The following is a 285,232-nucleotide window of genomic DNA, read 5'->3' as shown; positions in this document are numbered from 1 at the left end:
ATTTGAATCTTCCTGAAGCTAGGATTGGAGCTGCTGGAGAGAAGGAGGGGGTGAGTCACAAGACAAAGACACTGAGGTGGGGGCCCTTAAACTCCATATCGTTTGAATCTTCCTGAAGCTAGGATTGGAGCTGCTGGAGAGAAGGAGGGGGTGAGTCACAAGACAAAGACACTGAGGTGGGGGCCCTTAAACTCCATATCATTTGAATCTTCCTGAAGCTAGGATTGGAGCTGCTGGAGAGAAGGAGGGGGTGAGTCACAAGACAAAGACACTGAGGTGGGGGCCCTTAAACTCCATATCATTTGAATCTTCCTGAAGCTAGGATTGGAGCTGCTGGAGAGAAGGAGGGGGTGAGTCACAAGACAAAGACACTGAGGTGGGGGCCCTTAAACTCCATATCATTTGAATCTTCCTGAAGCTAGGATTGGAGCTGCTGGAGAGAAGGAGGGGGTGAGTCACAAGACAAAGACACTGAGGTGGGGGCCCTTAAACTCCATATCATTTGAATCTTCCTGAAGCTAGGATTGGAGCTGCTGGAGAGAAGGAGGGGGTGAGTCACAAGACAAAGACACTGAGGTGGGGGCCCTTAAACTCCATATCATTTGAATCTTCCTGAAGCTAGGATTGGAGCTGCTGGAGAGAAGGAGGGGGTGAGTCACAAGACAAAGACACTGAGGTGGGGGCCCTTAAACTCCATATCATTTGAATCTTCCTGAAGCTAGGATTGGAGCTGCTGGAGAGAAGGAGGGGGTGAGTCACAAGACAAAGACACTGAGGTGGGGGCCCTTAAACTCCATATCATTTGAATCTTCCTGAAGCTAGGATTGGAGCTGCTGGAGAGAAGGAGGGGGTGAGTCACAAGACAAAGACACTGAGGTGGGGGCCCTTAAACTCCATATCATTTGAATCTTCCTGAAGCTAGGATTGGAGCTGCTGGAGAGAAGGAGGGGGTGAGTCACAAGACAAAGACACTGAGGTGGGGGCCCTTAAACTCCATATCATTTGAATCTTCCTGAAGCTAGGATTGGAGCTGCTGGAGAGAAGGAGGGGGTGAGTCACAAGACAAAGACACTGAGGTGGGGGCCCTTAAACTCCATATCATTTGAATCTTCCTGAAGCTAGGATTGGAGCTGCTGGAGAGAAGGAGGGGGTGAGTCACAAGACAAAGACACTGAGGTGGGGGCCCTTAAACTCCATATCATTTGAATCTTCCTGAAGCTAGGATTGGAGCTGCTGGAGAGAAGGAGGGGGTGAGTCACAAGACAAAGACACTGAGGTGGGGGCCCTTAAACTCCATATCATTTGAATCTTCCTGAAGCTAGGATTGGAGCTGCTGGAGAGAAGGAGGGGGTGAGTCACAAGACAAAGACACTGAGGTGGGGGCCCTTAAACTCCATATCATTTGAATCTTCCTGAAGCTAGGATTGGAGCTGCTGGAGAGAAGGAGGGGGTGAGTCACAAGACAAAGACACTGAGGTGGGGGCCCTTAAACTCCATATCATTTGAATCTTCCTGAAGCTAGGATTGGAGCTGCTGGAGAGAAGGAGGGGGTGAGTCACAAGACAAAGACACTGAGGTGGGGGCCCGCGCGCCTAACGGCGCGCGAATCATATATCTATAAACCAAAATAGCAATAATACATTCTGGATTAGTGTGTTTGAGATTGTGATTTTATTTATTTCAAAATGACTGGCTTAGTTCAATGTAATAGCTGTTTTGCACCTGTCTTTCGCAGTACTCTTTTCAAATTTGGATACTGTCCCCTTTGTAAACAAATTACGAGTCTACATAGGCAGATTACCTATCTAGAATCTGTAATCTGTGCTCTCCAAGCAGAAACTAGGTGTCTGCGTCAGCCATTCCACTCTATGGTGAAGCCACACTATCAGCCCCCTCTACCACAAAGATCTTGCAGGAGAAGAGCTGTCTGGACAACTGTGGGATCTGGCAGGTTGAGAGCTGTGAACCATAAACCCAAAGCTTTTGCTGTGACCCAGCAAAACAGATATAGTGCCCTTGCTGACCTTAATGGGGACACTAAAGAGATAGGTCAAGGCAGTTGTGATAATGATGACTCAAATAAGCAGGGGATCGTGGTCCAAAACGAAGAACTTTCTTCGGAAAGGCGAAAAGGGGAACCAGGTATCACACATCAGTCGCAGAAGAAGATCAAGGTATGTAAAAAGAGAAGTCACCTTCTGGTTGGTGATTCAATCGTAAGAGATGTTAATTTAGGAGAGGATACGGAGGTTTTAAAAGAGGTCAGGTGTCTGCCAGGTGCTACTGCCAGCAGAGACAAGAGGCGTATTCTTAAGATAGTCAAGAATGCAAGTAAGGACTGTGACGTTGATGCTATTATACATCTTGGCACTAATGATCTATCCCAGAAAGATGTACTTTCTGTGCAGAATGATTTCCAGAACTTGGGGTATGAACTTAATAGTATAGGTTGTAGGCTTATCTTTTCAGAGGTTTTACCTGTATATAAGGAACAAAAAGGGAAGGGCCAGCGTGTAGCAGAGTTTAATGTTTGGCTAAAGGAGTGGTGTAAAAGGGAAGGCTTTGGTTTTATTAGTCATGAAGCCTGTAGCTGGTCTAATGAAAAACTGTACAAAAGAGATGGGTTGCACCCATCCAAGAAAGGAACTGAGTTACTTGGCATTAAATTCACAGATTTTCTTGATAAACATTTAAACTGAAGAGCGGGGACAGAGAATTAATAGATACAGAACATCTCTGTCCCCAGCAAACTAAAATTCATAGGGTTATAAATGCATGTAACATAGATGTGTGTGTGGGTAAGATTATCACTCCTGCTGTCAAGCAAAACCAAGCATGTAATAGTGATTGTCATACCATGTGCATGAATCACACAAGTGGCAAGAAAATAGGGGCAGTCAGGCATAATACAGGTTATGTAGACAGTAAACACAAGGTCAATCAAAATGGACTCAAATGTCTATATACCAATGCACAGAGCATGAGGAATAAACAGGGAGAATTAGAAATTCAAGTAAAAGAGGGCAGATATGATATTATTGCCATTACAGAAACTTGGTGGGATGAAACTGACAAATGGAACATACAGCTAGAAGGATTTAAATTATTTAAAAGAAATAGACCAAATAAAAGAGGAGGTGGAGTTGCACTATATATAAGAAATAACTATGTCTCTACAGAAATAGAGCACAACAATAATGAGAACTATCTTGAATGCATTTGGGTCAATATTAAAGGTTGTGGGGGAAATGACATTGCCATAGGTCTATACTACAGGCCACCCAACCAAGCAGAGGAAGAAGATGAACTCTTTGCTAGTCAGCTAACTAAGGTATGTAGGAAGCACACCACAATAGTAATGGGAGATTTTAACTACCCTGACATCAACTGGGAAACAAACTCTGCACCAAGTGGAAGATCCAACAGGTTCCTAACAAACCTAGCAGACAACTTTGTTTTCCAAAAAGTAGAGAAGGAAACAAGGGGATCGGCCATACTGGACTTAATTCTCACTAACAGAGAGGAAATGATAGAAGGTGTTGAAGTCATAGGAACCCTGGGGGCAAGTGACCATGCAATATTGGAATTCAACATTATCCAAACACAAGTAGTAGAACAAAGTCAAACTAGAGTCTTGGACTTTAAGAAAGCTAATTTCAATAAACTTAGAGAGAGCTTGGGAAAAATTCCATGGATGAGAATCCTCGAGGGGAAAACAACTCAAGAAGCTTGGGAAATTTTGAAAAATGAGATTAGAAAAGCCCAGTCTAACACAATACCAATGAAGAAGAAAAACAACAGCTCCCAAAAGAAACCAGCATGGCTGCATAAACAACTATCTGACAAACTGAAAGACAAAAAAAGTAAGTATAAAAAGTGGAAGGAGGGGGACATAACTAAGGCAGAATATCAGCAAATAGCCCGAGCCTGTAAAGATGAAGTGAGGAAAGCTAAGGCTCACAATGAAGAAAGGCTTGCCACAAAAGTAAAAATTAACAAAAAAAGCTTCTTCCAACATGTTAAAAACAAGAAAAAAGTTAAGGAAACAATTGGTCCATTGCTAGGAGAAAGTGGCAAGAAGGTGACAAGCAACAGGGAGAAAGCAGAACTATTTAACTCATGTTTTGCATCTGTCTTTACACAAAGGGATAAAACAGTCCAACCTATCAAAAGCAGCACCACAAAATTAGGAACACAAATTGAAATAGGGAAGAAAATGGTAAGTGAGCACCTGTCTACCCTAGATGAGTTCAAATCACCAGGACCGGATGGATTACACCCCAGAGTTCTGAAGGAACTAGCAGACGAGATCTCAGAACCACTGAATTATATCTTTCAGAGATCCTGGAACACCGGGGAACTACCAGAGGACTGGAAAAGAGCTGATGTGGTTCCCATCTTCAAAAAAGGGAAAAAATTAGATCCAGGAAACTACAGACCTATCAGCCTAACCTCAATACCAGGAAAGATTCTGGAAAAAATAATCAAGCAACGAATTTGCGAACACCTAGAAGCAAACAAAGTAATAGCCAAAAGCCAACATGGATTTGTCAAAAACAGATCATGCCAGACTAATCTTATTGCATTCTTTGATAATGTGACAAAATTAGTGGACCAGAGGAATGCCGTTGATATAGTTTACTTGGACTTCAGTAAGGCTTTTGATAAGGTAGACCATAACCTACTACTAGATAAAGTAGAAGAATGTGGGTTAGACAGCATCACCACCAGATGGATTGGTAACTGGCTGACCAACCGCACTCAACGTGTAGTTCTCAATGGAACTGCATCTACATGGAGGGAAGTATGCAGTGGAGTACCCCAAGGCTCTGTTTTAGGCCCAGTACTCTTCAACATCTTCATCAATGATTTGGATGAGGGAATAAATGGGGAACTCATCAAATTTGCAGATGATACCAAGCTGGCAGGAATAGCCAACACTCCAGAAGATAGGCTTAAGATACAGAAGGATCTTGACAAACTTGAACATTGGGCACTATCTAATAAAATGAAATTCAATGGTGAAAAGAGTAAGGTTCTACATTTAGGCAACAAAAACGGAATGCACAGGTACAGTATAGGTGATACCTTACTCAGTAGTAGTAACTGTGAAAGGGATCTTGGAGTCCTAGTGGACAACCATTTAAATATGAGCCAGCAGTGTGCAGCAGCTGCCAAAAAAGCCAACACAGTTCTAGGCTGCATCAACAGAGGGATAGAATCAAGATCACGTGAAGTGTTAATACCACTTTATAATGCCTTGGTAAGGCCACACTTGGAATACTGCATTCAGTTCTGGTCGCCACGATGTAAAAAAGATGTGGAGACTCTAGAAAGAGTGCAGAGAAGAGCAACAAAGATGATTAGGGGACTGGAGACTAAAACATATGAAGAACGGTTGCAGGAACTGGGTATGTTTAGCTTAAGAGAAAGAAGGACTAGGGGAGACATGATAGCATTATTCCAATATCTCAGAGGTTGCCACAAAGAAGAGGGAGTCAAACTGTTCTCCAAAGCACCTGAGGGTAGAACAAGAAGCAATGGGTGGAAACTAATCAAGGAGAGAAGCAACTTAGAACTGAGGAGAAATTTCCTGACAGTGAGAACAATTAATCAGTGGAACAGCTTGCCTCCAGAAGTTGTGAATGCCCCAACACTGGAAGTCTTTAAGAAGATGTTGGATAGCTATTTGTCTGAAACGGTATAGGGTTTCCTGCCTAGGCAGGGGGTTGGACTAGAAGACCTCCAAGGTCCCTTCCAACTCTACTATTGTATTGTATTATAAAGCAGGACTACAGCATGATTTATGGACTACATCTGGCTGAGATATTCAGTTCCTCTTTTTTTCTGAATTTCCTTTCTATTTTAGTGGAAGAAAAATTACTAACTCCGTGCTGGGATAGTAGCAGGTTTATAATATTCAAGTTGTCTGTACTTGCTTTTAGTACATATTTTATCCTATCATATTTGTAAAGCTTCTTTCCACCAGCAGGATAGTTCCTTCATATCCCAAATAATTCCAGCAAGCATTGAAAGTATGGAAGTTGTGACTATCTACTGTATACCAGGACATTATGGCAGGCTTAGCCACTAAGACACATTAAAAAAAAGTTTAGAGCAACCATGTGATTCTCTGCTCCACTGAATTCTTTAGTAAAATCTATTAAAATTATTCTTTCTGTAAATTTTACCACATATTTTAAAACTGAACAATGGCAAGTTTTGTTCAAAGTTTTGATATATATTTATCAACATTCGAAGACTGCATTCATATATATGAGAATATGTGGGTAAAAATATTTTAATAAATAATAAACAATAGTGATAAAGGGTTTGGTAAACTTGTAAAAAATAAATAATAGATCTGTGAATTGTCTTATGAGTCAATAATTAAATCAGTTTGGCGAAGTGTACTAGTAGATCTAACAGCCAGCTTTTTGAATGAGTAAAGTAGATTGGCAAAGATTTACTAATAGTGAAAACAAAATAATCTCTCCCTTTCCTACCCTACAACTCTTCAACTACACAAATGAAAAATGGGAATGGTAATAATAATCAAGAATTGAATTTTTTAATCAGATATCTTGAATTCAAAGTGTACTTTTTTGCATTGCTGATTTAAACTGTAAATAATTGTACATGTAGTCTTGTACTGTTAACTAATATTATACTACTCAGAGAGAATTGTCTTTTGTTTAAACAGTATTGCTTAAAAATTCAATTAATTTATGAGCAACAGTTTTAAAAAAAGGCCTAAAATTACCTTCATACATCTATGTTCATCACTAAATGATATAACATTATGCTAATTTGCATGTGTAATAATTGAATAGTATTTTATATTACCATCAACAGATATTGTCCCTAAAGCAAGATTTCTATCCTGAGAGTTGCAAGCCAATAAAATAGAGCAGAAAAAAAATGGTGGATAGAGATCTGTTTGAAAGTACCAGAATGAAAAGATAAGATTTTTATGAAGTTTTATCAGGTATTTAAATGCTAAACAGTTTTCTCAATAAGTAGTTTATAGGGTTATGTCTAGATCAATTAAGACTGAAAGCACACATCTTTCACCCTAAATGAGTTACTGTACAGTATATATGTTACGGTGAAAGACCGAAATTGGTGAATGTCAACATTCACCGGTGAATGTCGACATTCACCAGATACGCTTGGCGAATGTCCGAAAATACCCTTATCCTCTCGACACCCTTCTATTCGCGGAGTTTTTTTAAAAAAACCTGCGATCCTGCGATCGACATAAAAAAAAAAAAACTCCGCGAATAGAAGACGCTTAAAAGGAAGCGAGGAGCCGAGGTATTAGGGTAAGGGGATTAGGGTAAGGGTGTATGTCCGAAAATACCCTTATCCTCTCGACACCCTTACCCTAATCCCCTTACCCTAATACCTCGGCTCCTCGCTTCCTTTTAAAGGTCTTCTATTCGCGGAGTTTTTTTTTTAAAACCTGCGATCCTGCGATTGACATAAAAAAAAAACTCAGCGAATAGAAGACGCTTAAAAGGAAGCATATCTGCCGAAGTATTAGGGTAAGGGGATTAGGGTAAGGGTGTCGAGAGGATAAGGGTATTTTCGGACATTCACCAAACGTATCTGGTGAATGTCGACATTCACCAGATTTCGGTCTTTCACCGTAACATATATACTATATTCACATATCATTCCAAGATGTAATTACTTGTTTTTAGCTTAAAGTGATATGCAAGTAGGATCAGTGAATAAACTATTAACTTGTTTTAGAGAAGTAAACTACAGATTGTAACAACTATTTGCTATTGGCTTAATCATTATAACTATGAGTCATGGAAGGCTCCCCGCAATCTGGGTTATTCCTAATATGTTTTTTGCCTTGCCAAGTGCTTAACTTATCTACATAGATCTAATATAAGTGCAGTTAAATGAGGAGAAACAAACTATGACCTGGTCTTACTATACTCATTGTAAGAATTCTGTCATATTTTACAAGAGATGGTTTAGCGTGATATGTGGATGCAGTCACATTTTTAAAAGTTCTAAATCTAGGAGCAATTTAGAAAAAATGCAAAAGAGTTTAGAAGAAAAGGAGGAAAGCAGAGGCTTTGTATGAATCTTTGTATTTAAAGATTATTATTATTTCTCCAATGTTTTCATTATGATTTCTCCAACTTCTGATTATTTTTAGTTACCCAATTCACAGTGTTTATTCAGAATAATTCTATATATGCTATATATATTATTTTGAACTTTGTATATTATAATAATTATGAAGAAAAATGCAATTTCTTGTGTACCACAGCTTTCACCTTGAGTAGGACTATTACTTCTAGGATGCAAAAATCCAGCTACGAAGGCAAAAAAAGATCATTCTTCTATATTTTTACTGTCATCCAGGAGTCATCTGAATTTTTACAGTTCATATCAGAGTCCCAAGCTTGGTAGAAGAATAAATGTGCAAGAAATATTGTTAATTTCTAATTTACAACAGACTGTCCTTTCAAAATAATAACCTAATATAAATGACATATACTCATAGATACTTGAATTTTTCATAATAAAGTAGGTCCTTTGGTTGGTCTGTTTTGCAGTAAAAATGAATGACATTCTATATCATTAGATTTTGGATTTCTTGATTGTGGAGCAGAAAATCCATGAACTGTCTTCTTCTGTTGATGGAAATTGTTAATATAGCTGGCAATAAGTAGAGTAATCTCAAGGATCTGAAACAAAATGCATGCAATTAATAGTAATGATACATCTAGAACACCTTTAATAGACCTAATTGTCTAACTCAGTGGTGGGCAACCCGCGGCTCAGGAGCCACATGCGGCTCTTTACACCCTTTAATGCGGCTCTTCTGTGTGCCAGGTGCCCGCTCCCCTCCCTCCTCTCGGGCTTCGGAGGGAAGCTTCTGCAAAAGCCCGGGCGAGTGACAACCAATTTTGGTCCTATGACTGCAGAATGCTGCAAACTACCATAAATGCAGGCCAGTTGTTGAGTGTTTCAAATGTGATTGGAACACTCAACAAGGTGACCACAGTGTGTGTGTGTGTGTGTGTGTGTGTGAGTGAGTGAGAAAGACAGACAGAGAGAGGAACAGAGAGAGGGAGTGAGGGAGGGAATCAGAGAGAGACTGACAGACAGACAGACAGACACACACACACAGAGAGACAGAGGGGGAGGGAGGGAGAGAAAGATAGACAGAGAGACACACACAGAGTGAGTGATTAAGTGAATGAGTGAGAGACAGACACACCCACATACACAGAGTGACAGAGAGAGAGGAAGGGAGGGGAGAGAGACAGAGGGAGAGACAGAGACAGACACACACACAGAGTGAGTGAGAGACAGACAGACACACACACACACAGAGTGACAGAGATGGGGGAGGGAGGGAGAGAGAGACAAAGAGCCAGAGAGAGAGAGAGAAAGAAAAAGAAAAAAAGAAAAAGTGGGAGAGAGAGATGAAATTAAAAACAACAACATACAAACCTGACTTACTCAAACTATCCAAGGAAATGCAAGGCCAATGTTCACATTAGTGGTTGTGACTTTGTCAGTCAATGTCAGGATGTAATTTTCTCTACATTGTAAGGCAAATTTTACGGAATTTAACGTTATTGATAAATAATATCGTTCTAAAGTTTTTGTTTTATTAGTTGTGTTATTTGTATCCTCCCGACCTATGTGGATACTTGCATGCAGAATATTCTCAATAAAAACTTATTGAAACTAAAAACAGTGTACCATCCTATGTATTTTCGGTTTTAAAAATGTGGCTCTCAAAGTAAATTTCAATCGTGGTTTTGGCGAGATTTGGCTCAGTTGAAAAAAAAGGTTGCCCACCACTGGTCTAACTGAACTACACTGAATGGGGAGCACAAAGTAGAGTGTGTCTTAAAGTTCCAATTCAACACTTTCTCCAGTGCATTGATAATATTGTTGTCCAAGTGTATCCATCAATCAAAGGATATGAAGGAGGGGATATGGTGCCTTTGCACCAGTTGATGTAACTAGCTACAGAAGTGGTATCAGCTTTTCTTGTTGTAAATGCCTCCACCCAATTGGAAAACTTGCTTTTGCATTTTGAAAATGATATTTCAATAAAGATCAGGAAACACTGTTATAGGTCAAAAGGATTTTTATAATACTGTAAGCGAGAAGACAACTCAGAATATATCTGACAGAGGTTATTTTCCTAAACATTCTTGATTCTATCTTCTCTCTTCTCATTTTACTTCCATGTATTGCTTTCATAACCATTGTAGCCAATCACAAAATACACATTTAATAAAAGACTAGTTTTAGTCCTTCCTGCACGCTTTTTACAATCCTTCCACTTACCTTTACATTTTGTTTAGGCTTAAGCAAAGGATTAGTTACAGCTATCTAGAGACGTTCTTGAAAATAAAAATGGTGCCAATCGTTTGTTTTGAACCATGCCAACCTTACATGTTAGATGAATGGCATTTTGAAAAACAAAACTTAAAAGTTAACTAAGCAGGGAGATTTTTATGAGTGTTAGATGTCTACTTTTGTTCTATATATGCAATGTTATTTAAAGCTGGTAAACGATTTTGGTTAATATACTAACCTTTGGTTTGGCAAAAGTAAACAAGAGTTTTTCAGTATGCTTCTCTTCTGTACTCATGTTGTTTATCACCAGCATAAAGTCTTCTTGATAACCTCCAAAGGTCACTAGGTTCTTATATAAGTGTGTCATTATTAACCGCTTGGAAGTCCAAAGAAATGATGTTGCATGAAAGAGAGGGAAAAGAAATAAAGAGAGAAAATAATGTCTATTTATTTTCATAGGCATGGCTTTGAACTCAGGAATTAGTTCAATTAGTAGCATTTAGAATGAAAAGCAGAGAGGCAATAACTAATTAAATTCAGCCCTTTTGATTTTAATTAACTATGTTAAACTCTAAATCCATTCCAATGAGACTTATTTTTTAGAACATGTATTTGACATTATAGTCTAAGACATACTTTCTCTAAATAACCCTTTGTAATGGGGTGTGAGAAAAAGCTTGTAGAATAGGAGGAAGAGCCATAGCCAAAACAATGGTTAGATAAGAACAATCTTAGTCCAAAGCAGAAATACAATGTGAGAAAACATCTCAGACTTAACCCTGAGTTCTCTGTAGGGTAAAGGGAGGTGAGTGGTCACATTCATACATGCAAGGTATTGTAATACAGCATATATTAGCATTCCTATGTTAGGGTTCCTTGTCTGGTCTATCTCAAAGGACTGACAACAATATTGCAAATCTGAATTTCCCTCCCGCTTTATATTAAAATTTGTAATTGCCATATTACTACAAGTTTTAAAAAAATCAAGAATATTTTCTAATAGTGACAATCTACCATATTTTTCGGAGTACAAGACACATCTTTTCCCAAAAAAAGGAGGTTGAAATTCTGGATGTGTGAATACAGCATTTTTGGCCTTCCAAAACCCTTCCCCTTCACAAAAATGGACGGGCATAGCCTTTAGGAGGCTTGTAGAGTGCTCCTGGGGGCTGGGGAGGGCAAAAATGAGCAAAAAACGGGCTGTTTTTTGCTCGTTTTTGCCCCCCCCCCCAGCCCTCAGGAGCACTCTACAAGCCTCCTAAAGGCTATGCTTGCCCTTTTTTTGGGAAAATATGGGCCGGTCTTTGCTCATTTTTGCCCCTCCCCCACCACACAGGAACAAACTCTCTCAAACTCTCTGCATGCCCTGTTTTTCACAAAAAATGAAGTGTGCGGAGGATCTGGGAGGTCTGCAGCATGTAAAAACTTTTTAAAAATTTACCTCTTCAAAATCTTGGTGTGTCTTATAATCCTGTGTGTTTATACTCCAAAAAATACGGTAAATCAATGACAACCAGCTGTACAGGATGCTTCCTTTAGCGCACAGTTATAATGTGCTGAATTCTAATTTTATATAAGCTGGTCTAATATTGTAAATAACCTCTTCATTCGTGATAAACCTTTTCATTTGTATATAAAGCATTCAAAGTATTTCCTCCTTACCATGGAGTTGTATTCAAGAATATTAATACCATTTTCAGAAACAGCAAGCCATATCAATGTGCTCTCTGGCGTGGATGCAGTCAAAAGCTAAAAACAAATGAACAACAACAAAAGAAACATACATATAGTACCTACTTAACTGTAGTTATGACATTATATATATTAACAAACTGTTCTACATTTTAAATTAATAACAAATAATGAACAATTCCATAAAAAGAAACTACCTGAAGGTAAGTATATTGGTGTTTCCTCTGGAAATACAAACAATATTACAGAGACATGGTGCATTCCCCTTTTCTGGATGTATTCAGGCAGAGACTAAATAATCACTTGTCACAAATGCTCAAATTTGGATTCTTGCCTCAGTAACCTCAATGGCTTATTCCAACTCTGCTTTTATTACAATCAGATTTTCCTGGTTTTGGACTATTCTATTATGCTCAAACATAAAGTGATATCAAAACGATTAGGTCCTTGGCTTTTTATGTTCTATTCTAATCATAACAATGGAGTGTTTTATCTGTCTGTCTGTCTGTCTGTCTGCATGATAGATAGATAGATAGATAGATAGATAGATAGATAGATAGATAGATAGATAGATAGATAGATAGATAAGGTAAGAAAGCCTGTGCAGTGTATTGATTTAGAAGTAGCCAGAAACTGGGAGACTATAGCTTCCACTCCCATCTTAGGTACAAAGATACTTGGATGACATTCGGCTAGTCCAGTGATGGCAAACCTTTTTTGGCTCGCGTGCCGAAAGCGGGAGCGCAGGGGGGTCGTGCACGGGCGTGCCATACCCATAATGCAATGTGTGGCCCCAGAGCGCATGCGCGCATGACCAGAGCTCCCCCCCCATTTTTTGCATACTTTTTTCACCCTCCCCAGGCTCTAGAGGCTTTATAGGAGCCTGGAGAGGGTGAAATCAGCCTCCCCTCCCAGGTGGCCTTCTGGAGGCTTAAGGAGCTTCCCTGAAATCTCTGGAGCACCAAAAACTGGCCCTATGGGCAAACTGGAAATTCAGGAACTGACTTCCGGTTTGCTCGTAGGATCGTTTTTTGCCCTCCACAGCCTTCAGGGAAGCCTCTGGAGGGCCTCTGAAGGGCTAAAACCGGCCCTGCGAGCAAACCGGAAGTCCGTTCCCAAACTTCCAGTTTGCCCTTAGGGCCTTTTTTTTGTGCTTCGGAGGCTTCAGGGAAGCTCCTGAAGCCTAAGGAGGGGCTCTGGGGGTGCAGGGGATGCTATTTGCGCCCTCCCCAAGCTCCTATAAAGCCTCTGGGGCCTGGGGAGGGCAAAAATGGCCTCAAAAAAAGGCTGAAGTCAGCTGGCCAGTGCGCACATGCGCGCTAGCCAGCTGACAAGGCAACACCTCACGTGCTCTGACAAATGGCTGCACTTGCCCCCTGTGGCATGCGTGCCATAGGTTCGCCATCCCGGGGCTAGTCACTCTTAGCCGTAGGAAGAAAGGAAGAAATGGCAACCCTCTTCTTAAAAACTTGCTAAGAAAACTGGAGAATTGAGCAGATAACGCAGGATGCAATCAGTTTTGCCAATAGCTATATCATTTGGCTGCCTTAGAAGATCATGGCAGCAGTTGTATGCTACACTGGTTAGATTGAACTTTGCAATTAAATACTTTTCCTAGAATAATGATGGACTCGCCCTCACTGGAAGTTTTCCAGTGTGGATGGCCATTCCTGAATTGATTAAAGTGTTGATGCTATTATCATGATCCTTACCAGTTGAATATTTCCTGCTCCATTCAATGCATTTATAAAACCCACATAAGATATTAATAACTAAATGCTTTAATTATTTTAATGACAAGGGTGGAAAGTGCAAGGAAACAGTGTACAGGCAAAGATTTTTTTTTTCTGGTAAAGAAGAAAGTGAACCAATATTTTTCTTACTTTTGCTGCAAACAGCTTGGCACCAAAGAGAGGCCACTTCCGTACCACAGCAAGGTAAATGCGCACACAATCTACAGCAGTATGCCCACGAAGAGCCATCCATTTGGTTGATAATCTCTGGTAAAGCTGTCTTTTAACATGAAGCAAAAGGAGAAAATATAAAATAAAATATGGGATGAAATGAATTATTATTTAACTGTTATGAAATGAAGTACAATATGTATATGTATATACAGTGTCTATGTCTATATATAAAATAGATGGTATTGTTTTGTAACTTTTGGAATTTTGGATTTAATGTGATTGTGGTATGAGATAATTTCCAGCCTACTGGCAATAGAAATGGAAAAAAATCTCTGTATGATGAGAAAATGGAGCAGATAGTAACATGTACCTCTTCCAGTATACAATGTATGTCTTATGTTTTGATGCACAACATTATTTCTTTTACCACTGTATATTCTGAGATTTCAGGCAACAATTACAATAATTAATTACCATAATAAATATAAATATTAAATAAAATAATAGTGTACATTTAATTTGGGTGTTAATCACACGTTTTGAAATAATTTATCCAACTTTTCTAGTCTCTGTCTAAGAAATCAAAATTACTGAAAAAATTAACAGGACCTTTATGTAATTCTATTTGCAGCTTTTAAAACAAATATAAATATTAGTAACATACCTTAACTGTTCTTCTGAACAATTATCTCTGTATCTTTTGGGGTAAAATTTCTCTACAACTTGTTTTAAAGTTTGATTAGATTTTGACAGGGAAGTTACTTGACCTGCTGGAGTTGAGAAAGGTCTTTCAAAATCTCCTATTTCCACCTTGTGGATAAGCAGCGTAAGATAAAAATAGTGAACAAAAAAGTTATTACAAAAGCATTTTAGTACCTCAGCATATTTAAGCATCTACAATCTAATATCTATAATGTAATGTGTATATTCTCAGTAATCTTTTCTCATTGTTGTAAATACATGACTTATTTTTAGAAGCTGAAAGTTTTAGATGCAGAAATTATAAGTGACAGTAGAATTAACTATAAACACTTGGAGTTTGTGGTATTGTGTTGTTTGTGTGAACAGTAACCATCATTTTCTTTAAGTAAAATGAAACTCAGATGAAGGCACTACATTTTTCTTCTGCTCTTGGACTATATAAGACAGAATGCTGCTTTCAAACCAAACAAACACTGAATTTGTGATATGGATCACTAGATGTTGATATATTGCATATCCATGGAGAAACACTTCCAGGCCATTTATATTGTGACCATAGTTCAAACACTATCAGCAATCAAGAGATACTAGTCTGGATATGAACTGAAATACCAATGTTCATACCAATGTTCAGTCTGGATCATCTCTATCCCTCCAGTTATTTTTGAAATAAAATTTTCCCTTTAAGGCAAATTATGTCTGTTTTTAAGCCATTTTCCATTAATTCATAAGACACTGATATATTTCATCATTATTAAATGGGATTCAAATGCATCAGAAAAAGTTAATTTATGGCATGTTAATGTTTCTACATTAAAAGTATTCTGTGAAAAAACACTTTTTCTTCTTAATCACAGTATTTCGCTATTCGGAAAACATCATTCCTCCCTCTGTTTGAAACAGCCTAAAAGTTTAGTACTCCCCATAGACTAGTAAAGCACTCCTTAAAATAATAAAAAGGAGCTTGTTTTTCTTATCAAACTGTCCTTCCCATTTCCTGAACCTTTTTCTTTTTGTTTGCCTAACATATTTTTCTAATGTATACCTCTCATCTTGGCTAGAATTGACACATACTCTAAACATTAAAAACTAAATTAACACAAAATATACATAAAGCATACTTTATAAAAAGCAAGGTGTCAATTTTAGAGTCTCCAGAATTGGAGTAGCATATAAACTAGTAATAAAAAATAAACATTATGTGGGCCAACTCTTAATAAAGGTGGTAAATCTGGAAAATGTTGCTTAGCATTAAAATTAAAACCTATCATTTGGAAATATATTTGAAGATCAATTCAATAGCATCACTGTTTTACTTTCACAGTTTGGCTATTACCAGAAAATAAAATGTTGAATTTCACCTATTTGATAAGGCTTTGATTCAGATTAAAAAAGAATTATTCCAAGCATAAGGCCTAACTTTCCAGAACATAAGAATAACTGATTTATCTATGCTTTATTATATCATAAAAGAAATCTACGTTAAAGGCAGACAACTGGAAAATCACAAACATAATTACCTGGGCCAGAAGTGCTGCCAATTCTAGTGCCAGATCTTTATTTACAGGGAAGAACCCATTTATAATTTGATCATTTGTCTGATACATTAACAGTAGCTTTTCTCTTTCTGTCTCTCCCCGGATTTGTACTGAAAAATAGAGCCTGTGAAAGAAAACAGTGATATGTTAAATGCTGATAATCACATAGTATGTGCAGTATGTGCAGAGAATAAATTATAAGGTATTGAAATATATATAAAGTCAGTTCTAGTAATACACATTTTAAAGACTACTAAAAAGAAGTCTGATCATTTTTAGACTGAATTCATGGAAAATTATGCCCTCTGTAGAAATATCAAAAGAGATAAATTTTAAGACTACAGTGGCACAATTTAACGAAAGAAACATTTTTTAATTATAAAACTTTTATAGGAAAAGAAAATATAAGGTAGCCATGCAGCAGGAAAATCACAAGAAATAAGGCAAGGGAATAAAAAAGGCAACCAAGACAAGGCTAAAATAATAATCTGAATTTCCACGTTCAGCAGGAAATCTCCTTTCTCAGAACACAAGACCAGAAGACTGTAAACAGGAGGACCAGTTTCTATTTGTTTCTCCTTGGTGCACTACCATCTTTGCCTACAAGTTGCTTTCAATGTGGAAATGACCTTCTCCAACGGAATCCAATTAAGCCGGTACCTTTAGTTTCCTCTTTCTGAATTTTTGCACATTCTTATTAGGAGATATGCAAGCTAAGAAAGGAGGATTCTGGTGGATCTTCCTAGATCTTTTGACCTGTTTCTTCCCTTCTAGTTTTTCAAAGAGAAAAAGAGATAAGAGATCAGAAGTATAATGCACTTTGAACGTGCATCTTTTAACATTTTAATAACTAGTGTTATTGCTGAAAGCCTGATCAAAGGCAGGTAAGCAGTCAAGAATCTTAAAATGTAGCTTCATGCAGAAAACAAGATATAAATCTATTCTAAAGTGCAAAGTTTTATACGAATAGAAGATAGATAGAAATTCATTATCTTATACCTATTTTTGTAAGTAAGCCTAACTGTTCTTGTGCCTTCACATTTTCCTGGATGCTGCTCTTTAGAGGCTTGCTCCCATCTAGAAATAATGTCACAGATCTAGAAGGAAAGCCATGAATAATACGTTTATTCCATGAGTGGCCCCATATTGTACATTTTGATTAAAAATTATTTTATTGTGCTGAAAGGATGTTTACTTAAACTTAATTTTGAATAAAGTAAGAACAAGAGGGAATTGTTTTACTGGCTCTTAACAATGTCATGCAAATCAGCTGTGATAGAGTATTACACTCATATTAGAAAATATATATAAATATAAATATATTTTCATTAAAATAGTTGCTTACTTTGATGTTTCCTTGAAGACAATGTTCAATATCTTTGCCGGAAGGATCATCAGTAAATAGGGCAAATCCTGACTGTGCAGGTTTTCTCATTCCTGTATCCTGATTAAGTGTGCTCAAAAATTCTTCAACAGTGGTAGAAGCATCAAATCCAACAACCTGTGCAGACCACATAAATTTTACATCAATTAATTTTGCACCAAACCTGAATATTAGATTTTAAAGTAACAACTACCATGCTGAAACTATGAAAGTAACATGTAGCAGACTGGATTCAAGGATGTTTTACTTCCTACAAAGCACATCTATGTATTCAAATCAGACTGAAAATACAAATATATCAGTAGTGAGATTCAAAAATGTTTACTACCGATTCTGTGGGCATGGCTTTGTGGGTGTGGCAGGGGAAGGATACTGCAAAATCCCTATTCCCTACCCACTCTCAAAATTTCCACTACCGGTTCTCTCTCCAGAACCTGTCAGAACTGGCTAAATACCCCCTCTGAAATATGATATAAACCTAAGGATAATTATACAAAATGTAAAAATAAAAATATGGGTAAAATCAAAGAGACATCTTTTCCAAAATAGCACCACCTGAGTCCTACAATTACAATTACATATACAGATTCCATTGTAAAGCCATAGACAATGAACCAATGAATAATAAGATTTCGAGTCTACATTAACTGAAAAGTATATTACTGAGCCTGTGTGAACTTTCTTCCTCCTGTAGATATATCCTATATTTGCTTCTTATTGTACTTGCTTGGTTGCAATGGATTTAACTTGGCTAGATGAAATCACCAATGCTCTGATTGGAAGCTTCAGAAGAAAGAAATTATGTCTACTACAAACACCACACACAATCACTAGAGCTAATTATCTGTCTTCTGAAGACCACACTAGCCTTCACAGTAACATTCAGAAATCTTCAATACCATAAAACTGTCAGGCCTGTAATTCTGTTCCTTTTAGGATCTTTGGCCTGCCACATAATTAAAACATATATATATTATGCTGTTTCATTGGTATAGTAGTTGGGAGGGGGGAATAGAAAGGAGTAGGATTGTGGAATGTATTGTTATGAATTTCTTAGAAGCTCAAGGTCGTCTTTTGTCTCCGCACCTCGACATCTGGCCGGAAGAAGAGGGGTGTACATGCCAGCGTGGAAGATGAAGATTGGACCATGTGATGAATTATGGGGTGTGGGGAAAAATGATGAACTTTTAACTGGGTGAATTCACCGGATGTACATTAGAGTTGAAATTCACCAGCTTAATGCCAACATGCCTGTCTTATTAAATTGGAGTTTTAAGGACTACTTTGCCTTGGACAATGATTTAATTCTGCATGATATTTGGAACGCTGACAAAAACAACTGCACATAACACCAAAACCAACACGGATAATTTATTATAAATTGCTACAAATTGTTTTTCTAATAAAATGTACATTCATTTTATATGGTCAATTTTTATTTACTGAATAAAAATGTGCACATATAAACATGCATTCAGATTGAAAACTATCTGTTTATCAGTAAGGAGGCAATTAAACCTTGAAATCTTTAAATATCTCTGGCATTTGTGATTTTATCTTCCCATTATAATTTTGATTATTTTATGCTTAATTCTACCTGGTATATGCCATTCATGAAATGTACTGGAATGCTAAAAGGCAAGGAGTGATGGTAGGGATTTCTTAGAAGTGTTGAAAGAATTTCCATTCTTGATGGTCTGGCTTCCCTGTCACCATTCTGTTGTGTTCTTTCTACGCATCGTTGACAATAAATTGCGTATTTTCCAAATTCAGTCCTGTAAACACAAAGCTAGTCTTTATGGCTTCATATTTTAAAACAGATTTTAAATGATCATGTTAATGTTTAAAAGTATTTAATATGTCATAGTACAGATCTGTGGATTATATACGTGAATTTAGATTTGATATACAGAGTTCCAGACTAGCATAAAGACATCCTCTATAACAGTGTTTCTCAACCTTGGCCACTTTAAGATGTCCGGACTTCAACTCCCAGAATTCAACTCCCAGCAAATGCTGGCTGGGGAATTCTGGCAGTTGAAGTCCGGACATCTTCAAGTGGCCAAGGTTGAGAAACAGTGCTCTATAAGTACTTTGCAAATGTGCTGAAGAATTGGGTGTTGGGTTTTTTTGCAAGCTATTAACTCATGTCTTTTAAATTGTTTGCTTGCTGAAGCAATGAGAACAAGTATTATCTTTTTTTAAAGCCAGATTGAAGCAGGGAAAATGAGATAAAGTTTTGTTAGAAATTCAAAAGTCAGAATAAATTTATTTTTAGAAATCTGTCCTTCAAACTGAAGACTAACATAAAGGCTAGAAGTCAGGACAAAGGTAGAGCTAAACTGGGGAATCTATTGGTTAACAGCCTTAACCAAAATATGAATGGAATAACTTCATCTTTCTTGTGAACTATGGATTAACTGTTTATTGAATATCTCCTCTCTTTTAACAGAGAATGGTGTCAAGAAAAAGCCAGCTAAATTTCATTCTAGTATTATTTTTTCAAGAGATATATTATTAAATATTTTGTACCTTTCCTAATCTCTTAAAACATAGCTGTGAAATACAAAACAGTAATTCAAAATGCTGTACCAGCTCAAAGGTAGATGGTACCGCTGGGCCATATTAACTAATGGTGCTACTTGCCAATGCAAAGATTTGCATTTTTAGAATAGCCTTTGGTTTTGGAAAGGGGGGCAACATTGGGGCCCCTTAAACTTTTGTACCTTAGGCTAGTGCCTACTTAGCCTTAGCCATAAGCTGGTCCTGCCTCAACCAGCCTACCAAATTTCCAATTTGGAGCCCAAGTTGGATTTTAAATGTGAAAAAAAGAATGCTGATAGCATTCGAGGTTATTTCACTGAGGTCACAATAATAATTAAACTGCTATATGTGCAGTGGTGGGATTCAGCCAGTTCACATCATTTCGGGAGAACCAGTTGTCAACTTTCTGAGCAGTTTGGTGAACTGGTTGTTGGAAGAAATCATTAGGGAAGAGAACTGGTTGTTAAATTATTTGAATCCCACCACTGTATATGTGATAATGTTTTATGTTTCTATGTTACATTGCATTCCAACATTTCAGTAATAAAAAGCAATTTTCAGATTTCAGTCATTTTATTCTTCATAATATATACCTGGAATCTGCATTCTTCTTCAAATGAAGTTTGATGACCCAAAGAAATGGGTGTTGTGGGAGGAAGAGTCCAACACAGAGGGCTAAAAGCTGCCAGGCCTAGTCAAGAAAGAAAAGCAGAATCATTGCCTATAGTTTCTCCCAGGATGAAATTGTCTTCAAGCAAAGTAAATAATAGACACCAACCTCTGGGAATCCTACTTAAAGACATTAGTTTTGTGTATACTTTTGTAAGATTAGAGTGAAGATAAACAAAATCAGACAATAGACAGGAGAATACAATAGAAAGGGAAAGGGAAAATTGGTAGATACATAAAACTCAGATAATGCAAACTCCCAAGTCTAGTGTTAGAAATATGATATGTATTTGTTTTAACAGTTGTTTTGACAATCCAAAACTAGTTGTTACATATTATATAGTAGTATAATTAATCACAAATTCCCAGTTTAATTACATTCTTCAAATGAATGTAATATATGTTGAATTAATATAGCCAAGCCTCAGTCAAAACAACTTTTAAATGGCAATATTGCATTCACACAGTACGTTTGGGCCCAATTCACTTTTTCATAGGTTTTCTATCCTTCAGCTTAATGACAGATAATAGAAAAAACAGTATATAACAACCGGAAAGGAAAGTGACATTACGGAATTATCTGGAATGAAACATCTTTGGAGATGAAACTAGCTTACTTACTATTTAAGAGAAGAAGTAATACAATTAAGAAAGTAAGAGCAGACTATTTTTTAATCACATTCTATTGTACATTTTTAGTGTTCTTATTGCATACTCTTTTATTAAAAAAACTATACCATCCATCCTCAGTATAGGAGTGATAGATATTTGCTGTACTATGTTTAGCACCTGAACTGGCCCTATTTGATTTGGTGGCTGCCGTCTTCTTGTCTGCTTTATCAACTGACAACAGATTTCATTCTGAAGCTCTGGGTGGGTGAGACAGACTTGCAATGCACTTTGAGCCAAAGACACGTGGTAGTCAATAGCAGGGGAATCCACAGCAGCATTGATAAACAACTGGCACGTCTAGAAAAAAAGCATAACACAGAGGAAATTCAGTTGTGTATTTCAAATTTCAAAGTGCTACATCAACTCTGATTTCATCATATTAAGAAACCAATTACTCAAACACTTTGAATAATTGGTCCATATCAGCGGTAGATAACAAGTACCTATTGGCTAGAAACGAACACTGAAAAAAGTGTTCCTTGTCTTTTACTATCATGGTGGCTAGCAGCTAATGCTACCCTTTTGTTTTATTCCCACCAGATTTAGAGAATGGTGAGAAAACAAATCCATTTCTACTGGCTCAACTAAGATCAGTTGCTATTTAAGTTCCTCACCTCCCTGGATCATACAATTACCTTATGCAGTGTTGTCATATTTGTTTATTGAGAATTATATTGTCCATCCTGATTGACAGTGACTGAGGCTTTTCACATTAGTACTTCCTCATCTGTTTGTCACAAATATAATAACTGAAGTACACTCTTATTAAATATGGATTATGTTCATAATAAGGGAGATAGTTTGGTGTAGTGGTTAATGTGCTGGCCTAAAAATGAGGAGACTGTGAGTGCTAGTTCCACCTTAAGCATGAAAGCTGTTGAGCCAGTCACACTCTCTCAGCCTGTCTCCCCATCTCCCCCATTACACAGGTTTGTTGTTGTGGGACAATCGATGAAGAGGAAAGTATTATGAATATTTGCCACTTTGAGTTACTTATAAAGTACTAAAGGTGGAATAAAAATAAAATAAATCACATTCAGCAGTTGCATTAGTTACAGTGTAGTCTGTAGTCTGTACTTATTCAAATTAAGTATAATACTTATTCAAAACTAAAACTTGGCCTTTAATAACTATCCTTTCACTGTCTTGAGTATGACAAAAAATTGCCAAAACAGAATTTCCTTTTTAGATATGGAACACTCTCACTGTGGAAAGTTGTCAAAAATTATCTTTAGAAATATAGGAATGAAAGGTTCTACATTTAGGCAAGAAAAATGCACAGGTACAATATAGGTGGTATCTTGCTCAATAGTAATGACTGTGTGAGGGATCTTGGAGTCCTAGTGGATAACCATTTAAAAATGAGCCAGCAGTGTGCAGCAGCTGCCAAAAAAGCCAACACAGTTCTAGGCTGCATAAACAAGGGGATAGAATCAAGATCACGTGGTGTGTTAATACCACTTTATAATGCCTTGGTAAGGCCACACTTGGAATACTGCATTCAGTTTTGGTCACCACGATGTAAAAAAGATGTGGAGACTCTAGAAAGAGTGCAGAGAAGAGCAACTAAGATGATTAGGGGACTGGAGACTAAAACATATGAAGAACGGTTGCAGGAACTGGGTATGTCTAGTTTAATGAAAACAAGGACTAGGGGAGACATGATAGCAGTGTTCCAATATCTCAGGTTGCCACAAAAAAGAGGGAGTCAAACTATTTTCCAAGGCACCTGAGTGTAGAACAAGAAGCAATGGGTGGAAACTAATCAAGGAGAGAAGCAACTTAGAACTGAGGAGAAATTTCCTGACAGTTAAATTAATCAGTGGAACAGCTTGCCTCCAGAAGTTGTGAATGCCCCAACACTGGAAGTCTTTAAGAAGATGTTGGATAGCCATTTGTCTGAAACGGTATAGTGTTTCCTGCCTAGGCAGGGGGTTGGACTAGAAGACCTCCAAGGTCCCTTCCAACTCTGCTATTGTATTGTATTGTATTATTATGATCATCTTTCAGCATCTAAAAGCCAAAGTTGAATTTTACAGTGGAACTCTGAACCTTTGCTTAAAACAGAACTTCCCTTATGCAATTGCTAGTAAATGCATTCTGGATGGTTACTTCAAAAATATTTGGATTTTTATTATTTAAGGTTCTTTACACATTTATCTTTGGATGTACTACACATCTAATATTTGCAAGACTGTGGGACCTGTGGCATCTGGAAACTAGCCCTAGTCAACAAACGAGTCCCACCCACGAAAATTGACACTGGACCCAGAACAACACAGGATGCCACCACCAATCACCCTGACCAGACTCAAACCCAAACCCATCCCATAGACAAAATGCAACCACCATCCAGAAGCCAAACCACGGCGGCATCACCAACTGCTGCACCACCCTCCGACCCCCACACAAAGCAAACTGACACACGCCATGAACACATGGCCAGACTGCAAACTCGGAGCCAAACCAAAGCCCAGGATGTTACACCACAGCCATCTGCTCAGGACATTACATCACAGAACTCAGGAGGTTACAACGCAAAGGCTCAGGATGTTACAACGCAGCCAACCCCCAAGAGGTTGCAGCATAGGACTCAGGATATCACTACACTAGAGCTCAGGATGTCATCACACAGCCAGGTCATTACAACACAAAAGACTAATGGGCACATAGCTAGTACCACAGCCACACAGGATGCTACGAAACAGCCGAATAATCTGCATACATCAACTCCATCAACTAATCAAGATGTAACAACACAACCCGCTTACAGCAACAAAGCCAGCACTCCACACACTCACACCAATATTTATAGAAAGACGGCAGCTCCAATCACGCTTTGCTTGCACAAGCATGAAGCCGAAGGCACCAGCCTGAAGATGGCGAGTGGGACCTTGTCGAAAACGTCGCCAAGATACTCTCAATCTTACACGGGAAAAGACCCAAATACGCCAAGACCTGCGCGCGCACACACACACACACACATGTCATAACTTACTATGATTAAGTGGCTGAATATTTAAATTGGATATTTTAAAGGAAAAATTCTGTAAAAGTCATTACTGAAAAGGAAAAGTTATGTCATGCTTACCTTGAATAATTTTATGGCTTCTGTTTGCAGCGCCTCTGATGGAAGGGTTGTAAGAGGAGAAGTAATTCCGTCTTTGCTATGACAAAGAGTGGGATGCCTCCAGATTTGAGAAGCTGGAAATTAAAAATGGGGCCAGAACAAATTACTACACATACTCATGTACTACTTAAAAGTTCTCAGTTAAAATATAATGGTAGAGTGACCTATTAAAGTATTCCGCCTCAAAACTTTGCAAACTCTTAAATAGTGTCATTTCGGTTGATCCTATTGACACAATTGCCTTATAAAAGAAATTTGATTTTCTTCCTCTACATCAATGCTATACATGCTTTAGAGAAGCTGATCTCCTCCAACAGTGCTCCATATTAATTAATACATAAATAAATATATATTGAAATCAAGAAATATCACAAAATTTTAGGGATTCACCCTGGAATCCTGCAAGAGTTTAGGCAAGATTTTGTGTGGGAAAATGCTGTCATAATCGGAATGATTTGCAATTTCATGGAATAAAAAGCTATAACCACATACACCAAGAGTTAACTGGCTATAGATAATGAAGAACTAAATTAAGAAAATAACAAATTATTGGGATATTATATGATAACATGCTTATGTGTTATACAAGTATGTGCATAAACCAGCATATGTATGTATGTATTTATGTATGTATCAATGGGGGGGGGGGTTTCAAATTTTTAGAGTCTATTCTGTAGGTGTGGCCTGTTTTGTGGGAGTGGCTTGGCAGTCATGTGACTGGGTGGCGGTGGCCAACTTGCTGTTACTCACCAGGAGATGTCATGGATTGGGTAAAATGTGGTGAAGCTCACTTAACCACGCTCTTGCTTAGCAACCAAAATTTTGATCTGAATTGTAGTCATAAGTCAATGACTATCTCTACCTTCCTCTGCATGGCAGACTTGTACAAGTAAACTATTTCTCCTTTCTGGCAATTTTCCTCTCTGTTAGAGGCACCAAAATAATCCATACAATGTAAAGTTTCCTGCTACAACAAGGGGTTGGACTAAATGACTCCTAGTAGCCTTCTAATCCTAAATTGATGTGCTGTTTTTCTTTCTTTCTGCTACCAAAGAAACCTGCCTGAGGCTCATTCCACATGCCTGCCAGATAGAGATAATGAGATAATGACCCTAGAGAAAGTTTGGCTCCATTCACAAACAGGGAATCATCCAAACCCTTTTAGAAACACAATGCTCATATTGCACAAACCCCAAAACTTCAAAAACATAAAACCATATAACATATAACCACATATAACCATATAACCAATTTGTTCTTTCCTGCACCTTTTCAATTTAAAGTTATTAAGACTTGTGGACTTCAACTCCCAGAATTCCACAGCCAGGCATGCTCAGTTCCGATGTAAAGTGATCCGAGCCTTCCAAAAGAAAGGGGCTGGGGGAAAGTGTGTGTGCTACAGCATGGCTCTTTGCCTGGCTTCCTGCCTCCTCCTGTGGTCTCCTCAGTGCTCGCTTGTGCTCTCCCTCCTCAAGTGTAGTTTGATTGCAGGCAGAGCCACATTGCCTTTTCAAACTTGTAATCAGTGAAGCTGGACTGGATTTTTACCTAGCTTTATTCAGCTGTGTGTGTGTGTGTGTGTGTGTGTGTGTGTGTGTGTGTGTGTGAGAGAGAGAGAGAGAGAGAGAGAGAGAGAGAGAAATGGATGTGGGCCTGGGGAGGAAGTCATTACAGGAAGCCAGGCAAAGAGCCAGGCTGTAGCACACACTCTTTCGCCGGATCGGCTATGTAAAAATCCAGCCCAACTTCACTGATTACAGGCTTGAAAAGGCAACGTGGCTCCACCTCCAATCAAACTACACTTGGGGAGGGAGAGCACAAGCGAGCCAGGGTCCTTCCCTCCAGCCTTTGGCCAAAGCCCCGCACAGCACCAGGAGGATGAAGTTTGAATTCCTCCCCCTCCCTCTGACCACAAGTCCCTTTTCCAGCTGCTTCAGAGAGGGCTTCAATGCTGCCTTGGGTCCTCTGAAGCCCCTTCCTTCCTTCCACAGCTGGAACAGGTTCTAACTGGCACGGTAGATTTGTGGAACCTCTTCTACCGAACCGGTTAGAAGCGGCAGGAACCCACCCCTGGTATGTATGTATATATGTATTTTCATCAAAATACTTATAGTCCAGCATTATATCAATACAGACTATTCTGAAGCGCACAAAATTAATTTCCATGTTTTTGTCATATTATTTCATCACAACAGTGTTTAATAGTTTATATTTCTTGCAAATGAATATTGCCTACAAAAACATATGCTTATTTGGATTGCAAAGTAGATAAAACTTCAATATGCACTTTAAACTTCCAGGGAGCAATATATCACTCTTACTGAAAATGTTAATATGCTCCTGCTGCACTCCTGTCTAGTAAATATCACGATGCTACTGACAATGTCAAAAGTTTAAAGATTTGATTAGTTAATTGGGCTGCAGATTGTCTACTAAGTCATACTATGACAGTTAACTTGAAAGGCAGTTTAAATAACCCTAATATGGCTATGTGAAAACTAAAAGAAAAGTACTGACAGCATTCCATATATATTTTTTAAGTATTCATTTAGAAATATTAGTCCACTGCTTCCACTGTTACTCGAATAAATGATTTATAGATGAGAATAATGCATTATTTTCCAATATGCATGCATCTGAACAATTAGAGATCAAGAGTAAAGTTCGTTGAATTTACCCAGTTGAATCCGTTTCTAGATGTAGCATTTTATGCTATGTAACATTTTTATAATATTTACAATAACTGAAAAATTAATATACTGTTATAAATACATATTTAGATATATCCTCCCATGCATTCTAATGAAAAGAACAATTAAGAAAATGGCTGCCACATGCAAGGGGGCAGGTAAAGAGAGTAAAGGATGAAATAAGTAACATGATGCCACAACGCAAGTTCTATTCCTTTCCTACATGTGCCATAGTGTCACATGCATATAGATAACAATGTGGAATTTGCATCACAATTAGATTCTATGGACTCTGAGATACTATTAGCTGACAGCCATTGATGTTTCCTAAAGAAATAGCTAAGGATTATGCAGCTTGACAAAAATTCCATAGTCAAATTTGTTGCTTATAAGCTATATTGTAGAGGCTTTGAACAGTATTCTTGTATTTGTGATTTTAAAAAAAATAGCTAATGGGCCTGCACACACTTTGCAACATATTTTAAAAAGAGTTTTGGAAACTCAAACAAGTACTTCTTTGCTCTTCATTTAATCAGCCTGAAAAAAATAATTCTGCTGCTTTAAGGAATGCGTTCACTCTTAAAGCAGCAGCAATTATACATCCCGATAAATAAGGATTGATAGCAGAAAATATATTTGCTTACTGGGTTCTCCTTCAATATTTAACAGTTTGCAGACAAGCTGTTCAAACTCTGTCCCAACATTTATATTTGTGCTTCCAGCAGCAATGGTGAGATAATAAAGCCAAGTATCCTAGGAAATCAAACATAATTTGTTTCACTTAAAGCTCTTTTTAAAAAATACATATGAATAACTGTTCAAAACATTTATACATAACTTTAATTCAAAAAATATATTATTGTTCTACAATTCAACTTAATCAAAGCATTAATTATGTTTATTTCCACCAGGAACATCAACTGAGATAATCCAATACAAATTTACATCACAAAATGCAAAATAAAGTACATTTTCTTAATTAAATTACATCATGATTAGTCTTTCAATATACAATTTACATAGGAATAAGCTCAATTAAACTTAATGGAATCTTCTACTCAATGGAATCTTCTCAACAAATATTCCATGCAATATTATCATCAGTTAGACAATTGGTAGTAAAAACAAATTGGCAACACTGAAGAAAGTATAAAACTGAGTGAAATATAAGAAAATATTACTGTGCCTCTCACTCCAAATAGCAATTTAATTATCAACACTTAAGTATGTGTATGTGGACAAAATATAAAATGGCAGAAGAAAGGAAATATTACATAAGAGATATATGAATCAAATGTGTTGCTGAAAATGAAAAAAACTAAAACTAATTTCAGAAAAGTCTTAAAAACCTATTGGTGAATAATCACATCATTGTACATCTTCCTGACACATAACTTTTCAATTTACTTTATGGCATATTTTAGTCAATTATATAAATAGAAAAAAGTTTGAACTGATTTCAAGATAATTTAGCAAGTTTACTATCTCACATAGTCATTCTGTTCAAATATAAAGTAAAACACAGTTACAAAAAAGAACTTGTCTTCCTCTGGTCATACATACCACTCCCAAGTATAAATTCTACTTCTATTTTACCCAAAGTAGCTTAGTTATGAATTACATACGCTTTATCTTCATAAATGATAGTTTATCTATCTTCCTGCAACTTTCAACTTCTCCTTGCAGCTAATGAAGGGAAAGCACAATGCTCATTGGAACTAATTCCTGCTATTGTAAATTATTATGTAGAATTATTCTAAATCTGCTGTTCCACTTTATTTATTAGCTTGGTCCAGATGTAACTTTATCCCTGCATATATAGGATTTTAGGTTTTTTTTCCCTGCAAGTAAGTGATGAAAGCTGGATGAAAAATCTTGGAACAATGGAACATTTGCTACCTTCTCATACTTGGATCCTATTAGAAGATACGTGGGTGCTTGTTCCTTAGGATGGATGACAATGGTAAAATGTGTTGATAATAAGCTGCGACCACTGGCTTCATAATCTTCATCTGAATCACAGGATCGATCAACTTCTTCAACTTTAGCTTCTAATAACTTTATCTGGCCCAAGGGAAACTAGAAGTAATGCATTAATATTAGGACAGAGCTGTATTAAAATCTAGTTCATTAATCTTTTCTATGGTCAGATTGAGCATATTTCTCATTCCATGACTGAAACTAGACAGACTTTGTTGAAAACATGATTTGTATTTATTCTGCTTATTTTAGTTACAACTGTGCATAATTAATGGGATGTGGAAAGGGTTAAAAATGATGAATTTCTTTTTTCAGCTGGCAAAAATGGTTGCAAATATGTGTCCATGGCTCCATTTATTTATTTTTGTTTTCACTCATCGTGGAGGAGTGAAATCAAGAAACGGAAGGACAAATTAGCCTATTCTTCTTCCATTGGAATCTATATGGCTCAGATCCCTATCTGCTTACCTACTAGAAACCAAGAAAAATTATGGCTGGCTGGTCACCACAAAATAGCTGAGAAAGATACTCTGGACTTCTACCTCCAGAAGCTAGTAAACCAATACATCTCTATTCTGCTATATGTAAACAAGATAATTATTTTTAGTTCCACTATGGCACTCAGAAGAACACTGAGGATCATTGCTCAATATTTCAAGGAAGATCATTCTAATAAAATGATTATAAATCCAAAGTCTCTGCCAGGAGATCAAACATACATTTATGGCATACAAATGGGAAAACAATTGAGTAGCTCTCAGAGTAGGATGTAATCGTGCAGGTATTGACTATATGAAGTTTCATGGGTGCTTTGTGACTCCAAATGTTATTTTTTGGGGGAGGGGGAACTTATAATAAATTGAAAACAAGAGAATCTGAATAAATGTCTGGATATATGTTCTTACATATATACACTACGCATGCGTGCATAGAAATTTTTTAAAAACACATTTAAATACAAAGTACCAGTATACAGAACTAAAGGAAGTCCCTGAAAAAGACAGGATAAGAAATAAACTGATATAAAATCATAGTTTTAACTTATAATTTCTTAATACATTAAAAAAAATACCTTGTCTTCATGACTGCGGAAATAATATAAAGTTTTCCCAACTAGTATACACCACACTGTTTTGGAATATCCATGTTTCACCTGCAAATGAAATTAAATATTTTATGCAGAAGGGCAATGAAAGATTTTTTTTATCCTGTTTTTAAAAGCATTATAGTACTAGGATATAGTACAGTAACAACAAAGCTACAATTCTTCAGCAAAGTACTGTATTTCTGAAAATTTTGACGAAACAATGAAACCCACAGACCCACAGCTATATAACTGAGTTACTTTTATAGCTGAACTTTCATATACATACAAAACTGATATGAAATATAAATAGTGTAGCTGCACTTGAACATATAAGAAATAAGCTCCTTAGCCTCTTTCTAGATTATTTTCCTGCCTAGACATAGTTCAAACCAGTAGTTTTTAGTTCTATTTTAGATTAATCTTCAGGTAAAGTTTTTCCTATGACAACCTGTGGAAACAAATGCTAGATTTGGAAGACACGGGACAGACAGAGTGTCAATGCACTTGAACCTTCATGTACTAGATACATTTTTAAGGGTATCATAGGTAGCCAGGAAAACAAACAAATGGATCGAAGAATAAATCAAACTGGAATTCTCATACATAGTATTAATGGCCAAACTTAATGACTATCATTTTGGACATATCCTGTGGAGACCAAATTACCTTTAGAACTTTTCGTGTTAAAAATGTTGAAGGAAAAAAAAGGAGAATAGCCAGTGCCAATGTAGATGGATTTGATTAGAACCGTACTTTTAAGAGACCTAAATTGAAGACAGACTATTCTGAAGAGAATCTATCAATGTGGTCCCTAAGAATTAACACCAACATGATAGTATTAAATCAATCAATTAATATAATATATAATATATTATTAACATAATATAATATATAATATATATAATATAGCCCTGTTGAAACCTAAGCAATCTAAATTCAATTATGGTCACTTGAGAATAGATAACCTTGTTAATAGAAGCATTAAATCAGCTCTTTTCAACAACTAAGTTTTCCAAGTTCAAATGAAATGGCAAAAAGCTTCTGAACATAGTAGCAGAAGAGGAAGATTTTAGGTTTCATGTTATACTTGGGGAGCCTTATAAAAAGGAGATTGTCATTACAATGCTTTTTGGTGTATTTTTTAAAAAATTCTACGTCCCTGGTAATGTTTTACTTCTATTTTTTGCAAGTATGCAGGGAACACAAAGAGGGATCTCAAGTACTAGGTTAATCTTAAAACTTTTCCAAAAACTAACTTTTAAAACTAATTAAAGAGTAATAGCTAACTAAAAAGAGCAATGAATTCTTAATACCAAACCAAGGGATACTTTCCTCCAGAAATAAATAGCATGAAAAGTTTTCTTCATACAGGCAGAAAAAGAAGCATTACATTTTTTACCCATGCTTGCTGATATCCCAACACTTAGCTGATATTATCTGCATTTAAAAAATGTCCCTGATTAAATGCAAAGACATAGTAAATGGTAGCTAATTTAGCCTCCAGAATGATCAGGAAAAACCTTAAGTATTCCAAATTTACCCAAGTGCTAATGAAAAACAAAGGTAATCCCCAGCATTGTGTGAATTGTTTATGCATTTTAAATGTTTATTTATTAAAAACATTTTTATCATTTTCTATATCAAAGCAATATTATGAAACAGAATAGGAAAGTTATTACCACCAGAGGAGCCATATATAGTACCGTAGTTTCTGAATGTTCTATTCATTACATTTAAGAAATATGGGAACCAAAAATCCCACACATACTGGTAGCAAAGGGCATAAATAAAATTAAATTCTATCAGGCTTTGCTGTCCCTAGCAAAAAATCCCCAAACACACCCAAACCTGCATATTTCTTTAATGCCCTGCTCCTTTGAGAGTAGTGAGACTTTCATGAGACATAGATCTATAAAACCCTTTGGTTTTTTTTTAAAAAACAATCCCTATTTTTGGATTACTAATCTACCAATTTAATAGTAGTTTAGAAATCTTTTGATGCAATTAATAAAATTTAAATACCCAGTTTTCTAAATGAAAACTCTTGAAATGTAAAAACAAAACAGAAATACCAAGAAAAAAATAGTGTTGTCTTTTACCTTAGTAAGCAAGCCTTTCACTGCTGGTTTAACATCTGGCTGAATAAAAAGTGGGCTTGCAGCTTGTACTTTAAGGACATTTTGCAATACTTTGATCCATTCTTCTAAGATATTTGGGGAATCTGCAGTCATGTAATAAGTTCGTTTTTCTGTAGTCAGCTGAGGAGCATTAGAAACAAAACACTTTGACTGAAAGTAACCGGAACATTTTTAATGCTACACTCTTGACTGGTACCAATACAAAATATTATAATAAATATATTAATATGTTTATAACTAAGTCTTTGGTGGGAATTCAAGGTGACATTGATATTTCTCAACCATATTTTATCCTCATTAAAACCATAAAATACAAGCTAGTCCTTGACTTATAACCATTCATTTAATGACAATCAAAGTTACAATGGTGCTAAGAATAATGACATGACTTAATATAGCCTCTTTGCAGTCACACGATTGTGTCTATGGAGATTCTCAGTCATCCAGGTCATGGTTGTCCCAAAGGTGCTTTTTCAAAAGGCAACTAGATTTTGTTTTTCCTTGAAGACGTTTCATTTCTTATCTAAGAAGTTCTGAAGGTTCTTGGATTAAAAAGCAAAATGTCTTCAAGGAAAAATAAAGTCCAGTTGCCTTTTGAAAAAGCATCTTTGGGACATGACCTGAGAATCTCCATAGACAAGGGTATATCTGCCTGTATAAGCACCATACAAATTCCCCGTGTGTACACATACTTTCTGACACATATAGCAAGTGCCCCATCTTTGCACAGCAAATTATTCCTTCCTAAAGGTTAGGAAGGAAAAAAGATGCTATTCAAGTCCGAGACCCATCTCTTTGCCTCCTTTTTTCTCAGCATGGTTCCTACCAATTACTGATTCCTTTCATTTGCCTGAGAAATCATAGTTGGTGCAGATTTCAATTTCATTAAGCAGCAGTTTTAATTAAGCTCTATCCATATAAATACATATACATTGTTTATCCCAATGGGTTGCTCAGGGACTCCTGCTAATGAGGAAGCTTGTATCAGTCAAGCCTTACTTTCCTATAGCCACAAATGAAATCTAGAAACTTGAAACTGCCCAAGTGTCTGCCAGTATCTATTTCTTCATGAAGAGTTTCAGTAGGAAGAAAAAGGAAAAACTACATCCTGATGTACACACGACTGCTATTTTGCTGCCCCAAGAAACATAATAAATTAAGGAAATACCTGAACTGTTTGTTTCCCATCACCTCTTACAATATGGCTGGATGCACTTAATTCAATTTGACCTTGGGGTTTTCTTATTACATCACTCTATGGGACAAAAAATGTGATAAGTAAATGATCATGTGTAGTACCAATAATCATGAACCACACCTCAGAGCAAGAAACTGAAATTCACTTTCAGATGGTTGGACATCATAACCCTTTTGGACTGATGGATACATTTAGAATTGTTTATAGTTTGCATATTGTTGCATTTGGCAAAATTAATATAAGCTTATAATTATTTATAAGGAATTTGGGGATGTTTAAACATAATCGTTTTCTTTCCAACCTGCTGCATTTACAACAACCTTCTGAAGTAACTGAGAAGACTGAGAAGGAACTATGTACTGGCACAGCTCTCAGAGCATACAAGTCCCACAACCACATAAAGGTAAAAGATATTATTCTTCTTCCATAATAATTATCTTGATTCATAACAGTCACTGCCCATTGATTCCTAGGCAGCTTGGATCAATGGAAAAATAGGGGGAGGAGAGGAGAGTTCCATACTTTATTGAAGAATACCATAAAAGGACTAGAGAAGGGGAGAACTGGACAAAAATTTAAGATGGTGAGGAAGAAAGAAATTGAAATAGGATAATCTAAACGTAGCTAGTGAATGTCCTAAGGTCATCCATGAGTGTGTCGGGATTACAGCCCTGGTTTCTTAAACATCTCTGGATTCCAAAGTCATCAGAGGGCAGAGTCCAAAGGAAATTAGACTGAATTGGTTCCAAGTGTATTGAAAGTCACTAAAGGTTCATATACTGTATTAAAGCACTGACTAGCAACAAGGTTTCTGGAACAGATAGCAAAACTGCTAGATCAGACTTCTGCTGCACATGTTTGGACTGCAATAATTATTTCTATGCAGCTCTCAGAGTTAAAAACACTGCCTTGTTTACTTGTTTATTACATATATTGTTTCATAAACATGGCTGAAGAACAAACTTTCAGAGAAAAGAGATTTCAGGTAATTCATTATTATACTTCAGATTAATTTTTTTTTTAAATTGTTGCATAATGATTCAGTATAGAAATACAGACAAACACAATCTTAATGATCTAATCTTATAATTTGCACTTGCTTACCGGAGATTTATAATAAAGCAATTCACCCCCTTTGAGTACAAACCATCGTCGTTTCCACGTTTTTACTTTACCACTCATTTTTAACAAATATCCAGATTTCTCTAGCAGTTCCTATAGTTTAAAAGAAAAAATAAATAAATGCTAAAATTATTTGATTAATGCACTATGAACAGTATTAATGAACTATAAACAGTATTTCTAACCCAAAATGATGTTTAAGGTCCTAATACAAAATTAGGAAAATTACTCATAGACACATAACATAAATTTTCAAGTAAAAACTATTAAGAACTGGAATTAAAAATGCAGCGCACCCCAATGGTGTCATAAACTACTGGCAGGACTACTGGAACTAACAGACATATAACCTCTGTCCAGTTCTTTATACATAGATTCATACATAGATTCATATATTATATATGATTAACAGCATGAGAAAGAAAAAGAAATGTTAAAATATAACATAAGCAAAACGTAATCATGCCATATAGAAAATAGTCAGCACCATCTTCTAAAAGAAGGAACAAAGCCACCACAACCAATTGGATATCAAAGCAATCCCATAATTTAGGTAAAGTAATGGGTATTTTACATCTCTTTGTTGCTATTAGTGATTATCCAAAGCTTTGCAGCCAGGCCATTACAGTTCTAATGCTTGAAGCCAGATTGCAATAGAAAAATGTTATAGCTTACTTTAAAATACTTGGGCCACCTAATGAGAAAGAAGGACTCAATGTAAAAGAGCCTAAATGCTGGGAAAAATTGAGGGCAAAAGAAGGAGGGGACGACAGAGAATGAGGTGGCTGGATGGAGTCACCGAAGCAGTAGGCGTGAGCTTAAATGGACTCCAGAGGATGGTAGAGGACAGGAAGGCCTAAAGGAACATTGTCCATGGGGTCGCGATGGGTTGGACACGACTTCGCAACTAACAACAACATAGTTTACTTACATTTTTTCCATTATCACTAGATGATGAACAGGTTTTAGGCAATTTTTGTTCTGGTTCTGAGTAGTCTGTATCAGTTGAATACGCATCAGGAGGAATAGCATAGTCACCTTCTGAAGTCATTGAAGACAGAGAGACCCCTGAGTGCAAGACAAATGAAGGTAAGGTAGCAATTTAAATGAAATTTAAATTTAAAAACTGTTTAATGTATTCTGTTAATAATAGCACCATTTTAACTTTATCTGTCCTAAAGGTTAAAATAGTTGTTTTCTTATAAATGCTGCCCACCTCGTTTCATAGCCCGCGGGCTACCAGGACCACTTCTGCTTCGAGAGTCTGATTCAGATGTCCGTGAACTGGACTGGGAACCATCTTCTTCAGATCCAGAGGAGTCATCTAAGAATGGGTTGTTACTGATTTGTGTTGCCTTCTGATAAAATCAACAAGCCATTGTTTAAAACTGTTTACTACAATAGTCAAAAAAGACAGCATAATAATAATGATATATAATATTCATATTGTTTTTTTTAAGATGAGAAATTGCTTAGAGTAGACTATGGTTATATAAATAATTTCTGATCATTAACAGTTTGTTTTTAAAATATTTTGTGGGTAAATTAGATTTGCTGCTGTATTTTTTAAAAAAACCATTTATGTCATGACTTTATTATATTTGCTAGATATAACCTAAACAAATCTACACTGATTTTCATTGGTATACAGGCAGTTCCACATTATTAAGACATGCCACTTAATATAGTGCTACATGATAATATTTGGAACTTGGCTTCTTCTCATCTCAGTCTAAAAAGAGGCACAGAAAGACACTAACTCCTTGCACTGCTAGATAAAGATTTTTTGCACCTCAGCTCATTATTGAAGACTGGTATCCAATGTCAGTTTCTTTCCATTTATATTCCTTTAGTCAATATTTCTGTCTCTGAAATTTCATTCTGCTTCAGGTTTCATATTTGGCATATTAAATAAAACAGGCATTCTGATTGCATGTCAGTTTTCTGTAGGTATCTCCAAGTTAGTGGAATGTAGACCAGAGTATGTTGTATCATTGCAAGATAGTTTTTAGATCACAGAGAATAAAATTTAGAGCGAGAAGTGCTTGCAATTAAAATACACCATGTTTGAGCAACAGAAACACATTTTGGTTGTTATTAAGGTAGCTACTTTATTATACTTTCAAAGAAGCAAGAATTATTTTTCCAGCTTAAGGGGGAGGGAGGGGGGGGAAGCAGAATATTTTTTGTAAACATAAACAGAAGCAGCCATATTTTTAAAGTGGACCTAATAATATTTTTCCAAGCATAATTGTAAAAAAAAGATTACCCCTTTAAGAGTGGTATAAACTGGTGTAGTCATGTTCTTATATATTAATGATGTGTAGAGTCCTGATGGAGAATATGAAGATGAAGATGAAGAAGAGGAACCTGAAACAAAATTTTTTTTTTTTATAAATTCAGAAAATACTGGGTGTATATATTTTTTAATTTAAAAAAAGATCAGTTGATTTGCGAAATAGGTAGGCTGGGAAAAATTTATATAAGTTTAGTTTACATCTTTTAGTTAAATATACATATTTCAGATAGGAAACTCAAATTTAAAAAGTATATATGTGCATGCGCGCACACACACACGCACAACCATTCAGCAAATATTTATTAATACTACCTATAACAATTCCATTAAAAAGTAAATTTTTCTTTGGGAGTTGTCTTTAGATATTCAGGGCCTTTGAAATCCCAGAGTGCCAAGTAAACTTTTTCCTTCCTTGATTATGCTAACTGAAAAGGGAATCTTACAGTATTCAATACAATACAATAGCAGAGTTGGAAGGGACCTTGGAGGTCTTCTAGTCTAACCCCCTGCCTAGGCAGGAAACCCTATACCGTTTCAGACAAATGGCTATCCAACATCTTCTTAAAGACTTCCAGTGGGGCATCCACAACTTCTGGAGGCAAGCTGTTCCATTGATCAATTGTTCTAACTGTCAGGAAATTTCTCCTCAGTTCTAAGTTGCTTCTCTCCTTGATTAGTTTCCACCGATTGCTTCTTTTTCTACCCTCAGGTGCCTTGGAAAATAGTTTGTCTTCCTCTTCTTTGTGGCAACCCTTGCGATATTGGAACAATGTTATCATGTCTCCCCTAGTCCTTCTTTTCATTAAACTAGACATACCCAGCTCCTGCAACCGTTCTTCATATGTTTTAGTCTCCAGTCCCCTAATCATCTTTGTTGCTCTTCTCTGCACTCTTTCTAGAGTCTCCACATCTTTTCTACATCAGGGCGACCAAAACTGAATGCAGTATTCCAAATGTGGCCCTACCAAGGCATTATAAATTGGTATTAACACTTCACGTGATCTTGATTCTATCCCTCTGTTGATGCAGCCTAGAACTGTGTTGGCTTTTTTGGCAGCTGCTGCACACTGCTGGCTCATATTTAAATGGTTGTCTACTAGGACTCCAAGATCCCTTTCACAGTTACTACTGTTGAGCAAGGTACCACCTATACTGTACCTATGCATTTCATTTTTGTTGCCTAAATGTAGAACAAAGGGGATTCAAGGGGATTTGCCTCAGCAATTCAGTTTAAGTAACTATTCTAATAACTTACTTTTATTGAAAGAGTCCACGTTGAAGACCTCAGAAAAGCACAGACCTGATTTGGCTACAGCATAAATTCTGTTTTCCTGGAGAACAAACCAGAGCTGCTATTATATTAAATTTATGTTTCTATTATAAGCAGTTTGTTTCTCTCTAAGCACTTTACAGAGTTAGCATATTTCCCCCATCAATCTGGTTTCTCATTTTACCAATCCTTTTACCAAAGGATAAAAGGCTGAGTCAACCTCGAGCCAGTGACAATTGAATTGCTGGCAGTCAGCAGAATTAGCCTGCAGTACTGCATTCTAACCACTGTGCCACCATGGCTCTGTAAGTCAAGCTTGTAAGTTAAAGACTACCTGTATATAAGGATAAAGATTGTCTTTTGTCAAGCTTGAATCCTGATAATTACATGGAAATGCCTATACAGGGTTTTTTTTTTTTTTGCCAATGACGTAAAAACGGTGTGCCTTTATCATCTTCTTAGATGTTTTTTTATAAATCCAAGTGCTGGGATTTCCTGATAACATCCCATTCAAGTATTAACCAGGCTGATCTGTTTAGCTTTTTTGAGAACAGCCAAAGTCAAGTAGATACAGACATCTACTATCTGCAGTTAATTTTAATAGAGAAGAATTACCACTAAGCTTTTCAGAACAAACTGTGAGAAAAAGTATCTGTCACGGAGGTTTTAAAAAAAAAGCCACACTTATAAAACAAAATTACAGTGAAACATGAGTAATCTGTAGTCCAGGGGTGTCCAAACTTGGCAACTTTAAGACTTGTGGACTTCAACTCCCAGAATTCCCCAGCCAGTTCGCTGAGGAATTCTGGGAGTTGAAGTCCACAAGTCTTAAAGTTGCCAAGTTTGGACACCCCTGCTGTAGTCGAATTAACAATCTGGAACATTATTATTTTATTATACCTAGTTCACTTACCCAAGAAGGGAATCGATGCAGTGGAGGAGTGGGAGGTTTACTGTTAATCATCTTCCCTGAATCGCTCAAATCCACAGTTTCTGTATCTTTCATTTCGCAGCAATCATAAGTAAATGATTCCTCATTACAACTAATCTCCATCTTCTCAAAAACCTCTGTGTCATCTCCATCTACCTGATCAATGTCGGTTTCCTGAGGCTTAAAAGGACGTATCATGCTTATAGCGTTCCTGTTTTTGCCAAACAGTTTATCAGAACACAAGGAAGGCTGGCTAAAATGTTTTTTTGCCAACGCTGTACTTAGAATAAAAGCACTAGGAGTCCTCAGTTTGGGTGGTGGCAAATTAGATGGAGAATCAAGCTGTTTGCCAGACTGAGAGCTGGCTGCCAGCATCACTGATGGATGCTTAGGAGCCAAAGATGGGGTCAAAATTGGACTTGGAGTATTTGCTTCACTAGAAGAGGATGAATAATCTAGCCTGTGGGATTGAAATCTCTTATTTAGTTCATCAGAAAAGCTATCATGACTTTTTTTTTCACTGAACGATTCCAAGTTGCTCTTTCCAATTAGATGGTTCTGATTTTTCCATGAAGACTCTTGTTGCCAGGAATACAGTTTATGTACGTTTGCCTGAGATTGAAAACTTTCTTCTTCCAACATGGAACTACTGTCATCTGATGCTGTCAAATACATTTCACTCCCTATTCTGCTATACCCTGTGCCCTCTTCAGATGTGTGGCTTGAAAACGTAGATACACATCTGGATTTCGATCTTCCTTTGCTTCCTTCTTCATCAGAGCTCCAGTCACTTACTGTAATGCAAGAATTCTTTGATATGTTATTATCTATATCTTTCAACTTTGCTGCCATCCTTTGTTCAGGCATGCAAGTGTTTTGTTGCAATGGTTTTAGATTTCTATTAATTCCGTGTATTTGATCAGCAAGGGATGTTTCTTGAATTTCATTCTCTAGATACCAGGAGACAGTAACAACATTGGACAAAATTGTAACAAACATCTACAAATAATAAACATTAAAATCCATTTTGTTTTCAGTCAGGAAAATAATAATAGTGTAGGCAAATAACATATGGGATTATATACTAGTGCTTTCATACAGAAGAATCCTAATACCAGTAATTGAAAGATATTAGAGATAATCCATCTCTTCTTAATTGATTTTCTATGGTAAGAAAGAGGAAAATAGTAGTGGGGAAAGCAACAGAGCAAGACTACAAATGGAAAACTGAATCATCTGGCACAATTTTTAAAGATCCATGAAAAAAGCAGCATCACCGCTAAGCAAAAACCTCGTTTTTTAAGCTTCCTAAAACAGAGGGGAATTGATAGAGGCAATCCAAGAAATGGCTACCTATAAATACAGCAGAATGAAGTAGCAGAGAAGACAGTGTAACAGAAGAATCCAGGTATAGACATCAGGTTTAATTCTCTTCTAGGTTAATAGAGACAAATATTACCCAGACAAGAAAAGTTAGCCCAGCATGGGAAAGGACAGAATTTTTTCCCAGATGAAGTATAATCTTTTCTTAGTTACTGTTTTCAATGAGAAAATGTTCTAAACTCTACTTTGCAGGTGATGTGCTACCATCCACTCTTCTACATTATTTTCTACATTATGAAGACTAGTCCTGCTTTCACATAATACTGTAACAACTTTCATGGTTAGTCATTTTTGATGAATGATGAAAAGTAATTAATTACATGATACCTGCCACAGAAGAATATCTTCTTAGTGCTTGCATTAAGAATAAACATTGGAAACATAGTTTATCAGTAACTAGTGAAGATGTAATAGTTTAAATACTAATTGACAAATTCAATGCTCCTGAACAGGAGTAAGGACATTGATTGTAATGCTGGTTTTATTATTTTAAAAGGTTTGGTAATTAGAATCTATTTCTAGGTCTGCTTACTTGTTTAGAGAACATTGATAACCATACTAGCACAATGTTGCAAAATATGACATTTTCCCAATGTTGTGGACAATATAATTATTTAGTAGCATTAAATTAACAGGAGGCTGTTTCTCCTGTTAACGTAAGACTTTTTAGAATAATTGACACAAATAAGAAAGCCAAATTAGAATTATTCAATTAAAATGTAGGACTAAGGGACAAGGAGACTCAGGTTCTAGTCCAGCCAGGTTCTTTAGTCATAGAGGTTCATTGGCAACCTTGGACTGGTAACCTTCTCAGCTCAGCCTACTGTACTTAACAGGTTTTGTTGTGAGGAAAAATAGACTAGAGTCAGTGGTGGGTTTCCATTATTTTTACTACTGGTTTGCTCGTGCATGCGCACTCCTGCACATGCGCAGAAGGATCCAGGAGGGTGGGCGGAGCCAGCCACCATCACCACTACCAGTTCGCCCGATCCAGGCCGAACCGGGAGCAACCCACCTCTGGCTAGAGTGCTGTATCTGCTATATTGAACAATCAAATGAATGATAGGCTATTAATTAAATGTTTAAATAACCTGGTTAGCATTCCTGCTTTTGATAAAGTACTGCATATCACTCTTTTCCCAAACCAATTCCCCTAGGAACTGAGGGATCTTACTTTCCCCCCCAAGGCATAGGTTTTTCAGAATTAATTTTCAGGATTAATATAGATTCATTCTGGAGAAAAAGGAATTTTACATATTCAAATCCTAAACATTTAGGAGGAGGACTGTAATCCCAATAGGGATTCGCTTAGAAGAAAGTTCCATTAGGATTAAATTGCTAGAACTGCATTCTAGAACTTAAAATACCTTGACTTTTATGGTTTTCGTTAAGATCAACTTGTTTTGCGGCAGAACTGTTTGCATCTTCAGGTTTAGGAACTTGTTGAGGACTTTTTGCTCTGTTTAAGAAGCATCCAAAAGTCAAACTGCTCAGTCGTTGGCCTTCTCCAGGTTTTTGTGATGAAGAAACAGACTTCTTTCCCTGAATTTCTGTTTAAGCAATAATTTACTTAATAATTAAACAACATTTAATTTGTTTATAACATTAGACAGTTTATTTTAAAAGCTGAGAGGCCGAACTTTTAATATTACAAGTAGTTCTCAATTTACGATGGCAATTGAGACTAGAAATGCTAAATGTGGTTGTAAAGCATGATGCCACATGATCATGTCACGTGCTCATGTCACTTAGTGACAGTAAGCCCTGCAGTTCTAATTGCTGTTATTAACTGAAATCCACAATTGTTAGAGGAGGAAGCTACCTGCTTGCTTCCCACAACCAAAGTCAGTCAGGAAGTCAGCAGAAAGTTGCAAGTCCCAGGCCTACAGGTGAGTAAAGGTATGTCGGGGTGGTGGTGGTAAAGAAGAACATGGTGAGGATTGGGGAGGATATACAAGAGTGACAGGGGATACATAAGAGATGCAACAAGAGTTGGGGAGGGAGTGCAGGAGTGCGGCTTGGGTCAGGGAAGATATGTATGGATGTGAGTCAGGAAGGGTGTAAGAGTTAGTAGGGCGATGTGAGTGGTGAGCCCAGCGAAGCACAGAGGGGTTGTAGACAGGTGTGTGGGTTGAGGAGACTTACCCAGCAGTTAATTATTTTCTTTGCCAGATTCCCCATTGACTTTCCCCCTAAATCAATGAGTAGACCAGCAGGGAAGGTTGCACATAGTAATCACATGATTGCGGGGCACTGCAACCGACTGTACATGTAAACTGGTTGTCAATCACTCTGATCGCAATCATGTGACTGTGGCAACTTTGAATGGTCATTGAATAAATGGTCATAGGTTGAGGACTATTTGTAGACAGCTCCATATTTATGATATTTTTGTATAATACCATGTATCTTCTTAGGTTTAATATTGGTTTCACAGTGTACTTTAACATAGTTTTAGAGAAAAGAGGTAATTCAGAACTAAAGATTGGGTTCACCATAATCTGTAGTTTAGAAACCACAATGACTGGGTCACATAATACATCAATCCAAAAGCAAACAAAACTCAGTGGAGTAAACCCAAACACTAAATTATTTCAAATGGAAATAAAAAAAGCCTTTCAGTTCTTATTATCCCTTCATCCTCCAGCACATTGTAGACCTCTAGACCACCCTTTAGCAAAACCTTTACAAAGTTACAGATGGTTATACTGTGGAATAATGTTATACCTAGGAATTTCTGGGCACAACTGTTTCCCCTGCCTGGATATTAGATACAATCTACAATAAAGACATTCTCAAAGAGTTAACCCCAAGTTCCTTAATTATGGAACACAGCTGTGTTTTGAGAATTTGTACCCCATACCTTGTAATTTAGTCTGCAACAGCTTAATCTCTTCGGTTTGGTTTTGATTGATCGTACGAAGGTTCTGATTCTCTGTTTCTAGCTGAAAACATAGATAAATGCCCCATTCATAAGTACAGTATTGAAAAAGATTGCATCCAAAGGAAAGCTATACTTTCCTTACATCTCATATGGTATTATTTCCAATCTCACATCCATTTTCCTGGCAATAAGTTCACTAACTTGGTTGGGCTTACATTTAAGTATATTTACAAATGATTGCAGTGTTAAGCAGTATATTTAACTCAAATAGTTTTGCTGTATCTAGGAGTAATGTGAATGAAAGACTATAGAACTCAACCTCAGATCCTATTTCAAAGATCATCTATTATAAGTAGTTTTTATATGTTATGGCTATTATTATTTTTTTAAAGATAAAGTTATCACAATATTTTTTCCCACAGAAACAAAATAAAATGTATTGTGCTTTGTAGACACAATCAACAGAAAAAAGAAAGAAAGCACAAATAGTAAATCCTCATTATAGGCAACTTCGAATATTTCAAAGCAAACTATTTTTTCATGTAGGAATTCATAGCCTTAGTCTTGTGAACAACTCCACAAAAACTTTTAAACAAATTATTGACCAATAACATACATAGAACTGGCAATTATCCACTAATAGATACTAATGAAATAATATAACTTGTCCTGAGCTTTAAGGTGTCATTTTGTTAGCAAAGGACCTATGAATTTTAGGGTAAAGAAACCCTCACTGTTACAGCAGTTTATAAAAGGAAGGATTACCTACATATTTTATTTACTTCCTACCTCAATGACAAAGCTGTAATAAGTATAAATGTTGGTCATGTTGTCTAGGGCTGTTGAGTGTTGTCGTTCAGCACATGGGGTGACATTATTTCCATATCACTCTTACACTAGAAGAGTTCCATTGGGTTTAAGTGTTGCTACTTATGAAACTTACCTCATGAAGCTTGATAGTCACCCATTCCTTAATCTTAGCTGCTTTTTCTTCTATAATTTTAGCTTCTTGTATTCTGATTTCCTTCTGAAACAGGAAGATGGGCTTTTGTGTAATTTGCATTCTTGACCATAACAATGCACTTTATTCACTTAAAAAAGAAGGCTCAACCTTTTACAGGATAAGGACTGCACTCAGGCTTTAATTTATTAGTGATTATGTTGCATCTTTTTGCAAGTAAATGGTCTACAGTAAAAGTGATAAAATAACCATAAAATTAATATCAATCATGCAAAGTTAAAACCGTAAGTAGTATTAATAAAACGAGTAAAAATACTGCAGTAAAACTCTTGTTACTAATGGATTGATCTTCATTAAAAGGCCTCTTGAAAAGTACAGTTTTCATTATTTTAAATACCGTATTTTTCGGAGTATAAGACACACCTTTCTCCCTCAGAAAAGAGGCTGAAAATCTGGATGTGTCTTATACACTGAATACAGTGGGAATTTGCCTCCCGAAACCCCATCCCCTTCACCAAAATGGCCGTGCGTAGCTTTAGGAGGCTTCCAGAGTGCTCCTGGGGGCTGGGGAGGGCAGAAATGAGCCAAAAAAGGTAGTTTTTTGCTCAATTTTGCCCCCGCAGCCTCCAAGAGCACTCTATAAGCCTCCTAAAGGCTATTCATGTGCTTTTTTTAAATAAAAGAAACGGGCCTGTTTTTGAGAAAAATGGACCGTTTTGGGGAGGTCTGCAGAGTGCAAAAACTTTTTTTTTAAAATTTGCCTCTTACTCTGAAAAATATGGTAGTTTGCTGAATTATAAAATTATGGATTGTCCATTTGAAGAATCTTCATATTTTTCCAGGCAAATGGCTGTATGGTGTATATAAACAATTTATACATCTTACCAAGATTTGCTATGATATTAATAGATACCTTTACAGAATCTGTTTTTCCTCTCAACAAGAATTTTGCAGCACAAAAATCTAGGGGTATTACTTTTTTGTAGGCCCTTCTTTCACTCTTTATCTCTTATACATACTAATAAACATATTGCCATCTGGGCAAGAAAAATGCTATTTTCCCAACCTGCTCTACAAGCTGTTGTTCCAGATTCTGGATAGCATCATCTTTCTCTTGAACCAGAATCTCCAGATCTTGGCATCTCTTATATAAGCGTGTTTCTGACTCACTTGTTTGGACATTAGCAGCTTTCAGTTTCTCCTCCATAATCTGCACCTAGAAATTAAAGCACAGCTGTGTACACAAAGTCTGTAAAACTCTAAAATTAAATGCATAATTCAGAATGTTGTAATGTTTTATTCTTCTGAGATTAGTTAAAGCATATATACATTCCTCAGCCAGTCCTAATCCTAGTTTACTGAAATCTCTAACAATCTGCTATTTTGCTCATATATTTTATATGAATCTGTTATTCCCAGCAGAACAATTGTTCAACCCTATAATTCAAACAACCAGATTTAATGACAAACAAACTGCAGTAAAGACAGTGGCTTGGGTCCAGGGAGTTCTATTTATACAAGGAAACGTCAAAAAAAAATCCCCATTATCTGTCCATTCTGCTGCTTTTGAGTTTGTTATCCATTATTTCAAGGATCACTTAAACTTCAAGAGCTGTTTTGGGCAAGACGCTGTACTACAAGAGTAGAAAAAAGTCAGGAAACCCCCACAGACAAAATGATTTCATACTTAATTTATTTTAAATGCAATACAATATGTAAACACAATAGAATATAATAAATTACAAAACTCTGTAAGTCATACTAATGTCTAATGCAGAATGCTTTTTCTTTTGCATATTTACCCAGGCATTATTAAGTGAGATGTTGTTTTAAAGTGATGACACAAGAAATCTTAAGAAAAAAACTCACCTATTGCATTTTTTACTTGATAAGTCTTAATTGTTTTAGGTTCATGCAAAATTTACAACAGTTCATTTAGTGATCGTTCGAAGTTACAACGGCACTAAAAAAAGTAACATGACCATTTTTCACACTTAAGATCATTGCAGCATTCCCATGGTCATATGATCAAAATTCAGATGCTTGGCAACTGATTCATATTTATGACGATTTAAGTGTGCTGGGGTCATGTGATCCCTATTGCAAACCTTTGACAAGCAATATCAATGGGGAAGCCAGATTCACCTAACAACTATGTTACTAACTTAACAACTGAAATGATTCACTTAATAACTATTGCAAGGAAGGTAAAAAAAAAGGGTGCAAACTCACTTAACAACTGTCTCACTTAGCAACAGAAATTTTGGGCTCACCTCTGGTCATAAATTGAGGACTACCTGTGTAATATAAACTGTTTTTGAAGTATTATATCTTACTTTGAATTCTCATAGCAGTGCTAAAAGCAGGACAGAGAAAAATCAAAATATTTACCCGAGTCTCATTGAACCTATACAACATCTTTCCTGCCACTTGTACACCCTTCCTGAGTCCTGCTATGCTTGTGCTACACTACTCCAGTCACTCATGCACATTTGTGCATCCACGTCTACCTGGAAGCACTCACTCCAAGCCCCGCCATGTTCACACTATGCCTCTTCTGCCATCTGGCAGCAGCTACCCCATGCTCATGCCGCACATACCTGCCACTACACACGCAACAGGATATGCTTGTACCACATCTCCTTCATCACTTGCGCATCTCCCCAAGTCACTCAGACAACCTTGGGCACCCTCCCCCATTCAGCAATAGTCATCTCAAGCCCCACCACACTCGAGCGGTGCATCTCTTGGCTTTCTCTTCTACCTAGAAGTATCCACTTATCTGTCTGACAGTGTGCTTGTGAGCTGCCTGGGTCTCCTGTTGGCTTCCCTAATGGTTTTGATTGTTAAGACATTCCAAGACGTTGTGAAAAGGAGCTCGTTTAATGACCTTTGTTAAATTATAGGTACTGCAGCAGAGGTGGTATTCTGCCGGTTTGGGCAAACCGGTAGTGGCGGCGGCAGCGGGAGGCTCCGCCCACCCACCCAGATGTCATCACAGACGCTCTGTGCTTGCTCAGAAGTGCCGCCTATGCGCTCCTGGTGCTGAACGGGTCATGAAGATTAGAGCCTTTCATGACTGGACTGCAAGGATTGCTGTCACTAAGCTATGTGGTCATGTGATTTCATGTTTTATAACCACATTGCTTAGCGATGGTAATTCTGGAACCAATTGCTATCATAATTCAAAGACTACCTGAGTTGTGCACAAACAGCACAAGACGCAACCTTAATCTGTAATAAATTCTACTACAATTTAAAACATAGCGAAAGAAGAATGGGACGGCAGAGAATGAGGTGGCTGGATGGAGTCACTGAAGCAGTTGGTGTGAGTGTAAATGGACTCCGAGGGATAGTAGAGGACAGGAAGGCATGGAGGAATGTTGTCCATGGGGTTGCGATAGGGTTGGACACGACTTCGCGACTAACAATACCACATTGGAAAATATGATTTGAATGAATGCTGTACTGATTTTTTTTTAAATGTTCAGCAATCTTTTATTGTTGCCATCTTGGAGAATTATGAAATTGCATTAATCATTCACCCATTGATGAAAGCAAAGGTGTTCTTACATCTATTTGGCACCTTAAGGCTATTCTCAAAATTAAATCAATAATTAACAAAAGCAGACAATAAATTAAGAATGACCAATCAGAAATAACTATTATTAGAAGTTTATAGCCAATCTGAGAAAAACCTGTGTTTTTTCTATAACAAATCAGGCAAAATCAAATATTTTATAGTTGTGTTAAACCTTATGTAAGAAGATATGGTACACGTCCATGTAGAGTTATCAACCAAAGGTACCGTATTTATCGGCGTATAACATGCACTTTCCCCCCCGAAAAATAGGGGGCAAATTATGTATGCGTGTTATACGCCGATATACGCCAGGCGATATACGCCAGGCACACAGAAAAGGATTGCGGAGCGCTACGCCCCAAAAGCAGCTGCTTTTCTGTGCGCCTGGCGTTTAAAACATCCGGCTATCTATCTAAACGCCAGGCACACAGAAAAGGATCGCGGAGCGCTTCGCCCCAACAGCAGCCGTTTAGATAGATAGCCGGATGTTTTAAACGCCAGGCGCACAGAAAAGCAGCTGCTGTTGGGGCGAAGCGCTCCACGATCCTTTTCTGTGCGCCTGACGTTTAGATAGATAGCCGGATGTTTTAAATGCCAGGCGCACAGAAAAGCAGCTGCTGTTGGGGCGAAGCGCTCCGCGATCCTTTTCTGTGCGCCTGGCGTTTAGATAGATAGCCGGATGTTTTAAACGCCAGGCGCACAGAAAAGGATTGCGGAGCGCTTCGCCCCAAAAGCAGCTGCTTTTCTGTGCGCCTGGCGTTTAAAACATCCGGCTATCTATCTAAATGCCAGGCGCACAGAAAAGGATCGCGGAGCGCTATTCAGCGGGGTGTGGGCGAGAGGAGGAGAGAATGGATGAGCTGTCTCTCCTCTCCCCGACACCCGACTAAAACGCTTTCTTTCGCCTGCGGAACAGCTCGGGCGGGCGAAAGGAAGCGCTTTAGACAGCGGGGGTGTGGGTGAGAGGAGGAGAGAATGGATGAGCCGTCTCTCCTCTCCCCGGACTCCCGACTAAAAGTTAATAAAAAAAGGAAGGAGGGAAGGATGGAACTGGAAGGGAGGCAGGGAAGGAGGGAGGGAGAAAGGAAGGATAAGAGGATAGGGAAAGAGGAAAGAAGGCAGGCAGGCAGAAGGGAGGGAGGTGCAAGGAAGGAAGGAAGCATAGATAAGCAGGAGGGAAAGAAGGCAGGCAGGCAGGAGGAAAGAGGAAGTAGGGAACTGGAAGGGAGGCAGGAAGGAAGGGAAGGAGGAAGGGAGGGTGGAAGATAGTAGCAGTGAAAGCAGCAGTGTTCATAGTTGCTTTTACTGTCCTTTTACATTATTTACCTTATAAGTGGTAATAATATTAATAAAAAAAAGTTCTGAGCTACCCTTACTTTGCTTCAAAGTTCTTTATTTGAAATTTAAATTTTTTTCCTGAAATTTCCCTCTTAAAATGAAGGTGCGTGTTATACGCCTGTGCGTGTTATACGCCGATAAATACGGTAATTACGATCATAATTGAGCCTAAATTTATAGATGTAATTCATGGCGGTTGTTAAGTGGGTCATCATGTGACCAATCTGATTTTACTACATTTTTTCTTTTACAACAATGGTCATTAAATGAAACCACTGTCTGTAATGTGCTTTCTTATTCAATCTGCTTTTGGATTATGGATTTCCTGTCTGGCCACTTTCAGAGAGTCAGATTAGGTAATCATATTTCTGCAGCCCTTATTCTTAACACTGGTGCACCCCAGGGTTGCAGTGTTGAGCCCCTTACTCTATACTCTTTATGTGCATGACTGCATTTCCACACACGCTAATAATACCAGTGAGGTGCAGTCAGGTGAGGCACAGCCTCACCGCTCTCATCATGAAAAGAAAAAAAAATGTAAAAGGAAAAAGCTGAGCTAGTTGCTGCCTCACCGTGGATGACTCTGCTTAACTGTTAAAAAAAAGCCTCTAAAAAGCGCCCTCTACTATGAGGCAGGAGAACTGCATGCCTCATCTAGTCTGACTTTAGGCATTTTATGATCACTCGAGCAGAGTTAAGCAAGGGTTAAAAGCCTAAAAATTCCTGATGTAGTTGAGGCAGCAGTTCTCCTGCCTCATAGTAGAGGGTGATTTTTTAGAGGCTTTTTTTAATAGTTAAGCAGAGTCATCCATGGAAGCCAGGCAAAGAGCCATGCTGTAGCACACACTCTTTCCCCCAGCCTCTTTCTTTTGGAAGGCTCGGATCGGCTCCCCTCCGGCTTCTCTGCCTTTCCTCTCACCCCAGCCTGCCAGCAGGTGAGGGGGTGGGCTTTATTGCATTCCAGGCATTTCCCACCCAGACAGTAGGCTGCATTTGCAATGGTGGAGGTGTTTGGGGAAGGCAGCAGGGGAATGGGGGGGATGGTAAGAGGAGCAGCTTTCAGGCCACTGGAAAAAATATCCAATCGAACTTTTATGTGTGTGTGTGTGTGTGTTTGTTTGAGAGTGAGTGAGAGAGGGAAGGGGTAGGAGAGATAGTCTAATCCAACTTGTGTGTGTGTGTTTGAGAGAGGGGGAGGAAGGGAGAGAGGGAGGAAGGAGGGGAATGGAGAAGAAAAAGAAAATGAAAAAAGGAAACTTATTTCACAAAGGAGAAAAACAATGCTGTCATTTTAAATCGGAACTGAGCATGCCTGGCTGTGGAATTCTGGGAGTTGAAGTCCACAAGTCTAAAAATATTTGAAACCCACCACTGTGTCAGTGCCTCACCAGCCATAAACCTCACCGCACGTCACTGAGTAATACTATTATTAAATTTGCAGATGATACAACAGTGGTGGGACTAATATCTAGGGGGGATGAGTCTGCCTATTGAGATGAGATGGAATGGTTGCTTTCGTGGTGTGGAGACAATAATTTGGTCCTTAACAGCAATAAGACCAAGGAGCTTATAGTGGACTACAGAAGGAATAGATCAGACATCCAGCCCTTGCTTATCAATGGAGACCAAGTGGAGCAAGTGGCTAGTTTTAAGTTTCTGGGTATTATCATAAAAGAGGACCTGACCTGGGGCACTCACACTGCAGCACTGGTCAAAAGGCCCAACAGAGATTATACTACCTGAGACTTCTCGGGAAACAACAACTGAATGAAAAACTGCTGGTGACCTTCTAGCGCTGCACCATAGAGTATTTTAACTGCATCTGTGTATGGTTTGCCAATTGCACAGTAGCAGATAGGACAGCACTCCAGAGGGTCAACGTCATTGCCCAGAAGATAATTGGTTGTCCTTCTCCCCTCTTGGAATAGTTTTATAGCTCCCACTGCCTTAAGAAAGTTCAAAACATTCTTAAAGATCAATTTCATCCTTTTTTTGAACTCTTACCATCTGGCAGGCGGTAAAGGATAATAATAACAAGGACAAATAGGCTGAAAAAAAAGCTTGTATCCCAGGGCAATAACCATATTGAATTCTATGGTATAGTGCAATATCGGATATTCAATTTCAATTATATAGAAAGTAAAGGATGTATGTTTGTGTTTTTATTTTTATAGTTATAATGTACACTGAAGACAACATTTAACTTCGTTGTACCATGTGAAATGACAATAAAGTACAGAAAAGTAAAGTAAGTTTTTTTTGCTAGAAACCAAAGTAAACACCTGTTTCTGACAAAAAAAGTAAATCACAGCAATATAGTTCCTGTAAATGTGGATGTTTGCCAAGCACCCAAAATGTAATCACATGACCAATAGGGTCAGCCATTGACATTTTGAAACAGGATAATAAGTACCGTGTTTTTTGGAGTATAAAACGCATCTTTTTCCATCAAAAAAAGAGGTGAAAATCTGGGTGCGTCTTATACACTGAATATAGCATTTTTTGCCTCCTGAAACCCTATCCCCTTCACCAAAATTGCTGTGCATAGCGTTTAGGAGGCTTTCAGAGTGCTCCTGGGGGCTGGGGAGGGCATAAATGGGCAAAAAACAGGCCATTTTTTGCTCAAGTTTGCGCCCCCCCCAGCTCCCAGGAGCACTTTATAAGCCTCCTAAAGGCTATGCATGCCCCCTTTTTTTGACAAAAACCGGTCCTGTTTTTGCGAAAAACTGAAAACTTTTTGCTCGTCTTTACACCCACCCACCCAACCCGGAGCATTCTAAAAGGTTCCTAAAGGCTATTCATGCCCTTTTTTGGGGAGATTTGCAGAGTGCAAAAACTTTTTTTTTTTAATTTGTCTCTTCAAAATCTTGGTGCGTCTTTATACTCCAGTGCATCTTATACTCCGAAAAATATGGTACCTTTTTGGAATAAATTGTAACTTGGAATTGCTGCTAAGTGATCAGTTATACATCAAGGATTACGTGTATGGCCATACAAATATTATGAACCTGAGACATCAAAATAGTTTATTGTTAATATTATTTTTTTAAATGCCTGTGAAACTTTCCTGAAAAAGCAGTTTCTGATACTTTCTAAGTTACATCTATCTAAAGCACCCTATACTTTATACATACAGCTTCAGAACTTTGCTACTACATACAGTATCTCCTTATTACAATCATACCTGCTGAAAAGCCTTTTCTGCTTGATGATCTGCATCAATAACTTGTTTTTCAAGTTGCTGCATCTATATAAAGATATAAAAATATGAGATGCAATCTTTTGTGACAGTTCTCAGTGAAAGTATTACTGTAATAATCATGAATAGGTTTTGTATGGAGTTGAAGGTGTCCAAGGGGTTAAAGTACACTTCCTAAATAATTCTTAAAACAATATTATATAAAGTATTTATTGCCAACATTTATAGGTAGATGAACGTATACATCAAGGACCACACTAGGTCACTCAGAGTGTAGAATCCATCTAATTTTCACTGCTAAGGGAAGGCTCCTGTTAGGGAACAAGCATAATTTTTAGGAAAGTCCCCCTTTCTGTTCTGTTTATGGAAGCTTTTTAGTGGATTAGACAATTAGTTGAATTCCTTTCAAAAAAGGCTGAGAGAGCTAAGCAACATACGGCACTAAAACTGTCTGTTTAATTTAATAGTGGATGGAGAGAGGGAGAATTCCAGCAGAATTACATTGCGAAAACTTTGTCACAGTTCTGCTAAAGATCACTCCTTTGTGTTCCTCAAAGCTTTAGGAAAAATAGTGCTGTTGACAATGGAGGTTCTTAATAGCATTTGTGCAAAGAGATAACGTTTGAGGACATCGGTACTTACTGCACCTAATATTTACATCCTAAAATGCTTCCATTTGTTTTGTTCTTAGCTCAGATTTTAACAAATTTCTTTATTTGGAATCTGGAAGTCGCAGGAGGTCAATGGCACATTTCTGGTATACACGGAGCGTGCATAAGACTACTGGCATACATAGAGTTTTGCTATTATGTTTCCAATAATAATCTACAATTACTTGAAATGCATCAAGGGATTATGGGTACAATTCAGTCCTGGTGCTGATCAGTTAAGTTTCATATGGCTTGGCTCCTGGTTATGTAAGGGACGATCTTCTCTGGATAGAACTGGAGCATATTCTATAAGCTGAGAGGAAAGCCTTACATCCCTTCCTTTTGAGATGGAAGAGGCTTAGGTGCCACAGAAAGCCTTTTCGGCCTCATCACTTTGGAACACCTTGCTTGGCCCAAAATCCAGATGACCCACACACTGTCCTATCTTCAGGATGACACTAAAGAGTTTTCTTTTGATAGGCACTCAGAGTTTAGTGCTTTAGCGATAGTTTTTTATCGTTATCTAATCATAATCACATCATTAGCCATTTTTAGATTTTGGGATTATTGTAATTGTGTGATTTCACAATTAAATCAAATATACTTAATCAAATTGCAGTTTGATTAAGTGTAAACCTCCTAGAGTCAGGTAATTCAGGTAGCCTAAAAATATTGCAAAAATAAATAAATTTAAGAAACTGTATCCTAAATCTTAAAGGAAAGCATTTTAGGTTCATCCCAAAACACCCAGACATTGGAGTCTCCAAATATTTGCTATAGCTTACAATTTATTTGGAGAGTCTGCTGGCCTATCTCAGGGCCTTAAAACAAGGTTGTGTCACTGAGGTTGGCATGGCCCATTCAACGGCTGTGCAGATTTTGTTTGTCATTTGTTTAGTTTTTATTTTAGCTGCTGATTACATTTGTATTTGTAGAGGGTAAAGGAAGATGACCTTGACAGAGCTATGCTGGCTATGTTGCTTAGGCGTCCATGAGATAACATTTCAAAGTAGCTCAGAGAAGAACTGAACGATAAGGAGGAAGAGAAGGAGGTACAGTACAACCAGACTTGCAAGATTCTTTTACAGCCAATCTCAATAAAAACACTTTTAACCTTCCTGTGCAGCTGAGTTTCTGGTCTGGTCTACAACCGAGGCTGAGAGTAATATTGTTATTGTTATATGTTCTTGTATTTTAAACCACTGTAAACTGCCCACAGTCATTGAATTTGGCAGCCATACAATATAAATGGAAATCAATAAATCAATAAATCTCAGAGAATCTGGAGATCATATGTTCCTCCTCCTTACATTAGATTTCCCATGGACACTCTGCATGATTCAGTTTTCCCATCCAAGTTTTCAATGTAATCCCAAATTCTGTTATAGAAAAAAATTCACTCCAGTGCCTGCACTTCTGTGAGAATGAGTCATGCAGTTAAGCTGCACATTTAGAATTTAAGGTGGAGAAAAGAAAAATGCCCAAAGCAGGATCCAGCTAAAACATTGAACAAGCTACATAGTCAGATAATAGTCCTCAACTGGTTAATCAAAGAAACCTGGGATTAAAGAGTGATTGTGTCAAGTAAATATGTTAAGTAGTTTTGCAGGAGCTCAAAGTATGCTTTGCTTAAGTCAGCTTTCTGGCAGCCTGCATAAAACTTTTTGTGTACACTAGAAATATACTTGAATACACTCAGATCTGCGTATGCCTACTGCTGTAAAAATAATAATACGTACAAAGTGTTCAAACTGTGTCCCTCCCAAAAACTCTGACAAAGGTTTTATTATGGATAGTTGCGCTGTCATAGGAACTGACAAATGGGTCCGAACAGGCAGACTTAAAAATTCTTAAGGCTTCTGAGAAGGAGACTTTGAAATAGTCTGCTGATTCTATTAAAGTAGCTTAATGCCAACAGGTGGATGAAAGTATTTCAATCTCAAATCCATTTGTGTTCTTTATGCTTAATGCCTCTTCAGCTAATGGATCAAATAAAATCATTGCTGAGTATTATTCTTTAAGTCATGTAATTAACTTCCTAAGCAGAGTTATAAACAGTATCAAGATTTCCAGTTCTGGCCCACCCACCTGATAAATATAATTATTCTCTGTTTGTGTGCTCTGGCTTTACTTTGAACAAAGGAAAACAATAAATATATACTGGTAGACTGCTAAATAATAACTGCTTTTAATAACCAGAGACAGGTATTAAAAATGTACCTCCCTAAATGGAATTATTTATGTATCAGTTAGATCAGAAATACCTGATTTTGAATGGTAATTCCAATGTAGAAAGCTGTATGTTTTTATTAAGTCTTTCTTGACCATCTTTTTCTCCTCATCCTCCTGTGCAAATACCACACGTTATGATTCAGGCTTCTTTTTATTAGTCTGTTTCTAATAATTTCCCAATTTACATTTTCATCTTTAATCTTCTCTTGATTTATGTTCTTGCTTTGTTTTTCACCAAACCAGCCACATAATCATCTTCCATTTTAAACAAGATAAACTCTTATTCCTATTATTCTCCACATTCTTTTATGTCTATGTTTTTTCAACTGGAGAGAACATGGACATTTACAATCTAAAATCACTTCAAAACAAGACAAGAAAATAAATTAGATTGTGATCAGCTAACAGTTAAATGGCCAATTCACAAAGGTGGCAGACTATATGTGTCACATAAAATTCTACAACATTAAATGTGATGAAGTCATTTTTGTCTGACAGCAGTACAGAAACATAAAATTGCTCAGATTGATCTGAAAGCAAACAGGAAAGGTGTGATGCATTTGTAATATACATCTAGAAGAGGTATATCAGAGAAAACCACAAGCAACTGTTTTTGTTTCCTAATCAACATGTATATAAAATTATTTTAAATCTGCCCTATAGGTGTGCTGAAGGAAGCACATTATATCTCATTTTGTAAACACTCTGTGTTTTAGAAAATAGAAGAGATGAAAGATCATTTCCAAGTGTGCTTGGAGGCTTATAAACTGTTCTTTGGTTTCCTGATGATGGGTTATGTTTTCATTTGCTGCCTTAGGGCCACTATAGGCTGCTTAAAATCAGAAAGTTTTGGGTAGCACGAAAAAACCATGCAAAAAATGGGAGGCTGCGCCTGTCATGCGTGCATGCTCCCTGGGGGGGGGGTGTCACGCATTGCATTATGGGTGCAGCATGCCCGCACACGACCCTCCTGCGCTCCCCCCGCTTATGGCACGCGAGCCAAAAAAGGTTCACCATCACTGCACTAGGCTCTCCATGGCCTTCCCCACTCTGAGATACCTCATACATTTAACGAACTGCGCATTAATTAGCAAATGCATGGACGAAAGTAGGGAGTGATCATGTTTAAGTTACATGATTCACTTCCTACAAATCCTTGGATTATGAAAGTAATTGGCAGGCTCCATTACATTTGTAACTTGAGGATCTTTTCTATTTCTATTTCACACTATGCCACGCCTGTTACAATAGTTATAATATAATAATCTACTGGGGTTCCGTGAAAACAAATCAAACACTGAGAGGTTATCCTCTTTATTGCCCACTGCACTAAATCAATTATCAGTATTATATGTGAATTGCGCCAATGAGGTATTAGAGGTATTTTTATATAGGGCTATGCTATGATTCAGAAATATTTGGAAAATGTGCTTCAGAGCATGTGGGATTGCAAATGTAGCATCTGTCTGCAAGGTGTCTGCATCTTGTCCAAGGATTACATGTTTTGCTCTCTGCACCTGCTATGGAATCCTGGGAAAAGACAAAGCTGCTTTAAAGAGTTCCAGACAGGAGCTATATTCATGCTTCCATATGCTCCAAAACACCTTTTTGTAATCAATCTGAAGCACTGCACAGCTTTATTTTGTATATTTTTCCTTGACTGGAAAGCAGTAGAATATTATAAAATCAGCCAAAATGTTCTTGGGCAAGGAAATATTTTTTTATATTTCTCTATTATGCTGTATAACACAGGTGTCAAACTTGCCGCATCACATTGCCGTCACGTGATGTATCACAACATTTTCACCTTCGCTGACCTGGGGTGCGAGTTACGCATCTGGCCCGTAAGCTGCCAGTTGGACACTCCTAATCTATAACACTTCTTGCCAATTTGTTTTCCCAAGCTTTGCAATAATGTCCCTAATCACAATATAAAAATTACAATAGAAAATACCAAGCATATGACTATTATCAATCATTTATGACCCCAAAGAATTGAACTGATAAACTTCCCTGCCTAACTGATTGATGGAAATCCATACAAATCAAGGGCAGTCAAGTGGGCAGTAATTTACAAATCTTGCAGAGGACTTAAGCTTGACTAAAATTTGTAGAAATGTCCAATAGCATATTTTTATAATGTGGTCTTAAATTGGTTTAAAGACTTATGAAATAAAATTTTATTTAGAGACAGGCAGGATGTGACGTACGTGTTGTGCACAGACTTGATCGTTAGCAGCTAAAGTAGCAGAATATAAGTGGGTTCAGCTATTTATGTTTATGGACAATGCATGTACAGTATTAAACACGCAAAACAGATTTCCAAAAAGCAGAGGAAAATATGCCAAAGTTCAACTATTCCAGCACACCCGCTAATTATTAAGCAAACATTTTTCTCTAAATTTAGACCTAAGTTCTTTCCTATAGTTAGCAATATAGTATAAACATGTCCATTCTCTCACTTGTCTTCCAACCCCTGCCTTACAATAGATGCCTTTCTTCTGCCATTTTGAGTCTTCTCCTTTAAAAGACAGAAATATCATTTTAACCCATCACTTTTCCAGTTTTCATATGGTGAATAAGTGATATTGTTCTCCTTCAATGCCAAATTGTTCTCAATGAAAAAAGATAATCTGATGCTAACTAAAATAAACTACAGGAAAATATGGAGAGTAAGTTTGAGGGAGAAGGAATGCTGAGATGCTGTCTTTTTGATTGCATCCATATTTGTTATTTAGCTCGTAAGTCATCAAAGTAAATGTTATTCTAAAACAATTAAGCAAAATTATACAAAAATCAACTGAGAAATAAACTTAACATATCCAACCCAGCTGATACACATTAATATCACTGGCAGTTTAAAAACAAAGTCCATGAAAGTCACATATGCAAGCTATTTTCATCCCTGAATACTGTTATTAAAAGAATTATTTCTAAAGGCCATTCCTTTCTGCTTTCTAATTTATCTTAATTCATACAAGCATTATACAATGCAAAACAAAAGAATCATATAATCTTTAGCTTTACAAAATTCATTCCATTCCAATATACTAACAGAAATTATGGCTTCTTCTTTAGGTTTATAATAACCCAGCTATTAGGGTATGGCCAGTAATATATGGGTAGGTTCATTTAGTGGCTATAATTTTGACTGGCAACTTGGTAATTAAGCAAAGTGATTGCTAAGTGAAATTGTGACTGTGCTTTTTAAATCTTACTTCAACTTTCCTTTGCTTTACATACATAAATGCAAGGATTGGTTGTAGATTTACTTTTTCATCTCCATTGTAACTACAGGGAACAGGAAAGTCACTAAGTGAGAGCTACCTGCATATTGGGTAGGTGTCAGAGACTATACAATTACACCTTTCCGATTTAAAACTAAAAGCATTGCTAGAGATTATTCTCTTCCTATACATATATTCTACTATTAATCCTCTTTGGGGAACATCTAAAACTTAACTTAACTTAACTTTATTGGATTTCTAGACCGCCCCTCTCTCAAAAGAGACTCGGGGCGGTGTACAGTCATATTAAAATAGTTAAACAGTAAATATACATGTTATAAGTATACAGTAAATAAATTAAACATAGAACTGGAGGAGGTAGTAGAAATTCCCTGTACATTTTAGTTAAGTTAGATTAAGAATTTATAAAAATTTAAAAAGTTAAGAACATTAACCTTAAAAACTATCCCAAATAAAATATCCGCCAGGAGGTAAGAGTAGAACTATAAGTGGGCCAGGCCGGCTAGTCGGAACAGGTGAGTCTTAAGTTTTTGTCGGAAGGAGCGGAAGTCGGTAGTAGTTCTAATATCGGGGGGGGGGAGGTCATTCCAGAGGGTTGGGCCCATCACAGAGAAGGCTCTACCCCTAGGCGCCGCCCGTTGGCATTGCTTGGTGGACGGCACCTGGAGGAGTCCCTCCCTGTGTGAGCGAACTGGTCGCAGGGATGTATGTGGTAGAATGCGATCCCGCAGGTAACTAGGCCCTGTGCCATGGAGCGCTTTAAAGATGGTAATCAACACCTTGAAACGCACCCGAAAAACCACAGGCAGCCAGTGCAGCTCGCGCAGGAAAGGTGTTAATCCTATTCAACTTTGTATATAACTTTTTATTAAGGATTTTGATAAAAATTGTAAATAACTAACACAAACCATTTTTTTTAAGAAAGAATAAAAAGTGCAGGAAAAAATAAAAAGAGATAAAGAATATTTTATAAAATAGACATGACTTCCAATCTTCATTACAAGAAGTATAACAATTAAACTGGCAAATTTACTGGCTGTAAGGTTACAAAGAGATATCTCTTCAATTCATATCCCATCCATTATTATAAGAAAATCCATAAAACAATAACTTTTCAATTCTGGTGTCAGCAAAAATTCTGTAAAAAGCTGCCAGAACTTTGAAAATAAGTGTCTTATTTTAACCTTGATCAAATGAAGCAATTTTATATTTCTTCTTAATATACTTCTAACAGATTTTTAGTTTAGGTCATTCAAATACTATCATAGTATTTGATTTCTTTTTAATTTTTCCTTATCCAATTGCTCAGAATTTTTCAAGGGCTCAACAAACCTTTTGTAGCTCCAATGTGATTTTTTTCCAGGTCATTCTCTTGGTTTTCCATTTGCATTTCCCTTTAAATTTTTAACATTTCAGCCAGTTTCTTTTGTATATCCAATAAAAGTCATTTTCCAACTCATTCTCTTGGTCTGTCATTTGTACTTCTACTTTTGGTACTTTCTCTTGTCAGACAAAATTTGCACAACATCTGTCATTCTCTCATTGACAGACTCAGGCATTATAGTTGATATTGTAGCTACAATATTTCTTGCTTCATTCTCCAAAGATATAATTTAATATTTCCAATGTTAGAACATTTTGTGTTATTTTGTAAACCCCAGCTAACAGCCCCTCCCCCAAGTTGGCCTTGTATTTTTTTTCCTTCTACTTAGAATCTAGTTCCCTCATGTTTCTAAAATCATAAAGTTGCTTATATTTGTTAAAAGCCAAGATAGAAAACTAAGTCTGTTCTCCATGAGAAGCAATTTATGTATAATTACTTCAAAAAATCTTAGAATAAATGTTAATACTCCAAGTTTAACTGGATCCTTAATCCATTTGTAATTTCCTTAGATCTAAATCTTATTTAGCTTTTTGCCATACTTGAATTTACAATTTCTGTAACTTTTTAAGTTTGTAACTACTTTTTCTTTTGTTCACAGCTGAAGCTAAACTCCCCTGGTGACTTTTCAAACTTGTCCTTTTGAAGGCCTTTGCTAACTTTAAAATAGTTAATAGTTAATTTCTGAAAGTGAGGTTTGCAAACCTACTGTCCTTTGAAAGGCTCTATTGTGGTTATAAGGAATGGTTAATTCCTTCCAGGGATGGGCTTCAAAAATTTCAGCAATGGGTTCTCTGCCCAGTTGCTGGTGGGCATCGCCATGGTGGGTGTGACCTAGTCGGCCTCCTGCACCATGGCGGGGGTGGGCATTTTCGTATTCCCAGGGTCCGGAGGCTTTCTTCGAGCCTCTGGAAGGGTAAACACTGCCTCGCCTGGGCTTCAAAGGTCCTCTGGAGGCCAGAAATGGGCCCCTTTCCAGCCTTCCAGGAGGCCTGTTTTCCCCCCGCCCCGAGCATCTGCACGGCCCAAAACTGGCTGCATGGAGACTTCTGTGAGGCGAAGGGCGGGGTGGGTGGGGCCAGCCAGGGGTGGGATATGGAGTTTTTCCAAACTGGCCCTAACATTAGCCACAGGTTCTCCCGAACCCGGGCGAACCCGTAGCAGCCCACCCCTGATTCCTTCATTTCCTTGTGCTCAGATCGCAGAATACTGCTGCCCTGAAGTTTCCCATCCTCTCCTTATCTGGAGAAGTTCTGGAGAATTGGTTTCCTCTCCAGTTCATGATCTTTGCCTCAGTCATCAGATCTGCTTTTGTGGAGACATCTTCAATTTTTCATTCCTCCCCTGGAAGTCAAATCTTATTCAACTTTGGTTGACAAATAAATACTATCTCTGATTCCTTATATAAACTATACTTTTCTTCATGTTAGAATTTATTAATTTTGCATGATATAGCAAAAGTAGATAAAACTGCTAAAGAAAATTCTTATTATAAATTGTTTGTTGTTTGTATTCAACTTCTTGAACGTTCCCTCATGGGTTGCTTTGTTACATTTGAACACTAAAGAATCTTGCATGTTACTTGTTCTAATGCTTAGCCCTGGTAAGCAACCTGATGCCTCTGATATTTTGGAGCCAAATCCCCCAATCTCTTGGTTGATGAAAGCTGAAAATTCAAAACACCTAGGCTAGCTAAACCCAAATTATTATTTACTTATGTCAGCAATACAACAACATGAAAGATGGTTCTGCCATTTTATTATTGTATGTGGTTGATGAACTGTAAAATATTTAGTATTAAAATACACAAGTGATGTATATTTCTATTAAGTGCCAAATGTCTTCAGACATTTCCTTAAGCAGAATATTTTCTTTTTATCTGTAACACGTTGAATGAAACTCAACATTAATAAAATGAAGTGATTTGAACTCCTTGAACAATCTGAACAAATTATACTAAAACCATTTCCTAAATTCTACCCTGAATTCTCCCATTTAAAAAGTCACAACTTCTGCTTAGATATTTAAAAAATATTTTCCTTTGCATTTAATTTTTTAAAGTATGCTCTGATATGACAAGATGAAAAAAAAAAGAGCCAGTTGCCACGACCTACTATTACTTTATATTTCTTTGTCTCTTCCTGTTCCCTGCTCCCACATTCTCAGGGCCACATTGATGTACTATTAAACACCTCATATATCAAAACTATGAAGCAAAATACATAACTTGCCAAGTGGAAAAAGAGAGAAGAAAAGTGTGCTTGTGACATAAGGCATTCACTTAGTTTTTATACCTCTCCAGTTTATCAGATGTTCATGATCCATTTCTGACAATTTAGGAAAACGTATGTATTAAACTGCTTAATAAGATTAACCTAGATAGCACAAACATAAATATATGAAGTAAATGAATAAATGGAGAATATTACCTTTCTTTCAACGAAAACAAAGTTGTGCAAAAATTAGATAGCAAATTATTGATAAAAATGACAAAAAAGGCAGCAGAGAGAAATCATAAGGATTTTGTTTTAATGTGGATACTTATTTTGAGGAAACTCTAATTAATGTTTTAATGTCTGCTTGTCCTGAATTAAGAAAAAATCATATTCTAAAGCCTGTGTCTGATTTAGATTTGATTCACTTAGATGCATTTTTACAGCCTTAATCAGCTTATTCATTTTAATGAGTAGCCAAGAAAAGGCTTATTTTCTCATGTATGGCTTATCTTTTTTAAAATAAATAAATAAATGTAATCTATATGTAGGTAGATCATGAGTTTTCTTTAGTCTTGTAATAAATATTTAGATTATTTTTGAATTTATATGGAAGCTTTACTTTCTTTGTAATCTTTTGCTGGTTTTCTATGGCCCCTGGTTACAGCAGTAATTCTCCCCAAAAATCCCATCAGACGGGAACAGTAATAGGCCGCCACTATAGTTCAAATGACTACATAAAACTGTTTCTATGGAACAGGATATATTGAACAAATCCTAATGAAGAACCACCGCTGTTCATGAATAAGTAAACTATTTGAAACTGTTTATTGTTTCAAAAGAATCACATTTAGTACAAATTGATGCTGTCCACATATCTCAATTTTGTAGCACTACCACCCCTACAACTAATTCAATTGATGGCATTACCTCATGTGAAAAAAATCTCGCAGATACTCTGGTAGTCTCTGTATTGCTTTCATTGGAGGATAGAGCTCTGTTAACATATATATCCTGCTCCCTAAACAAGGATGCTGTCTGAAGTAATGGATGCTATGCTATCACCAACATTGAATAACATTCAATGTTAATTCAGCAAAGTTCTGTATATAGAATAAAGATGTGGTATATCTACTTTTTCTCCTTTCGCACCTAATCATTCAATGCTTGACCTGCAGCTTTCATTCCTTTTTTTCCTTAATGTATATGTTTATTCACAAGAATAACCTTTTCTCATTTCATATTAGAACCTAATCTTACAGCAAAACATATTTTTCAGGCATTTTTCTCAAGAGAGTTATTGCAAATTCATGCCCTTTTCTCTATAAAAAGTTGCTTTAAAGTAAATATAGTGATTATTTGCAAACATATAACGTATACTTTAAGCATACCCTCTTAGGGCAACCAGTTAGATATATATGTACTAATCCAATCCAATTCTAGCTGAAAATGCAGGCATAACCAGTTGTGCCAGAATATGCTCTGCATTTTTATATGCATCTTCTTAAAAAAAAAGTATTTACATACACTGATGTTCCCTGTTTCTGCTATATATGTAACTGATGAGTCAGATTTATCATTTGCATATATTCCATCTCCATAATATCCAGATTCCACAGAAAGGAAATACTGCAGGTAGTACAAAAGGTCAATGAATCATCAATTTCTTTGCTTTCAAGATCACTGACTCACCACCCTTATGTCCAGACTCCTTGATTTAATAAACAACATATGTAACTTCTATAAAACCTATCTCAATTAATATTTGGCTATTCAAAAGGGCGCAGGGGAGCATGTTCAAATACTATTCTTTAGTGAAGAAGGCAATCTGTTTGCCTTCCAACAATGATCATTTTGAAATAAGGAAAGGTCATATTTTTATATTGAGGATGACCTTGGATTCTTTTATCCAGCCTTACATGTACTGCATGTACAAATGTATCGTGGCATATAAATATTGCTGGAAAATGTTATTTCCCCAGATTTTGAGTGTTGCATGGTTGCTGACTTTCATCTTAACGGGAAACAGCACTTATGTGGGGTTGGTTGGGCAAAACGTAACTAAGCAGGGATGAACTATCACAATATTAGTTTTCTGAGCATAGTTAGGTATTTCGAGAAGACCTTGGCTGAGCACCTTCTGAGTGGTTGTGGCAATTCATAACTTTGAAAATAGATCCAGAGAAGCATTTTTAGACACATGTATATTTTCCTATGATGGATAAAAGCATACATACATGTCTAGTGATCACTATTGCCAGATTAAGCTAATTAATCAAAAGGTATCTATTTAAGCAAATGAAATTAGTCAATAGATAGCTAATAAGCAATCTATATTGCTGAACTATACAATAAATTACATTGGACTTTCTAACACTTACCTTCTCTGCAAGCAGTTCTCTAATTTTGCTGGCTTGAAGGTGAAACTTCATTAGTTGAGATTCCATAACCATGCATCTTTCTTTCCAGTTTATTATCCTTTCTGGCTCTAGGAAGTCTGCCATATTTAGGCTTTGAAAAAAAGGGAGATATTCAATAAGATTTTAACTGTTAATATACATACATTTACATGTATTGTACAAATTAAAAGTATTTTAATTGTCAAATAAATATGTTTTGATTACTTCAATGCTTAGCATAAGATTATGTCTTTATGCATATTACAAAGTTATGATGAGTGCAATGTTTGTCAAATTGTACATTCATGATATCAAGAAAAAATTAATCTCAATTCTTATTGTAAAATGTCAAGTTAACATGAACTCATTTAACTAGAAATATAGGTATAGAATTATGTCATAAAACATTGTTTTTGGTTCAACTAATTATTTTTTTAAAAATGCATTTCTATTTTATCTGGCAAATCACACAATATTAAAACACATTTTATATAATTTAAAACAAAGCATAGAAGCTAAAACCTATAAGCCATTTTAATACTGTATATGATATATAATTTTATATTTTAATATTTTATAAATAATAAATTTTAATGTTAAGATATTTAAACTGTATATTAAATCAAATAATTGACCACAAATAATATAGCAAAATCTCTGAAATGTTATAGTGCATGATGATTAAAAATAAAATCTAAACTAATTTTGCTGATACAACTTAAAAATGATCAATTCTCTCTTCACAATTTTTGTTTTCCTTTTAATTATTTTTTAATTATTTTTAGAATGTAAAATAAATATAAAAATGTCAATTGTTAAATAACAAAATTACCAATGACTTTCAGTTTCTGTGTAGATCACAACTATTGTATTGCTCATATAATATTCTGATTTCCATTATTGTAAAGGGTTTTTTTTAGTTTTAATTTCAGAAAATTATTTACTTTACATTTTTTCAGACGGCAAAGGACTACAGAAATATTTGCTGGCACAATAAATGCTGTTTACATTTGTGGAATGAATGATCTTATTTATGAGTCAATGACTTCCCGTCTCTTATTTGATTCCTCAAGGGAAAAATAAATGAGTTCATCACTTTGGCTTGCTTGTGTTCTGATTCAGCATTATGAACCTACACACATTTTCCCTCCTGTGCTTTTTTATTTCTTTCATTTTAAAGTATAAAGTAATAGTACAATCCCATTGAGGCCTATTTAATTTATTTTGAATTAAATTTGTATCTTTGCTTAGAATTAAAATCTTCCTTTCCAGTTTTTAAAAATAACAACTAAACTTGCAGCTAACACATCATTTTAAAGAAGTGATTTTTTTTTGTAACAAATATTGTAAAAGAGGGAAATAATTGACTATAGAGAAAAGAAACAAAGTTCTTCCTTTTTTATGCTTGTTTACTTTATGTGTTGGGAAAGTATTTTGGGAAAAACCTAACCTCCCTGAACTTTGTGGGTGTTTCTTGCAATTTAAAAAGAACACGTTTTTATTCATTTCAGTATAAAGCATAAACTTTATCTGAAAAGACACTGATGATTTCACTGATATTTTAAACTATTTCATAAGTGCCTTATATCAGTTAATATATTCAACAGTGAAACATTAGATCCTGTATCATGATGTTAAAGTATGGGAATTAATCTCTTTAAATAAAAGCAGTTAATCTGCTACCTATCAAATGGAAATAAACTTTATTTACTTGTAAAAAAAAGAATTTTATCACACTTGTGAAATTTAATACCCTATGGGGTATTAATAAATCTAAGCACAGAATTGTGCATTTTCAACCAGTACTATAGAAGGTGAGGCAACCCTAGGCAGAGTTACCAATGGAGGAAAATGTTGAAAGGTGCATCACAGGAGAGAATCTGCAGGTCGGAATAATTTACTTGAACTTGGGAAATTCAGATCTAAAGCAAGGTTTGCATTATATGGTAAGCCAAAGCCATACCAAACAAACAAATCAAAATGTCCTACACATTATGGCTTAGCACCCTATAAACCCAGCCATTACCTCCCACATTAATCTGGTTTATAGGTTTAATATCGGGATAATATAGAGGTAAAGGAAAGAACGATTTAAGCTACTTTTAACTGTTGGATGAAGCACAAGATATACCGTACTTGTAATAAATCAGTAAATACAGTATTCCATAGAAACATTTCTAGTGTAAAAAATGTTGGCTGTTGTATTATACCGCAAATAATATCACATTATGTTGTAGTGTGTTGAATAAAATTAGTTCTCCCAGAGTTGTTCTGAGAGATTGTTAGTTTCTAAATTTGATAAATAAATACATTAATTAATTATTTTTTTAAAAAACTACCTGGTTAATACATTGCATTAATGAATGTTGTAAATATAAGCCATTCTTTATTATCCAGAATTGACAGTTTCATATATCATACTAAGGCAAGAGCAAACAAATGATGTAATGGTTTATCACTATACCCTTCATAAACCCAACCATTGTCTCATGAGAAGGCTGACAAGCTGCAATACAATTACTGATAGGTGGCTATTATCTAATTCCATTATTTGTGTAATTATGTATTATTATTTATTTGTACTTGGGCACATTTAAACAACGTTGCAGTCACTTTTAGGGCCTATGGTATTAGGATTGCTATGTTTCCTTCATCATCAGAATATATACTGTAATGCATTACTATTTTTATTGCAATATTTTTATCCATCAAGATACTGGCAAGATATGTTACTTTATAAATGTGTATTGAAACCTTCTCATTCCACTACTGTATGCTCATTAAAAAGGCCTATTTCAGAAAATGATCCTTCTGGAACATGCTGTTCATTTCCTATAGTGAGCTTCTTTAAAAAAATTTGCAGTCCAAGGCTTTTCCACTTATCACAAGGGAAAAGATTACTGACCGTATTTCCAGCTCAAAAACAATTTAGCATTCTGGGAGCCTGGCCAGAATGAAGAGCAAAAGAATTTCAAAGTGGTTTTCAGGATATGGAGCAAGAGTGGGTAGGCCTCAAGGGCAAAGGGCTTTTTAAAAAAAAGAGAAAAAAGAAAAAAAATACTCCCAGTTATTCATAGCCAGATATAAAAGGCACACCTTGAGAACTATGAATTCTTAACCCAGGGATTTATTTCGTGTATCAGTTCTGAATGGAGCTCCTAGATTCTCAGTAAATTCTACTCCTGGCTATTCTATACTTGTTATATTTCTGTAGGACAATGTGTGGCAAGGAGAAAGAATGTAATATTGTTGATACTGTTGTTAAAATAGTCTGATATCAGAAAGCTTTCCTGATTTAGCATTACCATTCAATCCAGTTCAATTCAATTCATGCAATTCAGTTGGTTGTTATTGTTGATATTATTTTTTAGCTTCTGTCCATTCCTGGTAAGCAGATATTCCCATGTAAGCCACATTTCCCTTGACTCTTCTCCTATTTGTAGGATAATGACAGATGAGAGAGAGAGAAAAAACCACTTGCAATTCAAAAAGTATAAAACTCCAGAATAGTATTTTTTTCTAACACTGGGTCTAAAGCCAAACTCGGCCTCAGAAGAATTTAGTTCTCGCACGGTGGTGAGGAATTATAACACTGAACATACACAGAGTGCCTTTTCCTCAGGATAGCTAGTCCTCATGTTTTTGATTCCTGCAATGTAAAAAATGTGATTTCTCGGAATTTAGCTCTGAGCCCAACATCTCATGGCATCAAATTTAAGATGTTGATTTCCCTTTTATTCAGTTACAGACACCTTGCGGAATTTATAACCATACCAAATATATATAACTTGGCATATAAGTAAGCCCTGCCTGTAATGTGTAAAAAAGAAAGAAAGAAAGAAAGAAAGAAAGAAAGAAAGAAAGAAAGAAAGAAAGAAAGAAAGAAAGAAAGAAAGAAAGAAGGAAAGAAAGAAAGACCCCCTTCTCAGAGATCTGTTAACAAGATTTGATACAAAGAAGAAATGTAGGGAAAAAAACACTCATATATACTCTTATTTAGTGGAAGCCCTGGGGCAGAAGTCACTTTGTGAGTGACTCAAAAGCACGGTGTGACTACCAGTGTTAACAACTTTGGACATCTCTGGGATTACAACTGCTTCCCATCCTTCCTCAACTAATACCCCCCTCCTTTTTTTTTTTTTTTTGCTGAGCCAAAGAAGGAAAAGGGAAAAGAAGAGGCAGGACTAGGGGAAAGACGGCTCCTGCTTTCCCTGCTCTTATGGCTCCTCGTCACGCCGTCTCAGAGTGTCTCTCCCCGAAGAGGAAAAAACGAGGGTCATTATCCGTCCCGCACACTCCCCCCCCCCAACCCCCTCGGACTTAAGGCACACCTGCGGACGTCCTCATGAAGTTTCCGGCTCTTCAATGACTCCACTGACGGGCCCGCCGCGCTCCACTCCACTCCCCAAGATCTCTGCGCCTCTCCCGGGCAGCCCGCTCTGCGCTAAAGGCTTCGGCGGCACCATCCCCTCGCTCGGCGGGACAGGCGGCGAGGGGCCTGGGCTGAGCGGCAGTTCCCCTGGCCATTCAAACAGCCGCTTAGGCGGGACTTGCGGTCCACTCCGGCCTCTCCGCAGTGGGGGTGGCGTTAGGTTTGCAGGCTCGGGGTATGGAGGTGGGGCGGCTTTGCATCCCTCGCCCGGAGAAGCGAGTGAAATCAAGTTGTGGGGCAAGAATACCATCGGGCCTCCCCGTATGTTGAAATCGTAGAGGCAGAATTGGATGCCCCTGGCAGAAAAGCACAGCACTCTCCAAAATCAGCCTGCTTAAAAAGCCCATTGCTCTCAACTTCCATAGATGTGGAGGTGTCAAATTCAACCTAAGGTCCGTTGGCTCTGAAAGAGCAAAAGCTTTCAAGTTTTCAGAAATCTCAGCTCAAGCATGGGAACGAGGGAAGTGCCAATCATAGATTGTTTAGTAAGCTGCCAGGGCGGTATACAATTAAACAAGAATAACATGCAGATAGAATAAAGAACAAATAACATCGATCAATACAGACGCTCCAAACAACGGTAAAACAATTAATTATAATCATCAAAACCAGTTATTAACAACCGATAGAATGCCTGAAAAACTGAAAAGTCTCATTTGCTACCAACATGTTAAATTGGGGACTGTGCTGTCAGTAAAACATCTCCAACAGAACAGAGTATTTGTAGTTCAGGATTGAGTGGTGGAGCTTGGCTGTTTATTTGCAGACATTTCATTACCAAACTAGATAATGTCATCAGTGCAACTTACAGGGAACAAACCCCTATATTCACTTGATGGATAATGAAATGTCTGCAACCCCCCCCCCCCCAAGCTAGAGATCATCAAGAAGTCCACAATAAAACACCTGCTTAAGTGCAGGGAAAGCCCACCGAAAAAGGTGGCATAGTTGGGCAGATTGGGAAAGTGAGAAAGGAAACTGTCCAGGTTCAGAGGCTGGTCTTTACTTCCGTGAAAATGTTACTGCTCAGCTAAGGGCCTTTCTGCACAAAAGGGATCCCTACAATTCTGTACTGCTTATGTGGGGCTACAGAGACTCCCCTCCTGTCATCTTGCCTCTTGGGACACTCCAGGTACCAGGCTCATTCCTTCCAGTTTTTCTCAGGAGCAGCCAAGTGGCCAATCCCCCCCCCCCCCTCTTTCCCGTCCTTTAATTGGCTTTCTGGGGAGAGAGAGCACTACCTAATTCAATGAAGCAATGAAGTACCTTAGTGGGGACACTAACTTGGTAGTGTAAATTATGTGCCAAGGATTTAGAGCTGAGAGTGATATTTTTGTGGAAGTGTTTACTCAGAGAAGTCCTAAGCAGGGGCATATGTAAAAAACAGCTTTTTGGCAAAATAGGTGCATCATTCTGCCCATACACAATTGCATGCTTTTCTTTTGATCTCGACACAACCCACTGAGGAAGAATTATTTGTTGTTTTACTTCTTTTGGTAAAATGTCATAAATTGCCCCCACCAACCACTAGGATACAACCCCCCCCCCAAAAAAAACCCCTGATAATTCCTTCACATACCATTCTTTTAAAACGTTGCATTTTTGTACTGGTTCTAATACTGGCTATCATTACATTGTCTAATTTAATCATGGCTTGCTGAATACCTAACCACTTGCTGACTACTAGTTAAATTTACATATTGCACTAAACCATGAATCCCAGTGTTCAGAATAGAGCTCCCCTGCCAGCTGGCAGGACTCAGGACATTCTCAGTTATACATCTTCTCAGGCAGACTTCCTCAAATCTTTGTGAGAGTTGTTTACTTAGTATGCAGCAAAAGCCTTTTATGATCTTTTTTTTAAAAAAAGTCTTGTTTTATCTCTTGAAAGACTAGTCCCATTCTCCACATAGGAAGGGGGATGGGCTGATTCTGCTAGTTATACATGTTGAGCTTATAAGGCTAGGTCTATCATGTGACACTACAGCATTCATTTCATTTATTCCCATTTTCCTCCTTTTAATTTGTGAGAAAAGTTACCTAGCTTGTTCTGTTAACCAAAGTTAGCATGTTCTGTGAAGATAATTGATAATAAATAGGCAATTCTGTAAGTCCCTTGTGAATGTTGCTGTGAGATAGAAAGCATACAGTGTTTATACATAACACACTAAAGAATGTTTTGTACTGCCACCTTCTGTAATCCAATTGTAAAATCTATATACAATGAACAAATTATCTTCCACTTTAACTTCCACGTCGCAAGCATTTATATGTGCAATAAATAGTGTGAAAAGCTCAAATGGATTGTGTGAATGCCTGAAGATAACAGTTTTAAAATTGAATATACATTTGTTGCTATTGTGATTAAATAAATACCATAGGCTTGGGGAATTCAAAAAAGCTTTTAGGGCATTTTTTTCACAAATAACATTTAATTGTATCTTTTCCTATTTGTGCCACATTGGACAATTGTTCATGAAGGACAGAATGCAGAAGAAAAATCCTGAATACACATGATTCCCAATTATGCCTTTAAACTGCTGCTGCAACCCAATTTAAGCAAACAATTAAATATTTGAAATATTTTATCTTGCTTTTCAGTAGGTGTCCGGGGAAAGCAATTAAAAAGTCAAGATGGCAGCCATTCATGAGATCAACACTGATTATCATCTACATTTATTTAGCATGCAGTAAAATAGCATTGACTAATATATTATCTGAACATAATGGGGGTAAAGAGGGTATTTCAATTGCTGTTTGTTTTCCTTTTAAAAAGAAAAGTTATAGAAATGCTACCTTAAAGTGGAAACTTAAAATTTTACAGAATCACAAAGGATGACATTTTTATTGTGTCATTTAATTATTTATAATTCTTTTTGTATCACCCTATCTAAAGATTTTGAGTGGTACACAATAAAACATGAGTATAAAAGAACCGTTATAATGCCTAATAATTAAAACATTAAAACACTAATGAAAACACACAGATCAAACACTAATGAAAATGATCATCCAAGAATTGCAACTGGATATCAAAATAGCTGGGGTCCCCCCAGTGGTGGGTTGCAGGCGGTATGCCCCGGTACGGGCGTACCAGACCCAGCTTGGAGCACCGGATACCGTTCCAGCAGGGTACTCCGGAAGGCCCACGCGCCCACCCGCTGAGCTCCTTACCAGTCTTTTAAATCTTCTGCACTTCTGCACACGTGTATGGCAAGTACAGTGCCTGTGCGACACTCTGCTGAGCAGTTGGAGCATTATGGAGGCTTGTGGAGGCGCTAAGACCCATGTATGTGCTGCACGCGTCCATACCGGTTGGAAAGGGATCTGGAACCCACCACTGGGTCCCTCCCCCCAATGTATTCAGTTCCTGAACATTTGAAGTGCTATACAAATCTATTGCCCCTAATTTGCCATTTATTTATACTAAGAATTTATTAATAGAATGCTTGTTATACATCATAACATATTGAAATTACACAAATTAATGGAAGAGAGTGGGACAATTGTTCTCAATTTGACTTCTCATAATGTGGTATTTTGGATATTTGACAAAAAGACAAGTAAATAAATAACATCTACACAAAAACTCAAAAGAAATTATTTGGCATCTTAATTGTTTAATATAGTACTTTGGCACCACACAGTGGAAAAATCCTGAAATCATAAAATTAATTATCAAAAATACTCATTGCTTGCAAGTTTTTTTACAAAGTGTTTTTCCTACTTTGAAAAAGTGAGTATCTCAATGGAATTCCATGCATATTAAAAATTAAATAAACAGACCCTGAAACACATAATTAAATGAATAATCTTATAAAATGCACCTATTTAGTTTTGATTAAATGATCTGATAATGCTCTATCTATTTTTAAATCAGAAATTAGAATGTTATTTTAGGAATTGAATTGTAAAACTATCCTGAAAAAAATTATAAACATTTATTAACTTGTATATGGGTTGTAATAAAACAAGAAATGAATCTTTTGAATGAGAATGTTGAAAATATTATTTTTCTCCCACATCATTTTTTATAAATAACTCAAGGCAGCAAACATACCTAATACTTCTAATTTCCCCATAAACACAATGAGTTGGGCTGAAAGAGAGTGACTGGCTCAAAGTCTTTTATGCCTAAAGCAGGACCAGAATAATGCAATAATACAATTTTTTTACTGAGACATTTAAATAATGGTAAATAAGGAACAGTTGACATAGGCATTTGAAGAGTTGTGTGGCTTGGTTCTGCTACATTTTAGCAATCTTTGCTTCTTGCATCTTAATTAAGCATCACTCCCTTAACTAAGTTGTAAATAAATTGGCTTAAAATTTGTATTTTAAAATAATGGATGGCTAAAATGAAAAACAAAATATGCCACGTTAAAAGGGAGCCTTAATATCTATTAAATACAAGAGAACAAAGGGGATTACAAGAATCTTACCCAGAACACGAAAATTAATTGAAAAGAAGTCTCTCAGGATTTATAGTACTTACAGTAGGTCTTACTATATTAAGTCCAGGATCTGTTACAAACTCAATGCCCTTCCAGCAATCGCAGAATTAATATTCTCAATCACAGCATTAATATTATACCAATAAGAGAAAATTTGTAGCTCAGGGTTGAAATGAGGGGTCCTTGGTACTCTCTGAGCTTGGTTGTTTTCTTGGAGATCGTCCCAAAGGTGCTTTTTCAAGAGGCAACTGGACTTTTTGGTTTTCCCTTTGAATAAGTTTCAAAGTCTTCAAGAAGCTTCTTCAGTTCTCACTGGATAGTGGGGAATGGAAGGATTTATACGCTTGCAGACAGCTGGTTATTTGAATTCTTTTAGCAAGTCTGTTAAGCATGCCGTTTTTTAAGTCATGAAAAGAATAGAATAGCATAGAATTCTTTATTGGGTAAGTGTGATTGGACAAACAAGGAATTTGTCTTTGGTGCATGTCCTCTCAGTGTACATAAAAAGACAAGATACATTTGTCAAGAATCATAAGGTACAACATTTAATGATAGTCATAGGGTACAAATAAGCAATCAGGAAACAATCAATAACAGTATAAATTTTAAGGCTATAAGCCACAAAGTTACAGTCCTGCAGTCATAAGTGGGAGGAGATGGATGATAGGAATGTTAAGAAGGCTAATAGAAATAGTAATGCAGCCTTAGTGAATGGTTTGACAGTGGGGAGGGAATTATTTGTTTAGCAGAGTGATGGCATCCGGGGAAAAAAACTGTCTAGTTGTCTTGGTGTGCAGTGCTCTATAGCGTTGTTTTGAGGGTAGGAGTTGAAACAATTTATGCCCAGGATGAGAGGGGTCTGTAAATATTTTCACGGCCCTCTTTTTGACTCGTGCAGTGTACAGGTGTACAGGTGCAATGGAAGGCAGGTTGGCAGTAATTGTTTTTTTCTGCAGTTCTGATTATCCTCTGAGGTCTGTGTTGGTCTTGTTGGGCTGCAGAACCAAGAGAATGCAAGTGACCAGCTGTCTACAAGGAGCATAGCTTCACCATCCAGTCAGAGCTGAAGATTATTCTTGGAGGAGAAGCCAAACCTTTTCAAAGTAAAACCAGAAAGTCCAGTTGCCTCTTGAAAGAGCACTTTTGGGACAACCATGACCTGGATGGCTGACAATCTCCAGAGGCATTTTCTTGCAGATGTTTCAACACCCAAACGAGGTAACTTCATCAATGACTTAGTACTAATGCTGTCACTTAGTGTGGCTCAATGAAACGTCCCACTGAGATTCATTGCGTGCGTGCGTGCGTGAGAGAGAGGGAGGGAGAGAGGGGCAAGCGCCGGACCCTGCAAAGCAACCTCGGCAGAGCGGCCGGCACATCCCACCTCTTCTTCGAATCCCTACCGCGAGAGCTACTCTGTCTCGCTCTCTTTCCTGATTGGCGGGCGAAGCCGTCAAAGAGCCGTGGTGGCTGGACGAGCCTAAACAGAAGAGTCGCGTGGCCCGTGCGGCGTTCGACCCCGCCCTTTCCCTCGTCTCAAGAAAAAGACGTAGCCGGGTGGGCTGCTCGTTCTTCAACGCCTCCATGCCCCGCCCCTTTTCGGCGGAGAGGCGGAGTTGGCAACTGGCTGGAGAGAGAGAGAGAGAGAAAGGGGGAAGAAGGTGCTGGCAAGGCCTCCCTGGAGGGTAAGTGTTGGGAGCGCTGGCTGAGTGTAAAAACGCGGTGTGAGCAAAAACACGCCTTTTCTTTATACCGGCTGGGTGTTCTCAGCGAGTGTCCGCAGGATGTGCGGCGAAGTAGCTCCCCACGGCGAAGCGTGTGAGGTTCTCCAGCTTTGGATCAGGGAAGCGTGCAAACTGTGCCTGGCTGAAACAGGTCGCCTGAACTTGGCTTGCTTTGGCAGAGCCAAGTGTACGACGGCATGCGGAGCTATTTCACTGTTAGATCTGTAGGGGCGGGACATCTTTGGTATAGCTTGGAACCAATACACCAGACATCGCCAAAGTTGACGACTTTAAGACTTGTGGACTTCAGCTCCCAGAATGCCCTAGCCAGCCATGCTGGCTGGGGCATTCTGGGAGTTGAAGTCCACAAGTCTTAAAAGTCGCTAAGTTTGGGGACCCCTGCAATACACCCTCAACAAAAAAGAAATGCATGGCAGATTTGGAGCCATGAGGTGTAAATCAGCGCTGTTCTTTTTCGGGATAACGTAGCACACAAACCAAAGGACCGGATTTACTTTCAAAATAAACCACGAGGTTCCTAATAAATTAGTGTAAGAAACAAAAAGATTTTTTAAATGGGAAAAAAGGGGCTTCTAACACAACCTGCCCACACCATATCTCAAATCTGTAAGAATGGGATAAGGAAGACTTAAGGCGTAGAATGATTTTTTTGTTTTGTACTGAGTGCCAGAAATATCAAACGCTTTTAAGATATGTATGAAACAATTGGAAAATAGCTGAACTGCTTAATTCCTACTTTGCATCTGGCTTTTTTGCAAAGGGAAAAAATGGCCCGACTTGTCAGAAACTATGCCATTTGGGGAGGGAGGAGGGAGCAGAAAAGAAATGTAGCTCAAAATAAGCAAAGAATTGAGAGAACTCCCAAGTTGCTTTGAATGAATTCAAAGTGCCCTGGGCTGGGTGGATTACATCCCGAGATGCTAGTTCAATTGATGGATATGATCTGAAAATTATTGTAATCTTTCAAAACTCCTGAATGACAGGGAAGGTGTCAGAACATTGAAGAGCTAACTTTGTTCTATTTGCTCAAAAAACAGAGAAAAAAGTAAAACCAGGGAACTAATCAGCTGTACACCAATACATGGAAAAAATGCTAGAACCGTGATAGCAAACTATCACAGGTGGCATATGGAGCTCTGTCTGCGGGCACATAAGCCGTTGCCCCAGCTCAGCTCCACCGCACATGTGCGGACGCCTTCCGCCGGCCAGCTGATTTTCGGGTCTCTGTCATGCATGCTCATGGTGGGGCACATGTGGGAGATGTGCATGCATGCACGGGAGGAGCGCGGGGGTGGGGCCCCCCACATCCTGTTTTTGGTCCCAGGAGGCTTAAGGGAGGCCTGCTATGCCCAAACCGGGGCACGTACAACATGCACTGCAGTTGTTAAGTTAGTAACATATTGGTAGTTGTTAAGTGAATCTGGCTTCCCCATTGACTTTACTTATAAGAAGGTCGCAAAAGGTGATCACAGGACACTGCATCCATCATAAATATGAGTCAGTTGACAGGCATCTAAATTCTGATCACATGACCGTGGGGATGCTGCAGTGGCTGTTAGAGTGAAAAATGATAATATATCGCTGCTTTTTTTTTTGGGTGCTGTCATTTTGAACAGTCACTAAATGAACTATTGTAAGTCAAGGACCACCTGTATTTGTGTTGTTATTTGCAACCAAGATTCTAATTCCATTTTCTTGGTCGGAGGCTTTAGCATTAGTATACAAACCAAAAATTGAATGTTTGTCAGTCTCTTTATCATCTGTCTGAAACTCAACATATTTATTTTTCCAAACCAAATTCTCACAATAGCAAATTTTATTATGAAAAAAGGGATGGAATTACAAGAATTTATATCTAATTTCAGAAACCCAAAATATGTTAGGCTGAAGTCTCCTAATTTTCTTTTTACTGTCTTTCTGTGAACTTGCCAACTGTTTACAAAGTCATTTTCTGAATTGCTACCATTGAAATGGATAGTTAGAGCTACCTTTCTCAAATAATGGCATGATATATTTTCAAAGCTTTTATTGTCTCTTGACTTCTCATATCCTACTTCTAACATTAGTTTTATTTCATATATCCCTGGAGAGAAATTGTCATGTGCTAGTCAACATGGTGCCTTGCTACCTTCTGGTTAAGGTCAGCAGCCTTGCTCCATTTTGTTTCAGGTAGAATTTGTGTCTCTTGTATAGCTCACAAGAATTCAAAAATGTTTGATAAGTAACCTTGTGAGGTTGTAAGAGGAGAATTCTAATGTTTGCTGTATTTGAAGCACAATAACCACAACAGAAATAATATCTATTTTTGCATCTCTTTCTGGTGCCTGCTTTATGTAACAAGGTTGCTTGATGGGAAACTAATTTTGTATCCCTTGGTTTTACAATGATCATGATTATATTATTAGTCTTTATTTTTCTAAGAACTAACCCATGTGTTTTGTGCATGCATTTTGGGAGTTTCTCAGCTAGTACAGGTAGTCCTTGTATAATGACTACTTGTTCAATGACTGAAGTTGTGATGGCTTTGAATGAATGGTATTTATGACTAGCAAACATCCTACATTTAATAATGGTAGCAATATCCTGCAGTCATGTGATCCCCATTTGTGACCTTCCTTGCTGGCTTCCCACTAGCAAAACAATGGGGGAAGCCAGCAGAAAAAAGTCACATTCCAGTAAGCCATTGACACTTTCCCCTGCCCAACAGCCACCACTCACACTGCTGCTACGCCTTGCAGGCTACCACATCCCCTCCTCTGGCTGGCAGCGTCCACCTACTTGCCTGACCGCCTGCTTGTAAATCATGTAGGACTCAGTTAATGACCAACAATTTTTGTTTAGTGTTTATCTTTGTTTATAGGCAGCGGGGAGTGCTGGGATTGCTTTTGCTAAGCTATGCAGTTATGTGTTGTTGTTATGCTGTATAACTCTTTCACTTAGTGATGGAAACTCTGGTCCCAATTATTCCCATTAAATGAGGACTATCTTTATATAAAGTGATAGCCTCAACATCATGAAACAGGAAGAAATAGTAATATAGACCAAAGGTAGAAATGAAATGCTATGGCATAAATCAGAAAACATGATACTTCCAAACAGTGTACATAGAGAAATAAAACAGGATAACGTCTAGGCTTTCATTCTAGTGGAAACCTGTTAATGAGTGTTTATTAAACCTAAAAAATAGGTAGTCTGTATTAATTAGTTTTGTTACTATATTGCTCAGGTGGATTTACTCTCAGGAAAATGTTTGAGAAGTAAGATGCTGATATCCTCATCTGGAGTCTTGACTTTAAACTTCTGTCTGCCAGACCTTTCTGGATTTTTCTTGATTGAGTTTGTGTATTTCAGGTGAAATAGTTGCTAATGAAGTCTGAATGAAAGTCTTGCCTAAGCCTTTTTCTCCAGAGTATATAGAAATAAGGTAGACAAAGTACAAGTCTGAATTAAACAGACCTCATTTTTAAATTTTGTATTTAAAACAATGTTCTAATATATCAAATATATTATTCTTTAATAGGTAATTTTTTAATCTACCAAAATGGTTTTAAAGAAGAAGAAAGAAATTCAGGTTGATAGCTTTGTTCTTGAATATCAACAGCTTGAAAGACTTCGCTGTAAGTATAATTAAGTTGCTTAATTTGTCTCTGTAGATATATTTTAGTGGTGCCATAATGATTTTTAAAAACTAATTTCCCTTGAGCGTACATTTTGAATTAAAGACAAGAATACCATCCCTTTCATGTCTACATGTCTATGTGTTTTTTCTACCTGAATTTGAAAAAAAGTTTTTCTTCAGTAAAAAGCAAATTAGAGAAATTACAAAACGTTTGATGTTAAAAATAATGTTCTATATTAAAGATGTGCTTCAAATGTCCTTCCCATTTTCTGGTTTTCTGCAGCAAGTTGGCCATTCAGTTTGAGTGGGCTATTTATATTAATAATGATCAAGTCTTACTCAATATTGTATTACACTTAAGATCTATTTCTTAAGGATAACATTTGGGCAACCAATTCTAGTCAATCTGAATTGAAGTGCTGTTTGCAGAGCAGTGATGTCACAACAGCATACATCCCCATCAATACTTATGCTGTTGTTTTCTGGATCACTTCTGTCTTTTAAGTATTTTTCTGTCTTTTAAGTAGTTTTCAAGTACATCCTCAACATTAACAGATGTGATTAGTTTAGTATAAGGGAGGAGGTAGGAAATAGCTTTTGTCATGTGGACTATTGGACTTTTAAATATTGGACCATTAACATATTTTTGCTTTCTAAATGTGCAGCTTTTGCAGATGTTGAAGGACAAAACCTGGCTTCTCTATTATTGCAGTGTGCACAGTTGACAGATGGCATTCAGCAAATTAATTTGATCAAACAGGTTTGATTTTAGTTATACTAGTAAAAAGAATAATATGGAATTACATTAAATGCATGCGATATAGTCTCACTTATATACAAATTAAAAAAATGAGCAACAGTTATGCATGGAAATTTCACTTTGCCCATGTTCTTTGTCTTTCCTACAAATGAGAAAATCAGATGGTTACTCCTTAACATTTATTTGATGCTGCATTATGTATTCGTTTAATTTAAGGGCTACATCCAGCATTGCATGAGTAGACTTTACTGATGACATAGAGCAGAGATGTCAAACTCAAGGCCCGTGGGGTGCTTCGCTCTGGCCCACGGGGCCACCTTGGAAATGGGAAAAGACTGGCCTGCAGCCCTCCCAAGCTCTGTTTTTGCTGGCAAAGGGTTGCAGGAGGCCGTCCCAGCTGAAAACGAACTTGTGATCCCAGTTTCGCTGTCAGGGCATTTGGGCCACAGATGCCCCTGACACAGGTGATGTCAAGCTGGCCACACACCCCTGCTCCCCCCCTCCCCAGGTCAAACACAACCCTGATGGGCCCTCAATGAAATCGAATTCGACACCCTTGACATAGAACATCCTGTTGGTTTTGATCCCAGATGTAGAGTCTTCCCAGTCTTTAATCTGGAATGCACATTGCTGCTGCCAGGAAGTGAGAGGAATCTGCTTTTTATTCTTTGTTGGATAGCAATGTTGGATGCAATTATTACTTTACAATTTAAAATGGAATGGTGGATACAAATGTTACTTTTAAAAAACAATGGATACGGTTTATAAGTATATACTTGTATAATGTTACTATTGCAAAGTATATTATCTAACAGTTAAATGTTGTCATCTAGTAGAAACTTTGAAATGTACTTTTTCCATAGCTATTTGGAATAGCCTTCCATCTAATATTCAGGGGGACCCTTTCCTTTTTGCTTTCTGGAAGGCCATGAAGACCTTGGCTTTTATACCAAACATGGTCTAGGATGAGTTTGAGTCAAGTGGTTAGCAGTATGGTTGGTACTGTTTCCTTGGTAGAGGGTATGATGTATTTTAATATTATTGTTTGCTGTGAATATGAGCTAGACAGCCATATAAACCAAGTAAGTAAGTAAGTAAGTAAGTATATTTTCTATCATGGAACACGGTAATGGCTAAGATGCTGAGCTTGTCGATCAGAAAGTTCGGCAGTTCGAATCCCTAGTGCAGCATAATGGAGTGAGCTCCTGTTACTTATCCCAGCTTCTGCCAACCTAGCTGTTTGAAAGCATGGAAAAATGCAAGTAGAAAAATAGGAACCACCTTTGGTGGGAAGGTAACAGTGTTCCATGCACTTTCGGCATTTAGTCATGCCGCCACATGACCATGGAGACGTTTTCGGACAACGCTGTCTCTTCAGCTTTGAAACGGAAATGGGCACCGCCCCCTAGAGTTGGGAACGACTAGCACATATGTACGAGGAGAACCTTTACCTTTACCTATATTTTCTATACTGGTTAGCAGCTAGGTTCATTTGACAAATGTTTCATATAATTATCTATATGCATGAAAATGCAAGACATTTGATTCATGAATTGCAAGAATAAAAGTCAAGAAGGATCAGTATCTTAGGTTTTAGGATTATCCAAATCATTATGTAGTCTAGCCTTCCCCAGCCTGGCACTTTGCTGTGTTGGAAATATTGCTTCCATATTAATGACTGTTGAAATTGTTGCTTCAGCATCAATTGCTTCAGCAAAGTTGAAGGATATCTAGTTGGAAAAGGCTGATAAATATGAATAGCAAAATCAATTTGTCAGTTTGCTTGAAAAAAATGAAACTAATAAGAAACAGAAGGTTACTTCCCTGCTTGGAAGAACTCTGATACAAGTGTTAAATTAATATTAAGAATGTAAAAAGTAAAAGATTACATCCTGCCCTGAAATGTTTAATAACGATTAAGAATGCTCAGGGGTTTCCAAGGGGTTGGGAGACAGATGGAAATTTATGCAGAAGGAATTAGAAATAAATTTGTAAAAATAAGCTGATTGGTTAAAACAATGACCTGGAGTTTCCATACTCTAATGTTTGATTATACATGTATCTATTATACATTCTGTTATGCATTATGCTATATATACTGTGCTTCTTACTGACTTTTATATAAACCTGATATATACATTACGCACAACACACAATCCCTATTTATCTTGAGTCTTTGTGGGGGAAAAGCAAGTTACATTGTTTTTTATTTTTTGTCATCTGCAGATTGTGCCTTTACTGGAGAAGATGGACTCCAAGTCTTCATGTAATAACATGGTTAAAAATTGTTTAGATATTTTGGGGATAGTGTTCTTATCTCTGGATATAAAGAACCCTTTGAAAAAAGTCCTAGCAAGGTACTAGCCAAATATTATACTAAGAAAGTGCTTCATGTTTCTTTGATGGTCTTCAGGGGAACATAGATATTACGAAAATGAATGATACAAATGGTAGTGGACTTTGTATGACATAAAATATTTTGTATGAGATATAAATTTTAAAATGATTCTTTTCTAAGTATTCTTGACTTTATAATCCTATTTACTTTCAGCATTTATATGTATTGTACTCACTAAATCTTAAAAGGCAAAGATATTATGAGTGGTATAGTAATATAAACCTTAGTTAACTTTTTTCGTGATATCCAGAAAATTATGAATGAAGGCAAATATATGTGTCCCAAGATAATCCTGTTGCAGAATTCAATCTGGGTCAGCCACTGGAACTAGAGGTTTTGTCTTCTGAGCTTTCGGACTCGTGCTGTAGCCCATCTTCAGGGAACTCTTCTCTAGCTAGCAAATTGTTGACTGTATTTCCAAATCCTCTAATATTTATATTTTGGGGGAAAGTGTAATGCAGCGTGTTATTTCAGAGATGCAAGACAGTAAACATTTTGCTATGAGCAATCTCTTTCTTCTTACAATCCATTCTCTCTTCTCCCAGAAATAATGAAATGTTTAACTGAAGATCTGCTTGTTCTGTAGATCTTCATTTTCCTTTGATTTCTTTTGAAGCCTCGTATCAAAACAAATGCAACAGAATAGTGATGAAGAGATTGTGGTGCTCAAAAAAATCCATTGATATAGTTTTTAACTTAAACCTTTTAGTATTTCCATTTTAATTTGGCAATGTTTTTTTTGTCTACAGTTGCCTGAATGACCTTCCAGAACTGCTTATAGCAGAAGCTACAGACAGTTTTGTTGCTTGCTTTAAACAAGAATTAGCAAATACAGACTTCTCTCACATTAGAAAAACTATAGATAATCTTGCTTCTTGTGTGGAATTTATACACATAGGTATGATTCATTTTAAAAATACGTTATACATTAAACATATTTTTTGATTATTCAAAGATGTTATAAGATGTTAAAATGTATACTTGAATTTTTCAGGTAAATCAAGTGTGACTATACTATTCAAAGAAGGTAAATGTTTTGTACCTCTTCTTGTGTTGGAATGAGAGAAGAATATGAGATGAAAATGTTTCATACCAGTCTTTATAGGAAGCATTTTTCTGTTGCTAAGTAGGTCTATAATTAAAAGCATTTTCTATATTTTGAGATATTACAGTTTTTAAATAGAGACAGGTTCTTGACTGGAAGGGTTTCCTTTCTGAAAATCGGCTGTCTGCGTTCCTTCAGCCAGTTCTAGAGTTCTTAAATTCTGTAGGGAGGCTCAGGTGTGGATTGTGGGTGAAGGAAATGACGTTTAAGAGAAAGTGCTATTGGATGACCTATGTCTGCTTATATAACATTGGATTTTATCTCTTCATAATGGGTAGATTTATAGTAGCAGGCAGTTTTTCAGATATTTATATGTTGTCTAAGTGCTCTAGTACAGGTAGTCCTTGCTTAACAACCATTTGTTCAATGACTGTTCAAAGTTAAGATGGCACTAAGAAAAGTGACTGCTCCTTGAAATTGTGGTTATTGCAGCATCTCTACAGTCACATGATCATGATTTGGGCACTTTGGGCAACCAGCACACATTTACAGGAGTTGTAACATCCCATACTCACGTAATCACCTTTTGCAGGCTTCACAGCTGGCTTCTGACAAGCCAAGTCAATAGAGAAACTGGCAGAAGTTGCAAGTCATGATCACATGATGTTAGGCTTAGTGAACTATGATGATTTGGATAACTGCTGCAGGTGGAACTAATGTTGTGCATAGCAACAGAGTTCTAGGTCCCAATTGCAGTTGTGAGGGTTATCTGTATATACAGTTCTTGAGCAATGAGTTCAATATGGATATTACAGTTGGAGGTTAAGGATTAGGATATTGAAAGCACTCTCAATTCTTAATTTTATGTTTTTTTTAAACTATTTCTATAGCTCTTCAATTTCTGTTGAAATCTGTGCTTAAAATAGAAGAAGAAAACCGGTAAGTGCTAGTACTCAAGATACAATGTGGAGGCTGATTATTCTTTTAACAGCAAATAATTGTTTTCATACATTCAAAAGTTTTTTTTATTGTCTAGAATAGATCTGTGGGTAAACAGCATTTTCAAATCAATACTTTTAATCAGAACATAAGTACTTTGTCAATATATAATAGTTTTTAATTTTAAGAAATTTTAAGAAACTGTAAAACATAATGTTCATGAAATATACAAAAAGAGCTTCACAGTATTTGTAATGTGTTCTTGTTGATTAAGTAATTTAAATTTATTTGTAATGTATATATATGAATCTCTATCCATTGGTCTACTACAAGGACATATATATGCAAGTAGATATTGTTGTGACATATAAAAGATCCTCACAAACAGATTTGAAAGTAATTTGTCTTATTTATATCTTTTTAAAGGCAATTCAGTGGAAATCACATTGCTCAAACTCGGTTGATGCATGATTTGCTTATGGGAATTAAAGTTTCCATGACATTGATCCAAAAAGTTCTGGAAAATATACAGGGATGTTTTTGGAAGAAATTGGATTCTCCCATTTGGCAATGTATGTGTGGACTTCTGAACTGCTTTATATGCTGCTTAAATAATGGTAAATAGTGCTAATAATTTAAATTTTTAATTTTTCTCCAACAGTTTATTTCAAAATAGATAAAGCTAAACTCACAAATAAGAATCTTTATACTAAAATGATATCACTCTTGCTTATTTTTTTAAACTTGGATTGGATTTTAAAATTTCTATGAATGCAATTCTGCTTGCAAAAGGGATACAAGTATGCCTTGCTTACCAACTACCTTTTTAATGACTGTTCAAAGTTATAATGGTTATAACAAAACACAGTCTTTAAACCAATCTTCATAACAAGCAGAATTAATAGAGAATGCAGATGTAAAATTGCACATCTCTGTCATGCAATGTCTCGTTTAATAACCTCTATGATTGCCTAACAATGGAAGTCAAAGTGATATCATACGTCTGGCACAGTTGTGCATGCGTTTGCTTAATGACTACAGTGCTTAGTGACAGAATTGCCAGTCTGAATTGTGATCAGTAAATAAGGAGTACTGTAATTATTTCCTCCAGCTTATATAAAACCTTGTGAAAATCTCTGCATGTTTGGTTGTTTGCCATAGGCATCAAATTGAATGAATGAATGATTTAGAGCAGCACAAAAAATGGTTTGGGAAGTTTCAAGAGTAATTGTTAAAAACTCTCTCTTTCTGTACATAGCAGCATATTCTGATTTGTAGTCTTATGAAAATGGAACAGCTATTTATGGGAAGGCTACTTTAGGTCCTAGTTGATATTCAATTAATGTTGTGATTTCTACAACATTAGAAACAAATAATAATAGCATAATTTTATGAACAATTGAGACTGCTGTATATAGTAATGATGATTTTCTTTGGTATGTTTATGAGAATTAGTATGTTAAATGCAATAGAAAAATATATAGTAGGAATTACCTTATTATTTCAGAAAAGCAGAATGGTATTCAAGTACTTTAAATTCCATTTATAATTCCAGTGTCTTTTTCTTTTATTTAGAAGACCTTCTACAAACTGTCCAGACTTCAGCAGGATTGGCTGTTGTTCTTTTTATTAAGACAATGTTTCAACCTATTGAGAAGTTACCTTGTTTGGTTAGTGTGTTTCTTCTGAAAAAAAGTAAAAATATGTATACAATTAATTTTGAATTAGTATTTGAAACATTAAGCTAATTTAAGAAAGAGAAGTAACTGAAAAAGTAGCCATTTCAATATTAATTATAAGTTTTATGTAAATTCTACCACAGGAAATATTGCCACTTCACTGTGCAATAAGATAATATTTAATTATAAGGAACTTTGGGACAAGATTGTCACGATGTTAAAAAGTTTGCTAGGCATGAACTGACATTCAAGAGTTAAACTAAGAAAGAGTTATTGCGCAGGTCATAAAAGTTCTTATCTGAAAGTGATTTATTGCGCATGCGTTACACATTCCTAATTCCTTTCTTCTTTGTTCGGCTACATTTTATTATCAAAATGTAACCAATTAGTTATTTCTGTTTCATTTACTTTTATTATTTTCGTATTAAAGTTTGTTTATTAATTAGAATATACTTATTAAAGACTTTTATTTTATTTTTCTTAATATCTCAAAAGATATGCGGAAGGGAATCAGCCCGGTCCATTGATCTCAGATTTCCCCAGGGTTTTTTTTCCCTGACAAAGATAACATTTACTTGGAAGTTAATCCCATTGAATTCACAGGAACAATTATCAGGGGATTTTTAAAGGATTACAACTATAATCTTGGTCCCACAGATTTACTCAACCTATGGATCTGAATTTTTGACTGAGTAAATGCAATCCTATATGGATTTGGGGATAGCCTATAATGCTAAAGCATGTGTTTTGGGTGGTAAAATGGAGATAACTAGCAGTCTTAAATATTTCTGGAAACATACAGTACGTACTATTTGAAGTTTAGCTCTCTTAATTTCCATTCGGTGACAGCTGTAAAAGAAATAACCATTGCTATTTGCCTTTTTTGCTGTAATTTCTTGTCTTCCAGCGATCTAGTAAACCATACTTTTTTCCCTCTTATATTACAGTTATATTACATTTCTTTTTTGCAGATCAGTGACTTGATTTGTGGCTTATTAAAGTGTTCAGATGTGCCAGAGTGGTTTGTGGACAGCTGTGGAGGTCTCTGTACTGCTGAACTTTCTGACTCCGTCCTCCTTTTTCTTTGCCATGGAGCACTTGCTATGTTAGATTGGAAAGATCACAGCATGGGAGAGAATGCAGAGAAACTACTCTTGGATATAGCCTCTGTTTTGTTGACCTTAAGCACACGGTAAAATCTGTTGCTATGTTTTATAATTTTGAGTCTGTGCAAATTTAATAGTTGAAGTTTTGACCTACTCTGTGAGGTCTATTATTATTATTATTATTATTATTATTATTATTATTATTATTATTATTATTATTATTATTATTATTCATATTTCTAAACCCAAAAACCCAAAAACCCATATTTCTAAACCCAAAAACCCATATTTTTCTCCCAAAAAGGGTCTAGACTGCCTTTGGCATGAAAGCTGTTTAGAGAGAATGTCACACTTTCTCAGTCCAATCCACCTCATAAAATTGTTATTGCAGAGAAAATAGGGAGATATATTATTTATAAATGCTTCTCCTTGGCTACAGTTTTGTGTCTGCTTATCTGGAACTAAGCACTGTTAACGTCATGGGAAAATGGTTCTGTCTAAAACAATGAGGCCGATTTCACCTATTGTTTTTCTTTCTACCGCTTCTTTTCTACAGGGTTTATGATTGCATTATTTATTGTCCCTTACTTTGTAGCGGCACTTAAGATGGTGCAACAATTGTTTGAATTCCCTTTTTTTGACTTATAAGGAGCACCTTTACCAACTTACGTTAAGCATCATTTTTTTTCCTTCATCCAGTCTATAGAAGATACCAGGCATTGTTTTTAGGTTTTTAATAATGTAAATTAGATTCACACCTCCCATTACAATTTTCCTTACCACTTAGAAATATTTCTGCATCAAAAGAACAGCTTGCATATATTCTTAAATATATACAGAAAGAAAAAGAAATTGTGATGCAAAGAGGAAAAAAAGATCAGACATTGAGCACAGCTAAAAAGTAAAGTATGAAGAAATAGTTTTATTATAAAGCATTCAAATAAGTGTAAATAAGAGGTGGAAGAAGAAGAAAAAATCTACATCTGTGATACTTAAACATTTGAATATTGATATTCAGTTTGTTTTAAAATATGCTCATGTATTTTCCCTACTTTATACTGTTTCTCCAAGGTTAAAAGAGTCTGTAATGGCAGCATCTCTATCCAGAATTCTAGCTATTTGGACCAATGTAGCAGTGGATTGTCTTCAATCAAGTTCTAGAAATCTGAAATTCAATCTCAATGGAAACTCAGAAACCATTAGTAAAATGTTGGATTATGTGTATGCACATTGGGAACATCCACTAGATGCAGTTAGGCACCAGACCAAGCTAATTTTTAAAAATCTTCTTCAAATACATCAGACTGCTGTGAAAGAATCCGTAATAAAACCAGACCCTTTCTTCTCAGAATTAACTGAAAGCCTGCTAGGTTTAGAATGGCATGTTAAAGGCAAATACTCATCACTTGGATATCTTGTGGAGTGTATTGGCATTGACAATCTTTTGGAAATTGACAGAACAATTCCTGTACAAATCTTGGATGTGATGAATGATCAGTCTTTTGCACCTTATGCAAGTGATTTATTGGAAATCATGTTTGTGAATCACAAGAGACATCTTATATCCACTTTGGAAAGAAGCACTTGGATTGATAGTTGGCATGAGACATGGGTTTCTCCTCTGCTTTTGATTTTATGTGATGGAAATCCAGAACAAGCCACCTATGTAACAGATTATTACTTACCAAAATTGCTAAAATGTAGCCCAGAAAGTTTGAACTACATGATTAAAATCCTTCAGATTTCAACAGAGTCTAATGTTGGTAAGATTTTTTAAATCTTATACTTAACATGTTGTAGTGTAAGGTATCCATAAATAGGCTGAGTTTGTGGGTGGCGATGGTGTTGTTCGTTTATTTATTTTTTTGAAATGAATTTGTTTGGGGGAAGGATAGAATTCCAAGTTCTCAGTTACTTAAAAGATAAGTAAAGATGACTCTTGGTGACTGGGAACACACTTTAGAATTTCTATTCTAAAGCCGCCTTTCAATTAATAATACAAATTTTATTTTCTTTATTACAAACTAAGTAAAGTTGGTCATTTCCCCCTTGTATTAGTTTTCTTCATAAACATTATAAAGATAATGTTCCCCCAACTTTAATTCCTACCTCAAAAGATCATGTTTTTATTGAAAAATTGGCTTTCATATTATGAAGGACTTCATATTATTTCATAGAATGTTTTCCAGTCATTAGAGTAGCCATGTCATCAGTCAAGTTCAAATGGTTGCTTTATAAGCTGTTCCTTTCCAAAGCGTTTTTATATTTAAACGGCCTTAATATTTAAATGCCACGATAGTGCTTGTAACATGGAGCCACATCTATGTGTATCATAAAAATTAAGATATACTTATCTGGTGGATTGATTTTTATGGGCAGGTTGAGTTGAGAAGAAAATGAATGACTAACCAGTATCTTTATTAATTAGAATTTATGTATTTTATTAAGGATCTTTCAAAACCAGAGGAGCTCTTGGAGCCCTGATGGCATGCTTGAGAACGGCCAGGGCTCATGGGCACTTGCAGTTTGTAGTCATATTACAAGATGGCCTTGTACCTGTGAGCTGTATAAAACAAGGTTTGGTTCACCAACATGATGAGGTACATGTCTCAATGTTTTAAATGTTAGAATTAGCATTTCAGAGAGAAACCAGATAATTGAAACTTGCTTCTAATTTTAAAGGTCCGAATAGATGCTTTGGGTTTACTGTGTGAAAGTCACCGCAGCACAGAAGTAATTTCCATAGAAGAAATGCAACTGATACAGTTTTTTATTAGATATAACTTGAACAACCAATCAGCAGCAGTGAGGCAACAGATTTGTTCCTTACTGAAAAAGGTAATTTCAAAATATGAATGTAAAATATACCCTTGTTTCTCAAAAGTGCTATAAGAAAATACAATACAAATGAAATTTCATGAAGTCTTTATGGATTTTTTAAATATGTAAATTACCGTATTTTTCCTCTTCATAAGACGTACCTGACCATAAGATGCATCTAGGTTTAGAGGAGGAAAATAAGAAAAAAAACTATCAGGTGAAGCCTGAGAGGAGCCTGAGGTGTCCTCTCATGTGCCAGCTCTGCCTATTGACTCCTGCAGTGAGGAAAAGAGATAGAAGGCGGGCAATGAGAAAGACAGAGGAGATGGGGTTTATCACTGTAAAAGGACCCCGCCGCTGTGGCCAGGCCTGTGATGCAATATTCATTCCACAGACATTTCTAACCACTTTTTTGGGGGGAGAAAGTGCATCTTATGGAGCGAAAAATACGGTAATTTGTAATGCCATTTTTTAATCTTTTTAATTGAATTCTATTTTGCTCCTTCTTCCAAAAGCTGTTCTGCCGGATATATGAAAGCTCCCAGACAATTCATAAAATGCAGCAATTGAAGTCTAAACAAAGTCTAATTAATCAGTCACTTACATGGGATCCATTAATAACTTTGCAACAATATAAGGTAGGTTTTGTAAATTGCTCTAATCCAAAGAATATTTTTGTGTAAATTTCAAATAATTCAGTTATCACAGAAGAGGAAAATAAAGAGTTGATTTTCTGTGATTTATAAAATTGAGGAATGAGATAGAAAAGAAGCCATGTAAAATTATCTAACTCTAACATAAAGGAAATGAATTTAATTCAATATTGACTATACTTGTCTTTTAAAATATTTTGTAATGTATTCTATCCTAAGCTGGGACTTATGCTACATATACAAAAATTAACCAATCTGGCAGTCTTCTTAGGAAAAAAAATGAGCTTTCACAGGCCTGAAGAGACAGGGTAGAATCAATCAATTATATTGCTGAAGTAGATTTGAACCATTAGACAATGTCTGTTATGTACAAATTGAAAAGTATAGAAAATTCTTGTCTATGAATGTGATAATATTTAGTAAGCTTTATTGCTCATTTTGGAAAATGATATTAATTCTTGTGATATTTTCTTGAAATGAAATCTTGCAGAACAGGCAATCAGCTTGTTAGTTATGCTGTGATATCATAGAAGCCTCTATGGTGCATGCAAACTGAAGCTTTATTTAGTAGCAGCTCCAAAAATGGCTAAATTATCAAACCTTAAAAGGCAAAAATAGATGTGTAATATACCATCCAAAATATTTCTGTATGTTCTAATATAAAGCATGTGCCATTGATCTGAGAAAATAATTCAACAAGAAATGTCTTTCTATGTCAGGACAAACTCAGTGTTAGTACAAGGAAACAAGAAAGAACTGACTACAGGTGACAATTGAATATTGTGATAGCCTCAATAAAGCACTTCTGGCTACTTTAAAAAGTTGTAGAAGCACCTCCTCCATTCAATCATGTGACCAAATTTTGGGCATTTGTGAACCGGCTTTCATTTACAATCAATTGCAAAGGGAAAATCAAAGGGAAAGCTGGCAGGGAAAGTCTCAAGTGGGAGGGCAGGACAGAGGGAAGCTGAAATCAACCTCTGAAAGACTCTTTCCTCCATGCATGGAGGGAGGCTGAAATCCTTTGGTGGGCTGCAGGAACATTTGAGGGCGAAAGAGCTGAAGCAGGCAGCTCTTTCTTTCTGTCCATTTAATGACCTGGGAGATCACTTAATGATTGCAATCAAGAATGTTGGGATTGTTGTTGAGCGGAGGAGTCATGGGTGTTTTACAATACAATACAATACAATAGTAGAGTTGGAAGGGATCTTGGAGGTCTTCTAGTCCAACCCCCTGCCTAGGCAGGAAACCCTATACCATTTCAGACAGATGGCTATCCAACATCTTCTTAAAGACTTTTTGCTTAACAACCACTTAACAGCCAAGATTCCAGTTCCAATTTTGGCACTAAGTTGCAGAGTTCCTGTAGCCACTGCAACTACTTGTTTGCTTCTCTTTTCATATCAGGCTTTTTGTAAAGAGAACAAAATATATAGGTTACTCCATATAGATGGCTAATTTGAGTGAGTGGATTTCAAAATCAGTTTGGCAAAATTTACCTTTATATTATGCAGGAATTTACATATCAGTTTTTCTAAACTTTATTGTTTGTCACCTATGTTACAAGAATCTCAGCAGACTGCTTGACTTCTCCTGGCAATATCCGGATAAGATTTCATGAATTTTGGGGGGAAGTCATGCTTCGGCTTATTTGGACGCTCTCTCCAGCTATCTTGACAGTTTCTCCACAATCATCTATGTATATGCATAGATTTAGAAAATGTATTCTGCTTTCCAAAGTAAAATTGTATTTGATCATTATCGCAAGTAAAAATGTAATTGCTGTTTTATCTTTAGGATTTCATCTCTTCCATCTGCAGTATACTTTTTGAATCCTTGTTTCCTGGCTCATCCCATCCAAGCAGATTTACTGCACTGACTCTTTTGGGAACAATAGCTGACATATTTCCCAACTCAGAAGGTAGCTTCCCTTAAAAAACCAAATTTTGCTAAATTGATTTTCCAGGAAATACTAAAGCTAATGTAACAGTTTAAAAATATTTGTTCATCCCAAAAATAAAATGGTTAAAGGATATGAACATTTTTATATTAGATGATAATAACTATGTTTGGATGATATAATGTTATCACCTGACGTTATAAACATGCTGGAGGGTCCCTCCCCTGGTTTAAGTTGCCCTTTTATCCACTCAAAAGTGATGACAGTTTTCATCAGAAACAAGTCTGAGAAAGAAGCTATTGTTTATTTTATGGTTCTCTTTTTGAGTTGACATGCTTTTGTTAGACGCTAGACCAGTGATGGCGAACCTTTTTTGGCTCGCGTGCCACAAGTGGGGGGAGCGCAGGGGGGTCGAGTGCGGGCGTGCCGCACCCATAATGCAACGCACGACCCCCCCAGTGCGCATGCACGCACAACGCGCAACCCCCCATTTTTACATGTTTTTTTGCCCTCCCCAGGCTCCAGGGGCTTTATAGGAGCCTGGGGAGCGTGAAAAGAGCCTCCCCCGACCCCACGGAGGCCCTCCAGAGGCTTCAGGGACTGTCCGGAGGCTTCCCTGAAGCCTTCGGAGCGCTTAAAACCACCCTCCGAGCAAACCGGAAGTGACTTCCGGGTTGCTCGGAGGGTCGTTTTAAGCGCTCCGAAGGCATCAGGGAAGCCTCCGGACAGTCCCTGAAGCCTTCGGAGCGCTTAAAACGATCCTCCGAGCAACCCGGAAGTCACTTCCGGGGGGCGGGGGAGGCTCTTTTCGCCCTCCCCAGGCTCCTATAAAGCCTCTGGAGCCTGGGGAAGGCGAAAAATTTGTCAGGGCCTCGCGTGCCCTGACAAATGGCTCCGCGTGCCACTTGTGGCACGCGTGCCATAGGTTCGCCATCACAGCGCTAGACAATTCTAGTGGATGACTGAGAATTCTTCATTGACAGCCTAGTTTTATGCTTTTCCCTAACTATTAGTTAGGCATTTACCTGGAAAAGGAAAATAGATGGCTTCATAAAGGCTAAGATCCTTCTGCAATAAATGCATATTGATTTCAGTATCAGCAGCTGATATTAAAAAAAAATCATCTGAACATGCAAGTCTGAATGTGCATGTGCATATGTTATTGTAGCAGCTGTTATGGATATCAAATAAGCAACACTAATAAGTATACATGGAAGGACTCTGAAGATTGTTATAATTCTCATACTAGACTCCTTTGAAACCAGAAATGGTATAACAATGAGATATTGTTTTCCTGTTGCTGTTATTGATAATGATACCATGTAATGATACCTGTTGCTGTTATTGATAATGATACCATGTAGTGTTTCCCTACTGCACACTATAGTCTATCATATAATACAGTAAATTTAGCGTTTTTTAAAAATGTTAAGTCATACCAGATAATAAGATGCATTAGAAGGAATGTTGCTCATGGTTGGTGGTGGTGATTTTTTCAGCCAAACTCCAAACCAGCTGTCTTTGTAAATATTTCCATTTTTAATAGGCCAAAGCCAAGGGTTATTTCAAATAGCCCAAGAAGTTGATTGTTCTCGGGCCGAAAGTTTGTTGCACTGTTTTGCCAGCACTTTTGAGGAAGTAAAGATCTTGGCATTTGATCTTCTAATGAAGCTTCATCCTTTTTTGCCTTATTTTCAGGTACTGGCACAGCTTACAGATTTATTTATTTATTATTTATTTATTATGACATTTATATAATCACTCAACTCACTCATGGTAACTAGATATTGACCGTTTCAAAATTACCACACATAAATTCCTCTAGCACTGATTACATATTGATTAACTATGCTAATCATAAACCAATATTTCTGCTTGGATATCCAGATGACTGAGCATGTTGCAGTTTGTACCATCAGCTAACATTTAAAACTTTATTTTTTCCCCTGCATATTTCAGGATCCTGAAAAACTGCAACCATTGTTTCATGTAGCTATGCAGCTCAGCCGAAGTTCCAAGCCATATGACTGCGTGACTGCTTCCTATTTATTGAACTTCTTAATCCATCAGAAAGGATTGTTGAATATTTGTTCAGAAAGTTATCAACTTCTGGGCATGTTTCAGCCAAATGAAGATCTACCTGCTGACTCATTAGAGAAGAATACTTTATCTGGTCATTATTTTACATTCTGTAGTTTAAAATTTCCATTCTGCATTGAAAGATGATGCCATTATGTCCAGAGAAAGTCTTCATGTTCAGACGTAATAGCTTTCTGTTTTAATCTAAACTTTGTGTTTCCAGTTTTTGGTACAAATAGTTCATGTAATGAGCTCTTAAAAGTTTTTTGTATTTGCTTTTTTGAAATTTCTATTGACCTAGGAATTTTCTTCGAAACTTTAAAGACGTAAAAATATCTGCAACAATCTGTCTCTCTAATTCTCTGGGCTTCATTAGTAGCCTGATATCATGTGTGCTACTTTACATGTTTTGACTTGGAAAAGCTGCCACAGCAAATTTCATTGATTTTACTGACATTTTGCCTGATCAACATGCATCTTCAACCTTTTTTCATTTTTATTTTATGTCTGTATAGTCTCTAGTCAATCTATACTAAAACACTGATTCCTATAACTTATAATTGGGCAAATCGGTGCACCGTAGGGCAAAGTTTTTTTAAACCAAGTTACCTCAGATGGGCTATTTTACAGAATGCGACTGAATCTGGGATCCATGACTCCCAACGGAATTGAAATTTGACAAATTTTATAAAACATTTTACGACATAAACATCATAAAACATTTTATGACATAAACATAAAATGTCATAAAACATTTCCTGTGCTGATGTTTGCTTGTGTTATACTATTCAGCATGGGCTTTTTTCAAGGCAGATACATCTCTGAATGAATCCCAGCTTTTCCAGTGAAGTAGACGGTCTGTCATTGCTGACCCAAAACTAGACTCATGGTGATCTAGTTTTACCTCTATCAGTGACTCTATCATCTGTTTGTTGCTTTTTTGTGATTTGCTTGTCTGTTTAATATAAAACTAGGATTTGGTAAGGAATGGTATTTACAAAGACTTACACCCTTCTGTCTTTTTATTTACATATAGTTATAAAGTCCTTGTTGGAAAATCTTGAAAGAGAAATATTGCAGGCTGAGAAGTCTTTACTTCACGCAGCTGCTTCATTCCCAATGTATGGCCGAGTACACTGTATAACTGGGGCTTTGTGTCAATTAAAGTGAGTTATATTGAGCATTGATGTGAATTGCAATGACTTTCATAGATTTCTTTATTGCTGTAGAGTAAGCTGAAGAAGTACTTGGTCTTGAAGCGGTGGGTTGGCAATTGTCCTTGAAAAAGTAGGGGGAACAAAAACAAATGCTGCATGAAATTAAATTTTAATTAGAATGTAATTTAGTTTCATTCAGTGTAATTATTTTCCACATGTTATGCATTTTGCCTTTCTGCCACAATAAGTAAGGTCTGTTGGTAAAACGTGTAGAATTTGTAGGGCCTGCATAGCTTCTCAGTGAATCCTGTAATAGTTTGCTTGGGCAAACTAATAAAAATATGCTCTTAATTTGGACTCAGGTATATTCTTGATTTGAGCTCAATTCCATTGAGTATATGATTTTCATGGCAACACTATGTAAATAGTTTGTATTGCCTTCTGGAATGCTTTCCAATTTTCCAGTTGAGACTACAGTCTGGATTCCATGGTGGTCTTGTATCAAAGGTATAAGCAGACTGAACTACATGGATCTTTTGAAGAATATTCTGTGTTGCTTCCGCAGTGAAAAACAGTTGCACCTAATCAGATTAATCCTGTTGTACAGCAGGATGTAACCACTAGTTTCAATAGAGCCAGAAGGAAATATAGATGAAGGATGGAAATGCTTTACTAGGAAGAGAAGTTTAGATTGTAGTTCAGACAACAAGACACCTTGAACAGATACTGAAAAGTATCCTTTTCAGTATATCACGCTGTGTTTTGGGATTCCAGTGATGCATTTATTTATATATCTTCTTTCATTGAGATAAAATATGACATGTAATAAATTATAAGAATAATCTTGCATGCAGTAAAATAATTATATAGTTTCAAGCTGCAATTTTGTGTGTGATAAGTTTATATTGAATAAGCATTAATTTATCATACTTTATTTACTTTTAATTAATTTTAGGATGACTTCATTCACAGGGAATTTCTTGATTTATTTCTTACAGTCATATGACACTGACCAATGAATGGAAGGAAGTAGTGAGAAAGCTTATTCTGATGTCCTATAAACTTTCTGCTGTAGTATCTCCAATAGTTCAGAGTTCATCTCCAGAAGGCCTTATTCCAATGGATACTGACTTGGGTAATGCAGGAATATTCCTAAAATTCCTGACTTTTTTGATGCACTAACCTCAATAAATTTTATGTATTTTGTTTATCAAACTAGATGTCTCTTTGCTGAATCAAATGATTTCCTTTTATGAGCCCCCTCAAATTGTGCATTTCATCTCTCTATGTATGTTGGTTCTGGTCAATATTGTGCTGTATTTTCTGTGTCAGTATAAAATTGCGATATGAGTGCTTATAATTTCTCAACGTGCAGCTGTTGATTATAGGTCAGAAATGTTTACTTGGTATTGTCAGTGCCTTGATCAAATTTAAGCATGGCCAAGATAGAGAGTTGCTAAGCTCCCATGTGGTTGATATTCAGATTTCCAAACATATACAGAAGAAGAGAAATGGAAACCAGGACTGGAAAATTGCTTCCAGTCTTTTCTTAAGCATTCATTTCTTTAATTATTTCTGCCCCTAACATGGCTGAGAGGCCATTCCTTCCTTAAAGCTGCCTTGGCTTTTCTTTGATGAAGTAAGCAATGGATAGGGACACAATGTCAGGGCAGCCTCCATCAGTAACCAAGAAAGAAACCACTCAACTCCATTTTTCAGAATTAAGAGTACTTTTACTGGTTATGAGTAGAAAGCAGCTAGCAAAGCAAGATCTGAGGCAAAAGCGCACGCAATCATAGATATCAATATGTGACCCAATTCCCTCCCCCTAGTGATCCCAACCCCCAGTCCAATCCGCACACCCCACAGGTGTCATGTGGGCTGCAGTTTCAAAACCCATCATCAGGTTGGTATGTCGGACGGTTGGCCTTGGCGGCAATGCCACTATCTGCAGCATGCGCAGTAGATGGTGAGAAAATGACTCCCTTCTTCATTCACTCCTGTGCTTAAGCTTCCCCTCCCAAATACCATATATCTCCCCCTCTCCCCGTTTCAATGGCAGCCAAAAGCGAGCAGCAAAGCAGAGGCTGACATCCGGCCCTCCGTCAGGAAAGGACATCATTTTTTTTTCCTTTCCCAAACAGTTAGTTTGGGAACAGGACAAACGGTGCTCACCTAAAGACTGCATTGAACTTTTATGTGAAGTTTTTAAAATTAAGCAGAAGGCTGCCAAAAATTAGTCCAAGGGCTATCTATAAACCCATGGCTCCAAATAGTCTGCCCTGTATTAAGGCATACAGGCCAAGCATATGTAAAGGGCAAGTCTGCTGTTAGTGCATGTAAGTAACAATAACATGCTGTTTTAAACTAGAAAAATGGGTCTGGCCTTGAGAAAATTTAATTAAAACCAAGAGAGAGAAAGGGTGACAAAACCAGAGAAGAATTTGGAGTATACCGTCCTATGGATTTAGAGTGGGATCACAGAGTACAGGGTTACATGGCCTGCAGTTTCTAGATTTTTCATATTACATTCCAACAGTTTCTTCCATCAATCAAGCTGGCTGTTTCTGAAGGGGTAGAAGTGTAACACATTAGGACAGGGGTGTCCAAACTTGGCAACTTTAAGACTTGTGGACTTCAACTCCCAGAATTCTGGGAGTTGAAGTCCACAAGTCTTAAAGTTGCCAAGTTTGGACATCCCTGCATTAGGAGGAGCATAACACTTCAGTGTTTGAAGTGTAAATAAATTATGGCTAGATGAAGGTGAAAAAAATGGACTGAGCATTAGGATCAAAGGAGAGAGTGACAATGTTAACTTTAGAGCAAAAGAATAAGAGATCAGGAACTTTAAGGAAACTGCGTTGATTTAATTTGAAGAGTTATATTACATAACCCTAACAAGAACGTCCCACCCGTAGTGAGGCAATCCTGATAACTTGATTCTGCGTAGTCGTTATATAGTTTAAAGTAAATTTTCTGTTTGTTCACAGAAACATCAGAGAGATTGCAGTCTATTCTACTTGAGATACAGCCATGTGATACGAATGATTACTTCACAGAAACAAAATTGTTAAAAGAATATTACAGACCAGACTGCGGTGATGGGAGAGCTCCAAATGTTTCTACTGAAATTAAAGGTAATCAAGATTGAAACAAGTTTGTGTCAGGGAAGACTGTGCTGAAGATTAGAGGATACCAGCAACTTTTATTCCAATAACCGTTATTCACAAAAGCAAAGGGTAGCTTTCTCATTTATTTATTTGAAACCAACTGATCTTCTTTAATCTGATCTTAATAATAATAATAATAAAATTTATTTCTTAGCCGCACCCTCTCCCGAAGGACTCGGGGCGGCGTACAAGAAAACACATAAAATATAAAATAGACAACACATACACAATAAACAAATACATGTACATGGACATGGAGAAGGGAGGCAGATAAATAGAGACAATCAAAACACAGTAAAATCTAAAAACCCCAGAATTAAAATTAAAAAACCCGTCAGGAGCAGAGTGAGCGAACTATGGTTGAGCCAGGCCAGCTATTTGGAATAGGTGGGTCTTGAGCTTTATCCGAAAGGCGTGGAGGTCAGAGGTAGTCCTAATATCCGGGGGAAGGTCATTCCACAGGGCTGGGCCCGCTACAGAGAAGGCTCTACTCCTAGACACCGCCCCCCGACATTGTTTGGCGGACGGCACCTGGAGGAGTCCCTCTCTGTGCGAGCGGATTGGTCGCAGGGATGTATGGGGCAGGATACGATCCCGCAAGTAGCTAGGTCCTGAGCCATGGAGCGCTTTAAAGATCGTTATCAGGACCTTGAAACGCACCCGGTAGACCACAGGTAGCCAGTGCAGCTCGCGCAGGAAAGGTGTCACATGGGAGTACCTTGTACTCCCCATTATTACCCGCGCGGCCGCGTTCTGGACCAACTGTAGTCTCCGAGTGCATTTCAAGGGAAGCCCCATGTAGAGAGCGTTGCAGTAGTCCAGGCGAGACGTCACCAGCGCATGAGTGACTGTGTGCAAGGCATCCCGGTCCAATAGGGGACGCAATTGGCGCACCAGGCGAACCTGGTGGAACGCCCCCCTTGCCACGGCCGTCACATGGTCATCCATGGACAGCCGGGCATCCAGGAGGATGCCCAAATTGCGCGCCCGCTCCACCGGGGCAAGTTGTACGCCCCCGATGGCCAGAGATGGAATTAACTGGTTGAACCGGGGGGCCGGCAGCCACAGCCACTCTGTCTTGGAAGGGTTGAGCCTGAGTCGGTTGTCATCCATCCAGACCCGTACGGCTTCCACACACCGGGACATCACTTCGACGGCTTCGTTGGGGTGGTTCGGGGTGGAAATGTACAGCTGAGTATCATCAGCGTACAGATGATATCCCACCCCAAAACCACGGATGATCTCACCCAGCGGCTTCATATATGTGTTGAACAGGAGCGGCGAGAGGACCGACCCCTGCGGCACCCCACAGATAAGGGGGCTTAGAGTCGACCTCTGCTCCCCTGTCAACACACATTGCGTCCGGCCGGAGAGGTAGGAGCCGAACCACCGTAGAACGGTGCCCCCGACCCCCAACCCCTCCAGTCGGTGCAACAGGATACCATGGTCGATGGTATCAAAAGCCGCCGAGAGATCTAATAGGACCAGGATAGAGGAACAACCCCTATCTCTGGCCCTCCAGAGATCATCCACCAACGCGACCAAGGCCGTCTCCGTGCTGTGTCCGGGGCGAAAGCCGGACTGGCGCGGGTCTAGATAATCATTTTCCTCCAGATGTCGTGGAAACTGATAAGCCACCACACTCTCTACAACCTTCACCAAAAAGGGAAGGTTGGAGACAGGACGATAATTGGCCAGCTCCATAGGGTCCAGGGAAGGCTTCTTGAGCAAGGGTCTCACCACCGCCTCTTTCAAGGCGGCTGGAAGAGACCCCTCGCCCAACGAAGCGTTCACTAGGCCCTGGAGCCAGTCGCGTGTAACCTCCCAGGATGCCAGTACAAGCCAGGAGGGACACGGGTCCAGCAAACATGTGGTAGGTCGCAGTCGTCCACGCACTCTGTCCAAATCCTCGGTGGCAACCAAATCAAACTCTTCCCAGGTTGGTTTCTCAAGACTCGCCACGGACGTCTCCACTGGGCCACTGAAAGGGACCCAGTCCTTCCGGATTTGAGCGATTTTATCCTGCAGGTATTTCCCAAATTCCTCTGCCCTACCCTGTAAAGGGGCCTCCCGCGGCCTCTGAAACAGAAGGGAGCGGGATACCCGAAACAGGGCGGCAGGGCGGTTCTCCGCGGATGCAATGAGAGCGGCACAATATTGACGTTTGGCCGCTCTCAATGCCACAAGGTACGTCCTTAAATGGGCTCGTACCTGTGTTCGGTCAAATTCGGAACGGGAGGATCTCCAACGACTCTCTAGGCATCTCTTGCGGCGCTTCATCACCCTTAGCTCCTCGGTAAACCAAGGGGCCAGGGTAGATCGTTGCCGCCGGAGAGGCCGCAAAGGCGCCACCCGGTTCAAGGCCCCGGTAGTCGTGTTGTTCCATGCGACCACCAGGTCCTCTACCCGAGGGCGGGTCAGGGCTACAGGAGGTGGCCCAAGCTCCACCTGGAACCTATCTGGTTCCATCAGGCGCCTAGGGCGGAACCATCTAGTTCCGGTTCCGCCTCCCCGCAGCGGGGGGTAGCTCCAGGGAAGTCAAGTCGGAGGAGTGAGTGGTCTGACCATGACAGCGGAGTGATGGTTAAGTCTCCTCCTCCCAGATCATTCAACCACTGGCCAGAGACAAAAACGAGGTCCAGGGTGTGACCTCCCTCGTGTGTCGGGCTCTGAATCAGTTGAGTCAGGTCCATGGCTGTCATGGAGGCCATGAACTCCCGAACCCCCTCAGATGCTCCTCCCACGGATGGCAGGTCTTAGTCTGTTGCCATAGTTATTCCAGTGAAATTGGGGACTGCTGATTACTCGCTGCTTCTCCTCCCCTCCCCCTCCCCCAGCATAATTGTAAACTGGATTTGGAATGTTTTAAAGAGTTAGATGCCTAATGAATATTGATTACTATTAAAGGAAGCTGAGAAAATTTGGCCTGAGAAAATTACCTATCGTACTTATCGTACCCCTAGTCCTTCCTTCTCTTAAGCTAAACATACCCAGTTGCAGGAACTGGGTATGTTTAGCTTAAGAGAAAGAAGGACTAGGGGAGACATGATAGCAGTGTTCCAATATCTCAGGGGTTGCCACAAAGAAGAGGGAGTCAAACTATTCTCCAAGTCACCTGAGGGTAGAACAAGAAGCAATGGGTGGAAACTAATCAAGGAGAGAAGCAACTTAGAACTGAGGAGAAACTTGTTGACAGTCAGAACAATTAATCAGTGGAACAGCTTGCCTCCAGAAGTTGTGAATGCCCCAACACTGAAAGTCTTTAAGAAGATGTTGGATAGCCATCTGTCTGAAACGGTATAGGGTTTCCTGCCTAGGCAGGGGGTTGGACTAGAAGACCTCCAAGGTCCCTTCCAACTCTACTATTGTATTGTATTATTATACTAAGCTAACAGTAGTAAATCTCAAAATGATTATTCTTATTATAAAACTTTAATGTTGAAGTCATCTGAATTAGTGGGTAGAAGTAGAAGATATAGGCCGTCCTCAGTTAACAATCACTCATTCAGTGTCTGTTCAAAGTTGTAATGATGTGGAAGGAGTGTTGAATTCTGGTCCTTGGAGTTCTGGTTGTCCCAGCATTCTCCACAAAGTCACATGATTACAATTGGGGTACTTGGCAACTGATTTGCATTTAAGACTGAGGGGTACAGTGTGCCGCAATCACATGATTGCCATTGCCTCTGGGACTCGAAACTTCCTGCTGACTTTCCTACAGGTTTGGAAGCCAGCAGGAAATTGCGAGAAGCTCCTTATTTATTTATGAAATTATTTGTTGCCTATCTCGCGCCTGCGTGACTTAAAACATAAAAGCATTAAAACATTAAAACATTACAACGATCAACATTAACGTCCTTGCTTAACCATCAATGTACCTTGCTTACTGATAGCAACAGGGACTGCCATTGATAAGCAGTGCAATCTTGTGAGTGTGTGCTTTGTGAAAGCATTGCTTTGCGATGAAAATGCTGATCCCAATTACCACTAATATCTGAGGAATATCTGTATAGAGATTGCAGATTAATTTAAGGATCCAATCCTGAACTTTGGTTCAACTTGTAGTATTCTGCAATTAGTCCAGTCTAAATCTATGACAAGTTTAAATATAATGTAATATTTGGGGGAGGGGGGAGAAGCTGCCTTCCATAGTCTTAATAAGGAAAACATTGTTTCTGTTTTTTAAATTATTATTTTGTATTACAATGGGTGTGATTTGTAGGAAAGCTTGATTGTTAGGAGAAGCAAATCATGCTCATTTCCATGTCGCGCTAATGTTTCGGAGACATATGTAATGCCTCCGCTTTCCACTTTTATGTTAACAATGCAGGTATCTTTTTTGCAGGTATCTTGGAGCTTCATGAAATTAGATTATGCTGGACTTTATAGAATCTCAGAATTTGAAAAAAAACAGATTAGAATGCATCAACAATTCTGGAGAAGTGAAAATCAGTCTCAAATTACTGTTCTATTTTATTGCGCAGACTAGCTGATGCATATTGATTACTGCTATATTAGATAGAATTCTAAATTTTTAAGGTGTTTTCTGAAAGTTTAGATAACATTGTGGAATAGATTTTTCTTGATATTGGTGTTCTAGTGATTCTAATTCTTTGGCGTTCAAGTGGTTTGAACTCATCCAATTTTCACTTTTATTTCTGTTTTGAATAAAGAGTAGGATATCATCTTATTTCTCTAAGTTTAGTCTTTACAAGAAGCCACTGACAATGAATATCCAGAGATTTGAGGCATTTTGTCAATATTTTATTTATTTATTTATTTATTTATTTATTTATTTATTTATTTATTTATTTATTTATTTATTTATTTATTTATTTATTATCTATCTATCTATCTATCTATCTATCTATCTATCTATCTATCTATCTATCTATCTATCATTTATCGTATGGCAGATGTTAGCCAGGAATCACTGAGGTTGCCTCTGTGAAAGGAATTTTTTTTCGGGCGGTATTATCTTTACCCGTGGGAAGCTTGAATGCCGGTAGGCAATCGGGGGCGGCTCCTTTCTTGTCCCTCTGTGATTTATTCTTGGTTTATTCGCACGGGAATCGAACCACCAAGACCTCAGCAGTGCGCAGGCCCTGCGTCTTACCACATGAGCCACTACGGTCCCTTGTCAATAATTTTATGATGGGAACGAATGTGAGAGATCTAAGAATACTGTCTAATACAATTGTTTGATGTTTTCTTCCCAGTAAATAAAAAGTTGGAATCTAGTCCCTGCAAGCTTTTATCTTATCTTTACAGCCAAAAAAGTTGTAGATCTAGTAGGCACAATATCATATGCATCTTTCTGAGTTCCCTGTCAATATTAGTCAGAATAGTGACATCAAACAGCCAAACTGTTTAATGAACTATATTCTTCTGCAGAGGTTTAACTAGAACACATGCTGCTGAATGTTTCTAGTGGAAATGAATATTTGAATATTGGGGAGTTTCTAGGTCCATGATGGTGACCTATGGCATGCGTGCCAGAGGTGGCACTCAGAACCCTCTCTGTGGGCACGTGTGTCATCGCCAGCTGCTCTACTGGGCTAGCTTATCTTTGCGTGTGCCAGAGGCCCGGAAACCCAGCATGTGCATGCCGGCCACCTAGTCTTTGGGTTTCCGGGGCTCCGGTGTGCATCAGAAACCAGAAGACTAGGTGGTCTTCGTATTTCCGGGATTCTGGGGCATATGCACGTTCCGGTTTGGGCACTTGATGCCGAAAAGGTTCACCATCACTGTTCTAGGTGAATAAGGACTGATTGAAGAGATATCCATGAACAGTGGAGACGACGGCTGTAAAGAATTTATCCAGACAAAGGGAGATTACATTCTGAACGGCTGCTTCTCGTGGAAGAAAAAACAATGATCTCCCATGGATTTGAGTGCCAATTGAGTAGCAGCGAACCTTTTATAAAGAAACTAAACCAGCTAAATTCACTTTCTGATCACATTCAGAAATGTTCAGTTTAATGCTTTATATATATTAGAAACTTTTAAAATGGTGAACTTAACTTGGCACCGCGTGAGTTTTATTTCTTCAAATTTAAAGAATTTTAAACAGATTTAAGAGTTTAAAATATACAATTGGAAAAAAGCACACACACACACAAAGATTTTAATTTCAGATTCAGAAAGTTTTAAATGGCCGAGGAGACCACGTCCATTGGCTATTTTTGCTGTAAGATTTGAAAAGCAAGTATATAATTAAATAATATATCATGGAAAGTGACTGAAGCAGAACTAAATTCCTATTAAGAACTGAGGCTTGTTAAAGGTTGCAAATGGACACTAGAGGGAACTAAAGCACCAGGTAGAAAATAGTTAAAATGGCTAAGCTAGCTATAACTTTGATCGTCTTAAAGAATCCTTCAAAACGGACTGAGGCATTAATAATAACTTAGAAGTGGTACAGATGCCAATGGTTAAATTTTTAGAAGTTGATGAGCAAATCTGGATAGTTAAAGTGACCTGGGTTTGTGTGTGTGAGAGACCTGAGTGGGTTCTAGTGGAAGTTAATTCTTCTTTGAGTGAGGGGATTATTCTTTTACCTCTTACAGAGGCCTTGGTTTTCCCCTTTTTCAAGAAGCCATTGCTGAATGCCAGTATATTGGATAAATTTCATCCAATAATTAACCTTTCCTTTTTGGAAAGGTGGTTGGGAAGGTGGTTATGCAATAGCTTCAAAAAGCCTTGATGAAGCCAATTACCTATATCTTTTTCAATCAAGATTAAGACCAAGATGAGGGATAAAAACAGCATTGGTTGCACTTTGGATGATTCCTGGTATGTGAGATAGGGTTGTATATCCATCCTTGCTGTATTTGACCTCTCAGCAGCTTGTGATACCATCAAACATGATATCTTTGATTGACTTGGAGGATTAGGCATGGGTGGCATAGTGTTGTGCTGGATTGCTTCCTTTTTCATGGTTCAGTAGTGATTGAGGAGAGGTCCCACCCTCAATCCCAACTGTGGGATGCCACAGGTGCTCTCCTCTCTCCTATTTGGTTCACATTTGTTCACATTAAGAACATTAGATGGAGTAGTTGAATTTCACAGATTTATCAGAGTCTGTATTTCAAACAAATAAAACAGTAAAGAGAGGGAACTTCATGTAAAAGGATTCAATTTTGCCATCTTCCCTGTTTAATCAGAGGGATTCATGTTTATACACGTAGATTTTAACAGATATTAATACGGTAATAAAAATAATGATCTTTCCGTACTTGAAAATCGGGAGGAATTTAATGGTACTTTTTTTTGATAAATTACATTAAAAGGTTGTAATATTATGAATCTGATGAAGTAAGCTGCAGCTCACAAAAATGTACACTTCTAAATAAAAGTTGTTAGAAAAAGTGCTACCGTAAGTTAACATGACTGTCCTACAGAATTAGTCATTTTTGTTATATGTATGCAGAAAGTCAATATATTTTCCCCAATTAAACATGAGACTCCCTACATTAGGACTGTCTCTATACATTGCAGATTTTTGACACAATGTGCTGATGCACAACAGATGTGACACATGTTTGGTAAGGAAAGAGAAGTGAGTGAGTTTGATTAGAGTAGGCCAGGTTTGCAGATGTTTGATTTACAGAGTTAAATTGAGTGGGGGTGGGATTAATTGTTTCAAGGGCCAACAATTTTGCAAGGTGTTAGATGGCAGTTGTGGAATCCTTGCTAGACTGGCATATGTTTTGCTTCTAGTCAGTTTGCTATCTCTTGCATATTCAAACCTGTTGCATCTAATTCTAATACCTGCTTGGCTGATTTTGTCAACTTTATTAATTTAAATGCCAGCACTGAGTTTGTTGTGTGCAAACTTGCTTTTTATTATTTGATTGAATTAAATTATTTAGTTGTTTTGACAATGTATTTAATGTTACATATTTCAGGGATAGGGTTGATTTACCATTATTGCTCAAAGATTGCATTGCTAAATAATCCTAGTGAAATATTTTTGAAAAGATTGTTAGAGCTGTTGTAAGAAGTTTTGCTTTGTGTTTTATTTTTTTAAGGTAAAGAACAACATACAAGTGATGTCACAGCTCAAATGGTGTTGGTGTGTTGCTGGCGAAGCATGAAGGAAGTTTCATTGCTTTTAGGGAAGTTATGTCAACTTCTGCCTGTACAGATGCTTCCTAGTTGTTCAAATGCACTGATAACAGTGGACCAGGTAGGGTATCTAAAATGTTAGGATTTGTTCAGCCAGAGAACTTCAGTATTTACTGGATGGATTATTGGAATCATTTTATTCTGTCACAGTTCCGTAGTTCCCTGTCTGGTGTGTTCCAAATAATAGCAATGTCTTGATGAAAAATAGATAGGATAATTTTTGGGGAAGATATTAACAGCAGTGCACTTATTTTAAAATGGGGATCTTATTAATTGCTCCCTTTCTCTTCATTTGACTTTCTTAATTAGTCCAAAGAATTTATTTAAGCAATATTCTAGGCAGCTCATGAATACTTACATTAACAGAAACAGTGTTGAAGTAAAGAATGTTACAACAGTCCAGTAATAAAGTAAATTTTGACATTTCTATTTCAGTATATTTTACTTTATTACCGGATATAGAATTGTCTTGCAAGAGTTCCTCTTAAAACTAATGGGTCATCATTTTAGAGAGATTTTTTTTCTTAACAGAGAAAGAGAATGACCACGATAGGCAAAAAGACAGTGGGAGCAAAAGCAATTCCAACTTCCCACCTGCTCCCCCATTGAGTTTCCTTATAGGAAGCAATCAGGGGGCCTTTTGAAATCCTGCCTACTGCCTGCCTGCAGCATACATTTGTGGAGCATGAGGAGGGGGTGATATGGACTGGGAAGGATGCACAGGTGTCCCCTCCCCCGCCCCTCCCTACTGGTAAGTGGCTCCTGCTGAATTGGAGAGGAACAGAGAGATTGCAAGACTATTTTTTTACATTGAAAATGAAGATTATATATCTGCATCCGCAGCATAGCAGCAACAGTAGCACTGAAGCAGCCACAACTTTAGATGCCATAGGTTCTGCATTTTGGACACATTCTGTAAGTTAGCCCATTTGAGATACCTTGGTTCAAAAATTTTTGCCCATGATGTGACTTTTAATAGAATATAGATTCTTTCTTCCAGCCATATGGGCTTAGGAATCTTCTGTTTAGGACAGTGCTTATATCAGTAGTGGAATTCTCTTACCTTCCCTACCGGTTCACAAATGTGAGTGCATGTCTGCGCATGCGCAGTGCTAGCGCATGATGTCGGAGCGGGTGCGCGGAGCCTCCTCCTGGTTTGCCCGAACCGGAGAGAACCGGCTGAATGCCACCTCTGGTGGTATATATGTATATATTAAAGTTCATTTACTGACTTCCACATTTATGTTTTCCATTTGGCAAGCAGCAAGGTGAGATTTGATGAAATTATCATTACAGTATAGCTTTTATGGTCTGTAATTTTGGATAACAAACATATTGATTGATTGAGGATATCATATTCTCTGTAGGCTAGATGACAGAATTATGCTCACTCAGACCTGTTTTTAAACCTCTCCCCTCCCATTTTTTTTAAGACCGTGAAAGCAAGCACACCATCTGGGACTGTTCAAGAGAATGGACTGCAGTGTTTACAAGAAATTAGCTTACCACAAGTATTTCATTTGGAAATATTTTGGATTTATTAGATTTCTGTTTTTAATTGATGACCTTTTCCCTTTCCCATATGGTTTTAACCAAGTCAGTTTCCAGCCTTAGAGACTGATATACGTGATACAGACTTTTTTCTTTTTTTTCTGGGGGAAGTTTATGATGAGAGTTCAAAAATAAAACTCTAGTTTTTCAAAATTATGATACCATTTTAGACTGAAGAAGTATTGATGTCGTGCTGAATATAGAGTTTTGGAACTAATTCTAAGATGTTTATTTACACGTCTCAAACAAATGTTTTCAGCTGGCTCACAGCTGTGCGTGCAGTCTTGCAACGTTTTGGAAGTGCAGAAAAATGACCACCAATATACCATTAAGCTCCTTTTCTGTTCCAAGTCAAACAGGATTTGGTTTTAAAGACTTACGTTCATCTTTTAAAGCCAATGCCATGCATTTTTCCTGAAAACATAGCTATAAATATTGGCTGTTTGGTCAATAGCATTTTTTAAAAAATCTCTTACATTTCTTCACACTTTATCATGCTATAACCTTGATTACTGTTTGAAGATAATAAATCTGAGTAATTATAAATAAAATAATCCTAATAATGTTGATTTTGTTTTGCCTATGCAGTTATGCGCATTATGGGTCTTATTTAACTCTGTTCCCGAGTTCATTCCACAAGACTGTGCAAATTCTTCTGGTATAAAAAAGCATAGCATAGTTGCTTGGCATGAGTGGTTAGAAAAGAGAGAATATTAAAATTTGATAATTTGAATGTTCAAATATTTGAAATTCTACATAAGGTTACAATGTTTGTGTGTGTGTGTGTGTGTGTGTGTGTGTGTGTTTATTAATGATTCTTGAAATACATTTAATATATTGTGAACTTTTCAGAGTGCATATTAATCTCCTGGACAGCTTCTTCCCAGCTCTTCACATCTTGCCTCCATGTGTCCCACATTATACTTTGTTTTCTATCCAGTATGTGATCTGTAGAGAAGCTATATATTTTGGAATTGTGGCTCATACTACTTGCTTAGGGATGACTCTGGAGGTAGAAATGCAATCATCTTAATTTACTTGCTGTAAATATTCTTTACAGCAGCAGCCCCCAACCTTTTGGGCACCAGGGACTGGTTCTGTGGGGAAAGGTTTTCCGTGGACTGGAGGGGGTGTGTTTTTGCATGCTGCCTGCATCCTGCGAATGGGGCTTTGTTTGTTTGCACAGACTGGTTGCAGACCGGAGGTTGGGGACCCCTGGTTTAGAGCTAGTTTGATGTAGAGGTGCCTTAACCAGCACCAATTAGCATTGGGGCTAGAATCCAGGAGTCTGAGGTTTTTTACAGTGTTCTCTAAAGGGAATCAATCAATAAAGTGATAATCAAAGTCATATTCTGAAATAAACCTTATTTATTTGATTAAGGCTTCATTTGTTAGAACCAATTTGGTGTTGTGATTAAGGCATCAGGTTAGAAACCAGGAAACTGTGAGTTCTAGTCCCAACTGTAAGTACAAAATCTGCTGGAAGACCTTGAATTAGTCACTGTCTCAGCCCTGGAAAGAAGTCAGTGACAAATTACTTCTGAAAACATCACTAAGAAAACTGCAAGGATCTATCCAGTAGTCAATAGGAGTCAAAAACTAACTCAAAGGAACACATTTACACAAATATTGTTTATATAAGGCTCTACCTATATTGCATCTGTGCATAACATGTTGCTGCTGCTTGCAGCAAGAGTACTAAAAGACATTGAAAGGAAAAACTTCAGTGAACTCGTGTAGTGACTTAAGATTCCTAAAGTCCTTTCCTAAATTATTGCATGACATATTCAATTGTATTACAATTATTGCATTCCTAAATTATTGCATTACATTGCAATATAGATTTTAACATTTATAGCATTACTACTGCTACTGTTATGTTTTAAAAATTCAAATTATTTATAATTTAATTTCTTTTAAAACAATTAATGTAATTAATTTAAAATGAATGGAAACAACAGTACTAAAATAGAGTTATACAAATTCATCATGTGTTTCTTAGCTGAGGTACTTTACACTGAAGAAAGGTGATAAACATTAATCAGTGGAACAGCTTGCCTCCAGAAGTTGTGAATGCCCCAACACTGGAAGTCTTTAAGATGTTGGATAGCCATTTGTCTAAAGTGGTGTAGGGTTTCCTGCCTAAGCAGGGGGTTGGACTAGAACACCTCCAAGGACCCTTCCAACTCTGCTATTGTATTGTAATGTACATGTAAGGCTACTCTTTATTTGGTGTATTTACTTACTCTGCATTTAGTACATTTATAAAATAAGCCTGTTCAAGGAGGTTTTAAGGCAAGAACCTTTTTTTCTTTCATTACCTGTTCATTTGTGAAGGAATGTTTAATGTTTGTTGTTTTGATGTAGAGAAACGTCAAATTTGATCTCACGCCTGTCTGAAGTGACACATTTTAGCCATAGAGATCAGGTGGGCATTTGTCAGCATAGTTCTATGTTTCTTCCATGAGCTAACCTAAATGTGCTTTTGAAAAGGTCAGTTCTGAGCTGAAGAAGCTTCTTGGATGAGAAGCAAAATGTTTTCAAGAAAAAAACAAAGTCCAGGTGCCTTTTGAAAAGCACTTTTGGAACAGTCATGACGTGGGTGATTGAGCATCTCCATAGACATTCTTCCATGAACTATATTCTTTTATATAGAGGCAGAAGATTCTCTGTATGAACTTTATCATTCACAGTTTGTCAAAAGTGTTTCTGTGTACATGGCGTACATTTTTCTTGTTTTTTTTCCTTCTGCCAGGTAAAAGATATTGGGGAATATTTCAAGAATCATCTCCTAAAGTCACGACATAGAGGAGCATTTGAGCTAGCTTATGCTGGTTTTGTAAAACTCACTGAAGTATTCTCAAGGTAAATTGTTCTGTTATGAATGCCTTTACTTTTAATCCTTATCTGAAAGTAGCCATTGCTCATTTGGATTTATTGTCCTCGTTTGCAGAACTATTGAGCAAAAATATTACTGCATTTTACCTGTACCAAATAATACCTTCTTTCACCAAAATACCTCCCTCCCTCCCTGTATACTGTATGTTCTCTAAGGTAAATGTCATCTATAGGGCCAGTCAAGCCTTCACAGTGATGGCTTTTCTCCAATGAATAGGTTGTCCCCTGATATCTAGACTGTTCCCCCATTGTAGTGCTTCCAAAGATTTTGAAGAGATAATCCTCCATCTGAGAACAAAGAGGTTTGAGCTTGCTCAACTGGGCAGCGCTACTCGGAAATGTTGTTTCAAATACTATGATTTTATTTTAATGTTTGTGTTGCTTGTTGCAAATCACTCAGAGCTATTTTGAACTCTGTGGCCTTCAGCTTATTGTAAGTGAAAGAATAAATGATAATTGAAGCAAAAAGCAAGTGGTCTTTCTGTATAAGTTGAAGGCCAAAATATATCTATAAGGGACAGTTTTTAACTCCATTATGAATTAAATGTAATAGCTTACTACCACATTTTATATCAGATGTATCTTCCAAGATAAACTCGCCTAAGTCACACTATGGAATAGTGTAACTGAGATATAACTATGGCAAATGTAACTAGATGGATCATGAATGGACACAAGATACAATTGTGCAAAAAATGGAATTGTTGTGGGACAAAAGTAGCAGGAGTGAGTATTATGAATGTTTGTATCCTTGAGTTACTTAGCAAGTAATAAAAATGGGACAAAAAATAACATTTTATTTATTTATTTAATTTAAAAATAAATGTTCTCTTTGTCATCACTGCAACTTAGCCATCAGGGATAGCCAATGATCAAGAACCCCTATTATAAATTTGCTCTGTCAGGAAGTGGAGCTGGAGACATAATACAATACAATACAATACAATACAATACAATACAATAGTAGAGTTGGAAGGGACCTTGGAGGTCTTCTAGTCCAACCCCCTGCCTAGGCAGGAAACCCTATACCGTTTCAGACAGATGGCTATCCAACATCTTCTTAAAGACTTCCAGTGTTGGGAGATTCACAACTTCTGGAGGCAAGCTGTTCCACTGATTAATTGTTCTAACTGTCAGGAAATTTCTCCTCAGTTCTAAGTTGCTTCTCTCCTTGATTAGTTTCCACCCATTGCTTCTTGTTCTACCCTCAGATGTCTTGGAGAATAGTTTGACTCCCTCTTCTTTGTGGCAACCCCTGAGATATTGGAACACTGCTATCATGTCTCCCCTAGTCCTTCTTTCTATTAAACTAGACATGCCCAGTTCCTGCAACCGTTCTTCATATGTTTTAGTCTCCAGTCCCCTAATCATCTTTGTTGCTCTTCTCTGCACTCTTTCTAGAGTCTCCACATCTTTTTTACATCGTGGCGACCAGAACTGAATGCAGTATTCCAAGTGTGGCCTTACCAAGGCCTTATAAAGTGGTATTAACACTTCACGTGATCTTGATTCTATCCCTCTATTTATGCAGCCTAGAACTGTGTTGGCTTTTTTGGCAGCTGCTGCACACTGCTGGCTCATATTTAAATGGTTGTCCACTAGGACTCCAAGATCCTTTTCACAGTTACTACTACTGAGCAAGGTATCATCTATACTGTACCTGTGCATTCCGTTTTTGTTGCCTAAATGTAGAACCTTACTCTTTTCACCATTGAATTTCATTTTATTAGTGCCCAATGTTCAAGTTTGTCAAGATCCTTCTGTATCTTAAGCCTATCTTCTGGAGTGTTGGCTATTCCTGCCAGCTTGGTGTCACCTGCAAATTTGATGAGTTCCCCATTTATTCCCTCATCCAAATCATTGATGGAGATGTTGAAGAGTACTGGGCCTAAAACAGAGCCTTGGGGTACTCCACTGCATACTTCCCTCAATGTAGATGCAGTTCCATTGAGGACTACACATTGAGTGCGGTTGGTCAGGCAGTTATGAATAAATCTGGTGGTGATGCTGTGTAACCCACATTCTTCTATTTTATCTAGTAGTAGGTTAACATGATTATTTCTTGGCTCAAGATGGAATTAGAAAGGGGGCATTTGTGTCTTTGCAGTCTGCAAAATTCGCTCTGATAGTTGTGTAAGGGGGAGATAGTGTTAAAGGATATAAATTTAAATATATCAGTGAAGTGTTGCAGAAGGAGATTACTGTTGGTGTATAGAATAGAATTAGACTTTGATATTTCTTTGGTTAACCATTATATTTCAAATGTGATTTAATTTTGTAATTCAAATGTAATTTCAGTATTACCGTTATATTTCAAATAAATACACAGCAAAGTATAAATTGAAGCAAGGAGTCTACTAAATTATTTTTAGCCTGCTATAAGGGTGGGGTGGAAGGATGCAGATTGTGTGGAACATTTATTGTATTCATTGAAAGTGATCAGAGAAAGTATTTTAAATATGTAGGCGACTGAATTTTCCTGTTGCCAGTTAAAATAGTCTGAGAAACCACAATGAGTATTTGCTGAATTGGAACCACAATGATTTATACATCAGCTAACTATGTTTTCAAGTGAGGTTTTGCAGATTATATAAATGAGTTGCTTATTAAATCTGATATGGGCTTGGACTCTTAAGTTGGGTAAAATCATGCTTGGATCTGTGACTAGCATGTTATTTTTAAAGCTCAATTTTCCCTTTCATATTTTTAGGGAAACTTGTTTCCCATGGAAATAATTTTTCAGCCACTCTAGAGTGTTGCACAGTTGCCAAATTAAAGGGAGTAGTCTTTTTTGTTTTTAAAGTCAATAGTTCTTAATGTTTTTATTAGTTCAGGAGAACCAAAATTTTGCTTGCCCCAAAATGTACAAGTTAGTGGATAACTGAACAAGATTAAATTACTTCTGGCATTATCAAAGCAGAACCATGTTATAATCTTAGGGGTCTGTCAGATTTCATTTCAGTATATTTTTGTCTTTCTGTTAATCTTAACAGGAGCTAAAATGTTTGTTCAAAGATAACTGAAGCAATTTATTTTCAACTGTGTGGTAACTCGGATGTATTTTCTTTCATGTTATATTCTTCATGAATTCTAGTTGTCATTTCTGCAGTTTTTCCAAAGAAACAGTTGAAATGTAGAGAGAACTCAACAGGAATGTTAGTAGAATGTTAGTTGATGTCACATAGTTCTGGTTTATATAAATCCAGATAAGTTTCTCATGTATCTTTCTAGATTAAAAGTCTAAGTCCATATCAAATTTAATGAACACATTATTTCTATACAATCTGAAAAACTTCACTTTACCTGATGAAGAAGAAGCTATATATGTTCTGTAAGTAGATAAACAAATGACAAATTATAAAAGAGAGATCCAGAGATGCTCAGTTGAAAAATTTCAATTGGAAGAAAATATAGAAGCAATTAAACTTTAGAGAATGAAGGCATATTTTCAGTGTGATTTTGTGTTGCTGCATATTAGAGTGGAGTTTGTTGTGAGAGGCTACCTTGACTCGTATCAGGGAAAGGATGATATTTGGCCATTCCAAAATACACTGGCCTGAATTTTTAGATTTTACTGATTAGCTACTAAAGAAAAATATATATTGTAAGAGAATAGCAACTGTGGGGACCAAATTGATGTCACCTGATGTTCTTTAATAATGCAGATTTGTAAAAATAAGAAACATGTTGGGCAATGCCAAAGGAATTCTTGTCTGATGTATTTGAAATACTTATATTTGAAACCTAATGACTTTCCTTCACTTATCCAATTCTTCCAAAATATTAGGTCTTCTACATCAAAATATTAAGCATTCTGTAGCACATTTCTTCAGTTTTGAATTCTAGCATTCCCTACTCTTAATAGGCTTGTTTTCCTACTCTTAATAGGTGTAATAATGAAGATCTACACAAATTGCCACAGCAATGGTTATACAATGTCCTGGAAGAAATTAAATGTAGTGATCCTTCATCTAAACTGTGTGTCACTAGACGCAGTGCTGGAATTCCTTTCTATATACAGGTACCATGTATATTTTATCTTGATATGATCACAGTTTATGAACTGAATCATTTGAAAAGTGCACAGTGTATTTCTAGTTAAATACTAATAAATTTTTGGTTGGATTTTTCTAATGGTATTAGAATTTCTTCTGTCTTGTTCTGTTAGAAGTTATTATTAGTAATATTTTAGATGAAATACAATTATATCTTTATGGCCACAAAATGGGAATCTTTTATCAAATTCTGTACTTGCTTTGAAGTCCTACATATTGTTTACAAATATGATTTGGGGAATGACTTGAATTCAAGACTATTTCTTAATACAATTCTACTGGGAATCTTTTAAACAATAGCAAAAGTACATCTTGATAACTACAAGAGCCGAGGTGATGCAGTGCTTAGAGTGGAGCACTGCAGGCTAGTTCAGCTGACTGCTAGCTGCAGTTCAGCAGTTCAAATCTCACCAGCTCAAGGTTGACTCAGCCTTCCATCCTTCCAAAGTGGGTAAAATGAGGACCCAAATTGTTGGGGGCAATAGGCTGACTCTGTAAACCGCTTAGAGAGGGCTGTAAAAGCACTATGAAGCAGTATATAAGTCTAAGTGCTATCGCTATTGCTACATACATACCATTTACTTCCAATTAAAGATCTTTGAAACAGAAATAAAATTTAAAAAGTCTTCAGAGAACACAAAAATATAATTAATTCTAACAATTATAGTTATAGACTTAGGTCATCTATATGGACACTAAAGAATCAAATGCAAATTAAATGAAATATAAAACACTATGCAGTACATGTTACAATACAAAATAAAAGAACAAGATATTTAGAAGGAAGGCTTGGTCATGATGAGAAGATACTTTTAATATTCACACTTCAGTTAAATCCAATACATATGTACATACAAATATACTGCAGTGTCCAAAAGGGGGGGGGGGTCCCCAAAGCTGCTGCTATAGGATTATGGCCCTTTTGAAGCACTTTTGGTATAGTGTATTCAGGAAAAGAATAAAGAGAAGATCCTTTTAGCACTGTGTCAATCTTACATTTTTAATTTTGCACCTCTATTTTAGAGGTAAATATAACACTGAAGATAGAAGAAATTCAGAATTATATTGAAGAATTGCTTTTAGGTTATTATCATTTTATTTGTTCCATGGACTTTGGAAATTGGAAATGGAACAGGACAAAGTTGTTGAAATGTAAAGCACATGTGCACACATACACAAAGACTAATTTACAGATTTTTTCATAGTGTATTTGCCTGCTTCTTCCAAGTTTTGGTTTTCCATTTACTATTTGAGTCAAATACTATTTTGATGCCACTTTTATGGCCGAAATGTTGAACAGTCTTGCTATATTTTCTCATCCATCTCTGTAAACAACATGAGCATTTATGGAGTTGGTGGTACATTTGTTGTTATAATTTCCTACTTCCTTTGTCCTAAATATAATAGATTTAAAGACCTTTTTAATTTTTTGAATGAATTGCTTCAATTTCACAAAAAGATGTTACATGAGAATTCTGCATAAGCATGACACCGAAATGCAAATCACAATTCTGCATTTTGCTTGATTGAAATGTTTAAATATTCTTTTGCTACTTCTTGATACTTGAAGCTTATGTTTGGTATTTTCAAGTTGTCATGTTTAAATGTAATAAAAGTATATTATATCCCTATATTTTTATTTCTTTTTTATTCTAGGCCTTGCTAGCTTCAGAACCAAAGAAAGGTAAAGCAAGTCTACTAAAAATGACCATGAAAAGTTTGATAAACTTAGCTTTACCTTCAGATATGCCTTCCAATATAATTTCTCAGGTAAAGCATCTATCTATCTATCTTTGTATCTCTTTCTCTGTTAATGCAAAGGAAAGAATCTGTAAACAGAATTTAAATTTGATATGATTACTCATTCTGTGCTTAAAATTTCTCATCTTATATTTTTGATTTTAATTAAATTGAAGGCAGACTCTTGTGGGCCAAATCTAAATATCAACGGCTTTAAATTACAAGTCCTATGCAATGATTGTGACGTATAGGAGGGTACTGATTAGGATTTGTACCCCATTTTGTATTTTTTTGGGGGGGGGGTAAAAAAAGTTGGCATACATAACTTTGTGATACATTTCAACTAAAGTTCTTTTGTTAACTTTCCCCTCCAGGTTCATGCATTAAATATCTTAAGAGCTTTATTCAAGGATACCCGTTTAGGTGAAAATATAATTCCTTATGTGGCAGATGGAATGCAAGCAGCAATATTAGGTTTTACTTCTTCTGTCTGGGCAGTAAGTTGACCCTTTACTTGTAGCATATTAAGTTTGAAAGCGTCATGTTAATAGCGACCAGATCAGTGATTATGGTTTTCTTTAACTTTATAATGTCTGATTTTTTTAAATAAATTATTTTTCTAAATTAGATGGAAGGTATACTGAGTATATAGCTAACGTGCTCTCATAGAAAACATGCTATGAAACAACATGTAAAACCATTAAAATTGGATATTATATCCTCTAATGTTTTGTTTGATTTTTATTTAGTTTTTTTTATACTAAAGGCTAAATATTTGTTTGACTGAAAAAAATAACTTCCATTATCTTATGACACAGAATACAGCTTCTAAGTGGTTTGTTGAAATTAAAATCCAGTTACTTTTAAAAATGTATTCATTATATCTTCAAATGTTGCTCAGCCTATTAAAACAATAATTGTAGCCAGTAGTAGTCTCTTGGTCTAAAATAAGAGAGTATTTTTTGACTGGTTTCACTGGCATTTCAGAATCACGTTAAGTTGCACGCAGGCAATAAATATTTTTCCTGTCACATATTCTAATATTCACAGAAATATGTACACTACTCATACATAGCTTTGTGTCCATAGAGAAAGGAACTATCCACTTCTCTATACATGGAAAATAATGCAAATGAATTGGCAGTTCCAGAAGAAATGTACCATCTTTTCCATGAACAAATTATCCCCCCCCCAGTTAATTCGGACTGGAGCTGTACCGTTAAACATAGACAAAAATGCACTATGGCTATGGAGAAAGGGATGCAGTCTCTTCCTTGTTAGATATGAGTGCTGTTCTCTGAAAGTGCAGAATAGAACTTCCAATGAGTTCTTGCAGGTATTCATATATCAATAGCATTAGCACTTAGACTTACATACCACTTTACAGCCATCTTTAAGCGGTTCAGAATCAGCATATTGTCCCCAACAATCTGGGTCCTCATTTTACCAACCTCGGGAGGATGGAAGGCTGAGTCAATCTTGGGGATTGAACTCCTGGCAGTCAGCAGAATTAGCCCGCAATACTGGATTCTAACCACTGCGCCACCATGGCTCAATATGGAGTGTACATGGTCAGATGTTTTCATATATGATCACATTGTTTATATTTTATTGTTTATATCTTATTCACAATCTCTATTCTACAATTTACATATGGGACTATTATGCATTATAGGCTGCTGAAAGCATCAGACACCTAATGCCAACACTATATTAAAAACAGATGGAAATATAGTATATCAGTATGCCAAGATATTTTAGGGAGTTATTAAAATGTAGTCATAAATGATGTGCTTTAACCATAAGCCATTAATAAGATGAAAATAAATACAACGGAAATTACAGTTAAAATTGCATAATTGTCACATACACACAAAACCCCCAGATCACCAGTCAAATAAGAAATCTGACAAAAGAATCAGAGACTGTTATAAACATAAAATATATTCAGCAAAAAATGCCCCTGCTTTGAACATCTGCCCAAGAAGCCTTTCCACAGCCATAAGGATTGTCTTACTATTAGAGCAAAGAAAAATTTCTATTGTTTTATTATTAGAGCAAAGAAGTGGAATTTCTGAATTCAATCCACTACTTATTTTCAGGACGATTGAGATCAAGTATTTTATAAGAACTGCTGGACAAATTTTTAGAAACTAACAAGTATTGAGCAATATCCTCTTCACCACCCTTAGCCATAAGGGCATTGACAGATTACAAATAACTTATACTACTTGTACAGTTGGAGGCACTTGCTGCCTTCTTAATTACCAGTATATCAAGAAATTCCTATAAAGGGATGAATACTTTTCAAATAATTTTTACCTTCAAATTGTTTTGCATTACACTATTGCCATATAGCAATCTTTTCATTAGATACTGTAGGCCACTTTGGATAGCTGTATCTGGAGCTTATACACTTTTTTTTCTGTAAAATGATTTAAAATGAAAATGGCTAATATAAAAAGCCAACTCTGAGGGCCCAGACCTTGAAACCGTGTTGTACTTTTCTTGCCCCTGTCCTTGATATCTGAAGACAATTCTGTTACCTAGTGATTGTAATTTGAGAACAAAATTAAACATTCCAATAAAGAAACTTGATTTGATTAGAACTATGCCTATTTCAGAATAGAGAGAAGACGGCAATGTATTAGAATTGGTCTTAACTATTTATTTCAAAGGGTGTCCTTGTTATTGAGGTATGCATATCCCAGCTTTTAGTGCTATATAGAAATGGAGGACCAATCTTGCTTCAATTATTGAATGAATTGCATTTGATATCTCCTCTATGAGCAACATCATTTACCTTCAAAGTTTTATATTGAGCGAACTATTTGCCAGATGAGGCAAATAATACACATAGGTAACAATATGTTGGCATTTGTTCAATGAATGAGTCAATTTCCCTTTTATCTTTAGTTTGTAACTTTGTAAGATTTAGTTTTCATATTTAGTTACTTCCCTTCACAGTAATTATGCAAGGCCAGTTATAAACTACTCATGCCAATCTGGCTGAGGGGGAAAAGAATCACATTACCAGTATTAAGCAATTAAGTCATCTTTCACATACTTGAGATACAGAATGTGGCTTTCTTGTCACATTTTAAACAGTGTCATTTACAGTACATCAGACATTGATTGATACTACAAGTAACTGGACTATAGAGAGATAGGAAACCATTTCACGAAAATCTTGCACGCATATTAGAATTTTATTGTAATCAAATATTGCTGAATCAACAGTCCCAAAAATAAATAAATGTGACATATAGCTTGGTTTTATTTTGTGCTATATATTTATCAATTTGGCCTAAACAGTGAAGAAATTTGAATATCCAAGTGTAATATCAGTTAATTGTACTTTACTATGAACTTAAAACATCTATATGATTTCTTTTGTCATTGCCCCACATGCTTGTAACATTGTTGAAAGGTCCTTAAATTCTGATAAGAAGTTCTTATTCAGTGGAATTTTTAAATGAGCTCATAACTAAATTTTACTGCTTTGATCTGCTATTTAAATGGGAAAAAATCCATATTTTTTTCTCCAGAGTTCCTTTGATTAATTAGTGCCTTGACATTTTACCTAGTATCACTTGAGCATTCAAATGAATTGGTGTATTTTTCCCATTTTATTTGGGATTAAACAAAAAAAAAATCCACAGGGTTTAAAGGGACTTTTGCAAGTTAATTTATCTGAAACCTTCCTGACACATTAGAGGCCAAAGGACCATTTCAGGGCATCAGAAACATATTTTTTTTAATGGTCCCAAAACTTTGATCTTTTAACTACAGGAAAGAGAATTGTGATTCTGGATTGCATATGTACTTTGATGTAAAAACCTCAATTCCCTTTTATAAAGATTTAATCTCTATTATTCACAATGAGTTGTCATGAGCAAACAGAGAGAAATCTATCTAGATGTATTATAAAGTACATATAAAGTTAGAATACTTAAATTGTAATATAAAACAGTATGAAATATAAATATTGTATTTATTTCTGCATAACATATTATATTTTGTGGTAAAACTCCATGCTCCAAATATTACAAAATCAAGTGCAATAAGTACAGAAATGAGGCAACCTTCCTCCCTCTCTCATCAATCAATCATATTTTAAATATTAAAATTAATTTAAGATTTAACAACTTAAAATTATAACATAAAGTTTCAGAAAGGTAAAAAAATTCAAAATGGTCATTTAGCATTAATTAATACAAGTGGAGGGTTTCTCATGAGGCTAGCCAGCCCTACAGTTGTGTGATTCTTTGTGCCCCTCCCCCCCATGACTTCTTTGCGAAGGTCAGGAAACCGTACATCTAAAATCTAGCATGTATTTAAAAAATAGTACCCAAGGTAGGAGAATCATAGTATATGCTATGACAGCTGGTCAGATTAAATAATTCCCCTTCCTCTACGGCAGTGTTTCTCAAACTTGGCGACTTGAAGTCTGGGAGTTGAAGTCCACAGGACTTAAAGTCGCCAAGTTTGAGAAACACTGCTCTACGGGATCCACAAATTGCAACTTGAATTGTAATGTAAGTGTATATTCAACATATTACTTCTCCTACATACACATTCTAATTAAAAATGGGGATAAAAACCATCTCCCTTGGTTTCTAGATATCCATCGCCTAGGAAAGTGGATGATGATGATGAATTTCTTCAAAATGTGTAAGGGATGGGGGTTTCTTCACTCTTGTTTCTCAAAATATGCTATTAGGGGTAGGAAGAAAGCAGAGAATCCTTACTGCATTCTTCATCAAGAATGTCAGCTACAAGAAATCAGGAACCAAGGTTGTTTGAAAGAGTACAAGAGGTTAATCCATGCTTACTCACTATAAGAATCTGAACTATTAACAGTCAAGGCAAATTGGCGGTTCATAAAAATGGAATTCAAGGAGGACTGGACTCTTGTGAGCACACAATTCTCCAGACTCCAGATGTTTGAACCCTCCTTTGGGTCACTCTTCAGGATAAGATGGACTGGCATATAAATTTAATACATAAACAATCCTATTAGAAACTAAATACAAATATCTTAATATTTTCTATGTTGCTTAATATATTAGGTGAGAAATTCATCTACGCTTCTGTTTAGCACCCTCATTACAAGAATATTTGGAGTGAAGAGAGGAAAGGATGAGAGCTCAAAGAAAAACAGGTATGTTCTTTTCAATAAGAAATACTTCTGTAAAATGTATCGTAGTTGAGAACAAATGTATAAAGTTTGATTACATACAAATGTATATAAGAAACATAATTTTTCCAAATGATATGGAGCCTTTTTTCAAAAAGACATTGATTATACCCTTTAATTATATCAGACAACAATTTTTTTCAAAAGTTTTTCTTTCTCAAAAATATTCGGTGAGTATAATATATCCTTTAAAACTGAACACAAGTATAATTTCAGAATGTGTGTCATATAGGTATCCTGAGAAACATTAAATTAACTTTTAATAGCTACAATATATGTAATTGCATAAAGTTTTCAAAATGCTGCATGAATTCAACAGAGGTAAATGTGTTTTACTGCTGATTTTAGTTTGCACTTGGTGTCTGATGCAGTTCACTCCTGTATCTAGCAATAGTCAGTCAGTGTTGATGGATTTCAGTTGTCCCATTACTGTTTTTCCATTCTAACAATATCCTCGTGAAACTTTTTGCCATGTTTGTCACTGATTGTATCTAAATTGTTGAAAAGAAATCCAAGCGTGAATGCAAAAAACGAATCTTCAATGACAGATTGCACTTCATGATCTTACATGCTATAAGAAGTTTGTCAATCAGCTAAATGTAGTTTGGTGTTCTGTAGTTGCCAAGAAAATTCTCAACATTTTGAATTGCTTTCCAGACAATTTTCTCTGGCTCCACTAATAGACCTTCAAACCACTTGTCATTGATGACATATCTGATCTGTGGACCAACAGGCCTTCCTTAAACTTGGCATCAGTTATTCTTGGAAGCATCTGTCTCAAAAAAACCAGATCTTTGGTCTTTGATATGCTAACCATCAGATCCACACTGCTCCTTGTATCATATAGTCTAACACAGATCTGGGCATTTTAGAACGCATGGGCCACATCAGTCAATGGGCAGTCCAGCCCTGCCTGTGGCAGCAGCAGCACAGGGCAAGGCATTGGCAGTGATGGGGACTGGGAGGAAGCATTGGCGTGATGTTGGCATGAGTGGCGGGGTGATGGTACAGCTTCGTGGGAGATGGGACGGTGGTAGCAGCAGGGCCAGGGTTGTGGCGGCTGGATAATGGCTGCCTTTTACAACAATCTCAGTTTGTCACCTAGCCCCTTGGAAAAATTAATTGCCCACCCCTGGTCTAACATTTGCTGCAATTCATTCATGTTTTAGCCTCAAATGCAACATGTATTCACATCTCCAACAGATACATTTCTAATATCATCACAAGCATTTGGCTTACATTGCATATAATGCATTAAAATTTATTATTTGAATCATCTGAAAAAAAATCCTCTGAATCACCATTTTAAATTATGTCTTCTTGGTCAGTCTTGAACTTTTCACTAAGCATTCTATTTATTATCACACATGTTTTACTTCCATTATATATAGCATGTATGTGTCTAGCAACTGATCTTCAATTCCTCATTTTTGCAAAACATTGCTTAGTTCAAGCCTATTTACTTTATCATTTGCTTTTTCTGACAAAAGAAAAGTACAATATATTTTATTTTTATATATTTCTCAGTGTCTTGATGAAGATCAGAAATCTCAGCTGCTTATTTTTTGTCTGGCATATAGCCAGTGGAGGGAGAACCGGTTGTTAAAGTTTCTGAGCAGTTTGATGAACTGGTTGTTGGAAAAAATCATTATGGCAGAGAACCAGTTGTTAAATTATTTGATCCAACCACTGCATATAGCCACACTATACATTTCATATTTGGCTCATTGTTATCTCTATTCAGAATTATGCCAAACAACATCTTCCCTTGCACACTTAACAAATTCAGAATGTTTTTGAGAAATAACCAGAATCTACTGGAATGCACGAACCCTTTATGTAACACAAATGCATTGATAATATTTTAAATTGATCTTTGAGAACTAATTCTTTGCCTAATATTGCTGCTGAAGAAAACTTGTTTTTCACCTCTGTATTTCAAAACCACTAGATGTCTCCCTTGATACATTTTTAAAAATAAAATAAATGCAATACACCTACAGCAAATATGTTTTGTTTGGTTTCCTTGGACAGCCTTTGTTTTCAACTTGATCTTGAATTTATATAGCTGGTTTGGTCACTTTAAATGTGAATAGTTTTGAATTGTGAAATTTGCAAGTAGGGACTGATTCATAAAAGTGAAATTTATTTCTGTAGATTAACTGTACATGCATCTCCATACAATTTTATTTAACTAATAGCAATGGCTTTCTTCTAAAAAATATAGTTATATGAAAATCACCATCCAAATGAATGGAAACATTCAGGCTGTCTAAAAGATTATTAAAGTAGATGTGGTTTAATTCAGAATATTACTTTGATTATCATTCTATTAAGAGGTTGCAGGAATAGTGTTATAATTTTTTTAACAAGTACCTGAAATATCTCCTGGACCTCTACAAGAATTTCTCATTGATATATAAAGGATCACTTTCCAAACAATTGCAAATTGCATATTTACTTATAATACACCTATTTTAAAATAGAGAGAACATGGATTATTTAGTGTCCAACACCATGCTGAGTTCAGAAATCTAAATAAAACCATTGCCAACAGAGTTGAACTGAGAGATAGTGACTGACCAGGAAATGGGTTATATTTTTATATAGACCTAATTTTGGAACTGTGTGAAGTTCTAGGCAGAGAATTTTTGTGTTTATATCTTTCTTTCTTGAAAAGGATCTGAAACTATAACCTTGATGGAGATGGGAGGTCTAGAAACATGAAATATCATACATACATACATACATACATACATACATACATACATACATACATACATACATAATCTATCTATCTATCTATCTATCTATCTATCTATCTATCTATCTATCATCTATCTATCTATCTATCTATCTATCTATCTATCTATCCATCCATCCATCCATCCATCCATCCATCCATCCATCCATCCATCCATCCATCCATCCATCTCCTGGAATGATAAACAGCTTCCTTTTCAGTTCTCATCTAGTTTTCCCAACGATAGTATCACAGGAATGTTGTCTAGTTGACGCATCTTCAATCGTGTTGATTCAACAAGGAGCTTTTCTCCTTTGTTTTTCTTTAGTTTGAACCAATCTTTCTCATTTTATTTTCTCATTTGCTGCTCAACTCTCTGTAGTGCAGTGGGTCTTCTTTAAAAATTGCTTTTTTGTAGAGGCAAATTTCTTACCTTTAGGTATAACTGCTACATAATCCCCCTTTAAAAAGGTGCAGAACAGAACCTTAGATATCTTTAGTAACATTGTCAGACGAACAAGGGGCAATTGTTCCTTAACTAGAAGGAAAGCTTTTTCAGAATGCTAACCACAATGTTGTTCCAAGATGGGGCTGTTTGGTAGCAAAGCTGTGATATTCTTCCAAGGCTGCACTCACAATTGTAAGTCAGCTGAGATTAGTTTTGATATACCGAGAACGTCTTAGACAGTAAATACACGATATGGGATGTTTCTACAACTACAAAGCTAGCAGATGCTTAAATAACACCACTAAGCTTTATTTTTTTAACATTAGAAAAATAATGTTATCAGTCTCCTGCATTAACAAATGACTATATTTAGAGTGTTTTTTTAAAATCCTTTTCACTACCTGATATATTTACCTCCTTCATCATTAAGAAGTGCTGGCTTTACTTATGCCTAAATACACAAAGGTATCATAAATAGCAAACTAACAGATACTGGGAGAGTAGAGTATAAAAGAGATCAAAGCCAACAGACCATGCAGTCATTTTAAAATCTTGGCTGGCTGCTCTTGTAAATAGGAGAGCTTCTAAAGCAGAACACATTACTTTATTTATATATGCCTTGACTGACAGCTCAGTTATTAACTTTATAGAAACACAGGCAAGGTAAGCCCCTAGAAATGTTTGCTCTATTGGTTTCTGTCTGAAAGAAAATGGAAGCCAAGGTACAATAGTTTGTTCTTTGTTTCCCCAAAGTATTTATTTTAGAACCATGCAATATAAAAGAGTGTTTTCTCAAGTCAATGAACTTAAGCAGTGTTGTTTGCTTTCTGGTATTTAAGCATGTTGCCTTGCTGTTCGTTGAAAAACAAACACCACATTCATCAATCTCTCTCCCCCCCCCCCCATTTTACTGATATTGAATTATTCTACATTCTCGCACATTCTTTTTCTTGGCTTAATAAATTTGAATTATATCTCTGAATAATTCACAAAAATAATTTGTAACTAAAGTGACAATGTAGAAATGATGCCTAAATTGTTTTCTCTATTGTCCTTCAATAGAATCTTAACTCGATATACATCCATTCATTTAGTGACTTTTCAAAGTTACAACTGCACTGAAAAAAAGTGGCTTATGACCAGTTTACACACTTATAACCGTTGCAGCATCCTCATTGTCATGCGTTCAACTTTGGGCACAACGGGTGTGTGTTTATGACAGTTGCACTGCTCTGAAGTCACATGATCCCCATTTATAACCTTCCCAGCTGGCTTTTCTGATAAACAAAGTCAATGGGGGAAGCCAGATTTGCTTAACAACCACATGATTCACTTAATAACTGCAGTGATTTGTTTAACAACTGTGGCAAAAAAAAGTTGTAAAATGGGGCACAACTCAACTGTCTTGCTTGGTAATGGAAATTTTGGGCTCAGTTGTGGTCATAAATTGAGGACTACCTGTATTACTGTGCCAAGTCTCTCTCAAATCTTCGTTATTTTTTAATTGTGATTAAATTGGTGTGGACTAGAATATGTCCTACAATCACTAATTTTTGCAAAGGTGTAACTGATAAATTTTTTTTTTTGCAATATCTATTTAAACAATTCAGCTGGTTGTATTGTTCCACAATAAGGTCCTATTTTTGTATCAGCATACTTTTGCATTTCATTTTAGTTTGTACTTGGATGCCTTTAAAATATATATTTGTACATTCCCTGTACATGTTTTTTTCACTATATTTTAATCTTGCCTTTATTACTTTATAATTAACTCAACATATAAAATACATCTTCCTGTCCCCACCCACCCCCGCCGCCCCCGCAGCATCTTGTGAAATAGGTTGGGCTGAGAGAAAGTCACTAGTCCAAAATCACCCAGCTAGCTTTTCTGCCTAAAATGGGACTAGTACCCCTACACTGTTGTATGCTTATTTGTTGAAGTATAATTCTCTTAGGTACTTGAAAAAAAATTGTGGTAGAATACCTGTTGAGAATGCTTTTCCAAGGAAGGTTTGTGTAGTCTAGCACCAAAGAAAGATTGTTTCCCAACTTCCTTTAGGATGTCTGAGTGATTTATATTACCTGGTACTTGGAGGTTCTCCTTCCCCGCCCCCCTTCTGCTAGTTATCTTATGACTTTTATTGTTTCATGTAAACTAAAATAATACTTTAGTATAAAAGTAGGATAAAATAATTTATAAAATATAGGTGAAAACTCATGTGAACCTCCATTTTAGGTCTTGCATTTTCAGAGAAGGCAGTTTATATTTTTGTTTGGTCAAATTAATATCAATGATTAATTTGGGGCTATTTGAGTTTGCCACTAAATTCTTACCAGCAGATACTTTTCCTTTACTTTTGCATTAAAACCACGTTTCAACTTTCTGTTACATTTTCAAAAGTTCATTCCCTTCCTTTTTAGTAAAAAAAATATGCTTTTATTGAAATATTGATAGGTAATGACTTACAGATGCTATGGAGAGTCATATTTCTGAAGAAAGCACCTTTTGCAATTTTATTCTCTAATAAAGCACTGCTTTCAAAGTATAATTTCCCTTTTTTTGAGGGAACTCTAGTTTCTTAATTCCTGACATTTATTTATTTATTAAGTTTATATGGCCACCCGTGCATGACTCTGGATTACTAACAGTTAAAACAGAATAAAAATACAGTAAAAAAACAACAACATTAAAAACAATAAAATAATTGGGATGCTATGTTATTTTATGTTAACACAATCAAGACCCAGAAACACCCTTGTTCTTACTGTTAGGGTCTTGGGCTTGATGGCAAAGCCAAGTTTTGAATACCCTGCAAAAGTCCAGCAAGGTTGGGGAAACTCTAATCTCTAGGGGAATGATTTTCTGGAGAGCAAGTACCATATCACATTTTGTTGCATTCTTTAGAAGTAATAGATGCTTTACTGTAAAAATGGAACTCTTCAGAAAAGAAGTAGTTTTAATTTTAGTGAATATATAATGGTTTCATGCTGGCTAGGAAGATAACCAAAATAATTCAAAGTAGTATTAATCATTTTTTTTTGGTGAAATCAAACTTTATCCCCTTTGTTAAATATAATATTTTTTGTAACAAGAATAACTTGGATTAGAATTTTAAAAGTTGCATATTCAAGCAGCAAATTCTGATGGCATAAAAAGTACATGATTTTTTTTCCATATAGCAACCTACTTATGTCATATCATATCATAAATATAATATGGCAGGTTTATCCTGCCCAGTTTATTTTTGGTCAGAGTTTCTTTTAATTAAAGACCTTAAAGATTGAAATGGGGTCTTTCAAAAGAAATTAATGTGCCCTACCATTGAGCTATGGTTATAAAGTTGAACCTTAGTTTAGGTAGAATTTTGTTTAATATATTAAATGTCTTCAGACTTTTTCCTTTTTATTCTATCCCTTTATCACTGATGCCATTTCAGATTTCCATATGTTTGAATGCTTTCCTAATTGTGGTTCTTGCTGTTGTTCGCCACTATTGCCTAAAAATCTTCCCCACTTTTTCTGTTCTTGAAGCCTGCTTGAATTTAAACCAGATATTGTCCGTTGAGAAGTAGTTAAATATAACGATCAGGAACATTACACTCCCTATGTAATCAGCCATGAAATTGCTAGATGCCAAGCAATTTCAAAAGATCTATATAAATATCTATATAAGTAAATATACAGTGTTTGTTCATGCTTTTCTTAACTAAATTTCCACGAATTTAATACAAAATGGAATAATAAATTAATGTATAACTGAGCTTTAGCTTGGGCAGTGGGGGAACTAATTGAATGAAAATAAGAATTTCCTGCTGGTATACCGATGAAGAATTTCACTTGAAAGTTTAATTTTCCTGTTTTAAATGCAGTATTTAAAAAACTACATTAAAGCTCCTTAAATTTTTCCTTTGTAGAAAGACACTCATAATTATCTTTCTAATTTTACTTTAAAATATTTAGAGCTAATGGAAGTATAGATTTGATATGCTAATATACTGAGCATGAGGTTAATATTGTTAAGCAGACACCAATGTTAGGTCATTATAACTAATGCATTAAACAGTTGTGTTTTGCAGTCTGATTTACACCCACCAAAGCACCCACTGTCTACCTGCCCACACATGTACCTGCCTATAGCACCCAACTACATGCCCATTTGCCCGCCTTTAGAACTCACCTGCGTGTCTGCTCATAGTACCCACCCACCACAGTCTCACCCACCTGCATTGCATAGTAATTGACTGCCCACTTGTATCTCTTATCCTCTGGCCAGGTTATGAGCCACCTAAAAAGGAAAGGCTTGTAATGATTGTGACTAGTGAATTCCTGCTGGCTTCCCCATTGACTTTGCTTTTTGGAAGCCCACAGGAAATAGCAAGTTGTGGATACATTTGGTCCTTGCTTCATGATCCATCGTTCTCATTTAATGACAGCAATGGTGACTGCGAGGATTGTCATCTCTAAACCTCATGGTCATGTGATGTCGTGTTTTACAATTGCATTGCTTAGCAATAGAAATTCTGGTCCCAATTAGCATTGTTACTCAAGGACCTGTTCAGTGACCATTCAAAGACTTGAGGGTGCTGAAAAAAAGGACCTGTTAGTGATCCTTGAACTTATGACAGTTGCAGTGCCCCTGTGGTTATGTGATAACAATTCAAAACTGCCTGCAGTTAATACAGCCGTCTACGCTGCCCTCCCCCAGCTGTTGTCTTCTTCAACTATCTCCCCTCTTCTGGACTTAACATCCCTATTTAGTTCACAACCAACACAGAAATGCTTCCATACAAATGTACATTCACATTTCAAATTAAACAACAAACTTCTAATGCAATCTTAAGCATTGCCTTATACATTTATCCATAAATACATTAAGCGTATAGGAGGAGCCTGAAACTCTTTGTCTTTCTGCTTTCCCAATGTATAAACAGTGTCTAAGTGTTCCATTTATTCTCTTGAATGCTTTGCTTCCATTATGCTCTTACTTCATTCAGCAAACAAATTTTATCTTCATATTTAAAAGTATAATTCAATGTGTAATTCAAGGCTATTTATCACTTTCAAGCCTATTCACTTTCTTTAAATCAACAAACAGTTAACTTTTCTTTTCATTGATATATATTATTCAATGACCTGCTGAAAAACCACAATCTGACTTGTACATCTCTTGCTAGGCACAAAGTTTCAGCATGCTTCCCAAATTTGTTCATTGTTATTTCTCATGCACTTTCAATCAAAAAATTGTATCTCCCCAGGCACACTTAACAACTTACTCTCTTTCTAGTATTCATTCATTCTTTTACTACAGTGTTCATCCAGTTCTCAAGCACAGATGGAGTGTTCACACACGCATTAAACATAAGTTGCACAACCATTACATTTTTACAATAACACCATCTATACTGTAGCTCAGTGTTTTTCAACTTTTAAGATGTGTGGATTTCAACTCCTAGAATTTCTCAGCCACTATGCAATAACTTTTTTCTTTTTTATGAAACAATTTAGATTTATTACAGTTTAAATCTCAGATAGTGTAGTTGTTCTAAAGTACTGTGTTTCCCTAAAAATACAACAGGGTCTTACATTTTTTTGACCCACGAAATATGGCCTTGGGCTTATTAGAGGGGGAGGGCTTATTGTTTTGGGTTTACCAGCAGACTTTATCCGGTAGCCTGCCCATAGCCATAGAAAACACTCCTAGAGCGGCCGCTGCTGGAAGAATTGGAAGCTGAGTTCCGGAGTTTGGAAGCTGGACAAGACGTTTTGCTCGGAGCTCGGCGGCGGCTAAAAGGACAGCTGGCCCAGGGCATGGTGAGACTGGGAGGCATGAGAGCTGGGGGCAGAGCAGGTGCTCGCGCAACTCCCCTCTCCAGCCAGTTAGAGCTCCATGCACTGACCTAGGGGGTATCCCAAATGTGCCAAGCCGCGGGAGCTGGAAGGCGGGCAGAGCGCTATATGGCTTGGTGCCTTAGGGATACTCCCTAAGTCAGTGAATTGTGCTCTGTCTGGCTGGAGAGGGGGTTTGCTGGGTGGCTGCTCATTAGCATGGTCACCTCATGACTGCTTCGCCCCGGAGGCTGTGCCCGGCTCTTCGGGAGCCTGCTCTCAAGGGAGCAGCCGCCCAGCAACTCCCCCCTCCAGCCAGGCAGAACGCCACTCCCCAACCTAGCGGTATCCCGAAGGTGCCAAGCAACATGAGTGCCTTTCTTCTGCCCCCCCTTCCGGATCCCGCGGCTTGGCGCCTTTGGGATACCGCTAGGTCGGTGAGTGGTCTGCCTCACCAGAGGGGGGTTGTCCAGGGGGCTTATTTTTGGGGCGGGGGCTTGTATTTTTGTCCATCCGAAAAATGTGGCAAGGCTTTAGTATTTTTGTCCATCCGAAAAATGTGGCAAGGCTTTAGTTTCAGGACATGTATTTTTGGGGAAACACGGTATTATATAGCAAGGAATGCATGTAATAAAAAGAAATGTACTTTGCATATGTAAAATTATACTAAGGGAAAGATTTCTCCAGTACCTGGACTTGACTTTCTGTGTGTAGGAAGCTTTTGTATGGGGGAAGTATTCAGTCCTGCCATATTCCATTTGCTATCAATTATTTTCAATCCAATAATAGTTCTGCTACTTTGTTCTACCACTTCAATTGCTGTTTTATTAAACTTGGTGGTGGGGAGCTTCCTCTAAAAGCTGAAGCATTAAAATCATAAACTCTGATCAAAGTGCATTACACTGCTGGCTGCAGATTCCCTGACTCTAGATTGCCGTAACTCAGGGGTGTCAAACTCGATTTCATTGAGGGCCACATAAGGGTTGTGTTTGACCTCAGGGGCTGGGTGGCTGAGGTGGGCATGGCCAGGGAAGGTGTGGCCAGCTCAACGTCACTCATGTCGGGGGCACCTGTGGTGGCCAAGAGCTAAGGCAGTTCATCCCTCAGATCCTCCCTCACTCTCATTCCCTCCCTTCCTCCTCCCTCCCTCCCTCCCTCCCTTTTCTTTCCTTCTTCATTCTCCTTCTTCCTTCTCCTCTTTCCTTATTTTTCCTTCCTCTCTTCCCATCTTTTGCTTTATCTTTTCTCTTTTCCTTTCTCCTTTCCTATCCCTTCTTGAATGCTGAAATGCAAAAGGGGAAACATTTATCCTTTTGTTTTGTTTTTAGTTTGTTTTGTCAGCAAAAATGGAGCTCAGGTGGGCCACACACCCCTGGGCCTTCTTTTTGGCCGCCTGAGCTCTGTTTTTGCTAGCAAAGACACCCTGGGCCAGTCCTTTGCTGTTTCCAGGGTGGTCCCATGGGCCAGATCTAAGCACCCTGTAGGCTGGATCCGGCCCGTGGTCCTTGAGTTTGACACCCCTGCTACAACTCATCAATAGGTGAGATGATTTGGAATGAGGAGTTACATTCCACAATTGTGTTAAATGAATTTTTCAATGAAATAAATGCCTAATATAAGAAATTCTTCAATATTACTTTTTAATTATAATTAAACATGAAATATAAAAAATATATAATTAAAAATTATTTCTATGAAATAATTATTTCATAGAATATTTTTAATAGTTTACACATATTTTATAGTGTCTTTCACCTGTTTCGAGTAACATGAACTATTGAATTGTTTAGATTGTGCCCAATTACCTATAAATCTAGAAGACGAAGTCTTGCAAATAGTGCATTGTCATAAACTACTAATTTTCTTATATTCTTCTACAGAATGACAGGAAGGGAGTTCTTTACTCGATTTCCAAGTCTTTATCCATTTTTGCTCAGTCAGTTGGAACAAATAACCAGTACAGCAGACAGGTAAGAAAACACATTGTTAGTATCACAACAAACTGTTAGAGAAGCAGAAAATGGGTTGGTAGGATAAAATTCATTGGACATTCTTCAAAAATTATTTGGAAGAAGTACTTCAGACCTGGCATGAACATGCTACTTTTCTGCTGTTCATAAAAAAGACTAACTTTTTGGGTTTTTTGACCTCCATGTCAGCCTGAATAAAAGTGTGGTTTCTTTAAGTAGTATTTATTACAGTTTATGGCATTTTTGTCTGGAAGCCTGAAAAATGTAGGTTGCCTTAATGATTAGTTCTGAAGTACTTTTCCCTTATTTTTTAATTTATTTTTAATTACTCACAATTCTTTTGGACACTCTTTAAAATCAATTAATTATTCTCTTCATTCTTATGTAGTTTTTGAAGATAAAAAGATGACATTCTGCATTAAAATGTTTTTTTAAGATGAAATTCTCATTGATATATTTTTTTACTGATGGTTTTGCGATTCGGCTTTCCTATAGAGAAAAAAGTAGTTTTTAAAATATGTTTAGTTTAGTTTACTTTATTGTCACTGCACCTCGTACAACGAAATTAAATGACATCTTCAGTATACATTATAACTATAAAAGTAAAACACAAACACACATCCTTCACATTCTACACCATTGAACTGAAAACCCGATATTGCATTAATATTGCACTATACAGTAGACTGTATACAGTAGACGGTACAGTAAAAGGAACATGGTAGCTCAGTGGCTAAGACGCTGAACTTCTTGATCAGAAAGGTCAGCACCTCGGCGGTTCAAATCCCTAGCACTGAGTAACGGAGTGAGCTTCCATTACTTGTCCCAGATTCTACCAACCTAGCAGTTTGAAAGCATGTAAAAATGCAAGTAGAAAAAGTAGGAACCACCTTTGGTGGGAAGGTAACAGTGTTCCATGCACCTTCGGCATTTAGTCATGCCGGCCACATGACCACGGAGGCGTCTTTGGACAGTGCTGGCTCTTCGGCTTTGAAACAGAGATGAACACCACCCCCTAGAGTCGGGAACAACTAGCACATATGCGCGAGGGGAACCTTATCTTTTTATACAGTAGAATTCAATATAGTTTCTTCCCTTTATTCTTTATGTTGTATTATTGCAATGTATTTGGGTTGTATGTTTGTGTGCATTTTAAAACATGTAAAACATAAATTTGGTCCATGACTATGAAATTCTATTCTTAACATTTGGCCCTTTATCTGTATGAATATTTGATTGAGAAAGCAATATTATAATTCAGACAAACTTTGCATATTTTCATGTAGTAAAACTAAAGAGTTGAAGCTTCACCCAGGCTTATTTCTCTTGCTCTTGGTCTTGAGTAAGCTGTATCCATCACCAATGGATGGCACATATTCTGCTCTTAGCATGGCTTCCTTTGTTCCTCTTATTTTGAGGTAAGTTGCATTTTTAATGCTTAGTTTTCCTTGAGAAAGTTCGTAGTTAATTTTCTAATGCAAAGTATTATTAGTTTAATACTGTTTTCATTCATTCATTTACAACATTCATTTTTAGTAAATATAAGTATAATGTAGCATGTCTATGGAGATTCTCAGATAGCCACGTCATGATTGTCCCAAAGGTGCTTTTTCAAAAGACAAAAGTGAGAGAGAAGATTAATTTTCTTGAGAGGCTAAATAAAGTGATTTTGCAGTAAAGTACCTAAGGCACTGCAGTTATTTTTCTGCCTGTTCGATTACTTTATGGATGGCAATGATGGGTATGAAGATCCAGTTGTGTGGTCTTCTTATTGCCTTTCAAGAAAAGAAATGGGCAAGATCTAGCTTAGTTCATTAGGAAACCCCAAGGGTTTGATTTTCTAGCTGTATTTTTTAAATTGAGTTAAAACTTGCTGTGTTCTAAATGAACTGTGCATAAATCATTTTAGTCACAAATCATAGTAATTTGTGTGGTAAGATCACTTGTTCTTCTTAAATGAGACACCTCTTATTCATTATGATATTAAAATTGCATTTTAATCTAGTAAATGTTACATATAAGCATGTTTATCATAATGTAAATACCACATGGTTGGTTACTTTTCTGTCTCTAACACATGGAACACTATATGCCAGTGATGGTTAACCTTTTTGGTACCGAGTGCCCAAAGTGCGCATACATGTAAATGCGCATGCACCAACACCCAAAATGCAATGTGAGCACCCCCCCACATTTGTGCCCTGCCCCTGTGCATGTGCCCTTCCCTGCTGCGCATGCGCTCTACCTTCTTTGCCTATTTTTGGCTTCCAGGTTAGTGCAGGAGGCTTTCCAGACCCAAACAGACTGGGGGGAGGGGGCTCACGCAGTGCTCCTGTGTCCAATTTTGGCTTCTAGGTTGGTGTAGGAGGCTTTCCAACCCAAAAATGGGGCACGGGGACACACACACACAAACCCCCACACATGCGCCCTGCCCCCCTTGCACATGCGCAGTGGAGCAGGGCTGGGGTGACAGCTGGCATGCCTGTAGAGAGGGCTCTGTGTGCCACCTGTGGCACGCATGTCATAGGTTCACCATCACGGCTATATACCCTTATTTGTCTTGGTTAGCAGTTTTGGTCTGTTTTTACTACATGTGGATTTCTGTCTTCTCTTTTAAATGCTGGTTAATTCTGATTTACCATGCATTTGTTTTGTTTGATTCATTGTTTGTTGTAGCTTGTGCTACAGGCATTGTGCTTTCAGCAAAAGATATTGGTCTTAGTTCCATTGCAAGATGGGCTGTAGTTCTTAAATAGGGCTCAAGTTTAATTGGTTTTAAAAGCAAACATTTAAATTAATTTATTGGTTATTTCTAATTTTAATCAATGGAAGGAAGAGTCAAAGGTGCTTATTAATTGCATATTAGAAAAAAATTCCCAACAATAAAAGCAACCCAGAATGTTGGCTCCTGTTTGTTGGATGGTGTTCAAGTGGGGCTCCATTGCCATCTATTGTGGTTACTTTAATTTGAATTCCTGTATAGAGCAGGGTATTTAAATGGACCCTTTGAATTCCATGGAGCAATAATTTCATTCAGTTCTTCATTTGTTCATTTATTCAATTAACATCTGATTAATCTCAATCCCAGAGTAATTTGGGGCAGTGTACAAAGAGAATAAAAACATATCAAAATAACAAGGAAGACCCAAAAGAGCAAGCAATTGCTTAAGAGAGAAAGAATGTCAAATAAAGAATGGCAGTTAAAAATGTAGAATGGCAGAAACAATCGGGAATAAGCAATATTTTAAAAATACTTTTACCCACTGAATACTATGAATCATTGAATCCTAGAGTTGGAAGGGATCGAGAAAGGCTTGTACGTAGTTCAATATCCTGCTTAGGGTAAGCATCTTCAGACTATTGCAGACAAATTGCTGTCTAAACATTTCTTGAAAACCTCCAGTGATGGAGCTGCTCCATTGCTTGATATCTCTTGTAATCAGGAAATTTCTCCTTATTTTAAGATTGTCTCTTTCCCTGTTGACTTCCTCTCAGCTTTGTCTTTCCTACAAGTGCTGGGAGAATTTTTCCATCCCCTTTGCCCTGTAATACATTCCATCATATATTGGAAGACTGCTATCATGTCTGCTTAGCTTTTCTCTTCTTTAAGCTAAATTTAGCGGCTCCCTTTAAGTGATCTTTGTATGATGTTTTCTACAAACTACAGTACATCAGTGTTCTTTTATTGTGTTGTCTAGAACTAGACACAGAACTGAAATGCAACATAGAGTGATCATACCACTTCCTTGATATCATGTTTCTCATCCTGAATACCTGTTGTTGTTTTTTGCATAATGGTAGCATAGGGCAAAGGGACTAAAATATACTTTTTCCTGTCAAGAGGCAGATGAGGTGTATCACTAAATCATAATCTATAGCTTATACCACACACTAGCTCATTCATAAATTGCATTAAGAAAGAATGGAAAATATTTTGATAGGCCAACTTGGCATTGGTTCTAATATGCAATATTTGATTAAAAGTAATGCAAAAGTAACATTGCAAAAGCTCTTAATTTTCAGCATTGTGAGGTTATAAAATTTGTAAAGGAAATAATGTTAATAAATGCTTAGTAATTTGTCAAGTTAAAACCATGACTTTTTCTTTTTAAAGCACGTTAAGATGTTTTATCTAAATAGTTTTTAGGGGTGGCAGAGCCAATATTTAATGAAGGGGCTTGAAACTAGATGATGTTAAGCTTCAAACATGGAGTTTTCATCTTTTCAACTTGGTCAATATTGAGAGAAATATAAATATGGACTGTGGATTTGGATGTTGTAACTTGATTAGCTATTTGTTTGCTGAGGCAAGTCATATCTCACCTTGAGAAATGTGCAAATAGCATCGCCCTTGACTTCTGTTTTATTTTGTTTAAAAATAGAGAGTAAATTAAGATTGTGCCAGGTAGAATAGATAATATTTTTCTGAGTCACGTGCAACTATATGTATATATATGTGTGTGTGCATGTATGTATACAAAATATTCCAATGGCAATTTTGTAGCTTTGTAATCTGTTGCATTTTGTTTTAGCTCGTTATGGGGAGTCAGAAATGAGTGATCCCATTTAAGATTGACTTGAATACTAATGGAGTTAGTTCAGTTTGAGTGTCTATGATTCAGTGGTTCATATATTTGCCTTGAATATTTGCATAGTCCTATTTCTATTCGCCTCCAAGATAAACCTCCTTATGTAGGGGGAAGGGGGAAGTTATAACAAGGGAGAGTGCCAAGTGAGATTCCTTGAAATGTAATCTTAAAAGATGGATTTGTTTGCAGGCTCCATGTTCTCTTTAACATAATGTGCTACACGTTTAAGATTCTCAGTCACTAAGAACAAATACAAGGCTCTTAATCAGGAGTAAATAACATGTTCTTTGTGTTTATTGCTTAAAATTCTTATCAGCTAATGGGGAAAAAAATGTAGACTATGTGATCTTCCACTGAGCAAGAGTCAACCTCATCTAGTCCATTCCACTGTTTATTAAATCTTAATTTCTATTTTGGGAAAAGTGAATAATCACATTAAAACTTGACTATTCTGTTGAATCAACTTCACTGTTGCTAATTGCTTTGGATCTGTATATTTGGGGTTTTCCTCAGTGGAAAAGATTGGTCACCCTAAATAATGTTTTTCCTAAAGTCACCTATCACTGACTAAGGTTCTCATGTACTCTATATTTCTATTGTTGACATCAATAACTAACTATAGCAAGAAAGCATTTGCTTTTGTTTGTTTTATATTAGTTTTGAAATAGCCTCAAATTGGCATAATTATCCTTTAATGTGAAGAAAACCAATGAAATAGTTAAAAAAGAAAAAATGTAATAAATTCCATATGGCTTTAACAAATTGCAAAACAAAGCTAGTTGAACTCATGTTGGTATGGAGAAATGAGCTCTGTGAAATGCAATAAACATCTAATTCAGTGTTTCCCAACTTCAACAACTTTAAGATGGGTAGACCAACTGCCAGAATTCTACATTCACAACATGCCTACTGTAGCTCTTCAAGCTAAGAATAGAATGATGGGTGGGCAGCTGATAGTCAGGCCCAAACCACAGCTTAGCTCCTGGAGCAAGGAATGGGACTGAGGGGTGGGGGCAGAGTGTTTGGAATGGCAGTGGCGGCAGATTATTAGTGGGATCTTTGTAGGTGAACTGACACCATCCTCCTTGGCTTGCAGACCTGCCAGTCATGCTTGTAGAGTCGGAGAGAGCTAGATCTGGTCCTTTAGAGAAAAAGCTTGCCAGCATTTACCAAGGAGATTGTATTCGCTCTGGCTTTACTAAATGAGATATTGAAGTGGTGGTGTGTCCCAGTAGTTTTCTAGGTTCAAAGACAGTGAGAAATTCAGTTCTGCCTTCTCTCTCTCTCTCTCTCTCTCTCTCTTTTTCTAAGTACCCTATTCTGTACCCTATTACAGATTTCTGTATTATAAATTTATACTATCTACATAAAAATATATAGAGATGGTTTGGATCAGTGGATTTCCTCATCTGTACCAGGTTTCTCCAGTTAGTTGGAAGTCTATAAATAAGACTTCTAGAGTCAGGTAGCTTTACAAATTAGATAGGCAAGCAAAATAGTATTTTCCCATTTTGGGTTGTCCAGCAGCAAGTATGGAGAGACCTACTGCTTCTGAAAGTAGAGTCTATATCGCATCAGCCTTTAAAAGAGTAGTTAATTCATTATTACAAGACATTTACTTGATTTTTATCAGGTTGATAGTATATTCTGAATAAGGAGAATTAAATTGAAAATCGTAAATTACAGAGATTTTCCACTTCCTGTTTCCGAAGGCGACGGACGTTGGTCCGCTGTTCGCTTCTCCGGTGGGCTCCTTTTAGGAGCACAGGCGGTCTTGGAGGGACCACCTGCCGTAGGGCGGCTTGCTGGAACCCCCCGGATAGGCGGCAGACATGGGGGGGGGGTCTCCAGTTTCGTCTCAGGAGCCGGGGAGCGTAGGGGGTGCATAGCAGCACCTTCGCTGAATGGATTCTGGAAGGAAAGAATTAACTACATGCAGCGGCTGAAGTGCTGGAGGTGAGAAGTTCGCTCCAATCTCCTTAACTGCTTTTAACTGATGAGCAGCGGCTTTTTTGTAAGTTGTGGATTCAATCTGTTTGAAGTAGGAAGATTGGAGGGGGGTTGCTTTTTTTCTTCTACCCCTCTCAGGCAAAGTGGCATTTGGACTGTCTCTCAATCTCGGAATGGAGAGAGAGAGCAAAAAGTTGAATTAGCCACTTGAACTAGCTATGTGAAAAGATTTATATCATAACTGCAAGAGCTGATTGCTGAGTTGTTTTGAAAGCTTTATGGAAGTTTTTAATGTTCTGCTCCTGATTCCAAGGGGGAGCCAAGATGGCCTGCTTCCGTCTTCTTTTTCGCACTAATAAATGAAGTCTGCCTTTTGAAACTACCTTTGAAGAAAGCCTGGTTTTATATTATCCCCCCTGAAGGACTCTTGGAGACTCTCCTGTTACGTGGTCTTTCTGGATTTGAATTATTTGATTTCTTCTTTTTTTGAGTGACTTCTTGGTTTGGAACTGTGACAGAGGGTTAATTTTCACTTTTGGATTTGCCTGTCTTCTCGGACTCGCTCGGCTGCACGCTTCACAGACGCTATTTCTTTTGCAAAAGATTTATACTCTTTCTGAACTTAGACAATGGGGCTCAGAAAACTACCTACAGGCAAAGCAGCCTCGGCACCGACTTCTTCTACATCCAGTCCAACGATTCAACAGACAAAAATTTCATCATTTTCACAAGAAAGGACTGGAGAGAGTTCAAAAGATTTATCCGTTACTCAAATGTTTCAGGCTCTTATGCAGGGACAAAATGAGTTGAAAAAGGTAGCAGATTTTAGAGAAGAGCTTAAAATTGTGCAGCAACAAATAACAGAAAAGAAACAGAGAATTGGTGTGCTGGAGGAGGGTGCGGCTGGGCTGGTGGAGGAGGTTAAGGCAGTCCAGAAGTGGAATTGGAAAATTTTATAGCAAAGATAGAACTTGAAAGAATGTCCTTCTTTCTCAGATTCCAGAACCTACCGGAGACAGAAGATGAAGATCTTAAGGATATTATGAGTACAATTTTAGCAGAATATATTAAAAGAGATAAAGAACAGTTGTGGTGGGTATGGATCTGGTTTATAGGATTAATTCAGCATATGCCAGAACACATAATGTTCCAAGGGAAGTACATGTTAAATTTCTTAGGAAGACCACGAGGGATGAGATTCTAGGGGCTCAGAGGGGGTGACCACTAAACTATAAAGATAAAGAAATTGCCATTCTTAAGCAAATAAGGGAATTTGGTTTAGATGGTTATTGCCAGAAGGAATGCTGAACTTCTGGGAGGGAAACAGAATTAGAATTAATACAGTTGTGGAGGCAGAGGCCTTCATTAAAAAACATAGTGCCCTCCTAGAGGACGGAAATATAAGAAGTAGTGAAAACGCCGACAATACACAAGACATGAAGGAGGGAGGGGCTGCGGCTCCGCCTGGGGACAGGGGGGAGGGAACAATAATGGAAAGACTCAGGTCACAAAAATAAATATATCTGGGATATCATTCTAATTGTTGATATATTAGAAAGTGGCAAAAGAGATGATTGAACACATGGTTGATACAATGTATAATAAGATGCTGTTTCTGCTTATCTTTTATCTTTTGTTTTTTTTTCTGTAAAAGTTGTGAGAATTGGAGAGATTCCTACCTCTAGCACGATGGAGCTGCCAATTTTTTTTTTGTATATCCACCTACCCTTTTCCCATAAATTTTAAAAACCAATAAAATTCTTTTAAAACGAAAATCATAAATTGCAGAGATATGAATAAAGAAAATTGTTTGGTGTGCATTTCATTAATATAGTATATTGTTTTGATTGTGTATTATGTAGACATCTTAGGAGAAGCAACATATTTCTTCAGCCAACGGGGATTCTTCAGGGCTACCAGGATTTCAGGGAAGTCTTATGTGGGCAATATGTTTATTTTTTTTGTGTGCTCAGGCATGGCATACTTTAACGTTTATTCTGAGAAAGCAAAGGTTAAATGCAGACAACACCAACAGAGCATTTACTTCATTACAGCATTTATGCTTTTACCTCAAGAATTTCCATGTGTTGCATGATAAAGCCTGTCTGGTTTGCTTTTTTTATTCACTTTAGAAAGGCAAGTCCCTTCAGAGTAATTTTCAGGGGAAAGAAAAACCTTCCAAGTCAGTTTCAGTGACAAGAAAGATCATAGAGAGATTTCATTGTAATCCAGTCTTGTTAAGTCTAGATTTATTGTTGGTATTTTTTTTAACATGAAGGAACCATGGTTGCTACTAACACCTTTTATTCTTGGGAGACAATTCAAACAATTTCCTATGTTTACTGTGAACTGCCAGAAGGAAATAGTATGTTTTACAGACAGGAACTCCAGAATCAGATACACTGTTGTTGAATGACTTCTTTGTGACTTTAATAACAAGGAAGCAAAAATAGGCAACCCAACCTGAAGTTTTATGACTTGTTTACATCTGCTGGACTATTATGCAGTGGCGCCTTTTTTTCTTTCTACTTTTGCTTGATAAATTTATGTTTCTGACAAAGAATAGTTGAGGGGAATACAGGAGCAATCAAAAGGTGGAATTCCTTGCTGGAAAATAATGAAATGTATTTCTCCAGTCCACTTCACTAGAGACTTGCATCTAGAGAGCTATATCCTTCCTCCCTTCCTTCCCCTGTAAGTTATTGAAACCAATATTCTAGTAGAGATGAAACAATTGTGCTTAAAGATTAATGAGTCTTTTTTGATCAGATAATACAATACAGATTAAAAAAATCGAGGATAGTTTTGCTGCAGGTTGTCTCCTGATTAGTGCTGTATGCAATTGACTTTGTTTGTTGCTTATACTGTTGTTGGTTTCTGTACTTTTGGGGGGCTCCAAGTTTCATTTCATAGTCTCACTGCCAACAATTGATGCTTGTTTCTTGAAATTAGGCACACTTCATCTTTTAATGATAAACCAGATTCCCTCTAAATTTCATCCAGATCATTGAGGAAGAGAGAACCCCTCCCCCAAGAAGTTATGGATACTTTAAAAAAGAAATCCAAGCAAATTTTAAATGTGTTTAGTAAGAATAACCCATATTCAGTTTTTTTATTTGTCATTTAACTCTTGGGAAAGGATAAAGCTGCTTTAGATAGTTGCGTAGAGGCTCTTTGTTCACAACCTTGTATGCCTGGAATCTCATTTTGGTCAATAAATCCAAAAGGTTGTACAGACTATATCTTCCTCTATCTAACATAAAGAAGCAATTATTACTGTAAGCTGCTCAGAATCACTATATCCATGAGATGGGTGGCATAATAAACAAATAAACAATTGAAATGAGTACTTGATTGTGTGTGAAACAATTTCTAATAAGGTGCAAATTTGTCTAGGTGTACAGGGCCTGTTCATATGTCTAGGGCAGGGGTATCAAACTGGATTTCTTTGAGGGTCGCATCAGCATTGTAGTTCTCTGCGGGCTGGCCGGGTGTGTGTGGAGATGGGACTGATAACCTCCTGCAGCACCCTGCCAGCCAAAATGGGGCGTGGGGGCTGCGGATGGCCCTCCACAACCCATTTTGGCTGGCAGGGTGCTGCAAGAGGCCATGCAGGCTGAAAATGGGGGGAGCTGGGAATGGTGGGGGCATGCGCAGCCCCCACGTACCCCTTTTTCGGCTTGCACGGCCTCTTGCAGCATCCAGTTTTGGCTGCCAGAGGCACTGCGGGCCAGTCCTTTGCTATTTCCAGGTCGGTCCCACAGGCCAGATTTAAGCACCCTTGAGTTTGACACCAAAGAGAAGGGTAACTTCTTCTCTTGGGGGAAAGGTAAAATACATGCATGAAAAAAGAAGCTTTCTGCCTTCTTGGCTTGATTCTTTGTAGTTCTAGAAGAAAAAGAGTTTATAATCAATAAACTCAGTAAATTGAGCTTGAGAATAGAACTGAATGAGAAAGAACTGCCATAGGAAAAAAAAGGAAAATATTCAGGCAGGGCCATATATTGTTTAATTTGATATTTGTGAGAGACATTTCATGACATGGAATAAATACCTGTTTTATATAGCTCTGTGTTTGCAGTATTAAGCACTTAATTTGAAATTATTTTAGTTTTTCCTTAATGCATTATACTGTTATAGTCACACCTGTATTTAATTTGTCATTATGTAATAAATAATTTTAGATTTCTGAATGCTTATGCTTCTGTTTAAAAATGTCTTTAATAAAACACACTAAATCAAATTACTTGACCTATGGTGTGTATTTGATTATGTTAGTGAAATGAGACTAATGCAATTAAATACAGTGGAATGTAGCTCTAGAGTGGTTATGAAAAAAAAGCTCTCTGAATCATGCTTTTGGAAAGTACCTTTTGACAAAATATCTGGCAGTCACAAAAACTGGCACTGTTCCCATTTTCCATTCTTTCTCCTGAACTGAAGCCAGATTCCTTTGGGAAATCATCATTTGTAAATGATTGTGAAGAGAAAAAAAATGGCATTTTTGAGTGTACAGTTACTGCTAATTAGAAACTAAACATTAGCAATCATGTCAGAGTTAATTGTATTTGAAAAGAAACATCTACAAGAACTGTTAAATATAAATAGGGATAATATAGCTTAAATATGGAAGCATTTTAAGATAAATTGTATTGCACTGTTGTGGTAAAATGCTATTTATTTTAATTAATCCTTTTGCTAAGCTGCTCATTTTCTTTCCACGTGGTATGCATTTCAACAAATAAGCCAATAAATGAATTGGAAGAATGCCTACATTAAAGCAAGTGCAAAATTGTGTTAGCATTGTAACATGTACCTCAAACTTTAGTGACTATTTTTCTAATGTGTTGGTGGTGCAAACAGAATTTCTTTTTTCTGCTACTATCAGGAGCACATGTATCTCATACCAATAAGGACCATATTTTCAGAAGTTGTATTGTACTGAACCTATAAATCTGCTGATTTGAAAATATGTACAAAATAATGAGTTCCTCTAAATGAAATATGGTCCAACAATTAAAATGAAGATTGCCCATACAGCATTAGTCTTGACTTATGACCACAATTGAGACCAAAATTTATGTTGCTAAGTAAGAAATCTCTTGTGAGTTTTGCCCCATTTTACGACTTTTCTTGTCAAGTTTCTTAAGTGAATCACTTCAGTTGTTAAATTAGTAACACAGTTATTAAGTGAATATGGCTTCTCCATTGACTTTGCTTGTCAGAAGGCCACAAAAATTGATCACATGTGTTAAGTAATTAAGCTCCCCGTTAGAAGAGCGAGTATGCAGAGAAGCGTAATGAGAGTGATATGGAATAGCACGCACAAACCAGCATACAGAGACACTGAATAGTATAAAAATATAGTAGTTTACTATGTAGAAATATAGAGGTATTCAGAGTCTGGTTAACAGTCCAAGTCATACACGGTTCAGTAATTCAGTTATTAAATAGTCAGTCTAACACACAAAGTATAGCTAAACAGTAGCAAACCACAATACCTCAGTATACACCGATCAGCTTCTAACAAAACAGAGAGCTAACAGCCGTTCTGGCTCCCTCTTATGGCTGCTTGAGGTAACAAACCAATTACATCTCTTAAGCATTTAAAGTAATAGATAAAGTAATCATAGCTTATATACATTGCCAAGCCAAGCCTAGGGTTACATCCCTAACAACATGATCCTAGGACATTGTAACCATCATAAATATGAACCACTTGTCAAGCATCCAAATGTAAATCACATGATCATGGAAATGTTGCAATGGCCATAACTGTGAAAAATGCTCATAAGTCACTTTTTTCAGTGCTGTTGTAACTTCAAGTGGTTAATAAACAAACTGTTGTAAGTCAAGGACTACCTGTATTATAAATAAATTATTATAGGGCAAAAGATAGGTTTCATGTAGAATGATATTAGTTATTTTTTGTTCTATGCAGTCCAACACAGGAAATTGGTAGCAACTCAACAGCAGATACTGGCTATGGGGATTCTTGTTCTGTATTCATTTCACAGGAAATAAAATTATTTTGGCTATAAGGACATCTTTATCTTATATTACTTCTACAATAAAAATACCACTTAAAAGGGAGTTTTGTCTCTCCCTACCTCTAACTGGTGTCATCCTCCCAGCTGAACTTAGGTCAGCTGTCATGTCTTTTTAGAACTTGTCTTTTTCATGGTATCATTTATTTTTTGCTGGGTGGGATTTGTGATATAAACCTTTTTCTTAAGTTGACATCTTGAATGGGATTCTTTATATATTAATCACCAGTATATTTCTGTGGTGAAAAGCATAGGTTTCAGGTGAGTATAATTCACACAAATAAAATACACAATTAAAATACAATTCAAGTAGTGCCATCTTGTGGCATGCTAGAAGTATGGAAACTGAAATCAACAAAAAGCTTCAGTCAGTTCAAAACAAAGCTATTATTATAATCACCATATCTGATAGGGTTTATCAAAGATGGTAAGTACTATGTGTATAAACCATTTATGCATTTCACAAATCATTTCAGGATGGAATATATGCATTTGTAACAATTGCATAAATATTTTCTTGACTATTTCATTATAAATACTGTTCTTGACATACCCTGTGTGTGCATGAGATCTGAAAAATTCTGCCTTTCTGTCTCCTGACTTCTAGATGTAGTAGCTCTCCTGTGTACCGTTCACGTGAACTGGCTGGAAGAGCCCTTGTTCCCTTCGTTATGCTAAATTTGGTGCCACAGACTGTATCTTCTTTGCTGGCTGGCCTTCCAGATAGCACTGATCCTTCTATACGACAGAATGCAGTTCATGGAACTCTGTTACAAGTGAGTTTTGCCTTCTGGCATAATGTAGCATCAGTGAAGTAAACACATATTCACAAAAGAGTAATAGCCAAATTGATAAAAAGATGAAGACTTTGATTAACTGATAGAAATCAAGATGATTCCCATAATCAAGGTATTAAAAATGGGACACAGACTTTATTTCAATCACTGAGATTGCAAAAAATCCCAGAGATCGTTCATGATCATTCTCAAACAAAGCAGGAAAGCACTTGATCATGAAGGTTAGACTAAGCTACTTGACTCTACCTCCCCCCTGCACTTCCTGTGCCTCCTCCCTTCATCTTTTTAATTTCACATTATTGTACTTCTACTGTTAATTTTCATTGTTTTACTCCTTTACTATTGTTATTTTTACATTTTTTATTAATTTTTTAAAATAAATATGCATAAACTATGACTTAATAAGCGAATATCTCATTTTAAATGCGTGTGTTTTATACGAAAATGACAATATAACTATAAGCTTACTTTAAAGAAAAGTAACTACAGCATACATCAAAGATTTATGAATCATTTCAGTTGTTCCACCTTTTGCTAAGTCAAGGATAAGGGACATTTCAGCTTTCATTTTTACTGAAGAGTAATCCCTAGTACCCCAAACCAGCATGGCCAATTAGGTGGGATATTGAGACCTGTATTTCAGCAACCTCTGGAAGGCCATTGCTAAGTGGTTATTGCAGGCTAACTCTGCCCACATCCTGGAGTTTGATCCTGACTGATCCTGAGTCAAGGTTGATTCATCCTTCATCCTTCTGAGTTGAGTAAAATGGGAGCCAGATTGTTGGGGGAAATATGCTGATTCTGTAAACTGTTTAGAGAAAGCTGTAAAGCACTATGAAATGGTATATAAGTCTAAGTGCTATTGCTATTTATCATGACATGACCTTGGACACTTTATATTACCTTTTTCTGAATTTCCTGAAGGTATATATTCTGAAACTTTTCAGACACTCTGAAATTATTGCTTTGCTCTACATTGTAGAGTTGCATGAAGTATGATTGCAAAGCGTATAGAGGCTTATATAATGTGGACATAGGATGGAATGCACATAAATGGTAGAGTTTTTCCTTGAAATTGTAATTTTATTTGTATTATATGATTATTTAAATTCCTTCTTGGCTCCATATGCTTAAGCCCTCATTCTCTTTTCCTGCATTTTCCTGTCTCTTGAAATTTTGCTTTCTATTTTTTGGCAGTAGCTTAGGAAAGCAGCAGCAATATATGGTGTGTGTCTGTTCATATGGATTATTTTCCCACGATAGTAAGGAATGGTTCTCATAGGAAAATGTGTGTGGGCATGGAATAAAGCAGAGAAGTTCAACTTTATTGTATAAAGTTACTATTACAGCTTAGTTTTGGGTCTGCAGTTTGGGGGACCAAGAGCTACACTTGGACATTGAAGGGGCCCAGTCTAAAAAATGAGTCAGAGCCAGGACCATGACTGCTTTTGAAAAAATTAACTAAAAGTATGGAAAAATCAAATCACAATAATTAATTTCCTTCATTGTCCTGTTGGTAGGAAATCATCTTACAGGCAAAACAGTTTTTAAAAGTGACATGCAAAAATAACCAATTATATAAGAAGACTGCTCAGTATCTTCGGGTATCTGGCTGCATCTTCTGTGGACATTTTCCCCATAATAATATATATTTCAACTAATAGGTTGTGTAGTAGAATTTTCAGTTAACTTCCTTGGCCTTTTGAAATAAGAATATTGTTAATCATGTATTTTCGTTATTTGACTTGGCAAAAGTATTGGACCTGTACTTCTTCATAGCTGATTTATAAAGGCTGATATTATGAATGAATGTTATAATATCTAGAGATCAAAGCAGAAAAACCACTATCATTAAATACTTTTCATTGCACCTTCCTTGCAGCTGCTCTTTTTTACAGTTCAGTTTTATTGACCAAGATAAACTTTCCTTTGAAGCTGAAAAAAATGAGTATTGATGAGAAGTGGAGAGGAAAGCATAAAAATTATGGCGATGTACCCTTTTATTGTCTGTTGTTAATTTTTTACACGCAATCTTGTATCATCAGGGAGGTAAATTTTATATGTTGTCAGGTATTCCAAGTCATTAATATTTAAGCAGCTACTGCACAGAAAGTATCAATGAATCATCCATTTTATAAATAAATCAAACTGGAGTATGCATATATCGATGATGGTGTATAAATAATGTCTATGTCCTAGGATGTTTTCCATCCCATGAGTCTCTGCTGTTTGTTTTGTAGGTGTGCTATAGTAAAGCTAGGGAATTGATATTTTAGCTATTTGTCCGTCTTATAAAGATGGCCAGGTGTTGTGTGTAACACGGAGGGCTGCTACTAGCAACCTAACATGGGTATATACAAGTGGCAACAATATCAGAAAACCAGCAAGGATGGAATCCTACAAGGACTTGTGCGCATAGGAAGGGATTAAGTGTTACTGTGCAGCTAAATTACTTTTCTTTCCCAAGTGGAAATGCTCAATCTGGTATTAGAAAAATAATGAAGAGGCTAGAAAAATAAACAAGAGACATTTAATAATAACATTTTAAAAGGAATCTTGACTTTAGTCCTTTTTCAAGTTTGAAAGCCTTGGAAGCTCTCCCTTCCCCCTTCCTGTTTTGCATTTAGATGCATGCAATACATGTGCCACATATCAAATGGGAAATGTAGTCACCTGTGATGAGATGACTTGATTTTCAGGTAGTTCTGGAAATGAAATAAAAATGCTGTGGAAATTTTAAAACAAACTGTTATGTACTACAGTCAGCCTTAATATTTATTTCACCGTGTTAGCACAATACTCATTAAGGCTGGTTTTGATTATGTAGTTAGCCTTCAGTTCGCCCTTAGATTTACCTTGGCTGGAGCGTTTGCAGTTTAAAGGCCACTGTGAAAATGATTGGAAAACATTAACATTAATTTGTTATTACAAGCTGACATACTTAGCCTGATGGGAAATAAAATTTATAAATAGACTTGTTCATATCCATATGGTAAAAATCTGATGAGTTATAGTAAATGTTATTATGTGGCTCATTTGTTTCCCAGGGTTTGAGTTTCATTAGCGGCTTTCTTTATAATTTGAAAAGAAATGCATTAATAAATAACTGCAGAAGAACTGGCATTAACTAATTATTTGTTCAGACTGTAAACTTTGGTACAAGGATTATTTCCAGATGGACCATCAATAAAAATCTGGTGAGATTGTTCATGCTGTTCCTAGAAGTGAGAAACAACAGAATGATCAATTCAATAAGCATCAGATATGAAAATGCTTACAAACAAAAGTCTGCCAAATTGGACAAATGTGTTGAAGCTCATCACTCTCCTTTAGCCAGTTCAAGGAGGTATTCCATTTATTTATTTAAATGTTTCTTGTTTACATCAAATTAAACATTTGATCAGATCCTGAACATGAGCCAAATGCAACTATTGGGATTTTGTTAGAAAAATATATTACATAGTACTATCAGCCTGCCTAAATTCAAAATAAAACATAAAATTATGTTGTTTTGGTGTCACCTTTACTAGTGCTGCATTTTTGTTTTGCAACTTACTTTTTATATGGTATCCACTTCAGTTGCTAAAGCATATGGAATTCTTCAGAGTATTAAATTTTTGTGTTGAAATTGTACAACATAGAGTGATATCAGTTTATTCACGTACATTTTTTTTTCAATGAACACTGAGCTGAGCAGAACTGCTTCAATCTTTAAGTTAGAAATGTGAATATTTATATTTGACTCCATCGGTAGCATACAAAATAATGACATGCAAGCAGAGATTTCACAAGTGTAGTGGAACAGTATGTACTAGTAACTTTTGTCTGATTTATAGAAAGGTCAGTTTTTATATGTCATAAATTTCATCTGAAGTGTTAGTTGCTGCTTGGAATAGGAGTGCAGACAAAGATTTGGGTCAGATTTTTGCCCATTCAACTTCTCCCTTCTGATGGATCCCATCATTCCCTGTGGCTCATGAAGGAGCTGAGAGAGATGAAAGGAGAGAAGAGACATCTAGACTAGTGGTTCTCAACCTTTTCTTTACCATAGACCTCCTTTAAAAACATTTTGTGGCTATGGACCCGCAAGATTTAACTCAATATTTAAATAATAACATTTCTTCAAACCTTTGTGGATTCCCTGTGACAACATCGCTGCACTTGTTAAGTTAGTAACATGATTGTTGGGTGAATCTGACTTACCCATTGACTTTGCTTGTCAGAAAATAGCAAAAGGTGATCACTGTGACCCCAGAACATTGCAGCCATCATAAATCTGAGTTAGTTGCCAAATATCTGATCAAAATAAAATGTTTGATCATGGGACCATTGGAGTGCTGCAACTATCGTAAGTGTGAAAAATAGTCATAAACCACTTTTATCATTGGTGTAACTTTGAACAGACAATAAATGAACTGTTTTAAGTGGAGGACCACCTGTATTAAGGCCTTCCTTATGGTGATAAGGGCAGTAAAACATCAATACTTTTTAAAAAGTACAAATTTTATTTCATTAATATCCTTAGACTTGGCTTTGTGCATATATTCCAGTACATTTTTGTTCGTTATCTCTCATATATGTTTTGAAATAGTTTGTTATGGATTTTTAAAAAGCAAAAATACGCTTCTATCATATCATATAGACCTAAAAAATCTTGTTTAGTAAATGTAAAATCAGTGTAGCTCTTTTTGGACTTAAGTGTCTGTGTGCATTTATTTATTTTAGAACTATGGCCAACCAACTCTACTGCTGGGCACATGCAATAAATATATATATATACTATTAAACTAAAGCAAAACACCCCAAATCTCTAAGAAAAACAACCAGTCAGATAGTCACACACAGTTCAGCCGCCCACTTGAACCCAAGAGCCATGTTTTCAGAGCTATTTTGAACATAGCCAAAGGTGGAACCCTGATGCACCTGGGACAGGAGATGTTTCAGAGGGGAGGGGCTGCAACAGAGAAGGTTCACTTTCTGGCATTCCCCGGATGCTACCACTTCCTTAAAGGGTCAAAGTCAGATTTTAGCGGCTGTTTTCAGTTTTCCATCTCTTCCCCATAAGCCCCAGAAAAGGGGTTGTTATTGAAAACTCCATTCATTTGTGGTACTGTTTCCTTTTATTTAGCCATTTGAAATTTTCAACCTTTCATGAGAAACTACAAATCCAAATTTTAAAGAGGCCTTTCCTGTTTTTTCAGAAGATGATGATGCAGTCTAGATGGTGTAACAGTAAGACAACATTGTTGTTTTAAAAGTCAAATCATAGCTTACTATAATTCAGGAAAACATATTTGCTCTTTTTCCAAGTATACTTACACACCCAACAATTAAACATTTTTTAAAAAGTGTCTAGGAAACATTGCATTATAAAGAAAAGTTTATGAGGTTTTTAATTTTGTGTGAACTCTTACGTTTCATAACTTTGAAATGAACTTTGAATCTTTTAGAACCACTTACTTGTGACGGATACCATATAAACTAAATAAATAAAAATTAAAAGTAAATAAATAAGTTTGAAATAGTGCAGCCACGGAGGGGACAGAAGTTGAATAATAAAAACTACTTTTAAGCCCTTATCTTGGATGTGATTTCTGAAATTCTACCTCTAACCAGTGTATGGTGGTATAACTCAGGATTACCAAAATCAAATATATGTTTATGCTTTTTTTAAAAATCTGCAGATGGGAGCAGATAACTTCTTAACATTATGCTCACATGCTTTGAAAATTATTAACATTGCTTATTTTTAATATAGAGAGGACAACAAATTCTTTCTTTTCTTTTGTACCAAGATATTCTATCCCTTTAAGCATATGTGCAGATTTACCACATACTGTACATAGAGAGGATGGTAAAAAAAAGGATGTCCCATATGCTTAATTGAATGCACTTTTTTATTTAGTTATGCACATGCATACCAAGCATGACATTCAAGTGACGGTCATAGAAGAGATCGGTTTTGTCTGCATACGACTCCTCTATTATTTCTATTGGAAAAAAGACATAGTAATTAGAAATATTACAGTGCATATACAGTACCAAATAATGTTATAAAAGTTTTTCTAAGATTGCTTAATTACACAAACGATACATGCATGCTGCCTCTATGATAGATATAGTGTAATATATGTTTTTCCTCCTTTACCTTGTTGTGGATATGCTGTAATGCTATCATTATAAATTCTTTTAGGTATCGTGTTTTCCCCAAAATAAGACAAGGTTTATTTTCTTGTGATCCCTGAAATAAGCACTTGGCCTTATTTTCGGGGAGGTCTTGTTATTTTTGAGGTGCAGGAGGCGGTGAGCGTGGTCACCTCATAGCTACTGCTGTATTGCAATATTTTCAGGGAGGGCTTATTTTAGCGCATGCGCTCAAAAGCCCAATTGGGCTTATTATCCAGGGAGGTCTTATTTTTGGGGAAACAGGGTAAGTGACATGGTGATGAAAAATAATTTGTTTGGTGACAAATTGAGTACTATAGAATACAGCACTATATATAACACATACAGTGATGAATGAAATATCTTTAGATTTAACCAGTGTCAGCTTGTTTCTGTAGATGTTTGGGAGGTTATTCTCCAAGTGGCTAAGTTCTTCTCACTAAAGAGTTATTTTTTTCAGCAAAACCCAAATCCAGGGGAGGAGATATTTGAAAAATATTCCAACAGTAGTCTGTAATTTTTTTTCTTTTTCTTTTTAATATAGGTCCTTCATTTGCTACAGTCTTATTTGGAATCTAAACAGAGGGCTAATTCGGATTTTCATCAGAGTTTGAGCAACATTATCACTAATGTATGTGGCAAGCTATGGTTGGCAAATAGGTAAGTCAAAAATTGAATAATTTTATTTATAGTCACCAGTCAATAAAAATAAAAGCAAATATGAAATACACAGTAAGACAAATAGTAATAAAATTAGGATACCACATAATTGTTAATAACTTGGCAGTGTGTTCATTCATGCCCTAGTCATCTCCTGTTTGGATTATTGCAATGCGCTCCACATGGGGCTACCCTTGAGAAGTATTAGGAAGCTTCAGCTGGTATAGAATGTGGTCACTTAAGCAATCTTGGGTATCCAATGAATGATGTGTGTAATACCTTTGCTACGTGAACTGCATTGGGTGCCTGTTTGCTTCCAGGTCTAATTCAAGGTGCTGTTTATGATCTTTAAAGCCCTACACGGCATTGTTACCTATGGAACTAGCTTCACCCCATAATATCAGTCCGTACTACCCAGTCAGGCAGGGAGGATATGATACAGAACCCATCAGTTAAATTCCAACTAGTGGGATCTAGGAAGAGAGCCTTCTCTGCTGTTACTCTTGCCTTTTGGAACATCCCCCCACCTCCCGAGGGGTTGTAGACCCCTACCATTCTGACCTTTCGGAAATGTCCTGATTCTGGCATATTATTAGGGACTCACAGATTAGTATAACCTGAAGGCCTTACCCGGCCTTTTAATTAACTTTGAATGTTGAATTGTAATGATCTTTACCTCTTATGTAAATTTACCTAAAATTTTTATGTTTCAATATTGTACTTGTACACTGCCTAGAGTCCTTCTATGAGGAAGATGAGTGGTTTTTAAGTATGATGAATAAATAAAAAATAAATAAATCTTCTTAGTGGTTGCCTCTACTGGAACTTGTACCAGGAAACCTGTAACCTCTTGGTGAGATAATTAAAATTTCTGATAAATGAGTCACTCTATATTGCGAGTTTTGTGGAATTACACTGGGGTTGAGATTGGGCTTTTATTTTAATAAGAGTAAAACCATCACTTAGAATATAAATCTGTGATACTTTAGTTCAACACAGTAAATTAGAGCAACACATTTCAATCTTTTTCAAGTCCAAAATTTTAGTCCAAATATATTTTCCTCTGGAAAGAAGTCTTTTAAAGAAAAGTGTCTATTTTTATCAATAACAGAGATCACTTTCTCTGAGGATTAAAACTAGCAGTAATACCAGCTGTGTAGACAAAATATGTATGTCTTTAATCCCAAGGTATTTGAAGCCTAAATCCTTCCAAGAGAAAATTTGCTTCATAAATTTAAAATCAGTACATAAACATTAGTCAGACTCTATATATTTCCAAGAACTAAATCAACATTTCCTTATATACTTAAAACAATAAAAATGAACATGCTGATAGTTTTTCAAAAATCATTACAAAAATTTACATTCTTATAATCAATTTCCATAAATAATTAAACCTTATTTGTAAACTTGTCCTGTCACTTTTCAGTAAAAGCAAGACATTCAAAGTAATATTCAAATACATATAAAAATATAGGACAATCAGATTGAGGCAGTGTGAATTTATAAATGATATAGTCCAAAAAGGTTCATCATATTTTCATCAGTATGAAAATATCATCACTGTAACAGGGAAGATTTAATAGCAAGAGCAAGAGCAATAGCACTTAGACTTATATACCGCTTTACAGTGCTTTACAGCCCTGTATCAAAGTGGTTTACAGAGTCAGCATATTGCCACAACAATTTGGGTCCTTATTTTACCTACTTCAGAAGGATGGAAGGCTAAGTCAGCCTTGAGCCTGGTGAGATTTGAATTGCCAAGTTGCAGGCTGCGGGCAGGCAGCAGAAGTAGCCTGAAGTACTGCACTCTAACCATTGCACCGCCTTGGTTCTTAACAACAATGTATTCTATATTTAGAGTGATTTTGTGTTTGCCTGGAGTCCATTGTTGAGTCAGTTGCTCACATTTACTTCATTGCTGACTTTATGATAACTAATGTATAGCCCTATTTCTTACTGACTGCACTGGATGGCCAGAAATTCATATTTAATTCAATTTTTTTAAATTGTTTTCCATTCCTGTTGTGATTAGAAAGTTTTGGACTTTAAAGGATAATTAAATTGTATTAGAGCAATTTATCCATCTCTTTTTATTATATTGTTTAATTTATTTGCATTATATAGTTTCTTCTGATTTTGGTGGCTGGTGGTGGTTGTCTTTGATTATAAATCTATGAAGTAAGGAAAGGTAGTCCTTGACTTACAACCACAATTGAGGCCAAAAGGTCTGTTGCTTAGCAGCACAGTTATTAAATGAGGTTTTCCCCATTGTACTACTTTTCTTGCCAGAGATGTTAAGTGAATCACTGCAGTTATTAAGTTAGTAATACATTTGTTAAGTTAATCTGGCTTCCCCATTGACTTGGTTCAGTAAAGCCACACTGAACCAAATACTTCATGCCTTCAAATTAGTCACACAGCTCCACAAGAATACCAAAACTGGATCCTCTGCATACAACTGTGATCTCGTCCTGACGTATACAGGTGAAACTCAAAAAATTAGAATATTGTGCAAAAGTTCACTTATTTCAGTAATGCAACTTAAAAGGTGAAACTAATATATGAGATAAGACTCATTACATGCAAAGCAAGATAGTTCAAACCATGATTTGTCATAATTGTGATGATTATGGCATAAATCTCATGAAAACCCCAAATCCACCATCTCAGAAAATTAGAGTATTACATGCAATCAATAAAACAAGGATTGTACATAGAACAATATCGGACCTCTGAAAAGTATAAGCATGCATATGTACCCAGTACTTGGTTTGGGACCCTTTTGCAGCAATTACTGCCTCAATGCGGCGTGGCATGGAAGCTATCAGCCTGTGGCACTGCTGAGGTGTTATGGAAGACTAGAATGATATTGTTCTATGTACAATCCTTGTTTTATTGATTGCATGTAATACTCTAATTTTCTGAGATGGTGGATTTGGGGTTTTCATGAGCTGTACACAATAATCATCACAATTATGACAAATCACTGCTTGAACTACCTTGCTTTGCATGTAATGGGTCTTATCTCATATATTAGTTTCACCTTTTAAGTTGCATTACTGAAATAAATGAACTTTTGCACGATATTCCAATTTTTCGAGTTTCACCTGTATGTATGTCTGATACTTTGCTCCACTTACAGGGCAATCTTGCATGGTAATGATAAATAAGAATAAAGGAATGTTGCAGCAGGGTTATTGGAAGGAACTGTGCTTTAAGCAGAGGTTTTTGTTTATCTTAGATGTTTAGACATGTTTCTTAATTTTGCAATAAAGATAAAACCAAAAACATAGTAGTATATAAAAGTAATCCTTTCCTAACTCACATATACTTGCTTAAGCATTAGGTTCTGGGGCCAGACAGCACAGAAGAAAGCAAGTAGAAGAAAAATAAAATGTTAAAGTGTAAGTCATTTAAATTTTGCTATTGACTTTTGTTTCTAGGCAAAATCCTTGTCTTGTGACTAGAGCAGCATATCTTGATGTCCTTGTTCTGTTGAATAATTATGTGGGGAAGGCAAAAATTAAAGGTAAGGTTGAGGTAATGCATCACTTTCCTGCCAGTAAAAAAACCAAAAACAGAAATGACAATCTTTAAGACTGAACTGAGAATGAAGGAATAGATTTTATGATGCCTTGTCAAGCTTAAAAATACTAGCAGTCTCCTTCTAATGTGAAGAATGCTAAGTTTTAATAAGAGATAAAGCATTCCAAGGCTCAAATTATTGTAAAACAGGGATGAAGAGATGAATATGCTTAAGTTGTTGTGTTACAAAAATATCTGCATTTTGCATATAATTACTCACTTCACTTATTTAAAGGGTACTATTTTTTCCTGTAGTACCCCTTACTCTTTATATAGATGGTCCAGATAATAGACCCATCTATCAGCTACAACATGCTATGATAGTAGGGAAAATTCAAAAACTGTTGATGGGGGTGAGACTTCTTTGCACTTTGTAACAAGTTTCTATTTGTCTGTTTTCCAATGGCATTTCTTTTGCATATCATTTGGCTCTTAACGATTTGGTTCCTTCTTATCTATTTTTTCAAAAGCGTCTTTTGACAATATTTCTGACTTTGTCATCTCTGTTTATGTGATTAATTCATTTTAAGCTATGTCCACAGCTATCAGTTTTAGCTTCATTTCACAGTTCATGAATAATTACATAAATAACTTCATAAATAACTGGGATACTAGGTATATCCCACTGTTTTCTTCTTTCTACTCTTCCACATTGGACCCTGTTCTATTCACCTATTCAGGGAATAGATGACTGTTATCGAAGTAGTCTTGTACAGAATATACTATAACTTGTGATCTCCAAAATGAATTCTTCTATTTCAAAACGAAGACATTCTCAACCTAGAACAGTGATGGCAAACCTTTTTCTTATGGCATGCTACAATTGTGTGCACGGGCTATTACGCGTGCACGCATGCCCACACCAATTCAATCCTCCCCGCCACCTGCGCATGCACGCACGCCACCTGCGCATGCACGCACGACCTGTCCCTGGCCTCTGGAGGCATTCCTGAAGCCTGGGGAGGGCGAAAACAGCCCCCCGGAAGCCAGAAATGGATCATTTCCAAACTTCCGGTTGGCCCATTGAGGCTGTTTTTTGCCCTCCTCAGCCTCCGGAGCCTTTCCTGAAGCCTGGGAAGAGCGAAAACAGTTTCCCCCGGCCCTCTAGAAGGCTGAAAATATGTGCGTGCCAGAGCTGATGGCTGCCACGCTAGCAAATATGGCTCCATGTGCCACAGGTGGCACGCGATGCCATAGGTTCGCCATCACGGACCTAGAGCCAACATATTATTCTATTAGGTTTATTTTTTGTGTAAAGAGAATCAAACAATTGAAAACAATCTTCTGAAGATTGTCTTTTATCTTATATGCTTTGCATATTCACTTTAATTTATCAGTGATCCTCCTAGTATATAACTAACACGGAGAAGACTTTTTAAGAAATAAAATGAGAAGTCTTTCTTGGTGGGACAGATATTCCCTATTACTTGAATTAGCTTAATCAGCACAAAATGAAATACAGCACAACAATTCTGCAGCTGGATGACTTCTAATTAATTACAATGTTCATAGATAACCCAGAAGCTACCGCATTACTTTTTACAGAATATAACTCCCTTGCTTTTGTATCTTTCTAACATTGGCTATTGCTGAATATTTTACCTTAAGTTCTAACATAGCAAATTTATTGTTCAATGTTAGATCAGTACTAAAAAAAAATTATAGGCCAATGTGGAATCTTGTGATTATAATTCCATTGCAATTCCCAGTGGCAAGTATGTTGTCCATAAATAGTGTGCAGAGGTGGTTATGGAAAGGCATAGCTTATAACCCTTTTAGAAATAAATGCTACTCAAGAAAGCTGGAGATAATTGTTATTACGCAAAACCTGAAGCAGTATTATACTATTAGACTATCTAGCTTAATAACGTATCCATTAACAGATGGCAGTGTGCCCAGTTGAAGTGATGAAGGAGAACTCGCTGGCACTATTTCCTTAAGATGCAGCTGTGGGTAACTATGGAGACAGTTTGGGTAATGGTAGTCTTGCAGTTTCATCAAAATAGTCCCAGCCAATGTGATACCTCTAATTGGACATTACTTTAATTATAACAACACAAGGAGCATAATTTGTATATTTCTGTGTAATGCCTAATACATTTTAGAAATGTTTAAAAGAATACTTCAGTGTGTGTTATGAGAACCAGAGCAGGATTTTAAAGTTTATTCCCTTCCCTTGTTTATATAACATTAAACATTGCCTTGGGGGCAGCGGTGGGATACGACCATTATGCCCCGGTACGGGCGTGCTGGTACCTGCTGGGAGCAACAGGTACCGTTCTGGTATAGTGCTCCGGAGGGCCCACCTGCCCGCCGACTCTCCTTACCTCTGTTTGAGCCAACCGGGACATTTGCACACGTGCACAGAGAATATAGCACCTGCGCGACGCTCCACCGAGCAGCTGGAGCATTGCAGGTGGTGGGTACGCATGCGCACGCTGTGCAAGTGGTGGACCCCCTGGCCCCGTTGCAGTTTATTGGTTGCAACGGGACCCGGAACCCACCACTGCTTGGGGAGGGTGTTAGGGGATAACCTCTATCAAAATGCTAGCTTCAATGTGCTGTTCCTCTGCCATACTGAGTCTGTCTTTTACACCAAATACCTCTGAAGCAGGAGTAGAATTCTTTTTTCACTGTAGACAACTATGAAGGTAATAGAAAAGACTGTATTTACTAAATTTCACCCCTCAGTCATAATTGCTAGATCAAGGTAGATTGAATAAGCCAAAACAACAGAAATGTTGAAATAGCCCAGAAATTCTTGTGGAATCAAATAAGAGTTATACGACTGTCCAGTAATTTTCAGTTTTTAGACAATAAAGAATGGTCATTTTTAAATAGTGAATATTAACTAATATTTAGCAATATTCAGTGGATTAAACCTATCTACATTGTATTTGTGTGTGTGCATTTGTGTGTTTAACTGCATTTATTAGCCAGCCAACCAAATCCCCTATAATGTCTTTTGAAATACTCAATTTTCAAATGTTTCCAGCTGCATTGTCTTCATCAGTATCCCAGTGGCAAGCATGATGTCCATAAATAGTGTGCAGAGGTGGTTATGTAAAGTCACAGTTTATAGTCCTTTTAGAAATAAACACGCGCGCATCTACAGGTAGTCCTCAACTTACGAGCACAATTGAGCCCAAAATTTCTGTTGCTAAGTGAGACATTTGTTAAGTGAATTTTGTCCCATTTTACAACTTTTCTTGCCGTAGTTAAATAAATCACTGCAGTTGTTAAGTTAGTAACATACTGGTAGTTATTAAGTGAATCTGGCTTCCCCATTGACTTTGCTTATCAGAAATACACAAAAGGTGAACACATGACCTTGGGACACCTGAGTCAGTTTCCAAGCATTTGCATTGTGATCATCTGACCATGGAGATGCTGCAATGGTTGTAAGTGTGAAAAAGGGTCATAATTCACTTTTTTCAGAACGGTTGTAACTTTGAACAGTCACTAAATGAACTGTTGCAAGTCGAGTACCTGTATATACATATACATATAAATACACAAGAATATGTGTATAATATTTATTGTAATGTTCAAGCTTTGCATTTTAATGAAACTGTGTGTGTACACTTTAATTAAAATGCATAGCTTTTAATGTCATTTTCTGTAAAGCATAATAAATATTTCATTTTAACCCGAAATAAGTTTTAGGCCAGCGGCCCCCAACCAGAGGTGGGTTGCTTCCAGTTCGGCTGAACTGGTAGTGGACTGGCAGGCCTGGGTCACAGAACCGGGAGTGACCCAGGCCTGCCACACCCCCGAACCGTTTCCCTCACCGCCACTGGGCCGCCACAATTTTGGATTTTAGTGACTGCATGTGTACAGTTCACTGTAAATTGTTCTGCACATGCACGAAGAACAATTTATATTGAACAGTGCACACGCGCTGCTTGTGAACTGGTAGTAAAACTGGCAGCAACCCACCCCTGCCCCCAACCTTTGGGGTATCAGGGACTGATTCCATGGAGAGAGGTTTTTCTGCCGACCAAAGAGAGTGTGGTTTCATGTACTACCTGCATCCCATGGATGGGGCTTCACTTCTTTGTGTGGCCTGGTTTCTGGCATGCCGCTGATCGGTGCCAGTTCCGGGACTGGAGGTTAGAGACCCTATTTTGGACCCTTTGGTTGAAAATGAGAGTGAATAAAGAAACAATCAGCTGAAAGTTCAAAAGATACATCAGTCTGAGTTGTAGATCATTTTAATAATACAAAAAATAATTAAAACAGCTGGTGTATAGATCTTTAATTGTAACAATGTGACTTAAATAAATACTATAGTTAGTAGAATGAAATATGTAACTTGCTTTACTAAAATCTATTTAAAAGTTGCCTAAAAAGATTATCAAAATATTGACATTGTAGAATATCTTATATTATGTAACCTGTGATTAAATTTAACAAAATTATGGAATACAGATCTACTCTAAATATCTAGGTTTTTTTTATTTAAAAAAAGATATTTGAATAGAGGAGCAAAGCTAATGCATTCAAATGTTTCTCATACCTAAAGCTTATTGTAAAGCTTTATTTTCTAAGCCCCCACTTTGTGCAATCTTTTTCTGTATCCTATTAACAAAGAACTTTTGTACGCAACTGCACACTTCTGTTGTTTCTAAATGTATAATACTGTTTTAATATTTGAACAGGAACCAAATGCAGAAGTTTGGGTTTCTTTTCTTTCAAAATTTAAAAGGAATTGCAAAGTGAATGTAACTTAAACTGAAATAATAGTGTGGCAGGAAGCTGTTAAACCAAGCCCCTATGCCTTTTTTTCTGAGATCAAAATGCCCCCTTTCCAAAGAAGTTTAAACCCACTAGAAGATAAATGAGTAGCTATATTTTCCCAAATAACGCTAATAAGAACAAAAATGGAGAAATAGTTTTTAGGAAACTATGGGTAAGTGGTTGTCCCAAATTAGTTTGGAGCTGGTATCCTTTTAACCTTTGAGGGAAAAATACAGTAAACGTTACAGTACTTATAAACCTTAATACAGGGGTGTCCAAACTTGGCAACTTTAAGACTTGTGGACTTCAACTCCCAGCAGAGCTGGCTGGGGAATTCTGGGAATTGAAGTCCACAAGTCTTAAAGTTGCCAAGTTTGGACACCCCTGCCTTAATACATACCATATAGTTTGGCTTTTAGATAGCTTAGAAAAATAGGAAAGGAGGAAGATGAGATAGGAGAAGTTGTGGTAGACAGATGTCCCCATACATTCCTCATCTCAGCAGTTCTGAAGTATGAAAATTATATATTTGTCCCATTAGCTGAAGAGGTAGTACCTAAACTCTAATCTTCTTTGCCATCTTTCAATGTCTGGAATTTCTTTGGCTTGGATCCTTTTGAAAGGAAATAGAATGTCTTGCAGCTTTTTCTTTAATGGGAGTTTCGTGTTGTCTGATGTCATGCTTAAATCCCTCTAGCCTTTTGGCACCAAAGAAAAGATGTGGGAAAAGATACGGAGAATATTTTATTAAAGAACCCACATATTCTTGGCCATTAAAAGAAAGGATGATAGTAGTATATATTTCATCTATTTATAACTATCTTCATTGCTGTGTAAAAATACCGCAAATACTGTGGTGCTGCTCAGCTTCTTTTGATTTATTGTATTTTGTCTCTAAGAATAGTCAGCGGTTCAATCAGGCTCAAAGTTTTCTGCCCATTTTAATAGTGCTTGAGTGATGTTGATACATTTTGCTGCTAATACTACCAAGGTGTTTTTATACTGCAAGCACTTTGGACATAATTGGCCTATTTAGAACTATACGCTATTCATTTTGGCAACTTGCATGTTTAGGGCTGTGATCATTTCCAGTAAGTGTCAGCATTTGATTCTTAATTTATGCATAGTTGGAGGTTTAGGTGTAAATGAACCAATTGTTATATCATGAGTCTTAAAATTCAGATTTGTTTTAGTGATTTGTAATTGGAAAGGGCTTCTTAAATCTTTAATCAAATCTTTATTTTTTCTTTGGTTTCTTATTACATTGTTCAGAGGGTCTCATAGTATAGTCTAGCAACCTCTAAGAAATTTGGGCTTAGGAACCAACATAAAATACTATTTTATATTAGCTACTATTCTCTGGTATTATTTGGGCAGATTTATTAAGACAGGTAAGCAGATACTGTTTACTGGTTACCTAATTTGGGTAATGACATGTCTGCAAGAAAACAAGCAAGCTTAGAGAACACCAAGGACCCCTCATTTCAACCCAGAGTTACAAATATGTTTCTTTATTTGTGAGTGTGTGTGTGTGTCAGAAATATTCTCCTTTATTGGTGTGTGTATGTGTGTGTCAGAGAAAGGCAGAAGCATTAATCTTCTCTCTTTCCCCCTATTTTGGGAAAGAACCATTTTCCAAGGTATGACCCAGGTTCTTGGAAAATAATTGGTGGAGCTCAAGTTATGAGAGGTTGAGAACACACCAGCATATATTAGTAAGCATATATTAATGGATACTTTTCCTGGTTTCCAAGTTATGATTTGTTTGCTAGAATTATTGTAATCCCATCAGAAGTGCAACGATCAGATAGCTGTTGCAGTGGATATGAAAAATAGTTCATCTGTCCAGAGTAATACTTAACACTAAATGGCTTGATTGTTTTTAATTTCAAAATTTATCTGTGTTTCATTGAAGGAGAAAAGATAATAGATAAAAAACATGGTCTCAGATCAAAGTATTTTCTCCCCACAGAAAATGTTTCATTTACCACAACTAAAAATAACGAGGCACAAATATCTTTGTTTAGTATCAAAGCCTCTTCCAAGTATTCTAGAATACTTAATTAAGAATAATAGTTCTTAATTTTTGATAACAAAGATCACTAGCATTCTTATGCAACCATAATGGATTTTCTTTTGAAAAAAGAATATACCGTTTATGTGAATTTCAATGTCATGCTTTAAATAATTATGTTTCACAATATATAGGCTCATTTTCTTTTCCTATTTATTTCCCCCCTTCCCCTACAATCTTAACTTCTGCAATATATATGTGTTTTGTTTAATAAAACTATAAAATAGCAATGTGCTGTATGGTGTTGTATCAAACTTTTAAGTCCTGCTCAGTTCAATTGGTTGTATTTTCAGGTAAGCACAGTATGTATGATACTATAATTTTGGTCTAAATACATTAAGTTAGCCTTAGGCAGCATCGTCCCCTTCAGTTGGACTACAACTCATGAGATTCTTTGTTGTGGCCGGTTGTGGAGTCTGACCACTTGATTGGATTGTTAAAGTGGTAGGCAGTGCAGCCGATAGTGTGAGGTGCTGCTTGTAAAATGTGGTCCTACCATTGTAGGTATGTTTCCCACATTTTCTCTTAATATTGATGCAACACCCATCAGCTGCTAGATTGCATGATAGATAGAAGCTAAATACCTAATTACCAATGGAGCATGCACATCCCCATGGCATGTAAAGAGCACTCAGGAGTTTTGATGGTTGGCCAGCACTTACTTCCATACAGTACATTAGACACATTAGACACTTTTGATCTTAAGTGAATTGGCATATGCCTATCGCAAAGCATTCCAATGATCTCCTTCTACCTCAGCTATGGAGTGGACATGTTTAGTCTCCAGATTCTTAGTCTTCTTGATATTGAGACACAAACAGAATTGGCTAAGATGATTTGTCTAAAGTCATCCAATAAGATTCTGAAACTAAAGATGGACTAGGATCTGGGTCTTCTCACACTTAGTCTAGTACCTTGAGCATTACAACATCCTGGCTTTCATAAATTTCTCGGCAGCTGACCAGATATTGCAAGATGTAGGAGTTTTCAGATGTCTGCTCATTCAGGACACCAGACTAAAGATTATCAATTGCTATTTGTATACAGCCAATGATATAGCAGCTCTGTAAGCAGACTATGCTAACCATTTCCTTTCTTTACAATGGTGGATGCATTCTGATGGGAACAATGAATACACCACCTAAGCTCACAATTATTTCATTGGCTAAATTTATTTGATGTGTTAGTTCCCTTTGACCATGATTTATATGTGTTTAAATAGGTTGGCCATGCTTTTAAGTGTTAGTGTGGTAACCATACCTGAACTTCTCCGTATCCTTTCTCATTCTACCACCCTATCTCATTTCATTTCAGAAACAGATATGAACACATTTTGGGGAGAAATTAGCACTATTATCTTGGAGTCTGAACTAGCAACGGGTATCAAGCATTCCTCTACAGTCCCAGGACTTTCTCAGTTTCTCCAGAGCATCACCAGACTCTTCACCTCTATGTGTTCAGTGATGGCAGAACCTAGATTTGCAAACAGGAATTTACTTATTAAAAATAATACAATGAAACCAGGTTTAACAGTTGAATACCTGCTACACTCAGACTTTTGTGAAGTACGTTTATTGGTCTTAGAAAATATCCTGCTATGGTTGAATCAAGTGAATGCAAGACATGTGATGGAAGAAAAAGGAAACGTTCTGTTGAATCTACTGTCTGGCTTGGAGGACACACTTATTAAAATAGCTGTTAAGGAAAAGCATCCTGAATGTTTTTGCAAGGTGATGCCCTGTTTTTTTCTTTTTCTTTAGTGCAAATAAGTTACATATAATAAAATAAGAATTTAAAATTAAATTAAATTTTGTGCTGGTATATGTCTGAATAGGGGCTACAGGATCATAAAGGGGAGGGTTTTTTAATGAGCATAATAAGCCATTCTCTTTTTCTCTCTCTCAAATTAAATTCCAGCTATATATTCCAATTAAACTCAGAACAGTATTTCCTGTAGCTATTTTTTTTCTGTAACAGATATTAGAGGCTCTGTATAAAATGGACCTCAGAAATGTGCTTGCAAAGATGGAAGATGCTATAAAGATGAATCCAAGAAAGTTCTTGCATTGGATTATGAATATTGCAAATACTTCTGGCAGGTATACTGTCTTGTCTTTTTGTGTTTGGTTAATCTATATTTACTGGTTGCAGACTGCCTAATGAAAATGAACTTTGATATAGAAAGAGAAAACATTATTTCAAAATCTTAATGTAATCTTATACAGGTTGTTCTTCAACTTAAAATGATGATTGAGCCTGGAATTACAGTTTTAAACCATCCAAATTTTTAAGTAAGACATCTTGTAACCGCACCTGATTTTATGGCCTTTTTGGGGGGTGGGTTTAAATATTTGTAGATATTTAATAGTTAAGGCTTTTAAAGCAAATTAGCAAGATTGTATTTTTAGCCAGATTGCCTGTTGATTATGACAATATTCTTATTAAAGATTTAATTTGGTGTATCTGCGTTCACATTTATTTTTACAGCATTGAAATTCAAAGCATATCTCTTAAATTTGCCTCAGAGTTACTCGTACATCTTATACAAAATGGGCAAGAGGTAAGGAAAATTATTTACCAAATGTTTGTTCAGTTTTACTATGATTAACTAACAGTCATAATAAGTACAAATTTTTTTTCTGTAGAATCTTTAAACATTATATTTAATTTTTTGAAGCATTTAAATTAATTGATTCATGTATAAACAGACTGACATTAGGAATTTAATCCTAACACAGAGGAACAATACACTGAGGAAGGTTTCTGGATTATTCTAATATAAATGTTCACAGAACTTTAGAAAATAATTTGTCTTAGCTTTTATCTTTTACAATTTAATTTTTAATTGCTGATATGATTTGATTTAATTTTTTATGGACACTAAAGTGGTTTTGGATTTTTTGCATAGAATCCTTTTTTTAATCTATGCAATTGGAAAGGGTGAATATTCATTATGGGTTATTTATATAAAACACTATATTTTTATGAGTTATACAAAAGGAGGTTATATAAATGTTTTGAATTAAATAAATAAATAACTTTTAAAAACAAAAATATATAAAGGTATATCAAAAATCATAAATACATACAACTGACAGCTGAGCTAACCCCATTCATCAAAAGAATCAGTGCAATGACTGCACCAGTTCCACCACATTCCCCTGCACCTGTTGGGAAAATCATGTCTTCAGGGCCTTGCAAAAAGTCAGGAAGGTCAGAGTCAATCTGATCCCTGTGGTGGTGATTTTGGGTGTGTGTATAGATGCGGGAGAGATGATTTTCCATGGGATGGTTGCCAGGGCACAAAAGGCTTTCTTTCTGTTTCCTGCCAGATGAAATTTCCTGACTGGCAGGACCTGCAACATGCTCCTCCTGCCAGACCTGATGGGATGATTAGATGTAATGGAGGAGAGGTAATCCCTCAAGTAACCTGCTCCTTATAGTGATTTATAGGTTATTATTAGCATCTTAAATGGAACCTGGAAGCAAACTAGCAGCCAGTCCAGCTCACAGAGCAAAAGCTCAATATGCACAGACTGCAGAACATGCATAACTAATTGCCCCCGCACAGCTCCATTTTGAACCAGTTAGAGCTTCTGCACACTCTTCAAGGAAAGCTCCATGTTTAGTCAGTGTTCAAAGTACTAGCACCCCTTTCCCAAACCCACCAGGTCCTAGTATATTTATAGTTATTGATACTTTTAAACAAGAAGTTAGAAACTAACACAAATTAATATAAAGGAAGGAATGAAAAAAGCAATAAAAAGCAAAAATTGCAAGAGAACAAAAAAGTTGAAGAAAAATAGAAAAGGAAGAAAAAAGATATAAGAAGTACCCTTTTTATATTAATCTTCTTCAGAACAGTTATAAGAAGAAACATATTTTAAACTCTCTCTGAAGTCACATCAGATTATACTTTTTGTGTATAATATAGCTTATCTAATCATCAAAACCGTAAATCACGAATTGTTCTTTTTCAATTTTGCACAAAAAGTCTACACGAGGTTTCCAGTCATCAGATGATGTAGTTAATGTCTTTTCTCTAATCAAAGAAGTAAATTTATCCATTTCAGCACCATCTGCCAACTTCACCTATTCATTTCTCCTTAGTAGATAGTGTTGAATCTTTTCATCTCTGCGTATACAGTAATCATATATTGAAATAATCTTCCATTTTTCCTTGTGTATATAATATAAATGTTGTAAACTCTTAGCATATTTAAATTTAAATTTTTTATATTGTTTTTGAGTCAGTAGTGATTTCTAGAGACTGCCTTTGGTTTTTTTGGCAAGGATTTCAGAAATGGTTTGCCACTGCCTTTTTCTTAGGATTGAGAGATAGTGACCGGCCTTAAATCATTTTGCTAGTTGTTAAGATAAACCAAGAACTCATAGTTTTATACTTTCTAGGCCAGGATCTTTAATCAATATATCAGCTGGCTTTTAGCAGTTAATTTACAAGATCGTTAATTTGGGTATTAGAAATTGTCCAGTGCACAGTTCTGATTTTGCAAAATATTGATGGCTATTGCAAGAGTTTTAATGGCAATTATTTTGTAGGATTTAGAGTCAGAGACAAAACAATGGCTTGAATTAGTTAGTTGTTGCTGTGAAGATGAACAACAAACAGATCGGAGATTGGCTGCTGCGGAGATTCTTGTGAGCATCACACCATTTTTCCTGACTGATCAGAAGCTTCCCTTGGGTAAGTAATTAGGCAAACCAAATAAGCAAAAGTTATTTATTTTTCACTCTCATTAAATACAACATAACAATAAAACACACAGTGAAATGTGTACAGTCAAGTCTTATAGTTTATGCTTACTTCTTGTTTAAGCTGCTTCTGTATTATCTAAGGTTGTGGTAATCACTTTTAGAATTCTTCATGATTTGGGGTAATTTTTTGTGCGACTGTTTACTCCAAGTAGTTTGCCAAGTTTGCTGAGGGGGTCCCATTCCATATGAAGTGCAATGGGAGGAGATTCACAGGCAGACATTTTCTGCAGGAACTCCATCCTTCAGAAATGCCTTATCACCATACAGAAGAGCTGGGCCTTTACTCGTGATATTTAAGAAATTATTAAAAACAACAGAACCTTAAAGGATATTTTGAACTACCTGAGATGATTGGTGCTGCTACGAATATCATTCTGGATGGATGAAGAGGAGGTGTTTGAGATGATATTATTCTTGATTATTGATGTTATTTATTAATTCATGTATTGTTGATATTCTTGATATTTTATGGTGCACTCCTTAGATTTCTTTTGATTTGGTATAAAAACCAGAGTCATAAATAAATAAATATGCAGGAAAAATTTACACATATACTCTAGATTTAGAGTAATGTTGTTTTAGAATACAGGTAGACCTTGACTTACAATAATTCATTCAGCAACTGTTCAAAAATAAAGCAATGAAGAAAAGGGATTTGCATCTGTGAAGTTGTGATCACAGGTCCTGATGTTCAAGTAATTGTGATCCTGGCCCATGAGCACCTTGCTCACGATTATGACATTAATGCAAATGACAGATATGTGATACTTACAAGTCGCTCCAGTGAAGTCAGTTATGCCACTTTTTCTCCCTAAGGAGCCCCAGTAACCCAATCACCCCCAAATTTCCCTACACTTCTCGGCACCCATTTGCTGCCCTTGCCAGCTCTGCTGCAATCATCCCCAAACTCACACACACTTCTCAGCACCCACATACTGCCCATGCCAGCCCACCTGCAGCATAACCTATTCCTCTGTGCCCCTTTCCTGGGACTCTTGCCTTTTCAGTTTAATGCCTTTCGTGGGCCTAGTGTTACAACAGCAACAGAAACTTCCAGGATTGCCATTGGTAAATGTTGAAATCATGTGGTATCATGATTTACAAGTCCATCGCTTTGCAATAGAAATCCCAGTTCCAATTGCCATTATAACCCAAGGATTACCTGTATTGGGATATGTTTAATAGCAGACTGCCTTTAATGAGTCGAATGTAGCTTGGACTGCATGTCCAGTAGGATAAAAGTCAAAAGGGAAAATGACACATGATATTCTGAAAGTCTGTTTAACTTTAATATGTAATGGTTTTAAAAATTATGTTTATTTTATAAACATATATTTAAATCCAGCTCTAACATGTCTTTCTACAAATGCTCAGGTCTGTCTGACACTTTGTTCCTTTGGAGATGTGTTGTTCAGCTGTTGCAGAGCGAAGAACAGATAGTCAGGGATACAGCTGTTGGAGTTATAAGACTAGCTCTGTCTCAAGAAAATACACTTAAGAAAACAGGTAAGAAATTATTTTCCAGGGATCAATAATATGCGACTGACTTCCATGAAAGTGCTAGTTTTCTCTTCTTTGTGGGTTGCAGCCAGTCATACTCACAATATATTTGATTGCTGGTGTCCCCCATTGTGGCCAATCTCTACATGGAAGAAGTAGTTATCAGAGCATTAAACTCCTTCACAGGAACTCCACCAACACACTGGTAGAGATGCATAATTGATGCTTGGTCAAACCACTGGAAGTGGAAGCCTTCACTAAACACATTAATACTGTAGATGGCATATGGGAGGATGTTAGGGAAAATAGACTGACCTTCCTGGACTGTGCATACGCATTAAAGAAGGGAGAAGCCTCAATATTGAAGTAAGCAAGAACCCCCCCCCCCCCACACACACAAATAAGTAAATGCAAATATGTGTGTCCTTAACAGTATTAAAAATTATTAAGGTGGTACAGAGAATTCATACATCTCTTTCACTTTAACAAACAGCTTGTCCTGCTGTTACAATAGATCCTATGCTCATTTTTGATATCTTATTCAGAATAAGAGTATGTTAAAAGCAAGCATCAGCTACAAGGATAAAACATTATGATAAATTAAAAGGTTATTGCAATTAAGTTGCTTTTTCTGATAGTTTTTTTTAAAGCATTAGGTAGATGTATGGAAATCACACTTCAACTCATGATTTGTTAACATCCTCTGTAGTTGGCAGTGATGAATTCAAGGGCTTATGTCTAACATCAGAGATTTTCCTATCTTTCTTTCAAGTGATTTAATAGAACTTTGAAGGGTGTGTAAGTGTGAAAAGTCTCTGCTCAAATAATCATTAAGACTAAATAAGAATTTAAAAGGGGGATTGAAATAGATGTATAAGTTAAGGGTTAGAGAACTTGAAAAGATAATCAGGGCTCTTGTTTTGTATTCTTTAACTATTATCAGACTAATATGTCAAATCTATCAAGGTATGAATCTGATTCAGAAGAAGCTTGACCAAATACGTTTTTATGGAGTCCTTTGTGTCTTCTGAGCTTGGCTGTTTGGTTGTAGACATTTTATTTCCCCACTAGGTAACATCATCAGTGCTGATGACTGTGAGGTTTGCTTCCTGTTTATATATAGTAGCTTACCTTGCCAGTATTAGAGAGGATATAGTTTTTCCTTAGGAGTTCCTTAATTGAATATTGTTTTCACGTTGATTGTCTAGAGTTAATCTCTATTTATTTGGGTGTGGGCAGCTAGAATGAGGATATTTTTGTTTCCTTAGCTTTTTAATTATCTCTCTGGACTAGTGTGTAAATAACAAACAATAAAACAGAAAACAGTATCCTAATCAAGAAATTAATTAAGATCATCAGTACTAATCAAGATCATGAATACCCTAATGAATATTTCAAAAGTTAACCAACGGGCAGTAAACCTGTACTTTATCCTTGTCCAAATAAGTTTTCATTGCCATGAGGAACTATTGAGGAATTAATAGTAGATGCTGCTCAACCAAATTGGAAGCAGCATTTTTGTGAGTTATTTTGCCGTTAATACAAGATGGTTGTCAAGACACATTGGAGTGTTAAAAGCGCTGTTGAGTACTTCAGATAAGAAAGTCTGAGGACAAATGAAAGTAAGGATTGGAAAATCTGCATTGATATTTTTAGTTGCACTTAAAGAGCATAAAAATAAAATGGCATCCCTTTAAAATGACAGCTAGTTAAATGAAATATCCTTATCCTAAGGCAGATGCTATCATAAGCACTTTGTGTAAGAAATGTAATTCAGACAAGCTGAATGAATTTCTAGTTTCATGTTGAAGTAAACATGGTTAAGAAATGGAGGGTACCACCTAGTTACTATATTACTATATTATTTCCTGTTAGGAAATATACAGAGGATTTAAGGATCCAAACACTGATGTCCATTTTTATATTTTTTCAAAGCAAAATTGAAATAATGCTATTTTACAGCCTCAATAGGCTCAACATTCCAAAGTAGTAAATGACTGCATATATGTATCTCTTAAAGAATTAATATTATCTATGCATAATGCTATACATTATTGGATTTATATTGAGATTTCAGAAAATTATATTAGTAAGATTTCTGATGTAATATTTGGTTCAAATTACAGAGAGTCTTTGGCTTACAGTCACAATTGGGACCAGAATTTCCATTGTAGATCATTGGGATCGTAAGTCAAGTCAGACTTGATTTCACAACCATTTCTATGATAGTCATTAAGTGAATCACTGTGGTCATTAAACAAATCCATAGTTGTAAGTGCAAACCAGTTTTTCCAAATGCGTGGTGTTTTTTTTACCAGAAACTTGCAAAATAGTCGCAAATCGCAAACATGTGACCATAGGACAACTGCAATCAGTTGAAAATGCAAGATGGTTGCCAAGCACCTGAACTGCAATCATGTGAATATGCAGGTTGTGTGATAATGTGAGGATCAGTTATAAGGACCAGGGTTTTTTCCCAGCATTTGTCATAATTTTGAATGATCACTAAACAAATGGTTGCATTGTTGATGACTACTTGTATAGCAGGGGTGTCCAAACTTGGGAACTTTAAGACTTGTGGACTTCAACTCCCAGAATTCCCCAGCCAGCATGCTGGGGAATTCTGGGAGTTGAAGTCCACAAGTCTTAAAGTTCCCAAGTTTGGACACCCCTGTTGTATAGTGTTCTTAGCAAACCAGATCAAGCTGTAATGTCAGTTTTAAGAGAACTAAATGGGACACAGCAGACAGACTGCAAAATTAGATGCTTCACTTGTAAATTATATTGGAATTAATGGATTGTCACTCCTTATATTAAACATTTGCAGCTTTGTGGTAATTGTGGGATACTATCTAGAAACTAGAGAGTCTATTTCGTTGTATTTAAGTACAATGGCAATAAAGATTATACTTATACTTATTATTTAGTTATTTTTAGCATGCCTAAGAGTTACATTTTGTTTATGTGCTGGTTTTCTGATATTTGTGTGTTTGGGGTGCATCATTTGCATCTAGGAAAGTTAATTTTATTTTTATGGTGTTACCTACCAGGAAGTCCAGGTTTAAGGCTAAAATTGCTAAAAAAGTTCTTATTCTATCTACTCCCCCCCCCCCCCCGATATCAGTTTTTTGGATCGCGTGCCAAAAGTGGGGGGAACATAGTCGGGTCGTGTGCATGCATACCCACACCCATAATGCTATGTGCATGAACCCAGCACACATATGCATGTGAGCCCAGCGTGCGTGTGTGCCTGACCCCCGCCTGCATGCGTGCGCACGCAACCAGCACTCCCCTTGCTTTTGGTGTGCTATTTTTGCCGCCCCAGGCTCCAGAGACTTTCTAGGAGCCTGGGAAGGACGAAAACAGCATCCTCTGCCTCCCTGGAGGCCCCCTCCAGAGGCTTCAGGAGCTTCGCCCTACGAGCAAACCATAAGTCACCGTTACCGAACTTCCGGGTTGCCCGTAGGGCCATTTTTTGCCCTCCGGGACCTTCAGGGAAGTCTCCTGAAGGCTCCGGAGGGCGAAAAATGCCCCTACGAGCAAACCAGAAGTGACTTCTGGTTTGGCTGTAGGGCCGTTTTTTGCCCTCTGGAGCCTTCAGGGAAGCTGCCTGAAGGCTCCAGAGGTAAAAAAAAAAAAACGGTCCTATGAGTAAACTGGAAATCCTTTCCTGAACTTCCGGTTTGCCTGTAGGGCTGGTTTTTTGCGCTCTGGAGGCTTCAGGGAAGCCTCCAGAGGGCAAAAAATGGCCTTAAAAGAAAGCCAAAGTCAGCTGGAGCTGACAGGGCAACGCCTTGCGTGCCCTAACAAATGGCTCTGCATGCCACCTGTGGCACGCGTACCATAGGTTCGCTATCATGGTCATAAAACATAGAATAATAGAGCTGGAAGGGACCTTTGAAGTCTTCTAGTCCAACTCTCTGCTCAAACAGGAGACCTATACCATTACAAATGATTGTCCAATCTCTTCTCAAAGGCCTTCAGTGATGGGCCACCCACAGGTTCTCAAGGCAAGCCATTAAACTGATTAATTGTTCTCACTGTCAGGAAATTTCTCAATTCTAGGTTGGATCTAATGATCTTTCATCCATTACTTCTTGTCCTGCCTTCAGGACATCAAATAAGGTTGGAATGTATTACAATATTGGTAGTCCTCAACTTATGTCTAGTTGTTTTAGTGACTGTTTGAAGTTAAGATGCACTCTCCAAACTACCTATGACCTGGTTTCAAAGTTAGAGCTGCTGCAGACCCCACATGATCATACTCCTTATGAACTGACTATAGTGCCCCCCTCCCCATCTCCTCCACATCCCATTCTGCTGAGTCACTGCAGTCTTTGCATTTATCCACCCAAGGGAGCCTAGGCTGGGTCAGAGGCTACTAGCAGACAAGAAGCTGTGGCAGCTGTCAGTACACCGGCTGCTCCTAAACCAGCTCCAGGATCCAGCTTATCTTTCTGTTTTTCTGCAGCTTCTGAAAGAAGTGCTCAGCCAATGCAAGGATCAGCTTTCCAACAGAGGTAGCCTCTTCCATAGGGCATCCTACAGTTTACACTATTTTCCCCTGTTGGTGGTGAGAGTGGCATATTTGTCCAGCCCAAACTCATTTGCAATATCTTGGCTTGTATATATGGACAGCATGAGCAGTGGTTTTACTATCATTTACAACAGTGTGGAATCACAGCTGTCAGTTCTTTAGCTGGTGTTGCCTTCATATGCATCAAGTTTTTTCCAATCTTGTAATGGCCTTTTAAAATTGTCAGGTGGCAATTTTGTGCAGATTTTCTAAGTACCATCCAAGCTTTATGGTATGGCACCCATCTGGGACCACTGCTGCCAGATTATGCCATAATCTTTCAACTTTGACTTTGAGATCTTACTACTTAGTGATTTTCAATTCTATGTCTTCTGTTCTTCTATCCCCTGGTATTCCCCATCAGTTATTCACATGTTCTTCTTGTGAACTAGTTAAATTTGGTGTGTTATGAGCTAGGACATTATCAGTGTGTATCTGAAATCCCACAGTATTTTAAACCTGTTCATGTTTTATTTCTTTTTCAACTATAAGTTCCCATCAATTTTTCATTACTGACACATGGTAATTTTTACAGATGTTGTCCTTCCAGTGAATGATTTTGGTGACTGAACTGTGATATTGTTGTTTGTAGTCAGTTTGTATGACCCTCTTATACATGCTAGATTTAAGATTGACTATTTCTTCTGCTTCGTTGCACAATCTGCTCTTTGAATCTTTTGATGATTTTTCAATTCTGGCCTTGATTGCTTTATTGATATTTTATTATGTGTAGGTAATCTACAATTAGATTCATAGTCTAAGACTGGTGGAAACAATAATTCAAGACCTAACCAAGGACCTAAGAATTACTAAGCTAGCCTTTTAAGAATACAGGTAATTCAGAACAGTGTATTTTGTTTTAAATTATTTTTATTATATACATAGGTGCAGAAACAGGTATACAAAGCTCTTGGCATCATGACATTTTTACATACTCAATTTGATTATCAGTTGCCGGCTTGTATTATTAATACTTCTATCATGGCTACCCAGCAGTGTGTATTTCGGGTATAGGCGAGACAACAACAAACAATATTTCTTTTATCTATAAGATCGGAAGTTTGTTTCTACTACAAGTCTGTGCTTACTCAATAGGCAGAACATTCTATCTTTGTGGAAGTGACTGGGACATCACCAACTGGATCCCTTCCAGCTCTTTTGATTTATTATATAAAAAGCTACTGAGTTGGAATATAGAAAGTTCTTCAGCACATCTATATATATTTCCCCTATGACTGCTGTGGTGTTAATGAAATGGTATTGGAACCTGAATTTATACATATTACTGACCTTTGATGAGAGTAGCATCAAAGTTAAAAGAAGCAAACTGGTAACTAACTTCTTGACCTATATATTTTCCAGTGTTCTTTTTGTTTTAAACATTATTGTTGTCCAACATTTCTTTGAGTTAGCAAACCATAGTAAAGTACTTCCTCCTGATGTAATTTTCAATGAACACTTCACAAGTAAGTAAGTTGAACAAACAAGGTCTGCAAAGATTCCTTTCTTTAATAAATATTTTAACAGCTAGTCAAACATGTAAGAAATATTTTTCTTCTTCTGCTAACTAGGCAGGCTTTATATACGGTTATAAAAGAAGTGACTGATAAATATCCTTAGCATATCCTCTGGGAATTCCTGCTGACCAGTGTATTGAGTAACAGGGCCATTCAAGAAAAGAACTAAGTTGCTGATTGCTTCTCAGAAAGCTTTATTGTAATGAGGACAGCATTGGTAAGCAGCATTTTTGGGAAAGCATAAATCTGCTTCAATCATTGGAAGGCAAGTTGGTGAAAATGGTGAAATGCCTAAAATGTCTATAATGGTGCAAGTACTGAAAATATCAGCTTTAAGTTTTGAATCTGGTACTGAAAATATCAGTTTTAAGTTTTGAATCTGGTAAGATTCTACTCTAGATAACTTGGATACAGTGTTAAATACTTGTTAGCACCAGAACTAAGCAAGTACTTTCCTTTATATATAGAAGAAGGCCATAGAAGAATAATTTTCTTTTCCTTGAATTCCAGACACCAACTAGCATAATTAAATCACAGTAAAACTTTATGTTGACTCTACTTAGACCACTTAGATTACTGACCCCAGATGTCAATAAGGAAATATTTCATCCTGTTACCACAATACAGGGGGCTTCTTTAATAATGGAGCAACTAACTAGACTTGGAGAAATTACTGTAATTGAATTTAATTCAATTTATACTTGCATTAAATTTAGAATATCAGCATTCAACACTGTTCGTTTGTGTTAAGTTCAGTTTAGTTCCTCATAGTATACAAACAAAAGTTTATCTGCCATATACAATATTTTTCTTTTCATTAATACACCATTCTTAACACTACAGGTTGTGTATTTCAATGTTTATGACCAATCAGTAAAATTGGAAGTAACGTCTTCATACTTTCATGAGAAAAAAAGATTTGTTTATATCTGGTACGTTAAAGGCCTTCTTGTAAATGAGTACATGTGTGGGAGGCTAGATGTACAGTAAATGGATTAAAAAGGATGACTCAGAACACTTTAGTCCTATCTTTTAAAAAAAGCACTTGTCCTGAAACTTAAAATACTTTAAAAGAATAATAATCTTCAAATAAAATCAGTGTGTATATATATATATATATATATATATATATGTATGTATGTATGTATGTATGTAGGTAGGTAGGTAGGTAGGTAGGTAGGTAGGTAGGTAGGTAGGTAGGTGTGTACATACACCAAGATACACAAAGAAGAAACACCACTTGGACCCATAGTCAGCTCCATAGGCTCACCTCTATAGAATCTTGCCAAATTTCTCGCTAAACAACTCCAACCCTACACAGAATCCATCACCTCACACGTACAAAACTCACTCCACTTCATAGAAACAATAAAGAAACAAAACCTACAACCCAGCGACCTACTCGTGAGCTCGATGTCATATCCCTCTCACCTGTCATCGCAAACTTATACATGGAACATTTTGAAACTAATGCCTTAGATAAATCTGAACACAAACCCAAACTCTGGTTTAGATATGTTGATGACACTTTCGTGATTTGAACACACGAGAAACAAAAACTGGACAACTTCCTCACACATCTCAACAGCCTACACCCCAAAATACAATTCACTATGGAAATAGAAGCAAACAACCAACTTCCCTTTCTGGACGTCCTAATCTACAAAAAAACCCAATGGCTCCCTAGGACACTACTGGAAAAAAACACACACCAACTACTACTTAAACGCACAATCCTATCACCACCCTGCACAAATCAGCTCTATAGCCAAGACCCTCATCTCCAGAACCAAACGCCTAGCCGACAAAGATCACCTGAAAACTGAATTACTCTTACAAATGTATTATTTTCCTGTGATTGTAGAGACAGCAGCCAGACTGGGTATGCTCCGTCCATTAACCATTCGGACTGAGTCTACACTTATGATGTCATCGGGCCCTTGTTGCTCCTCCCCAGTTTCAGACTCAGTCCAACCTGGACTGGCTGTGAGAATTGATCTCTCCTCCAAAAATTAATTAGATATTTAATTGGTGAATTCTTTCAAAAAAAAATTTTATTCCTTTAAATTGGTTCCTTAAATAATCCTTTATCCACCAAATTGGAGGGAAATTCGAAACTGCTCTCGGGCTGCCTCTCCTCAGCCGTCTGACTGCCTGCGGCCACGAGTTCACTCAGGAAGCCTGCCTTGCATCAGACCAGCCAGCTCACGAGCTACGGCTCCACAGCTGTTTCCCCGCAGCGCTCCTTGACTCTGGGCACTCAGAGGGATGTGTGACGTTTCGTGCACAGCAGTTCCAGGCGAGTCCGGTGGCCATTCTGCAGATCGCCTGGCCACACTTACTATCGGCGGCCATTTTGTGGGTTGGAAAAGCCCGCAAAGATAGCGGCGGCCTTTTTGAGGCTCGGAAAAGCCTTGGAGAAAAAAAGTCAGCCATTTTGGATGCTATAAAAAAGGTGCGAACTCTACAGCAACCCAGTATCACCCCAGGTGGACCGGATCAGGAGCACCTGGCCAGCAAACGGGTGAGACTGTTGCCTTTCTTATTGGGGTGTTGATTTATGTTTGGGGAGATGGCTGATCCAGCTATGGATACGGATGCAGGATTAGAGGAGGCAAGCCAAGAGGCTTCCTCAGGAGTAAACCCCAAGGTCTCTAAAGCGACTACCAGGGCAGAAGAGCGCAGGCAGAAGGCCCTTGAGAAAGAATTTCAGAGGGCCCAAAACCAACAAATTCTAACTGCCCAGCCCTCCCTTCCTCCCCCTGAGGATCACCAAGTGGCTTCCACAGCTCCACCTATCTTGCCTCCCATGGGCCCTGACCCCTCCCTGGCCTATTCAGATGGGGAATTGTCTTCGGAGTCCTCGTCTTCTATGGAACCTGACAACAGAGGCAATTTCTTCGATGTCCCTCTCAATAGGGAATGCACCTTTGAACAGGCTTCCCTCCCGGTTACACATGGTTCTGGGGGGCCCCAACCCATGTACATATCTCCTGCTGATATGGCAACTATCATTGCTGAAACCATTAAACAGGTCATGGCTGCTGGTCTACAACAGCACCTTCAATCTACTCCATCACATGGCCATAAGCATAAATCATCTGCTGCGGCTCAACAACCTGATCCCTCTGCCTCTACTTCTCAGGCCTCAATTGGCAGGGAGCAAGATAACCTGCGGGATTCAGACCTGTGTGACGACGAGATGGTCACCCCAGATACCCCTGCCTTTACCAGATTATTCAAAACTGATCGGTTTAAGTCCCTTCTGCTTAAGGCCATTAAAACTACTAACTTACCATCTTCTGCTTCAGCTTCTACTTCACAGGAAAAACTGACATAACCGGCTTCAACTGAGGGTCCCAGTACCCCATTCACCGAACCCACGGTGGAAAAAGAGGTGATCCCTGTTCCCAAGATCTTCCTGAATGTCATCCAGAAGCAGTGGGAGTCCCCAGGCACGGGCCCACAGCCGACCAACCTCGACAAACATCTCTACAACATTGCACCTGAACTCTCCAAGTTCTTCGAGGCTCCCCCAGTAGATGCACCGGTTGCAGCCCTGTCTTCCCTGACTGTGGTCTCTGGAGCCCCTGAGGAGGTTCTCAAGCCTGAGGAGAAAAGGTCAGATCAAACCTTAGTCAAAAACTATCATGCTGCTGTCCGGGCTGTTAGGGCCTCTACAGCCACTTCCTTTTTCTTCAGGGCGACCCTGGTTTGGATTGAACAGCTTCAGGAGCGCATCGCTCCTACTGACACTAGATCACATAGGGACCTCAACAAAATCAGGGCAGCGGTTGAATTTACGGCTGATTCTTCCCTTAATGCGGCCAGGTTCGCTTCTAAAGCCATGGCCTCTTCGGTCACGGCCAGGCGTCTGCTTTGGCTCAAGCCATAGCAGGCGGATGTCCATACCAAGTGGCGCCTAGCAGCCTCCCCCTTCAGTGGCACCCAATTATTTGGTAATCCCTTAGATCCGTACCTCATGGAATCTAAAGACAAGCGCAAGGTCCTTTCATCTATCTACAAGAAATAGGACAGTCGGACCGCTCCTTTCTGCAGGAGGTCGCCCTTTCGGACAGCAGATGAAACGGCGACCCTCGTCCACAATGCCAATCCTACACTCCCAGACAGGGATCTCACCAGGACAGATCCAATAGAAACACAGCGTTTCCCCTCCAAGAAATCTTACCGTGGAGGAGGCAACTGCCATTTTTCACATTGGAAATGACTATCTGGACTCTCTTCCGATCGGAAGCTGCCTAGCGTTCTTTGCCCATCGCTGGGAGGAGACCACACAGACAATTTGGTACTCAAAACAAATTTGGTCTCATGCTGGAATTCCTCTCCATCCCCCAGGACCACTTCGTGCCATGTCCCTTCTCTCGGTATCCTCGCAAGAGGCCACTGATGGAACAGGTCATTCAGCACCTGTTGGAGATCCAGGCCATCCAATTGGTTCCTCCCCATCAGGAAGGGCAGAGTTTTATTCCGCCTGTTTGTAGTACCAAAGAACTCTGGAGGATGGAGAGCAATTTTAGATCTAAAAACGTTAAACCGCCACATTGTCTATCGGTGGTTCAAAATGCATTCTCTGCACACCATCCTCCAGGTGGTCAGGAAAGGCGACTTCCTCACGTCGGTAGACTTCACCGAAGCTTACCTTCATATCCACATCTTCATAGACCACCGAAAATATCTCCGCTTCTCCTATGGGGGGGAGGCACTTCCAGTACCGAGATCTTCCGTATGGTCTATTCTAGGCCCCCAGGGTATTCACAAAGGTACTGGCAGCACTAGCCGCCCACATCAGGTCATCCCCAGTTCAGATTCTCTGTTACCCGGACGACATCCTCTTGTTGTCCAGGTCTCTGGTTCAGGCAGGAAGAGATCTCACCCTCACCATTCACACCTTGCGGAATTTCAGGTTTGGGGTGAATCTCAAAAAGAGGAGCCAATGTCGCTATGAGACGGACATGCAATCTCAATGCTCTGAGATCGCTGCCAAAACTTTTATCGCTGGGTGGTCCAATCGGACCGAAACCGTCCTGTAGACCCACTTAGGGCAATCATTCCACAGATATTGGATTTCTTGCAGAGCGGGCTTGATCAGGGACTTTATCCTAACACGCTACACTGACATGTGGCTGCTCTGGCCTCTGTTCTGGATGGCCTGGCATCTGAACATCTACCTTCTCACCCATTGATCCGGAGATTTCTCAGTGGAGCGTCCAACCTGCGTCCCCTGCCATCCATAGATATCCGACTTGGGACTTACCTCGTGTCCTATAGGCTTTGACTTCCTCACCCTTTGAACCTATGAGGTCCGCTTCTTTGAAACTGTTGTCCTTTAAAACACTGTTTTTGGTGGCTGTAACCTCAGCCAGATGTATTTCTGATTTGGCTGCTCTTTCAGTCAGGCATGACTTGTGCGTGTTCCATCCAGACCGAGTTGTCTTAGACTGCACCCGACATTCATACCGAAGGTGAATAGCGGTTTCCACAGAAGTCAGGAGTTGACCTTACTTGATTTCTGTCCGTCTCCCCATCACGAGAGGAAGCGGAAGTGGCACATTCTTGACGTACGTCATGCCCTCAAGATCTACATCAACTGCAACGCCTCATTCCGCCATTCGAAAGCTCTCTTCATCTCCTTTCACCAGGCCTCCTTGGGTACCAAGGCTTCATCGTCTAGTCTGGGGCACTGGATCAGAGCCTGTATTAAACTGTCATATGAACTTCAATCCATACAGGTTCCTGCAAACATTGCATCTCACTCTACATGCAGCGCTGTGACATATGCGGCTTGGTCCACTCAAGCCACGTTGGAAGAAGTCTGCCGGGCGGCCACCTGGGCTTCTCCCACAGTCTTCACATGTCATTACAAGTTGGAGAAGTATGCGTCGGCTGACGCAGCCTTCGGGCGCAGCGTGCTGCAACAAGTGCTTGTGCCTTAACGGTCCTTTTTTACAATTTCCCACCCTAGTGGACAGCCCAGTCTTTGGTACGTCCCAGTCTGGCTGCTGTCTCTATGATCACAGGAAAATGGGTGTTGGTTCTTACTTGATACGCTCGTTTTCTGTTAGAGTAGAGACAGCAGCCAGCCACAAGGGCCCAATGACATCATAAGTGTAGACCCAGTCTGATTGGTTAATGGACGGAGCATACCCAGTCTGGCTGCTGTCTCTACTCTAACAGAAAATTAGCGTATCAGTTAAGAACCAACACCCAATCTCCAACGGATTCCAAAGAAAAACAACTACCAACCTAATCCAAAAAACCAAGACACAGAACAGACAACGGCATCGCCCTTCTCCCTTACATCAAATGCACCACAGATAAAATCAACAAAATTCTCCGCAAACACAATATCAAGACAGCCTTCAACACTGACCAAAAAATAGCCAACATATTAAGAAAGCCCAAAGACAAAATCCAGCTAGAAAACCAAGGAATCTATGAAATACCATGCAAAATTTTCCCTGCAACATACATAGGACAAACAAACAGGAGAATAAATGCACACATTGCAGAACACAAGAACGCAGTAAGAAAAACAGAAAAAACGTTCTCCCTTTTCCAGCACCTTAAAGCTACAGGACATGAAATTAATTTTGAAGGAACCAAACTAATCTTCAAAACTGAACACTTCAACAAGAGAATAATTATGGAAGCTATTGAAATAGAGAAACACCCCCACAATATGAATAAACATGACGATACCTCCCGCCTATCAGGCATCTGGAAACCAGCTCTAGTCAACAAATGAGCCCCACCCACCACCCAGGCCGTTACAACACAAAACAACAATGGACACACAGCCAGCACCAATCGCAAGAATCTACCAATCACGATACGACCACACAGCCAATCAATCCACTTACTGAAACAAAGCCAGCACTCCACACCCACCCACCAAGATTTATAGAAAGACGGAAGATCCGACCACGCTTTAATCCGAAAATACCAGCCTGAAGATGGCGAGTGAGACCTTGCCGAAACGTTGCCAAGACAATCTCAATCTTACACGGGAAAAGACCCTAATACAACAAGACCAGCAGAGATACACTATATTGCCAAAAGTATTCGCTCACCCATCCACATAATCAGTCTGTCTCTCTCTCTCTCTGTGTGTGTGTGTGTGTGTCTGCCTGTCTGTCTGTCTGTCTGTCTGTCTGTCTATCTATCTATCTATCTATCTATCTATCTATCTATCTATCTATCATCTGCTGTCTATGTAATTCCTGGTAAAAGCAAAATGTACGTTCTAGGTTAACTAATTAAATGTTACAATTCTTTAGAATTCTGAAAACTGATGAGCAAGATATTTTATAATAATACTGAATAATCTATTTCACGTTTTAATGGAACTTTCCCCCTCCCCTTTTACCTGTTTTGAATTTATGTCTCTGTGTAGCTGACAACCAGGATTTTTCACTGATAATGCAAACAAACATAGCACTACTACATGCAGGGAGATACACAATTTCTGTCAGCTTGGGAACCACATCACACTTTTTGATGTGATGAGGCGTTATATTCCAGAAGGAGGCAAGATCTGTTTTGGGAAGGGTTCGGGGAATTTAATGAGTGCTGGGGGTACATCTATGCAAAAAAGGAAAATGATTTCCCAGTTTAAATAGATAAATAAATCATGCATTTTTTAACCTATGAATTTTGAAATGTATGTATATAGCTAGCATTCAGATGGTGTATTGTAAACAGTATCAATATTTGTGTGGATTGACTTTAGATTAAAAAAAAGAGCCAAGATAGATGGTCAGACATTTATCAGTTGGATCCAAACATGTTATGGAAATGTTAATGATATAAGCCAGGGTTATCCAATCTTGGCAACTTTTAAGACTTGTGAACTTCAACTTTCAGAATTCTCTAGAATTCTGGGAGTTCAAATCCACAAGTCATAAAGGTGTCAAGGATGGACCCCCCTGATGTAAACCGTGATTTAACATTGATTCAGAATAAATAGATGTCTATTGCATTTGCATTTTAATAATTATACTGTACTATTTAAAAAACATACCGTTCACAATTTCTCTTTAATTTCCCTCAGGAGAACTTGATTTCCATGTAGTAAATGCTGCCTTAGCTTTGGATTTAGCATTCTCCTTACTTTGTGAACTGCTACAGCTATGGGGACAGACGGGTGCTGGAATCTCAGTCTTATTAGAGTGGCTGCTAAAAGATGATGACTTGAAAGATCTAAAATCTACAATTGTGGTAAGTCTGTCAACCAGTATTTCTGTACTGTATAGTTCACAGATGTTTTATCATATTTTATACTAAATTACTCAAGATATGTTATTTTAAAATATGAAAGCGGCTTAGAATCAATATTAACAATGAAAACTTTTTTCCATTGAAAATTCACTTTCATCATTAGCACGATATAATTTTAATTAGTAATTTTACTATTTACCATAGTAAATTCACCTATGAATTAAATTAGCATCCAGATTTGAATGATCAAAGTTTATAATCTCGAACTGTTGATGATTCTTCTGATTTATCAAATGATATTGGATTAAACTAACTCAGTAAGGCTATGTATGTCATATTCTGTAAATTTGGTCAAAATCCAGAGATTCTTTGAATTAGTTGGGTTTTTAAAAGCCCACCACATCAATAACATTGAGCAAAAAAAATTAAAAAATATGCTGGTAGCTTTCTTTTTCAAATGAATCTGATACAGTATATTGCTACAGGAATGTACATGTAGTCCTCGATCTATAACCATAATGAAGCCTGCTCATTATGGAGACAAGTGGTGACAATTGTTCAGTCAGAGAACCTCGCTTAATGACTCCACCCTCTGCTCTCCCTGATGCCACTGTTAATTAAATGCATAGGTCCTTAAATGAGCATAGGATACCTTAAGGGGTGGGTGGGTGGGCTGCCACCCAACTGAGTCCATATAGGAGGCAGATAAGCAGCAAAAAGCCTTGCAAAACCAAAACAGCCTAGCAGGAGGAAGAGCCCAGCTAGATTAGGGCCAGCACTGTGTTCCTAAGCTGGAGAGGTTTACAAATAAGCCTCTCTGTTTGGCCAATGATGGCGCACTTGTGGACTGGGCCTCTGCCCCAATCAGCTGGCTATCTGGAAACTGCAAGCCTCTCCTAGCTCTTGCTAGGCTTTGGGGAAGGTAGCTACCTGAATGCAAAAGTGGCAGTTTCAGGATGAATTTTCCAAAAGCTTTCCCTTGCTTAACCCCCTCCCACACCTAGAAAGCCACTTTTTTTTTCCAAAGCTGGGAGGGACAGACCCCCCCCCCCTTCAACATTAGGTGCTGAAAGACTCCAGCTCTGACCTCCAATTTTCAATCCATTTAACCATCTCTTATGCTAAGTTTACTGCATGCCTGGAAAGAGGATGACAAAATCTGTACGTTACTTACCGTTCTTTCATAAATGGCTGCCAGGCTGAAGAGTAGAGGGAAAGAAGGAAGGAAACAAAGAAAACCTCTGTGGCCGGTCATAAGGGCAAGGAATATGGGTATCATTCTTTTCTGGGTTTCATGAACAATAGGGTGCTTGATGTTATTCTGTTGTTCAAACGTGATATGAATTTTATTGATTCGACTACAGTATTTCTGATTGTACTGTACATCTAACACTTTTGTTTCCTTATATAACATATGAGCATTCATTCTTGCATCTTTATTTGATCTAGGCAATTGTAAACATTTTCTTTTTCTTTTTCTGAAGATGGGGAATGACTACCTGTTTGACAAAGGACAAACAAATTTTTGGGCTGAGAAGTTAACGGAGGTACGTCAGCTCAGTAAACATCTCCTTCTGCTCATACCAGTGACTCATGTTAGTTCATGTGAGCAAAGAAAGCTCTATCAGTTGGCAAGCTTAGCATCAGATCAGGCCCAACTTGTGACACAGCTTCTTAAAGAAATGCCTCCGAATCCAGAATTTTCTCAGTCTGTAGAATTTACAAAGTTGGCTATTCAGAATGAAAGAATATCACTTTGCCTTAAGATACTAAGTTTGCTTGAAGTTGGAAATAGTATTCGCAAAAGTTAGAGAAAAAACCTGAAACATAGTTTATTCATTGTCAGTTACCAAATGTAAATTGATTTGTGAACACGAGAATGGGTGAAGTTCTTTTTGTGTCATACAAATACAAAGAACTTTTACATGGAAATGTTAGATATTTCTTGTACATAAATCCACTGAAGTCTTCATTCAAATTATCAGAAAGGGACCATCTTGTGAAAATATGTAACTTTTATTTGGGGCAAGAAAATTTTTATAGCTACTGCAAGGAGTGAAATGATTTAACTTTGCACAGATGCTGGCCACCTGTGAAACTGATTTTATTCTGTAAGTTGTTCTTCCTGTTTTTATGTGTAGAAATATATCAGATTGCATTGCTTCTTTTAATTGTATACCACAGTCTATGCATTAACAATTGCATCACAGTTGTAAAAGAATCCTAAAATAAAGCTGAATGTTATCAGTATCAAAGCAGACTAAGGTTTTTTTTTACTTGTTTTTAATCATGACTGATTTTTAAGACTTGATTTAGGGTGTGGATTTGTGTGAATAGAGTGGCAGTCAAATATGCTTTATTTTCATCCAGCTAGATATAAGCAATTGTGTACTAGAATACTAGAATATAGGATTGTTAGTCACCTATGATTCTCAAAATATAAATTTCCATTTTTCCTAATCATTCAATGACTAGATTTCATATTTTGCAGAATAATTCATCTCTAATTTATTATAGCAGTTTGCTTTGCAGTCTATTGTTTCCATTTTTCAGGAACTGTATCTGTTAGAAGTTTTCTTTAGAGAGTAACCCAAGCTGCACTTTGAAAATGTTCTTTACCCTTTTTACATTGCTTAACTGAAATTAATGATATTTCTATATGACAAATTTCTGCATTTTAAGCACAATATAGTATTTTGTTTTATATAAATACTTGAAATAGGCCAATAGGTGGTGCTATAATACTGTTTTGCCACACAGACTAGACTTGAAGTTGTTTCCTTAAGTTCAAGATAATACTGGAAAACTGGAATATTGTGAGAGTAAATGCATCTTCAGTGGACTAATATGCATCTGAACAATTGTTTTACACACACACTCTTCTGACTCACAACATCATGGCTAAAAAAATCAGGTTTGTGGACAACAGATTTATTTTTTCAGAAAATTTATATAGCCGCTTACTCACTCACAGTGACTCTAGGCAATTTACAAACAATAAAAACACAGAATAGGAAAAAAAATAAAATAGTAACACAATACCCCCCCCCCCCCATGACATCACATAGTCAAATAAGCCATTTGATGGCCTCCATCCTACTCGTTTTCCCAGGCCTGCTGACAAAACCAAGTCTTCATAGTTTTATCTGAATCATCAATACTATTTTCCTAAGAGTTAGTTCCCATATGAGTAATGGACCTATAGACTTTTCTAACTATGCTTAACAACAATTATACTATATTGCCAAAAGTATTCGCTCACAACTGAGTCTGATTACGTGGGTGGGTGAGCGAATACTTTTGGCAATATAGTGTATCTCCAGCTGATTTCCAATAATAGGAGTAAAAGAAAAGATATTGCATTAAATGTGCTTAGACAAAATAAAAAGGAAACTTAAGTATATTCACAGAATTTTATAGGATATACCTGAAAGCGTATGAAGTGCAACAAAAGATAGTGAGCCATTGTTATATACCTGGGATGGCGAACCTATGGCACGCGTGCCACAGGTGGCACGTGGAGCCATTTGTCAGGGCACGCAAGGTGTTGCCCTGTCAGCTGGCCAGCGCACTGAGTTCAGCCTTTTTTAAAGCCATTTTTCACCTGGGGAGGGTGAAAACAGCCTCCCCCTCAGAGGCCCTCTGGCGGCTTCAGGAGCTTCCCTGAAGCCTCTGGAGTGCAAAAATGGAAGTAGCCCTATGGGCAAACCGGAAGTTTTGGAACGGACTTCCAGTTTGCTCGTAAGGCCGGTTTAAGCCTTCAGGAGACTTCAGGGGCCTTCCGGAGGCTTCCCTAAAGGCTCTGGAGGACGAAAAACAACCCAACAGACAAACCGGAAGTCACTTCGAGTTTGCTCATAGGGCTGTTTTTAGTCCTCCAGAGCCTTCAGGGAAGCCTCCTGAAGGTCCCTGAATGCTCTGGAGGACTAAAAACGCCCCTACAGGAAAACCGGAAGTCCGTTCCCAAACTTCCGGTTTGCCCATAGGACCGTTTTGTGCTCCGGAGGCTTCAGGGAAGCTCCTGAACCCTCCAGAGGGCCTCTGAGGGGGGGGGGAAGAGGCTGCTTTCGCCCTACCCAGGCTCCTATAAAGCCTCTGGAGCCTGGGGAGGGCAAAAAAAGCATGCAAAAAATGGGGACCGCCTGTCATGCACACATGCGTGCTGGGTGTGTGTGTCACACATTGCATTATGGGTATGGCATGCCTACGCATGACCCCCCTGCAGTCCCCCTGCTTATGGCACACAAGCCAAAAAAGGTTCTCCATCATTGTTATATACCATACGCTCTTTTCAGTTATATTCAACTTATGTAACTTTGATTCCCTGAATGTGAATTTTCTAAGCTTTAAACTTTCATATAATTGGCAATCCCTGCATGGACTTGGCAATGCAGATATTGACAAAGCAGGAAAGAGCATAATGGTTCAAACATAAGTGGCATTAGCAACTTCAAGTCTTGGTTAATTAGTAAACAAAAATAATGTTAAGAACCATCCTTATCACTGGATTTAATGTACGTTTTAAACCATCTAATATCTCTTTAGTTTATGAATAGCAAATAATTCTATACGCATTTCATCATACTATGAGTTACTGTATAACTTTTCAATCAGAAACCTTTAAACCTTAAACAGCTGTAAAAGAACAAAAGTCTGTTATTGAGTGGTTTTGTGTAAAGTATTTATTCAGAATGTCTTATCTGGTTGTTCAAATGTTGATTAGAAGCAGTGGTGAAATTCATATTTTTTTACTACCGGTTCTGTGGGCCCTGGTGGGCCTGGCATGGGAAGGATACTGCAAAATCTCCATTACCACACCACTGGGTCCAGCCAGAGGTTGTATTTGCCGGTTCTCCGAAGTACTCAAAAATTCTGGGATCCCCCCAGATCCACAAAATATCTGATAAACATATTTAATAAATGTTTTAGGAAAATCCTTTTAAGACACAATTTTATACAGAGATTGCATGTTGCTGAGTTCCATAGCCTTTTACGTCAAAGTAGGCAGCAAAAGACTGCAGTTGAATAACCACTGGGTGGGGACAGAAAACAAAAACTCCGCGGTGTTATTACCGAAAATCAAAGAATTAATTTAAACATGGGGAGGAGGTCTTCCCATTTCTGCTGTTTTGCAACCTTGGATGTAAGCCTCGCCACTTCCTCGATTGAGGAAGCTTGCTTTCACTTTACAGGATGCAAACACTAGGGGGCATCCCCACCTTCCGTAACTACTCGTCAGTACGCGAAGCTGTCACGTCCACAGCTCGTTAGCAGTGCAATTTCGAAACCTCCTCCTGCTAACTGCCCAGGCGTTTGGCTCAAAGGTTAACCCGGTCTCCCCCCGCCTCCCCTTGCTGCGCTTTAGTGGCCGCCCGCTGGGGAACGCTCGCACTTCGGCTAGCGTAGCTCTCCGAGACTGTCCTTTCACTTGCCTCGGAGACGGATCGGAGGACATTTCTCTGCGCAGCTATTTAGCAGCAGTAGTTACTTGAAAGGCGCCCTCTCCCTCCCGACACGAACGACGCGCGCCCGGCGGGTTAACGCCTGCTTGGCCGAAGGGAGAATCCCAAGCCCGGGAGAGGCGGAAAGGAAGAGAACCTAATGGTCACCTAATGGTCGTGGCAGGAGAGGCGAAGGTGCAAAGCCCAGATCCAAGGGACTCTTGAAGTCGGCACGGTTTTGCCGCTGAGAAGCCCTGGATTTCGAGGGACTGGCCCTCTTTCTCCAAAAGACGATCTAACGGCTGCCTTCGTAAACTGGAGGGGCTCCCCTTACTGATACCAGCAGCCCGCCAGTCTTAGCAAAACGCAGGGCTATCGTGCTATGTGGTTCTGCGCTGATCAGCTCGATCGAAGGTAGAAAGGGCGTGTGTTTGAGAGAGAGAGAGAGGAGGAGAGTAAGCCGTATATATATATATCGCTTATAATTATATATAAATATATATAATTCGCTTATTATACAAAAGAGGTGGGAATTGGAAGATGGATGTTACTTTTCCTGCAAGAAGGGGCGCTTTGCTTTCACTGGTTAAAAAAAAATCACAATGACGGGGGGGGGGGGGCGTACCAGCTCCCATAAGGCACGACAGATAGGCTGATTCAGGAGTTCGCCGTTTTAGCGGGCTTACGCTTGGAAAGACAAGCTACAACCAAGAAATTGTGTGTCTCTAACTCAGTGCAAATCCCCCGCAGCCTTACTACTCCTTTTAAAGCCACCATTTTTATTCGTTTGGCTAATAGGCACAGGTTTCTACCAGCAGCCGGCGTGCATTCATTATTGGGTCAGAGAGCTGAGAAATGAATTTGGGAGAGGAAAGGAGGACTAGCCTCCCAGCTTCAGCCCTTCTCCCCGGCGGACGCTCAACTCTCAAAGGGGCGGGGCTTGACGGCAGCGAGCGCCCAAACGTAGCCCCGCAGCTGTATGGCGTCAGCCCGCCCCACCTCCCTGATCTTTGCCAGGCTCAGCAGCGACGGCCTTTGTCGGGTTGAGCGCAGAGCTTGAGGCTGTGTGTCAAAGGAGAGAGAGCTGGCTTGGCCAATCGCATCACAAGACCTTGAGTGGCTGCCAAGCCTGCCAAGTAAACGGTTGTGGGGCGGTTGCAGGGAGAGAGAACGGGAGGGGGGGGGGAATCCCCTTTTCAGAAGGGAAGACGAGTCCAGCGGAGGGGAAGGGAGTGCTCTCTTCGCCCATCTAACCTTAACACGCTTGCGGCCAGCAATGGAACTCCTGCCCCACCGGTTGGCCCGAAAGGATTTGTTTCCAAAACCCGTCGCGTGGCACAAAGCTCGGAGGGAGGAAGAGGAGGAGTTGCGGGGCGTCCCATTTGACTCGCAGGAGCCTTGAAGTTTGTCCTTCCCTGTGGTCTTCCCAGGCGACCCAGCAGGGGTGTGAAACGGGCTGCAAATCCCCGCGGCGGCCTGTGTTTACTTGAGAACTTTCAAGCTGTGCAAGGAAAGGCGGACTTCGGGAGAAAAGGGTTGAACAACGATGGGTTTCTTTGTACGTCAACCGCCCATCTCCCCACATTAAATGACGTAACAAGACAATTGTGTTACAGTACTGGGTGCAGTTACCGAACCTAGATTGTTATTCATAGATCTATTTCTTTCCTAACTTGGAGTTAAAAGGACTAATCCGTAGAAATATCCACAGGATTGTACCTCAGCTCAGTCAAGTCCTACCCCGTAGCTTTCTTTTTCCGCCGACTTTCTGCCCTGTCTGGCTTAGCAGGTGCAACAGCCACGCTATATTCTTGCACGCCGCGTTTGTACTTTGCCAGTGGTTAACCTCATGGGAGTTTTCCTGAGCACACGGCGTTATTATAGTTCTTGTGGGAACCAGCCGCCAATTATACTAAGCCTTTTGTATGCTGAGGTGCTCTGTGTAAAAGTCGGCTTCACACCATGTCTACCCTAAAACATTTTCTGTCGAGGGAAGGAGCTACACGCTGTACGTTGACAGCATGCATTGCAGAGCCTAGAGAACAGTGCTTTCTCTATGCGAGTCAACAAGCTTTCAGCGCGTGCCTAGTACAGCAAGGACTGAAGGGGGGGGAAGCTGCTCCGCTCAGCCTTCGTACGCGGTAACTTCGTATTCCCTCCCCCCTCCTCACTGAGGTACTTCAAGAAAATTGGCGGCGCCCAATGAGAGAGCGTAGACTATAAGGGGCGGGGCTAAGCTGGGAGGGAGGAGAATCGTTGGGTGGTGTTGCTGGGAGACCCCGGCTGGGTCAGTGTTCCGTCCCTCCCCGCTGTTATCCCGGCATTTATATATATATGGGGCGTGTGCAGCTGCTGCGAAGTTCCAGCAGTCTAGATAGCTGTGGCTTTGGTTGAGTCTGACTGGGAAACTGATGAGATTAATTCCGATCTCAAGCAGTTAGCCCTTTCCTATTCAGTCGTGGCGCATCCAAAGCTTCCGAGGAAAGTGGGATCTTTCGGTCCTTCCTGCATTTCCGACCATTACAGGATCTAGAAATGTCTACAACACTTTTATCTGCCTTCTACGACATTGACTTTTTCTGCAAGGTAAGAGATGAGTTCGTGGGTGGCTCTTTTTTCTTTTTGAAGGAGGCGGTCGGAATAGTTCTTAAAAGTTCTTGCTAAGAATTTTCCAAGCCTAGGACTGAGCTCGTTTGAATTCGGGACTATACTTTTCAGTGATCTTTGTAGAGACACAGGCTGCAAGATCTGTTGGCGCTTTGCAAGATATTTCGAGGGAAGGTAAAAGTTTGACGGACGCCAAGCAACTTTTTTGCTTACTAAAGCGTGCGTATGTAGTGGGTGTGTTTTAAAATAAAACGACAGATACAACGAGCCTCATACTTGGTACGGCAGGCTCCAGCTGTATTGAATCGGAACTTTTAAAAGTGCATTGATTCGAGTGGGTGGGGCTACAGACCACCTCTCGAAAAGTTTTAAATTGCTTGCAGTGGGAGGGTGTCTTGACAACGACTCTTGGATCAGCGGCTGAAGCTAGTGGGAAAGGGTCTTGATGGCTCGAGCGCTCATTAGGGCGTAGTGAAAATTGCTAAGTCCTCTTTCTTCCAAGATTTGGGACTCACGGTGCACGCTTTTCCGTTCTAATTTTCCGCCTCCCTTTTTTCCCTGGTTCCCAGACCGAAAAATCCTTGAGCAACATGCTGGACAAGAAGGCAGTGGGGAGCCCTGTGGGCACCTCTCCCAGCTCCAATTTCACGCCGGGCTTTCTGCGAAGGCACTCGACCAGCAATCTTCAGGCTCTGGCTAACGGCAACATCAAGTTTTCTAGTGCCACGCTGTCCGCGCCCTCCAACTTCGGCAGCCTTAAGGAGCCTGGCACCGGGGCAGGCGGCTGCGGTAGCAGCAGCTCCACCACCGCCTTGCTGAACAAGGAGAACAAGTTTCGAGACCGGTCTCTCAGCGAGAATGGCGAGCGAAGCCAACACCTCATGCAACAGCTGCACCAGCAGCAAGTGGTGGTTGTGGCAGCGACTTCGGCGGGAAAGGGCGGCGGCGGCGGCAATGGGGGAGGAGGCGGAGGAAACGGCGGAGGGGGAGCGCCGATCAACTCCACACGTTACAAGACGGAGCTCTGTCGGCCGTTCGAAGAGAGCGGCTCCTGCAAGTACGGCGAAAAGTGCCAGTTCGCTCACGGCTTCCACGAGCTCCGCAGCCTGACCCGCCACCCCAAGTACAAGACGGAGTTGTGCCGCACTTTTCACACCATCGGCTTCTGCCCCTATGGGCCTCGCTGCCATTTCATCCACAACGCGGACGAGCGCCGCCCAGCGCCCGCCAACGGCAGTGCTAACCCGCCAGCGACCCAGCAGCAACCGCCCCCGCCGCCGCCTCCCCCGCTCCAGCCCAACCCTCCGCCTCACAGCAGCCATCCCTCGCACCACCACCATCACCACCACCACCCTTCCCTGCACCCCCCGCACGCGGGCAGCACCGGCGACCTCCGCGCCTTCGCCCCCTCCGCCCGAGACCACCCGTTGGGGCCTGGCGGCACCAACGGCTCCAACTTTGGCATCCCGCACCCCCGAGGGGGAGGAGAGAGGCCCAAACTCCACCACAGCCTCAGCTTCTCCGGTTTCTCCGCCCACCATCACCACGGCGGGGCTGTGGCGCAGGGCGGGCTGGAAGCGGCGGCCCTGCTCCTGGAAAGCCCCGGTGGGTCCCGCACCCCGCCGCCACCTTCGGGCGGCTCCTACTGTGACGACTTGGTCGCCTCCTGCGCCAACAACGCCTTCGCCTTCTCGGCCGGCCAGGAGCTGGGCAGCCTCATCGCTCCTCTCACCCTCCACCCGCCGCCGCCTTCCGCGCCTCAGCAGGGCTGCTTCGCCAACGCGGCGACTTTCTACCGCTGCCATCAGCAGCAAAGCGCTGCAGGGGGAGGAGGTGGAGGAGGGAGCTGCTGCCCACCGCCCGGCCCTCCCGCCTCTCCGCCTTTCAGCTTCCAGCCTTTGCGCCGCCTCTCTGAGTCTCCCGTTTTCGACGCCCCTCCAAGCCCTCCGGATTCTCTCTCCGACCGAGAGAGTTACCTGAGCGGTTCCCTCAGTTCCGGCAGTCTCAGCGGATCCGAGTCCCCCGGCCTGGATTCGGGTAGACGTCTGCCGATTTTCAGCCGCCTCTCGATCTCCGACGATTAAGGAGGTCAGGAGGGGGAGAGGCCCTTCGAGCTCCCGTTTTTTTAGGGGGTCGTGTTCCCCTGGGCAATCCCAGTTAGGGTAGTTACTCGCTGCCCTTTCTTTCCCATCTTCCCATCCTATTCATCAGGAGTGGAAACTAGCCAAGTTTGCACAGACTATTTTTGTTGCTCATTTCTTTTTCAGTGTGTGCTTTCCTTTGTGTGTGTGTGTGTGTGCGTGCTAAAAAAAATCCTTTGATTGCTGAGCAAATTCAGAAAGGAGAAAGCAAAAGAAACTTTTTTTCTTTTTATCAAGATGAACAAAAATCAATTTGCAGAAGAGCAAATGACGTCATCAAGAACAATTTTTTTTTAAATCTAAAGACTGGAAGGATGGGATTTCCTTTTTTTCTCCCCAGCGCCCCTCCCAGACTAGTTTAATGTGCATCACCAGCAACAGCCATTCCATTTTCAAGTGTTTGTGGGGAGGATACAAAGGGTAAAGAGTATTTAGCAAACAAATTATCTAATCATACTCCCTGAGGAATCAGCAATCAATCTGGAGGCCCATGAACTCTGCATTCCAGGTCTCTTCAGATCTATATACAACAACAAAAAAAGAATAAAAGAAGAGTGGAATTTGTTGCCTTTCAATCAGATTTAAAGTAAATATACTAAACGTATAAGCTTTTAAAAGAAAAATCCAACATCCTGCCAAGAATATGCCTTGATAACACTCTAGTTTTTTATGTATCTATATATATTATAACATGCTAAAACTTCCATTCCAAAGTTTAATATTGGTTCCATTGCCACCACTTAGTGGATGTTTGGCTTAGAACAATTTTTGTTGCTTTATTTGGAAGCATTCAACTGAGTTTAGTTTGTAATTGTTGATGAATAACTGCTGATTTTTTAATTTTTTTTAGCTGAGTTGTTCGCGCAAGTCACTGCACAACTCAATATGAACCTATTTAACTTATTTATTATCTTGTGAAAAGTATACATTGGTAATTTGTTCATACTGTATTTATCAGGTATGATGAAAAGCAATAGATATATATTCTTTTATTATGTTTAAATTATGATTGCCATTATTAATCGGCAAAATGTGGAGTGTGTTCTTTTCACAGTAATATATGCCTTTTTGTAACTTCACTTGGTTATTTTATTGTAAATGAGTAAAATTCTTAATTTAAGAGATTGTATGTAATATTTATTTCATTAATTTCTTTCCTTGTTTACGTAAATTGAAAAATTGCATTGGCTTTTTTTTATAGAAATCTGACTCAATGCTGTGGAAGTAGTTTGAGAAATTTCAGTGGTTTTTTTAAAGAATGTACAATGGTTGTAACCAGTCCAAGCTTAAACTTACTTCACAATCAGTCCAAATTTAAAGTGGCAAACCTACTTCTTAAAATTAACCAAAATGTATTTCTGTTGCCTAACTTCACCAATCACACTGTGATAGTTTCAGAGTATGTAGCAATAAAAGGGGTGGGGTGGGGGGCTCCCAGTATTATGTTTCACAGTGCCTTTTGTAAGGGTCCATGCTTGCCTTAAAATCTTCCTCAACCAAACGAGTATTTTTTCTTAATGCTTGAGAATTTGAATGTAGGGCTGGGTTTTTAACTACAAGAAATTGTACCACTCATTTTTATTATGGAGGCCACCTTTTGGATCTGAACCTCTTTTTGTGTACAAGAGTATACCTTTATTAAGATTCCAACACATGTAACTTTTTGTTGTGTAGGAAATCAGGAGTTATCCAAATCTTTTCTCTGGGTGATGAATGAATGAGCAGTATCTTTTTTAAAAAATGTACATAGGTACAGGTTCAGCACTATGTACTCTTTGGACTACTTTAACAGAAGTATGTTTTGAATGTAACTAGAAAATAAGTCAACTTGAGTTGTAATATATTTTGGAGAGTCAGTTCACTACAAATTCAAAGTGTGAGACTGTAAACTTTGTACTGTAAATGTTTTGTAGTTCTCCCAATAAAACTTTTGAGGAAAAAAATTCCCAAGCTGTTAAAGCCATGTCTACAAGGTGGTGCTTCTTTATTAGTTTTCCCCTGCCAATATGGTATCTAGCTACAGATTAATCTAATTTTGAATTGCAGAATTGCTCCATTTCAACTGGAAGCCTGCCAAAGGCAATAAGCTGTTCCAGAAGGTTCCAAAGTACTGCAAAAAGACACACAATCCTATACACACCACTGGGGGGAGGGTGGGAGGAAAGAAGATAGCATTTCTTTGTAGATATAATCATTCCCCCACAGATTTGTCATGTTTACAGATTAGCAGGAAATTGTAAAGAAGGGTAATATAAAAACAAATGGCTGGTCTTAAGCTTTTTTTTTTTTAACAAAATGGACTGCAACATCTGTTGCATCAGAGGGTGGTTCTTGCTACGTATCTACAATGTTTTTCAAACGTGGCAACTTTTTTAGATGTGAGAACTTTCATCTGCCAGAATTCCCCTGCCAGTATATAGGGATTGTAGTCTGTACATCCATTGCAAAATTTCAAAATTTGGTTGATTTATGAACCTTGCCACGCCCATGCGCAGTTTAGCGAAAGGGAAAAAAGCCATGGTACATCATGTGATGCCACTGTGATGATGCAAGTTTGTCACGCTTGGTGTAGAGAAGTAGCCCAATCTCTTAACTATAGAATTCTTTGGTATAGAACCCTGCTTTAAAGCAGAGTTCCCTAAAATGGCCAGGGTTTCCCTGAGGGCCGATAGGAATATCATATAGTACTATTACGTAAGTAGTATTAAATTATTTTCATATATGGTAATTGAACAATCTGAAACCTCAGGAAGGTTGATGAGCTGAAGAGTTTGCTTTAAGACGTGGTTTGGTTCTCTGCTTTAAAAGGTTTTTACCTTAAAATTAAGTCATATATAAGAGGGAATATAGTATATGTTGAATGTCTTACGTACTTTTTAAAATGCAAATGCTAAGTAGGAGAACGTGAGTTCAAGTCATGCCTTAGCCCTGAAAGTCACTCTCAGCCCCATTCACCTTACAGGGTGGTTGTGGGAAAATAGGAGGAATGTGTGTTGTATATATCTGCTGCCTTGAGTTATTTGTAAAAAATAACAGGCAGGATATAAATAAATATTTAAGTAATACAGAATTAGAATTTCTGAGGATTTAGTAGCCCCTCTAATATTAGTGTCAAGAAGTTTATAAATGTGCATCAATCTTTTGTCAGAATAAATATTTAAATGATTATTTCCAAACAATAATAGATGTTTTTGTTTTGATTATACACAAAGTTATGGTTAATACAACTTATTTGAGCTATGAGGTTGACTTTACAAATAACTAGCTAGAATGCAGCACTGCTGCCACATGGTCCTTATTTAAGCAAAGATTTGACTGAATTAGTATTGAAATATTCACAATTATCTGCACAATATTCACAAAATCAGTTCCCATTGTTTCACCCAGTGATATGGTGGGGGTGGGGGTGGGGGCTATGGTTTTTATAAATACGTGTTTGGTGACTGATTAATCAATGGTTTTTATGGTAACCTTTGTTGGGAAAGAAAAACCTGAGAGAGAAAGAAAGGAATTTAAGTGTAACCTGAAGGGTTGGTAGTATTTGTCAGCTAAAAGTGGCTGTCCTTGTTTGTACCTTTGAACATTCTCAAACATGCATTAGTTGCAAAACTCATGTAGTAATCTCTTACAGACCTTCGTGACCTGTGGCCTACCATTCTGGAACATAATCAGCCATGCTATGAGACTGGTTTGCTGCTGCTATGTGACCCTACTTTCATTCTGATTTTTCACAACTAGTTTAATGAGCAAAGTGATACCTTTCTTACTTGCCAGTGCACTTAAGTTTCTTCAATTAATTTTTAGCTTATGTTTCTCTCATATTAAATTTATATTTTCAAAAGCCTTCTCTGATCTAGATATGCTGCTTCCAGTTCCTATAATACCAAGTTATTTGACCTTGTTAATGAGCTTATGGGAATCAAAGATGGGCCAAATTGGGGAAGGCTGCTTTACCACAACCATGCAAGATTATTGTAACATAAACAGAGGATGAAAAATCAGGAAGTAACAAGGCTTAACACTAACTGGAAGTCTTGATTTGATACCAGGCTGGTACATTAAGTATACTTAAAAAACAACTGTAAACATTTTAAACTTTTGTTCCTCCTGCCTCAAAAAAAAAAGATAGTCAAATAATGTTGAAATATATTATCTCCTATCATTCATTCCTTTCTTGTCTTTTTACTGATAAATTGACTTTGGGTGTGAATCATAGCAGTACAGTTCAGCATTTCCTGATTGTGATACAAAGCCTGAGAAGCAGCTGTTTCATATTATATTCTAGCTTTCAGTTATTTTCATTCTGTGGGAAAACAAATCTAACAGTAGCTTAAAGTATCTTTAGAACCAATTCTATTTTAAATCATTTTTTGTATAAATCCTTTCTCATTTACACACACACACACACACACACACACACACACAGCGCCATATAAAATGTCAGAATGTGCATCCATAGACATTGCTGAAAATAAATAAGATAATATTTTGCTTTGCATGTTTAGTTTTCCTATTTCATATTACAAAAACATTAATGATGGAGCTTGATCATATTAATATCTGAATATCTGAAGAACACACAGTCTGCCCCATAATAGAAAACATGCTATTCCTGAAGAATGGTATAATAGTTTTGTTCTTATAGGTAGAACTATAAGAAACGAGGTAAAATTAAGAGTATCCATCTATTGGATCAGACATTAGAGCTAACCCCTCCACAGCCTGTAAAACTAGCACTATTTGGACTGAAGTTCCATCTTTAAAACCAAAGGATTGTCCCAGCTTGAGTACATAAAACTCATTGGAGAGGCACTAAAAATATTAGATCTTTTTTTATAATTTGCCTTACTTTACAAAGCCTAGAAGTGGTCATTGTACTCTGTTCCAGTTTTTTTTTCCACTTCTTTCACATGAATGCAAGTTGTTTAAAGGATTCAGGTCTTGGAAAAGCATGTACAACTTTCTTTTTCAAGCAAGCATGAAAAGGAGAAACTATAATCGGATATTATATGTCCCCCCCCCCCTGCTTTTAGACTTCTTCAAATAAAGAAAAGAAGAAGAAAAACAACTCAATGCAGCCAAACCTCATTTTGTGGAAAGTCTTTTTGCTTTGTGTTTTGGCTAATCTCACACATTGGCCAGACTTTGTGCTGAAGTTATATTAGTTTGTTCTGTCTTAAGTGCTGAAAACTTGGAATGCAGCAGCTGTGTTGGATCTTGGCTAAGTATTTGTGAGTTGCAGAACTGGACTTAAAAAACAATACTAAATCCATCTCTATCAAAGTTTCAGAGTAGAAAGTTTATAGTAGATAGAAGACAAATGTGCCCTTGCCTTCAGTTATAACAGGATGGCCTGTTTATTTCTGGACCAAAGCAGCCATAGACCTTAAAATATTTCCTTTTAGCTAGTATTTTAAATAGTGAATTATAGGCTCAGCATTCAATCTGAAAAACCAGCCTGTTTTATCCTAACAGGTCTATGTACTTTCCTCTTAATCATATTAAAATGCAAAACATGTATGTTCATATTTTTTCTATAATCTTATTAGCTAACGCCATAAAATTACCATACACTGATTCAAACTATTGACCTGTATAACAACAAAGCTCTGATTAAATGGATGCAATGCTCTTGTTTTTATTCCATAAAAGATCATTATTGGGCTTCTACTCTTTGGTCTAACTTGGTTGTTTCCATTTTGTTAATAGTTCAGTGCTATTTAATTCTGGCCTTTGTAATTTTACCTTATACATATTTTAGTATTTGAGCATTTATTCAGTATTTGAGAGCCAATTTGGTCTAGTGGTTAAGGCATCAGGCTAGGAAATGGGAGACCATGAGTTCAGATCCTGCCTTAGCCATAAAAGCCAACTGGGTGATTTTGGGCCAGTCATTCTCTTTCTCAGCCCAACCCACCTCATAAGGTTGTTGTTGTTACAGGGAAAATAGGAGGAGGAAGGTGTGTTGGATATGTTTCCCACCTTGAATTATTTGTAAAAATAATAAAAGCAGGATACAAATTACACACACACACACACACACACACACACACACAGATAAGTAAAATAATGCAAATGGTACATGAGCATTCAGAGAAATTATTTAAGGGGAGGGAAAAGCTGCTATACAGGTAGTCCTCAACTTACTAAGTAACATATTCCATGAAAGTAATACTGCGCATCATTATTATATTTGATCCTACCTTTTATATAAGCTTAATAAATTTACCTGTCAGCAAATGAGCTCTTCAGTCCATCTGAACTAATGTTGAAAGCAATAGCTAGAAGTAGTTGTTTAGGATTTCCCACTGGACTCTCTCTCAGTTCTACAAGGGATTGATTGATTATGTCCCATCAAGTTGTTTTCATTTCCTAGCAACCACATAGATTTTTTTCCATAATGATCTGTCCCTAACCTATTTTTTCACATCTTTCGGTGGTACACTCATCACTACTGTAACTGAGTCCATCCTCCTTTCTACAGGTCATCCTTTCCTTCTCTTTACTTTCACCTTTCCCAGCGACATAGATGTCTGGTAACTGAGCAGCCAGAGCATAAGATCTTCCAACATGGCTATAGCTGAGATTGTTGAGAAATTGAAATACATAGTTTCAGTGAATAAATCTGAGAATTCCAGCTCCAATAACCTTGGCCTGTTCAATCTTGGTTGACCAAAAAGCAAAGTAAGGTTAGTTATGTTAATACCTCAGTGGAAAGCACCAGGTAATGCTTATACACTAGATAGTTTTATACACTAGTTGGAGAAGTTCAGGGGGAAAATCTTTCCTGAAAGAGGACTGTGGCAAACTGCTTCCATATTGTTGTAAAATGCGTGTGTCCAAGTAGTCCCTAACAATAGATATCAACACAAAAGCCTCTTTCTTTGGAATCCAAATCCATTTTATTATTTTAACTAAACTATTCAGGAGATGAATTCAATAGAGGTATTTAAGATCTGAAATATAGTTTGATATTAGTTATGGACTGCAGGGACCCCCCCCCCCCCCAGTGAATGCTTAATCCAGATTAAATAGAATTGCTTCTTGTTGGTCAAAAAAGATGCATTGAAAGAACTATTAACTACAATTTGTTCCTCCCATATTTCTTTAAAAAAAATCTAATATGCCAGCAGATTGCTAACAACACTCGACTACTCTGCAGATTACAATTCATCATTCTTCTTCTCTGCTTCTACATCAAATGGGAATAATAGTATTGGATAACTTCCAAGCCTACATCATTCACAGTATCTTAACCATTGGTTTGATTTTTGAACTATGAATATATTAATATACATGAATATAGATACAATATCTAAACATTGGCAGGAAAACATAAAGGTATTTTGAAACTCAGAAAAATCGTCATTAAAAAAAAGATTTGTGTTAGAAATACTGTTTTTAAGAAAACTCATCACTTCTCAGTCATGGCTACAAACTTCTCAGGAGATTCCTTCTCTAGACAATCTACATGCCCATCAGTGCTAAAATAGTTCATTCAGATAATTTGTATAAAACAAAAGGGGCAGAAAAGAACATGCTTTCTCTCTCTCTCTCTTCCTCCCTCCCAATTTTATGACTAACCCAGGGAAGATGGAAGCAACTGTGGCACTCTGCTTGAAATTATGTTTAACTGCCTGGCAAAAGAACAGGAGTAGTAGGTACTGCCCTGAAAAGTGCAAAAGGAGAGGTATAGGAAAGATGGTAAATAGTATTAATTGATAAATAATTGGTGCTTTGTAATAATTATGATCTACTTAATTAGTAGCTATTTTATGAAAAGGTCAGTCCTTTCTGGTAGGCATTTGGGACAGCTCGTATAACATTTTTAATCTGCTCCCAACCCCCAAAAATCAGTCAGTCAGTCAGTCAGTCAGTCAGTCAGTCAGTCAGTCAGTCTCTCTCTCTCTCTCTCTCTCTTTCTCTCTCTCTCTCTCTCTCTCTCTCACACACACACACACACACACACACACACACTTATTTAGATAGTAGAAATACTACACCACTGAGGATTGAAAAACTCAGCTTGGGGAAATGCTGAACGCCTCCTATTTAGTGCTTGCCCAGCCAGAGGTAATTCCTTCATGGCATTGTCATTCACGAGCCATCAAAATGTTTTTCTATCCATTGAGATGACTGGAATTAAACTGGATAATTTACATTTGTGTACAGGTAGTGATGATCAGCCTCCTTTCTCCCAGGTCAAGGAAATTCTACTTGCCCCATCATATACATGGATGGTAGAATTACTCAGTGCAGGTAAATCAAGGAAAAAGCCACTTATTAATACTCCATTATTGTGCTCGTGTTTTGCACTTCATGGAATCCAGAATGCCTAAAGAGCTACAGTTATGTTTCTTCATTCTGTGTTGCCCTGTGCCTTTGTCATTTTAGTTCAGGCACAGTATATTTCACCAAGAACCTTGATATGTGCAAGTTTTTAATTCCCAAGACACAATGACTGGGTTGACATTTTGTATTTGTTAACTGTGATTTGTTAAATAAATTCCAATACAGTTGGCTAGATTAAGTAATTCTTAGCTTAAATCATTATTGAAAGACCACAGGGAAGAGCATTTGGAAGCTCCAGCTGCTCCAGGATAGAGGCCTCAGTAGTTATGGGCACTTCTCATTGTAGCTACAACATTCCTGCTAACGTTGGTTGGCTTCCAGGCACAATTCATTACAAATACTGGTTGTGTTTAAAGCCTTTCATAGTTCATGGTGTATCTGCCTGTCAGATAAGGTCAAGGAGCATCATTTGAAGAGGCTGCATAAATACACTTTCTCTGTTGCGTGTGTCTCCCATCCTATGAACCAGCCTTGAATGACCTCTTCCTTTTTGGCTATATTAAAATCTGGTTATTTAAACGTAGCCTGAGGAAGCAGGGATTGTTTTGTTTTCCTTTTTCCACCTTAAGATACTGGACATTATTACTTGGGTCTTGCCGATTGTGTTTTGTTCCAGGACTTACATAAGTGATGTTATTACTTTCTGTGGCAGCATCTTGTCTTGGTTACATTTCCAATTTATGGAGAGGGAGTTGTAGGCTGCGTTCTAATTGGAGGGACTTATAAATTGTTTAAGTTTAATTGAATGAAAATATGTATGCATGAATAATTTTTTAAAAAGACTTAATAAATTAGACTTACAGACAATTTAGATCATTTGAAACTTTTAATTAATGTAATTTTCATTTCTGATAGTACTAAAGGTTCATCAATTTAATAAATGGCACTTCTTTTGTTTAAAAAATATAGAAAGAAGTTTAGTTGTCAAAGGAAAGAACTTAGGATAGACTTCTCTCTAAAACGCCATTTTCTAATGTTTCTTTCTTTAAGAACTGAGTTGGTGCAATGTTTCTGCTGCCTGCTGGCTGCCTGCAATTTGGCAGTCCAAATCTCACCAGGCTCAAGGTTAACTCAACTTTCCATCCTTCCGAGGTGAGTAAAAGGAGAAGCCAGATTGTTGTGGGCAATATGCTGACTCTGTAAACTGCTTAGAGAGGGCTGTAAAGCACCGTGAAGCGGTATATAAGTCTAAATGCTATTGCTATGAACTCTCTTGAGAATTTTAAGAAATTCAGCTTCTGTGAGAGAAGAAAAAGATCAGTATAGTTGTAGTAGTAGAGCATATCTATATTTAAGACCAAATGATACAAGGAGCTGCATTAAACTATTCTAGCTTTAATAGTTGGAGAACACTTCTGTAAGGAATAAAGCAATGAAGGGCTGAATTTCAGAATAAACTCAGACTGTTCTGATACAAGGAGTCTAAGTAAAAGAATACAATGAAATAAGTCAGGGTAATATCTGAGTTACTTTCTTCACAAAGTATAGTGTGACTCCTGCAATTTACTCAGTTACATCAATATAGTTTTCTTTGCATTATATAGTTTCTTCCAGTGGTGGGATTCAGACAGTTCGCACCACTTCGGGAGAGCAGGTTGTTAACTTTCTGTGCAGTTTGGTGAACTGGTTGTTGGAAGAAATCATTAGGGCAGAGAACCGGTTGTTAAATTATTTGAATCCCACCACTGGTTTCTTCTATTATGTTTTTCAATTTCCCAGTCTAGTCTGCAGCCCTGGACTTCTGAAACAGTCTACCATCCATGTACTAACTAAGCTCAGCTTTCTAGAGCTGGACAGTCTAGCTCAGTGTTTCTCAAACTTGGCGACTTGAAGTCCTGTGGACTTCAACTCCCAGAATCCCCCAGCCAGCATAGCTGGCTGGGGAATTCTGGGAGTTGAAGTCCACAGGACTTAAAGTCGCCAAGTTTGAGAAACACTGGTCTAGCTGCTATTACCTGGGTAGGCAAAGGCAGAGTATTTCAACAGTAGGCCAAAGTCCACTTTTCTAAAATTTGAAAGATGGAGTTCATTGATGAGCTCTAAAACATAACCAAAAATGAAGAATAAGCTGCATTAGACAAAGTGGATCATAGACTCCTAAGGTGGCATAAACATTAAAGGACCTCTAGTCTGGTGTTGTTCAGTCCAAATGACTTTAAAAGGTGTGGACCAATTTCCAGAATTCCTCAGTCACTGAAACTGAGAAACACTGCTGTAAACCAGTGCTTTGTTTGGGGCAGAATCCACTACAATGTCTCATCCGGGCTGTTTGAAAACCTCCATCTAAGCAGAATTAACCACTTTATGTAGTAAAATATTCCTTGGCTGAGAAAGTTGTTCTGTCAGGAAGTTCCTTCTGATATCTAGTCTAAATCTAGACTAATCTTGTGGTTATGAACTATTGGTTCTGGTCCTGCCCTCTGTTGCAACAGAGAGTATGTCCACACCTTTTATGCCGGATTTGTCCTGCAAAAGAAATTATTTAAAACACTTGAGTTTTTCAATACTCCCAGCTAATGGTGCATTAGTTTTGCTCGGAATGCAGCAGAGGTGGTATTCAGCAGGTTCTGACCAGTTCTGGAGAACCAGTAGCGGAAATTTTGAGTAGTTTGGAGAACCAGTAAATACAACCTATGACTGACCCCCACCCTCATCTATTCTCTGCCTCCCGAGTCCCAGTTGATTGGGAGGGAATGGAGATTTTACAGTATCCTTCCCCTGCCACGCCCACCAAGTCATACCATACCCACCAAGCCACACCCACAGAACCGGTATAAATGTTTTTGAATCCCACCACTGGAATGCAGGGTTACATAAAGAAATCTTTCCATCACAAAGGAGGCCATTATATTTCCAATAGCTCTTCCCTACAACATGATGCTTCTATGTCTTCTCCAGCATAATTATTTGATTCTGCATTCCTATAGGCTTTCAAAGATAAGCCTGGGAATCTGAATCTGAAGAAGAAAACCCTGGGTTTCCATGGGTTGGCTCTCCCTTCCCCAGTCACCATGCTGAGGCCTGGCTTTTTGCCTTCCCACTGGCTTTCAGACTACTAGTACTCCTGTCTCTTCTTCCAAGGCTAATTCATTGAGGTGGCTGTGATACATTGGATTCCTAAGGCTTCCCCCAATTCAAACGTCGTAACATTTTAAACCCTTTTTCTCACTAGTAACAAAAATGAGATTCAAATACACAAAGAATGCCAATGCAGTTGGATAGAATATCCCCAGAACTACTGCCATCTAACAAGGCAAAGTAAGTTTTTGTCTTCTTTCCTACTTCAGGAATCATCCCTTAGAGAGAATCTATATTGTTATTTGCTAGTACAGCCAAAAGCTCACCATGTTGGAGTTCTAAGAAGTTAGCATCCCCATTCTCATTTCTCCATCTAAGTGGCCTCCTTTGTTTGTGGCCATGCTTTTAGCAGCAGTTCAGCACCGCATTGATTAGTAAATATTTGTCCAATGCTTTGACCTTGCACAGGCCAGTATAATGACTGAAGATTAGTTAACAGCTGAACTCCATCCCAACTGTATATTAGATCCAAATATTTTTAAATATTTGTAAGGAAAAGAATTCCGGGCTTGATTGGAAAATAAATCATATACCACTCTCTCTTTTTACTCCCAGCTTCCTGATTTGAACTGATCTGTCTTTTTTTCCAGTCTCTTAAATTAATTTATCCAAGGCACATGATTGCTGAGACAATTTGGCATACTGACAGTGTTACTTGCACAAAACAATTTTTAAAGCATGCTAAGGTTATAGATACAGCTGGTAACAACCAACACGATCCATGATAATACAGGTGGTCCTCAACGTATGACCATTCAACAACCATTTGAAATTATGACAGTGTTGAACAAAGAGACTTATACACCCTGCCTGAATCATGCAAGTGTCACATAAAGAACATCATGACTTGTGACCATAATGCGCAGGCTCCATTATGGTCATAAGTTAAGGACTACCTGTATGCTCTTTTCAAATATGACTGGCTAGTCTACTAGAACTCTTGCCCTCCAGGTCATACAGAATGGGATGATGGGACATGTTGTCCAATGAATTCTGGCAGCCTCACGTAGGGCAGGCTATAATTGAGAAGCAAAATCAAGATGTGCTTACAAGTGTATTTTTTTAAACAAATGAATATTTGTTTAAAAAAATACACTTGTAAGCTCCTTCCGTGTACAGCTGAAGACCCACCTCTTTCAATTATCTGGCCTGGCTCAACCGTAATTTTTCTCATTCCTCCTGACTGTCTTTTTAAATTTTAAATTTTAATTGTACATTGGGTTTCTTACAATTGGGGTATTTTAATGGTGATTTTTAACTGTCTAAATGTTGTAATTTGTTACCTCCTCCGTGCATGTGTGTCTGTGTATATATGTATGTTTATGTGTTTGTACACATGTTTTATGTTCTATATGCCCCATTGTACGCCGCCCCGAGTCCTGCCTGGAAAGGGAGCGGCTAATAAATTCAAATTTATTATTATTATTATTATTAATATCTTTGACCACTGAACTGGAGTATCTTGAATAGGTCACATATGTGTTTGAGTTTTGGAGAAATTACAAGGAAAGAAAAAATGAAGGTAAGTGCATATTTATCTTTTTGATTAATTAAATCTTCCAGAACTCTGTTGGTGAACTATGTTCTGGTTGAGATTGTACACAAAAAAAAGGACAAGAAAGAATCAGAAAAGTTAAAAATTAAATCAGTCCTTGTAGTTATGAATTGTTTGTAGCTATGAATTCTGACCACAAGCCGGACTGCCCGAATTGTCATCACTAAGTTGGGTTATCATACGACATTTTGCTTAAAGACCACTTTGCTGGCCCCAATTCGGGTTGTTGAGGACTACTTGTATGGTATTTGTATACCATACAACTTGTATATTATGGTATTTGAGACAATAGTAAGTGAAATAAAGAATACTTCAACTACATGTATGTGGCATAATAGCATCTTATTATGGAGTCTGGATTATTACTGGGAGAATTGGGGAAAATGTAATCCTAGTGCATGACTCAGCAATAGTAAAGAGAAGTGTATCCTGAATGATGGAATTAAATTAGAATGCCACTGCATTTTGCAACAATTTTCTTGTGCAAAGGAGAAGGCAGAAGTTTTCTGTTTAGCTTGCATGGCTTTGCAGCCAGATGCTGGTCCCTGTGTGTGATCAGCTGCATTACAACTACACTTCAACATGGCATGATTGTGCTACTCTCCGGAACTCCTCCAGAGAAAAGCGTTTTTGCTGGCTGATTTCAGCATTCCTTCCTCCTGAGCTCATAGACAAATATCTTCTGAACATTTTGCTTGCTTAAATGAAATAGTTTTGGCAGCTAGTGATTGGGGTGAGGGGCAGCAACAAAATGCTTAACAGGATGTCTTAAGAAATATTTTACTTCAGTACAAAATTAGTTATTGTAAAAGCTTATGAGAAAATGGTTGCCATTTGAACATTTCAAGTGATGTTCATAACTAGAGATGTTCCTTACTTCACAAAGGTCTGTGGGAAACATTTATTCCCATTGGTACCCAATTTAGACCAGTTTTCTTTGCTTCCAAATTCTGCCTTCATCCATCCTATAAGGCTGGCTGTAGCATTAAGCAAATGCCAGGGAGAAGAGGCTGACTCTTAGGACATTGCCCTACCTCAGAACTTTGGCAGTGGTTTTGGGTTGTTAGGTTAGGGCCTTCCTTCCCTAGGAAATGCTTCCTTTCATGGAGCCAGCAGCATTCCTTCCAGAAGGCTAATGGGAGGATTCAAACCAACCAGACACTGTGTGCGAGAAGCAGCAAGCCGCTCCTTGGCAAGATTGGAAGAAGACTTCTATTTACAAATTATGCGAGGGAAGAAGCTGGGAGGCAGGATAATGTGAGTTCCTGCTAGTGGGAAACACCTGCCCCATAGTACTAATGGAAATGCTGCCAAGCTAACTTTGTACTGTTTGCTCTGGAGCAAGACCTATGACATCATGAGTACACAGAATAAGGGCACCTGTTTGATTGTAACTGCCTTTTATGTTATCCACCGTGTTCATCACCTTGACTTGCAGTAAGTGCTGCTGGGGTGCATACAACTAATTCTGCTAATTCTTAATATTCTTTGCCTGGTGTTGAAGGGACATAAAAATAAGCACCAGATACATCTTCATGAAGGTATCATTTCACATGTGAGGAGTGATAAACCAAGAGGATCATTATCTCTAGCTGTGACTTATTTGATCTCAAATGATAAAATCTGCTCGACCTAATCACTCTGTATACCAGTTAGGAGTTCTATAAATAGCCAGATGCATGTATAGCTTCAAAAATACACAAGTACGTCTTAAAAATATACAATATTGTATCAGGAAACAGGCCAGAAACCAGTAAAACTGGCAAAACATGTTTCCTGGGAGCAGCAGCAATTATGTTCTGACTCTATTGGTTTCCAGGAATACATGCAATACACTAGGATTGAGGAATCTCTGGCCATTCAGATGCTGCTGAATTAAAGTTTTCAAGAGCCCCAGCCAGCCCTTCAGTGGTGGGGGAAGCTGAGAATGGTGGTCCAGCAGTATCCGGTAACCTATTGAAGCTCCTTTCAGAGGGGTTCTCGACTGGAGATAATTGTGACAGTGCTGGTTCTTTCCTCCTTGCCTACTTTACCCTTATAATAGTTCTGAGCATTAGGATTAGGAACAGCAATAGCACTTAGACTTATATACCATTTCACAGTGCTTTACAGCTCTCTCGAAGTGGTTTACAGAGTCAGCATAATGATGGCCCCAACAATCTGGGCAGGGCCGGATTTTCCTATAGGCTAACTAGGCTTCAGCCTAGGGCCTCAAGATCAAGAGGGGCCTTTTATTTTTATTTATTATCCGTGCCACATTTTTTATAAAGGTTAGTACCAATTACAACATGTTTCATTTAATATATTGATATATATCACAGTAATGATGTATTTTATTATCTCTCATGTAATTTACAAACTTAAAAATGGGAGGTGAAAGGGCCCCTTAAGTGGAATAGCCTAGGGCCTCTTTTTATCTAAATCCGGCCCTGAATCTGGGTCCTCATTTTACCAATCCCAGAAGGATGGAAGGGTAAGTCACCCTTGAGCCTGGTGAGATTCGAACGGCCAAACGGCTAGCAGCTGGCAGTCAGCAGAAATAGCCTGCAGTACTGCATTCTAACCACTGTGCCACCCTGGCTCAAGGCTATGCTGAAATGCAGTACAAAAGGACATAAGCAGTGCTCTGCTGGATCAAGCGTGTGACTCAACTAGTCCAGCAATCTGTTTTCACAGCGGCCAACTGCACAAAAAGAAGCTCAATATTTTCCCACAATACTTAATTTAAGCATTTCAACAACTTGGATGGCTATGAGATGTGAATCCATTTAACATTGAACTAGGTATTGTGTAGGTTCTGCTTCTTTTTCCTGGTAGTCATTTTATTTTTTACATGACAATTAATCTCACAAATATGTGTCTTTTACTTTGAAAGTTGCTATGCATGAAAATGAGATCAGGGGTGTCAAACTCCTGGCCCGCAGACCAGATGCATCATCCGCTGGCCACGCCCATGCCCGGTTTAGCGAAGGGAAAAAAAGTCCTCATATGTCATGTAACGCTGCTGTGACCACATGACTTTGACACCCTTGAGTTAGATGGAAGCCAGGTTAATATGGAATGCAGCTGCTTCCTATGTTCAGATAAATGGTAGATAGATAGATAGATAGATAGATAGATAGATAGATAGATAGATAGATAGATAGATAGATGATAGATAGATGATAGATAGATAGATATAGATAGATATAGATAGATGATAGATTGATAGATTGATAGATTGATAGATTGATAGATTGATAGATTGATAGATTGATAGATAGATAGATAGATAGATAGATAGATAGATAGATAGATAGATAGATGATAGATAGATAAACTCTGCGACTAGCCTTACCATAACTGATCAAGAAATATCACCAAGGAAGTTGAAGAAAGCAGTGGAAATAATAAAACAGCAAATAACAGCTATAGCCAAGAAAATCAGCAAATATGAAGCTTGAATGACACATTACAGGCAGAATCTCCAATTTCACATGAATCAGAAACCTTTCTACCAATCCATCAACAGAGAGACTGCAATGAATCAGGCAACACCTGACAAAGAAGAAACCGTGCAGTTCTGGGCACAGCTTTGGCACAATCGAAAGAAATGCAACAAGTATGCAGCTTGGCTTAAGAAGGTGTATAAGATGAAATGAAAAAAAGGCGTAATAAGAGCAGAAATTGGGGGGGGGGGAAGAGCAAGGAAGATCAAAAATTGGTTAGCTCTCAGGTGAAAATTAACTGCATGTGTTTTAGACTGAAACATCTGGTTTATATCCACTTATTGCCAAGCAGTTTTAACAACATACTGCAAGAAAGTGAAATTGAAGATTGGTTATTGATAATGATCATTACCTGATAATGAAAGATTCAATAAAATGGGCAGAACCAAGCCAATTAGCTGCTTAATAATAACTTTTAAATTGCTACTTGACACAGTAGCTAATGCTCTCCAAGAGCATCTAGCGAAAACAACCTGTTTCCAGCCGAAAAGAAAGGAAACTGCCCAAAGAACAAATAGAGATGAAAGATCAGCTCCTAATTGATAAGATAAGAAGTGCCTAACTGATCAATTCTTATTCGATAGGAATGCCCATATTGATTACAAGAAGGCATTCGACTCACTGACAAATAACAAAACTCAGCAGAAACATCAGAAGCTTCATGGCACAGTGAAAGACATGATTGCTAGTCAATGGCGATAGACTAGGAGAGGTAAATCTTAAGAGAGGAATCTTCTAATTCACCATCATCATGTTTGTCATTACACTGATTCCTCTGTCAACATTATTGAATAAATCAGACCATGGCTATCATGAAAAAGCATCTGCAGACTATCCCACTTCCTTTACATGAACAATCTGAAACTGTATGGAAAAATATCATCTGGAATGGAATTGCTACTCAACACTGTCAAATATGCAGCCAAGATATTGCAATGGAGTTGGGACTAGACACAGTGCTACTCTTATAATCAACAGGGGGAAACTTGTGAAAACTGAAGGAATTAAGGTGACTTATGGAAATAATATCAAGGATCTGGATGAAGACAATCACAACAGATACCATATGCGAATATGCAGCAATATAAATTTCCTAAAATAAATAAATACTTGGCCATCCTGCAGACTGACTACATCAAGCACCCTGGAGTCAAGAAGGAAGTCAGCAGTGAATGTGTTAGAAGAGTGAAGAAGATCTTAATCTCCACACTTGAATGCCATCAAGGTAATTAGCACCTGGGCTATTCAATTCATTAGCTACATAACTGGAATAGTGGACTGGGCTCAAGCAGAACTGAAAGCCTTGGATAAGAAGAAAAATAATGGCAATGAATCATGCCCTTCATGCACACAGTGACGTTTACAGACTCTATTTATAGGTAGTCCTGGATTTATGCTAATTTGTTTAAGCATTCAAAGTTACAACGAAGGCAGACAAAATGACTTGCAACCAATCCTCCCACTTTAAACTGTCACAGCATCTCTGCAATCTCATTGGCAAAGGGCATATAATTTTGATGCTTGCAAGGTCCTGGGGTCACATGTTTACCATTTGTGACCTTCCCAGGGGACTTCTGAACAGCAAAGTCAATAGGGGAAGCTAGATTTGCTTAACAACAATGTGATTCACTTCACAACCATGACAAAAAGGACATAAAATCAGGTATGACTCATTTAATGACTGCATCACTTAGCAATGGAAGTTCCAGTCCCTAGCTGTGGTTGCATGTCACCACTTGTACAAGGACTACTTGTACAAGAAGCATAGGTAGATGTGGAATGTTGCAAGTACACCAGAAAGCTGAAGAAAAAAGAGCATTGGAAGAATATCTGAAGACAGGGAAGAAGAGGCACTGAAGCAAGTACACTATAAAGGCTTACTGGATACCAGTGACATGCAGTGAGGTTTATGGCTGGTGAGGCTGGTGACATCATCAATTGATCATCATGAAGGGAGGACTGTGACAACTTTGATCTTTGCAAGCGTACAAGCAAAATACCCCGGATCACAGTGGCAGGGACAGCAACTCCTTGCGCTGTGCTGCGGAGAAGAGCCACACTGTGCTCCTCAGCGCTAGCCTCAGATCAGCACGAGCCACGGTCCCTTTCATGTTGGCTCAGGATGGAGGGGAATGGGACCACGTGTGCAGGAGGCTCCTCAGCGCCAGTCTCAGATCAGCGCGAGCTGCAGTCCCCTTCATGTTGGCTCAGGAAGGAGGGGAATGGGACCTCGTGTTCAGGGGAAGGGGCGATGAGGAGCCTCCTGCACACCCGGTCCCATTCCCCTCCTTCCTGAGCCAACATGAAGGGGACCACGGCTCGCACTGATCTGAGGCTAGCTCTGAGGAGCACAGCGTGGCTCTTCTCCGCAGTGCAGCGGAAGGAGTTGCTGTCCCTGCCACCATGATCCTGGGGTATTTTGCTTGCACGCGCAAGAAAGAGATGAAAGAGAAAAGGGGAGAAATTTTTTTCCTTTTTTTTTCTTTTCATGGTGAGAGAGGTGAGGCTCTGCCTCCCCTGCCTCCCCTGACTGCACGTCACTGCTGGATACTAAAGAGACTAATAACAAAGACCAAATAAAGAATAAAAAAGAGACATAGCAAGGGTAGCACAGTAAAAAAAAAGTAGCAGGTAAAGCAGGTAGCAGGAACTTGGCAATAGCTAAGAACAGAAAAGCTGAAGCAAGAGACAGAGGAGCTAATTCAGGTACACAAAACCAAGCCTTAACAACCAGCGCACACAGAGCCAGAATTATGAAAATAGCAATAGGCAGCAAATGACACATCAGCAAAAAAGCTAAAAAAACAGTGGACTACCTAGTCAGTTTCTGCAAGATTGCACAGACTAACTATAAGCATGTAGCTAGGCGTGATAAAGTATTGTAGTAACAGTGGCTCATCAGAAATCTGCAAGAAATATCATTTGACTGATATCACAAAATAGAGAAAATAATACTGTAGTAAATGAAGTAGCTGAAGTGCTCTGGGATTTTAGAATTCAAACAGACAGGCACCTGACACACAATGCCCCAGATTTAACATTTGTGTATAAGAAAGACAAAAATATCTGGCTAGTGGACCTGACAGTACCTGGAGACAGAGAATAGAAAGGAAAGAACTAGAGAAAATTCAAAGGTTTGCAAATAGAACTACTATGGCAAAAGAAAGCAAAGATAGTACCAGTAGGAATAGGCATGTTGGGTGCAATCCCAAAACATCTGGAGCATCTCTTGAATACCATCGACCTTGACAAAATCACTATGGGTGAATTGCAAAAGGCAGCTTTATTGTAACAGCTCACATCCTGTGACAATACCTTTAACATTATCAAACAACAACATATCTCAGAAAGATTTGATAGATCCAGTCTGAACATCCAGCTGACTCTGCGTGCAACCACAATAATATCCAGTGACAATGACTAAGCCAAAACTAAACACCTTTTGCGTAACAGTTTCAATGGTGACAAATAACTACATGCAGAGGGGTGGGGAATGTTTGAAAAATTACATCAACTCTTATAAATATTTGATTACTACCATTTATTGGCAAATCTGCATCCAACCGGTACGAACAATAGCCTTTTAAATTGTTATAATGTGTACAAATATGGCTGGTATATCATAGGGCAGGGGTGTCCAAACTTGGGAACTTTAAGACTTGTGGACTTCAACTTCCAGAATTCCCCAGCCAGCCATGCTGGCTGGGGAATTCTGGGAGTTGAAGTCCACAAGTCTTAAAGTTCCCAAGTTTGGACACCCCTGTCATAGGGTGTGCTTTAATAGTTGAAGGCATTGGAGCAGGGCTGAAAAGCCTTAGCTTCATTGGATTTTAGGATTAGTTTCCCTTTCTGTAGCTAACCTGACGAATGGGATGGTAGTGGAGACAACAGAGAGAAGGGAGATCTATGCCCACTGCCTTGAGCTCTCAAATGAAAGGCACAGCATCAATTTAACAAACAAATAGAGAAATACTTCATCTACCAATGTCAACATTCCCTACTTTTTTTTAACATTCACTGCATGTCCTCCTCACCCTTACAGTACACTTAGAAGAAAAATCCTCTGCAGATTTTTTTTTCTTGCAAGTAGCAATCGCTGCCAGTTAGTCCATTGACACGGTTTGCTTTTAGTCAGTCTTGGCATGTGGACTTTTGCTTGGCTTTTCAGATGAGCCGCTGCGTGATTTGCTCACTAACTCAGCTCGCTGCTTTTGAATTTTTGTGGAATCACCATTTGCAACAGGGACGGTACCTTTGTCTTCATTCCAGTCGAGCCCTTCAGATAATAGGTGCTGAGTTTGACTGAGTACAGGAGATTGCAGAGTTGGAAAGAAAAAATAGGACAAATTATCTTCTGCCCAAATAGGTCCAATTTGCCCACAATGAACATACTGTGTGAAAAATGGGCTGATCTAAAATTAGACATTTCCTAGAAAATTGAAATTTCAGTTAAAACAAAAGTTGAGCTGAGGAAGTGAACTCATTAGACATGGGTATTTGTATGCAGTGGGGATATTGAAACATTGTGAGATGGCCTTCTTTATCCCACCTTTCTATATAAACAATCCACTGTTTTCTGCCCCATAGACATTAAGTGTGTATCTTTTGCCAGAGAGTTGTATAGCAGTCATAATGGGCTATTATCCTATCTTTTGATTTTCAAGTTCATAATTGCCAATATGGACACAGAATCCACCCCAACGAACCCATGGATGATCAGGCAGAACTGATAGGTTTAGATTTAATTTGTTTCAAAGGGAAGGAAGACATCTACAGGTTTTTTGGATGGCCTTGTTCCAAGCCAAACTATATTAGTTATCATTTTTTTGACACTTCCCCATACCAAGACCTCTTTTCACCCCTCTCAATCAAAAAGTAACCAAGAATCCCAGACTATGTTAATCAATGTTGACACCATGAAAAATAATCAGTAGAAGTTTTTTTTAATGTTGCTGTGACTCTTCAGAAAACTAATACAGATCGTTCTTGACTTATGACCATTTGTTTAAAAACAAGTTATGCTGCTGCTGAAAAAAGTGACTTATGACCAGCCCTCGCACTTATGACCATTGCAGAATCCCTGTGCTCACATGATTTAATTTCAGGCAACCTCACAACTAGCATGTGTTTACAAGGGTTGCAGCATCCAGAGCCATGGTGGTGCAATGGTTAGAGTGCAGTACTGCAGCCTACTTCTGCTGGCTGCCTGCTGCCTGCAGTTTGGCAGTTCAAATCTCACCAGACTCAAAGTTGACAGTCTTTCATCCTTCTGAGGTGGATAAAAGGAGAAGCCAGATTGTTGTGGGCAATATGCTGACTCTGTAAACTGCTTAGAGAGTGCTGTAAAGCACTGTGAAGCAGTATGTAAGTCTAAGTGCTTTGCTGTCCAGGGTTCATGTGATCGCTATTTGCAACCTTCTCAGAGGCAAATTAATGCAGAAAACTGGTTTGGCTTTAAAAAAAATATCACATGATTTGTTTAATGATTACAGTGATTTGCTAGTGACTGTGGTTGTAAAATTGGAGGTAATTATGTAAAATTGGATATGAGTCACTTAATGACCCCATCGCTTAGCGATGGAAATTCTGGTTTCTATTGTGGTTGTATGTTGGGGACTACCTGTAGATGCAAATGGAAGCCACCAACTCCTTGCTTCTGTTTCAATACCAACAAATTTGGTTGCTGTTAACAAGCTAGTCCTACCTCTACTTTGTTGTTAGTTTCAAAGTTGTGTCTAACCCATCATGACCCCATGGACAATGTTCCTTTAGGCCTTCCTGTTCTCTACCATCCTCTGGAGTCCATTTAAGCTCATGTCTACTGCTTTAGTGACTCTATCCAGCCACCTCATTCTCTGTCGCCCTATTCTTCTTTTGTCCTCAATCATTCCCAGCATTAGGCTCTTCTCCAGTAAGTCCTTCCTTCTCATTAGTTGGCCAAAGTATTTGAGTTTCATCTTCATGATCTGGCCTTCTAAAGAGCAGTCGGGGTTGATCTCTTCTAGGACTGACTGGTTTGATTGCTTTGCAGTCCAAGGGACTTGCAGGAGTCTTCTCCACAGCATAGTTCAAAGGCTTCATGTTGCCTGTTCATAAATAAGGACATTTAAGCAAATTTTAACTGGAAATAACATCAATTTGAGGAGACAGCTGGGTTTATCAAGAGAGATAAACTGATTTGAATGGGGGGGGGAGATATTTTTATACATTCTGAATACAACAGGGTAGAAAATCTGCCAACACAGATGCTAGGATCTTATCTCACCAGTGTTAGAAAGCAGCACATGACTGGCTTCTGCTATGTGTCTGAGCAGAATGCGCTCTGCTAGTAAGCACTTACGTTTAAAGCTCTAGGAGGCAAGGAGCATAAGCATCAAATGAGTCCAGAAAGGTAGCTACAATATTCTCTTGCAGCAAAACCACAAAGAAGCTTATTACATGTTATAGATTAACAAATTTACTGTAGCATGAACTCCTGTGGATTGTTGGCTATTTCATCAGAAACTTGTACTGTTACATAAATCTCTCTATATCTTCAGACCATCTTCACTATTTCTACCAAGGCATTTTCTCTGTTATAGCAGAAACACTTGTAGGAAAGTATATTCAGGAAATCAAGGATATGAAGTCTGGATGCAAGGCTTGGGTCACAGGAGAAATACTCAGACAGCTGGGTCTGCGGTACTTCAAGCTTTATGCATAAATCTTTCTTAATCCCACTTTGCATCTCCATCTTTATCATTTGAAACATTTTTTCACAGATCTTAATGCTGTTTTTAAAGCTAGTCTTGTTGGACTAGAAGACCTCCAAGGTCCCTTCCAGCTCTATTTTGATTGATAGATTGATAGATTGATTGTTACCTGTTTTAAGTCCCAGCATATGTTCATTTTTTTTAAATGTGCACATTACCGTAGGCATTGTATATCAAACTAGATTATAAAATTAGAATGAACACATTTGTACCACTTGCATTGGCTTCCTTGCAATTAGCAGTGCACTAGAATAAGTACAGGGGGAAAAAAAAGATACAGTCTAGTATGGTTTACCATTTGACCAGAACCTGGAGATGATCTGCTCTTGGTTTACTTAGAACATCATTCCCTATTCTGAAGTTCAACTGGCAATCATCAGCCATGCCACCAGGTGCCTCATTTGGAAAGGATGCTCTTAGGATATTATATGGTACATTTTGAAGAACTGGGGTGTGTCTAGTTTAATTAAAAGAAGGACTAGGGGAGACATGATAGCAGTGTTCTAATATCTCAGGGGTTGCCACAAAGAAGAGGGAGTCAAACTATTCTCCAAGGCACCTGAGGGTAGAACAAGAAGAAATGGATGGAAGCTAATCAAGGAGAGAAACAGAACTAAGGAGAAATTTCCTGACAGTTAGAACAATTAATCAGTGGAATAGCTTTCCTCCAGAAGTTGTGAATGCCCCAACACTGGAAGTCTTTAAGAAGATGTTGGATGGCCATTTGTCTGAAACTGTATAGGGTTTCCTACCTAGGTAGGGGGTTGGACTAGAAGACCTCCAAGGTTCCTTCCAACTCTGCTATCGTATTGTATTGTATTTTAAGAGATAGTCATACAGTAAATCAGTGCTTCTGAATCTCAGCAACTTTAGGATGTGCGGACTTCAGCTCCCAGAATTCCCCAGCCATGCTGAGGATTAAGAAACACTGCTTCAAATAATGGTCAGTTGTTTTCATAGCAGTTTCACCTGCTTTTTCAGAGATATCTAATGTTCAAAGGCTTCCTCCACATGCAGGCTGTGTTTTAATAACAGGAGAATTGGGTAACCAAGATTTAGATAACAGATATCCAGTGCATTAACTGATTTCCTGGAATTATTCATTGCAGCATTCAAAGTATTTCTCCAAGCCACATGCCTATTAAAATCTGATCTTGCTATAGAATGATGAGACGAGAAGGGTCATCATGTGTGTATTATAATAATATAATAAGACCTTGCATCCTTAATGGGAGAAAGCTTCGCTGACTAATCAGTAATCTGTGGTAGGAGAGCTATAGTGCAGCTGATGGTTAAGTTCCTTGCATCTGCTCTGAATCTGCTTTCACAATTTAGCTTCAGGGCCAACAGAACACCAAAGCAGTATGCATAAGCATTGATTAATGACATTTATTGGAAGAAAAAGCTAGGGAGATAAAATAAATGCTTCATTCATTTTCTTGAAGCGTTTCTTTTTACCCCATTGATGATATATTTGATTTAATAAGTTGGAAAGTGATCACCTGAAGATTCGCCAACAGGCTCACAATGGGTGCAAGAAGGTGGTTCAGTTCTATGGAATTTAGGTTCTGAAGTTCCATAAGACTCCTTTCTTTTGTTGGTCAACACTGTTACGAAATTTTTGAAACTCTCATCTGAAGCATGGGGCCAACAGTACTGATCCTACAGCAGTTTTAACTCTGGAATGGTCTAAATTTGGAGAGACTGTACAGCAGGGGTGTCCAAACTTGGGAACTTTAAGACTTGTGGACTTCAACTCCCAGAATTCCCGGAGTTGAAGTCCACAAGTCTTAAAGTTCCCAAGTTTGGATACCCCTGCTGTACAGGTACAAGACAGGTATGCAGAAGCAATGATAAGCTGAATATGTGTCAGAAAAGTGGAGTTGAATTCTGACAACATGGAGGTGGTGTTTATGGGTGATTTTCATGTCTGGGAATCAGGGGCACAATTTTTGGGGGACAGCACTCCCTCCCTCTGAGGAAACAGGATTATAACCTCCAAACTATCATTAGAATGACTCATTGAGATAAACCATCCATATCTTAATAATATCCAACATGGATTACAGCATTGTTGTGAATTATGGGTGTCATCTAAAGGTATGGCAAAGTGGGATCATTTAACATGGTTTTTCAAAACACTGTTTACCGTTAGTAACTATTACTAACTATACTATAAAGTACCCAGATCAGTTCAAGAGGCTGAGGCTTCATATCAAGCCCTAAAGAGACCTTCTATTGCAGGGGTGTCCAAACTTGGGAACTTTAAGACTTGTGGACTTCAACTCCCAGAATTCCCCAGCCAGCCTTGCTCCACACAGAACTATGAAAAGTAAAAGGATTGTTTTTAAACAGAACACAACAGAATAATAGAGTTGGAAGGGACCTTCTAGCCCAGGGGTGTCCAAACTTGGGAACTTTAAGACTTGTGGACTTCAACTCCCAGAATTCCCATGCTGGCTGGGGAATTCTGGGAGTTGAAGTCCACAAGTCTTAAAGTTCCCAAGTTTGGACACCCCTGTTCTATTGCACAGGTAGTCCTCAACTTACAACAGTTCATTTAGTGTCTGTTCAGTTACAATAGCCCTAAAAAAATTGATTTACAACCATTTTTCATTCATAACCCCATGGCCACATTGGCAACTGACTCATAATTATGACAGTCACAGCATCCTGGGATCATGTGATCATCTTTTGTAACCTTCTGGGAAGCAAAGTCAATAGGGAAGCCAGATTCACTTAACAATTATGTTACTAATTTAACATCTGTAGTGAGTCACTTAACGGCGGTGGCAAGAAAGGTTGTAACATGGTGCAAAACTCATTTAACAATTGTCTCACTTTGCAACAGAAGTTTTGGGCTCAACTGTGGCCGTAAGTCAAGGACTATCTGTATTTGTTAACTTGTACTTAAAATTTATTGTGAAATCACTGATAAAATTATGACCCAGAATGGTTTAATCTAAGATAGTGTTTTCTTGAGAGCCACATCCTGGTATAAAATTCTTGCCCTAACACTAAATGTTTGGGATGCATTTGCTCTTGAGTTTTAATTGACATTGTTTACTCAGACTTTTGTATTATAACCTGGAATATTATACTTTGAAATTAGTTTCTGTTATATAAGTACAGTAGTTACAAATTGATCTTTTATCATTGTGATGCACTTATGCTAAGTTACCCAATATATACAGAATAATATACCAAAGGAATATAATCATGAATGTAGGATAATTCTACTTCTACCTTCACTGCACCAAAGAAAGACTGGAAGGAACAGACTAATTTGCTTTCATTTTTGTATCCTCAGTGAAACAAAAGCTCCCTCCCTTGTCAAAAGTAAATGATGGAAAAATACTAAAAAAAGAAAATCATTCAATAAAATCAAATTAGGATTTTAAAATGATACTGTAGCAGAGGTGGGTTGCTAATTTTTTTACTACCGATTCGAGTGCGCTCCTGTGTGCGCTCAAATGCGCAGAAGCATCTGGGCAGATGGGGAGAGCCTCCTGTCACCACGCTACTACCGGTCTGGCCGATCTGGGCTGAACTGGCAGCAACCCACCTCTGTACTGTATATACAAAAATAATTTTCTCTCTTGCATAAAAAGTGCAAGGAATAAATTTGTTCCTTTATTGAATTTTCATACTTAAGTTGCTTTCAGGTCAGAACTGAGAAATAGCAAGATGTGTTTGGTGGTCTCAAGTCCCCTCACCTCCCAGCTGAAAATTGCTGCATGGTCTGGCAGAATTCACCTGGTCTGATACATTGCTTAGTGTCAAGAAAAGGATTACAACTGGTAAACAGCTGGGGCTTTGCAGTGCAGAAGACAAACTCAGAGGAAACATTAAAACAGTGCTGGCTTATACTGCACTCCCAGACTTCCTATATTAGTAGCCTCATTCAGAAACTCTGCATCCACTTAGGCTGGAGGCATGTGGATTCTTAAAAAAAGTTTTAAAGAGTATAATGGAAGCACAGTAGTCTTCAGAGCTAGTAGTACACATTTTATATCCCATGACTGAGAAATTGCAGGAGAGATCCTTGTCCATGTGCCTGCTTGTGGGCTTCCTAGAGGCATTACACTGGTCATAGAAAAACAGGAGCCTGGACGAAACAAGCCTTTAATTTTAGCTGACCAAGCTCCCTTTATCTTCACGCTTATTTTGCCACTATTTTTGATGTTTAGATGTTTATAATAATCTTAAAATTAAACAGACAGACAGTATTGAGAAATGAAGTGTGAGTTTCTGCTTCAATCCAGGTATTTTCCTTCTAAATGTTTAATTCTCACAGGCATCTACTGGACCTATTGCCTAGCTCCATCTTTCTTATCTTCCATTTGGTATTGTTGAATTATAAGCTTAAAAAGAAATACAGCGAAGGCAGCATTTTTCTCTCGCTTGCTATGCAGATAAGCCGATGTGTGTGGCAGCAGCCAAAAAAGCAATGCAATCCGAGGCTGCATTAACAGAGGGATAGAATTAAGATCTTGTGAAGTATTAGTACCACTTTATAAAGTCTTAGTAAGACCACACTTAAAATACTACATTCAGTTTTGGTCACCATATTATAAAAAGATGTAGAAGTTCTGGAAAGAGTGCAGAGAAAAGCAACTAAAATAATTAAAAGGCTGGTGGCTAAAACATATGAAATGTTTGCAAGAATTAAGTTTGTCTAGTCTAGTGAATAGAAGGACTAGGGGTGATAGGATAGCAATGAACTAATATTTGGGTGGCTGCCACAAAGAAGAGGGGGTCAATCTTTTCCCAAAGTAACAGAAGGCAAGACGTGAAACAATGGATGGAAACTAATTAAGGCGAGAAGTAACCTAAAACTGAGGATAAATTACTAACAGTGAAAATAATTAACCAGTGGAATGGTTTTGCCTTCAGAAGTTGTGGGTGCTCCATCACTTTTAAGAAGAGATTGGACAGCCACCTGTCTGGAATGGCATAGGGCTGTGATGGCGAACCTATGGCACGCGTGCCACAAGTGGCACGCGGAGCCATTTGTCAGGGCACGCGAGGCGCTGCCCTGTCAGCTGGCCAACGTGCATGTGCGCGCTGGCCAGCTGAGTTCACCTTTTTAAAAGCTATTTTTCGCCGTCCCCAGGCTCCAGAGGCTTTATAAGAGCCTGGGGAGGGCGAAAAGAGCCTCCTCCGCCCCCCCGGAGGCTTCAGGGAACGTTTAGAGGCTTCCCTGACGCCTTTGGAGCGCTTAAAACCACCCTCTGAGCAAACCGGAAGTGACTTCCGGGTTGCTCGGAGGGTGGTTTTAAGCGCTCCGAAGGCTTCAGGGAAGCCTCGGGACATTCCCTGAAGCCTCCGGAGGGCCTCCAGGGGGGCGGGGGAGGCTCTTTTCGCCTTCCCCAGGCTCCTATAAAGCCTCTGGAGCCTGGGGAGGGCAAAAAAAGCATGTAAAAATGGGGGGGGGGTCGCGCATTGTGCGCACATGCGCACTGGAGGGTCGCGCGTTGCATTATGGGTGCGGCACACCCGCACACGCCCCCCCTGCACTCCCCCCACTTGTGGCACGCGAGCCAAAAAAGGTTCGCCATCACTGGCATAGGGTCTCCTGCTTGAGCAGAGGGTTGGGCTAGAAGAGGGGTGTCCAAACTTGGGAACTTTAAGACTTGTGGACTTCAACTCCCAGAATTCCCCAGCCAGCATGGGAATTCTGGGAGTTGAAGTCCACAAGTCTTAAAGTTCCCAAGTTTGGACACCCCTGGGCTAGAAGGTCCCTTCCAACTCTATTATTCTGTTGTGTTCTGTTTAAAAACAATCCTTTTACTTTTCATAGTTCTGTGTGGAGGTAATATGTTTTATCCCAATTAAAACTACTTCAGAATATGGGTAAATTGGCAGTTGATAGCATTTTTAAGCTCTCCATTTCATCTTGCACTTCCTTTTTAGCCAAGTGCTGACAAATATTTGGGGAATACTCCAATTGCTACTTTGAGCTTGTAGAATGTGAAGAAGCAGGTAGCGTGCTCTGTAGGATGAGCTCTGCCACCTGCAGGCTGAATGTAGGCTTCTCTGTTCCTTCAGCCAGCTGGGCAGGATATCTGGCTGAATCTGGGTAAGGGCCAATGCTTATCTGAGGGAGGGCATGATGCCACCTGCTGTGAAAGAGGCAGTGTTATATTCCCCTCCTGAAGAGGCCTTCTTTCACTCCAGCTATACTGGGCAACTGCTATTGCCTACACTTGTAATGCTATTATTATCTTGCCTTTCTATCAAAACTGATTGGGAATAGCACTGAAAACTCTCTTGTTCTGATAGGCCATTTGCCCTCTATGAGGAATTCTGAATAACCATGAGCTTTATGTTTGGGAAGTGTTTCCAAAGGGAAAGTCTCTTAGACTGAGGCAGAACATACATGTAAATCTCTCTCTCTCTCCCTCTCTCTCTCTCTCTCTCTCTCTGTGTCTGTCTTTCTCTCTCTCTCTCTCTCTCTCACACACAAACACCTGCTTATGCACACACTTTAAAATATTACTTTTTTTCTGTTTGCTTTAGTTTTTGTTCTGTCATCCCAATCAGGATTCAGATATGGATCAGCTTAGAATATTAGCAAATATTTCTCCCTCAATAACCTAATTCTTTATTTCTTTTTTTATGCCATTCATGCAGGCTGCATAAAATGAAGCTGAAGATGACATGGAAATAAGCCCCAAAGCCACATTTGAGTCTTGAGCTGCAAGTTCTTCACACCTGCTTTCATAATACCTCATTTTTTTCAAGGGTCCAAGGCAATATACAATAAAAGTAGGCTAAACTATGATAGATAAATGTCATAGTTGCCCAATTAATTGATTTGGTATCAGAATTATACTGAAACTCTTTGGCCTTAATCTAAATTAATTTAATCTAAATCACAGTGCTAATGGTAGTCTGATCCAATCCTACACTACTGAGTCTTACTAACATGGACTATAAACTATTAACTATGAAAACACATCAGAGTTATTGCTTTTTTCAAGAAACCTTAATTGGAGTTATTTTTCAAATTAGATAAGATAAAATAAGATAACCTCTATTGTCACTTGTTTTGTGTATACACCGGTACACATTAAAAATAAAATTCCGATGCACAGTCTTATGAGACAAAATAAAAATTAAGCCAAGAACCCACCTACAAACCTAATACTTTGCCTCAAATTAGGATAAATTTTGCTGTATTAGAATCAGCATAAAAAGAGCACTCATGTTATTCTACACAAGTCATCCTGCCTATTAAAATCAAATGATCATAAATCAGTACGGGCTACTAAAGCAAGGTTGCCAAGCATGTTGCTAGTCAAAGAAGTCATTCAGAGCTGTGTCTTACAAAGCTGCGGCAATGTGTGCTTCCCAGGATCTTGTTTACTGGTGAATTCCATCTTCCCAGATGTATGTGAGGTTCGAGGATATGAAATTATGAACAGGCGGAATAGAAAAGGTGTGTTTGTCCAATCTGCTGAGGAGGGCAGTTCAGTAAGATCAGACTAAATCATTTGAACCGATGAGTGAAAACTTTATTGCTGTTTGCTCATCATTAGGCAAACAGGAAGAGACATAGATGGAAAATTGTAACTATAAATTCTGCTCTCTTGAGTCTCCTTTAACGTCCAGATTTGCAGAGAAATGTAAATTTGAATTTTCTGGATAAACATATTCTCAATAGTTGTTGAATTGTGTACAACACAAATAATGGTAACCCTAAGCTGATATCAGGGATCAGGTACAGTTCTTCCCCAGTTAGAATCCAGGTCAAAATTCTAGCTTCAAAGCAATTGCTCAAGGAATCTTGGGGTGACCATTCTAAATTGCATTGTGCTATTAACCTGGAAAGGACATTTACTCTCCTGTGAAGTGGGAGGAAAAGAGTGACAGTGAAATCTTCTAATGTATGCTACAAGCTCGTTATTTGGGAAGGGTTCTCTGCTCCAGCAATATTTTTAAACAATTAATTATGCTTTAGATGGGGCTAAAGGTCCAGCTGGTACAGAATGCGGTTAGGCAGGCAATCCTGGATCCCAAAAGAATAGTACATGTAACGCCTTTGCTGCACAATCTGCATTGGATGCCAGTTTGCTTCTTGATCTAATTCAAGGTGTTGGTTATGACCTTTAAAGCCCTGTATGACATAGGGCTAGGCTACCTATGGAACTGCGTCCATCTTATTACATTAGCCCATCTCACTTAGTTAGGCAGAGAAGGTATGATGTGAAGAATTCTGACAGGCCGGGCCAGAAAGAGAAAGAGAGCCTCCTCTGCCATTGTCATCGCCCTGTGGAGCATTTTCTCCTCAGTGGTGAGGCAGGCTCACACCTTCTGGCGTTCCAGAAAGGTGTGAAAACGTAGCTCTATCACCTTACTTGGGGCTCATAGAGGAGCACACATGGTGGGGCTGTTGGCATCCTGAAAGCTCTCCTTGTACCTTTTAACTTTTAACCTTGATTTTCAATCTTCCTTGTCTAATTTTATATACTGTTTGTATGTCTTAATATTTTAACAAATAGCAGAGTTGGAAGGAAGCTTGAAGGTTTTCTAATTCCGGCCTCTGCTCAAGTAGGAGACCCTATATCATTTCAAGCACATGACTGTCCAGTCTCTTTTTAAAAGCCACCAATGATGGAGCACCCACAGCTTCTGAAGACAAGCTGTTCCACTGCTTGATTGTTCTCACTGTCAGGAAATTCACTGTCCAGAGTCCTTCTGTAGATGGGTGGCTTCAAAATTTGATAATTAAAATGAAATAAATGAAAAAAATATGATTCTAAAGTCAAACTTGGTATTAATGGATGAGAAGCTTGCCAGTGCAAATGTAAATGTTAATTTTAGTAAAAGGATCGGGAAACTACAGGCCAATTATCAAGCATATACAATGGCAACTCTTTCAAGAAGGCTTCTGTAACTTGGTTTGTCCCATCTCACTAATCTTTCAGAGCTCTGTGAAACTGTCAACAAGAATATAAAAAGCTCTAAAGTGCTAATTACAATAATGCCTTTATAGAAACCTGCATATTCATCTCATTTGGATATCTAGTTATTAAGCTTTTCAAAAAGAATATTGTACACCTAGGAAAAATATCACAAGGGATCAAGGGATGGACAAAAATTTTATGAGGAAAGGTTTCCATACGTAAAACACTTAGCTTAAAAAAAAACAAAGCAAAAGACAAAGTCATGATAGAGGTGCATAAAATTAGGTCACTAAGGACAAATTGTCCTGTATTTCTTTCTCTCATTCCATAGGATCCAAGATCATCCAGTGATAAGGAAAATGAGAATTCAGTATAGACATTAAGTGCTTCAGATATGTTAGAAGGGAGACTTTAGAATTGCGAGCCTTACTTTTTGCCAAATGCAAATGGATTTGAGAAGAATAGGCTAGAAATCTGGAAAGGGCGAAAGCAAAACCAGACTTTCAGTTTTTTAAAAAAATTGATAATTTTAAAGTTGTGGACTTCAACACCTCAATCAGCAAGAGAATTCTGGGAGTTGAAGTCCACACATCTTAAACTTGCCAAGTTTTAAAAAAAACTCTGAACCAGTCTTAATTCTGAGATTGCTATTTGGATTTTTGGAGCGCCAGATAAAAGATAACACATTCCTGAGTGTCCTTTTCTGTTTCATATGGTTAGGGCAATACCAGCACTCAATTTCTTCAGCTCAGACAGTGTGTATCAGCCCTTTCCTCAATGCATTTCATCTCTGTAACTTTGATATCATTAATATCTCTCAGGAAGACTATCCTAGGATGAAAGATGCTTAGCTAGGGTACTACCTAGGGGAAAATCAAACTTCAACTTCTCCTCATGGCAGGCAATGGCTTAGGCAGTGGCCCTTTGCCATTTGTGAGCGTCTAATAAAAGCGCAGACCTGGCAAATAAGATTATAAAGTTTCCGCCATTGTTTCAATGCTTCGGGTACAGCTCCTACTGAATTGATTAGGGAAGCCACAAGACATAGTGCCATTTGTGTGCATTGCAGCACGTGGTCATGCCTATGCTTACCAAATGGATAATCCTGGAAGGCTGATAGGGTAATTATCCACACTGATTTTTGGAGCCCAACTCTTGCTTGAATGGTCTGATGTCTATCCTCATCGGCACAATATCCCGTGGTAACAACAAGGGCCTATCCCCAAAAGGAAGCTCTTGAGCAGTCTGGTAATTTTAGCGATGACCTTGTATTGAATGCAAGTTGCTATATTAGCAAATCCTTTCTGAAAGGCAGCTGTTGTTTTGGCATTAACTCCTTGACTCCTAATCAGCTGTTTGTTTATTAAATCCTAGGGCAATTAAAAAAAAATCCTCTGTCAAGCTCACACTGTGAGGTGAGCATTTCTATAACAGTGACATTGATTGTACCTCAAAGGCTTTGTAGAGAAGGCATTCCAGAAATAAGGAAGTGGCAAAAAAGAAAGGCAACTAAGGTGCAATGCTTCTGCTCCCAAGTGGAAATTTTAGAGATAGATCATTTTTGCAAATATCTTCAGCAGGTTTAGCACATGCCTACTTCATCAGATTAATGAAAAGATATCCTATATGTTATTCATACAGAAATGTCTACAAATGATAAGCTGTACAACCACATTTGTACTTAAAGGATGAACATCCAACCTAAAAGTTCCTATTTCACTGCAAGGGTATTAAATGGCAGTATCTTATTACTGCTAATAAGAAGTGTTGATTTTAGATCCCACAGTGTGTAATACTGAAGCATGATCCTGTAGCAATGTTGAATGATCAGCCTAGAGGGGAAGAGTCGTCCACATCCCAACTCCTCAGCATACCAACCTTAATCCCCTTTGAAACGAGTTCATTTTAGAAATAATTTAGCATTGCAGTAATTGTTGGATGACTTTTGCTACCAGAGGAATATGACCACTTTTAAATAGGGAGATGATTTTTGAGCTGACCTAAGCTGACGGGACACCAAAATGCCACTATATTTAAGAAGAAGTACCAAAACGTAGAGGTTGGGTTTTTTTTTTTTTAGTTTGGTGTAATGGTTAAGTGCTGGCTTTGAAAGCAGAAGACTGTGAGTTCCAATTCTGCTTTACGCATGAAAACTGGCTGAGTGACCTTGGGCCAGTCAGCCCAACCCACCTCACATGGTTGTTATTCTGGGGGAAAATAGAAAGGAGAAGGAGTGTTAGGTATGTTCACTGCCTTGAGTTATTTATGAAAAATAGTAATGGTGAGATAATAAACAAACAAACAAACAAATGGATAGATAGATGGTAGATGACAGATGGTAAATGATAGATGGTAAATGATAGATGGTAGATGGTAAATGATAGATGGTAGATGGTAAATGATAGATGGTAGATGGTAAATGATAGATGGTAGATGATAGATGATAGATGATTGATGATAGATGGTAGATGGTAAATGATAGATGGTAGATGGTAAATGGTAAATGATAGATGGTAGATGGTAAATGATAGATAGATAGATAGCTGTATAGATAGCTGTAGTTTAATAGTGTACCACATACTCTTCATACCTAAAGCCCCAGACTTAATCCTTTGAATTACTGTGTAGGCTTGATAAACATCTGGCTGAAGCCTCAGAGAACTATCAATAATTTAATTCAATAGAAGACAGCTCCCAGTGTTTAATTCCAAAATAGGAATTGAATGTAGCACTATTTAAAGAGTCATGTAGGTTTAATATCTTTTTTTTGAAAAAAAATAATTGGGAAGATTCTTAGGGTTTCCTATATGCTTCTCCCCTCCCCCACTTCACATTTAGTAAAATATACAAACTTGTTACACATACGGTACATAGATACATGCACACACACAGAGAGACACAGACACATTAATGAAATTTATGAAATTTTAATAATGTAGGAGTTATGGTTCTTTGTTTTCTTCTCCATTGACCACGATGGCTATGCAACTCAGACCCCAGGGAGTTGAAATAACATGTACAGTAAGTAAGCAGAGCAGATAGATGTGTATTTTAAAAGATACAATCTAAGAAATTAAGGCGAGGGTCTAGAAGGTGGAAAAAAAACAACTTCTTGATATTACTCCATTCTAGTTCCAGCACAGGCTACATGTCCAGGCATGGTGGGAACATGTTCAGGACAGTGATATGTTATACTCTTGTACTTTGATCAGCAAAATTCATTAATTATCAAAATCCAAAATGTGCAAAGATAAGTGGCACTACTTTCACTTTATATCCAGAAATAAAGTGAAATTTGCAAATTCCATCTCTTCCATATTAAACGAGTTCCCTGGAATATTTGACTAGTATGATATAATTGGTGTTGGTTCTACATGACAGAAATCAGATCATAGGAAGCCTGATATTACTTCATCCAGTTTAGTATGAACACTTATGTGGACTGCTGTGAATCTGTATGGGATTTGGATGAATACAAATTGAATAAATAAACAAACACCGAATGGAATCATCTTTTCAGCCCTTTAAATAGGGCATTTGTCTGAGACCCACCTGGAGATACCAAAGATAGAGTTTGGGATCTCTTGCATGGCAAGTTTATATTTTGTTACTGAGCTGTGGCCGGCTGTTTCTTGTTTATTGAGGAGGGTAGCAAGGCAAGACATTTCTCATCCATTACAGTAGGAGGTAATGGAGGATGGGTAAAAAAAGAGCTGGTGCTGTTCCATAATGAAGGTGGAATGCTGCATGGCACACCACCAAGTGCAATGCAATAAATTATCAAAGTGTGTTAGCACTACTGATGATATACCATGGTTTAAGGTTACCACATTGCACAAAGGGCACTAGAGGATAGAATAGCAAGAAGCAAGGCAAAAATTCTCCTCTCTCTGCTTCATGGGAAAAGAGAAAGAAAGAAAGAAAGATCTATTAAAAGTTTAGAAAAACAACATTATTGTCATATTAAAGCAATAATTTTATTAAGCACAATAGCAATAGAACTTAGACTTATATATCACTTCATGGTGCTTTACAGCCCTCTCTAAGCTGTTTACAGAGTCAGCATATTGTCCTCAACAATCTGGGTCCTCATTTTACCAACCTCGGAAGGATGGAAGGCTGAAGGTACAACTAATTATTTTAGTTTATAGTTTTACTTTATATTATTATTTGCTTATTAATTAATTGATTGTTGTGAGCTAGCCAGAGTTTTGTTTTGTTAAAAACACACTACAAAGATTTCCCTCCATACCAAGGAGGAGCCTTTTATCACCATCTACCTCATGGGATAGAAACCAAGGACTGTGAAGGAGTATGAAGGAAGGAGGGAGAAAAAAAAACCAATATAAGGAACCTTCTCCTGGAAATGGAAAACAAGTTTACTGTACAATAAAACCTTAACTTGATGCTTATTTATACACTGGAGCTCCAGTTTAGCTTCACAAAAATTCTCTGTCCACCCAGAGTCTTTCTGGAGTTGGGTAACTTCTAACCAACAACAAATTCTTAGAAAATAGAAAGAAGGATACTTGCTATAGCCCAGTGCTTTGCCACACAGTCTCAACAGCTTGCCTTATTTAAACAGATGTTTGGGGACTGGCAACCATTTTGTGAATGGATTTTGTGCAAATATCCATGATATGCTCCTTGAACTCCCATGTGCTAAAATGACCATCTTTGCCTGCTGTCCCTCTTTTAGCCCATTTTTGCACTCTATTTGATACATGCTCTGGTCAATGCATCAAGCGTTGTTGTAGTAGTTTAGTTCTCTGTTCAGCCCATGTAATCTGGCTTATGACAATATGACATGGGGTAGTTTTAAAAAAAATGAGTTTTAAACACAGTGTATCATTCATTCACTAGGTCACTTGATAATTCCATCACTGTTGGAAAAATAGAGAAGATGTCTGAAAAAGTAAACAGGAAGTCAGAAGTCAGCCATTCAGTGCTCCCTATAGCCAACTGCTGATATAAACAGAAAGAATTTCCCTCTGGTCACATCTAAAGTTCAGGTGGTAGACTTGTCCAAAAAAGTAAAAATGGGCTTGTTAATTCTCTACTAACTTCATGCTGAAAGAGTATATCTGGTCCAGAGCTGTTCAGTAATAGGATCATTTGCACAATACTGTTCCAGAACTGTTAGAGGTAAACTGCTAGGAGACATATTTGAGGAAATGGTGAAGTGAAGAAGGCACCGAATAGATAGGTAAGGGTGGAAAAAGTAAATATTATTCAACCCCATAAACATTTTTAAAGAAATATTGTCCCCCCAAAAGACCAAACCAGCCTTCTTCACATAGGGTCTTTCAGACGTTTCCTAAAACTGTCCCGTATTCTCTAGCTAGTAAATTCATGCTGGGAAGAAAGATTAGAGTCAAATTCTAACTCCTCTCAAGTATACTAAGTTGTGAAAGGTTAGGCTAACAGAACAGTTCTTGTAATTGCTTTATAGACTGTGAAGCTATTGGAAAGAAAAAAAAGAATTATTGCTAAAGGACTGAAAAATTATTGCTATAAATAGCATGAAGAGATTCAGTGGATGATTCAGCCATGCATCAAAAATGCTTCTTGTTTGGTAAGTCAGATGACTGCCATGCTTCCCAAGAGCAGATAAGATGTAATAGTGCTCCCTCTGTTTATGAAAGAGGCCTATGGCTGTTTCCACACATCGTCTTTCTCTTGTTGTATCTCAGATTATGTTAAGAGGGAAGAAGAACAACAATTAGTTATGTTATGTTACGTTACATTACGTTATGTTATATTATGTATCAACTGAACCGGTAATGGTTTGGCGGCCTGGGTCACTGGAACAGGCAGCGACCCAGGCCTGCTATGCCCCCGAACTGGTTCTCTGGGCAGTGCTGTCCGCCATCTTGTTTTTTGCTTCTGCTCATGCACAAAGCAATTTTTATTGCACTGCGTATGCATGCGCAGGGCGTGGCCAGTAGCAAACTGGCAGTAATGACTGCCGGAACCCACCCCTGTTAAGGAGGTGACCAAAATGATAGCTCAAGTCAATAAGAATGAAGTCAGGAAAGCTAAAACTCAGAGTGACATAAAACTGGGGAGGAATGCAAAATATTATAAGAAGGACAGGGAGCAGTATGTGTGAATTAAGAGTGGAGGGAGCTGTTATAATTCCTGTGAATAAGGTGAAAGGTGAAATAAAGGGAAATAGGGAGGTGATAGAACTGCTTAACACCTTTGTATCTGTCTTTTCTCAGAAGAGAGCTTTCCTGAATGTGATGGAGGAAAAAGCATAAAGAGCTCAGGACTGAAAAAGTGACAATTCATTTTGTTACCTTAAACAAATTCAGGTTTTTAGGGCTATACCCAGAAGTGGGCTGCTCCACCTTGGCCCAGATCAGGTGAACTGGTAGTAGCAGTGGTGGGAGACTCCACACACACACCTGGACATTTTTTGTGCATGCGCGTGTGAGCACACCCAAAACGGTAGTAAAAAAATTGATAATCCACCACTGGCTATATCATCAGATAGTGAAGGATCTGACATACTGTAAATGATACCAAGACAGTTGGCTATGATCTTTGAAATCTTCTGGAGAACTAGCAAGGTAGCATATGGCTGGAGACTGCAAAATATATTCATAAAAAGGAAGAACAAGGACCTGGGAAACTATGGACCATTTAATTTAACACCTAAACTGGAGAAAGTACTGACAGGTGGTCAAGCAGCATGTCTGAGAGCATTTAGAAAGAACAGTATAATTTCCAGGAGGTAATTTTGCCAAGTCACGTCAAACTTGCCTTTTTCCTTTTCTATGACAAATGGCCTGTTTGGTAGATCATGGGAATGCTTCAGATATAATGGCTTCCTTAGTTTTATTAAGTGGTCCAGATTCATTAGTAGCATCTAAATCTCCCGAATTACCATCAAATTGATACATGCTTTAGACTATTTTAATTATACATTATACATCCGTGACCAACAAGGCCCCCCTCATCAATGAGTTGATCTCTGAGGGGGAGCTGGACCTTGCAGGGATAACGGAGACCTGGTTGGGCCACGAGGGTGGTTTACCCCTTGTGGAAATGTGCCCACCGGGTTTCCGTGCATTCCATCAGCCCCGGGCCCTGGGTAAGGGTGGTGGGGTGGCGGTAGTTATACGGGAAGGTCTAGAGCCGAGGGAGTTCACTGTTCCTCAGATACCCGGGTGTGAGTCCCTTGGTGTGAAATGGGGCCCAGGGAGGCAGTGGGGTTTGCTGATTGTATACTTGGCTCCTCGCTATACATCAGCGGCCCTGCCCGAGCTCCTCGAGCTGATCTCGGAGACGGCGGTTGAAATCCCCAAGCTTGTGGTTATGGGGGATTTCAACCTGCCGTCAAAATCAACTGTAATCAATGCAACCAATTCTATGTGGGACCAACTTCACATTAATTAAAAACCAGGATCTATGAACATCAGCTGGCAGTCAAATGCCACGATCCCAAATCCTTAATCTCTACCCACACCAACACCAAACAGCACCCATTTGACTGGAGCAACACAAAAACCATCGGCCATGCCACCACCCGCCATGCTCATGAGTTCATCGAAGCCTGGCACTCCACAAGCAAATCCATCAACAGACACATTGACCTACAACCAGCCTACAATCCCCTCAGAATCCAAATCAACCGCACACCCAACCACAGGAAGCACCGACCTTCAACCACCTCATGCATTCCTCCCCCCCCACACCAGTTCACCTCCAAAGAACCCTGACCTGAGGTAATCTCCTTATCACAAGACCCATCACAAGCCTCACAGATGACTCACAGAAGACTCATCACAAGACCTGTCAAAAGACCCTCACTTGACACACCCACACCTAGTAAGCCCTTATAAACAGAACACTGACACTGACATCCCCTAAACTGAAGATGTTATCTAGTCTGGTAATGAAACATTTGGAAAGCAACCCACAAACTCAGAGAATGAACCTTTACCAGTAGTGGGTTGCAGGCGGTACGGCATGGTACAGGCATACCGGTGTCTGCCCGGAACACCGAGTACTGTTCTGGTACGGTGCTCTGGAGGGCCCACCCACCCGCCTGAACTCCTTACCTGTATTTGAGCTCTTCGGCGCTTCCGCGCACGGAGTGCACGACGCCTGTGCAATGTTCTGCTGAGCAGCTGGAGTGTCACGGAGGCACACGGAGGCGTCACAAGAGGTAAGTACTCATGCGCATACTGCATGCGTTCATGTGGTGGATGGCAGACCCCGTTGCAACCGTACCGGTTGCAATGGGATCCAGAACCCACCACTGACCTTTACCTTCATCCTATACCTGAGCTACAGATATTCACCTCTATAGCAAATGTAGAGTTCTTTTAAAGAACCCATCTGCCTTGTTTTTTCTATTTCTTTTTGTCCATTTGTTTCTGTATATCAAATCAATTAAAAAATGTGATAATATTTTAACACAGATCTTAACCATTTTCTGCCATGGACTCCTTTGGAAGCTTCCTTCAGCAGCAACATAAGACCCTTTCTCAGAAAAAATATATTTAAATGTGTTAAACAAAATAGTGAAAATAAAGTTTTAATTTTTTGTCCCATTCTATTGGATGGATCTCAATTCATGAACCACAGGCTAAGAACGTCTACTCAACAAAAGAGATGCAAGGCATTTCTTTAGTAGGACACCTAATAGATGGGACTTAATGCTCCATAACTGTCTTCTATGTTTCTTACTCTGTTGTGGTGGGAAAAACATTTATAAATTCAATTGAGAAATCCATGAGCCTCAATATGATATTTTAATTTAAAAATAGATAACCGTGTTTATTGTTTTATCACCATAACAGCAGCTTTATTAATACTAAATTTAACCCACTTGCGATAGGAACTGTACAAAATGCACCCACAGAAGACAGAGCTTTCCTGAATATCTTAAAGTAAATGAACAAGAAAGGGCTTGTAGTCACAGCAGAGGTCAGGGACCAAGGAAAAGGTCAATTTATGTCCTGAAAGCTCTCTTCAGTAGCAACATTAGAAACATACAAAGCTTCAAGACATTAGCTTGTTTTTTTAAAAAAAATTAAAAAGTATTAGCAAAACATAATTATCCTTCATTTATTGCACATATTCCAGTGCTGCAGTATTTCATGCATTTTCCTAAATTAGATCTCCTTTATCCTAGCCAGCCTCCCCTATCTGTTGTCTTCTAAGTGTGCCCTCCAGTTTCTTGTATTGCTTGAGAAAGACTTGGGATGTGCTCAGGTGTAAAAAAGAAGTATCAGTTGGCTTAGAATAATCTTTAAGTATGCAGAAGTACAAAGTAGAATAAAGAAAGATCGAGGGATTGGTCACTGGCTGCTGAGGATTAAAAAAAGCAGTAGCAGCAGAGAAAAAGCAGAATTTTCCTCCAAAAAGGGAAATGATAATTGGAATTTAAAATAACTTCATTTTACATGGTGAAATCCTGCCACAGAACCTATTAGTTCCACTGATTCTGGTAGCTCATAATGTTAGTCCTTTAACAAAGCTCAGTGTGTAATGAGTCAGCAGACTCACTAAGTATTCATCTATGCATGCTTGGCTGGTTTTGTTTTTCCTTCTTTCTTTGCTGTTTGCCCTTCTGTCTCTCTTTAATATTATTCTCTTACAAAACTTCGATAGATAGGCAGACATGACAAAAGCAGTTGCCATTACAGAAACTTGATGGGATGAAACCCACAAATGGAACATACAGCTAGAAGGATTTAAATTACTTAAAAGAAATAGATCAAATAAAAGAGGAAGTGGAATTGCACGATATATAAGAAATAAGAAATGACTACATCTCAACAGCAATAGAGCACAACAATGATGAGAACTATCTTGAATTCATTTGGGTCAATATTAAAGGTTGGGGGGAAATGGCATTGCCATAAGTCTATACTACAGGCCACCCAACCAAGCAGAGGAAGTAGATGAACTTTTTGCTAGTCAGCTAACTAAGGTATATAGGAAGCACACCACAATAGTACTGGGGGATTTTAACTACCCCGACATCAACTGGGAAACAAACTCTGCACCAAGTGGAAGATCCAACAGATTCCTAACAAACCTAGCAGAGAACTTTGTTTCCCCAAAAGTAGAGAAGGGAACAAGGGGATCGGCCATATTAGACTTAATTCTCACTAACAGAGAGGAAATGATAGAAGGTGTTGAAGCCATAGGAACCCTGGGGACAAGTGACCATGCAATATTGGAATTCAACATTATGCAAACACAAGTAGTAGAACAAAGTCAAACTAGAGTCTTAGATTTTAAGGGAGCTAATTTCAATAAACTTAGAGAGAACTTGGGAAGAATTCCATGGATGAGAATCTTAAAGGGGAAAACAACTCAAGAAGCTTGGGAAATTTTGAAAAAATGTGATTGCAAAAGCTCAGTCTAGCACAATACCAGTGAAGAATAATAACAGTTCCCAAAAGAAACCAGCATGGCTGCATAAAGAACTATCTGACAAATTGAAAGACAAAAGAATTAAGTATAAAAAGTGAAAGAGGGGGACATAACTAAGGCAGAATATCAGCAAATAGCCCGAGCCTGTAAAGATGAAGTAAGGAAAGCTAAGGTTCACAATGAAGAAAGGCTTACCACAAAAGTAAAAAATAACAAAAAAAGCTTCTTCCAACATGTTAAAAACAAGAAAAAAGTTAAGGAAACAATTGATCCATTGCTGGGAGAAAGTGGCAAGAAGGTGACAAGCAACAGGGAGAAAGCAGAACTATTTAACTCACTTTTTGCATCTGTCTTTACACAAAGGGATAAAACAGTCCAACCTATCAAAACAGCACCACAAAAATCAGATTAGGAACACAAATTGAAATAGGGGAGAAAATGGTAAGTGAGCACCTGTCTACCCTAGACGAGTTCAACTCACCAGGACCGGACGGATTACACCCCAGGGTTCTGAAGGAACTGGCAGATGAGATCTCAGAATCACTAAAGGGACAGGACGAACTGAAAAAACAACTGGCAGATTTAACTAATGAGCTCAGAGAAATGCAACAACAAACAACACAAAATAAACAGAGAATAGGTGTGCTGGAGGAGGGCACGACTGGGCTGAGGGAAGAGGTTAAGACAACCCAGAAGGGGAATGTAGAATTTGAAAATCATATGATAAAGGTGGAATTTGAGAGAATGTCTTTTTTTCTTAGATTTCAAAACTTGCCAGAAACAGAGAATGAAGATCTCAAGGAGATCATAACCACAATCTTAGCAGAATATATTAAAAGAGATAAACAACAGCTATGGTGGGATATTGATTTGATCTATAGGATTAACTCAGCATACGCTAGAACACACAATGTGCCAAGGGAAATACATGTTAAATTTCTTAGAAAGACTACAAGAGATGAGGTGTTAGGAGCTCAAAGGGTGGGACCACTAAAATATAAAGACAAAGAAATAACCATTCTTAAACAGATTCCAAAGAAAGTAAGAGATAAGAGGAAGAAATATTCCTCTTTAGCAAAGAAATTATATAATAATGGAATCTGGTTCAGATGGTTATTGCCAGAAGGAATGCTGATTTTCTGGGAGGGCAGCAGAATTAGAATCAATACAGTTGTGGAGGCAGAGGCCTTTATTAAGAAACATAGTGCCCTCCTAGCTGAAACAGGGGACAGTACACAAGATATGAAGGAGGGAGGGGCCACGGCTCTACCAGCAGACAGGGGGGAGGATGCAACACTCAGAAGACTCAGGTCACAAAAATGAGTTGAAACATTATTGCAATTGTTGTTATAATGTAATTCTTGGAAGTGATACAAAAGATGATTGAATATATTGATGATTGAATGTAAAAACAAATAGCTGCCAATGTTTATTCAAATTTTGATGTTTTCTTTTTCTTTTTTGTAAAAGTTGTGAGATTTGGGGGGATTTCCGCATGATGTAGCTGTCAAAATTTTCTATACCTATTTACCCTTTTCCTCAAAACATTTGTAAAAACCAATAAAAATTTTACAATAAAAAAAAGAACCACTGAACTATATCTTTCAGAGATCCTGGAGCACCGGGGAACTGCCAGAGGACTGGAAAAGAGCTGATGTGGTTCCCATCTTCAAAAAAGGGGGAAAAATAGATCCAGGAAACTATAGACCTATCAGCCTGACCTCAATACCAGGAAAGATTCTTAGTCTGGCTATCAACTATTGAAGCCTTTTCATATCCAATAATATACAAAAAGGAACAAACAGTTAGATATGGTGAAATATTGAATGCAGAGGGTAAACTCAAATCTATGTAAGAGCTGAAAGAGGAAGGAATAGAAATGAATTCGTTTTCATACATGCAAATACAATTTAGATATGACAAAGACTGCAAAATGGAAGGTTTTTATGATAAAAAGACTGAGTTAGATAAAATCTTGACAGGTACTGATGAAAAAGTAATAAAAAACCTATAGGGACATTTATTAGAGGTTAAACTAAAAGAAGAACAAGTTAAAGAACCTATGATAGCTTGGGGGAAAAATTTGGACATGGGATTGAACTAGAGAAATGGGAGAAATTGTGGACTCAAAATTATAATGTCAACAGTTTATAAGGAAAATTTGTATAAAATGTTTTACAGGTGTCACCTACCCCCAACGAGAATAGCAAGAATGTTCAAGAATAAATTGGAAAAGTGTTGGAAATGTCATCAGACACCAGGATCATATTAACACATGTGGTGGACTTCCATAGAAGCTAAAAGGTATTGGACTAAAATCCACATGCGGTTGGAGAAAATGACAAAGAAATGCATGGACTTTAAACCAGAGGCTTTTTTATTGGTTATTATACCAGATACATACAATAAAGACTTGAAATATTTGATCGTAAATATTTTAATGGCAGCTCAAATTGTATTTGCAAAAAATTGGAAAAATGAGAAAATACCAATGTAGGAGGAAGTTATCCGAAAAACAATGGAATGTGCTGAAATGAGTAAATTGACATTTGAAGTTAGAGAACAAGAAGATGAACAATTTTATAAGATCTGGGACTTGTTATATCAATGGATACAATTATCACAATCTTGAATTGTAATAATAGAATGTGATAGGAGATACCATAAAGACATATTACTATCATATAGGTTATATAGATTTATAACAATGTAATGGAATATTGGTATATATATGAATTGAATATTTAGAATATCTTGTTTCAAATGAAGAAATAATAATTGTAGTTGAACACATGAGACACAATGATAAACATGTATTTATATACATTTGATAGATATTTTATGATTTTACATACAATTGAAAGTAATGATATACAAATATAAAACGTTGGTGAACCTTTTTTTATATACTGCAAGAAAAACCAGAATAAAACATGTGATACTATAAAGATATGTTATTATTGAATAGATTTATAATGATGTAACAGATAGTTACCATACATATGAATTTAATTCTTAGAATACATGTCTAAAATGAAGGAATTATAAGAGTAAACTGAATATAAGATTTACAATGATAACAATGTACTCATGTATATTGGGTTGATAATTGCTGATTTTATGCACAATTGAAAGCGTTGATGCACAAATGTTTGATGATATTTTTATGTTATATATATGTTTGTTTTTGTTTGTTTAAAAAATAAAAAAAACTTTAATAAAATAAAAATAAAAAAATACCAGGAAAGATTCCAGAAAAGATAATCAAGCAACGAATTAGTGAACACCTTGAAGTATACAAAGTAATAGCCAAGCCAACATGGGTTTGTCAAAAACAGATCATGCCAGACTAATCTTATTGCATTCTTTGACAAAGTGACAAAATTAGTGGACCAGAGGAATGCTGTCGATATAGTTTACTTGGACTTCAGTAAGGCATTTGATAAGGTAGACCGTAACCTACTACTAGATAAAGTAGAAGAATGTGGGTTGGACAGCATCACCACCAGATGGATTCGTAACTGGCTGACCAACCACACTCAACATGTAGTCTTCAATGGAACTGCATCTACATGGAGGGTTGGATTTGGATGAGGGAATAAATGGGGAACTCATCAAATTTGCAGATGACACCAAGCTGGCAGGAATAGCCAACACTCCAGAAGACAGGCTTAAGATACAGAAGGATCTTGGCAAACGTGAACATTGGGCACTATCTAATAAAATGAAATTCAATGGTGAAAAGAGTAAGGTTCTACATTTAGGCAACAAAAATGAAATGCACAGGTACAGTATAGATGGTACCTTGCTCAATCGTAGTAACTGTGAGAGGGATCTTGGAGTCCTAGTGGACAACCATTTAAATATGAGCCAGCAGTGTGCAGCAGCTGCCAAAAAAGCCAACACAGTTCTAGGCTACATAAAGAGAGGGATAGAATCAAGATCACATGAAGTGTTAATACCACTTTATAATGCCTTGGTAAGGCCACACTTGGAATACTGTATTCAGTTTTGGTCACCACAATGTAGAAAAGATGTGGAAACTCTAGAAAGAGTGCAGAGAAGAGCAACAAAGATGATTAGGGGACTGGAGACTAAAACATATGAAGAACGATTGCAGGAACTGGGTATGTCTAGTTTAATGAAAAGAAGGACTAGGGGAGACATGATAGTAGTATTCCAATATCTCAGGCGTTGCCACAAAGAAGAGGAAGTCAAACTATTCTCCAAGGCACCTGAGGGTAGAACAAGAAGCAATGGGTGGAAACTAATCAAGGAGAAAAGCAACTTAGAACTGAGGAGAAATTTCCTGACAGTTAGAACAATTAATCAGTGGTACAGCTTTCCTCCAGAAGTTGTGAATGCCCCAACACTGAAAGTCTTTAAGAAGATGTTGGATAGCCATTTGTCTGAAATGGTATAGGGTTTCCTGCCTAGGCAGGGGATTGGACTAGAAGACCTCCAAGGTCCCTTCCAACTCTGCTATTGTATTGTATTACCTTTGGTGGGAAGGTAACAGCATTCCATGTGCCTTTGGCATCTAGTCATTCTGGCCACTTGACCACAGAGACGTCTTTAGAGAGTGCTGGCTCTTCGGCTTTGAAACGGAGATGAGCACCGCCCCCTAGAGTTGGGAATGAATACCACATATGTGTGAGGAGAACCTTTACCTTTTACATCTCAGTCTACAAAGCAATTTAGGATGGATTACATTTACAACAGCATAATTTTGTAAACAGGTATGTTATCCACTGTTGAGAAAATATAGTCAAAACTGATTTTCTGGCCATTTATTCAGCCTGGAAAATTCTCTGCAATAGTTTTTATTGCCTAGTGTTCTTTAGACTGTTCCAGAGGTACGTGGCTTATACATTTGTAAAGCTGTTGAGCTGGGAATGTTGTCCTTGAAGTTGTGTTCAGCAACTTGATACCCGATTTTTCTTTTCCAATTTGAGATTTCCAATCTAAATAATTAATCCCGGAAGAAGCATTTACGAAGCCACATTTCATAGACTCATCTCATTTTTACCTAAATTTGTCAATTAAAGCCTTTATTTGATTGTGACTGGTATAAGAAATAGCTATACGTACTGATCTAATGGATTGTATTCTAAACTGAAGCATTTTATCTTTACACAAACTTGCCTTTTTCAGCCCATCAGCAGTCAAGGCTTAATATCCAGGAAAATGATAGGTTTTATTTAAATGAATTTGTCCTCCACCTAAGCTAGACTCATATTTTCCACTCACAGTGATTAATTGCAGAGCTGTAAATGTTGGCATGTGCTTTAAATAAAACTGAGAGACAAGCTGATATAATAATCTGTGAGGCTGATTCCCCCGCCCCACTTTTTTAAACCTCCTGCTTTTTATTGCATACATAGAGCAACTAAACAAAGCTGTGTGTTTTTATATTTCCTGGCTGAAATTCTTTTATAGCCACCATAAAAATCCTTGTGCAACTTTGTATGCAATTTAGGTGCTTGTTTGGAAGTCAATTGAGTTTATCAAAAAGCTTCCTCCTAAATAGATGCATATAGGACTGCATTACAAGTGATGTTATAATTTGGTGGAATCAAAACCAAATGTATTATTTATTTGATATCAAGGCTGGCCTTTTCTTACAGGTAGGGCAAATTCCTTGAGTCAAATACTACACTATTTTTCTGTCTATAATATGCATGTGTGTGTCATAAAAATATAATTCTGCTCTATTCATCAAGTGCCAGTCTTCTTCATATTCCTTGTTTCTTTCTTCAGCAAATTATGTAAGTTTAATAGCATAAGGTGCTACTTGAAATGATGCTGACTGTTCTATCCTCGACATACGACCTGGCAGCCAGCAACAGCCAACATCTTTTACAACTGACTTAATGTTATTTGATGTGTGCACTGCTTTTGTTGGGTTGTATACTAGTATATCCATTATTTCTGCCAGCAGTCTCAATAACTATTTATTTAAATCAGAACCTACTATTATAATGTTTCTACAGTACATGTTTGATATATTATACTATCATGTATTATTTTATACATTAATCGAAGAGTCCTTGGTGCTCTTGGTGCTTCGCATTCTTGCAAACATTTCATTATCCAAACTAGGTAGCACCATTAATGCTATAAGGAGTGGGATTTACTCTCGATTTCTCCTTTATTGGTATACATTAATTTTAACATTTGTCTTAGCTTGAAATATTTTAAACTTTTGAGGCCCAATATAATACCATATCAAGTATAAAAATAGTAATAGCAACAACAAGAAATACTACAAAACAAGATAGCAGGTAATAGATTATTAACTTTCTTCAAGCCAATGTCTAAGGGAACAACCTTGAGAGATTGGGGGGAGAGCCACAGGCTAGACCCGTGATGGTAAACCTATGGCATGTGGAGCCCTCTCTGTGAGCATGAGAGCCATCACCCCAGCTCAGTCCCACAGCGCATGTGCGTGTGCCTCTTGCTGGCCAGCTTATTTTCAGGTCTCTGCCACGCATGTGTGAGGTGTGGGATGCATGCCGGAGATGCACATGCATGCATGTAGTGGGTCATGCAGGAGGGGTGGTGCACCCCTTGCGGCCCATTTTTGGTCACAAGAGACTGCAGGGAGGCCTACTAGGCCCAAAACGGGGTGTGCACGAGGGGGTGGTCACCCGTGCATACACAGGGGTGGGGGGAAGCCCGGGAGGGGGTGTCACACATGCATGCACAGTGGGGTGGGGCACACAAAGGGGGTGTCATGCATGCATTGCATTATGGGTGCAAGCACGCACATGCGCTGTTGTGCACTCACGTGCTTTTGGCACACAACAACAAAAAGGTTAGCCATCACTGGGCTAGACAGTGGTCAGATGAGAAGCAGCTGGGACCCCAGAAAAAATGGGTGTGGCAAACACCACAGAAGGCACCTTCCCTAATTTCTTAGATTGTAAAGGTGAGAGGGGAGAGATCTTTTTTCAGACTTAGAAGATTATGTTTACTACAGTATAGTAAAATCAGAGCTAGCACTTCTGAGTATGCTTCTTGTTTGAATTATCTTGCCGGGATGACAACAATGTTATAGCAGATGCATCTGAAAGCAAATCTTCTCCCTGCTCGCCTTTACAGTCCAAGAAATTACGGAGGATCCTTTCTGTAACATTTGAAACAGCCCATTCCTGTGAACCCAGCTACTTTTTATCTGACCACTGTGTAACCTACGACTCTTCCCCCTGTCTCCCAAGATCATTCCCACATACCATTATGCCAGCATAGTTAACTTTGCTTCTTGTGTAGTTTTCCCAAAATGCAATTTCAGACATTTGCTGTTAGATGTTCTCATGATGACTCTAATTATCAAAATGAGTTATCCCACCTATTGGAACATGACAATGGAAGTATGCATTAACATAGTCGCTCAAATCCGGAGGGAATGGGTCCCCCTCAGTGGGCTAGGAGGGACGCCCGAGGCGAGTCTTGAGAAACCATTCTGGGAAGAGTTTGACTCTGTTGCCATCGAAGATTTGGACAGGTTGCGTGGGCGACTACGAGCTACCACATGTTCATTGGACTCGTGTCCCTCCTGGCTTGTACTGGCATCCTGGGAGGTCACACGAGACTGGCTCTTGGGACTAGTGAACGCTTCATTGGGTGAGGGGTCCTTACCGGCCGCCTTGAAAGAGGCGGTTGTGAGACCCTTACTCAAGAAGCCTTCCCTGGACCCAACGGAGCTAGCCAATTATCGTCCTGTCTCCAACCTTCCCTTTTTAGCGAAGGTTGTAGAGAGTGTGGTGGCCCAACAGATCCCACGTCACCTGGAGGAAAATGATTATCTAGACCCGCGCCAGTCCGGCTTCCGACCCGGGCACAGCACAGAGACGGCCTTGGTCGCGTTGGTAGATGATCTCTGGAGGGCCAGGGATAGGGGTTGTTCCTCTATCCTGGTCCTATTAGATCTCTCAGCGGCTTTTGATACCATCGACCATGGTATCCTACTGCACCGGCTGGAGGGGCTGGGAGTAAGGGGCACCGTTTTATGGTGGTTCTGCTCCTACCTCTCCGACCGGACACAACGTGTGTTGGCAGGGGAGCAGAGGTCGACCCTGAGGCCTCTCACTTGTGGGGTGCCGCAGGGGTCGGTCCTCTCGCCTCTCCTGTTCAACACATATATGAAGCCGCTGGGTGAGATCATTCGTGGTTTTGGGGTGGGATATCATCTGTACGCTGATGATACGCAGCTGTACATCTCCACCCCGAACCACCTCAACAAGGCCGTCGAAATGATGTCCCAGTGTTTGGAAGCCGTACGGGTCTGGATGGGTGACAACAGACTCAAGCTCAACCCCTCCAAGACGGAGTGGCTGTGGGTTCCGCCCCCCCCCCCGGTTCAACCAGATGATCCCATCTCTGACCATTGGGGGCGAGCAACTGGCCCCCATGGAGCGGGCACGCAACTTGGGCGTCCTCCTGGATGCCCGGCTGTCCATGGATGACCATGTGGCAGCCGTGGCAAGGGGGGCGTTCCACCAGGTTCGCCTGGTGCGCCAAATGCGCCCCCTATTGGACCGGGATGCCCTTCACACAGTCACTCACGCGCTGGTGACGTCCCGCCTAGACTACTGTAATGCTCTCTACATGGGGCTCCCCTTGAGATGCACCCGAAGACTACAGTTGGTCCAGAATGCGGCCGCGGGTGATTATGGGGAGTACTAGATACTCCCATATAACACCTCTCCTGCGCGAGCTGCACTGGCTCCCTGTGGTCTATCGGGTGCGTTTCAAGGTGTTGATTACCATCTTCAAAGCGCTCCATGGCACAGGACCTAGCTACTTGCGGGATCGCATCCTGCCCCATACATCCCTACGACCAATTCGCTCTCACAGAGAGGGACTTCTCTGGGTGCCGTCCACTAAGCAGTGCCAGAGGGTGGCGCCCAGGAGCAGGGCCTTCTCTGTGATGGGCCCAGCCCTCTGGAATGACCTCCCCCCCGACATTAGGATTACTACCGACCTCCGCTCCTTCCGTTCAAAACTCAAGACCCACCTTTTTCAACTAGCCGGCCTGGCTCAATTATAGTTCCATCTTTATCCTCCTGGCAATATTTTAAATTTGTAATTTTATATTGGGGTATTTTAATTTTTAATTCTATTATGACTATTCCTATGTATTGTACTATGCGATTTTGATACCTCCTCCGTGAAATGTTTTAATTGTATAATACGTGTTTTTATTTATTGTTCGCCGCCCCGAGTCCCTTCGTGGAGAGGGAGCGGCTAACAAATCTAATAAATTCAATTCAAATAGTGAAAAGTGCCCCATGTGCATCAACAGCGAAGCACATTTTTTTTAACAAGTAGGGAAGTCAATTTTTGCTAGGTTATAAAAATGCCTTTGAAAACAGAGGCAGTGTAAAAAGTACTTTCCCCCCCATTTAATGGCAAGGCTGGAAGTTGAAAGGTTGTAGGGCCAAAACCCTTGAGATATAATAGTAACTCCATTCCTGCCTTCATGTAGTAGATGGGTATTATTGTGGCTATTACCTTGCATGTGGATGTCTTTATCTTATATTCCAGTTCCAGAGTGGCATGGGGGAGAAATAGGAGCCCCTTGGCTTATGCACCTTACTGGAAAAAAAAAGGAAAAAAATTATAAAAACGAAATAAATTCTTCAAAAATAATTCCCAGCTTGATAGGAGAAATAGAGGACTAGGAAAACCAGGCCTCTTTTCTTTTGAGGTAATTTTCACAAGGTATGAATGGAACTTTAAAAAAAAATAAAGTAAACTAATCCCTTTAAACTTTCAAATCAAGTAATTGTAAAGAAAATAAAAGTATAGAGATGCTCATATCGCAGATAGTACTTTACAAAAACTTTCAGTATAAAAATATGCAGGAAAACTATACTAGAAAATAGAAAATTTTGGCAGACAATACTATGATTATGGTGTCATTATCTAAGTTCTGTTAATTTGAATAGTTAATGTTTGGATGTTTAAATGTTTTACATTTTTGCTTTTATGGTGGTGTAACCTACTCAGGGTCGCCTGACGGGAGGGATAGGCATCATATAAATTTATGAGATTGTTACAATTCAGCTGAACCTGTTACCAATTTCTTATGAATATCGAATGCCTCAAGCTAAAGTCCCCTTACTTGCTTTCAAAGTACTATTTTTTCCTTTTATTCCCAGTTTCATCTATTGCATTTAAAGTATTTATTTCAAGAATGGTGCTTTTATTCTACCATATAGTGGCAAATATTAAAGTCTTATGCTAGCATTCAAAACATGATGTAATGCTGTTTACTTAATGGCTCAGATTAATATCAACAATGAAATTGTAAAATAAGCAGAAGCCCAAACAATGCCATGCTTTCGATAAAATGATTTAAAATAACAAAAGAAATCAGATTCAATGTATATTGTAGATGTGACTTAAGGTCAGGTACTTTTGGCAAAACTTGAAGGGGGAAATATAAGCCATTAGGTTTATGGTCTTGCTTAGCTCAGGAATTCAGTTTAAAGCAACTCTGACAGATGATATCAATGAAAAAAAAAGCCCACTATCTATGGAAAAAAATAATATTGATGTGCTCTTATTGTTAGGTTGTTTTACCTATTATTTGATCAGAATCTGTTTTCCTATATATTATAACAATTTATCCTTTCTGAAGTTTGAGATGACAGATCATACCTTCAAGAAGAGTGCTACTATATTAATATATATTATATCTGAAGAGTGTTACTGTCTGTCTTCTATCACAATTAGTCTTTGAAGGTTTAACATACCCAGTTCCATCAATTGCTCTTCATAGCACTTCAATTACAGTTACTTAATCATCCTTGTTGCCTTTCTATTCAACCACTTCAAGTTTTTAAAATAGCGAGGTAACACTAATATAGATGCAAACACAGAATAGAGTGGAAATCTTACTTCTTTGTCATTCTGTAGTTTTGTGAATTTTCACCCTGCTCACAAAGGATGACTTCAAGGATGAAAACTGAATAATCCTATTCCTGTTTTAGGATCCATTAGATTGCTATTGAAAGGCAGTTAATTCTATTTACATTTTTTACAAAAAAAAATCATTTATTGAAAAGCATCAGCAACAACAAAATCTTGTGGCGCCTTAAAGACTAATGACAGTTATCATCTAAGATCTGTAGATCACACAATTTTGTGGGTTTTGTTTTGAAGCTTTTATTTGTGGAATACAGGTAGAGGTTCACAGCCTAAGGAAGGCAAAACCTAAGGAAATCCTAAAATCTTCCAGACTTCATTTAAATTCTTGGCCTGTTGTTTGTGTCTTCCTCATACACACTGTTACTTCAAAATCTTCATTCCTCCTTCCCCTTTACCTAGGAAGAAAGCAAAAGGTTGATTTCTCCTTTTGCCTTCACAAAGACAGTACTTGTAATAATTCTGGTATCATTCAGACTTGGCCAAGCTGGTCTTTCCCTTAAGTGTTAGATGTTTAGTGGCGTCCCTAAGGATCATTCACATCAATGACAAATTAGGATGTACAATAATTAATCATTCATGTACTTTTACTGCAAAGCAAGGGATGCAAATGCTTGTGTAATTTTGTACCTGAAGACATTACTTGATTAATCTTAATTTTATGAATCGTTATTTATGTGTGTGTGCACGCACACACACTCACACGTGCGTTAATTCAACCACAAAATATATTGCTATTAATGATACTGTTATCTGGAATTTGAATATTATTGTCTAAGAAACTCACAGTCTTTCTGTATGGATAAATTTGACTTTAAATATTCCTTTTTCATTTTTTTAAATGTCAAACTTTGCCTGTGCTGCAACCCCACCAAAACAGATTTTGAAAGCAAAGTTGAAAAGGCAGCATGGCTATTTTCCTCTGCACATTGGCATGATGCAGTTATTTCAAGGACTTTCAGAAACTTTTAAAGCATGTCCCTGTTTTGCAAGCTTATTCAAAGAATGCAAGGAACTACAGTTGTCAGAAAAGAGCTCTGGGAAGCAGACTTATATTAGAAAAGCCATAGAGTGAAGCAAGAGACACTCTGATCTAGTATTCTGTTCCCATAGTGGTTAACTGTCTGCTCCTGGGATGCCCATAAGCAGGACATGATCTCAACAAAACCCTGTAAATTGTGTCCTCCAACTATGGAAGTCCTGCTGCCTGTGATCCTGGGGGACATAGGCATACACGGAGGGAGAATAAGTCACAAAACATCCTCTATGAGACAAACTCTGCACCCTACGTACTTGTGTGAAATTTCATGATGCAAGCTCGAAAGGGCAGAAACACAGGCCACATTGATGGAGTGCTGTGTAATGAGTTTCTGAGTAGAGATGATGTTTTATTTCAGTGTAAGATAATTGACCTTAATATGCAGCAAAGTAAGTTATATGAGAGAACCTAGATAATGCATTTCCTGCAGACAATTCTACACATATGCCACATGCTATAAGGTCAGAGGCTCTTTATATTCTTTGCTAGTTTCCTAAAAGTTCTGTAAGCTGCTTTTTTCTATTTTCCTTGGCATTTTATTTGTATTGTTTTTCCTTCCCTGATGAAAAATTTGGAAGAACTCAGATATCAGTACCTTTTGGTTTGGTTTTGGTTGCTGTTAATTAAGATATCAAACAGCTATGGTTGCTTTTTATGTTCTTTTGTAGGTACTATATTTAGCTCCCCAGGCTAGATTCCAGAGGATGTCATACACTCTAAAGAGCAACTGTACATTTTAAGAACACATTTCTCTTGAGACACTACACTTACACAACAATTCTTGAAGGTTTCTTTGTAATCTACTGAGGGCTTTTCTCCACTGTTGATTAGTACTATCTAACCTTCCCTGAATTGGCAGAAAACTACATGACAAAAATTTGCAGTGCCCTTTGTTGAATTTTGTCCTGTCTTTCTGTTCCTAGCACTATGGCCAGTCCCTTGACTTTCTTCCAACTTAATGAATGACAAAACTTAACTGATTTTACAATAGCTTTAAGATGCCCTTGGATAGAGTTGGAATAAGAGGAGAAATAGTACTTTAATCCCAGTACAACTAAAGACAAACCTGTCTCACACTTCGGCTGGGAAATGAACAAAGTGATTAGTAAAAGACAGCAAAGGTTTGTTTAAAATAGGTCATCGTACTTTATTGTCTTTTTAAAATAAAGTAACTAAAGTAGTGGATGACAAAAATGCTGTGGACATATTATACTTGGACTTCACTAAGGCATTTGAGAGAATAAGACTGTAACCTATTTCTTGGTAAGATGGAACAGGATGGACAATACCATCATCAGATGGATTCACAGTTGGTTGACCAATTGTACTCAGTGGGTAGTCCTTAATGTAATACATCTATATCAAGGGAAGTATGAGGTGGAGTACCTCAAAGATGGGTCTGAGCTCAGTACTTTTCAACAATTTAATACATAATCTAGATGAGATGATAGAAAATGAATTTATCAAATTTGCAGATGACACGAAGCTGGGCTGACAGCCTAATTTTAGAAGTTAGGCTCAAGATCCAGAAAGATCTTGACACACTTGAGCATTGGGCACCCTCTAAGAAGTTGTTTATGGAGATTCTCAGTCACTCACGTCATCTTCAGCTAAAGAAGCTTCTTGGGTGAGAAAGCTTCAGAGAAAAAGCAGAAAGTTCAGGTGCCTCTTGGGAAACAAAAGCACCTTTGGGATATCCAACAAGAATTCAGTGAAGAGAAAAGTAAGATCCTGCACTTAGGCAGGAAAAACAAATGCATAGATATAGAATGAGTGGTACCTGGCTCCACATTAATAACTATGCGAGGGATCTAGTTGTCCTAGCAGACCATCACTTAAGAATGAGCCAGCAGTGTGCTGCAGCTGCCAAAAGGTCAGTGTAGGCCTAGGGTAAATCACCAGATGGATAACATGAAGGCAAAGAGAAGTGATAGTATTGCTTTACATCACACTTGAAATACTATGTCCATGATCAGTTCTGGTCACCATGATACAAAAAAAGATGTTGAGATGCTGGAAAATATGCAGAGAAGAGCAACAAAGATGATAAAATGCTTGAAGGCTAAATCATTTGACAAATGGCAGAGGGAGCTATTGAAGAGAAGGATTAGGGGGACACGATAGCTGCTTTCCAAAACTTGAGAAGCTGTCACAAAGAAGAGGGGATTGATTTGTTCTCTAGGCCATCAGAAAGCAGGACAAGAAGCTATGGTTGGATGTCCGTCAAAGAAAGATACAACTTGGAAGTATAAACAGTGAAAGCAATTAATAGAATAGCTTGCCTCCAGAGGTTGTGGGTGCTTCATCACTGGAGGTTTTGAAAATAGACTGGACAACCATTTAACTGGGAAGTTATAAGACTCCTGCCTTGAGCAAGAGTTAAGACTAGGAGACTTCCGAGGTCCCTTCCAGCCCTATGAAAGCAACAAACTAGAGACATACTTAAAAAAAGATATACTGTATTGCTGTGCAATGTTTGTACTTTGCCCAGGGTGAGAGACCCAATAATTGTGCAGAGTACCACCAGAATCAAAGAGAATTAAAAATATATGACAATATATGGATCAAATCAGGGCAGCTGCAGCAAACCTGAAATGTTGCAGTATTTCAGACAACAGGAAAAAGATGAAGAGAAGAAAAGATATACAGTATATACTTATGATACACTTGGGTTTTTCTAAGACTCTGAATTCATGATTTCTTCAGAGGCTAATGTGCATTCATTCATTTAACTACAGAACATATTTAAACCAGCACAGCTGCATTTAGAACCCATTGTTCATTCTGCTAAATGAAACCCTAGCTATCAGTCATAAAATATTTGTGGTAATGCTCCCATTGGGCACTGTTGGCTATGCAGAAATGCTTCCACTGGTTTAGGATGTACAATATATCCTGTATGGCATCCATAGCATAGTCTTTCCTCTACTGTTTTGCTATTTTTAAACAGGACAATCACTCCCCGCCTTAAATTTCTTAGGAAATTCCCTCATATATATTTATTCCATGTGTATGTTTGTGCTTTCCCTTCAGGGTGCTTCAAGTGTGATGGATTTGTAACAGATCTTTGAGGTGTACACTGCCCTGTCTCTTTTCTTAAGCCCTGGAAAGGACAGGTACATCCCTGCAGAGAAACAAGGCGTTGCTAATTTCTATAATGGGCTTCCTCTCAGAGGAGAATGCATGAGCAGCATGTCTGCTTTTGCCAACCCAAACAGACCTAGTAGGTCTAATTTTAGAGCTGCCAACCTTGACAGTGTTCCCAAACCATTGTACTTGACTACAGCAGTCATTTTTGTACAATATGGTGAGTTCTAGGGCAGACTTGCAAAGAAACCAAAACAACTAAACAAGACAAAAACCCAAAACCCAACCCAACATCATCATTAAATTCAGAGGTTTTAATTTTCCCTATAAATAATAGTATCATTTTAAAGCATTATTTATTTGTTTATATTGTTTTTTAAATGATGTTCAAAAGGAAAAAAGGAAAACAAAAAGATAATTACGTTAAAAAAAGATTGTCAAAGGATAGTAGGATGATAGTCTGCTACAAAACAAGCATTAATATCAAACACGATATTACTTCTAAAGATAGCCTTGTAAAAGGTAGGGCAGCTATTGACCAGCGTTTCCTTTGAATTACTTTGGAATGGGACACTCTGCCCATAAAGAACAACAGTGAACTTGGTAGACCAGAGTTGCTGAGTGTGAGATTTCATATATATACTGTATATGTATATGTGTATGTATATGTGTATGTGTGTGTGTATGTGTATGTGTGTATATATATACATATACATCATATACATATACATACATACATACATACATACATACATACGTGTGTGTGTGTGTGTTTGTGTGTGTGTGTGTGTATTTGTGTTACAACCCCTGGTATGCCCAAATACATACCTATTTCCCTGGCTTAGCTGATAAAAGGAGGAGAGCCTGTGGTGTAGTGGCTAACAAATCTGCCTAATATGTAACACATCCCAGGTTCAAATCCCAGTAAGGGTATGGCTAACTGATGAGAGCTAAATAGCTTGAAATGGATCCATACTAGTCTCCCTTTATTTATTTATCAGCACAAATACAACACACACACACACACACACACACACACGTATTGTGATTGGTTAAGCCACCATTGTTGCCATTTTGTGACTGTGGCTATAACTTCTCATTGTTCAAAGTGTTGGATTAGCATGCCTGGAACAAAGGCAAGAACTCAAGGAGCATTTACAGCCCTCTCTCTTCCAATTTCTCCACACAACAACCCTGTGAGGTAGATGGAACTGAGATAGCGAGAGTGAGTGTCTGGCCCAAAGTTACTCAGGGCACTTCCATGGTTGAGGTTGGATTTGAAGCTGAGTCCCCCCTGCCCTAGATAATCCTGCTAACTTCTGGGTGACACCCTTTGAAAATTGGGAAGCTACTGAAGGGTAAAAGCTTATATGCCATTCATGTTTGCTCTACTTGGCTGCCTCCGTTTGGCAAAGAATCTCACAGGCAACTCTTCCTATTATAGGGCATTGCCAAGGACTCACGGCAGAAGAGCCTAATGCTGGGAAAGTCTGAGGGCAAAAGAACATGAGGACATCAGAGAATGAGGTGGCAGGATGGAGTCACTGAAGCAGTAGGCGTGAGCTTAAATGGACTCCAGAGGATGGTAGAGGACAGGAAGGCCTGGAGGAACATTGTCCATGGGGTTGCAATGGGTCAGACACGACTTCACAACTAACAACAACAACAAAACATCAGGAATAAGCCAGTCTTTTAACTTCCATGTGCTATGAAATATAACATTCCTCTAGGACAGAATCCCCATTGATTTTCTTTTTCTGGGGGAAAACACATTTGGAGTTTTGAGAACAAGTTATGGGCAAAGCACAGAATGCCAACTGATCAGAGATCTTACCACCCTCTCTAGTTTCCCAGAATGATTTTTATCACCTCAGCTTAACTTTGTTGCTGTCTTTTTCTCTGGAGAGGTGGGCATACTTTCATAGGTCGCATATTTTTTGAATTTTCTAAATATCCACATAAAAGTTAACATTGTCTTTCCAAAATGCTGTTAAAATTAGTCTTTGAAAGATTTATTATTTATTTATACAATTTCCACCTTCCATTGTCGTTGGTAAAATCAATCCCAAGGAGAGGATGCAATTCATTTTCAAACAGAAAACAACCTTCAAATTTACATTAAGTTTAATTTGTTAGTTTTTTTAAAAAAAAATTCAATTAAAATATATATTGAAAGCCCTGAGATCCTTCATGGAATAGCAGGAGCCTCCTGCTGCAAATAATTCTTTTGCTGGACAATTGTTAGGTACATTTCTGAGTATGTCAATTCTGTTTCAACATCTGATTGAATTCTAATTTGTATAATCAATATTCAGAAGACTAGTAATTTAACTCCAGAGGTATACTAAAGAAAAAAATGACAAGAAGATTTTGTTATGCTCTATATATAGCTGCTGTCAAAATCTTTATGCCTTTCAGAAAGAATATTTTAGTGATTATTGCATTTCCTTCTAATTCAATACAAGAGCCATTTGCAATATATATATTATTTAACAGTGAGACAAAATACCAGTTTACTTGCCCATGTGAAATATTGCATGGAACTTCATGGTGCTATTAAGCCACATACCTCCTTCACACCTTTGAGCTGCTCTCTCATACAGAACAGAAGGGAGCAGCAATTTGCTAAAGAGAGCTCTCCCAGATTGTAGCCAAACCCCGAAGGCAAAGGCAAGCAAACCTCATTTTGAATGTTTGATCTTCAAATGCAAAGAAAGTAGTTCAAACAACCTCCTGGTCTACAATACACAGACATCTGGAAGTCTCATTTACGTTCATGGGTTGTTTGAATAAAGGTGAGAATTCCAAAAAAGGATACTCTCTTTCTTATACCTGTAAGTATGGTTTGATGCACTGAGATTTCTTTTCCCTAAAATAGTTTTTTTTAAAAAACAAAGGCATATTAAGATGATGCTTATTCCATACCCCTCCCCCCCCATTTATTCCACTTTGTTTTATATTATGTTGGATTTGTTTTTATATTATTTAGAATTGTTCCTTGTTAAATGGCTAATAAATGTGATTTATCAACAAATGAACAAACAAATATTTCCCAAGAATTTTAGGGGCAATTTGGTTGTATGGATCTATTTGATTACACTAAGTGAACATATATTTGGAAATGCTTGCTATGAACTTCATGAAATTTATTCAGCTTAGCTACCTAGGTTATCTATTTAATATGGCTAACATATAAATATTCTGAATAGTCAATCAATCAATCAATCAATCAGGGGGTCTGAATAGGTTGGATAATCCACAAAACAGCATCTAGAATTAGAACATAAAATAACAGGATTGGAAGGGGCCTTGGAGGTCTTCCAGTCCAATCCCTTGCTCAATCCCCTATACTATTTTTGATAAATAGTTGTACAATGTTTCTTGAAAACCTCCAGTGATGGAGCACCACAACTTCTGGAGGCAAGCCATTCCACTCATTAATTGTTGTCACTGTCGGTAAATTTCATCTTAATTCCAGGTTGCATCTGTCTTTAATAATCTTCCTATTACTCCTTGTCCTGCCTCAGATGCTTTGGAGACTAGGTTGATCTCCTCTTCTCCGTGAGAGCCCAACAAAATATTAGACGACTGCTATCATGTCACCCCTACTAGTCCTACTCTCCATTAGACTAGACTATACCTAGTTTCCACAACATAGCCTCCTTCTACAGCTTAGCCTCCAGACTCCTTATCATCTTTGTTGCTATTCTCTGCACATTTTCTAAGGTCTTGACACCTTTTTTTTATCTTGTGGTCATCAGAACTGGATGCAGAATTCAAAGTGTTGTTGTATCAGTGCAGTATAAGGGATACTATCATTTCACACGATTTTGATACTATCCCTCTGTTGATGCAGTCTAGGATTGCATTGACTTTTTTGGAAGCTGCAGCACATTGCTGGCTCACACTCCACTAGATCACTTAGATCCCTCTAGGTGGAATATTTGAAAAGGAGTTTGAGACACAATGCATGCTGAAATCTGGAATGTTCATGCAAGACAAAAAACATTGTTATTTGGATGAGAATACAACACTCTGAAAATGCCAATGAGTTGAGTTCCAAAAAGCTTTTAAGAGGCATCCAATGGCTTCTAATGAGGAGTGGGTGTTTTTTTTCTCACATTGGCCAACCAGTGTGGTACATATACAACACAAGGGCAATAAACATATCTTGTTATTGCCCCCCAATAACTAGGGAATGCAACCATAAAATAGGCTCCTCTCTAGCAATCAGCTGTACAAATTATTTCTGCTTTTGAAAGTCTGCTTATTTCTAAAAGTGATTAAATATCTACTGCTTAAAAAATATCAGCCCAGCACACATTGAAATATTGTGAAGGCTTGATAAACTGTGATATACAAAATCTTAATGGAGAAGAAAAATAGAAGGAAGTGCTAGATCTAGTTTAATGTCATTAGCCATAGGGGTAAAAAAATGGATATTCCATATATGGAGATGTAAAGTCCCGCCCCGAGTCCTTTCCGGGAGAGGGGGCGGTCTATAAGTGTGAATAATAAATAAATAAATAAAAAGTATTGACTATCCATTTCTAAAGTCAATGCTGAATGGTTATTGTCATGGTTCCCTAAGGAGAGGATGCTTTCTACTTGAACAACTGCCTGTTAATTTAAATCTTCAGGATCCTAAGAAGAGAGTAAGAACAGAGACATCAGGAATCTGCTAAGAACCACAATAACATCACATCCAAATGACATGAATAATGCAATAATGCATAGTGTATAATTAATGTTACCAGTATGACGGTATGATATGCATAATGACCTCTTCCTCCAGTGAATCTCCTGAGTAGGGGGCTGAAAGGTGCCTATCAACATTGAGCATTCAGTGTGCCAAAACTAGCCATAACATCTCCCTCTCTCCCTCCCTCCCTCTCTCTCACTCACTCATCTTGGCCTCCAGTTTATTGGGCCTCTGGATAAACATGGGCTGAATACACTGGAAATCTCAAGTGCTGGCTTATTATGTACTATCTTTAGTCTTCAGTGATGGAGGAGCAGGAAGAGGAGACAACAGTGGGAAGGAGAGTGCAGGAGAAACTCATTCACATGAAAACACATTAGAAAAGGTGGCACTTATTTTCCTAAATTAGAGGAGAAAGAAAACAGAAGGTTTCAGCCAAGAAGATAGGGGAAAAAAGGAAGAGGTCCAATTGTATCATGGGGAAGAAAAAGTGTGATGATCATTTTTGGGGAAAAGGGCTGTTCTTTTTCTCCTCCTTACTCCGTCAATCTGTCTTATCATTCTCAGCACATCTCCTACCAGTTCGGCTGCCTGTTATTCATACAAATAAGGAAGAAAGATAGCAATTGGTGCTAAAAGTCCAGGCTGAAAAGATCAAGCAGCAAAAGGATTAGGTCATGCTGCAATACAGCTCCTAGGGTGAAGCTAATATTACAGAAAAAAACAGGCAAGGTTAATTAGAGTACAGCTGAATAACTGGAATCCTTTTTTCTCCTCCTTTTTTGTGCTTTTGCTGAGGTAATGAGTCTTCTTCACAGTCCTGCAACCTGAGAGACTTTGAATAGCAGTTCTGGAAATGGTAGAAGAGGTCCTAATTATTCCCTCCCTACCATTACGACTCCCACCACTTGTTCCCTGAGTTCTTGTCTCTTCAGGTTTCAGGGGAAATACTTAACAAGCATTCAGATATTTGCTGAAGCCAAGTTTACTGGCTTTAAGGTTTGATTAAACTATTTGATCGTTGAAATGTTGAACTCACTAAAACTTGTCAGGAGTCTGAAAGATGCCAATAGCAGCATGTCAAATATATCTGCTTTTGAGAACTGGCAGGCTTTTGTATGTATTCATTTGTTGCATTTAGTAACTATTATAAGCAATATGCAGTGGAACATTTTGCTTGACTATACAGAATTGTAGATACACAGTGAACATTAGGTTTCACTGGAATTTATCAAGAAATAGTATTAGTAGGTAGAGTCACGTAAATTTGATTGATTTTATTTCCATTTAATTTACAGTAAAATTCAACATTTTACTAACAGGGACTGGAAGCCACTTCTTTCTATTTCTTTTCTATTTTCCTTTAATTTCTTTTCTTTCTTTTTTCTTGCTTTTGCTTTGATTTCTTTTACTATTTTGGGTTAACTTTTATCTTATTAAAAAATTTGTGTTTGTATGTACACATATACATAACATATTACTTTTCTAAGTAACAGTGTTTTCTTCTATTTTTAAAGGCCGGGCTTGCAGGTTTTCTTGTGGCATGAAAAGAACAGAGACTAATCTTTTTCTGCATATAGGGAAAAATTGGGTCTTGCAATTAGCCATGGTTTCTTTCATAGTAGTAGGACTACCACATTCGAATGTAAAAACTCTGGATGACCATGAGATGGCAGCAAAGAGTTAAGACTTTTAGTAACCTCCCCCCCCCCCCACCCACAACTTTTCAAATTTGAAAAAAAGGCATATATAAGAATAGCAGAAATAGCTGACCTTGTGCGAGGTTAGAATAATGTTCAAATACACACATGGTTACTGTGCCAGTTCAGCTTTACAAAGCTCCAGGCTATAATAAATGAATCTTAATAGGTTACAGAGATCATTACAAATTTGTAGGATTTGGTTTGTATAGTTTGAGGTCAGAAGCCTGTCAGTGATAACATGAAATTATTATTTGTATCCCAACAACAATAAAAATTTAGATGAGAAGATGAACTTCAAACACACAAGTGGTTGCCTGTAATTCTGAGCTAGAATCTCCATAATTGCATGGAACCAGGTGTAGCTGTGAATACTTCCCTCCCTTTGAAGCAAAGCAAGTGCTCTGACCCCTATTTTGATGCTAAAAGAGCTGAAAAAGACCTGTGGCAAAGTAAGGCACTTCCTTGTTTAGTGAACTTTTGAAGATATAACAGCACTGAAAAAGTAACCCACAGCCCATCTGTCAAAGGTTTATGTACCCAATAAAGAAGTTCTTTGAGGAAGATCCCAGTCTCAGAGTTGTGATTTGTTTGGGTTTGTCATATGATCATCATTGGCACATTTCACAGCTAGTTTTCAATGGAATCAATGAAGAAGCCAGCAGTAAAATCACAAGTTGTGGTTGCATGATGTCTCACTTAATGACCCTGGGGAAGTGAGGCCATAGGTCTGTGGCAGTCACATGATGTCACACTTAATGACAATATCACTTAGCAACTGAGTTGCTGGTCCCAATTGTGATTGTTAAACAAGGACTATCTGTAATCTCTTCTTAATTTCCAAGAAAGTACTTTGATGCTTTCTTGGATTTCATAGGCATTCTTGGAAAATAGAAAAGATAGGTGACTGTAGCCTAGCTGGTAAACTTATCCAGCAAAAGGCAAGTGTGCTTTGTGGTTTCTGAGCTTGGTTGTTTGTTTGTGGGTGATTCATTCCCTGATTAGGTAAAACCACCACTGTGAGTGAGAGTGGGGTTTGCTCCCTGTTCATGTACAGTAGCTTGCTCTGCCATTGTTGATGCTTGTGTAGTTTTCTCCTTCATAGTTCCCTGATTAGACTGTTTTCTCTTAATTGTTTCTGTAGTGTTAATCCCTGCTTATCTGGGTGTGGATTGCTGATGAGGATGTTGGTCTTTTGTTGCCTTTTAAACTTTTTTTTATTGAATATTTTGAGTGGTGTGGAGATGTGGACCCATACTTTTGTTTGATGTGTCGGAGTTGCTATAACTTTGTCAAAATGGAAAACACTCACACTCACTAGAAAACATTCACTGCATAATTCAAACCTGAACTGCATATACTGTATTCTCTTATTTAAGAAAAGGCAGCAATAAATTGTGGGCTGATTATATTGTGGGATGCAAAAGTCTGGATGACTATATGATGCAGAAGAGATGCAGTATTTTTCCCATCTCCTTGGTACTGTTTAGTTGACCCAATTTTGTGGGCTAACTCTGGTAGCCCAAATTCTAGGGGATGAAAGGAGGTGAAATTGAGCAGTCTTACCAGTTACCAGTGTTGTGCCACCGGCAATCTTACCACATCTTTAGCAGTGTTATGGCAAAGTAATGTTTCTTTGAGAGTTCATATGGGATATCTCAAAATATAAATGGGCGTTAATTAAATTAAAGCAAAACAGAAAGAAACTCCTAGGAAAAAAAGAATGAAAGGTAGATTCAGAGTTCATGTTAATCCAAATTATGCCAGAACTATGTTCTACATGCATGTCTTAATGACTAGACAGCTACAGTAGTCTTGTCTGCACAACTGTGCCATGCTTCCAAGCCCTTCAATGTGAATCATCTGTCAGTAGACAACTTGGGATCTGTGAAGGACGGATGGCTTGGTGAGAATCTTTGGCTGAGTATCAGACATGTGTGAATAGGAGACATTAAACACATCCAGCTGTGATGCTGTCCTTACAGTGCAGTCATTTGTAATATTCTCAGAGTGTACAGAACACTTTGTGCTGTTTAGTAAACTCCAGCCTTTCCAAAATTTGGGTTCAGATGCCATATACTTTGATTTGGAAACCTAAGCCTCCCATATCGTTTGGCTTTCAGCAGACGTTACTCCTTATATTTCTAAAATTTGGACACTTATTTCTTTTAGCTTTACATAAATATCTCCTGCAACAGGTTAAACCCAAACAGAAGGAAGACATCAGAAGAAAAAGAGTAGCAACAGAAGAAATAATATATTTTAATGCCTATTGTACTGTTTCTCTCATACTTAAGGATCAGATGCCAGGTTTTGATGGGCAAAAGTTTTTGATGGGCAAAAAGCTGGAGATGTTTTTTAGCAATATGCCTTCAAAATTGAATGCTTATACCGTATGTGTTTATGAATGGCCTCAGTTTGTTCCTTACTTCAGCAGTCCCCAATCTTTTTGGCACCAGGGACTGGTTTGTGGAAGACAATTTTTCCACCGACATGAGAGGGGAGGGGCAATGGTTTCAGTTTCTTTTGTTCATTTGCCGCTCACCTCCAGCTGTGTGCCCAGTTTTTAACTGTCCATGGATCATATTGGCCTTACTTAAATATTTAAGTTTGCACATCAAAGGGAAAATGTGCAAGTGTCCCCTGACTGGATGTATAAATCATATAAGAAGGTGAATGAAACTGACAGTCTGATGCTGAAATCTGTGTAAATAAAATGCTATTTGAAGTGAACCAGTGGTAGGATTCAATTTTTTTACTACTGGTTCTGTGGGCGTGGCTTGGTGGGTGTGGCATGGGGAAGGATACGGTAAAATCTCCATTCCTACCCCACTCCAGGAGAAGGATACTGCAAAATCTCCATTCCCTCCCCACTTCAGGGGAAAATTACTGCAAAATTCCCATTCCCTCCCGATCAGCTGGGACTCGGGAGGCAGAGAATAGATGCCAGTCAGAGGTGGTATTTACCAGTTCTCTGAACTACTTAAAATTTCCGCTACCTGTTCTCCAGAACTGCTCAGAACCTGCTGAATACCACCTCTGAAATGAACTTGCCATTGCCTTCACAAAAGTTTTGCTTAATGCCATGGGACTACCTAGAATATATGGATAACCCTTTCTCTCAAGATGGACAATTGATTATACAAGGGATGCAGACATTTCACAGTTTGACTGAGGATGGTCAAGATTAGCCCTAGCATTGAGCCTTCAACCAACAAAGCTAAGTTACCCTACTGGCGGGGATGGGGAAGAGATGGTGGAGTCATCTTCCAAAATGAGTGTGGAAATATTATAAGGAATTAAAATTAAAATGTCAGTTCCTGACCCAGCAACTTAGTTGTAACAATGTGATGAAAGGATCAGAGCACATATCACAGTATGAACTGTGCCAGAGTGCTGGAACCACAGCAGCAACCTAAGAGTCTTAGCTGTCATCTTGTATTTCAATCTTATATATTCATTACTGCTACTTTGCATTTGTGTAATCTATTACTGTATTATTTTTTTTAAAAATCTAGCATACTGAAGCATTTCATTCGTTCCTAATACGGATATTTGCTCCCAGAATTATTTCCCATTTCCAGTGCAGAGGACTTTAATGCTATAAATTAAAAATTATTTGCATTTTTTATATTGCACTAAATCAGGGGTCCTCAAACTACGGCCGCTGGGATGGATATGTGCAATGAATGTTTGTGTTGCGGCAGAGAGTCTCCCCCTTCGGGGTATTTTTGTGCGAGTTGGAGGAGGGCAGAAATTCCGACTTGGGATCTGCTTCAGCCTCCTGGTGCAGGGCTTTGGGCAAAGGCTGGAGGGAAGTACTGCTGGTGGCAAAGAGCCGGAGGGTCTTCTTCCAGTGGGACTGTATCATAGCCTGGAACTGGCTGACCATCTCAGCCCGTTGAGCCTCCAGGCGCCGATACCTAGTATTGCATTCCTGCAGGTCTTCCCTCTGCTTGGAAAGCCTATGCTCATAGTCCTCACTGAGGTGCTTCTACTGAGCCTTCTTCTCGGTCAGATCCAATTTGAACTAAGCTATTTTGCCAACTCTTTCTAATGGTGGCTTAGCTCCAACAACTGTTTCATGTTGGGCCCTAAGAAGCCCAGGCGGGCAGGCGAGGAGTGGCAAGTGGAGGCTGGTGGGGTGCTCCTTGACATGAGTGACATCGAGTTGACCACGCCCATCTAGTCATATGACCACCTTGCCACATCCTCCCAGCTGGTTATTAGGCAGATCATATTAGTGGTACGTGGGATTTAAAATTATGAATTTAGTGGTCCCTGAGATCCAAAAATTTGGGGACCCCTGCTTTACAAGGATTCTCCTTCACAATTTCCCTTACTGGGTGCTTAGGAAAATTTCAGACTGGTTTTATAAGTAGTACCAGGATGGGTGAAGTGTAAAGAAGAATGCCTTTTTAAAATCTATTTATTCCCCTATGGTTGCCTGTGGGCAAGACCTCATATAACTCCTAGCTTTGTCATTCCTGCTGGTTTAAACCCAGTAATTGGAATAGAGTCATAGTTTAGATAGCATCATAGTTTTCAGCCCAGCTTTGACCAGGTATTCATAATACAATAAGAAAAATGACTTAGTGTGGCAGATAGTGCTGTTTTTTTTAACTGCATGGGTGAGATCACATTTGAAATACTGCATCCAATGCTGGTCACCATGATACAAAATGATGCTGAGACTCTAGAAAGAATACAGAGAAGAGCAACAAAGATGATAAAGGGTCTGGAAGCTAAACCATACAATGAAAGGTTGAGACAGCTAGATGCTCTAAGGAGGAGATAGTCTAGAAGTGACAGAATAGCAGTCACACAGTACTTGAGGGGTTCTCGTGGAGGGGGTGAACCTATTCTTCAAAGTGATTTAGGGCAGGGCAAGATATAATGGGTGGAAGACCATTAAAGAGAGATCCAATCAAGAACTAAGGAGAAATTTCCTGACAATTAATGAGAACAATTAATTAGTAGAATGGCTTGCCTCTGGAAATTATGGGTGCTCTATCACCAGAGGTTTTCAACAAGAAATTGGACAATCATTTTCTCCAGAATGGTAAGAGATCTCTTGCTCAAGCAGGGGATTGGACTAGAAGACTTCAAAAGGTCCCTTCTAACTTTGTTATTCTATGTTATGTGTTCTATTTTTTAAGGGAGGGGGAGAGGATACAGGGACATAACAGAGGTGAAATTCAGCAGGTTCTGACAGGTTCTGGAGAACTGGTAGTGGACATTTTGAGTAGTTTGGAGAACCGGCAAATGCCACCTCTGACTGGCCCCAGAGTGGGGAGGGAATGGAGATTTTGCAGTATTCTTCGCCTGCCATGCCCACCAAGCCACGGCCACAGAACCGATAGTAAAAAAAAAAAGAATTTCACCACTGGAACATAGTATTTATTTTACTTAACTGTACATAGCTTAAGAAGCTGTACATAGCTTGAAAAGCTATGGCTTTTTAAGTGCTGTAAATTAATAAAAGCTTATTTTGAAAAAGGTTTCTTAAAATATAGGTTTGAGTCAGTGTCCATAAACTTCACAAATCTGGAGTCAGTTTGATACTAGAATAGGAAAAAAAGGAGACAAAAATGATATCAAATGTCACTAATTTCTGATCTGAAATTTCTGATCTGAAAATAATAACAGAAGAAAGCTGGCCGCTCATGTAAAAACAATAACTGTTGTAATAGAATGTTTGTCTTGCTGTGCTAATTAAAAACTGTAATAGGGACAAGGATCTATTTTTGCTATTCAAGGCAAAATAAATACAACAAATCTTTTTGATCAGCTTCTTTTACGTACAGACTATATTTGGGTTGGCTGGTCACAAGTTAGGCATGACTGTATGCTTGCATACAGTGTCACTGAATGTGTAATGAGTGTGCATTTATTTAATACCAATAACACACATGTACACACACATGCACACACACACAGGAAGGATGTCAGTACTATTAATTGTTGTGGATTTCTATTCTGCTTCATGAACCATGCTTCGTACCAACCTCACAATGCTTGAAGTGTGTTTAGACCTGATTGATCCCAGAGCCATCACTTTTCTCTCTGATAATCTTTATTCCATCTCCCAATTCCCCAGCCCTCACTCCTTTTGACATTTTTCTCTGTTTCCCTCATAGAGTTCCTCTCCTTGTAACTATCATATGCAGGACTCACATATGCTCCATTTCAATACAGCATGAATAATGACAAATGCACATGTATTGCCTGCCTCAAATGTGCAGTGCCTCAGGATATATCCATGAGATTGATGTGCTTTTCAGTTAGCTTTGTTTTAGCTCTGAGGCACCATTTAATCAGAGAGGATAAAATGCTAATGCATTACTTTAAAAAAAAACCCTTTTACCTCTTTCCTTCTCCCAAGGAACATGACCCAAGGACTAGCTCTTCCCCAAGTAGATACAGGTTTTTAAAAAACCACACCAATTGGAATAATATGACTGAAATTCTGCTTGATTTTATGTGCGGATGTGACACACATAGAAAACAGACAGAGCTTTGACTGCACGAGCTCAACTATCATTTTGACCTTTTTGTTCGTGCCCCGCAGGTATGCCTGAGCTCCTCTTTTGTTCTTAGACCTCCATCAAATTAGGACTGTTTCAGTTTATTTTAATTATTTCAGTTGTTACTTGTGCCTGGATGGCTCACGGCAGAACCGTGGCACAAAATATACATGTTGAAAATCAGATTAGAATGGGTGCGGCTATAAAGCAGAGTAGAAACCTTAAATGTTTTAACCAGGGTGGCCCCAAATTTGTGGACCTGGATTCAGAACTTGAAAGAAGCTGTCTCTTGTCTGACTGACTAAACTTTCAGCAGTGAAAGCAGCTGCGTTCAACAGAGTGAGGAACTTTTATTTTTATTTTTCATTTTTTTATAAAAAGCTTTTTATTTTTAATCTCATACATACATTTACAGGTATACATTCTCAGAGTTATTTTTCACATTGTATATTAACAATTTTGAACATTCATTTTTCCATATAAAAATTAAAATATATAATCGGGATTGCTTTGCTTACCATCCCATACACCTATTTTATTTTACAACAACTGTACTTTCTTTTCCTTTTTTCCCTCCCTCCCTTCTTCTCTACTTTCTTCTTTCCTCTTCTCCTTTCCCTTTTCTTCTTCCCCTTCCTCTCCCCTGTGTTTCTCCTCTTCTTCCCCTTCATAACCTCTCTCCTACTCTTCCTCCCCCTCCCTATCTTCCTCTCCTTTCCTCTTTCTTCTTTCCCTCTCCTTTCCTCTCTCCTCCAGAGTGAGGAACTTTTTACTGACTGTAACTTTCCAAAGAAAAGGCAAGGAAAGCTTCCAACACTTTAATTCTAGTTCTTCATCAATGGGGTTGCAAAGAAGCAAGAGAGGGGTTTTAAAAAAGACAGCTGAACTAATATTGCTTGTGAATATCACCATGAAATGATGTTACACTTTATCTGGTCCCAGAGACTAGATATACAGTTTCAAAAACCTTCCCTAAGAGATAAACTTTTCCATCCTTGAGGCAACACCTTACCTGTATGGATGTTACAACCTGAGCAGCTGCCTTTTCTTGCCAAACCACCTGTGAATTGACTCCCAGGAGGCAAAGATGAAGATAAGGCCTTAGATTTACAAGTGGAAACTTCATCCGTCATCATCCCACTCAGCTCTCTCATACCTCTCTTTAGAAGTGCAGTGGGAAGACTAAGATGGCGTATGAATTTGTGTGCAACATGAATGTTCCTTTTTTTCACCCACTTATCCAGGCCATTAATACTGTCCTCTTTTCCAGGGAAATAGATCTTGTGGCTGTAATAAATCTAAACAATAACAACAATCATTAAGCAGAGTCAGGTAAATCATTCTTGAGCAGATGTAACAAAGTTCTATGCAGTGCAATATATATATATATATTTCAATCCATTAACAGTTGAATATTATTTCAAGTATTTGCAACTGAACTGATAATCAGACAAAATTTCTGTTCCAGTGCTCACCAACATACCTAAAGGAACACTGTGTCTGACCCTCCCCCCCCTTCGAGAAGGGATGTAGCGTGGTCTTCTCTGATGTAAATTTCTCTGGTGTTCTGCATTTAACAATTCTGCATTTAACAAAATACAAAAAAACAAAGCCTGGTTAATAGTGAAGTGATGTCACCTGGAAATACTGGTCCACAACAGGCCAGAAAGCAGGCTGCGCAAACAAGTGAAATCCCATCTACAGGATGCAGGCGGCACACGAAATCATGCCCCCTCCGGTCCACAGAAAAGGCTCTCTCCATGGAACCAATCCCTGGTGCCCAAATGTTTGTGGGCCACTGATCTAGATGGCACTATCTGAATGCTTGATAAATGGATTTGCAGGGATCATTCAGTTATTCATACAAAAATGGCTAGGTCTATTGTACAACAATGTTTTATTAAGCTTTTTAAGTATTTTCTAGACTTATTTTATACACCACTGTTTACAAGGATATTCCTGTGTACTTGTGGAGGGGGCTTATTTATGCCCCCCAATATATTCCCAAAATATTCTAACATTTTTTAAACTGTGGTTTGTTGAGCAAACCAGTATGGCCTGATTCATTTACAATGCTAAGCCATAAATGAGTTAGTTCACATTATTACATTAAACCCAAACTAGACAATGTTGTAAGGTTGTTTTTCTTTTTATGACTCTGTAATCCCTTAATTTGGGAAGAGTCAGAGTGACTGAATGGAGTGAATGGTTACTGGCCAGGTGCCCTTCCCGATGCCTACATCCACAGCTGATATTTTCTCTTTGCACCTGGAGAGAGAAACATCTGTCTGTACTTTGGATTGAACTGCAAATACTAATCTCCCAAGATTCAATTGACCCTATATGCTACCTTTTAGAAAAGCTTTAAAATATTGGTTTTTAAGACAGGTAAGAAGCCAGGATAATTAGTGATCTTACTTGATTGATAATGGTATTGGATACATCATTCCCATCCACCAAATTGTTTCCTTCATGATTCAGAATAGAGGAAGGATCACCTGGTGTCCTACTTTCTATCTCTGTTTTGCTATTGTTATGTATATAAAAGAGTTAAGGCTGGAATAACCAAGTATATTTCCTTTTGGATTGTCCATGCTAATTATTTGCAATATTGTTTCTAGTGGCAGTGTAAAGTTCTTTGCCTTTCGATAGATATAGAAATATCTAGAAGATAATGTAGATTGTTGCTATTAAGTTCTCCACCCTTTTTATCTCTTGCCAACTGTTAGTGTCTCTCTCCCTGCTTTTGCTGCGTTTTGTCTTGTTTTACTAGGTAACTAAAGTCATGCTTGCTGATGTTTAATAAATAAACATCAAGCTCTAGTTTTGCTTGCCAAACTGAACGGTCTGTGTATTTGCCCTGAGCTGGACAGAGGAATTGACTGCCAGTGTGCTGGGTATAAAGTAAACTAGATATTGCTCACAGTAATTTTCCAGTAGATGGGTAGTAGGAATTTCTTTGTACATTTTCCCAATATTTCTGGATTTGGTTGTATATTCTTGTGATGATTTAACTTTATATATTTATCCTTTGATTTGATGGTATCATCATCATCATCATCATCATCATCATCATCATCATCATCTATAAACCCAGCCAGAGAACCTAACTAATCTCTCCTTTTGCTACAGATGTAGGTTCACATCAGTCGTTTACAGTTTGCTCTTCTAATGCCATAAACCAGTGTTTCAGGCTGGCTAGGGAATTCTGAGAGTTGAAATCCTACATCTTAGAGATACAAAAGTTGAGAAACACTATCATAAATGATGGATAACTATTTTGAGATGTCCCATGGAACCTTCCTCTTACGAAGCCATTAATAAAATCCTCCCCTGCATAAGTAACAGGATGTCCAGGTCATACTGTGCTGCCCTGCCAAACAGGTTTCTCTCTTGTAAAAACGAAAAGTTGCATTTGGAGAGATGTAGGAGAGAATTCCCAAAGAACTATCTATCCAAGAAATATCCAAAGAATGTTCTCAAATCTGTCTAGAATTGCACTGTGGATTTTCTACAAAATTGGTCTGTTGTCTAAATGCAAAGTCAAAGTGAGCCTTTAGTATCTCAACGTGAATACTGTTTATTAAGATTTTGTATTCTATTGAAACGAGTGTGATAGAGGTTTGAGAAGCAGAAAATGGCCATTTGGGGATATTTGACCCCCCCCCCCAATTATTAATCCCTATACCACTGGAGGAAGGGAGCAGAATGGGGATCTTTTAGACAAGGTTTTTCAGTTTGATTTAAAATATAACCTATTTACTGGATCGATTCCATTCCAATTCATTCATTCATTCATTCATTCATTCATTCATTCATTCATTCATTCATTCATTCTATTATATTTGTATGCTGCTGATCTTTATTTTTTTAGTAGTACTGAGTACCTTTCCCTGTCCTGGCAAGAATATGTTTAAACTTTTTCTAAGAAACTTCCTGCTGCAATTTACTTAAGGGAAAAATAAGCACATTATGTTTGTATTTGTCTTTTTAATGTTACCTTTTTATATTAAAAATAAAAATATGGGTTTCTGTCTGGATGGTTTTCTGTGATGAGCCGAATGACAGAAAGAGGAAGTAGTGAGCTCCCTCCCATATTTGGGCATACCAGGGGTTGTAACACAAATACATACCTATTTCCCTGGCCTTGCTGATAAGGAAAAGAGCCTGTGGCTTAGTGGCAATTACTTCGGCCTGGTATGCAATACAGCCCTGGTTCGAATCCCAGTAAGGGTATGGCTAGCTGATGAGAGCTAAATAGCTTGAAATGGATCCATACTAGTCTCCCTTTATTTATTTATCAGCACAAATACAACACAAATATAAAAAGGCAACATTAAAAATAAAAATATGGGTTTCTGTCTGGATGGTTTTCTGTGATGAGCCGAATGACAGAAAGAGGAAGTAGTGAGCTCCCTCCCATATTTGGGCATACCAGGGGTTGTAACACAAATGTATATATATATATATATATATATATATATATATATATATATATATATATATATATATATATATGTGTGTGTGTGTGTGTGTGTGTGTGTGTGTGTGTGTGTGTGTGTGTGTGCGCGCGTGTGTGTGTATGTGTATGTGTATGTGTATGTGTATGTGTATGTATATGTACATATTTGTGTTACAACCCCTGGTATGCCCAAATATGGGAGGGAGCTCACTACTCCCCCTTTCTGTCCTTCGGCTCATTACAGAAGACTATCCAGGCAGAAAACCATATTTTTATTTTTAATGTTGCCTTTGCTATGTTTGTGTTGTATTTGTGCTGATAAATAAATAAAGTCTCCCTTTATTTATGCTAAAATAACATAAACAACACACACACACACACACACACACACACACATTAGAGGCATAGCAAAATAAAGATATCCATCAATTATAATTATGCTAAATAATCTACAGGTCAATTGTACAGATAGGCTTTGGTGTGGCATTCATAGCTGAATAAGCATAGTTTGCCTAGTGTAGAAAAAAAGTTAATTTAATAATGGACCTTTCCTTCAATGCTCTAAGGGTACTACACAAGGTGTGGATTGTTTATGATGAATTATAGTAAATTATAAATTTGAAAGCTGACCAATGGTAAAGTGAACATCACAGTGTTTGTTAAGCCTGTTTGAAATTTGATCTTAGGATCACAATTAGCATCAGAAATAGAAAGTTGGATGAGTCACAAAGACTCCTTGAGTCTCTAGAAATCTGCAGCATATAGTATAAATGTAATAATTTCCCATTATTATGTAAGAAATGTAAAGATTGAGGGACCAAACAGATGGCAGCCTGGCCATTTCTTGACGACCCATGAGTGAGGGCTCACCATTTCAATAGGAAACAATTCATTTTTGAACTGCTGTTACCATTATAGTAATGTTCATGTTTATCTAAAATCTTTCTTTCTGTCCAAAGGACCAGCCTTGGCTACCAGGCATCTGAGAAGAAGGTTTTCTTTCTTCAGTGTGATAGTCCTTCAAGTGCATCATATTGCCCTATCAACTCAAGATAATTTCTGCTATCACTGTTGTTTTCCTTTGAACTACTTCCAATTTGCCTGTATCTTTCTTAAAGTACACTACCCAAACATTGCTAGAGGAAATCTAAGCAATGCATAATGAGGAGTTCTATTACTTCTAATAGTCTGAATACTAACACTTTATGAATGCAACCAAAACACATGTTAGTTTTGGCTCCCTAATAATGTGGTTTATAATTGTTTGTCTCTTTAGTAATTGACTGTATTGTATAATTACTTACATTCTCTTGGTCATAATATATATTATCTTGTTCTCTTTTTATCTCTCTATTTTCATCTTTTTTTCATAGGCATGACTCACCAGAACAAAGTTTACGTAAGCAAATGAATAGAACAACTAGTCACAAATACATGTGTAACAAGGTGAGACTAGGGTGCAATTACTGAAACTTCATTAGCCAAACATTAGCTCAGTGACTACATCTCAGAACAATATAAAGAAGCATATAATAATAATAATAATAATTAATAATTTATTAGATTTCTAGACTGCCCCCTCTCCCCGGAGAGGGGGGAGGTAGTCAGTGATGCATATTTTTAATATATGCATCTATAAATCTCCTTCTTAGTGCTAGGAAATAGCCTATTGTTCCAATTAAATGTATGCTTGATTATAGGTAAACCTGGGTTCGTTATGTTGCAGGTGAAGTACCATAGAGTCTGGTCTCTTAGTGATAAAAAATGTTTAGACAAAAAATGTTTAGTGAGGAAAAATGTTACTGTATCTTACTTTTACTTATGCCAAGAATTAATAAGGTGAGTTGGTGACTTTTCTGGAAGACAGATTGCTGTTCCAATCCTAATTCCTCTCACATTCAGTTTTAAGAGGATGGAAGAAACCAGCTAGCTCCTTTTTTTTCTGTTTATAAATAGCAAACTGCATCCTCATTGACTGAAGGCTTCTCAGCTGGGAATCTGGAAGTGGTTTTGCTAAGTAACAACAAATAAAAAGGCATGGAGAAATAAAAAAGCCACTGAAGTGTTGAAAAAATATTTAAGTATTCAGGCTTTTTTGGGGGGTTTTTGTTTCCATGGATTCTTTGAAGAGAAACCAGCTAAAGAGGACAATAATAGATGTACTGCTGCTGGGAAGTGCATAGCTTAACTTGGGCTTGCCGTACACAAGAAGCTCCCATTCATTCTACACCAATGAACTTCAATAAGCAGGTTTAATCTTGGCATTCTCAGTAATCTCCTATAGAAAGTCTGGCTACTTCACAAATGCTTGATTTCTATAGCTCTCCAGGTCCCAAACATATTATACCAAACTTTCGCCAAACGTGTTTTCCCAAAGAGCAAAAGTAACGATCTTGGCAACAAGAAAACATCCAAAATTCTCATTAAAGCAATGCCTTTATTAGAAGAACTGAAGGCCACAAAATGATGTGCAGGTTTTCAAGCTTTCAGTAAATCATCCGTGGCAAAATATCAATAGAGAAAAGGCTGGTGGGGTGGATGACAACTAACTGACAAGGATCCAGGTTTGCCTTTAGAACAGGGGTGTCCAAACTTGGAAACTTTAAGACTTGTGGACTTCAACTCCCAGAATTCCCCAGCCAGCCATGCTGGCTGGGGAATTCTGGGAGTTGAAGTCCACAAGTCTCAAAGTTCCCAAGTTTGGACACCCCTGCTTTAGAACAAACAGGATACTTCTTGTCCTGATGGTTTCAGATCAGTCTCTTGCCTTTCTCTAGCCTTTGGGTATCAGGCTTTCTCCAAATCTAAGGGGACCCTCGGGAACAGTTCCTTCCTTTACCAACTGATTCTTGGAGATAAACTTTTTTTAAAGCCTTGCAAGCTATTCTTTCAATTATTCACAATCCCCTAGAGCAAAGTTTACATTAGGGGAAATTTCTAAATTCTGGAAAAAAAATAATCATAGTGAGATTCAGCCACTTGGCCCTGCTTGAAATGACACACCATGCATTCTTACAGTAGGCTTTAATCTGGTCCTTGGCAGCTGTCCAAGAATGCAGGTGCTGATTCAACCCTATTTAGGTGTGCCTTCAGAACATCTTTCTTCTCTCCGCTCCCTTCCCCCTCCCAGATGAGCTCAGAAATCCTGCTTTTGGTCAAACCCCAGGCTCCTTAAAGGAACTGTTGCAAGGGTGCAGCCAAAGAGGAGAAGGCTTGGGAATTATATAAATGAACCTGAGATTTTGATTTTTTGCAGGTGTTGTCACACAAGTCAAGAGGGCATCTTGATCAAAACCCCACCCCCTTTATGTGCATTGCAAATTAGCTTTTTTTTGGGGGGGGGGGAAATTGCACAGATTCAGCATAATTGATACATCTTGATCTTTGAATGCCTTTCCACTATTTCCCACTTTCTAGCATCAGTAAAATCTTCTAGGTACTATAAAGATACGATATATACCTAGCTAGCTATAGATATAGACTGGGACAAAAAGGGACACAATGACTGACTCTTGATTTTTTTTCAAATACAAAATCTAATGACTATCAGGTTATCTACATCCATAAGAGAAACACAGAGATTTCTTCATTGCATGTCTATTTTGTCCTCTTAATTGATTTAGCTACACTATTCTTGCATGATTGAACTCAAAAGAGGTCTACATATTATCAAATGAACAGCAATGTTCAAGCTTAACATCCCCCCCAAATTTTTTTTAGAAAAGTGTGTGTGTGTGTGTGTGTGTGTGTGTGTTAATGAGGAAGCTGTGGTTGTACAATTCATAAATTACAGACCTTTAGTGCTGTGCACAGCCAAATAGAAAACTAGTAGGAGAGTTATCTTCATTCATGTTTCTAATCATTGGTTGGTCAATCTGTACAATTCTTTTAAAACCAGGGCAGAATACTGAAATACAAGATACACATAAGACAGCAATAGCAACCCATCCAGCAAAGATGTTCAGATTGCCTCCAGAAAATGTCTGTAACATTGTTGGAACAGTGTCGAAACACAATGTGAAAGAGAAGCATTACATCTAGCTTTTGTGCTTTTAAATGGAAGCTGAACATTTCAAAAAAGGTACTGGAATAATCCCAAGGGAGGGAGACCTGTGTGGGCTTTATCATACTGCTTCTGCTCAAGGGTGCTCAAAGGTGCCTTTTGTTCAGGTACAAAGGTGTCGGTGCAATATCCTGTATCCATTTGTGATGGCATCGCTGTCCCACGGGTGGAGTGCTGTGCTTGCAGAGTGGCTATTTACGGTGCAGCAGCAAACATTCATCCTCATCATGTGAGCTGTGAGAGCTGTTGTTACTCAGCAACCTTATCTGTGGAACAGTTAAAGAAAAATATCATAGGGATTTCAGAGAACTAACCACAGTTTGACAAAGCTATTTCAAATTGCATTCTGCTTGTGATTATTTTTTAATGACTGAAAATCCATTGAGCTTCATGTCCAGATCGTTCTTAACTACCAGGCTGTGAAAAGAAAAAGAAAGCATTTTGCCATGTCAGTCAAGAATGCCTCGCAAAAGACTAGAGGGGCTACTTCTTAACATGTGAATTATGCCCGTCAGAAAGGCATTGTTACTAAGCTGACTTGGACAGATCAGCTTAGTGGTTGCTGAGCTGCAAATGGAGTTTGGAAGTTTTTGTCTTCTCTTTCTTAACAACAACAACATAATAACAATGTTGTAAGGGACCTTGGAGGTCTTCTCATTGTTTACCCTATGTGGTGTCAATAAAGGACAAAAAGTTATAGCATTAGAGAAGATCTTGGTGTATAAATAGGCTCTTTCTTCTAGCATCACTTGGCAACTTTGGAAAGCAGCTAGGGCCCTCACATTTCTAGGATTCAACCTTTCACATTGTTCATTGGCCTGATGTTATAGGCCCGTGTTGACAAACCTATGGCACACGTGCCACAGGTGGCCCCCCATTTTTGGTCCCAGGCGGCTTCAAGGAGGCCTGCTAGGCCCAAAAAGAGGCATGTGGGGGGATCGTCCATGCATGCATGGGGTGGCGAGGGAGCGCAGGGGGTCATGCACACATGTGCAGGGGCTGGAGGTCGTTTTGGGGGTCAGATGGGCAGGGAACACCAGGGTGCTGTGCACACATTTCATTAAGGGTGTGGGCACACGCGCTATCACAAAGCATGCACACTTTCAGCACACAAGGACAAAAAGGTTAGCCATTACTGTTATAGACGATTCAGGTGTTGACCACATCCAACGTCCTGACGTTGCTTAGGGAATTGTTTCACTATCAATTATTCACCAAGGAATGTTGGATATAATAGCCTTAAATCAGGGGCGTCAAACTCATGTTGTCACAGTGGCGTCACATGATGTACCAGGACTTTTTTCTCCTTCACGAAACCAGGTATGGGCATGGCCAGGAGTTTGACAGCCCTACCTTAGTTGGTTCTTTTTGCATTGGTTACTTTTTCCATTTGTGCTTCTTGGCAGATTAAAGTCAAATACATGCATGTATCAAATCTGGGTAAATGAATGTAATAAAATAAGCATCTGCAGACCTGGGGTTAACAAATATATTTAATAAACATCACATTCCTGAGGACTGAATATGTACAATTATAGTTCAGTAAGTTCACCACAATCATGGCAAATAGCAATATCCTGACTTATTTTGCCAAAGCTAAGTAGGTCTTATTTGGTACATACTTGAGTGGGAGCACCATAAAATCCCAGAACTGTAAATTAGATTAGGAAATTGAGTGAGCAGGGGAAATCCCAGAAAAGGGAATCTATGACAAATCCTTTCCATACCATAGACAGTGTATATAGTCACTAGGTATTAGATCCAAGTCAAGAGAGAGACTTTAAGTCCTACAGTTGATCAAGAGTTAACTAGAGGCAATCCTTGGGAGCCTCTACATCCCGGACTCAGCGCAATTAGTTTCTTCTTTTCACAATGCAACAGAGAGAATTAGTCAAAGATGTTTTACCCATTTCCAGAAAGGAGGCAGGCTTCTGAGTCAACAAGTTTTCTCAGGAAATCTACTTAACTTGAGTACTTTGCCAGCTTCTTTAATAGCAGGCAGCTAAAAGTTTGAGGGCTTTAGATAAAACACAAAAAGCCTGGAATTATAAATTGTATGTGTATACCTATTGGAGATCAAAAACATTCTCAGATTCAGTAAAATCTGTCCCTCATACTGAGCATAGTATGATGCTTCCCCTGACCATCTTACTGTTATTAAATAATCTATGTTATAGACACAAGTTGATGTAGTAGTTGCATAAATCTATTTGCTCAGCCACAATATGGTGATATTCCAATGGCAAAATTATTTCTCTTATTTTGGAGTTGATACTGCAATCTGGGTGACTTGAGAATTATAGGTGTTCATCTATCATTTAAAAGCAACTGTTTGTTTAGAGAAAGAGGCAAATTTAGGTTTTTACCATAATTTATATAAATGATCAAAAAATAAGGATTTAGAGAGTTGCAAATAATTTGGGAGAAGATTCCTCACAACACACCACCTGGATCTTGGATTCCACTGTTAATAATATTGTAAGACCAGTCTATTTTGTATAGAGGCAACATACAATGCAAAAATGTAATTATTTTTCTCAACTTGCAAGAGCAAGATTTAGTAAAAGATTTCTACGTGCCAAACAGATATTTCACTTGCAAGGAGCTCATGGAAGAATTTTGTGCAAAACTGCATAGAGATAATCTTTCACTCTTTTCTAGCAAATAATTTTGCATAAAGAAGAGAATGTGAGCCAAATTAAGGCCTTCACATAATTTAGAAATAAAATTAAATGGTTCAGCCTTTAACTTTGCCTAGATTGTGCGCTGATATGAACAAACGACCTTTTCTTTCCCTCCTTCCTCACTAAAGCCTGCTCTCTATGTTTATGGAATCTCATAGCCATGACTGTGGACTTCTGATATTGGTACACACTGCGACTTCCATTTTTGGCAAATTAAATACAACAAACCATATAACATGGGATTGTAAACTGTACACATGTAGGCATGAGCTAATTGTTGTCTGCTTAGGAAAGACATTGTTTAATATTTATGTGGGAAGATCATCTGGAAAATACTATGTTGGATTTAGGAGGAAGTCAGAGCCCTATCTGACAAAATAAATATTTAGGGACTTAAAAAACAGAAAAATTGATTCGATGGATTCATACAAAGATTTCAAGAAAATAAAATTCTGTAGTTCTGGTAGTTACTAGGTGAGGAGGATTTATATTACAGTTTATCTTCCTGTGCTCCTCAGTTGATACTGTATGGTATTAAACTAAGCTTTATGTTAACCACCATTTAGTAAACTGACTCTAAACATATCTGCAAATCATGATTTATATTCTCTTTGCCTATCTCAAGTGCCTAGAAGCTATTGTAAATTGCCCAATTCTGGAAGACTCCTGCATGTGACATTATTATTACTGGTGTCCATACCAAGTGGCAGTGTAACCAAGGACACATTTGCCTGGAAACCTTGATGTTGCTTTTCTTGATCATGTTGCCTTTCCCAAATGAGTGTGTTGCCAATGTCTTAAATGACAATTTTGCTCAGCACCAGCCATGATCAATGAACTTCCAAACATTTTCCCAAGAAGCATTCCTGCTTCTGATTTCCTCACTTGTTACACTTATATTTTTTGTCTCCAAAGAGGTAGCTGTAGTATCCTCTGTTTTACTGACATTTTCAATGTTCTTTCTCATCTTATGGATGTCTCAACATCTGGGATATCTTAAAAGGGGTCTCGACAGAAACAGAACGTTTTTGTAGGATTTTTTTGCCCGGAGGGTATAGGCAATGCAGTGAATCACCAGTTAAAATTTTTCATCAATTCAGGACATTCATCTCTATGGTTTGGGGTCTTCAGGAGGCAGAATGACAACCCAGGGGTTTGTTTGTCAATTCAGACAAAATCAATTTGTTTCATCATGGCTTGTGACCTGCTACGCACAACTATTGTCACAACACATTTTAACCCCAATCAAACATTTGTTCATTTGAGCATCATGAAGAATTCATGGTTGCAATTTACCAGTATGGTGTAACACCTGAACAGAGCCAATTATACATCCTCAGGCATTTTCATGCATCTTCTCATTTCTATTCTTTTTTTTCTTTTCTTAATGATGTACTTTTTGATGTACAAAAGAAATTGTGTTGACAGGATTCTGCCATTATCTTAATGGTCTTTCTTGTTTGTGTTTCCTTGGGGGCAGGCAGAATTTTAGTTAAGAAAGCATCAAATCCTCTCCCAGCATTTTCCTCTGTAATTGGTACTAACAAGCTACACTGAAGATTTTTAAAGTGTATTAAAAAAGATTTGGCAAAGAGTATTTTTAGGTTTGTGGATTAACAAGCACTAACCTATCCCTCTTCCCTTCCCACTTGATCCTTAAGGATTTGCCTGAGTCATGGATTTCTTACTAGGCTTGTTAACTCTGTTATTTTTTTAAAGCCACTAGAATAAAGGAACCTTTGCAGAGAGCCATCATCAGGATTTAAGCCATGAATAGACTGAACAACCTCCCCGACTTCCCTTGGGGGAGTCACCTTTGACCCCTCTGGGTCAGATGGCAATGCTTCTTTAGCCTCCTAAATGAAGCAAGATGAGAGCTCAAAACAAGCGCTTTCTCTGTCCTTGCAGTTTCACTGAATCCAGTGACAAGCAAGATAAAAGATGAGCTCTGTTGGCATTTTATTTTCACAGCTGTTTTTCCACAGCATAGGGAGGAAGAGAAGATAAAGTAGAGAGAATATAAAAGGCTACAGAAACTGTTATTAGAAGGAAAGTGTAACCCCAAGGCGCAGTACTGGGCTTCTTACTCTGGGGCCTTCTAATCAAGTTGAACTATCCCACCTAATGTAAACTAAGGGGAGATGAATTCCAACACGTCTGGAGATTGGGAAAGCTGGATTAATGAAAGCTTGCCTAGCCTTTTTGAATGATTCTCGAATCAAGTTCCAGTTGGGAATTTTCCTTGGCACAACATATAAAACAACCATGGAATTCAGAATGAAAAGGTGGCAGAGATTTCTTTTTACATTAAAGACTTTGGTCTTAATGCTTTCCAGTGGGATCATAGGAAGATGTTGTTTATCAAGGCCACTAGCGTTAGTTGTGGCTTTTCAGATTTTCAGGCAGAATCTTTTGCCAGCAAACAATTAATGCCACGATTAGACCAGAATTTACTCACCACCTCAGATCCTACTTCCTACTACCAATTGCCACATTTTTTCTAAAAACAAACAAGTGGTTGAAAACTGGTTTATTGGAGAATACACATGATGATGCAAGCAGCAAAGTAAGTAATAAAATTCAGGAAATCGGTAATAATTGAACAAGTCTTAGGTGCAGTTACTGGCTGCAAGTTTCTGTGCTAAATGGAACAATGACCTGACCGGAGCAATCTCAAAAGAGTATAAATGGAGAAGATGACAATGAATATCTAAAAATGGGAGACAGTTTGCATGGAAAACCACTTGGCTCTAGCACTTTAGAATTTTCTTCTCTGTAAACCAGCAAGCTTAAGCGAAGAATTGTTATTTCGATACAAGGAATCTAAAACAATTCAAATGCTGAATAAATACTTTATTTTGGATTCCTTGTTTAAATTTGTGATAAAATTTAGTATACCCTGGCCTTTAAAATGGGGAGAAGGGGAATACATACACAAATGCAATTACCATCCTTTTATTTGCTGAAAATAAACCTCGTGGGAAACCCTGATCGATCAACATGCTGATCCACCAAGGCTGCCAGACATCTGAGGACAGAAGAACAACCATAGCACAGGAGAAGCGAGCACTTCGCAAAACCAGAGCTGCAAATGCTGCAACAATGGTGCCCACCCATGTCTTCCCGACATGTGGCAGAACATTTCATGCCCGTATAGGCCTTACCAGCCACCTGCGGACACATCGTGGACAGCCCACAACCTGTTAGATGTCAAGGTCCTCTTCGAACATGATGGAGGAACATCATCATTTGCTGAGATATGTGTTCTTAAAGAAAAAAAAGGAGAGGCTTGTTTACCTGGGTGGTCCATACATTTTCCCAATGTTTATTTAATTTTTTTTAAAAAAGGAACAAAGTTCTAATTATTTTAAATGCTCATTAGTTGAGGGAAGGGTCTTGTCCATATTTCCCTGGGACATAGATGTGAGCTTGGTGATCCTGTTGCATCAGGTCCTATCTGCTGGCTTTCCAAAAGCATCAGGTTGCACAGATGCTGGATTAGATAGGCTGTGGTCTGATCTAGCAGAGAGCTTCTTAATCCCTCTGAATTCAATGGGGTTTACTCTTGTGTAGACATGTATAGGATTGCACTGTGATTTACCGGGGACAAAGATTAAGAAAATGCAGCTCAGGATTTTTCTTCTTCTTCTTTTTTTAGAACTTGCATCAAGGAGGCCACTAGCTAAGAAGGAAGATTATGAAGAGCGGTTGTTGTGTAGATTAAGGAAAGGCTTTTTTCTTCCTTCAGGGGAAGTCAGCAAATTGCATGATGATGTGTAATGCTTTATCCAAGCAATCGTCTCTGAAATCCCCTTGTCATGCAAAGCAGTCAACTGTCTCCTCCATCAGTTGTGTCAATCGCTGGGTGAATGGACTTCAAAAATGCCCCCATTATGCATCAAGAGGCTTTTCAAGTGTAAGCAAGAAACAGAAGAAGAATGCTTTCCCATTGTGGCTGGGAAGAGGCCAAATAGCCTGAGCAGCTCAGGCAGTTAATATGTATTGACTCATCAATGAAATGAATGTAATAACACATTAAATCTGGAGTTTAAAAAAGGATGCACTTTTAAGAAGAATCTTCAATTGTCATACCTGGGTGCATTTTCTGTTTAATGCCCAAGCTATTGAGACAAGGAAGCTGTGAGTATTATTTGATTCAGAGATCTATCTAAAATACTTTCCCAACTTAATTTGCAGTTTGTTTTCTATAAGGGCAACTAAACGGGTCTACTGTAGAAAATATTTGTGGCACCTAAAATATACGTATAGTGGTTATGAGTGTTGATGGATGAATCTACAAAATTTTCTGCCATAAAATATATATTTTGTCTTGAGGTATCATGAGACTTCATCTTTATCATTGGTCATGAGAAAAAAAAACATGACCAAATTAAAATTATAGCCACTTAATATAAAGCAATACATAAATTAAAATACGATGCCTCTATGGAGATCCTCAGTCCTCCAGGTCATGGTTTTCCCAAAGGTGCTTTTTCAAGAGGCAACTGGACTTTCTGTTTTTTCTTTGAAAACGTTTCACTTTTCATCCAAGAAGCTTCTTCAGCTTCTTCATGCCTCTAACATTAGAAAAATACTGAAGAAGGAACTTTTATTTTATATAAGGCATCTCTGTATTTTTGCAGCAGTTTATAGCCACTTTATCAAACTTTCTTGCTGCCAAACCAAAGAAAAAGGAGATGATGCAGAAAGAAGGAGGGATGTCCTCCATAAGCCTGTGTATAATTCAAAATAAAATGATTTCTATAATAGCCATTTTGTTTTTCTAGTAGCAATAGCTATATTATATAGAATAATCTACGTACTACCTTTTTTCCCTTCTATAGGTCACAACTTTCTTTCATTTTTTACACAGTTTGAGATTTTATTGTCATATGGCCCAATTTTTCAATATATACATACTTGATTTTTAAAGACCTAGCTACTTGCGGGATCGCATCCTACCGCACACATCCCTGCGACCAATTCGCTCTCACAAGGAGGGACTCCTCCTGGTGCCGTCCACCAAGCAATGTCAACGGGCGGCGCCTAGGAGTAGAGCCTTCTCTGTGATGGGCCCAACCCTCTGGAATGACCTCCCCCCCGACATCAGAACCACCACCGACTTCCGCTCCTTCCGTCAAAAACTAAAGACTCACCTGTTTCGACTAGCCGGCTTGGCCCACCCATAGTTTTATCTTACCTCCTGGCAGATATTTTTAATTGGGAATTTCTATTTTAACTTTAACTTTTTGGGGTATTTTTAAGGGTTATTTTTAAATATTGTTTTTTAATTGCTTTACTTTAAGATACAGTTTTTATAGCCTCCTCATTTAAGTATTTAAGGATCTGTGTATTTATGTATTTATTCTTATGTATTCCTTGTGTTTTAATTTGACTGTACACCGCCCCGAGTCCCTTTCGGGAGAGGGGGCAGTCTAGAAATTTAAAATAAAGTAAAGTAAAGTAAAGTAAAGAGTCCTACAGAAACAATAGGCTTTCTTTGACCTTGTACATTTAACCATGGCATAAACACTCTAATAATGTTTTTCTGCTGTTTTCCTATGTTGTTGTCTTTGTATTGTTCTCAACCCATATGCAAGACAGACTTAGTTGTTTCAGTGTTGAAGTTGTTTTCCCCTTTCCAAATATAGCTTCAAGATGCATAAAATCTATTAGGCTCTGCCACCCCATTACTTTGGAGATAAGCCAAGAGACTGCAGTGACACGAAACAGGAAATAGAGGCAGGATAGGGATTGGAAATGGGCCAAACTGGTATTGTTTTCTGCTTACTCAAGGAAGGGAGGATAGTACTTCAACTTAGCAATATGGAAAGGCCCATATTATGTTCTTTGGGTTAATAAAAAAACTACACATTTCTCAAATTCTTTCCAAGCATGAATACCTAGCAGAATGTTAAATAGGGTAATATTACTATACATTACTATTGCTATACATAAGGCATTACAGGGTTACCTTATCTGAACTGCAAAACATGAACATCCACTAGAAAGCAGTGGAGTGCTATTTTTTTTAAAAAAATATTTGTTTACTGCCACCCAGTGGTTACACTGGGTTTTGCTACCCAAATATGTTAGCCAAAGCCACACAATCCTTTTTTAGCCAGGTCTGACAAAGGGACAGACACTGCAAACATACAGCTTTATTCATGGGCAGGGATTAATCATACCAGAGAATTCTGAATAGGCTGAATTCCTGATAGTGCGGATGAATAGCAGTATATCATTAGGCCAAGTGAGACAGCCAACTTAAGTGGCATATTATTGGGGAGGGACAATAACAATAGCCTCCACCTGTCTCTCATTTTCATAGTCTTTGTCTTCCTTCACTGGAGTAAACAACTGGATATCACACACTGTCTACTTTGAGGTCCCTTCCAATTATATTCTTCTTCTACATATTCTTCTATATAATATTATTTTATTATGCTCATCTCTCAACTAAAGAAAGATTTGGATCTTTGGAGCAGTGGAGATTCTATCCCATCATGGAAGTTGAATTTTTGCAGTTGAGTTTTTTAATTGGTGGAAATAGGTGTGTCCCATCTTTTCTCTGGCAGTAGTGCATAGTAAATCTATCTCCCCCCCTTTAAATAAAGAGAGAGGACCATCAGGAACTGCTAAATTAAGAAAGTTGTTGGAGGGTGATGGGAAGAGAAGACAAATATAGCAAGGAATAGAGGTGATCAAATATCACTTTTCTTTATTATTGCTCCACATTTCTTAAGATGATGCCCCCTTTCCCTCCTCATCCTGCGTATTTGAGATAAATCAACACATGCATTTCTATAATAATTGGGATCAGCTGGTTTCATAGATTTCCACGCCAAAGTCTGCTCACAAAGCCAGGCTTGTTCTCTGCCATGTGTCATCTTGATTTTATTTTCCTGGCAAAAGGCTGATGTTTGTGCAAAGGGGGAAAAAAAACCATTGATGTTCTTACTACACCCCTCCTCCACCCTGTATATTAAACTTCTTGGAGCAGTTTAATTAGCAGATTTCCTAGAAGAGTAGTAATGTGAACTTAGTAACTTGATGGGAAGTGCTTGGCATTTATTATATAGTTGTTTTTGGTTACAATAACTGTGGAACAAGACAGATGTGCAGCATACACATTGCATGTTAAACTGCTTGTTGAGGATTTTTTGTTTTTAGCATATGTGATATAGCTGCAGCTGGGTGGCTGAGAAAACCACAGGACAGTTGAAATGTGATGCATTCTCATGTACGAAGCTAAGAAGGGCATCTGAGAGCTTCTACTGCTTATTTCTGTCAATGTTACTAAAAAATTGGAAGATAAATCCAATTTCTATTCTAGCTAATCTAAAATAAAGACAATTTAAGACTCCTGTATAAAACAAACATCAAGGGTTTTTACATCCACTACTAGCTTGCTGTCAAAGGGTCATAAAAACAGAAGAATGAACTTTTTTGGATCAGGCTGGAGATCCATCCAGCTCAGCATTTTACTTACCCCAGTAGTTCAACCAAATTCCAGGAAAAGTTCACAAGCATAAATTTTAATTATTAGATTTCCCTTTGTTTGCTGAAGACCCTGCACACTTTACCCTGGCCTGGGGTTATCCAGTGGGCTTTATAGTTGTGTTAAGATTTCAACTTGGGTCTCCTTGGGTCTATTATTTAATGGTATTCAGCCTGATCCCAAAGACTTTTATAGCCAACATGGCAATAACCATTTACAGCTTTATTTTCCTTTGATTTGTCTAATTTCCCCTTTAAACCAATCACACTTGTGGTTAAGTATGTGTTAGGTGAAGACCTCCTTCATTTGGTCTGCTCTCAAGTTCCTACTGATCAACTTCAGAGGAGCATTAGGTTCCGGTTTGGAAGGGATGTGTGTCTCCTTCCATCTCCACATTCTCCATTCTGCTTTAGCAATGCCTCTGTCTGTTATCTCTTTCACATAAGAGACTTCCTTTCCTGAAGAACAATTAGAAGGAGTGTTTGAAGGGGGAATTATATTAGGTGCAGGGTGTGGGAATGCCTTTTCTAGTTCCAGGATTAGGGATTCTTGTGCTTATTTCTACTTAAAAGAAACAGTGGGAATTTTAAATCCCTGAACAGCTGAGGAACTCCTGGATGAGTTATTGTTGCTTTTAGTTTAACCTACATTAACTGAAAATATACAGAGAGATTAAGCAAATTAACATGGCACTAGTCTAACCAAAGTCATGACTGTTAGACTACAAGCACCAATTGTGATTGCTTCTCAGTACTGGTTAATAACAACCAATAGTGGGAGGATGTTAATCCCCTGTGTTAGGGTACTAACACAGATAGCTTTTAGGATACTTTTGGAGCAGAATGATGGACTATACAAATAATCAAGCAAGATGATCCTTTTTCAAGTTCTTGTATATTGCCTTGAATGTCTTGTTTGCTTGTTTGTTTATCTCCATGACTTATGCCACCCCAATAAATTGCCTCTGAGAAATGTGCAATTCCTCATATCCCTAATTTAAATTAAAATGCAAGCAATCAAAAAGTTGAAACCAAAAACATGATGTAAATAATAAGTATGAGTCAAATATCCCAAAACAAACAAAACCAAACAAAACCACGATTTAAAGAGTTGTTCATTTAGTTGGACAGTCATTATGATTGATGTAATAAGCAAATATTTCAACTTTCATCAAAAATATTACTTGGTTAGTTTGATATAAGAAACAGTGGAAGTCTAAATTCTCAAATTCTATTCATCCATCTTTATAGTATTGTATTTGCAGCGTCAATAAAAACAACTGGGGTTCTTACATATATCCTTT

At 38.1% G+C, this 285,232-nt stretch overlaps 3 protein-coding genes across 7 annotated transcripts; 2 read left to right on the top strand and 1 right to left on the bottom strand.

Moving 5' to 3' along the window:
• Positions 1–7,567: 7,567 nt before the first annotated feature.
• Positions 7,568–69,260, bottom strand: PLEKHH2 (pleckstrin homology, MyTH4 and FERM domain containing H2). 4 transcript variants are annotated; one of them, XM_081944703.1, is made up of 31 exons: positions 69,106–69,260; positions 68,080–68,207; positions 64,757–64,886; positions 52,637–52,699; positions 45,598–45,747; positions 44,514–44,597; positions 43,550–43,631; positions 42,054–42,236; positions 39,286–40,097; positions 38,358–38,433; positions 37,073–37,173; positions 36,020–36,161; positions 35,735–35,871; positions 34,786–34,896; positions 33,652–33,738; positions 32,445–32,603; positions 30,331–30,411; positions 29,178–29,357; positions 27,923–28,031; positions 24,550–24,662; positions 21,576–21,755; positions 20,711–20,808; positions 19,171–19,348; positions 17,535–17,690; positions 17,189–17,286; positions 16,172–16,313; positions 14,614–14,759; positions 13,926–14,055; positions 12,013–12,099; positions 10,589–10,726; positions 7,568–8,714 (listed from the first exon to the last, which is right to left on the bottom strand). In XM_081944703.1, the coding sequence occupies exons 3-31, from the start codon at positions 64,877–64,879 to the stop codon at positions 8,544–8,546; spliced, it is 4,317 nt and encodes a 1,438-aa protein (XP_081800829.1). In that variant the 5' UTR covers positions 64,880–64,886; positions 68,080–68,207; positions 69,106–69,260; the 3' UTR covers positions 7,568–8,543. The 4 variants fall into 4 exon arrangements, with proteins under 4 accessions (XP_081800829.1, XP_081800828.1, XP_081800827.1 ...); XM_081944701.1 differs by having other exon boundaries at positions 7,570–8,714; positions 39,286–40,253; XM_081944702.1 differs by lacking the exon at positions 68,080–68,207 and having other exon boundaries at positions 7,569–8,714; positions 39,286–40,253; positions 69,106–69,252.
• A 5,625-nt stretch (positions 69,261–74,885) lies between these two features.
• Positions 74,886–186,744, top strand: THADA (THADA armadillo repeat containing). 2 transcript variants are annotated; one of them, XM_081940023.1, is made up of 38 exons: positions 74,886–75,345; positions 78,926–79,022; positions 79,690–79,784; positions 82,011–82,141; positions 82,932–83,080; positions 83,177–83,209; positions 84,118–84,166; positions 84,593–84,783; positions 85,742–85,836; positions 86,817–87,037; positions 88,023–88,714; positions 89,400–89,551; positions 89,634–89,789; positions 90,287–90,409; positions 92,222–92,345; positions 93,871–94,022; positions 94,284–94,497; positions 95,440–95,569; positions 96,559–96,695; positions 98,551–98,697; positions 106,761–106,918; positions 111,164–111,273; positions 115,195–115,327; positions 117,018–117,131; positions 117,476–117,598; positions 122,174–122,265; positions 133,199–133,288; positions 134,575–134,706; positions 146,482–146,650; positions 153,381–153,496; positions 156,943–157,028; positions 165,213–165,628; positions 165,876–165,997; positions 166,386–166,458; positions 168,459–168,603; positions 170,049–170,180; positions 184,339–184,505; positions 185,990–186,744. In XM_081940023.1, the coding sequence occupies exons 2-38, from the start codon at positions 78,947–78,949 to the stop codon at positions 186,314–186,316; spliced, it is 5,772 nt and encodes a 1,923-aa protein (XP_081796149.1). In that variant the 5' UTR covers positions 74,886–75,345; positions 78,926–78,946; the 3' UTR covers positions 186,317–186,744. The 2 variants fall into 2 exon arrangements, with proteins under 2 accessions (XP_081796149.1, XP_081796150.1); XM_081940024.1 differs by lacking the exons at positions 74,886–75,345; positions 78,926–79,022; positions 79,690–79,784; ... (2 more) ...; positions 83,177–83,209; positions 84,118–84,166 and having other exon boundaries at positions 84,601–84,738.
• Positions 186,745–191,116: 4,372 nt separating this feature from the next.
• Positions 191,117–196,653, top strand: ZFP36L2 (ZFP36 ring finger protein like 2). The gene is made up of 2 exons (XM_081941105.1): positions 191,117–192,532; positions 193,123–196,653. The coding sequence occupies exons 1-2, from the start codon at positions 192,482–192,484 to the stop codon at positions 194,635–194,637; spliced, it is 1,566 nt and encodes a 521-aa protein (XP_081797231.1). The 5' UTR covers positions 191,117–192,481; the 3' UTR covers positions 194,638–196,653.
• The last annotated feature ends 88,579 nt before the right edge of the window (positions 196,654–285,232 follow it).

The sequence above is a fragment of the Natrix helvetica genome, assembly GCF_964273705.1.
Source record: "Natrix helvetica genome assembly, chromosome: 2".
Taxonomy (NCBI): Eukaryota; Metazoa; Chordata; class Lepidosauria; order Squamata; family Natricidae; genus Natrix; species Natrix helvetica.
The sequence above is the reverse complement of the archived record's forward strand: the minus strand, read 5'-3'. Positions and strand labels throughout refer to the sequence as shown.

Coding starts and splice junctions, on each gene's coding strand:
- PLEKHH2 (XM_081944701.1), bottom strand. CDS start 64,879: ATGGCAGACTTCCTAGAGCCAGAAAGGATAATAAACTGGAAAGAAAGA. Junction 19,349..20,710: donor AAGAAGAATGCAGATTCCAG/GTATATATTATG, acceptor TTGTGTTTACAG/GACTGAATTTGGAAAATACG. Junction 10,727..12,012: donor TTCTTGAATACAACTCCATG/GTAAGGAGGAAA, acceptor TGGACTTCCAAG/CGGTTAATAATGACACACTT.
- THADA (XM_081940023.1), top strand. CDS start 78,947: ATGGTTTTAAAGAAGAAGAAAGAAATTCAGGTTGATAGCTTTGTTCTT. Junction 79,785..82,010: donor AAATTAATTTGATCAAACAG/GTTTGATTTTAG, acceptor TGTCATCTGCAG/ATTGTGCCTTTACTGGAGAA. Junction 168,604..170,048: donor TGATCAGAAGCTTCCCTTGG/GTAAGTAATTAG, acceptor ACAAATGCTCAG/GTCTGTCTGACACTTTGTTC.
- ZFP36L2 (XM_081941105.1), top strand. CDS start 192,482: ATGTCTACAACACTTTTATCTGCCTTCTACGACATTGACTTTTTCTGC. Junction 192,533..193,122: donor ACATTGACTTTTTCTGCAAG/GTAAGAGATGAG, acceptor CCTGGTTCCCAG/ACCGAAAAATCCTTGAGCAA.